Source organism: Lontra canadensis, unplaced genomic scaffold, assembly GCF_010015895.1.
Source record: "Lontra canadensis isolate GAN:19392208 unplaced genomic scaffold, GSC_riverotter_1.0 scaffold67, whole genome shotgun sequence".
Classification (NCBI taxonomy): Eukaryota; Metazoa; Chordata; class Mammalia; order Carnivora; family Mustelidae; genus Lontra; species Lontra canadensis.
The window spans coordinates 10,069,772-10,358,129 of NW_022631061.1; the positions used below are offsets into that span (position 1 = coordinate 10,069,772).

At 39.7% G+C, this 288,358-nt stretch overlaps 4 protein-coding genes and 1 non-coding gene across 5 annotated transcripts; 2 read left to right on the plus strand and 3 right to left on the minus strand.

Annotated features, from left to right (window-relative positions):
* The first annotated feature begins 2,515 nt into the window (after positions 1–2,515).
* Positions 2,516–155,484, plus strand: FREM2 (FRAS1 related extracellular matrix 2). Its single transcript, XM_032880117.1, has 24 exons — positions 2,516–7,738; positions 12,526–12,615; positions 72,927–73,073; positions 79,314–79,544; positions 91,112–91,237; positions 92,565–92,816; positions 119,786–119,935; positions 121,823–122,032; positions 123,419–123,616; positions 124,389–124,553; positions 124,958–125,140; positions 128,605–128,735; positions 130,827–130,985; positions 132,203–132,506; positions 134,487–134,618; positions 136,604–136,935; positions 144,964–145,156; positions 146,899–147,003; positions 148,404–148,531; positions 148,630–148,764; positions 149,529–149,655; positions 150,519–150,706; positions 150,920–151,066; positions 152,557–155,484. The coding sequence occupies exons 1-24, from the start codon at positions 2,560–2,562 to the stop codon at positions 153,067–153,069; spliced, it is 9,525 nt and encodes a 3,174-aa protein (XP_032736008.1). The 5' UTR covers positions 2,516–2,559; the 3' UTR covers positions 153,070–155,484.
* A 9,421-nt stretch (positions 155,485–164,905) lies between these two features.
* On the minus strand, positions 164,906–185,305 carry STOML3 (stomatin like 3). The gene is made up of 7 exons (XM_032879946.1): positions 185,193–185,305; positions 173,029–173,132; positions 172,875–172,947; positions 169,809–169,891; positions 168,171–168,374; positions 166,481–166,615; positions 164,906–165,130 (listed from the first exon to the last, which is right to left on the minus strand). The coding sequence occupies exons 1-7, from the start codon at positions 185,242–185,244 to the stop codon at positions 164,906–164,908; spliced, it is 876 nt and encodes a 291-aa protein (XP_032735837.1). The 5' UTR covers positions 185,245–185,305.
* Positions 185,306–193,076: 7,771 nt separating this feature from the next.
* LOC116880752 lies at positions 193,077–193,197 on the minus strand. Its single transcript, XR_004385266.1, has one exon. It is a non-coding gene; the product is annotated as a small nucleolar RNA SNORA1 (small nucleolar RNA).
* Positions 193,198–194,441: 1,244 nt separating this feature from the next.
* Positions 194,442–222,266, minus strand: PROSER1 (proline and serine rich 1). Its single transcript, XM_032880118.1, has 13 exons — positions 221,386–222,266; positions 218,648–218,713; positions 216,433–216,501; positions 214,351–214,445; positions 213,111–213,204; positions 211,073–211,183; positions 209,450–209,533; positions 208,007–208,085; positions 207,305–207,400; positions 203,019–203,063; positions 197,212–198,991; positions 196,596–196,746; positions 194,442–195,802 (listed from the first exon to the last, which is right to left on the minus strand). The coding sequence occupies exons 1-13, from the start codon at positions 221,428–221,430 to the stop codon at positions 195,680–195,682; spliced, it is 2,838 nt and encodes a 945-aa protein (XP_032736009.1). The 5' UTR covers positions 221,431–222,266; the 3' UTR covers positions 194,442–195,679.
* A 336-nt stretch (positions 222,267–222,602) lies between these two features.
* NHLRC3 (NHL repeat containing 3) lies at positions 222,603–235,750 on the plus strand. The gene is made up of 7 exons (XM_032880119.1): positions 222,603–222,874; positions 223,320–223,472; positions 223,781–223,928; positions 226,084–226,284; positions 228,497–228,588; positions 231,854–231,966; positions 232,691–235,750. The coding sequence occupies exons 1-7, from the start codon at positions 222,791–222,793 to the stop codon at positions 232,941–232,943; spliced, it is 1,044 nt and encodes a 347-aa protein (XP_032736010.1). The 5' UTR covers positions 222,603–222,790; the 3' UTR covers positions 232,944–235,750.
* The last annotated feature ends 52,608 nt before the right edge of the window (positions 235,751–288,358 follow it).

Sequence of the window (288,358 nt, forward strand, 5' to 3'; positions counted from 1 at the left end):
GACCTCTATTCTTCTTACCATGAAACAAAATATTGAACTCTGCCCTTCAGGCATACTACCATACTTCAAATGCTGATCTTATCATCTGCTTGCAAGTCAAACAGAGTTGGACTTTAAAAGGAAGAAAGGAAAAGCCTGGAGCCACTGGGAGGCATCAAGGGTCAGGCTGTTGGTCTGGTTCTGGTCAGAGAGGACCCAGGGTCACAATGCCTGAATAAAAATCACTCAGCTCCACCCAGACAGTTTTCAAAGTACATAATAACCAGAATTTGAAATATAATATATAAAGAACCATATTATGAAACCGATGTTCTATTTGGCAGCTTTCCATTTGTTTTATTTGTGAACGAGAAAGAGTAAAATTTCCCCTTGTCACTGAATTTGAATTGTTTGCAACAATGAATCTCTATAAGAAGCTATAAAATAATAATGCAAAGTGATTGGAAATCAGTGGAGTTGGATGGGGGTTTTCTCAGACGTTTAAAATTTCAACCGCATCCCATTTAGTTTCCTGGATGCTCATCATTTTGTACTAAATTGTGAAATGTATTCATCAATCATAAGTGGGAGTTAAAAGCTCCCCCAAAGTGCAAAGCATTAAGAATTAGTTCAATTAATAGTCAATTAACTAAACGTCATTTGTTTGCTGGTATGAATGGCTCCTTTAAATTAATCTCTCTGGCTTCTTTTTGAAAGATTTCAGAATTTCCCATCTCTAACTCCCAGGGACAGACATGACCCAGGGGTCTTCCTGGAGCAGAATCTGACACTTCCCAGCAATAACCTGGATACACGCTTGGCTGTGACCTGGGAGGTAGCTGTGAGTGTACCAGGCATGGATCAAAATTCTGGACTGGAGACGCTCAGGGGAATGACCTGAAAGGGTTAATAAGGTAAGTACTTCTTTCTGAAATGCACCCACATGTGCGTTGAAGATCTTCAATTTTGACTGAAACTTAAAATGTCACAGCAGTTTCTTACGCTCTTTTCTTTCCCAAATCTAAACTATTCTTAAACAGGAAAAGGACAGGATGACCATGATTCCAATTCTGTATTCCAACTAATAATCTGATTTGTGTTACTGAACAGAAAAGAACATTCTCCAAAATAAAACCTTTTGAGCGGGATAAATAAACAAGACTGCTCAAGAAACAAATCTGGAAATGGCTGAGTTTTAACTGTGAGGGCCCCCCTCCCCCTTCGAAGAGGCGGGTGCTGTTAGAAACCTTGCAGAAGGAGAAACCGAACACTTCTGAAACCGGACAGACACAAGGGGGCAGGAAGAGCTCAAACTCTGACTTAAAAACACGCTCACTGAAATGGGAGCTAACCTATTTTCGTTCGCCCTCCGGTTATTTATCAATTCTCTTGGCATGCAAAGAAATGGGATGCTGACAAGTAGGTTTAGTTTGTACTCGGACTAGTTACTGCGAAGAGAACAGGAACGTTTCTAACGACAGCTCCCCCGAACCGCGGCGGCTTCGGGAGAGCCTGGGGCTACATTCCCTAGAACTTCTTTTTTGGTGCTAGTCTCGCGATTCCGATCGGACTGACTGCATTTCTCACGCATTCCAAATATTCCTCCCCCCCTAGGGCCCCCCTTTTCCCCTTTTACTCTGAACTTTGGTTGCAAAGGAGGGGCTTGTTTAAAACTCACCAATCCAAGGACTGTGCACCACCCCCCCGTAATTTACAAGGAGAGTGCGGCGGCCCGGGGTGTGTGTGTGTGTGTGTGTCTGTGTGTGTGTGTGTGTGCGCGCAACCTGCCCTAGCATTGGCTTGTCATTCTAGCTGTCCTTCTTTTGCAAATATGCCCCATCCTTTCTTCCCAAACTGCTCTGGGTTTCGATTCAAACACAAGCGACATTGCGAATAACTTTCTTCTCGGGTTTGCAAATCCCGGTGAGCAATAACCACACTCCCCCGCGCGAGACTGCAACGAATTGGAGGGGATGGGAGCAAAAATGTGTAATCTTGGATCCCAGGCATCTGAAGAACGGATTCAAGCCCAGCCGCGTGTCCCGACTCCTCTGCTGGAACCCCAGCCTTGGCATCCCAGAGCGAAACGTGAGCACAGGTGGGCACCTCGAGACAGCGGGTACCCCGCGCTTCCAGGACAACTTGTAGAGCCTTGAATATCCTCCTCTTCGCCAGGTTTCCCCGCCTCCGCCCCTAGGAACTGATTGGCAGATATCACTACCCAACCCTCAACTCGGGGCCTCCTCCCGGTACCAACGATTGGCCTCCTGGGAGGACTGGAGTAAGGGGGTGATAGGGGAGGGTTTTCCCTCAAAGCTCTAGGTCCCGGGACCTGGGAAGCAGGAGTGGAGGGACTCGGTTTTCGCAGCCAGTGCGCGGCCGGTGGCGGAGCGGGACGCCAGGGGGCTTCAGCCTCCGCTGCAGCGCCAGCCCTGCCCGCCCCGCGCAACTTTCCATCCTGGACCAGCCGCGGCTACAGAGCAGAGTTCCTGGCACTTTCCGGAGGGGGTTTCTTGCTCCCTGCCGGGGGACTGACTGCGCTCTCTTAGGCTGACCTGTCCGAGCCCTAACACCCGGACCATGCACGCGGCCAGGACTCCCGGGATCGCCTCCGGCGCCGGCGGGGTGGCCAACCCCACCAGTTTTCAGCAGATACCTACGCTGCCGCCCCTCCTCGTGTTGCTGCTGCTGCTTCTCCTGTCACCGGTAAGCTGCGTCCCGGCACAGCCCGCTGCCCCTGAGCGAGCGTTGCTGTCCCCGGATCTCGCGGGGGCTGCAGGGGTCCCCGCCGAGGAGGCCATAGTGCTGGCGAACCGTGGGCTCCGGGTGCCCTTCGGCCGCGAGGTCTGGCTGGATCCGCTGCACGACCTGGTGCTGCAGGTGCAGCCGGGGGACCGCTGCTCGGTGACCGTGCTAGACAACGACGCGCTGGCCCAGAGGCCTGGCCGCCTGAGTCCCAAGCGCTTCCCGTGCGACTTCGGCCCGGGAGAGGTACGCTACTCGCACCTGGGCGCGCGCAGCCCATCGCGGGATCGCATTCGGCTGCAGCTGCGCTACGACGCGCCGGGAGGGGCAGCAGTGCTACCCTTGGTGCTGGAGGTGGAGGTGGTCTTCACCCAGCTAGAAGTTGTGACTCGGAACTTGCCCCTCGTCGTGGAGGAGCTACTGGGGACCAGTAATGCCCTGGACGCGCGGAGCCTGGAGTTTGCCTACCAGCCCGAGACCGAGGAATGTCGCGTGGGCATCCTGTCCGGCCTGAGCGCGCTGCCTCGCTACGGGGAGCTCCTTCACTACCCGCAAGTTCCAGGTGGAGCCAGCGAGGGGGGCGCCCAGGATCCTCTCCTGATGGACTGCAAAGCTTTCCAGGAACTAGGCGTGCGCTACCGCCACACGGCCCCTAGTCGGTCCCCAAACAGGGACTGGGTGCCCATGGTGGTGGAGCTGCGGTCTCGCGGTTCGCCTGTGGGCAGGCCTGCTCTGAAACGTGAGCACTTCCAGGTGCTGGTGAGAATCCGAGGAGGGGCCGAGAACACCGCCCCCAAGCCCAGTTTTGTGGCCATGATGATGATGGAGGTGGGTCAGTTTGTACTCACCGCCCTGACCCCAGACATGCTGGCCGCTGAGGATGCTGAGTCTCCCCCCGACCTGTTGATCTTCAACCTCACCTCTCCCTTCCAGCCTGGCCAGGGCTACCTAGTTAGTACTGATGATCGCAGCCTGCCCCTCTCGTCTTTCACTCAGAAGGACCTGCGGCTCTTGAAGATCGCCTACCAGCCCCCCTCTGAGGACTCTGACCAGGAGCGGCTCTTTGAACTGGAGTTGGAGGTAGTGGACCCTGAAGGAGCTGCCTCAGACCCTTTTGCTTTTATGGTAGTGGTGAAGCCCATGAACACACTGGCTCCCGTGGTCACCCGGAACACCGGTCTTATTCTCTATGAGGGCCAGTCCCGGCCCCTTACAGGCCCTGCGGGCAGTGGGCCACAAAACTTGGTCATCAGCGATGAGGATGACCTGGAGGCAGTGCAGCTGGAGGTGGTGGCTGGGCTCCGGCATGGTCACCTTGTCCTTCTGGGTGCCACCCATGGCAGCTCCACCCCTAAGACCTTTACGGTGGCTGAGCTAGCGGCCGGCCAGGTGGTCTACCATCACGATGACAAAGATGGCTCACTGAGTGACAACCTTGTCCTTCGAATGGTGGATGGAGGACACCGGCACCAGGTGCAGTTCCTGTTCCCCATCACCTTAGTGCCTGTGGATGACCAGCCACCAGTCCTCAATGCTAACACAGGGCTGACACTGGCAGAAGGTGAGACGGTGCCCATCCTGCCCCTTGCTCTAAGTGCAACTGACATTGACTCAGACGACTCTCTGCTGCTTTTTGTGCTGGAGTCGCCCTCCTCGACTGCAGGGCAACTGCTTCTCCGCCAAATGCATCCTCCCCGTGAGGAGGAGGAGCTGAGCAGGGGCCCTTGGAGGAGACAGGGAGCATTCTATGAGCAAACGGTGACAGAGTGGCAGCAGCGGGACATAAGCGAGGGACGGCTGTTCTACAGGCATTTGGGGCCCCACAGTCCCGGGCCAGTGATGGACCAGTTCACATTTCGGGTCCAGGATAACCATGATCCTCCTAATCAGTCTGGACCACACAGATTTGTGATACGCATTCACCCTGTGGATCGCCTCCCTCCAGAGCTGGGTAGCGGCTGTCCCCTTCGGATGGTGGTGCAGGAATCCCAGCTCACCCCTCTGAGGAAGAAGTGGCTGCGCTACACCGACCTAGACACGGATGACCGAGACCTGCGTTACACAGTGACCCAGCCTCCCATGGACACAGACGAAAACCACTCGCCCGCCCCACTGGGCACCTTGGTCCTGACCGACAACCCCTCAGTCGTGGTGACCCATTTTACCCAAGCCCAGATCAACCACCATAAAATTGCTTACAGACCTCCAGAGCAAGAACTGGGAGTGGCTGCCCGAGTGGCCCAGTTCCAGTTCCAGGTGGAGGATCAAGCTGGGAATGTGGCTCCGGGCACCTTCACGCTTTACTTGCAGCCAGTGGACAACCAGCCACCTGAGATCCTCAACACGGGTTTCACCATTCAGGAGAAGGGCCACCATGTCTTGAGTGAGACTGAGTTGCGTGTGAATGATGTAGACACTGACGTCGCCCACATCTCTTTCACTCTCACGCAGGCGCCCAAACACGGCCACATGAGAGTGTCTGGACAGATACTGCATGTCGGGGAGGTCTTCCACTTAGAAGACATAAAACAGGGTCGGATTTCCTATGCCCATAATGGTGATGAGTCTCTCACTGATAGCTGCTCCTTGGAGGTCAGTGACAGACACCATGTGGTGCCCATCACTCTCAGAGTGAACGTCCGGCCGGCGGATGATGAGGGGCCCATGCTGAGCCTTCCTGCTGGCACTCTGGGGTCTTACCTAGATGTTCTTGAAAATGGAGCTACTGAAATCACTGCCGGTGTTATCAAGGGGACTGACGAGGACACTGATGATGTGATGTTGACTTTTGTCTTGGAAGATCCACCCTTATATGGAGAAATCCTGGTCAATGGAGTTCCAACAGAGCAGTTTACCCAAAAGGACATCTTGGAAGGCTCTGTCATCTATGCCCATACTAGCGGTGAGATAGGCCTGTTGCCCAGAGGGGACTCTTTTAACTTGAGTCTGTCAGATGTGTCTCAAGAATGGGTAATAGGTAGCAATACTATCCTAGGAGTTACTGTGTGGGTGACCATCCTCCCTGTTGATAACCAGGCTCCAGAAATTTCTGTAGGTGAACAGTTTATAGTTGTGGAAGGTGATAAAAGTGTTATAACCTCAACACATATAAGTGCTCAAGATATTGATTCACTAACTGATGACCTCTTGTGCACTATAGTTATCCAGCCTACCTCCGGTTATGTTGAAAACATTTCTCCAGCCCCGGGCTCTGAGAAATCAAGAGCAGGAATTGCCATAAGTGCCTTTACCCTGAAAGACCTCAGGCAGAGTCATATTAACTATGTCCAGAGTGTCCATAAAGGGGTCGAACCTGTGGAAGACCGATTTATATTTCGTTGTTCTGATGGCATTAACTTTTCAGAGAGACATTTTTTCCCCATTGTCATCATTCCCACCAATGATGAGCAGCCAGAAATATTTATGAGAGAATTTATGGTGATGGAGGGCATGAGTCTGGTGATTGATACGCCCATCCTCAATGCCGCTGATGCTGACATGCCCCCAGATGATCTAACATTCACTATTACCCGATTTCCTACTCGAGGTCACATCATGAACCAGCTGATAAATGGCACAGTTTTGGTTGAAAGCTTCACCTTGGATCAGATCATAGAGAGTTCAAGCATTATTTATGAGCATGATGACTCCGAGACCCAGGAAGACAGTTTTGTGATTAGACTAACAGATGGTAAGCACTCAGTGGAAAGGATGGTCCTCATTATAGTTATCCCAGTTGATGATGAGACCCCCAGAATGATGATCAATAACGGACTAGAAATAGAAATTGGGGAAACCAAAATTATCAACAACAAAATATTAATGGCAACGGATTTGGACTCTGAAGACAAATCTTTGGTTTATATTATTCGATATGGGCCAGGACATGGCTTATTGCAGAGACGAAAACCTACAGGTGCCTTGGAAAATATCACACTGGGCATGAATTTTACTCAGGACGAAGTGGACAGAAACTTAATTCAGTATGTCCATTTTGGACAAGAGGGCATTCGGGACCTAATTAAATTTGATGTGACTGATGGAATAAATGCCCTCATAGATCGCTACTTTTATGTTTCCATTGGGAGCATTGACATTGTCTTCCCGGATGTGATAAGCAAAGGAGTATCCTTGAAAGAAGGTGGCAAAGTCACCCTCACAACAGACCTACTAAGCACCAGTGACTTGAACAGTCCCGATGAAAACTTAGTTTTTACCATCACCAGGGCTCCCATGAGAGGTCACTTAGAGTGCACAGATCAACTTGGAACATTCATCACATCTTTCACTCAGCTCCAACTGGCTGGCAACAAAATCTACTACATCCACACAGCTGACGACGAAGTCAAGATGGACAGCTTTGAGTTTCAGGTCACTGATGGACGTAACCCTGTCTTCCGGACATTCCGTATCTCCATTAGTGATGTGGATAACAAAAAACCGGTGGTCACCATCCATAACCTGGTTGTCAGTGAAGGTGAAAACAAGCTGATCACTCCCTTTGAACTCACTGTCGAAGACAGAGATACTCCTGACAAACTCCTGAAGTTCATTGTCACCCAGGTGCCTGTTCACGGTCAACTCCTGTTCAACAATACCAGACCCACCATGGTTTTTACCAAGCAAGACTTGAATGAAAACTTAATCAGCTATAGACATGATGGCACTGAGTCGAGTGAAGACAGCTTCTCCTTCACTGTGACTGATGGTTCCCATACAGAGTTCTATGTTTTCCCTGATACAACATTTGAAACAAGGAGACCCCAAGTGATGAAAATCCAGGTCTTAGCTGTTGACGATAGTGTCCCCCAAATTGCTGTGAACAAAGGGGCCTCCACACTTCGCACTCTGCCTACTGGTCACTTGGGGTTCATGATCACAAGCAAAATATTGAAAGCAGAGGACAGAGACAGCCTACATTTTTCTCTCAGGTTTATTGTGACAGAGGCCCCTCGACATGGCTATCTCCTCAACCTGGACAGAGGCAACCACAGTGTGACTCAGTTTACACAAGGTATGGTACTCTTTTATTTCCTTATACCCAATGGAAAATTCAGGTCTTATTTTCTGAGGGTATGGCTATTCTTGAAAATGTTGTAAATAAGGGATCAAATTTGAGTCCAAGGGAAGAAAAGGACAGGGAAATAGAGAGATGGGGGCGGGGATGTGGGGACTTACTTTTCTGGGAGAATAGCTCTCTTCTTGCCGTATTCCCACAGCAGTGCCCTGCATTAGAAGGAATTTCAGTGTCTTTTGACAGCAACAAGGTATGTTGGTTCCAAGGCTGGAACCAGACTTGAGGGGAATTAAAACTGAAGCAAGCCCTTCAGGTCTGCTTTCTTTCCCACCCCCGTCGTCTGAGTGGTCTGTCAGGTGTACTGCAGGTGGCTCATGAAGCATTTGGGCACCTGAGTGAAGGTTGTGCTTTCTGAATTCTTTGTATTCTTCTTACTGTTATTTTCACCTTCCATTCAAATAGAGCCTTCAAGTCTATATTACTTTAATTGTTAGAGCATTGTTCTAATCCTATTGCAGTTCTTAGAAACTTTGTAACTGAAAAAAAAATGTATACGTACTTCTTAGATTTAGAATTCTTCTCTAATATTTTATGACTTAGGCAAACACCAAATACATGAAGAGGTGTAGAGTTATAACAATTATATGTACAAGGTATGGTTCCATCGCACACACACACACACACGCGCGCGTGTGCGCACATGCGCACGTAGAGCATCCTTAATGATGTCCGAGACAATATGTCTATCACCAGAATGTACATTCATTTTATTAAGAACCTGAAGATAACGTTGACAAGTTGAATAGCAGGACAGAAGGAGGAAATTATTTTCTTGTTTCAGATCTCTTCTCACTTCCTCTTTCAAACACAGTAACAGACACCCGTGGCCTCCAACACCTGCATTCTTGAAGCTAAAGCGTTTTTCTAACCTAAATTTTCTTTGTGTGTGGACACAGTTGAGACAGGAAGGGCAGGTGACCTCTGCAGAGTCACTCACTGACAGAAGGGGGAAGCCCATTCAGTGTGCGGGCTTGAGAGGCAAGGCTCTGTTCTCCAGAATGTGCGACCTTCCCTACAGAGGGCGACAGGTGGCTTTCATGAAAATCTCACCATGTCAGGATGGAAACTATATCTCTCCTGTGTCAGCTCTGTGAGTGGAGATGGAGTTTACCCTCGGGGCATCCCAGTGGGGGTGTTCTTTTCCCGCAACAGTGTTGGACTCTAACAAATGCTTTAATAAACGGATGTCGCGAAGTTTAGTGTTAAAGTGAACTGCTTCTCTGTTTTAGCTGCTGGCAAATAGCCCTGAACTCCAACCTCCTGATTGTTGGCCGAAAGCCTGAATATATTGTAGGGCCTGCAGGGACAGGAAAACCTCAGAGTGCCAAGTGTCATGCCAGACCAGCGGGAAACTTTTTGTGTGAAGGCTTTCTGAGGACAGAGATGCCATGCAATCTTAGACTGGTTTGTTTGCATGGAAAGTGAAGAGGATGAAAGGAATACATTACAGGATAGAAAATGTGATTTCAAATCGCTCCCCTGACCTGAAACAAGTAATCTGACTTTAAGGATTAAAAAAAAAAAAAAAGGAATTTGTGGATGAAGACAGGCAGACAATTTAACTTAAAGTCTATGGAGCAGGTCTGACAGCTGATAATGTTGGAATATTATATCTTAAATATCAAACCCTAAATTATACTATTTCAGAGGGAGGCTGTTGCATGTGCACACGTTCTCTCTCTCTCTCTCTCTCTCTCTCACCAATATGGACTCACCTTTATTAGTCTTTATGGTTATTTGTAAATATAGAGTAGCAGTTTATTATAAAAAGTGAAGATACATTTTTAAGGTTATAAGAGAAATGAGCACATTCCAATAAGAACCCAAACGCTGCCTAGGAAAACTGTTGGTAATTCATCACTGAGCACTCATCTGAGCAAATGGAGGCTACAGTTTGGTTCAGAGTGGTTGTTTCTGGAGACAAGATGGCTGAGAGAAAATGGGGAAGCTCCACTGTCAAGCCACTGTGCTGTTGTCTTGAAGAGAAATGAACGCAGGAGCTTGAGTAAGGACAACACTAGCTTTGATCTGTTTTTGTTTTTCTGTTATCATGAAGGGATGAGCTGAGCTGTATTTTGATGGATTTTCAGTGCGCTGAGTTAAGTCAAGTTAGCCATATATGGGCAAAGAAGTTTGTTCCCAAACCGATTCACTAAATGGTCCCTAGGAAAAGAAAATTCATTCATTCCTAAACCTCATCCAATTTTATTAGAAGACTTAACAAGGTAGAATTAGACAAATTAGAGAAATTATTTCAATGATGTGTCTTTGGCAGGGTGCCCCTGCTGTCTCCGTCCCGGGCTTAAATCACTTGTCTCAAGGACCGACTGTTTTCTCTACAATAAGTACACAATAATGTCTTGTGAGAGATACATTACAGATCACTTTCAGAAATTTCCTCCAAAGAGTTTGAACCAGGGGGTGGTTGCCAGGCATGTCAGTGAACTTAGAATTAAAATGAAAACCCCAAATCATGGAATGCTTGTATACATGAACTGAAATAAATCGGATGTGTGATCAGTGATTAGAAGAAAATCCAGGTAATTGTTAGATGTTTACCAAAAGGAGATGACCTTTTTTTGCTACTAGGTTTTGATCTTCCTAATACTACTGTGCCTTAAGAAGTGAGTGTTTATATATAATTTGTGATGTTTTTGATAGCTTTAGAGTTTCCTATACAATAACAGTGGTATGATCAAAGTCTTTACTTATTTGAGATTTTTTTAGAAGTCACTTTTTTGAACCATGAATTACTAACTGAGTTATAAAGAAATTGAAAAGGGTTTTGGTTTGTTCCAACTAATCAATATTACATGCCCTAACTTGGGCGGAAAATTTGACACCTGCATGTCCTAATTGCATTCATGTTCACTTTAAAAAAAAAAAGAAAAGTTTTTAAGAAATCACTTTTGAAGTGGTGATTTGTTTCAGCAAAACTGTCTCCTAAATACCATAGCTTTTGCAAGAAAACAACGATGTAGAGTTTGGGTACACTAACGAATTTTTCATTTCTTGTGGTAGAGCTTTTAGATTTTCTTACACAGTTAAAAAGGGAATGGGGAAGTTTGGAAAAAGGTCTTCCCCAGATGACCAGAAGACTGTCCTTAGGCTAAAGATGTGCCCTTAGAGCACAGTTTTCCTGATGAATTAAAAGGTTGGAAGGGGTCAGAGTTGTAGGAGTAGACAGGTAAAGAGCCTGCAAGGGCTTTGCTCCTTACCTCTGTCAAAACATCACACACACGGAGGTAGCGGTCGGAGCATGGTCCACCAGACCTCTGGACTCTTTCATTTTAAGAAAGGTTTGAGCTGTTACTGAATATTAGACCCTGAGCAAAGGACTGGATGAAAAAAAAAAAAAAAGGATGAAAAAAGAATCCCAGAAGTTTTCCGTCTTCTAGGAAAGGTAGCCACGCAGAAAGATACAAATGACAGTAGGCAGAAATTTGGGGAAATTAGAGCAGAGTTAGAAATAAAATGCTAAGGGGGAAGAATATGTCTTGAATTTGCTTCATCTATTAGTACCCCTTTTACAGGAAGTTACCATTAACTATTAAATCAGATTTTCAAATGTCGGATTGTAAGCAAGTCACCTTTCAGAACTGTATGAGACAAGGGAGCGTGTACATTTCCCATCTGTCAGATGGGGTCACAGAAATTCATGGAGTCATTCGTTGATCCCAGTACCTTACATCACTTGAGCTTATTATTTCATAAATCCATTTTCTTATATATGATGCTTGCAGACTTCGTAGCACGAACTTAGTAGAAAGAACTCTTAGAAGTTGGAAAAACTGTAGAGCCCACTGGAGCCACACAAATGTTACATACCACTGGGGAAACTACTCTTAGCTATAAACTTGATTTTATATAGCCTTGGAAATAACTACTTACTGCCTGGCCCAGGTCAATAACGTCATGCTGCGAGCACCACAGAAGAGGATGGTTCTCGGTTTATTATGTTGTCTGTGTTTAATCATTTAGGAAAGGAATTAGTAAAATGCATGAATAAATTTTTGAAGTTGTATGTCAGTCAATCACTGAAAAAAAACTGTGCTGGTAAATTTGAGAGCTGGGCTGGAAAGCAAAAGAAAGAGGGTTCCTGAGGCAGAATAGCTTTTCACTATGAATAAAGGTTTCAAGTTTTGTTAGATGTTTTCTGTTCTAATTCTTTTCTGGGGTCATGACAGTTATTTCAATCTTTGGGATGTAAAATGTCCTTGATTTTTTTTTTTTCCCGAACTCTGGAGAGCTTAAAAACAGTCTGTTGTGTATTGCAAGAGGTAAGAAACGTTAGCCAGAGAAGGGCAGGGATAATTCTTTCCTCTGAGAGCCAACCCTCTAGGAAGGAAAAGAGTGATTTTGGCAGTGTCAGGAAATCTTTGATGCCTCAGACTATCTCCCTTTCCACCTGTCATGAAGTCTGACATTCCGTATTTAGACAGTCACTTCTTTGGTGCATGAACATACAAATAACATTGGGAGGGGCAACACCTTGCTATTATTATAACCTAACTCTTGCACTCTATCTGGGTAAGGGATCAGATTTCCATGGGACAGCTGAAATCAAGGGGCTTAGAGAGAGGAGAAATCAGATAGCACTGCTTCCCTTGGAATTGGGAAACCTAAACGTGATTACAGAGAAGAGCCAGTCAGATTTACCTTAAGTAATGAGTCACCAATCTCACCTTAGTAATGAATCATCTTGTTCTTGGGTTATTTTCTAGCTGACATCGATGACATGAAAATATGCTACGTTTTAAAAGACGGGGCCAATGCCACAAGTGATATATTCCATTTTACAGTTGAAGATGGTGGTAAGTATTCACTCTCCTGTTAGTATAAACCAAGAGAGTGACTTTTATTGGTTATTCTTTGATGACTTCACTACAAAGAATCTATATCAAGTATCCTTTTCTGTTCACCTGAATTTATACTGAATGAATTTTTTATTTGCCACTAGATAATCTTACATTCTTAATCTGACACAGTACTACTCTGCAATGAGTATAGATAAATGTTCCAGTTATATTATTGTTGTCTTAGGATTGCAAAGCACTAAAAGAAAGACCTATGTAAATAGGATCCCCATGTCCAGTTGTTCAGAATATGTTCTACATGATTCTGCCCGCTTGAGGTGGCAAGAGGATGTTGGAATCCACCCAGCTTCCACTCTCAAGCCATGTGCCTACCCACATGTGTCTGCCCCGAGGGGGTGCCTTTTGCTGATTTGTACTTGGGTGCTGTATGGACTAATGCTGTTGAATAATTTCATTTATCAGGAAATCAGTGCTAAGTAAATGTATTTTTTATGTTATCAATCTCAGTATGTCTAATGATTTTCTTAGTTTGGAGGATTTTGTGGCACAGTCTAGCTAAAATTTTCCTCGGGGGGGGCGCCTGCGTGGCTCCGTCGGTTAAGCATCTGCCTTCGGCTCAGGTCATGATCCCAGCATCCTGGGATCGAGCCCCAAATCAGGTTCCTTGCTCAGTGGGGAGCCTGCTTCTCCCCTGCCTGCAACTCCCCCTGCTTGTGCGCGCGCTCTCTCTCTCTCTCTCTCTCTCTGTGCCAAATAAATAAACACAATCTTAAAAAATAATAATAGGGGCGCCTGGGTGGCTCAGTGGGTTAAAGCCTCTGCCTTCAGCTCAGGTCATGATCTCAGGGTCCTGGAATCGAGCCCTGCATCGGGCTCTCTGCTCAGCGGGGAGCCTGCTTCCCTTCCTCTCTCTCTGCCTGCCTCTCTGCCTACTTGTGATCTCTCTGTCAAATAAATAAATAAAAATCTTAAAAAAATAACAATAATAAAACAAAATTTTCCTCAGTGAAGTCTGAATACTGCAGAGAATAGGCTCTGACCTGTGTTCTGAGTGTCCTGAACAGTGTTATTGTCACTGTCCCCCAAGGCCTTGATTGCTGTTCACCCTCTGTTTGGCTCTCTTCCTAATGCAGTATGCCGGGAGAAAAACGGGCCACTTCTGGAGTCATCATAAAGATGTCTCTGTTCTCTCAGCAGAAGCAAAAGAGTCTCAGGAAGTACGTATGTTGTGTGAGCAGGACACAGGAAGTGGGAGGAGGATATGGGGGTAAGAGATGAAGGAAGGAGAAAACAAATGATTCGGATCTAGTCATCTGCTTTCTTATGATGCTTTTTTAAAAAAGTACACTCTTATGTCATGTATCTCAAAAAGATGACATGCTTCCCTTCGCTATTTTGTGAAGCATTAAATAGCAGTTGTTTAAAATATCATTGGACATAATGCGATCACAGCTCTAAAAAATGGCATCTGCTGGGCGCGTGCCAGAGAGGCAAAAAATGATGTTAATTTAGGTTCAGATATTTGATTTTCCCTAGAGGCCAGATGTTTAGTAAATTTGATGCCTTTATTTTTATAGTAACCAAATCATAGTTTAATATTTTATGTATGGATAAAAGGAATCTTAGTGTGAAACCGATTTCTAAGAAGGAAGCCGATTTATAAAGAAAAACGTGCTTACTGAATCTTGATGCTCAAATGGGAAAGTCTTCCGTCAGTAAACTTTACAGGAGAGCTCTGAAATAATTCAAATCTGTGTAGTAGATCAAAAATTTTTTTAAAGATTTTATTTATTTATTTGACAGACAGAGATCACAAGGAGGCAGAGAGGCTGGCAGAGAGGGAGAGGGGGAAGCAGGCTCCCTGCTGAGCAGAGAACCCGATGCGGGGCTCGATCCCAGGACCCTGGGATCATGACCTGAGCTGAAGGCAGAGGCTTAACCCAGTGAGCTACCCAGGCACCCCAGTTGATCAAAATTTATAGACTAAATTATTAGTTCAAGGTACCAGGTTTTTCACTTAGAATGACTGCATATATCTCAGTAGCAAAAGTCTGATTTTCTTCAAAATTACCCAAAAAAGTTTGAAATCAAATAGTTATAATTTTAAGATATGGTAGTTTTGCTTTTTTAATATTGTGCTTTCCCCCCTCCGTTATTACATTTCCAGTCTGACACAGAGCCACTCTGTTACTCCACCCATTCCTTTCCTTAGCTGGATGGACTGGTTGCATTTCCTTTAAAATTTTGATTTGTACTAAAACTTTAGAAAACATTATGCCCTATCATATTTCAAAATATTAAGTGAGAAATGGCTAGTTGAAGAGACAGGGTGTATTTTTTGATTTGCTGAAAATGTGGCTGAACATCAAAGGGTTGTGTTTATGGAAATAGAAAATGCATCATTTTCGGGAGCTTTTTTGGAGCTGGAGTTTCACGTGAGAGGGAAACATTCCAGAGAAACAGTTCTTGACCTTTCTTCTCACCGCCAACATGGCATTACTTGTGGGGCTCGGGCAGATTCCGACAAACTATCTATGGAACAGAATCAATCTTAATTCACCTGATATAAGGAAACATCCCTCTGCAGAATAAACACAGAAACCTGCAAGGTTAAAAAAATAAAAATTCAAGTATCTACTTCAAAATTGTTTTAATCTGATACTTACTATTTAAGGATTTTTGCACTGTCTTGTAAAATACTCTAACATTTGAATGAGAAATGCAGTACTATTTAAAGAGTATCTTGAATGAAATTATGTCTCTGGGAAGGATGAGGTATTTTGCCACACAGAAGTAAGAAATATTGCCAATATCTGTGGTAAGAGGAAGAAAATAAAGATATCCATCCTTTCCATAAAAATAATTTTAAACTGAGTTTTTTGATCCATAAAATTACATATATCTCATTTATATATATCTTGTTAATACAGTCCATAATTTTTTTTAAAATACACTCTAGAAAAAATATTTTTGTATAGACTGTAATATGGACCTTCATCTTCAAAATCTTTATGTTTAATTACGTAAATTTTATGTAATAGAATATATGTTTATGAAGACACATATATGATATGTTCTGACGCTTCTCAAAGATATGTATGTCTTTGGAATCATGGAAGGTGCTTGAATCCTATGAACAAACATTATTCATGTTTTGTAGTTGGAGGGATCCAGGTGTCAAAAAAGCCAGGTAACCTCTCTGAATGTATCATCTGTCCAGGAGGTAACAGACCTCTGTCAATGGCTACTTATTCTTCCCATGTAGGTGATGACAGACTTCTTGGACCAGTGAGTTTGGTTACCAAGTTTGTTATCATCTCTTTTATACAAAGATAGTAAGCATATCCATAAACCATCTCCATGAAGTACATGAAATGCTTCCAATATTTCACATCTGGGAAACCAGTTACAGCACCATGGCCTAAAATTAAGAACTGTCTATTCCAGTTCTCTTTCCAATCCATAAAATTCACCTTCTCCAGGTCCTCAAGAGTGTTTTTAGAGGGACACCTGACACCTGGGTGGCTTAGTTAATTAAGACTCTGCCTTCGGTTCAGGTCATGATCCCAGGGTCCTGGGGTTGAGCCCCACATTGGGCTCCCTGCTCAGCAGAGAGCCTGCAGCTCCCTCTACTTGTGTGGTTCTCTCTCTCCCTGTTAAATGGATAGCTGAAATCTTTAAAAAAAAAAAAAAAAAAAAGCGTGCTTTTAGCACAGTGACTAAGGAAATTACTAGAGCAAGCATAATCCTTGAACAACCTAAAAAACTACATAATAACTTTTACTTTCAGGAGTCAAGAAGAGATTTAGGAAAGTGGAGAGCTGAAAGCCCTTGTTTCAGATTTAATTATATTATCATGAAAAACTAGCTAGCCATAGAAATCTTGTTAGGATGTAGTGATGGACTAGGACCACCCATCACTAAGGGGATGGTGCTTAGGACAGAGTTACCGCTTTTTAGCTCGGGGCTGTTACCAAATGGCAGGACTGAAGAGTAGTTTATTTGAAGAATTGGCAATGTCAGGATTTTACCTCAGGGAGTGCTACTGTGTTTGGATTTTGTAAGTGTTGGTTGATATAGCACATGTACACACGCGGAGAGAGATTCTTATATTTTAGGATTCTTTCAATTAGGCCTAAACCTTATATAAGATTTATGATTACTTATGCAGGTTTGCTTTCATAGCATTCCTATCAGCTTAGTAAAACAAACAAAAGTATTACTGTTCCTTTTTGGCAGATGAGGAAACTGAGTCACAGAAACAGGTAATTGTCCTTCCTCAAGTTTCGTAACCAGGCAACCAGAGGCAAGTTTGAATCCCAGGATTCTTTCTGCAAGCAATGGGTTTCATACTTACGCAGGATAGGCAAAGTGGGGTGTTAATTTGTTGTCTCCTGGATTCTCCTGACCAAGGTTTTAAGAATATTTAATGGTGAGAATGCCTGTTTGTCCATAGGCAAAAGTTATGTCTCTTATATAGTGTGAATTTTTATTTTAGAGGTCTTTAAAGTCCACCATGTACTCAAATTTATAGTATTCTTGTCTAATATCATACTGTAATTCGTTTAAAAATATATATGGAAAGAGGGGCGCCTGGGTGGCTCAGTGGGTTAAGCCGCTGCCTTCGGCTCAGGTCATGATCTCAGGGTCCTGGGATCGAGTCCCGCATCGGGCTCTCTGCTCGGCAGGGAGCCTGCTTCACCCTCTCTCTCTCTGCCTGCCTCTCTGCCTACTTGTGATCTCTCTCTGTCAAATAAATAAATAAAATCTTTAAAAAAATATATATATATATGGAAAGATATTCAGTCTTTCTAAAGTTTGAATAAACACAAATCAACCTTACAGTACCATTTTTTGTTTTATCAGTGAAATTACAAAGAAACTTTAAAAAAAAAACGCACTTAATATGTGAGTGTTGATGAAACAGGTACACTTCCATAATGTGCGTGAAGTCACAGAGAAAAGGCTTTGGAAAAATCTGTGAATAAGTAGTTGGAGTCCTGCAGGATGTAATAATCCATTTAAGACATGACTCAACGGAAGCAAAAACTTACAGCCATATTCATGTCACCATGTACTCAAACAGCAACCTGGAAATTATTCCCAATGCCCAATAAACATAGAAAAAGCTTTTTAGTAAACATCTTAAACATCTTTAAACATCTTAAAATGTTACATAATTCTTAAAATTTTAAATTATAGTCTGTCATAGTATAATCCTTAAAATGAACATTTAGTAATGAAATATAGTTTTTGGATATTGGTAAAGAACATGAAAATAGTATATCGAAAGGCCATCCATCGAGGTGCTCTGGGGCCAGTGATCTACTATATAGTTATATTATAAGTTACAATTTACAGGGTCAAATTCTGAAGTTGGGAAATGTGCTGTCGTTATCCCTGGCTTCAGCTAAGGAGCCATGTAGCAATGACCTGTGGATTCAGCAAAACCATCTTCCATTTCTTTTAGTTTCACCCTTTCTATCTTCCTGAGGGGAACTCAATACAAAAATACTACAGACCTGGAAAAGACATCCCTTTTGACCTCTAGTGCTCCAGAATTTTAGCAGAAGACACAAGCATGCATTCTTTTATCCTGCTCCTAATCGAACATATTCTCTGATTTCATCTCAGCCTTTAATGCCTGTAATTTTCTTATAAAGTATTCTAACATGAAAGTGCTTCTGTCCCTTTTTAGTCTTCTTTCAAAGGAACGTTTCTGCCTCTTTCTTGTGATACAAAAGCTGGTCTCACACCACTGTTCCTGGTGTGTCCCTCACTCAACCCTGATGAACTTCATCACTCTTAAAACACCTGGCTCAAGTGACATTTCCTCTCCAGAGTTGCTCCCAGCATCGTGATGACAAAGTTAGCAACGCTGTTTCTTTGTGCATCTGTCCTTACCTTTATCTACAAAAATGTTGTATTCTGGTTACTTGCTAATGTGAAGATCTCTATCAGGAGAGAAGGAACTTCTTCAAATCAAAAAAAGGTCTCGTTAATTTTTGTGCCATAGGGCCTCCCTGGGGTTGTAAACAGGGTAAATATTTAACAAATATTGAAATGAATGAATAGATAAATCGGGAAAAGGCGCTTCCTTTTTATGTAAGGATCGATTACATCATATTCTAAGAAAAACTCCTCAACAATTGCCAGTGGACCTTGGCATTCCTTTAGCACATTCTCTTATCCTGGCATTAACTTAAATCCCTGTGGCCCAAGAAAGATTTTTAGGAAAGCTTTCACATTTTTAAACACATGAAACCAACTGCTGTGGAATTTCCTTTGAAACTTTCAGTGAAGTAGACAGAGACCAAAGGGATTCTCGGATTCCCAGTAACCACTAGTTCGGAGCTTACGTCATTCTTAGAGAATTCTTTCCAGGGGAAAAAAAAAAAAAAAGTTTTCAGTGTATTGTATCAACAATCGTACATCTTTAAAATTTAATGGTAATAGATAATTTTCTGTTAAACAGTGTATTTTTAAAGTCAACACCATGACCTTAAGTATTTTTAGTTATCCCAATTTTGTGCCTCATGTGATAAGAGACATAATGCCAGGTAGAGAAGTAGAATGCTCTTCGTAGCAGAAAATACCCTCAGTCCCGTTAAAATATCATTCTATAAATTTTTATTAGTTTCTTGCGTATGTGTTTAAGTTTCAAGCCCTCAGCGTCAGATCCAAGACCTTTTTTTGGACGGGCATCGGAAAGAATTAGGAGATGTGATCATCCATCTGACTTGATACACTGAGTAGGACGAGCCCTCCTTTTCTCTCCATTGTGAAAATTGTTTGGTGCTTCCCCATTTGAACTCCCAAGTGACATGGGCATGTGGTCGGAGAGAGTGCTGTCTTCTGGTTTGGCGTTAAAACTGAGGCTTCAGACATGATATCTGTGTTGGCCATTGTAACGTGTCTGGCCCAAAGCCAGACATTTGTTGCCTCTGTCTTTGATTATGTCTTTTGGTGCCCAGTTTTTTCATTCTCCAAGATCCTTAATTCATATGCTATTGAAAGATATAAATAGCATCTTGACATAATTGGAGAAGCTGCCCAGTCGGTTCTTTATATGAAATGTCAGTTAAGGACAAGGCTTTCAGATTTTTATTCCTTATTTGATGACCAACTACTGAGACACAGGAGATGGAAAGCTCTTCATTCTATTAGAAGGAGAACAGATTTTTGTTTGAAAGTGACCAGTACCTCAGGGTTTAAGGCAAAGTCATTATTGACAAGTAGCTGGAATTGAGAGCAAGGGCTGGAAAAGTAGAAATAAGTGCATTAAGTCGGAAAACGAGGTTTGAGGACAAGCATTAAAAGATTATACAGACATATTCAGCTTAGAGGAAAAAAGCAAGCATTCTTGGCAATAAAATTAATTGCTAGTGACATGAGAACCAAAGGAAAGATACCAGGGCCTTAGGGAGTTATAATAAGATGGTGAAGTAATGTCAGGCACTGAGACAAATATTTCTGATCTGCGAGAGAGCATAAGATCTGCTAGAATACAGGTCCTGGGAAGGGCTGTTGGCCCTGTGGCTGAACATGTGTAAGCCTTTCTCTTTTCAACCAGCAGTTTAGAATGGTTCAGATCATCTGGGTCTTTCCGTAGCAGAGCCCTGCCTTTAGCAGCATGACTGTAAGGTACCTGTCCTGTGTCTATGAGAGAAAATACATACTTTTATTTTTTTTATCTTTTTCTATAAGCACATACCTTTGTTTATTGAAGGAGAAAGAATCTCTTGATCATTCCTTCATTATTACACTCATGTTTGATGATACATTTGTGGGTTTTTTTTCTTTTTTATCTTTTTTAATTACTTTTCAGTGTTCCAGAATTCATTGTTTATGTACCACACCCAGTGCTCCATGCAATCCGTGCCCTCCATAATACCCACCACCAGGCTCACCCAACTTCCCACCCCCCCTGCCCCTTCAAAACACTCAGATTGTTTTTCAGAGTCCATAGTTGCTCATGGTTCATCTTCCCCTCCGATTTCCCTCAACTCCCTTCTCCTCTCCATCCCCCCATGTCCTCCATGATATTCCTTATGCTCCACAAATAAATGAAACCATATGATAATTGACTCTCTCTGCTTGACTTATTTCACTCAGTGAGAAAATATACACCTTTTAAATAGAAAAGTATAAAGTAAATATTACCAGTTACTATTTGTTAGGTTCATTCCAAAATTATATTTCCTATGAATATACTATTTTTATTGGCTATAATTTAGAAGAAATTTTTCTTAAATGGCTAAATCTTCTCATAAATATGAATCCTTACTAGTCACATTTCTAGAGACTTAGCAGCATTCTATTTTTACTCTCAAAACCAATGATTATCACCTTTTAAAACTAACAGATCTTTCTTAGGTAATTAAAACACCACAATCTGTATCAAAATTTATATAATGTGTATATTACATAACTCAGTAATATTCCCATTCTTTCTGTTTGAGTGTGCTCTGGGTGGCTGGGTGAAAGAGAAGGTGGTGTTCAGTGCTCTGGTATGTAGTTTTAATTGGTATGATTCTGTATTTGCTAGAACCTATGCCAGTCCAAAGAGAATCAGAATGTAATGTCAGAGAAGGGTCAGAGTTTCTCTGGCAAAACTTACTTGCTATAAAGTGGTTCTTTATTCATTTGCTTATGGAAATTATTCAACAAGCATTTTTGGAGCACCCACTATGTTTCAGATATTTACTGGATTCTGGGAAAACAGTGATGACCATAACAGTTGTGATCTTTGACCTGAGGTTCTGATAGGCTCAGATGATAAAATAGTAGACAAATAAAACGCTTACACAGTGTTTAAGGTATTAGGGAGGTTATCATTAAATCTGAGATAGGGATGCAGCTGTCAGGTATGGCTTCTAAAGGATGATATTTGAGCTTAGACTTAGGATAACATGAAGCCACCATGGGAAGAAGGGATGGAGAAATGTTCCAAGCTGGGGAGGAAGCACGTGCAATGGCACTGAGCTCTGTGTGTTCAGGTGACCGGAAGAGTGTCCGCCTGCCTAGAACTCAGTTAACAAGAGTGCCACACGAGTTGATGCTGGAGAGATAGACTGGGGCCCGATGGTGTAGAACATTATAACCCAGCACAGGGATTTAGATTTTGTTCTGAGGCAAAGGGAACTCCTCCCCCACCCCCAAATTGTATTAAAGCAAAGGAATGACATGGTCTAATTTACATTTTGAGAAGCTGTCTCTTGCAGCATTAGAGGATTCAGGGAAAGAGACAAGGAGGAAACAGAGAGACCAGTATGAGACTGGTGCAGTAAGACAGATGTGAGATAGAAAGAAGAGGACAGGCTTGATATAATTTTGGATATCAATCTGTAGGACTTAATGACAGATTGGATTATGAGGGAAAATGGGAATGTAAGCATGATTCTGGGTTTCTTGGCCAGAGGAGAGTGGTGGTGCTGGAAAAGACTTGGTAGGGAGAGGGGCATAGAAAAGGTTTCAGAGAGGAAATGAAGAGGCCATTTCGAACATACTAATTATGAGATGCCTTACTTTGAAATGTGTATACAGGAAGGCCAGCCTATTGACCCTGCTTATCTTCCTGTCCATCGGAGGAGTTAGGAGCACAGCCTTTGGAATTAGAACTGGAACAAATATTGCTTCTGCCTTTTGCAGAAAAAGGCAATGTGAACCTAAACTCACTAAGGGAGTCTTCTTAGCCTCGGTGTCATTTGCCAAGTGGGCCAATAGTAGTCCTCTAGGTAATGAGGTTCTTTTTGAAGCTTAAGTAAGATAATTCACGAAAATGGTATCATTCACCCAGCACACTTCCTGCCTCCGAGTAATGACTGTGCAGGTAGCTAACGGGCTTTCGAGGTTACCTCTCATTTTTCTTCTTCCCATTTTTCTTTCATATCTTGCCTATTTTCCCTCTCCCATTTCCCCTTCTCTGCTCTTCCTTCTTCTGCCCCTCTCTTGTCTTTCCCACAGCAGCTGTTTGGAAAGTTTGACTGTCTATTTGTTTTTGTAGAAAGATGGGATAAGACAGGGATGCGAGTGGAGAAATGGGGACTGCTTCTGCAGTGCTGAGTTTAAAGGCTAACAATGCTTCCAAATTCATTTTGCCATTAGCAAGGAGCTAAACAAAAATTTTCATTAAGCTAATAATAAAGAGTTTGCCCTGTGGTCAAATAACGGAAATATAAAGTACTCTCTCTCTCGAGCTCAGTTTATATGTTTTATTTCTTTTTATTAACTAGAAGTGTAAATTTTATAGACTTGAAGGTTAAATATAGTAACTAGCTTTGGTTAAAAAAAAATACAGTACTCTGAAACATCTGGGTTTAGCAAATGTGAGGCTCAAATGATAGTTTCGACTGCAAATCTAATACACTGAGCCATAACCACTGAAAACACTGATAAATAAAGTAAGTGTTAAAGCCATGTGGCTTTCTATAATTATCCAGTGAGGTCGAAGGGGCAAATGTCATACCTAATCTTGATTGCAAATAAGGAAAAAATGAAATTTAGTGAGGTTTAACTTCGTGAAAAAGTAGTGAGAGAGTGAGGCACACACACAAATAAATACAAGTCTTTGTTCCTGGTTCACAAGTGTAGATTGATACCTGAATGTACATTTCCTAAGAGCAAAAATGTTTGGATAAATGAGAAAAAAATAATTTTCTTAAATATTCTGTCCTGGAACAATTGGTGTAAACTTAATGAAATTATCAATTTATAAATCTGGTTCTGCCTCTAAGAATCAAAAGTCAATTGCCAAGAAGCTGTGTGTAGGTAATTTTTCACTGAAGGAATAAATGCCATGTTAAGGAAACAATGTAGCTTCATATGTATACATTTAGAATTCTTACAGTGCTGGTATAGTAGAAGTTTCCAAAATGAGTTATTCAGTCCTGGCTAGGAACTGTTTAACGTAATATTTACTTTTTGTAAAAGGTATCAATATCATTGGTAACAAGAAATCAAGAGAAAAAGATGAAAAGAAAGTGATTATAGAGCTATGTTTGGTTTTCAATTTAACACTATTTTTTTTATTCTTCATGTTAATTTTGAACTAAGCTGGGAGCATTTGATGAAGGAAATAGCGTTTGATGAAGGAAGCCAAGACACAATTCTCTTTCTTTTTGTTTCGAGAGAGCTCTGACTACATTCTTCCAAGCTGAGAAAGCAGAGGTACCTGCTTTTCATTTTTTTTTTTTTTTTTCCTGCTGGTTAGTTCAATTCAGAAAGGTTTAATTATTTCATCTTGGTAATGCCCCCACCAGCTACGTTTAACTCCACTTCAATGACTGTTAGAGGTATGAGTTGAGAACACAGAAAACAGTGTTCTCGAGCTTAGCTCAAGAGAGCCACTTCAGAAATTGAAAATAAAGTGGTAAAACTGGTCAGTAGACTTCAGAAATGCGGAAGACAAAAAAGAACCATTCTGTGTTCCCATAATTCTCCTCTTACTTGATTTTATGTAGAAATAGCCCCAAGTAAAGGGCACTGCATCCTTGCTATAAAAATTAAGTAAGGTGGGGTACATATAACCATTTCAGAAATTGTTTTTAACCATTAAGGAACAATTACCCTTGCGATCTAAACCTCAAGAGTCATTCTGTTTCACCATGCATGTCCATCCGGTTGCTAAATCCGGCTAATTTTACCGGCTTCCTGAATTCCTGTTGAATCAGATTCCTTCATTAACTTCATTCCTGTTGATCCTGTTAGAACCACATGGAGGTTTATCTTAAATGACTGAATAGATGTAAAACGCTTAAAAATAAGGACCAGCAGGGAGTAAGTGCCCTATTAATGTTAGCCATTTCCCCCACTGTAATATAATACACTATCTGTGAGAACCGGGGATTCTTACGTTTGCTTTTCATTGATGTAGCCTCAATGCCTGGCACACATAGATGCTCTTAAGAACTATTTATTGAGTGAATGAATAAATTTTTCCTAGTGTGATTTTCCTAATGAATTTCTTCTTCTTCTTTTTTTTTTTTTTAAGATTTTATTTATTTATTTGACAGAGAGAGATCACAAGTAGGCAAGCAGAGAGAGAGGGAGAAGCAGATTCCCTGACAAGAAGGGAACCTGACATGGGGCCCGATCCCAGGACCCTGAGGTCACAACCTGAGCCTAAGGCAGAGGCTTAACCCACTGAGCCACCCAGGCACCCCATCCTAATGAATTTCTTTATCTCTTGAGACTTTCTCCTCTGATCGATATACCATTTCCATAGTTACCCAAAAATACAAATGTGATTTTTAAATTTCCTTTTAAAAACAAAAACAAAAAACAAACTTCTGTCTTCCTCTCTGCTGCCACAGTTGACTTCCTGGCATCCAAATCTGATCCCATCTTTATTTTCCAGCTCGCAGATGGTGTCTTGTTAAGCACTGGAAAAAATTCAGACCCTTCTTCATGTACACACTGGGCGTGACCCATCTTCCAGTCGCGCCTCCTGCTCAGGATCCACACACATGCTGTGCGAGTTCATGGACCCTGCCTTTTCTTTCTCTTTCTGTTGCCTCTGTGAATGATTCAGTCCAGAGAGCAGTTTCTCCTTGATTTCTTCTACTCATGTCCTTAGGGTCAGGCATCACCACCTCTGCGTTTCCATAACTACTCAGATTTGTATTCAGGGATGATATTCAAAATGTTTATGTATAGACCCATGTTATCGATCTGTATAGAAATTTAAATTTTTCCAATTGATACATACAAAGTTATATATACACACACATATACACATAAATACATATACAGTATAGATACACATAGTTATGAATGTGTATGTGTATATATATACAGTATATATAAAATTGTTTGCCAAGTGATAGATGTGGCAACATAAATAATATACTATATAAGATTGTTAATATACTATGCAGTATAAAATATACGTTTAAAAGGGCTTACAAGCGTATCGTTATAGTACAGTTATAACTGATAGTGTAAATATATTTTATTTTGAGGTCATCTGTTACTTAAAGTAGCTTTCACAAGCTTAAAGATACCCTTCCTGGGCCATGAGTTGAATTGGGCTCAAAATTACGATGACTTAGCCCTTAAACTGGTCCTTGCCAGCAGGGTGGTAATTCCAGTTAGTAGAAAATTGCTCTAAACTTCAGTGATACTATTCATGGTATTAAATCTACCCAGATTTTCTTGAATTAATCAGTGACATCCAAATTATTTCTAAGACTTAAAGATAAACTTAAAGACAACTTAACAACTTAAAGACAGACTTAAAGACTTAAAGACAACACTCTTATATATTCAACATCACTATTTATAGACCAAATTATAAAAATTATTTGCTAGAGTGCAAAGTTGGTGGGACGTAATATTTTAGGACCAGTGAGAGACAGTGTAAATATGTTGGTTAACGATATGAGCTCTTCAAGGTTTGGGGGCTTTAAATCTTGATCCTGCAAAGTTTTAATCTTTCTGTCTATCTATTAATCAGTACAGATGACCTCCTCCATCTTAGCCATTGGTATATAGCAGCTCGGAATGGACCACTTTGTGCTGCAGCTCTTTGTATACATTTGTGTTTATAAAGCTTCTCCATGGCGGGAGCTGCTTCGTATATAACTCCTTGTCCAGTGCTCTGTCTCCATGTAGTACTTAGTAGGAGGTCAATAAATATTTGAAGAGTGAAGCCATGAATAAATGCAAGATATAAATAACTGGTTTCTACTTTCTCTTCAGGTGGAATTATTTCAGCAGCGAGGACAGGAATCTAAAGGAAACTAGAATCGTCTTATGTAAAACAAACGGAAGCAGGCGTTTTAAATACCTTTCAAAAATACATAGGTGTATACAAACATACGCTTTTTCAATATCCTTTGCATAGACTTTTATGGTGACATCAAACTCTGCCTTGCTTATTATAATATGGAGTTTCTCTTCCTATGAATATGTTTCTAGGTTAGAGATCTAGCTTTTAGATATTTCAGCATTTGTAGATGCTGAAATTTCTGTGACTTACTTATTATAATAAGCATGCTGGATCTTATACAATTTATGTTAAGACACCATTGAGAATGGGATGAGTTTATACCCTACCTCAGTAGACTCCTTTCAATCCCCCTTCTGCTACATGACTTTAACAAAACTGAGACAACCACCAGCCCTTTCCCTGCCCGTCCCCATGTCCAAGCCCACCTCAAGTCTATATGTGGTAGAAGTCACCATAAATTCATAAAAAAGGCACCCAGTCAAATAAATTGATTCATAAAAAAGGCACCCAGTCAATTAAATGACATCTGATATCTATTTCATTTAATTTGGGAAAAAAGTAACACTGTAAGAGATAGAATGGATTATCAAAGCACTCTATATTAGAGATTCTTCTAAATAAATGACATTGGTAAATTATGTGAAAATGTCAGAAATAAGTCATTTTTTCAAGATACCCATCTTTGAGTCTCTATTTTCACCTGCTTGACTAAATATTCACTCTACAAATGTATGTGGCAAATGTGGTGAAGACCATCCGTTTGTTGCCTTCCAAATTATAGATACTATATAGCCTTTGATTTTGAGGTTTCAGAGAAAGGATTGCCTTTTAATTAGAAAAATTCCCAGGGCAACTGGGTGACTCAGTCTGTTAAGCATCCAACTCTTGATTTTGGTTAAGGTCATGATCTCAGGCTTGTGATATTAAGCCCTGCTTTGGGCTATGCACTGGGCCTGGAGCCTGCCTAAGATTTTTTTTTTTCTCTCTCTCTCTCTCTTCATCTGCCCCTTACCCTCTCTTCTTTCTCTCTCTCTCTCAAGAAGAAGAAAGAAAATAAAATTCCCAAAGTTTCAGTGTGTTGATGAAATCATGATTTTATTATATTCAGGGGCAGATAGTTTTGATAAGTCTTACCACTTACTAAAAAAAAAAATTAAAAATCACTTTAGAGTTTTTAAAGCAGTTTTTTCTATAAAAAATTGAACTGAATCCATGTAATTATAAAACATGGATTAAAAAGAGCATTCGACACTTTGTTACTACTATTCGCAAATAATCCACAGTAACTACAGTTTTAAATACAGTGGTGAATTTCAGAAACTGAATTTAGGAATCAGAAACCACAGGGAAGACAGGGTATATATACACTGGCTGTGGTTAAGGGCTCTTCTGCAGTGTTCTAGGAAAAACATGGTTCTGACTTGTTAGGTAGTTGCTTAATCCCTGGTGATACTGTTAGTTGGCTCAAGTGGTTTTATTTGTGTTTTTGTTTTTGTAAGTAATAGATACAACCAAATTCACGATTAACACTCCTTTGAATCAACAAGAGTAGTTTAGTACAGTTTCTACGATATTTCTATTTTTTCCTCAAGCATAATATACCATATAGACCCCCTTTTAGTATTTTAATGATCATGTAGTACCTTTATTCATTAGAATTCAGAAAGCAATTTTTATACATTTCTGTTTTTATCCCATCAGTTACTTGACGCCAGCAGTTACACACACACACACACACACACACACACACACGTCTCGAGTGCGGTCCTGGTACTCTAATTTGGGAATCAGTTTTATACTTTAATAAGTCAGTAATGTTTTCCTGTGACTGGCTCCAAAATCGTCCTCTTAAACAATGAGATAAGAAATGTTTTATTAAATTCTGAATTACTTCTCAATGGTAACCGAATTCAGCACTTAATTCTTAGAAATTAAGACAGCTTTATCAGAGGCTGTTCTCTGTCATCCCCATTTCTTTAAATGGTATGTCCGTCTTCTCAATCATCTGAACCTCTTGTAACTTTCCTTCCCCATCCTCCACCTAACCAGGCCTGACAACCTGCTGTTTTTCATTTGCACACTCTTCTTGAACCATTTCTGTGCCTTCTGTGGGCATCACCCAAGTACCAGGAGTTGCTGAATCATTCCAGTCATTTCTGGCCCACCTCCCCTCTCCAGTCTCCCCACCTGCAAGTTCCTCCTGAACAAAATGCTTCACGGAGGAAGTCTCTGCATCTGTAGTTGAATGGGACTTAGAGTTCATCCTGGATTTGGACTCAGAAAACTTAGGTCCAACTCTCAGCTTTGCCACCTGTTACCAGAGTGACAGCAGGCAAGTCCAGTAAGCTTGCCTTTGTTAAGCGTCAAGTCCTTTAAGCTTCTGTTTCCCATCTGTAAAAATGAGATCACGATTTTGATAGAATGGTCTCCCAATAGTAGAGACTACTTGATACAAAGAAGGTGGACATAGAAAGTAATGAATCTGTAATGTATATTATTATTGATGTATTTTTCCTTGCCATCATTTTTTGTCACTCACCTGCTCAAACCCTTCACTCTTCTTCCTTTGTCTACTGACTAGATTGTGCTGTAGGTTATGCAATATGTCAGCCAGTCTATGGCCCCAACAAACCCCTTTTGATTCTCCACCTGTTTACCTTAAAGTATGACTTCATGTTTCTTTACTTAACCTTTAAAGATTTATTTATTTATTTTAAAGGGACAGGGGAAGGGCAGAGGGAGAGGGACAGAGAGAATCTCAAGCAGACTCCCAGCTAAGTGCAGAGCCCCATGCAGGGCTCGATCTCATGACCCTAAGATCATGACCTGAGCTGAAACCAAGAGTCAGACACTTAACCAACTGAGCCACTAAGGTGACCTGCTCTACTTATCTTAAAGGACCACTTGTGTCTTAATGTCTATGAAACTTGTCAGATCATTCTTTCCCAAAGCAAGCTATTCTTCCCCTGTCTAGACCAGTGATTCTCAACTGTGGACAGTTTTGTCCTTGAGAAGATATTTGGCAGTGTTTGGAGACATTTTTGACTTAGCAAATTGGGGTGGGGAAAGTGCTACTGGCATCTAGTGGGCAGAGAAGCTAGAGATGTTGCTAAACATCCTACAATGCACAGGACAGCCTCAATACAGTGAAGAACTGTCTGGTCTAAAATAATAGCCCCACTGGTGAGACACTCTGGTGTCTCCTCTCATAGAATTTATTACAGCCCTCTAGACAGCAAGATTTGGCTATAAGTCTAGTAGCCCTGATTTGATTCTAGTCTTAATCACATTTTTAAAATCTGCCAACAATTACTTCTAATGGACCAAGTGTTTTTTTTTTTTTTTAATACAAGGCATTTATTTTCCACAAAATTGTGCTATTTAAATGTCCAGAATACCCCCTGCTAATTGGCTTAGAGACATTTATATTTCAAGATCCATGGTATTTGTAGAGAGAATCAAGGCCTAGAGTCCAGAGAACAACTTTAAATCCCATCTTGGCCATGTGTTTTCTGTAACTTTGGTCAAATCCCTTACTTTTTCTACTCTGCAGTTTCCAATATATGGACAAAAATATCTTTTGCATTAAGGTAAATTAATGTAACCTTACTGTAAGTTTAACTTAAGTAATATCAGTGAAAATTTGTTCTAAATTATAAAGTGCCACATGAATATAAATTCTTACTTGAAATGATTTGTGCTTAGAATTTTTGAGTTCCAGGGGCACGTGGCTGGCTCAGTGGGTTAAGCCTCTGTCTTCAGTTCCTGTCATGATCTCAGGGTCCTGGGATCGAGCCCCGCATCGGTCGTAATTTTCCTGTCAATAGAAGCATTCTAGTCGACTGAATGGCCATTATCAAGGATGTTGAAACTGATTATTAGATAAGGGGAGACTAGGTTAGATATTATTTCTAAATTTCTGGGACTTAAGCTTCACTTGAGAAAATGATCTTTCAGATGAAGATTGGTAAATCCTTATATTGATAAATATATAGGAAGTTAAGAGTTTTTCCTTAAAAACATTTCCATTTTACTACCTGAAAGACTATTACAGTGAGTTTTCATCAGTAGGATTTACTTAAGGTTTTCTTTTTGCACAAGTATACATATTCATTATAGAATTTACAATATAGAGCTAAAAATAACAGAAATCATCATAATCTCACTAAGCAGGGAAAATCATGATGAGCATTTAGCTGTGTATTTTTCCATATCACGTGTTTTACAAAAAAAAAAAAGCATCATTCAATGTATACTAGTCTGAATTTTGGCTTTCACATTTCATATCACATTTTGCACATCTTCCTAGAACAATAAATATAGATCTTCAGTGGTTTTTAATGATGACTTTGTATCCCACCATATAATTATATTACATAATTTATCTGAATAATTGCAGATCTTTTTAAAAAGTCTATATTTTAGGAGATGAATTATTAAATGACTTTAATGCAATTAACATGATTAATTATGGCACCCCTGTTCCAGGGTGAAAAGATATTTTTGGATCCATCTACATTCTCTCTTCCACTGCTAACAGGTGGAATCAAGCTGCATTCTTGTTAACTTTGAAGAGTTGATGAGCCCAATACCCCCTTTGGCATTCCTTTTCCCTCTTAATGTTAATGGAAAGAAAGTAGGGGTTGTAATGATCTTTTGAACTTTGAATTCCTGGCATGCTTATTCAGAGGAACTACTAGCTCAGAAGTCATTTTCCATCCTCTAGTGATAAGCTGTACATAAACAGAGTTTCCTTAATATTTACTAATGGCTCTTATTCTACCAGTTTCTCTCCCTCTCAGTCAGTATAAAAAAAAAATCACACTAATACATTTAAGAGATAATTTTATAAAACCTATTAGACAATTATCTGTTAATTACATACCCTTAACATAGCCATCAATGCAAGATTTATGGTGGCAGTTTGGTAATAAGCCAGCAGAATGAAAGAAAAGGGAGGAAACAATGTGTATTGAATACTTTTTATGTGACAAGATATTTGCCCAAATCAACTCACTGAATTATTATAAGAACAGTCCATGATTTCCATTATCTCCATATATTTAGGAAGAAAGCAAAACTCAAAGAACTGAAGGAAATTTCCCAAAGTTATTATATTAAATTCCTATTGCTGCTATTCACAAATGGTCACAAACTCAATGACTTCAAACAATACAAATTTATTGTCTTATAGTTTGGAAGTCAGAATCCTAAAATGGGTCTGACTGGGCTAAAATAAAAGTGTAGGGAGGATTATGTTCTTCTGGAAGATCTAGAGGACAAATGTGTTTGTTTTCTTGCCTTTTCCAGTTCTTAGGGGGTGCCTGCATTCCTTGGCTAAGAGTCCGTTCTTCCATCTTTAAAGCTAGACATATAGCATCTTCAAAAATCTCTCTAGGGCTGACCTTCTGCCTCACTCGTCTACTTCAAAGTATCTTTGCAGTGATATTGGGCTCATCCAGATATTCCAGGACAATCTCCCCATCTCAGAGTTAGCTCATGAGCACTTTTAACTTAATATGCCATCTTAATTTCCCTTAGTCACACTAACATGTTCACAGATTCTGGAGATTAAGTTGTCGATTCTTTGGAGAGCCATTTTTCTGCCTGCCCAACTCATCCTATAGGTAAGAAATTAGCCAAGTGTTGAGTCAGGTCTAGGTTTGTCCACATGTTGGTGGAAATCGAGGGACATAGATAGGTCCTCCTGTGCAAAAATATCTAACCCACTGCTTGCCATAATACCTGAGATTACATCATCAGAATTCGTTTCTTTGAGGTTCATGTGCAGAAGTCATCAAGAACTTCTCAGAGGTCTTCAAGAGAAGATTTATCAGCAGCTTCCTGAGTATACAGGAAGTAAAGGAAAGGTAAAATACAAAAAGTCATTAAAAGGGGAAGTGTAATGATGCTAATTTTCTTTCTAGCCTATTACACCATTTAGCCCACAGCTAGTCTTAGTGGTAGGATTTCCTCATTACTTAGGGATACACAGCATGTACAAACAGCATTATAACTTTTCTTTGATGTATTTTCTGTATTATTAATCCATATTTACTACTATTTTGTTGCTACTTGACAGTTTAAAGAAAATCAAATGGCCCACCATTAACTATAATTGAGATGGAAGTTTATCTACAGAGATTGACACTATGTATAGTCAATTCAGTTAGATCAAATTTTGCTAAATTCGTTGCTGGTGCAAGCCACATTGCTTAATGTTAGTGTGTCTTTAACTGTGGGTAAATACTGATGTACAGAAGTCTAGATTTATAAATTCAGACCAGAGTGATCCAGACAAATTAAAGAAAAAAGTTACCTGACTCATACCCCTACAAAATTAGGTACCTGGCCCCAGGCAGGATCTCCAAGCCTGAGCTAGCATAGGGTAAGGATAGGTTTCCAGCCTAAAGCCTAAGAGGCAGAGAGCTAAAATCCTCAGTTGAACTGAATTGCCAGTTGAAGATGCTGAGAAGTGTTTTGCAAATACTTTATGAGGCAAAATGTCAGAACCTAAGGAAACTAGGAAGGGGCAGCCACTCAAAAGGGAGGGAGAAAGACTGAATCTGGACATGGGGGCTCTTAATGTCCATGGGGTGAGGGGGGAGATATGATGGCCCCCCAGAAGTTCGGGGTCCAAAAGGAGTCCTGTTTCTAAGATATATTATCCTTCTCCTCAATATGGAGCCTGTACCAGTCAGGGTATCCTTAAAGGTGGAAGCAGATGGAGGTATTTCTGATCATGGCTTGCGTGAAAACAGGTGTTGGACTAGGAGAGTCATCATGTGTTTGGTAGGTCCAGAAGAAAAACAAATTCTTATTGGCTGACTGTACATTGAAATGAAGTCCACACATCCCCAGACCTTGAGGAAAGTGAAATTGACAAAAACATCAGAAGAAACTGACAAAAATCAGGAAAAAAAGAGAGCATAGGTGGGGACAGGAGGGGCGAGAGAGAGTAACCCCAAACAAGGACCAGCCTTGTTTGGTTGAAGATAGTGCCGGAGAAGGAGAGTGGGGATGGTCCTGGAAGCCCGCTGGGGTGGGGAGAAGCAGCAGCAGCCAAACAGCTTCATAGTCGGGAGGTTCATCTGTCGTGTGATGTTGGCATGCTGATCCGTGCTACGCCATAGTTCCATAACCTGTTCCAAGCCAAATACGGGTATATCGAAGATGACATCTGTCGATACTTGTCCAAAAGGCATTTAATAACATATTTGATGAAAAGAGTGGCTGGCAAGACTATGCATAGTCAAGCAATAACATATCCACAAATTGCGAAGCTGCAGGGAAAGAAAACGTGTTAACCGTTTTGTAACTCTTATTTCCGAAGCTAGTCTAGCTGTTTATAATATTTAGCACTGATGAATCCAATCATTTTGATGAAATTTGCCGAACATTCTTCTAAGTAATGTAAATTAAGTAATATTTACACTTGCATTTTAGTGGAGTAAATACAGGTTCATTATCTCCTTAGGGTTCTAGTGCCAGAAAATTAAATCCTGAAAATATAGTTTGAAGATGATGATAGTTTCCTTCCTGTAGATTATCTATGGCTTAGAGAGAATAAAATACCAATTCTTGTCAGGTATCGGGATCACCTGGGGAGTTTTTAAAAATGCAGACCCAGGAATCTGAATGTCTAGAGCTGGGACACAACCATTGATACAGATATATAGAGATAATATCTATAGTTAATATATATATATATACAGTAACTCCTCAAGCAGTGAAGATTACAAAACACTGATTTAATTCGATCAAGAGGGCCCCGCTCTTATGACCTTATCTAACCTCAGCCTCCACTTAAAGACCCCATCTCTAAATATCATCACACTAGGGATTAGGGCTTCAACATATGAGTGGGAGAAGGGTACAAATCTTAAGTCTACAATAGACAGTTCCTATGAAATAGCTCTCCCAGAAATCTATAACATGGCAGATTGTTTTTGGAGAATTCTGGGACTGTGGTCCCAGTCATTTTTATTTTCTTCTTGAAGACCCAGCAAGTATCATGCATCCTTTTGGATATTCCTATGTATATGGCAGGGACCCAGGAATAACGAGTAACTCCCAATATAGCTTTTCATGTAATATACAAATTATCTTTATGATAGCATCACTCACTTGTGTCTTCCAGGGCCCTTTCTGTTGAAACTTATAAAAAAAAAAATTGAAATTCCCTTAAGCCAAACAGAAATGTATTTGGTCATGTAGTTAAAAAGCCTGGAGAGGCTGACTTCAGGGGTGATTCGATATGATGTCATGAGGACCTGGTGTCCTTCTGCTTCTCATTTTGACTTAGCTCACCTTGGTTGGTTCGGAGGAGCAATCTCTCCTCCATCAGCAGCAAGGCCTCAGATGCCAAAACATCAAAAATATAGTCAATACAGCTTTGGAGGTATGAATTTGTAAATGGCATCTATCACGTGTGTAGTGGCAGGGGGACAGGTACACAGGGTTGTTAAATGGTTGAGAGCTATTCACTATCTCCGACGTCCTCAGTAAATGCTGGAAAATGCATCCAAAAGAGAGGTTGGAAAATATTTTTTTCTTTTCTTTTTTTTTTTTTTTCTTCACTAGTCAAAACTGTGGTCACAGGGACCTCAAAGAAATTGCAGCTGCTTCCCCCTACCCCATCCTCTTTCCCAGACAGTTTTTAACGTGATGTTTTACCATGGGCATATGATTGTGGGTGGAGGAAATAAAAATATTTACCCATTATGCATATAATGAACTTACAGCTGTTGCTGCACCTTAATTTGGAATCTGATAGATGTTTCTAAAAGAGTTAAGTGGTAGTTGAGTTAATCGGTAAAACGTCTGCCAAGCTGCTGGGTATTTTAATTAAAATACTTGAAATGAAAGGTGGTAATTGTCAGGCCTGACAAAGTAAGATTCTTGACTGACTTTAATTAAGGTGCAAAGAAAGTATTGTTTTAATTCCCCAATGCTTATTAGAGGTAGTGTGTATGCTTGGATAGAATTTCAACTGTATTCACCCAGAAATTTTCATCTATAGTGTACCAAAACACCTCTAAATCATAGGTATTTAGAGTTTAGATTTGAGTCAAAGACATAGAAATCTTTATTATATCATTAATATAAGTAATTTTAAAAGAATCTCTCTTGAGGTAGTGTATTGTTCTGTGCATTTATTTTAAATGCTTTAAGAAATACAGATCAACACTCTGCTCTTCAAATGCATTTGAAAACTTTTCTTTTATAGATAAAATATCGGGGCACCTTGCTGGCCCAGATGGTTAAGCATCTGTCTTCGACTTAGGACATGATCTCCGGATCCTGGGATCTAGCCCCATATCAGGCTCCTGGCTAAGCTGGGAGTCTGTGTCTCCCCCTCCTCTCCCCCCCCTCCTTTGTGTGTGTGTCTCTCTCTGTCTTAAATAAATAAATACATTTTTAAGAACTTGTAAAAAATGTAGATAAAATATTGCAGGCTGCTTGAGGACAGGGACCATGTTTGGTCACCATTTTATCTGGCACCTTGCATAGCTCTTGACACAGAGTAAGCCATTAATAAGATCTAGTGCATAAATGTATGAATGGACACCGAGTAAATTACAATGGCAGCAATTCTTATGTATGTAGTAAGTATTGCCACGTCCTTCCTACTTTCTGCACTGCAGAGCATCTCAATATCTTCTTTCTTTCTTCAACCTCTTTGGCTTCTGCCAATAGTATTTCATAATTAGTAAGTAATTTTATGATGGAAAAAACAGAACAATTCAAAACTATAAAATTAATTATATTCTTCCATTTAATTACTAGTTAATTCAAGCTCGTGATATGAGCATGGCTTAGGAATAGGCAGTTATACAACAGTAACATTGCCAAAACTTTCAGGTAAAGTCATATTGAACCTTCCAGACATATTCTGGACATAGCGTTGGCCCATTTTTTGGATGAGGAAAATGAGTTTTAGGATATACTTAGATTCACATAAATAGTTCATGGCATGTTCAGGACTAGAATCCTCAGATAAGCTTTGCTCTGGTGGGCGCACGATACCAGAAATAATGCAGAACATTATACATTATTCTTTTGCTACCTAGTAGCCTTCTGATCTCTGATGATGACCAGGGCGCCTTCTGTCTTTGGCAGGACTGCCAGTGTTAACCATGTTCCCCAAGCAGGATTAGTACTGCAGGAGTGAGTACACCATGAGTGTGAGCTCTCATGTTCTCTGGTTGGGTTATTCAGAAGGTCACATAACAGGGAACAAAAGCTTTGTGATTTAGAAGGAACATCCACAAAGACTCCCCACCCTCTCCTTTCTATGAATGTGGTCTCCAAAATTCTCAGCTCATGAGATACTCCATGAAGAGTCTCATGTCAGATATATTTAGAAAATGCTGCTTACTTTATCCTCATCCCAAAGAGTCATGAGTTTGAGAGTCCTGAAGAAAATGAAACTTGAACTCAGAATTTCTCATACTCATTTGATCACAGACATTTTGTTTTTTCAGGTAATACCAGTTAGCATATGTTCTTCCAAAGAACAGAACTCATGAGTGAACACTATGGGATCAAATGATGAATTTTTTGTGCATATGGTACTTTCCTTCTGCTGATTCACTTATGAGATGATAACAAGAATTTGTATTCATCCTTGAAATGTATTGCCGCATCTCTGTCCAAAAAGATTGTGAATTTGTCATAGTTTCAGCAGTATAAAATCATATAATTTCTATTATTCCAACATCACCAGGATTGTGATTTTTATTATTTTTTTATGTTTACCCTCTTTTACTTTTTCATCCTATTTTTTAAGTTTTTATATAGTTAGCATGCAGTGTGATATTAGTTTCAGGTGTGCAATATAGTAGCTCAACACTTCCATATCTGGTACTCATCACAAGCACACTCCTTAGTCTCCATCACCTGTTTCCCCCATTCCTCCCCCACTTCTCCTCTGGTAACCATGAGTGTGTTCTCTATAGTTAAACAATCAGTTTTTTGCTTTGTCTTTCTCTCTCTCTTTGTTTTCCCTTTGCTTGTTTGCTTTGTTTCTTAAATTCTACATTAGTGAAATCATACGGTATTTGATTTTCTCTGACTGACTTATCTCACTTAGTGTTAAACTCTCTGGCTCCATCCATGGTATTGCAAATGGCAAGATTTCATTTTTTTCTATAGCTGAGCATCTTTATCCATTCATCTATTGACGGACACTCGGGCTGCTTCTATGGGATTGGAATTTTTAAATTTTAATTTTAATTATCAACTAAATTTGTGATCAAATAGGATTTGGACTACTTTTATTTCCAACATCTTCAGTCTTATGAAAGGACTTGGAATAATTCTCAATCAACTTTCTTTACCAAAGAATACTCACTTGTGATTGATACTTTACTACTAATCGAGTATGTGTGATCTGTGGACTGAGACTTTCTTTAGACCTCTGCAAAAGTGTTACACGTGGGCTGTATCATCCCTAGAAGTTTAATGTTTGTGGTCAAACAACACTCAATATTTTTTTTTTCAAAAGTACTTAATTATAGAATATTTAAAATTGTGTTTCTTACAATGAATTAGCAATATAGGAGAAATGATAGTCCTATGGGCACTCTGGAAGTAAACATGAAGAAAACTGTAGTTAGCCAACATAAGATACTTCATGTTATCTTATGTTGGCTAACTACAGTTTTCTCTAGATTTGTTAAAGGATAAAACAGTGGAAACAGAATAAAGTTACAGGTCTACGAAGTAGATAAATGAAGAGAATAAAAATACGAGCAGTAATTCTACCCCCCCCCAAATTATTAGGATGGTTATTTAAGAGTGATAAAAAACAGGTGAAGTCATGATGGCCAAGAATTTAGAAAGAGAGTGAGGACACTGCCTTGACCTCGTGTTAATTAAGCCAAGACTCCATTGCCCTACATATCTCATAGCAGCCCTGGGCCCAGTGCAACGTAAAGAAGGTTTTTGCTGTAATTGGAATTTTTAAATTTTTTCTTGTTCTCTTTCAGTATGTTCATAGGTCATTTGTCTTTTAAAAAAAGGGGGGGATGGATTTGTATACTTTTAACAGATACAAGATATTTATAAAAGGATATTCTTTTTTTGCTTATAAAGAGATTCTCTCTGCTAACCGTTATTCAGTGGTTAAAAAGGGAAATGGAACCAAGGAACTTACTATGTAGAATAGGTACAGAGCAGGTGATTCATCAAGGCACTTATGTGCTTGATGGAGGGATTTCTGTGAGCTTTTGCTTTTCTATCAGTGTGAATCAGTATCTTATTCTGGGAGAAAGGAATGCTGGATTGCTGGAGCCTCTCATGAAGACTTGGCACTTTCTTGGAAAGAGTTGCAAGAAGAAGGTAAAAGAATTATAGTTGACCTATTCCTCAGGCAGCTCACCTTCACTCCCCACCCTCCCCAAACCCATTATTTGCACTTCTGTGTTTCGGGATGTGCTCATGGCTTCTCTTATAAGACTTAAACACTTTCATGGAACTGTGATTTGTCATCTAGATAAGGCTTCTCACCTTCATTTGATAGGTGCAAGTAAGATGAGAGAAATAGCCAGAAATATTATATATTTATAAATGTATAGGTGTGTATATTTTGCATATATATGTTTGTATATTTTGTATATATATGTTTGTATATTTTAAAAGTTTCAAAGACACGATTTTTCTTCAAGTTTTAAAGTGTCGGGGTACATGGCCAACTCAGTAGAGCACAAGCCTCTTGATCTCAGGGTTGTGTGTTCAAGCCTCACGTTGTGTACAGAGATTACTTAAAATCTCTAAGAAATAATAATGATAAAAATTAAGGTGTAAAACCTGCCTCAGATACACCAAAATGACTCTGAAAGTCTTATGCAACTCTGTTTTTCCCAAGTTTTTCTTCTCCACAGTTCTTACCTATGTCTTTGTGGAGAAATACTAATGCTCCTATGAATACCGTCTAAACTAAAGAATCCATACTTTTCTTTCCAAATTTAAATTCAGACACAAAGCTCAAAGCTTAGTGTTTGATTTCATTTTTTTAAACAAGGCTCCATTCAAAATCTTATACTGAAGTACTCTCTATAAGGGCGAAAAGGGAAAAAAAAAACAACCTCCAGAAGGCTTTGAGAAGTCTACATTAACTTCTAGAAAATGTAGCCACTGAGAAAATAATTTCTGCTTCACTGATTTATTTTACTCAGTAACTGGGTATTAAATCAAGAAAATTACAATGACTAAAGCGTACAAAGTAAATGATTAAAAATTATTCTGAGATAAAGTGGCTTTAAAGACAGCATATAGGTGTTACTGAGGGGGTGTGGGGTGTCCCAGAAATTATGAGATGCCAGTAAAAAGTAGCCAAGCAGCAAGCCCTCTGTTGGATGCCTTAGCTTGACACATGGACCTTCTATGTCATTCTCTGAAGGAGTCAGGTAGACTGTGTAATCCTTTATCTAGCCAGGATACTTTTGAGGAAAATGAGGGCACTAACCACACTGGAAACCAGGACAACTGATATAAACTGGAATAGTCCTGGACAAGTAAAAAAAAAAAATGGTCAACATATGGATTATGAATTCTCACAAGAGGAGAAGAAAACTCTTCAGTGACCACATATCATTATTTTGTTGTTGTTCATGGCTCTGGGAAGCAACTCTGAAATAAACTGACAGGCCAGCTCTCCTGGAGCTTACCAGTATCACCAGCTATAGAATACAAGATCTGCCCGGGACAGATGGTTTACAAATAGGTGATCTCAGTCAAGCAGCTGTTGTTCATGTCCGTAAGACAGAGATAGAGTTAGATACACATATGCACACATATGCATAATATGTATATATTATTTTATATATTATTTATTGTATACATATTTAATATATACACACATGTATATACCACTTTTAGTGTGCAGGAGAAACTAAGCAAATAATTACAATGGATATGAAAAGAGATCCCATAAATTAACAGCTTTTAATGTCTAGTATAAAGCAAATGATTCTGAATTTTCATTTGTAGATGTGTCTTGGAGAGCTTTGAAATGTTACAACGGTCCATACCACCAGTTACTTTGTATTCAGTTAAACTGGTGACAGCAAAAAGAAATGTGGAATATGTCCACATGCATATTCTTTCATTCTGAGGCATGGTCTATTAAAGGTGCTTAAAATCTAAGCTTCCTTAAAAATCCTCTTAAGAGAATATAACTAAGTTGGTCAAATTTCATGTCTCAACAGTCCTTGAAAGTAGAAAATTTTTAGTATCCGTTGTGCTTAGATTTTTAATATAAAGACTACATAGAGATCAGGATTTATCAATGAGTGTTCCCGATCAGATTTTACCAATTTCCTTATTAAGCTTTGCTAATCCATGGATGCTAATTAAATGGAAGTTACTATGAATAATAAGACATCAGTACTGCGTATTTATTACAATATGTGATTTATTTTCACTTAATAAACTAATTTAGTTATCAAAGCCATTATTTTCCAAGTGTACTGTCAATTCAATGAGTGTCTATTGAATTTTTTTTTTAAGATTTTATTTATTTATTTGACAGACAGAGATCACAGGTAGGCAGAGAGGCAGGCAGAGAAAGAGGAAGGGAAGCAGGCTCCCCGCTGAGCAGAGAGCCCGATGTGGGGCTCGATCCGAGGACCCCAAGATCATGACCTGAGCCGAAGGCAGAGGCTTTAATCCACTGAGCCTCCCAGGTGCCCCTGTCTGTTGAATTCTTGATGTGCATAAGGCTTTCTGCTTGGCTCTATGCCTTGATTCAGAGATCACCGAGACCTGCCCCTGCTGGGAAGTGGTGTGGATGCAGGGAAAGAACTGACCCTGGAGTCAGACCGACTGGGTTCAAATTCCACAAATTATGTGCAGTATCTCTAGCTCTGCAGACCTTCTAACATATCACTGAGGCTCACCAATAGAACTGATGAAGCCAGGGATTCCTTCACGGTTCAGTTGGTTAAGTATCTGCCCTCGGCTCAGGTCATGATTGCAGGGTCTTGGGATCGAGTCCACATCAGGCTTCCTAGGGAGCCCACTTCTCCTTCTGCCTGCTGTTTCCCCTGCTTGTGTGCTCTCTCTCTCTCTTTCTCTCTCTTACAATTAAACAAATAATATCTTTTTTTTAAAAAAGAACTGATGACTTCAGAAGTTCAGAAAGGAAGAAATCATCGAAGAAAGTTAACAGGGAATGTGAAGGAGGCTTCGTCATGGAGTGTTTGAGTTACTTAGAGGCTGGGAGCAGATGACAGAGAGGAGAACGGTATGCCAGCTATGACAGTCATCTAGCAAAGAGCAAGGTGGCTCAAGGTCTAGACTAAAGGGGGGGGAACCAAAGAGGGAAAAGGGTATTACAAGGGATGGCAGTAGAACCACCAGCTTCCATGGGGCACTGAGGAGTAGGGAATAGACCAGCATCTCCTTCTCATACTATGGGAAGTACATACTAAGCATGGAACAACCTCTGTTGGAGAGGACTCTGAGGGCAGTGGTTTTAATTTTTTGTTTCGTTTTTAAAGATTTTATTTATTTCTTTATTTGAGAGAGAGAAAGAGAGCAGGGGATGGGGCGGAAGGAGCAGGGATCCCACCTGGGACTCGATCCCAGGACTCTAGGATCATGACCTGGGTGACTGAGCCACCCAGGCATCCCAGGACAGTGTTTTTTTTTCTGAGGATGGCAGATTCAACACAGACAAGACAGCAGGGGCCCACAGAGAAGCTCAAGTGCACAGTAACATGTGCCTATACTAGAACAGAAATAAAAAGAGCACAGCGCATTTTTTGAAATCCTGCTTCTCCTTAGCATCTACAATACATTTTTTATTTTATTCCTTTTGTTAAAACGTTGGTCGAGACCCACCCATGGAAATGATTTCATTAAACACTAGTGGAATGCATTAGGAAGACATCATAGTAGAGGATTTTTCTTGTCATAAAACAAAGGAGTTTTTAAGAATCTGTCATCCGTATGTATCTACAGCAAGTGACTGGACTATAGGCATGTCATTCTTCAGTTCAAATCCCTTTCTCTTGTTTTACTGTTTTAAAGATTGTTGGACAAAATACCCCTGAATTTTTTCTTCTGGAAGCACAAGCTACCTGCATTTGACAAAATGTCTGGTGTAGAACTGTCTTTTAAAAAGTTCAATTAATAATAAAAATGAATCTCCTAGTCTCAATCCAGGAAAAGTAACACACCTAAATAAATATTTAGGAAGCCTAATCAACAGATTGTATAAGTTAATGCAAGGAAAGCCATCATTTACATAAGTAACCAGATCACCTTATGATTGGTCATTTATGGTTTTCTAAAAAAGCCATTTTCAAATAAACAAGTAAAATTAATCTGTCCTACAGAGGTTTTGATTTATAAAAATAAGCACATGTTTCAATAATCACATGTTTACTGAACTTTCCATGTCCAGGATTGCATTTTTTAGTCTGGCAAGAGGAATAGGCTAATATGAGAAATGTGAGGCTTTGAAGTATTTTATGTATATAACTAGTTAAAAGATTTTTTTCCTTAACCCTGGAGCTTGTGTGATTAAATTATTGTTCATACGTATTGTATAACAGCTTGGAACTAGAAACTCTTTCACTCCAAAAAACATCTTAAGGACCCAATACAAATGTAAGCTGTTTTGCTAATTGGCTCAAATGTCCATTCCCTCTTCTTTATTAAGCTTTTGTTGGGGATTTGTCTATTGGTATGTGCCATAATTTAAGCTGAGAAAACTTCTAAGGATTCATTTATTAATTCATTTAAATATAACAATAATGAACCCATAACATATTAATTTTTATCAAAAATAACTATTTTTTTTTTTTTTAGTGAGAAGTGTGGCATCACTATCCATTGTTAGCTATCTGTTTAATCTGTTTAATATTTGGCTTCCCAGAAGACAACTGGATTCTCATATCTGATTCTGCATTCAATTTGCGGTGATACCTCATTTTGGTTGAAGTGTATTAAGAAAACCTAGCCTCGCTACTTTCCCTTTAATGATGAATTCTAACATCTTCACCCTATAATAATTATTAGAAACCGAGACTCACCCTTATGTATAAGATGTTAATCCCTATAATCCAAAATATAAATGTGTAGAAATTATGTGGTTCAGTGTAGGTAAGCGGAGACTTAGGACACAGAATACACCCACCGTAATGGTACATTTGAAAGTCACGTTCATTAAAGGAAGGAATTACCTGCTCTTTTTTGATGGTTTTCTCTGATTATATATGTGAAAAAGATAACCATTCCTTTGTCATCTCATTTTCAGTTTTTATTCTTAGTATATACAGAAAAATAACTATTTATCAAAATAGTTATTAGTTGTCATCACAGTAAGAAATTGTAGAAAGAGCTTTAAAAAAATGCTTAACTCAGGAGCTACTTAGGACGCTTAGTTGTTGCCAAACAGCTTAACACACAATTGTGAAGAAGGCCAGAACAATTTCTGTTAGCCAGAGAAGGGAAGGGCTCTTACAGTACACCCAGAAGCTGAGTTTCTAGTACCACAAACACTGCGCGGTTCAGGTGAGCGTGGGGGGAACTGAGCACCTGCCCCATGACGTCATACTGACTGCTGCACCATGACGTCATACCGACTGCTGCTTCCAGCCTCCCTATCCGGGCTGCCAGCTCCACCCATACTTCCTGGCATGAGGAGAGAAGAGTGGGGTTTAGTTCACTTGACCCGCCCACAGTAACAGAGGTGCTGTGACAGTGTGAAAATTGGAGTCGTCCATTCTCAGAGAACAGAGAGAAGCCCTCAGTGGCAGAGCAGGGAGCAGGGGGCGCCGAACGTGGCTTCCTTGGGCTCCCTGAAGCCACGTCCGCGTATCCTGACCGCCCCCAGCCGCAATCACTAGGAACTTGATTGCCTTGTTTACTCAGCCAAGCTTTCGTTTGCCTCAGAGGTTCACTTAATGACACAAGAGACCTCAAACCTTGAAAGATAATTTTTAACCAGAAAGTAATCTATTTCTAAGAATGAGTTTTAGCAAGTGGCTCTACCTGGCTTCTGTTTTCTAGCCTTAGGGTGCTACGAAATTGTTTCAAAAGCAAACAAGTGAGCCCCACAGCAGATGACTGGAAAGGGGTTAAGAGACTGATATGTGAAGGGAACCTTTTTGGAAGTATCATAATTTTATTAACTGGTACATCTTCAAAACTGTTCTCTGTAACCAGAGGGTGGGGTGGTGGGCATTGTTTTTGAAAAGAAAAAAAAGTACTTATAATTTATTATACTATTTTATGTTATTTCAACACATGAAAACTTTTCATGTTCTACAATGAAATATTTCCATTTTTTAAATCCTTTGTCCAAAAGTTTATGTAGGACAATATGTTCTCTCTCTCCATGGTTAGGCATCATGATATATAAGAAATCTGTTCAAAAATGTGGCTTACGGGACAGACCGACCCATAGATTCTCAGTTAAATCTCAACCATTAGGGAGACAAAGCTTAAAATAACTGGATATTCCTAGTTTAAATAAATAATGGGAAAACACCATGGAGAGAAATTTATATTGATGTTAAAACCCAGGGGCGCCTGGGTGGCTCAGTGGGTTAAGCCTCTGCCTTCCGCTTGGGTCAGGAACCTGGGATCGCCCAGCATCAGGTCCTCTGCTCAGCGGGGAGCCTGCTTCCCCCCCCTCTCTCTGCCTGCCTGTGATCTCTCTGTCAAATAAATAAATAAAATCTTTTAAAAAAATTTCCTTTTTATGGAAATCCCATTAACCAATGGATGGTGTTAACTTTCAGCAGAAGATACACAGGTAGCTTACATACGAACTGTTTAGTTTTGTTCCTGCTTCCTTCTTTCTTTTTTGTTTTCTCTCTAACCACTTACTTTTAGTGGCCTCTGTATTTGGTAGTTTCTCTGGCTCAAATGTCCATTCCCTCTTCCTTATTTAAACTAAGTCATCTTTGTCTCTGAAGAGTTGGTTCTCATAGTATTTTGAAACCCACTAGTGACTCGTAAGAAACAACTTCTTTTTGCTCCCCCTGCCACAAGAGTCCCGGGTGTGTGCACATGCATGTATGTGTGTGCACGTGTGTGTGGGGTCTGTGTATGTGTGTGTACCACATGTGGGTATTTTAGGAGTTGGTGCTCCTGGCCATCTCCTCTCGGGTACTGTGTCTCCTTCATCTGTGCATCCTCTACCCCAACACAGCCCTTACACATTATGCATTTTCAAAATTTGTTGAATAAATGAATAAAATAGTGAACAGTTTTAGCTTTTGAACAATTAGGAACCCAAGAATGTCTCTAAGCAGTTGTTTAATTTTGATACTAGGTGGATGGAATGTACATGATTTTATTATTTAGACTTTAACAGTTAAAAACAGGATTGAGCACGAATCTAAAGGGAAAAAAATGAAACAATATTATATTTTCCTCGAATGTCTATGGCAAAGTACAAATTGCCAGAGATGATCTATCAAACATGAAACTACAGCAAACCTTTGTTTTGCTCTGTGGAGTACATACCAGTGCTGAATCATAAATTGAAAATGGGGACTAATTGTCAATTAAAACAAAATGACTTCCTAGAAATTTCTGAGAAAGCAGACTATACCAGTGAAGGAAACAGCTTAGATCAGTGTTTGGTATATGACCAATGTTCACTAAATATCCTTCAGAGTGGAACACATCATGTTTCTCGATAGGCAGACAGTTGGATGTGATTTAGTGAACGGCTGGTCCAGAGGCACCAGGCAAATGAATCTGGATTGTAAGGAGATGACAAATGATGGAGGTTCCTGCGTATCGTTCTAAGGTTTTAAACTTTATCCTCAAGGCAATAGGGAGCTAGTGAGGAATTTTCCTATGGAAATGATATAATATAGACAAGCACTTTAGGAAGATTACTGGGGAACTAAGTGGAGGATGGATGGCAGAAAGATGAGTGTGAAATGAGGGACAGATACCTCATGTAGAAAGCTATTGCAGAAAGACGACGTGGGACTGAAATGAGAAAGTTGCCATGGCAAAGAAAAAGAAGGATGGATTCCAGAGATGTTTAGGACATGGTGGCCGATTAGATATGGAAGTGAGTGTATGACAGATGCTGGTATGACTCCTCATGTTCTGGTTTGGTAGCTGAGAGGAAGAGAGAATTCTTCCCTACGATAAAGAACATGACAGGAGAAGCAGCTTTGTGGGGGAGAAAAATACTGAGTTCAGCTTTAGACATACGTGAGTTCCAAGTGCCTATAGGACATCAAGACGGATGTACCGTGGAAAGTGCCTATCTTGCTCTGGAACTGATGAATGTGGATTGGATGTGTCAACAGATTTCAAAGTAGTTGGAGTCAAGTAGGACCAGGAGCCTTGACAATGGAGCAAGATCAGTCAGACACAAAATGTAAGACCAACAGATTGCTAAGCATAGAACCCCAAAGAACAGAGTAGCTAAGGAATCTCTTGAGAAAGATAAGCTCATGAAGAGCTTGAACCAAATGAGACATCCAGAGAGCTCAGAAAAAAAACCCAGAGGTCATATCAGTCTTGAAACTTCAGTTCAGAAATACTAGCTGTATCATACCAGGCAAGGTAACTAACTTTTCTGAGCCCTAGCTTCTTGATTTGAAAACAGGTTTGGTTAAAGTGTTGATCTCATAGTATTTAGATGAGGATAAGGTAATATCATATATGTAGAGAAGTCATCAATATCCAGCCCATGGTAAGTGCAAAATAATTGCTGTTGGTGGAGAAAGTATGAGTAGGAATAGAAATTATCAAGTAGTAGTATTGTAATAATATCATCATCTCTATTTTATTATTGAGAGTTTCAAAAATAATTCACTATGATTTTTTAAATTGGCAAATATTGGGATCAGACAAAGGAAGACAAGTGCTAAAACTGTGACAACTTAGCTTTGATTAATGACCGCGCACAACCCAATTTTAGTGGAACCAGAAGACCTACTGAGATGTGGATAAGGTGTTAATGGCAGGTAAGGAGACTGGGATTCAGTCCTCTTCTTTACTTTGATGGGAAGGGAAAAAAAACAAGGCAACATTTAGGTGTAGCCCACTCTGCCTCGCATTCCTAGTCTATTTCAACCTGATGCTTCATGAAACAAAATTGTTCCACTTATAGTTGCCTTCCTTTGCTCATACTAGAAGGGCTTGTTCTAGAAGCCTGACCCCACCCTGCTCTGATCATCTCTCTCTCCAAGTCTCAGCCAAAGTCCCAACTTCTCCATGAAGTCTCCTGTCATCACCCCTCCTTCACTTTCTCACTGACTCTCCTCTATTCACTCCTTTAGCACATGTTCCTCCCAGTTCCCCACCCCTACAAAGGGGTGTTGCCTTTGTTGCTATTCTTTTAAGTCCCGAAGAGGTCCTACCTGGTGCCTCTAAGAGCAGGGATTCCAGGTACTAGGAATCTAGTGCTAATATGTGTTGCCTTTATGCTATACATCTAAGTCCCAAAGAGGTCCTACCTGGTGCCTCTAAGAGCAGGGATTCCAGGTACTAGGTAATTCCATTACTAGGTAATGCTGTGCATTGCTGGAACTTGTTTTATTGACAATAATAAATTAGTTGGAAAATACTACAATATAATTTAAAGTTGCTTTTTTTATTAGCTCAGAAAATGTAATATTGGTATAAGAACCCCAAATTTACACACACTGTTAAAGGTCTGAGTGCATTCAGAGGACATTGCCTGCTGATGCCTACATAATTTTATCCCTCAGTTTAGAGTGGCTTACATTTATATCTGTTCAAATAACAAGACAGATCAGAGTTCTTCAACTCTTCTTTCCACTCTTATAATTTAACTATTTGAGTCTTTATGGCAGTTGAAAGCCAAAAAAAAAAAAATTCATATCTTTATGATATGAAAAGAAACTTTTCTTGGTGTTTTATGAGCTCTAAGAAAACTTTAAGTTGAGTTATAATAAGATTATTATTATATCCTCAATTAGTATTCTTATATAAAAAATTAGCTAGAATATAAGTAGTAAAAATAAGTTCCTCAAATAATAAGCTATGGAGAACAAATGACTTTAAAATATTTCCATTACATATTCAGTTTCAAGTTATAGAAATAAATAATTTGGGGGCACCTGGGTGGCTCAGTCAGTTAAGTGTATGACCTCAGGATCCTGGGATCCAGCCCCTGTTGGGATCCCTGCTCAGCAAGGAGTCTGCTTCTCCCTCTGTCTCTGCCTCTCCCATCAGCTCACATGCATGCTCCCTCTCTCAAATAAACAAATAAAATATCTATATACAGATATAAATGTAATTTTGATTTATAAACATTAAAGAATGGCAACAAAGTAAACTAAGTGAGATTTTTAAACATGCACAGTTTGAGATCGGGTTTTCCAATGTGTGCACTGTGGCCTCTCAAATGAACTTGAAAATACATGATATTGCTGATATTATTTGAGACAATAGGTGCATCTAATGATCATGTTACTCTCTGTGTTGCAGTCTTTACTGCAAGAACAAAAGGGACAATGAAAATTATAATATCCTATTTGCAGGCATTATCACTCATTAGGAAACAAAGGGATCATTCTGTATTCAGTCTGATTTCATTACAGCACTTGCCATGATGAAAAATTCAGTACAGTGTAATTGGCCCTGTAGGCACCAATACATATAATAATTAAAATTTTAATTACAAATAGAAACACAGTTGTATGTGATCATTGAAGAAAACTGAGTTCTTGTATATTAAAGTTTTAGGAAACTTCTTTTAACATTTTAGGAAACTTTTGTGTGTGACATTGATTTGGAAGCTTGCCCCATCAAAAGTGGTTATAAAGGAAGATAAGAATGAGGACTGGACTTGGAACTCTTGACCTCTTTGCCTGCCTCATAGTGATAAGGAAGACAGTTCCTCTGGAAAGTTTCAGTGTTCAGCAATGCAACCCTCTTGTGCTGCACATACAGATCTTGCGCGCATGTGCGCGCGCGCGCGCGCGCACACACACACACACACACACACACACAACTTCTATAATAATATTAAAGAATATATATTTTAGCTTTATACCCATTGAGTTGTTATTTATTCCATGTCACAAGATAGGAAACTGAGGCACAGAGAGGTTAATAGGATATCTCAAGTGGCTTGTAGTCATTGGCAGAGCTGGAATTCAAATTCCTGCATAGCAAACTCTTAAGCTCATGTTTCTTCTACAAGCCCACACTGCCCTAAGAGAGGGCAGTATGGCCATGAAAGAGACAAGCCAGTCTTCTGCCTGATTCCACACACTGGGGGTGGGGGCAGGGCTGGACATTCAGAAATAAAAAATAAATAAGTGCCAGCAGTATCCTGTGCTCTTTGTATTATAAAACATGGAAGAGATCTTGATTCCCAGTTGCAAATAACCAGAATTTCTCCCTAAGGAAGACCATTTGTGCCCTGAAGTGAGTCATGGATGTACCACAAACTGGGAGCTTAGTAAATTTTTCTGAAAAATCAATATGCAGGGACAGTTGAAGTCAGCTTGAGTCTGTCTGTCAAAGGCAAAGTGTGGACCTCTACTACTTCAGGGAAGTCATCGTCAGAAGTGAATTAAGGAACTGGGCCTACTTGCTCTTAGTTTTTCCTAGGGCACATCACACATCTGAGAGAGCTGTTGCCTTACTAGTACTTCACTTAGTGGGCTCCCTGACCCCTAACCTTTTGAAAGGATTCTTTTCATTTTCTCACTGAATGGAAGCAGCTGTGTTCATCAGTCATGGAAAGTAATTATCCACATGGAAGGTACGCAGTCACTGCTCTTGGCCACTGCTCTTGGCCTGCATTTTTGTGAGGAAGTGAAAGTGGGAATCATTTAATTCAATCACTAGTGAAAAATCTTCCAAAGTCAAAGTAGGTAAATCGAGGGCTGACATCTGCTGTGTTGTCTGGAGATAAAGGAGGCACTGAGTTTTTTCTGGATATTTTTTCCTATTCATCTAATAAATATTGGCAGTAAAAAAATACATGTTGATCAGAGGGTCGAAATGCTCTATGAGTGAACCATGAAATTATTACATGAATTATTGAGATAAAATAAGGCAAAGTAGTACTTTAATTACAATAACAATTAGACAGTCATTTTCTTGTCTTGAAAATTTCTTCCTTACGGGATACCCAAATGTTTAGGTTTTAAGTATCTCTACATGTGTTTGCGCCTATGTTTAGAGCCCCTTCTCAGCCTACGTGGTTTATAGACCGATTTAGGACAGATGGACAGAAATGAATATGACTATAAGAGTTCTGTTAAAAAAAATGCATTTGTAAATCTAATGACTATTTCTGCTGTGTCCTGTGAAGCAGAATTCCCTAATATGTACTGTAGAGGGATCATGAAAGTGAGAAATAGGACCAGAATCCTATATTGCACGTATAGAGCAATTACATGGTCTAGTAAGGGTACCAGAATGTGAATTTGGCACAGGGGACAAAACAGGCTAGTTATGAGGAGCTCCAGGGTACCATCAACTTAGAATTAGAAGCCTTTTTAGGGTCCTTAAATACAAATTAGGTCTTTGGGCTCTTTCCAATGCCAATCTCATTTTTTATATTCTCTACTCTTAAAAAAATCTCTTACACTTGTCCATCTGTTTTCCAGATTTCAAATGTGATTGCATTGCATTCTTTCCTGTTCTTGGGGGATCATGCCATTTTGTTGTTTTTAGAATTATAATTTTTGAGGGGCTTCCAAGAGGGTAGAAGTATCTATGTGTAAGTTGTATTTAATCTTCTAAACATGAACCTCAACCCTTTTTCTTTACTACACTACAGTAGTTCTTCCAATGAGTTTTGAGTTTAGGGTTTAAATTAGGGTTTAACTTCCTCCCCTATTGCTACATTGGCAATGACCAATACTTGTAAATTACTGCAATTGTTAAATAATCATCAGGGCAAAGGCATTCATGTTGTTGGTAGAAATGGTGCCATAGCAAGGTCCGAACTAGGTTTTCTAGGATAACTTAAGACATTGAACTAGTACTGAAAATACTGTAATATTTCACATGCATAAACATCAACTTACTTGACAAATGTATGAATAGAGAACACTGGTAAGAAGGAGCAAGTAAGCAAACTGAGCCTCTGATGAGCAAAACTGATGCTGTTAAGTTCATGCACTTCGCTCACAGAAATGCCTCTGTGTGTGTGGTGGGGGAGGAGGGGTCTCCTCTGGTCCACATCTACATTTAATCTACAATCTGGGGATGCCCCAGTCAACTTTATATTTGGCACACTTGAGTAAATTTTCCACATAAGTTTTTATCACCCTGGATGGTACGTTCTTTACCACTATGCTTTTGCCCCCCAAAACGGATTGTGGCAAGGCATTTTTCACTTGGCTCACTTAGAGCCTACATTCATTTGTCTCATCATTTCAGGCTCCCAGATTTCATGGATAACCCTAGGATGGGGTAGAGAGTCTCTGAAAGAGGTAAAGCATTGATAACCTAAGTGGCAGCAAACTATTACAGCAATGGAAGGAAGAGAAATCTATTTTAAAATAAGCCCAGAAATTCAAATGGCACAACAGGGGCTATTCAGTGGAAGGACAGAAAGCCTTAAACATTCAGCAAGCCATGAGGCATCACTTTGTTACAGAGCAGCAGAATAACAGCTTTTCATCATTGGGTTCCTGCGTCATTGAGCCTGTATGTCTCCCCTCTAAACCACTGGAGCTCCCTTTGCTCTCCAGTATGTCTGTCCTTGCCAAACAGGAATAAGGATGCCTTCCTTTGTCTTTTCTCTTACTACATCATGAGCTTGCCTTTTATGTCCATGTCCCTGGCACCTAGCACAGTGCCTCCTTCATTGTGGCTACTCAAAACTACTTATACAACAAATGGGCTAATAAAATGGGTAGCAGTGTATGTATATAGACTTATTTTTTGATAGAAACAATTGCAGGTAAATATTGCTGCAAGTCAGTGAAATACTTGGGAAACAAAACATATAAAGACAAATGCCCCTAATCCTTACAGGAATAGAAGGGGAGAGGTGGAAAGAAAATAAAATGAACACAGTCAACCCGAAGATGTTCTTGAATTTAAAGAGGGTCAGCTTCTTGGAACACTGAAAAAAATAAAATAAAGTTTAAACAAAAAATGAAGAGTGTCAGCTAAGAATATAAACTATTAACATCCATGAAGTCAGAACAAAGGCCTATAAAATATTCTGTTACTACAGCTCTAGTTTACCAGATGAGTGGCAAACCTTAGTTTTTCTTTGAACGACTCCAACTTCACCAAATTTAAAATAAATCCCAAATGATTCCATAGGAAAGAAGTCAACTCTTTAACTAAAAAGGAATGCTCCCTTCCTCATCCAGGTGTTAGGCAGATTTTTAATAGTACTTTTATTCAGAGGCTCTCATGCAGTACCAAACAATCACAACCATTATTTATTTAATTTTATATAAACCAACATGATGTAGAAGTTGACTGCATTACTTGTTTCTCACTAGAAGTCAAAGATGGACACTCAGATTACATCTTATTTTTCTCCAAAGCAAATTAATTTATGGCCATTAAAATATGAATTAGGAAAAGTGGCCCAATAATCCTCATATATTAAGGTGACATCTGCAAAGAAAATGGAATGATAAGGAACACAAATAGTACACAGAATCTGAAAGATCGGGGGGTAAATATTCATAAATTAAACATATTTTAACCTGATTCAATTACTTTAATATCTGTTTAGAATACATTCTTATTTTGAAAAGAAAAGCATTGTTGCTATGAGCACTGGCTGTTTTTTGTAAGCAATGAATCATTAAATTTTACTCCTAAAATTGTTATTACACTGTATGTTAACTAACTAGTATTTAAATGAAAACTTGAAACAAAAAAAAAAAAAAAAAGAAAGAAAGAAAGAAAAAAGCATTGCTGAACGTGCTATTTTTATTTTGTGATACATCTTCATAGGAAGTTCCAATCTGGGCTGCAAAGCCAATCCTGAAACACATCTCATTTAAATAAATTATTTGGACTTCCATGCCCTACTTAAAAGCTTTATATATATTCCCTAACATTTCCTAAGATTATCCTTTATTTTTCATCCTGGTACAACTACTTGTAAAGGTCAGGCTTAGTGCTTCATCAGCTCCCTGAAAACCCAAGGCTGACTTCTGCCTTTCCTCTGTGGTTTTCCCAAAATATCTTTAAGAAGGAGAAAAATTTGATGGGATGCCTGGGTGGCTCAGTTGGTTAAGCAGCTGCCTTCGGCTCAGGTCATGATCCCAGCGTCCTGGGATCGAGTCCCACATCGGGCCCCTTGCTTGGCAGGGAGCCTGCTTCTCCCTCTACCTCTGCCTGCCATTCTGTCTGCCTGTGCTCGCTCTCTCTCCCTCTCTCTCTGACAAATAAATAAAATCTTTAAAAAAAAAAAAAAAAAAAAAAAAAAAGAAGGAGAAAAATTTGAAATTTAAAGATACTTCTTATAATTCAACCCCTTCTCCTCTAGTGACCTAAGAAGTCTAGGCTGGCACGCTAATCCAGTCACTATTTTCTCAGACCACCTTATCTAAATCCTATCCATAGAAAAGATGAGTTTTTTTTCTTTTTAATCCAGTATATCATGGGCACCAATTGAAACCAGGAAGCTGACAAGGTCAGTGCTGGAGTATTATCCATATTCTTAGAATAGGGTTGGGGGCAAAACTGGGAATTTTCTGCCTGCACGGGCTTGCCTACCTTATTTCTCCCCCTCCCATCTTTTACTGGCTTTTCACATGTAGCCCCTGTTATAGCCCCAGGGCCAGGTTCACATTCTGGTAATTCACAATGTTCGAGTCCTCATGATCACTCTGTATGAAGAATTCAGTCCCATTTTTTACTCTCATGATCCCTGTGCCATATACGTGAGGGAATCTTGCCTCACTGAGGACAGCACAAATACTCATTAACTCTGGACTTTCTTCTTCATAACATCCCAGGACTATTTGATTTTTTAATGAGGCTTACAAACAAGTTCATAAATAGGAAAGAAACCTGAGCACTCTCTAAGCTGCCCTATGTCTTAAGAATCTTCCCAATGAAAGACTTGTAATGTTGTTGAGCTGGGTTGGCCATAAAGAACAATAAGACTCTGATCCAGATTTTGTCATAACTATCAAAGTGCTCAAATTTATATTCACAATAATCAAATCATTTTTCTAGCCCAGACTTGCTCTCTAGAAATGGCATGGGTAAAGGGTGAGGGCAGGCCAGTGGGTGGTGGTAGGAAGATGAAGTGAACCAATCATATGATTTTTTTTTTATTAGTTTCAGAGGTAGAACTTAGTGACTCATCAATTGTATATAACACCCAGTGCTCATTACATCAAGCACCCCCCTTAATGCCCATCACCCCGTTACCCCATCCCCTCACCTACTTCTCCTCTAGCAGCCCTCAGTTTGTTTCCTAGAGTTAAGAGTTTCTTATGGTTTGCCTTCCTCTCTGTTTTCATCTTATTTTATTTTTCCTTCCCTTCCCCTATGATCATCTTTTTTGTTTCTAAAATTCCACATGTGAGTGAAATCATATGGTATTTGTCTTTCTCTGACTGACCTATTTCGGTCAGCATATTGCCCTCTAGTTCCATTTAAGTCCTTGCAACTGGCAAGATTTCATTCTTTTTGATGGCTGAGTAATATTCCACATATATATGGAATATATATCTTCTTTACTTCTTTATCCATCCATCTGTCAGCCATATGATTTTTATGCATTAACTTCCAGTAGATTAGCCAAGAATACCGGTCTAGAGTAGGGAACAATGAGTGGAATACCCACGCTTAAAAATGTCTCCTCTAGAAGAAGAAAATTTAATGTCCAGAAGTCTCTCATTTATAAGAAGCCTTGCAAAGATAAAATTACGTGTATTTTGGACTGAAAAACCTAATTAACACAAGTTATCCTATAGCTGACAATGCTCAGGAATAGGGGTTTATCATTCTGGTTAGGAGGAAAGAAGGAAAATGTCAAGCCAAAGGGACAGCATGCAAGGAGTGGGGGCTTTAAATGACCAAAAAGGATGTGACCACCCCAGAGAACAAGTTGAAGGTGTGGAAGAGGAGCTTACCAAGACAGGAGGTACACAAAGTTTGCCTACTTGGCAGCTGAGCCTGGGTCTTTGGTGGAAGCCAGGGCAGAATTCCAAACAGTGGGCAGGTGCAGCCTTCCAGACTGGTTCCAATATCTTAATTCAGACATTGAGAGTAAAAGCTAGGGCAGTTCTGTCCGGTTCCCTTGTTCAAATCCATTTCGTCCATCTTCTCTAATGTCTTATCAGGTATTTCCTGTTTGAGTCCCATCCCTTACCTCTCCTGGCCCTCCCCTACTGAGACAAGACAGTAAAAAAAAAGGAAGAAATATAGTGTTCCCCACATTTCATTCCCTTTGTTATCAGGAAGGTACTAACAGCTTTATGAGATGTTCCTCTCTTAAGAAAGCATTCTGAGAAGCTTCTGTATTCCTCAAGGATAATTGTCCTAGTATTCTTCAAAAGGTACTCCTGATTTGGTTTTTTATGTGTGAATTTGTGTGAATTTTATCTTGGAAAGATTTTCAGTTTCAGTTTCTTGATGGACCAAAGTGTGTGTGTGTGTGTGTGTGTGTGTGTGTGTGTGTGTATTCATTCATTGCCCTAAGTCTCCATGCACAGTTCCATACATAGATAACCCAGTAGTGGAGTAAATTTACATTTTCCTTGTTCATTTGGTTCTTCAGTGAATAAAAAATGCTTTCTGGTAGAGCTGGTCAATATCAATACAGCAACCAGTTGAGATATGCGTTGATGACTCAAAGATGTCTCTCTGCTTCCTTCCTTCTGAAATTGATGAGTGCAGAGCTGTTGCGTTTATTGTCCGCCACTCTCATGGGAAGTAGTTACTGATCAAGGTGAGGAAGAAGTGCAGACTGGAGAACAATGTGCTTTCAGATTTTTTATCTGTTTATCGGCCTTAAAGTTTTTGTTGCAGCATTATCCTCTTTCTAAAATCCAGCTTAGTCCGTTCTTCCCATGCCGGTTGTTTTAATAGCTTCAGAAGCATTCTTTTTAGTAAGCTTTAAAACCCTTATCAGAGTTGAGCAGATCATAGGGTTCAAATATCCACAGGGAGTAAGATCCAGCTCGAAAATGGGAGGCTGACATGGCTCGTTGTACATGGTTGGTGATCTTAGCTGCATTTTTGGAACTGGCCAAAATCCTAATCTTTGTCTCTGGTGACATTGGATCCCACATTTGACTAATTAAAAAACAGGCTGGGACACTACACTGTTGAGCTACAAAAAAAAAAAAAAAAAAAAAAGGAAAGCATGTGTCTCTGACAATACCTGTGTTCTCTGGGGAATAAGTAGACCAGTAGTCAGCTGTGTATACATGAACTCAGTTTACTTTTGTTGGCATTCTATAAGCTACCATATTCACTTTGCCATTTAGATGAGAAAACGGAAGAGTCTTGAACCACAATTTGTATAGCTGATACAGCTCCTTAATTTTATTGCTTTTGTTCCTCAAGATTATAAAGTGCAATTCCAACTTCTGGTGTCAAATGTGGACAGCTGAGAATTCATTTACTTGAATATGATCAACACTGTGCAAGACTTTCTGTTTGTATCTGGATTTTAAATGGTTTATACCCAGAGCCAACTTGTCCTGAAATACGTCCTGTAGAATGTATGATCCCTTCAAAAATGGGTTCCCTGGTGAAATGAGACTGAGAAATGCCACATGTTCTAGCTTCCCATGTCTTAGTGCACATTCCCATATTAAAGACCCTATAAGACTTGTGGCAGTAAAGAATTCTGTATGCATAGCTTAATCCTAGGACATTGCTCTCCTAGTTGACTCAGAGTGATTTTTTTTTTAACATAATACCTATTAACAGAAAAAATAAGGTTTGAAAAAACATATTTTGGGAAATGCTTTCCTGAATTGTTTAGGAGAAAACCACATAAAGGGGTATGTTTTCTATATTTTTGGAGAGTGTTTTAGACAGTATTTTCATTTTTTATAAAAGCAAAAGTAAGCATGTGTGTGCACATGCATATGTGTGCTCACACCCTCATACACAGGAATTTGAATATGCAGTGTTTCTCCTTTCGGCTCTGGAAAATCATGGAAACGTAGCTGACATGTGTTCAGTGTCCACGTCTGCCATCCTACAGCCACCTGAGAAAGCCTTTCCACTCCCAACTCTCAGCTCAGAGGTGTTCTAGCAGAGCCTAATCTGAGGAAAAGCTCTGGAATGGAAATCATTACCCACATATTTGATTTCATACTAAAATCAAAATCATGCATATACTATCACTTTGACACAGTTTGGCGCATTTCTAAAGATCCTCAGTCCTGATCTCCCAGAGGACTAGCCATAAATTTTAACTGTGTAGGAAAACTACTGGTTCAGCTACTTCCTGCAACAAGAGCATAAACTTTGTTGTAGTAATTTTCCCACATCCATGATGGTTTTGAAAAGTTCTGGATATTTATGACACAAGAGGAAGCAGGTCCATCATTTGACTATATGTCTTAAGAAAACATGGAATTTACAGAGGAAAGTCAGATAGTATATTTATGTTAAGCTCTGTGTGTGTGTGTGTGTGTGTGTGTATGTGTGTATATATATAATATATATAGTAAGTTTAGACCAGAGTTTCTCCATAGCATGATTGACATTTTGGGCCAGATAATTCTAATTCTTTTTTGGGGTGAGAGTTCTGGCTGTCCAGTGCATTTTTCTGTCCCCATTTCTGTGGCTCTACCCACTGGGTACCTGTAGCTTCCCTTCCCTCTCCCTTATTATGACAACCAAAACCATCTCTTAGCATCACCCAATGTCCCCACCAGGGCAAAATCATTTATTCCCTGCCCCTCACCCCCCAAACACACACTGAGAACTAATTATTTAGACTATATTATGACTTGTATGGTTTATCTTGACCAAAAAGAATTTGTCACACTGATCCTCATATTTTTTTTTTTAAGTTGAGATTCACAGAGAGAGAGAGAGAGAGAAACTTTTACCTGTGGTATGCATTTGGATTTTTACCAAATAAACACTTAGGTCCAAAACTCCTCCAAGATATCTAGCCATTGTTTCTTTCTACTGCTCAAAATAAATGAACTCTTAAAGTACTTTCCTTTATACCATTTTCTTCAGAGCTAGAAAAAAAATTTTTTTTTTTTTTTTACAATTTCAGATTTTGTGCATAATTAAAGAAGGCCTGAGTTTCCAAGCCCTGAGTACATAGAATGCCTAAATTGCAAGACCTTTAAATAAAGGTTTTAGTTTCTCATCCTGGTTTGCTACGAAAGTTACTCGTAAAGCTTGTTGACAATGTTTATTTCAAAGTTTTTAACCCAGATGGCCATTGAAGTATCACTGCAAACCTTATCATTGCTACTAACAATGGCTTCTGATTTATAACAATATATTTTTCTTTCAGTATGAGTAATTTTCTTTAAACAGACCAGAGTGGTAAACTAAACACACAAAATTTTTCTAACCAGGAAGTTACTTTTAGTTTGAAAGCAAGAGTACCCAAGTTGTAAGTTATTTTTTTAAACACAACATAAAGTTTTTCTAAGTTTTAAAAAGACACTGTGTCTTTCTAAAACATACTTATTAGAAAATGTAGACTGTAGAACTTTGCTAAAATTCCGTGGAGGATAGGGTCCTTCTTCTTTCTTGACTTCCATTCATACGAGTTAGTTTCCAAAAGAATTTTAGTAAGAAAGAGTTCTTTGATGTGGCAGTTTGGCAAAAGTTTATGTCCAGTCTTCTAGTTCAAGTATTCCTGATATTGGCTGCTTATGATAGACGTCTTTGGTTATCCATTTGATTTGTTCATGGGTAAATTTTAATATTCTAAGGATTACTCTTTTATTGTGGACAAAATTTGTATTTTCCTTACAGCAATATTTATAGACTCATTTGCATCATAATGCAGATTTTCTCTTCCACTGGCAGAAAATCCATTTCATGGGGAGGTATTTTGGGGTATTTTGAATGGTATCTTGGATTCCTAGTCTGTCTTTGTTCATACGAATCCTTGACTAATTCTCCCAAGTTCATATTTCTTAGGCAGAATTCAGATTACGTCTTTCTCTACTCTGTGTCCTTTATTTGCTGTTTATTTCCTCCTTCGCTGCTTTGCTTCTGCAAACCCCACAAAGCTGGACTTTGCTGCGCATGCTGTCCTTCTCCTGTACCTGTTTTCTTGTCATTCCTTTTCCCTTTTAGGGGCACTGTCCTCCGATGTCCCTCTACTGTACCCCTTGTGCCATGACTTTAGTGGTCTCCCTAACTGAACGCCCTCCCTTCCCTCCTCTGAGCCCCAGGTACTGCCCGCTTGCGGGTTTACCTTACATTTTATATTACAGCTTATGTAAGGTATTTGGTCTGCCTCCTTACTAAAGTCTAGGCTCTTACAGAGGGGACTGTACGTGAGCCATCCTTGAACGTCACAACATGTGCTATGAGCTCTGTTCCAAAAAAACCCAAAAAACAACACCACTGTTGTATGGCTGTATGTTGGCTAAATCTTTTTCCTACAAAGTGTGTTGCTCTAAGACTATACCGACTCGTCTTTATACTTATTGTGTCTTTTTTTTTTTCTAGCAGCTAAATATGCAAAAGAAGGGCTTTTAAATTAATCAGAGACAGTAAAATCACCCAAAAGGCCTGTATTTGTGGCCCTGGAATAATTTTAAAGGGATCAAGGCGGTCACCAAAGGGTTTGATTAATTAAATAATAGGCAAGTTAAGTACAAAAGCTAGCTTTGTAAAATTAATCTGAAATAAATGAAAAGAAAGTGTGACAAAACAAACACATGACATGGATGGTATTCTACTTCATTCTGCACCCCCCACTGTCTCCCCTTCAGGCTTGCCTCCTTCCCTTTCTCCTTCCTTCCTTGGCAAACCTCAAAGGCAAGGCTTGTATAGTCTGTCACAGGGGCAATGGCCAGGGAACCAGAGGTGATTCCACATTTTTCCTCAAATTTTATGTCTAGAAATCTAAAACTTCTAAATCTTGACTGCTGAGCTCAAATAGACCTATGAACATACATCTGAACTCAAGACTTAAAAACAGTAACAACAACAACAAAAAACAGTAACAAGAGGCTAATTCTAAAGTGTCTTAGAGTTCTTCTCAGTGAAGAGCTAACATCCTAGGATTCTAAGTGAACAATTACTCACCATATTTCAATTCCTTGAATGGCTCTTACACTGTCTTTCCATCTTAATCCCTCCTTCCCGGCCATCAGATTTAAATAAATTTTGGTAATAATAGAAGCAGTTTAAGTCAAAGAAGATTTCTTCCTTTTTTTTTTTTTTTAGCAGATTAAGGCACTTCTGGGGTTTTATTCTCTTTTCTATTTTTGTCTCAATGTGGATACAACACATTTTCCGAAAGATAACCCAAAATCTAGCTCCAGCTGTAATCCTGGTTAATTGCAATGGCTGTGTGTTTTGGTACTGTGCATGGCGGTAATACAAATAGGAATTAGAAAACAACCTCACTTCACAGGGAATTAACTAAATGGTGCTAAACCGGTTACTTCAAGAGGTGATTGGAGCACTGCTTACATTTCCTCCCAAGAGTTTCCTTGGGGTGGGGGGAGATGTCTGGCGCCACAAAAGGAATTAGGCTCTGGTTTGAACAGAGACCCTCAGGCTATTAAATTTATTTTAAGAATGTGTTGCCAGAGATCTAATAAATTTATATAATTTGTTGCTTCAGGCAGTGTGTACAAGAAGTCTTGCTGCACCAGGTGTTTTGTTTTGTATTTTTTTTTTCCTTTCCCCAGAGGCAGGAGAGGGTGTGGATATTCTTGACAAAACTCAACTCAGCTTTTGATAAAGCAGTTATTGTTTCTATGAAAGTATAGGGTTTGGGGATTTTTTTTTTTTTAATTCTATTTGTTGGGGTCCCTGGGTGGCTCAGTTGGTTAAGTGACTGACTATTGATTTCAGCTCAGGTTGGGGCCTCAGGGTGGTGAGATCGAGATCAAGCTCCACGTTGGACTCAGCTTGAGGATTTTGACCCTGCCCCTCCCCCACCTCTCTTGCTTTCTCTCTCTAAAAAAAAATGAATAAATATTTTTAAAAATTTAAAATTCTATTTATTAATGGGAAAAAACAAGATGAAAATTATTTCTGGGCTTTTTTTTTTTTTTTAAAGATTTTATTTATTTATTTGACAGAGATCACAAGTAGGCAGAGAGACAGGCAGAGATAGAGGAGGAAGCAGGCTCCCTGCTGATCAGAAAGCCTAATGCGGGGCTGGATCCCAGGACCCTGAGATCATGACCTCAGCCGAAAGCAGAGACTTTAACCCACTGAGCCACCCAGGAACCCCTCTGGGCTTTAAAGGGAAATAATTAAGTCCCATCTAAAATCTTAAAGTAGATAGATAAATAGACAGACAGATATAGATAATTTCATACTGCTTTAAGCACACAAGTTTTATGATCTTAAGTTGAAGAACAACATTTGAAATCACAGTTTGTTAAATACAAAGTCCACTAGACTAGACCTGAAAACCCCTAGTTTACTCCTCTTCTGCCAATGGCTGCTACTTCATAAACTTATTCACAGCTTTCTGGACCTTGATAAAATTTGATAGGGACTAAATACGCAAACATGCAATCCAGGCTTCATTCTTGCTCCCCAAATGCTTGAAATTTCTATTTGCCTTGTTCACCTGCATGATCATTTCTTGAATTAGTTTGTGTTCTTGTTTAAAGCACAGCATCACACTTTCACTTTCAGAACAATGTTTCCTTGGCCACTCAGAGCACAGCATTGAGATGACTAAGTTAGCTTTTAATTTCGATTGCACGTGATCATCGAGTACCGTGCATGCTGTTAATGAGAGCTCACCTTGCAATTATGCGTTTTCTTTGTCCTTTGTCTTCTGCGGAGGTACACCTCAATTCCTCATCCGGGCCATGCATACCAACAGTGAAGGCATTCATTCCACTGGGTTTAAACTTCTAATTAAGAAAGCAAAGTACTGCACAGTTAAATCAAATTTAGATTAAGGAAAAATTTTTTTAAGCCTGAGGTTAACCGGAGATGTAAACTCATGGTTCTCTTCTTTTTCTTTTCTTTTTGTTACAGGGGATGAAAAATAAGTACCTTAGGTTCCCTGTAGTGGGGGCGGGGGGGAGGGGATGAAGTTGGGGGAAGGGAGCATGCTGTAGGAAACAGGGAGGATTTGCAGGTTGAGGCTTGCCACTCTGACCCAGCTGTGGCCTGATGGAGCATTTCATTCAGCGTAGAAGGGTTTTCCCTCCAGCTTCCCCGGCTTTTGGCGGTGGCCCCATATTCATTCATAAAACAAGGGGGTCTTACTCATAGCCCGTGTTAATTTTTTCTATGATGCAGTCTCAAAGGTTTGGAAGCTGTGCTTTATACTCTTTGTTTTCCCAATGGATTCTTACCATTCACGGGCCTCACTACGCATTAGCATGAGAAGGTTTGCGGCTGGTAGAGGGGAAACACTCAGATCCTCAGGTTCGCTTCTCTTCTGGAGCACTCATTTACAAATTCAATTAGAGCAAATCAAAATTGAGCTAGAGTCATCTGTAAATAGAATACAGACCTAAATGAAGTAATCTGGTTACTCAGGAAGTATAAAAGGAATACTAGCAAGCTGCGTGTGCATCTTAGATGTATCACATCCTTGAGAAGTTAAAGTGAATATTTAGCCTGACGGTATTTTCCTTCTTCATGGGATGTGGGAATACCTAATTGGCAGGGTTATTAATGTGACATGCATAGAGATAGTGTGCATATTATTACCAAAATGACCCTGACCATGGGCTCATTGTGTCCACGCCTCCTCTCCAAGAATTTTCAAGGTCCACGGTGCAAAGCTGACATTCAGCCCATTTACACCTGTACTGGAGTGAGTTTTAGTTGTTTTTGGCCTGGGTATCTTATGATTGGTCCATGCCCATGTTGTGCCAATTCTGGTTGGTCAAGCCCATATTTCTGCTCAAGGGTGGGTAATCCCCACAAGAAGCACAACCCTACAATGTCACCATAGCTCCACCTGGAATCCCAGTTGCTGTGTTCAACTGCTCCAAAGCAGGGACCTGCCTATGGTCCCAGGAGCCACCAGGAATGGGCAGCAGTGGTGAACTTTTCCGTTATTGTGTAGCGAATGAAAAGGATGTCCAAAAGAGTGCTTCTTGGAACCTGATATGAAAGAGACTAATTTAGTATCTCTTTTTATTTCCACTTATGGTTGTATCTTTCCTTGGGAATCAAACGTACATTCAGGAGCCTGGGCATGAATAAGAGATGAGTAACACCCTTACCCTGCACTCCGAGTCTCTATTTTGCTCTGATGTTTAAGACTTTGTAGAGAGTCTACATTATTGTGCCTGATGCATCCACGTCATTATAATGAGCTCTTTCTCCAGAGGTTCCTTATAGCCCAAGAAAGTCAGCTTCCACGGGGTCTGTCACTCCAGTTCCGCAAACAAACATAGATAGGCATGAATCCCAGAGGGGGCTGTGCTTAAATGAGATCCCAGAACAAATTATTCTAAGACGCTCTAGCAGGATTAGGAGGTATTCTGCAATCAGAACTCATCTGGTGTGTACTGTTCTCCTATAGGTTAAAAAGGATCAGGGCACCTGGCTGGCTCAGTCGGGAGAGCATGTGCCCTATGATCTCGAGGTTGTGAGTTAGAGCCCCACCTTGGGCAAGGAGCCTACTTACAAAAATCATCCTATAAATTCTCTCTGTATATTCTAAGAATATGGCAGGTAGCCATGCGGGAGCCATTGCACCCTTTACGTCTGAGCCACACCGTGTCTACAGACTAATGCTATCCGTTCCCGAAAGGGAGGCCACCACTGCCCATCTGACAAGGCAGCGAAGGTTCCTTTCAGTTCACACTCCTGCTCTTGTGCCAGGGAAAGGGTCGACTAAAGGGAGACGGAATGTGTGTGCACTCAGAACACTATTTCATTCCTTGTGCTCTGTTTTGTCTTGCCCCAAAGGGTTAACTTATTGTAGCATGTTTTGATGTAAGGACACAGATTCTTGTTTTTTGCAGTACTCATGTTCTATATAAGCACAGCAAATATTGAATGATTGCTCCTGGGGGAAACACAGAGGAAGGCTCCCTACAAGCTTCTGGTCACAACCTTTTGTTATCCAGTCAATACATAACCTTGTTTTATATGTTATAGATCCATTGACATTGAACTTGAGCACCCAAGCTCTAGAAGTTTGTTCCACATGTATTTTCTCCTACGACACGTCACAGCTTCCTTATGCTTAGGAAAACTAAACAGCACTTTGGCACTATGATCATGCATTATTTTAATCTGTGAGATCACCAATATAAAGCACAAAGATGCAGCAAGTTTGGCACTAAGTGGACAGTGAAAAGGACCCTAGTGTTCTGTATGAAACAAGAAGGCAGAGAGAGCATCAGGCAAGACAGATTCTTCAAGGCTGTTCTGCAAGTGTCCCCAGATGAGCACAAAACCCCTGTGAGTACCAATTTTGGGGTACATAAATACATAAATTTTAGTGAGTAGACGAAACTGCAAATACAGAATCCAGGAATAACAGGCATCCGCTGTCTATCAACGTCTGGTATAGTCGATGAATAGGAATGCAACTCTTTCGAATATCATGTGCAAATACCATCATCTAACCCATGATGGGTCCATAAATCATGTCCCTAAGGAGGCAAACTCCATGTAAGAAAGTGAATTGTGATCTTAGGTTCTAGTGTGAACACTGGTCTATTTGCCAGCCCCATCCCTGCCTCCACCTTATCTGGCAACTTCTTATTTAGATCCTGCAGAAAAATGTGAACTAATCCATGCTCCAGCGCCATTCCCCACAGGTCATGTGACAATGACCAAAACCTCACAGCTCCATTTATGCTTTTGGTTATGAACAATTTGCTTCTAGGAGCCTTTCCTGAGAATAGCCTAAAAGCCTACACCACATGTGGTCAGTGTGTGCCGCGTATATTTCTCTCCACCTCTGGGTCTTTGGCACACTACTTCTCTTTCCAAGTATTTCTCTATCTCGCCTCTGCATCTGTGAATCGGACACCTTGTTCTGTGCTGAGGCTTTTTCAGAATGAATAAAGCAGTGGGAATGTGAGGGCATGCGGGGGGGTGGTGGGTGTACAGATGGAGGGAAGAAAATGATATATCTGTTATCAAAAGTCACTACTGAACAAAAACAATTATTAAATAGCCTACAAAAGTATAAACTCTATTGACAACGTTTCTGGGTCTTCTGCGTTCTTGAGGAGCTCTGTCAGTCATACAAAGGCAGAAGAGTCTTTAGGTCAAGATTCTTCATCTCTGGGGGGGCAGGGTCACAGCAGGAGGAACACACACCCCCAGCCCCAGCCCTTGGGGAAGATTTTAAAACATCTTGATCACTTCCTCTTTGTCTTTACTATCCAATCATTTCCCATAGAAAAAAGAGAAGGAAATGAATGTATAGTAAATGTCTTGAACTTCTCCCAAACTGAATTCACTGAAGTTTCCTTCTTACTGGGTTTCTTATCTCTGTTCTTATACTTAATCTTCCAGGAACACGGTCCCACGCATCTCTGTGATTGCCCAAATACAACCCTGTACTTAAGGCTCCATTTAAACACTATCTCTTTTATGCATTTGTCTTTGATGCCCTCAGGTTAAAGCCCTCATTCTATGAACTCCCACAGCTCATTATCAGTGCCTCTCCCACAGCATTTGTCAACCTTTAGCTTATAGGCTTATCTGTGTATTTCTGCCATCTCCCATCATTGAATGTCAACTCTCCAAGGCAAGGGGAAGAATGTTTCTTTCTTCTTTTTTTTTTTTTTTAAGATTTTATTTATTTATTTGACAGAGAGAGATCACAGGTAGGCAGAGAAGCAGGCAAAGAGAGAGGGGGAAGCAGGCTCCCTGCTGAGCAGAGAGTCCGACTGGGGGCTGGATCCCAGGACCCTGAGATCATGACCTGAGCAGAAGGCAGAGGCTCAACCCACTGAGCCACCCAGGCGCCCCAGGGAGGGTTGTTTCAAAAATAGGTTGACTTCAGCTTTGCATCCAGGGTTTTCTGTAAACTATGAAATCCACCTGGTGAAGGACCAGAGGATAGGGCTCCAGGAGCTCTGAGAGTGTCTTTAATGGAATATTTAAGGCAAAGCAAAGTTTAAAAGATCATCCTAGGAGTGCCTGGGTGGCACAGACAACGGAAGCATCCGACTCTTGGTTTCGGTTCAGGTTGTAATCTCAGGGTCATGAGATCGAGCCCTGTGTGGGGCTCCACATTCAGCAAGGAGCCTCCTTGGGATTCTCTCTCCCTCTGCCCCTGCTCACATGCTCTCTCTCTCTAAAATAAACAAATCTTAAAAAAAAAAAAATTCTAGCGCAGAAATGACAATGAAATAAATCCCTTATTTTAGCTTTATTTTTTGTTTTTTCACTATAATTAATAACATAGATGTTGATAGAAGCTGTGTGGTTGTTAACCACAGTCCTTGCCTTCTAAGAGAACAAGACTGCTTAAAACTCAAATTATCTAATTTTTCCAGTAAATTAGGTAAACCGTTGCCTTAATATTTTCTAATATAAATATCTTGCTGTTGCTTATTTAAAGGACAATATCCAGCTTTTTAAAATGGCTGTATATAGAGTCGATTGCGAGTTCAGCTTTCAGTCTGAACTTTATTCTGGGCAAATGGAATGTTAGCAAGCTAGAAATATCTAAAATAGTATTATGTTCTATCAGCAACTAACTTTTCTCCAAGAAAAATATTTATGAAAACATTTTGGACAAAAAGTTGTCAAGGCTAAATGGGCACCCGAAAATCACCTTGATCGAGACAAGTCAGAGTCCTGACATTGGTTTTGTACTGAAGATGTGTACATTGTCTTTAGAGAAACCCTGCAGCTCTGTTCCTAGGGAGGGCTAATTGAATGAGGTTGTGATTCTTTTGTTATTCTAAAAAAAAAAAAAAAAAAAAAACACTCTTGTGTTCCCATTGAAAAAGAAAGTGAAGAATCCTAAAGACCAGCTGGAAAATTTCAAAAGGGGTCTTTTCATCAAACCTTTAATGGCTTTAGTGTCAGGGTTTGGGGACAAAGCCTATGGGAGTGTAGTTATCAGCTGTCAGGCACCTGTTCTATGGATTTATGATGCAGTTAGGGACTTCAGCTTGTTTCCAGTGAGTCATTAAGACTCACTCCTTGTGCATTACAGACGACATTCTGTTTTAGAAACGAAAATAAGTAATAAAATAATTAAAAAGTAAGAAATAAAAATAAAATAAAATAAAATAATAAAATAGTAAATAAAATGGAAGTAAAAATTTGTCAGTTTCTTAAGTTAATTTTGGGGCGCCTGGGTGGCTCCATCCTTAAGGGTCTGCCGTTGGCTCAGGTCATGATCGCAGAGTCCTGGGATAGAGACCCACCCACACCCGGCTCCCTGCGCGGTGGGAGGCCTGCTTCTCCCTCTCCCTCTGCTTCTCCCCTGCTTGTGTTCCCTCTCTCCGTGTGTCTGTCTCTGTCAGAGAAATAAATAAAATCTTAAAAAAAAAAAATTTACCTGAAATTTCACATTCAGTAAATGGTATTGGTATTCAGAGTATTAACATTTATTATTTCCACACACTGAGGTTCTAGAGGAGTTTACGTGGCATGTGATGAATAAATAATGTGTCTTTTCATTCTTTAAATAAAATACAGAATGCAAGGTCAGTTTTAATAACAAGAATTGCAATAAACTGCAGCTTAGTCCCTCAGATCCCTGTACCACTTTTGCATGAGAAATAGTACCTTAGATTTTACAAATTCTAAAACGCAGTGGGATTCATATGTATATTAAATCAGAGGTGATGTAGCATTTAATTTATTCAGCATTAAGCTTTATATACTTAATTTCATATTCTCTAGCAAAATATGCACTTAAAAAGCCCACGGTTAGAGTGAATGCTAAGCATCTCAAACAATTACCCTAGAGCATGTCACTGCCTCACAAAGCAAAGTTTCTTGGTACTGTGTCTGAATTTCATTTCAAGGAAAATCTCAAAGCAGCAGACATATGAAATCCTGGCAAACTTGTTCAGCTGTGTGTCACTCGAGACCCTCGATTAACCAGTAACCTGGCACCTTCATCATTCTAGAACATAAGCACCAACCCAAAAACATTTTACACATTTCTAAGTAGAGATGAAGTAAGTTATTCCCAAGACCATCCAAGCTACTTTGCAATGGAAGTGAAGAGTTAAACAGGCCTGGAGTCATCAATAACCCCTGCAGGTGTCATTTAGATAAACACAAATCCCAGTGATTTACATTCATAGGTAATCATTTAAAGCCTTCACATAGTGCTTAAGAGTAGAAGTATGCAGGATGTTTTAGAAAGGGTATTATTAAAAACAATTACCTTTTCTTTTTTTTCTTCAAGAAAAAGACCCAGTACTGAGAGTTATGTTACATTTATGTAGGACATTTATATTGTCCAAGAAATGAAGCAGTACTGAATTTCTTTCAACAGAGATGGTAGAGTGTCTAATTCATTCAGGAAGCATTTTTGTAACAGTTAAGCAAAATGCATTCCTGCCTTCCTGGATCATGAGTCACAAAAGGGGGAGACAAAGTGAACAGACAAAAAAGTAAACCTATATAGGGTATGCGGTTATGGAAAGCACTGGAGAAAAATGAATCCGAATAAAGGGCCTAGAACGTGTTACAGTTTGCCCTGGGGCTGTTTCCTATAGAATGTCAAGGGAAGGCCTCATTGACTCCAGATTCTTAAAACATGTAATATTTGGAAGTGTGATATTTTCTGGAATATTCAAGGAAAGGATTAGAATCAAATCCTATAATGAGCTAAAAAGTGTCAAAATTTAGAAAAAGAGAGAAACTGTGTGCTTAGTGATCTCTTCTTGGATGTAAGGAAAAGAGATAGCAATTAGGTATTCAGAACTATCAACCAACATTCATTTGTTGAACACAAGAGTTACTGAAGGGGTGAGGCATTAACAGACTCAAGTCAAAACTGAAGTATGTGCTTTGTGTAAGGTGAAAACTGTTACGGGGGAAAAAAAAAAAAAGAATGAAACAAGCAGGAGTCACAAAGTAGCCACTCGACTCCTAAAAATCATACTTACTCTACAGGTTTCTTCAGTCCTCCTTGTGTTGCAGACATTACTTTGAACTTGGAGACTAGGATGACTTGACCAGTGCCAGTCCTGAGGAGCTCAGGCAGTCAGAAGAGGCACACATAGACATGTGGATAAAGAATTAAAATTACTGGGGCGCCTGGGTGGCTCATATGGTTAAGTATTTGCCTTTGGCTCAGGTCGATTCCAGGGTCCTGAGATGGAGACTCTGTCAGGCTCCCTGCCTAGCCCCTCCCCCTGCTAATGCGCTCGCTCTCTTTCTCACTTTTTTCTCTTTCAAATAAATAAATAAAATTAAAAAAAAAAAAAAGATACAGTTACTCTAAGTGGAGAGGTAAGAGAAATACACACAGCATGCTAAACTTGTCCCGGAAAAGCAAAAGCGAAAGGTATTCTGGGTGCATGACAGCACGTGCAAGAGACTGGACTGTGTTCAGAAAACGCTGAGAAGTTGGGTGGGACTGCATGTTCCCCTATAGCAGGGACAGGCTTTGAGGCTGTAGGTGTTAGGATGGACAACGAATGGCTTGGCCGAGCATGACAAGAAGTCTGGAGAAACATCTGGGACTTGATGGAGCCACAGCCTAAATGAGAGAGAAGTGTGGCATAAAAAATGTTTTCATGGGGCGCCTGGGTGGCTCAGTGGGTTAAAGCCTTTGCCTTCGGCTCAGGTCATGATCCCAGGGTCCTGGGATCCAGCCCCACATTGGGCTCTCTGCTCCGCGGGGAGCCTGCTTCCTCCTCCTCTCTCTCTGCCTGCGTGTCTGCCTACTTGTGATCTCTCTCTGTCAAATAAATAAATGGAATCTTTAAAAAAAAAATGTTTTCATGTAATAATTAGTTGAGAAATTAGAAACGTCTTCTGTGTTCATTCCATTGATTAAATGTTATTCTGGTCTTTCTTATCTATTACTTTCTGTAAGAAATGTGCCAAGGAGTATGATGACGCAAACACAATAATTCAAAAAATATTTTTAGAGGCAGTAAAACCAAGTGTCGTCAGTAGTAAAAGAACGAAAGGCCACGCTCAATCTCGAACAAAACTTAGCACAATTTGGTACAATTAGTAAATCTGTACAATTAAGCAAGTAGGAGAGGCTATCCACTAATGCGCAAAACTGCAAATGAGTAAGTGAGCAGCTGCAGAATTACCCAGATGAGAGGGCTGGAGTCCGCGCAGGAGGCTTCATGAGGGAGGTGGTAGAGGGAGCCCATGAGGAGTGGGAGATGTGAGCAAAAGAATGACGTGCGGTCATTTTAGGCCAGAGGACAGAGGTGACAGGAGGAGTGGGTGAAGCTGGCACATCCATGGGGCAGCGGGCTCTTGGCTGCATCGGGGAGTGAGCAGAGTCAAGAGCAACGGGGATGAGACAGGGTAGGTCAAGATGAAACGAAATCACAAAAGATGTCCTGCCTTGATGCGCGCAGCTGCTGCACGGAAACCAGACAAAGGCGAGCCAAGTGCAAGCGGACTTCAAGCAGCTCCGAGGGAGTCTGGGCACGTGGGCTGGATCTGCGCATGCGCAGTGAGGCAGGGGCGAGCGCGCTGGCGTTTGCCGGAAGCTGCTGTCTCCGTGCCGCACTGCGCTGCGTGCTGACGTGGGTTGTCGTGTCTGATTCTCGCTCCCGATGCCGGCATTAATTAATATTACCTCTTTTGACGCTCCAGAGGAGAAAACAGAGCTCTAAGGAGCAAACTTGCTCGGACAGCATTTGGGAAATGAAATAGGACTTGGACTTAAGAGCTGAGGTGACTCCCCGCCATGGGCTCTCCTCATAATAAGGTCCTAAGGACAAAATGGGGCATGACCTTCCTGCTCTCCAGTCCTTTTATATTTTCTATCTAAAAAATGAACTGAAAAATGGGGCGGTCCGTTATCCTGTCAATTTAAGGCACCAAGGGATGCCGCATTTGTAATGCCGCATTTTACAAACTACTCCATTCACGGCATCAGTACCGTTCCTTTCCGTGTCTTGGAGTGCCTTAAGGATTCCAACAAAAATTCCAACAATTATTGTTTGCTGACTGAGTAATTTTATTGATTTGATGTACCACAAAACTCAAATTCAAAAACTTTTGGGGGCTTGGGAGCCAATGACAGAAAATACTGCAACAAAGAATTCCTTACAAATCAATTTTGTAATTACTCCTTCCATAGAAGACTTAGAGGATCTAATGGTACCAATATCTTTTTGTCTCTGTTACCCTGTAGCTGCCTAAAAGGCTTCTGCTGATTTACAATTCGAACAACAATAAACAAGAGAACCAATCTCCCTAGCAATCCCTGCTGCACTGGGTGTTCTCATTCATCCTTGGTACTTGTCAGTTGATAACTCAAAGTCGCTGTGACTTTTGGTTTTAAGAATTGCTAGCAAGATGAACCTTCTTTCATGTGCTTGTTAGCTCACTGTATTTCCCCTTGCGCAGATTTATTTTTTTTTTATTTTTTATTTTATTATTTTTTTTTTTTTGCCTTCAGTCCATTAAAGTCCTTGTTTCCCTGTCTCATTTCTTTTCCTCTAGGGTAGCTCTATGTGAACTCAGAAGAGAAGAAACTAGAATTAAAATAGTGCCTCTAGCTGTGTTTGTTATTTGGGCTTTTTTCCACCCCTTTCCAGAAAGACTTAAAAGAAATTACCAATGCCTTTGTTTATAAACCTCACTTTACTCCGAAGTAATTGGTGTAGATCAAAGGATGTGGAGGGATACTGCAGAGTGATCAGCTGATAACCATTTCTCTTTTCATTTTCCTAGCCTCCCAGCTTTCACATTAGAGAGATCACACACAGCTCCCCTCCTCCTGATAGGCAGCCAGCTCCATTTTGGTGGGGGCGTGTGGGCGTGGGGGTGGGAGGAGAGAGCCTTGAGAGTAGAATGGAATCAATGAAAAGAGCTGTCTGTTTGCTCTAAGGAATGGAGTGGAGTATAGTGGGGAAGGGAGGCGAAGAAGGGATATTTGTTTTTTCTTAAGTGGTTATAATTAAAGCCTTCCACCCAATTGCTCGGTGAACCAGAAAAAGGTATTTGTGAAGTAGTGTGTGTGTTTTTAACATCACAACTGAACCTTGTAGCCTTCTTTATAGAAAACTTGCTCTCTGGCGGCACCGTGTGGATAGTGGGTCATCCTGCAACTCGGATACTTGATTGTGTGTTTAAATGAAATTGCTTTGGGTAGGTAGTTGTGTGCTCCTTCCCCATTTTCCACTTTGCCTTCTGAACATCAAGGGATTTTGTGAAGGGTTATGTCAGCTGTTGTATTTTTGTAAAACAATTGCTGAACGATAAGCTGTATCTCCAAATATGTATTCTGGAGTTGCTTGTCGAACCAAGTAACTAGTGATTCTTAATGTTGCATCGTTAAAAGTCATCTGTGGAGCTTGTAAGGTCCTTTATTTAAGAAAGCACTGATTAGGGGCTTTAAATTTTTGTTTTCCAGGTGGAAACAAATTAACCAAGCAGCATTTTCGTCTGAATTGGGCATGGATCTCCTTTGAAAAGGAATATTACTTGATCAATGAGGACTCCAAATTTCTAGATGTCGTTCTTAAACGTAGAGGTTACTTGGGAGAGACTTCATTTATAAGTAAGTCTAATTCTCACGTCTGTCTTAAAATTCCCCTTTTCCTAGCAAAAGCTCATAATTTTACAATGATTAAAATATGTTCAGTTTACTGCTCTAGTTTTAAGGTTTAGGGAGATGTTGACATTTAAAGGTTCTTTAACTGCTAAAAAAATATACCAAGAGTTTTGTGTCAAGGCTAAATCATGGAGACAAAGGCTGCAAAAATAGAAAATGTGTAACCAATTAACATACCTCTCCAAACCTTCTACTTACATATGATATTTCTCTGATGTAAATAACTTTACAAAAATGGCAGTAATCGCTTATAAGTCAAAAAATTGTAAATGTCACTAGTCCTTAGAAGAGGCTTAGGCAGATCTGTAATTTAACCATAAGGAAAACTCTGTAGAGGTGTCAGTGTAAAACCTATACAAGGGTCACTTTAATAATAAGTAAATGAAAAACCATTCAGTAACCTATTAGGCATTGAGGTGTCATTTACTATTTATTTCTTGCATTGGAGCGCTTTGCTAGGTAACTGAAAAGTTTACATAAAAGCACTATGTAAAAGATGTACATTGTGACTTTTCCTCAGAACCAACAGTGAGATGTTAAATACTAATCATTTTCTGCTGCTTTACCCTTTTAAATAAAACTGAGAGTCAAAAGCAAAGAAGAAAGCCTTTTTACAACCCCAATTCAAGTTCACCTTCAATTTCATGCAGGCACAAATAGAGAAAAGTAGGTATATTTGTAGTATTAAACAGTAACACCGTTGGCACAAAAAAATTTGGCATATTGATGAAAAATGGTAGCACCCCAAGCAATATATTATTTTTGGTACCATATGTTTTATAGACATTTAGGCTGATAGAATTTTCTCGAGGTAAAAGAGCTTTCATTGAGTGAGAGTGTCAATTAAGGTAGGAATCCAAGAAAATGTTGGCAATAAAAATAAAACCTGGGCAATCCTGTGTTTGTCTGCAAAACAATTATTTGAAATTTTACTGGTCTGTGAAATTCAAAAGCCTTAAAGAGTAGATCCCTATTCACACACACACACGCACACACACACGCACACACACACGGCATACACCATACTTAACCGCAGCCACAATTCCTCCTACGCCCTCACCATGTTCCCTCTGACCTTTGGATGACCTTTGGATTACCCCTTATTTTTAAAGTGCTTTTTCTTTGTTAACTGTAGAGGAGAGATTTTTGCGCTATGCTCTGCTGATCCCTTAAGGTAACGTTGCTCAAGGCGGTCTAGTCCACCTACAAACCTTCTGCAGTCAGGACATCTCTGCTTCCATCTTTATTCACGTGTACCTCTTCCAAGCTGTCATTTCCACTCTCTGTATCAAACCTTCAAAAGCATTGTGAACACTCTTATTGCTCTCTCTGTAGAAGCATGTTTTCGCCGTACCCACACACTTGCTCTACAGATCGGGAATCTGATCCTGTTTTACTTATTGTCAGTTGAGTGATGAGCCTTCACTGTTCTTTGAGCTTAAAAATATGGAGAAAATAGTAACGAAAAAACAGAGAACCTTAGCAGTTCTTAAGAATGTCTTCACCTGTGTTTGCATTTTGCCTGAATTCCTGGTGGGTATATTAGTTTACTCACTTACACAGAGTCCCCTGAAAGTCCTGGGAAAGTTACTAGTGGAAAAATATTTTTGAAACTATCTTTTAACATTCTTCTCTTCATTTTCTTTTTGAAGCAGAATCCTAAAACACCAAACGAGAGCTCTTTTTTTTCCTCCTGATGTTATTTTTTCCACCAACTATGATTTCCTCTGTGTTTAGATGAGCACCAGCCATTCTGCCAAGGTTCTTTAGCTCTACTTGGTTAACCTCACATGTTACTTAGTAACCTGGGGAGATAGGAAGTTGGCAAGACTTGTGTGTGGCCCACACCCATCAATCACTGAAGAGGGCAATAGCATTCAAGCTGGGACAGAGAATGGAAGTCAGATTAAAGAGCAGGGTAGCCTCCAAGAAGTTCTACAATGAATGCATTTCATGTTTTTGTTTCCTAAAACCTCCACTTTCACTTATGAACTTTTAGAATTAGATAGTTTGCATGGTATCTAAAGGCACTTGCCTTCAGGAGCACAGTTAGTAAATCATGAATTACATGAAATGTATGTATATTTTTTCTCAGAGATGATTATTCATTTTATAACCAATATAACCCATTACTAAATTAAATATGTCTGTGCATTTTATAAAGGTATTTGAATTTCAAAGATCTTTTTGCTACCGGTTATCGAGCACTTACTAAATATGAGATACTTACATTAAGCACATTAGGTACTGCGCCTTTATCTTTTACTCCTTACAACTTACTTTACTCACTAACTCAACCTAATATTTTCTGGAGTGCTTACTGAGTGCCAGACACAGTATTACATAATGGGATCTGAGCTGGTAATAATAGCTAACATTTATTGAGTACTTATTATGTGCCAGCCCTAGTTACCCATACCTTACATAGTCAACCCCGTAAGAGGAGTGTCATGATAGCCCTCATTATGCAGGTAAAGAAACAGAAAGGTTGTCATATGATCAAAGCTACGAAGGGGCAGAGCCAAGATTTGGCCCCAGGGCTAACTTTCTTAACTACCACACCATGGTGCTTCTTAAACCCTCCACAAATCAACAACTTATGAGGAAGAAGTTCGTAGCCTGCCTATGATCCCTTGCTGCTATGTGTTGGAGGTAGGGTATGAAATCTGTTCTCTCATTCCCAAAGTACCTTGCTTAACCTCCATGCCATTTTTTCATGCCAGAGGAAAAGATGTGATTGTGGTTTTGCTCAGTAAATCAAAGTAATATATTTTGTTTAATAATTAATTCTCTTTGAAAAAATAAAAGCATAAATTTAAGCCCAAATTTTAAGCTTTTTGATTTCCAGAATTCTTTTTGCCCCACCTAATCATGTTATTTATAATATATATGGTTTATCAGCTGAATATTTATATCTCTAGGTAAGAGCATTCTTGGAGCATTGTGTGTACTTGAGTGTCTCTTCTACCACATTTGATTAAAACGTGGACTAATCTGTGTCCCCCAAGTCTACAGGTCATTTCCTCATCCCATATTAAAATGGGCACCTATGTCAAGCACCCTGTGGAGGTATGAAGTATTTAGTAGGTGTCTACATACCCTCAGATTTTAATGCACATAAGATATACCTGGATCTTGCCAAAATGTTGATTCTGATTCAGGGGGTCGGGGGAAGGCCTGAAATTCTGCATTTCTAACAAGCTCTCAGATGTTGCTTATGCTGCTGGTCCATGGATCACACTGTAAGTAACAGGATAGATCAGCACTACCCTCAGAGTAGATGCTGTGTGTTAATTATAAAAAGAAAATCTTTATTTTTGATCCAAACCCAAGTTTAGTATTTCCTCTAAGTCTTATTTTACCCTCTAAAAATATAACCTGTCCTTCTTAGCTTTATCTCATGTTTGAGAAGCATTATCAACAGTTTAAGGCAACAGTCTTTTTTTTTCCCCACAAAATAAAGGGGTTCCTGGATGGTTCAGTCAGAACAGTATGTGACTCTTGATCTTGGGGTTGTGAGTTTGAGCCCCATATTCAGTATAGAGATTACTTAAAAAAATAACATCTTAAAAAAAGAGAAAAAAAAGAAATAGCTTGTGCCTTGAGAAAAGAGAGGAATAATGTAAAAATACAAAAGGCATAGACAACAGAAAACACAGTTTTTCAGTCAGTTAAGCATCTGCCTTCACCTCAGATCATGATCCCAGGGTCCTAAAATCAAGCCCCATCTCCCGTTTCCTGCTCTGCTGGGAGTCTGCTTGTCCCTCTGTCCCTCCCTGCTCCTGCGTGCTCTCTCTCTCCTCTCAATCTTTTTTTTTTTAAGGTTTTTGTTTTGGTTTGATTTTTGTTTTTTGTCAATATGAGAGTGAGAGGTGGAGAGAGAGAGAGCACAGCAGGGGGAGCAGCAGGCAGAGGGAGAAGCAGACTCCCTGCTGAGCAAGGAGCCTGGTGAGAGACTGGATCGGTGGACCTGGGATCATGACCTGACCTGAAGGCAGACGCATAACCAACTGAGCCACCCAGATGCCCCTAAATAAATAAAATCTTAAAAAAACAAAAACAACAACATTTCTCTTTGCTTGGCGAGTCAACAATACTGCCTGTTTATAATTTACATCCAACATTCACTTGGGGATATTTATAAGCTCCACCCCAAAAATTATATGTGTTTTTAGCAGCAACAGTGAGATTTGGTTTTACAGCATATTTTTTTTGGGTTGGATAACTTGATTATCACTTAGTAAGGATGACTAGTTAGAACTAGTGGACATTCCTTGCATTATACTCATTTCTTTTTGTTTTTAACTGCCTTTCGAATCTCTAGGTAAACAATGTATTGTTGGCAAAACAAAACAAAACAGAAAAGTTGGCAGTAGGTATCAGAGACCAAATAATAGATTCTTTGCTGGCCCATGCCACTGGGGATAGATGGGTCAGTGAGCAGCATGTGTGCTGGAACTTCAGCAAGAAAGATTCCTTTCATCATTGTGTTGGCAGTGACTCATGGTGGACCCAAGGGGTGTTGACAACCTGTCTGTGAGCACTAGGAACCAGAGAGCCAACAGGAAGCCTGCAACATTGAAAAAAATATGTAGTGCTGGGGTTCCTAGTTCTGTGCCCTTTTTCCTCCTGACATTAAATAGATCTTTACCTACTATTGAAAAAAAAAATTGCAGTATTTATATCTCCATTGTTTTTCTGAGATCTATAAAGCAAAAATATTTTAATGAAGTATTTATTTTCATCTTCATTTTAAATGTTTTTTTTAAGATTTTTATTTATTTATTTGACAGACAGAGATCACAAGTAGGCAGAGAGGCAGACAGAGAGAGAGGAAGGGAAGCAGGCTCCCCGCTGAGCAGAGAGCCCGACATGGGGCTCGATCCCAGGACCCTGGGATCATGTCCTGAGCCGAAGGCAGAGGCCCCACCCACTGAGCCACCCAGGTGCCCCTCATCTTCATTTTAAGATGAGACTCACAGTAATGTGCTCAGATGAAGGAATAAATATTCACAATAATCTTGCATAAGCACCACTCTCTAAAAAGAAGATAATTGAGAAATGTTACAAAGACTTTCTTTTTCAGACTTTTAATTCTACCTAAGATTTTTTATTTTTCCCTTTTTAAGTCTGTCTTTCCTACCAACTTCTCTTAAAATGTCAACATTTAAAGAAATATATTTGAAGATTATTCTGTTAACTTGACTCACTAAGAGGTTCTGATTCAGTACTTAAGGATATACTAGTGTAAGTACTACTGCAATTTTATAATTTTTCTATGACATTGGATTTATTGACTATTAGCTATTTATAGGTAATCTATGATTTGAGTATATGGTATAGTAATGGTGAAGATCCTCTGGTAATGTAGTGAAAGACTCAGAGATCCTTCAACCTCCTCAGCTCACTACAGTTGACCTTGAATGAACCATCCGAGTAAGCCAAACGTACTGCTCATAATAACCATATATATTTAGCTCTCCAGTTCTGTTCACATGGTTTCATGGAATTCTGAAGTCTTCTACCAGAAAAAACCTGGATGTGGTCATGTTGACAATCACTGAATTAGATTCTTTAAGCATCCTTGTTCCAGTAAATGTGCAGAGAATATTGTAATTCTTTATTATGCTTGGCCATTTACAACTTTGATTATCAAAGAATTCTTGACTCGCGAGTTTCTTATTGGTTTATATTTTATAGAGAGATAGAGCTTATATAGATATAGATAGATAGATAGATATAAGAAATATCTATCTATCTCTATGTATATAAGAAAAGAGAACTTTTTTTATGTTTTTATCTTGTGACATGCACAATATAACACATGCAAAAATAAATGGGAAAAGTTTTTAGACTGAATGAATTTGTAGGAGTAAGAATATTCATAACATGAATATCAATTTACTGGGTCTTGCTGTGTAAGAGTTTCCATCTAACACAAACATAGTTCAAAGAATATACAGGAAACCCATCATGGAGTAAGAATAGAACAGAATCATGAACTGACCAATACCTACAGGAGAACACTTTCCCTGTGGGACCCATACCCCACTGTCCATTTCATGGAATCAAACCTGAATCTAGTAACACACAGTGCAAAGTAACACAAAAAAGTTAACAATGAGGAAAACTGCAATAATCCAACTGAAAATGAAACTAAGAAAATGATACCATGTCTTTGTGAAGGCATTGGCACAAGAGACGGGACTGCAGAAAAAGACAAAGACTTCAAGGGCAAAGCGCAAAAACAAGTGCAGTTCAACCCAGGCCAGACCAGGGCCACCTGGAGAGTTCGGATCATGAGCGATGGGGAGCATGAGCATTCGGAGACTTTCCAGATCATTCTGTCAGAGCCGGTGCTGGCTGCTCTGGAATTCCCCTCAGTGATCACGGTGGAGATTGTTGACCCAGGAGATGGTAAGAGCTATCATCACTTGTTTGTGTTGTTGCTGTTGGGTTTTTAATGACAAAATACCTCATAGGGGAAGTTTTAAATTCAGTGTTTGGACTTTCTGTGAGGAGAATGTTCTAGACTCATGGTTCAGTATTCTCAGATATGCTGATGGGAGAGGGAAGCCAAAAACTAATAAATTAATTAATAAGGAAAGCTGTATTATTCCAAATAAATGAACTACAAACGTACATATGATTATCAACATGTTATTTCTCTTATTATAATTCTATCCTTTAGAAACAATATTGCTCGTCTCCTTTTTCTTGAATTAATTCATTGTTTCTTAAACTCTTTCAAATGTCTTTTAAACTTTCCTTTACACAAATAGTTTAAGAATTAGGCCATTTTTTGATTAATTTGCTCCCCATGGTACACTTGATTGTTCTAGTTTACTGCATATATTTATGACCCAAAAATTTTCATTTGGCCCGTATGCTTCCACATTTGTTACATAAAACCCACCTGACCTATCCCCACTCTTCGGTGACTTGTGTCTTAAAACATTGCTCTTAACTCCTATTAGGTGATGTTTTGTTGTCAGTGCACACCTTTGGCTGATGTTGGTAAAAGTAAGTCTCACTGCTTTTGTGTGTAATTTGACCCATTCCCTCCCCCTGCCATACTTCTACAGTGCTGGCTTGTCTCAGTGCAGTCAGGGAAAAAAAGAGAGAGAGAGAGAAAGGTTGAATGGCTTTTTGAGGGCTGGCATTTATACAAAGGTTGGAGAGACTCTTCTAAAGCTGAAATCCTGTCAGAAGCCAGACGTGACTTTCTTTTCAACTGCCAGCCTACTTTATTTTGTCAGTCAGAAAACTCTTAACTTTTCTGTGAAGATACAATCTACTGTGTACATGAAATGGAGACGTGTGGAAATCTCCGGGTTAGAAGACTGAACATAATTAGAACGCATAAGAGAACTGGGGCTCTGGGTCTGTTTGTTTAACTAACATCTCTCCTTTAGTTAAAAATGAAGTTCAATTATGTTTATAATTCCTTTAAAGAACAGTTGGCATTTAATTACATTTAGTTTTATTGGCCCTATCTAGGAATAAATAATTAAATTTTCTTCTACTCCTGAGTTTTGGGTAAGCTCTGGCATAACAAAGCTTTCTTTTGAACAAGCCCATGGCAACTTTAAACATATAAACTGGCCCATCAATTAGAGTTTGTTTGAAGCTCGCTCTTTCTTTCTTTCTTTACTTTCATAATCTCGAGGCCCAATGTAGGGCTTCAACTCATAACCCTGAAATCAAGTCACATGCTCCACCAACTGACCCAGCCAGTTACCCCAAAGCCATTTCTTGATATTTTATTTGCCAGTTGGTATAATTGCCATAATTTACCTTAAGAAATAAGACACTTAAACTCATGGGAGCGCCTGGGTGGCTCATTTGGTTGCGCATCAGACTCTTTCTTGGTTTCAGCTTGGGTCGTGATCTCAGGGGCTTGTGATCAAGCCCCATGTCTATATGTCTAGCTCTGCACTCTGCCAGGAGTCTGCTTGAAGATTCTCTCCCTCTGCCTCTCCCCTTAGTCTCTCTCTCTCTCTTTCTCTCTTTATCAAATAAATAAATATATTGTTTTGGTTTTATTTTTAATTTCTTTATTTGGCAGAGAGAGAGAGAACACAGATAGGCAGAGCAGCAGGCAGAGGGAGAAGGAGAAGCAGGCGTTCTGCTGATCAGGGAGCCCAACTCAGGGCTTGATCCCAGGACCCTGGGATCACGACCTAAGCTGAAAGCTGACACTTCACCGATTGAGCCTCCCAGGCTCCCCTATAAATAAATCTTAAAAAAAAGACACTTAAACTCATTTGTGTCTTCTTATTTATAAGCTCGGTATAACACTCTATACTTTATACCCATATTAGGTCTGAGAAGTAGAATATTAAAAACAAAATACAGGTGCTCCTGGATGGCTCACTCAGTTAAGCGTCTGCCTTCAGCTCAGGTCATGATCCCAGAGTCCCAGGGTCCAGCCCCACATCAGGCTCCCTGTTCCGTGGTGAGTCTGCTTCTCCCTCTCTCTCTGCTCTTCCCCCTACTTGTGCTCTCTCTTTCACTCACTCTCTCAAATAAATAAATAAAATCTTTTAAAAAACGACAACAAAATACATACACACAACTTTGCCATAATTTCATTTCATGTAATGGTCATCTAAGTTGTTATGGAATTTTCTAGATGAAATTCAGCCCTAGTCATTCTCGGCCATGGTCATCCCTAGGATAACTGACCAGTGTCCCATAATGCTTGGTATATTCCCTGTCTTGGAGACCATTGGTCTTGAAGTTACAGGATCTGAGTTTGATTCCCAATTCCACCATTTCTAGTTTTATTACCTTAATCAAATCAAACAGGTTTTATTGAGATTTACTTTCCTAATGTGCAAACTATGAAAAATTAATGATTCTCATATAACATCATTCTTATGAAAAAGCTCTATAAAACATAAAGCACAATATGAATGTTATTTCTAATATCACAAATAACATTGTTAGATTTCATTTTAAGAGATTAAAGAATCCTTTTTTCCCCCAATTAAGGGTCACTTTCCCTACCGTTTCAAAATTTTGATTATTTCTTTCTACACTGTCTTGTAACTCTTCACATATACCTTGGCTAGCCTTAAGAACCATTATGCCTGTAAGCTCCCCTTCTGCATATTACTTCTAGGACATGACATGAGATTTTATTTTGCATACATTAAAAATGTATCTAGCTCATACTTGTGCTGGGTATAGCGCTGTTAGGGCTGCAAAGGTAATAGGATATAGTTCTTTCTATCAAAGCACATATGCTCTCATGAGAAGGAGAGCCCTGTAAATAAGTGATTACAATAGAATGTGATGTGGTACAACAAAGTGTGTGCAGTGTTATGGAACCAAGAAGAGGAAATATCCAACTTTGCTTCATTTTCATCTGGAAACTGTCTTTACCTATTAGCTAGTTTATATAAACCCATGCAAATACATACGTTTCCCAGTTCTTTACTTGCCTGTAACTACTACTACTAATGATAATAATTGAAATTCATCAAACACTTACTATTGGTGGTGTGCTTAACATACACACATTCCTTTACTCACTTTTACCTCACACCTTGTAGACATGCCATTTTAGGCATTTTACTTGTTTATAGAATGCTCTCAACTTCACATCTGACAAGTTTTACTTTTTTATTTATTCTTTTTAAAAAGATTTTATTTATTTGAGCGAGACAGCGAGCACACAAGCAGGGGGTGCAGCAGGCGGAGGGAGAAGTAGGCTCCCTGCTGAGCAAGGAACCCGATGTGGGACTCCATCCCAGGACCTTGGGATCATGAACTGAGCTGACTGAGCCACCCAGGTGTCCCTGCATGTGACAGATTTTATAATACTCTTCCCATGTTTTATTACAAAATGAAACAACTTACTAACACAAACTCTACCCTCACACAAGCATATACATACATCCATCCTAAATTCTCACATGTTCATAATTATATTCTTATAATACTCTATGTATATTTTTTAACTTAGATCATTGTGATTTAAGTAAAGATTTTAAATACCTGTGGATTTAATTCATCACGAAAGTATCTACATCTGCAGAGATAATACGTACACTTGGGTGCTTATTTGTTTCACCTGAGGTACCATGCAGTGCCCATGTGGATAATATCTCTCAGGCCTCCAGATGTTGTGACCTTCAGGCTGGGAGTAGATTGACTCTACTCTAAAGAGTGGATCAGGTGATATGTCTTCCTGCATCTTCTGTGGAGGAGGGCAGCCTGCCTCAAAGGGCAGACACCAATGAGAACAAGTGCACCCCAGTCCTTATCCATGGGTGCCCTGGGATGGCCACGCACAGAACGGAGCTAATCTTCTAATGGCCACATGCAGATCTTGCTGTCATGCAAGTACCTTCCGTGTCAATCAGAGAGGGACCACTCAGGCACAGCTCAGCTGTCAGATGGGACATCAGAAGCCCACATTTTTGTTGAGAACAGACATATTTTGTTGCATGAAAATGGAAGACTGAAAAGGGGCTTTTCCTTCTACTCAGCAAAGCTTTATGGGGTCACAGAAGGAGGACACGCCATTCTGTTATGACTGTGGGTATTCACAGCTTCCCAGACAAATGGGTTTAGTCATTTACTGAGTACATCAATAAATTCAGTTTCCTCATACTGAAGTCTGTGGTACAAAGAGGAAAACTAGAATAGGAAGAATACAGATGGCCAAGCAGAGCTGTTAACCTCTCTTTGTCATACTGCCTTTATCCCTGCTGAGCAGAGAGCTCTATGTGGGGCTCGATGCCAGGACCCTGAGATCATGACCTGAACCGAAGGCAGAGGCTTAACCCACTGAGCCACTCAAGTGCCCCCGATTCCTTCTCTTCTTATTCTTTTAAATTTTCCCTTTATATATCAAGCCAAAAAACGTATTAGGATAGGTAAACAAAACAAGTGTTCTAGGATGATAATCAAGACTACTCCAGGTCTTGCGCAATGCATCCATGTTCAACAGTTGTTTATTGAACATTCGCTATAGGAATTCTGCTAAGAGCTGGGGATAAGGGAGCTACACTGAAGAAGGCACATTAACTCTGAAAGGGTATCTTTAGGTGATTCCTATGAAATGATTACTGCTAACAATGCGGAATGCCGTGTGCTGTGATACAGGAGCAATCAGCGCCCAGAGGAGAAATCTCTAACCTGGAAGGAGAATCTTAATTTCCTACACATTAGGTTCCCTGTCAGACAGAAACCATCTTTTCTCACTCTTAGTGGTATACAGATAATAATATTAAGATTAGTATTCAACATTTTTGTTTTGAGGAAAATAGGTAAGAGCTAAAACCTATTTTATATCAAGATCCCATTCATTTTGTTTACCTTTAATAATTTCTAACCAGGATAAATTGAGTTTTATGTACTTTATTAGCAGAACACAACCTCAAATATAGGTGTTCAAGTATGGACACTTAGCATAGACGTCTGAAGCAATTATTTTATGCAATTATTTTATATTTTATGCAATTATTAACTATTTTATGCAATTATTTAGTATTTACACTTGAAGTGTCTGCAAACTTCTGACTGAAAGGGGCTCATTCTGATACCTTTGGATACCAAAATCAACCATGAACCTAGTATGACCAGATTAGGAGATAGATATATGTATATACAGTAGAGAATAAACATACCATTCTAGAGGAAAGTAGAACTTAGAGCTCAAGGACCCTAGTCTTATTGGACTCAAAGAAAAGGCAAACTTGTATGTGTTGAGTGAACCAAACCCATTTCATGTGGTAGAATCTGGACGACATAGGCTATTCCATGAAACACAAACACTAGTTAATTGCTTCTAAAATTTTGTACATTGTCAGTGTCGACATAGGGAGATCACTGGCTAGCCAATGAGACAAGTGTACCAAAATTGAAGGTACAGAATTAGTGAAAGGGTAGTCCACTGCAGCTTAGGACACCAAAATGATAAACAAAGCATGCAAAAATTGAATTTCAATGAGTGTGGAGGCTTTTTGCTTTTTTTCTTTTCTTTTTTTTTTTTTTCTGAGAATGGAAAACCTTTTGTCTTTTGAAACACAAGGCATTGTCTTAAGAGATGGACAATTCCAAATACTTATTCAAGGTGCAGCATATATCTGTACATTCCTGGCACCAAGTGGTGGATATGAAAAAGGGGGTGCAAAATAAAACCAGTTTAGTGTCTGAAAGTTTCTATGTTCATGAAATGAAAACATTTAATGGTAGGAACAAAGATTACCCAAAGATCCACTCTGACCCACATTTGCATAGTGCTAAAGGATGATTTTTGGATCTCGTGGCATCCTGATGTGAACGTGTGATACTTGTTATCATGTGATTTAGATGTTTTCATTATTCTTATTTGTGTCTCTTTCGAGTTCCTGTAAATTTAGCCTATATCAATCACTATGTCTGTTTCAGAGTAAAAACACAGACCATGGAAATTAAGAGAGCTGTCCAAGTTCAAACACATCAGGGACAGACTTCCTACTCAGTACCACTTGTTGACCAGTCTGCGGGCACCATGGTAGCCTGAGGAGGTCCCGGAATATCTTCGGGGTTGGTTTTGAATGTGCCAAACTTTCCAAAGACGATGAACACTCAGTGCCTTTCTCCATGCGCTGCATTTTCTTTCTCTGTTCCATATAACAAAGATTTTTAGAAAACATTTTGTCCTATCATGTTTTTAGTAGAATCTGTTTTGTTTTTTGTTTTTAATCTGTTCAGGATAATTGAGAAAAGGACAGCATGAACATTATCTTTCAAACATAATGACAACTACTTTATTTCTGAGAACAGAAGTCATTTTTTGCCTAAGTGACAGCCCAGTCAAACCTAAAAGTAAACCCTGAGGTTGCAGATCAAAGCATTCATTACAGCACAGTTGCATCGGTTAATAAAGAAGGCACTCCCTGGATTCAGCTTTATCTTTCAAAATGCAAAATACAGAATAATGAAACTGATCCGAAAATCTAAAAATCATCCATGTTCATCATTAAGAATTCTGAGAGATTTAAAGAAGGAAAGGTCCCTCGTAGGCCTACCCTGTGGGAAAGCCAGTGTTAATTAAGGTTGGAGAGCTTGACCCTGCAGTCATTTTTGTGTGTGTCTCTATTTACTTAGCAGAGAGTTTACTGTTTTTAGAATACCTCCCTGACTTTGCCTCTCAATGAACCCCTTCCCAGAGGCTGCTATAGCTTCCATTTAATGGGCTCACTAGGATCTGACATAGGATATGCTGTTACATTACATAATATAGATATTATATTCATAGACCTATTATGTATTTATACATGTAACACATAATATTCTATAACTTTATTAATATGAATATCATACAGCTTTTATACCTTACATAATGCTCTTATAATTTTATATGTATAAATTTATATATAGAATTCTATGAATACATTGGATCTATAAAGGAGTTCTCAAGATACTCGTTTTTAGCTTCCTTTGTTCTGCCTCTGCCGTCCCTGCCGGCTCTGTTTTAGCAGTCATTATGTCTTTTATAATCTCAGTTGAGCCTTCTGTTTGTCTCTGGCGTGAGTGCTGCTGCCTGCTACCCGGAATGTTCTTCTTTAGCAGTAGACCATAGGGGTTATGGGTTTGGTCTTTGAGACGGGCTTCTTGGGCTCAAATATGGGCATTGCCGCTACCGGCCTAACCTTCCGCTAGTTCCATGACCTCTGTGTGCCTCATGTCCTCAGAGGTAAAATGACAGCCATAATAGTTCTTATGTGAAAGCCTTGTTGCTGGGAGAAAAACACCCAATACATGGAAAGCATTTAGAATAAGGGCTTCACAAACAGTAAGAACCCCACTCAAATTAGGTAATAATATTTTTTTGGGTATTAGCTAATAATTTTTAAGGATGCTACATAAATGCCAGTGGGGGTGGTGGTTACACTTAAAAAGCCATGCTTGCTTGGGGCAGTCTGCATGTGAGTTTCGACTATACATATGAAGTGAAGTTGAAAAATGATGTTAACTAGAAAAATCTACCAGGGAAGCTTTCTCCCTCTCTCCTTTTCCTGTTTCTCCCATAAACCACCCATTTCTGCCCAAAGTTCGGTCAGCCGAAGACTTAAACGTGGTGCTGGACCTCTTCGCCCTGTGTCAGACCAAGTGTAGGAGTGGGTTCGAGACACCCAGCTTTCATCTTTATTCATTCTTCAAACCTCCTGGCTCTAGTAACCAGTGCTGGCTTGTTTAATCAAACCCACATGGTCCATAGCATGTAGGAGGAACTCAGGTACTCAAGGGATGAAGTTATAATGCCTTATGTGGGACTTCTATGAATAACTTACTTTTAAAAGTTGGTCAGTATAGATTAGAAGTATAGAATAACTATTATATATGATCAACTCTGAGACAGGCAGACAGAGAGATCATATTCTTTTAAGAATACTAATCCCGAAATGAGGGCCCCACTCCCATGACCTCATCTTAACCTAGCTCCTTCTCAACAGTCCTCACCTCCAAATATCATCACTCTTGAGAGTTAGGGCTTCCATGTATAAATTTTGAGGGACGCATTTGGTCCATAGCAAACTTTAAGAAAGAAACAAAACTTTGTGTAATATTTATACCAATGCCATTGGAGTAAATGACCTGAGGACTGCCAAAACCTAAGTGATACCAGACTTAATTTCTGTTAGTTAATAAAGAAACTCACTGGAACTCATTGAACACTTGACTTGAATATTTTGTGGCACTTGGTGTATTTTTTGCTAATGAAATGTTACAATAATTTCTATGTTTGGTAGAATCCTACTTCATAATAGTAGGAGTAATTTTGCCCTTACAAAAGCTCATCTTGAAAACAAACAAGATATTTCTCTAGATGTCACTCTATTGATAGCAAATTTTTTGAAGTGTCTATGCCTTTTGTCTTCAAAATTTATCTCCTCCCATTTATTCTTTCAGGCTTTTGTCCTCTCTACTCCACTGAAACAGTTCATATAAAGATAACCAGTGACTTCCCTTTGCCAAATCTAATGATTGATTCTCAACTTTCTTGACTTGTCAGCAACATTTGAAACATTTCATCAGTCGGTATTTCTTAAAACACTTTCTGCACTTGGCCTCCAGAAGCCATACTCCCTCGGTTGTTCTCATCACTGGGACCCCTCTCAGCCTTCTTTGCTCAGTCTTCCTTATCTCCCTGACCTCTAAATGCCCTGGGGCTAGTCCCTGGATCCATTGTCTTGTTTATCTATAATCCCTCCCTAAATGATTTAATTTTGACTCAAACTTCACATTCATCAACAAGCCAGTAACTCCCACTTTTATCTTTCCCATCTGGACCTGTCCACTGAAATCCAGGATTATATGCCCAACTGACTAATTTGACATCTCAGCTTGGATATGTAATGTTCTTAAAATATGTCAGGTTACAGGACCCCCCATATTCAATGACTTCTCATGCTTTTATATTGAGAGATGGATGGACATACACACAGACAATGGAGAGACCACATATTAAAATACAACTCTGACTCACAAATGACAGCAACTGAGAAACGACACCATGGCCTCTGAAGCAATCAGCCCCAAATGGTCAAAATTTGATCAACAACTGACCGCTTCCCTATTTTTTCTCCTCATTTTCAAGTTAAGACCAACCAGAGAAACCAGATGTGATCCCATAACTAGTCACATAGGATGCCTCACTTCTAGTCAGCCTGCCCACAGCTTCCCTGTACCAACAGCTTCTAGTCCAGGCACACCGGCAGCCTTCCCCTTCTTCCTATGAAGCTTTCCAGCTCCTCCAACTCCTCAGCCTGCCTTTGAGCCTCTGCCAAAGACAAGTGATGGTGGCTGACTCCTTTGCTACCGCAAACTTTGAATAGCCACTGTGTTTTCATTCCACTGGGTAATCTTTGATTATTTACACAATATTTTACTCTGACTTAAAACACAGAGTCCTCCCAGTGATCCTGAAAGTGCCACCTGATCTTCCCACCACCCACCCAACAACCACTTCTCTGGTCCCATGTCTTGCCCTCTCTTCCTTACTTAGTTTATTCAGGCTACATTGGCCCCCTGGCCATTCCTTATACACACCTGGCACGACTTGGTCTGAGGCCCTTTTCACTTGTTCATCCCTTTTCCTGGAATTCTCTTCTCTAAGTTATTCACAGAGGGCATCTGGTTACCACCTTACAATCTCAGCTCAAATGTGATTGATATGTTGCTATGTAACACAGGCCCACCAGGATATATACCCTGCCTTAGTCACCCCCTCCCCCATTCCCTTCAGCACACTCTGTTCTCTTCATATAACTTGTTACTTCCTGATATACCATATATTCTTGTATATTTGTTTATTTTGTTCCTCTTCCCCATCCCAACTAGAATGAAAACTGCCTAAGACCAGAGATTTTGTTTACTTCCATATCCCCGCTGCCTAGTAGACATGTCTGGCAAGTACAAGTCACCCAATCAATGTTTGACAAATGAATAATTAGTTGTAAAATCTTATAACCACCCTTTTTTTTGATGGTACCATTTTTTATGTTGATCTATCAGTCAGAATCTCAGAAGAAAACAAATAACATACTTGATTTTTTTAGTGTAATAATTAAACTTAAATTAAGTAATTTAAAAAGAATGCAATAATATAACTGTTTGCAAAGGTGTGTGCAAAGATTGGGAAACCACCAAGCATGGTAAAGGCTAGTAAGTTAAAGGCTAGTAAGAGTACGGACCATTACTACCCCTAGGCCTGAGGGCAAGGGAAGAAATCAGTTGAGCCCAGAGAGTGAGCTAGGGAGTCCAGTGGGCACCAGGACTGTTATTTGGGGGAAGGGGTGCGGTCAGTCCTGAACCTGGAAGGAGCCAGGGGAATGAATGGCGCAGACCTCATTCTCCTCTTGACCTCCAAGTCCTGCCTGTGCTCCCCTTTGGCTGACCCATTGGGAAGCCAGAGCACAAGAGAAACCTTTGATGTAGCTCACATTCGTCAGCTCCTGGGGCACAGGGCAGGGTGGAGAGGATAAAACATGTACCCCAAGTGCCCATGTCTTATTCCAACAGTCTTTTATAATCATCAAAAGCAGTGTGGCTTACTGTTTTAAAAATAACTGTGAAGCATTTTCTATGCGTATGCGAGACTTTCAGTGAAACAGACTCCTAGTCACCAAAGTATCTGTTTGGGGGTTATCATGTCAACTTACTGAACTGAATGTTTCCCTAAAAACCCAGTTTTACACTGAGCTATATTTTTCAACAATTTCATTATCCCGTTTTTATTATTTAGCAAGCTTTTCAACTACCTTAAAAATGAATCAGAGACTTACTATATAAATATGATGTTGTATACTATGTGTTATTGTTATTTTTCTAGGGGAGGAAGGAAGCCACATATACGTTCCTTATAGCTGACTAATAGATTTACAAATTCTAAAGGAACTGCAGTTTAAAAAAAACAAGCAAACAAACAAAAAAAATCAAATGTTGAACAATGTATTACTGTGTTTTTAAGCATTAATCATTCAAAAGGAACACATTTGAGGTAAAGAGTAGAAGAGCAGATTTTACAAGGTCTGAATTTTTATTTTGACTCAACCAGTAAGAGGCCTTGGCAAGTTAAGCTCAACTCTCTGCACCTGAGTTTCTTCATCTGTAAAGTACAAGGCGGGACAAGGTGACTTCGACATCTCTTCAGCCTCTAAAATTTGACTACACCACTGGGAGGTGGTGACCTGTGTCAAGAGAACAAAGTTGCATGTCAGCAGCACTGATTGAGAAAAAACCAGTTACGAGAGATAAAAGCAATGTTGGGCTTTATCTCCAGGTTAAGAATTCTCTGGCCCAGAGCCTGCATGCTTTATACCTACCGTTGCTCCCCTCTTCTCCTCCTTCCCCTCACACTGCATTATTCTAAAAGAATATGCAAGGGGGAAAAGTTCATCGTTAGAGCAATTTTACTTTGCCTAGGATTATTAGAAACTCAGACAAAAATAATGGTAGCTGTGATTGTGTTTTCTCCTTAGAGTCGACTGTATATATTCCCCAGTCTGAATACTCCGTTGAAGAAGATGTTGGTGAGCTGTTCATTCCCATCCGGAGAAGTGGAGACGTGAGCCAGGAGCTGATGGTGGTCTGTTACACACAACAAGGTAGCTCGATTTACCAAAGAACTGAACTGTCCCCCCAAAGATGTGTATATAAGACTCTTTGACATGTTGGAACCATAACATTATGCCTTGAAGGGTATGCTTTATTATTACAGTTTTCATAAAATACAAGAAAGCACTTATCCAGAAGTCTTCCTTCACTATTGTATCTCTGAGGAGGAAAAAAAGCAATTACTAGAGATAAGAGGGCCTAGAAACATTGCTGTTACCAAAACATACATGATTTGTGTGATTACTTATTCTAATACTCAAAGCTGTTTGGACTGCAAGAAATTGAAGTCCCCTTTCCTCACCCAAACCGAATCATGTAGAAGAGGGTTATTTTTTTTTAAAGGGGTAGAGGTGGGGCAAAGAAATACATATCCAAGGAAAAGAAACTAATTTCAAAGTAGTTTGAAACTCTGAATTTCAAAATATTTCATTTACTCATTGGGTAAACCTCCTCTGAATTTCAAGATATTTCTTTTGCTCACTGGGTAAGCCTCCTCTAAAAGGTGACTTTATGTAACACCAAATTAAAATTAATATAGAATATTCATTAATAGACCAAATATCTTTCTAAGAAACAGGTAGATTTTCTTTTTTTTTTAATTTTTAATTTTTTTTTATTTTCAGCATAACAGTATTCCTTGTTTTTGCACCACACCCAGTGCTCCATGCAATCCATGCCCTCTCTAATACCCACCACCTGGTTCCCCCAACCTCCCACCCCCCACCGCTTCAAAACCCTCAGATTGTTTTTCAGAGGGTAGATTTTCTAAGAATGTAAAAGACAAGGTCATATCGGCAGTTGATATCTGAGCAGACATTCGTGAAAATTCCCATTAATATATTTATATGAGTTGAAAGGCAGTAAAGAATTGTGGTCAGAAACACAGACTTCAGGGTCCACCTTGGGCCCTGGGTCCCAGAGCAGGTAGTTTAACCTCTGTAAACCTCCAGTGTATAACCCCCAATAGACTGTTGAGAGGATTAAGCAGGTAATGCATGGAAAGCACTTGGCACTTTGCCTGCACCCAGTAAGCACTGGAATTACAAGGAGCTATTATTTTGTAATATTGTGTTCTTCTGAAAGACCAGTGGCAGGAAGTAGAGAAGAAAACACTTGAAATGTAATATTCTTTGTATGTTTGAGACCACTATGAAGGTGCCTCATGATGCTACAACAGTATGTAGGCACTACTGCAATTGCCAGAGAGGTTCAGATATACAAATTGACCATGAAGATGTTGCATGTGAAAATAATTATTTCTGGAAACACCCTTGTAACATGTTCTACATAAACATCATTTGGATTCTCTACCCCCAGGCACAGCAGGTGGAACTGTGCCCACATCAGTGCTGTCCTATTCAGATTACATATCCAGGCCGGAGGACCACACCAGTGTCATCCGCTTTGACAGAGATGAGCGCGAGAAAATGTGTCGCATCATTGTTATTGACGACTCCTTGTATGAAGAAGAGGAAATGTTCCACGTCCTTCTGAGCATGCCTATGGGTGGGAGGATTGGATCGGAGTTCCCAGCAGCTCAGATTAAGATCATCCCTGACAAAGACGATGGTAAGTACTAATTTACTTGAAAATTATTCTGCCTGCCAGGCAGACCAACATCAGGCACAACTTGTGACAGATAAATGAGAGTATAAAAGAATTATAGCAGGCATGTACATTTTATATTTGGTTTTATAGTGTACTAAGTTTCAAAGTTGGCTGCATCAATTTGTCTGTCTTGATTCAATATTTTTAAAAGGCAAAAGTCACACTTATGTATGTTTTTTTCCTCTGTACAGTTTTCTTTTTTACAATGCCATTTACCATTAGGTGATTAAATTTTTCCAATTTCATAAGGAAGAATAGAAGCAATTGTAATCAATTTATTTCCTTTTTGTTTGATTTGTTTTGCTTTTAAAAGCTTATATTTTGCAATGTTAATCTCAGTATTTGAACTTGGTTAACAAAGAAACCCATCTGACAAGACTGCTAAACTAATAACTAGAAAGATAATAAATGTGTGGAAAATGAATTTTAAAAGAAAATGTGTGGAAAATGAAATCCAACAGGCAGCTCCCTGCCCCCAAAAGGAGGGGGGTTTATTCTAGACCACTCTTCCTGAGGGAAACTCAATTACCATAAAATAATCCCACTTTCAGAATAGAAGAAGGGAGTAGAAGGGTCTTAATCTTCTCAGCTCAAGAAATAGTTTGTGCCTGAAAGGGCACCTGGTTGGCTCAGTCAGAACAGCATGTGACTCTTGATCTTGGGGTTGTGATTTAGAGCCCCACGTTGGGTGCTGAGATTACTTAAAAAAATAAAACCTTAAAAGAAAGAAAAGGAAAAAGAAATAGCTTGTGCCTTGAGAAAAGAAAATAAATGCAAAAGTACAAAAGACAGAGACAACAGAAAACACTCTATTTGTTTCATCTGACTAATCTTTATCCTTACCACTTACCTGACTTTCAAAGCCAGAAAGTCTCTTCGAGTAAGAGAGCTGGTGTCCTTCAGCCAAGAAGAATCTCCCACATCCATTATGTACTCCCCAACATACTATAGTTGACCTCAATTGCCAACACTTGGCAAGAGGTCTTTCTGTTTCACTGTTGAAAGTCATCTTAATCCATCTACCATGTACTTCTCTGCACAAATATCATGAAGAGAAATAAGGAAACAAAAATGTCTTTTCCCTTCTTCCATGAATCAAAATGTCTCTAAGGTGCGTATTTGCTTCTATAAGCCATTAATCTCCTGACATTAGGGCAAAGCACTTTGGTTTGGAATCTTTGTTTTTTATTGACTCACTCAACTTTCACTGATATCCTACATTAGGCATGACATGGTGATTGGCTGGACAGGAAAGTCTGAAGAATAATGTTTGGGCTTCTAGCTAGGGCAGTTGAGTTCACAGTGGTCCAGTTCACCATGCTAAGGAGAATGGGGAAGAATACGTTTAGGGATGAAACAATGACTTCATTTAGAACATGTTAGTTTGAAGGGCCTGCATGCTTTCAAAGTGCTGGACATGGAGTAGGAAATTGGAGATATGAGTCTGGAGATTAGAATGAACATGGTCACACACTAGAGACATTGTTGCATACTATCTCTGTTGATAATAATAAAATCATTGGAGAAGATAAAATTGCTTTAGAGGACATGCAAATTAACCCTCATATGATTTATAATATGGGCATATTCTACTCAATTCTCTTATTTTAAAAGACAGAGTGTATTTCATGAATGCTAAGGAGACAATACGAAATGATGAAAAGGAAGGTAGTCACTATAAGGGTAGAAATTCCAGTAAAGAAAATGCTAGAAAGAATCTAAGAATCAAGCACATTTCAGTGTCTAAGTGCTGTAAAGCATTATAAATTGGTAATATCCCACATGCAATAAGCTAGGTCATTATCTTAATTTTTTTTGCCCATTCAAAATTTTTAACAAGTCTATTTGAGGGATTTCTTTTCAACATGTAAATATTTCACTCAGTTTTTAAAATGAAACCCAAAGCTTATTTAAGAGGAGTTTGCTTTGTGGTCATCTCTGTTGGAATACTTCATCTTACTAGCTGGTCAGATTTTACTCATGTCTCTAATACTTCATCAGTAAAATGGGGATACTAATTTTACCTATGTTTTTGTCATTTTAGAAGTTGATGTCTTATAAGTGTGTTTTGCTTGTCACATACATAGTTTATAAATTTAAACAATATTGCTAGCCATAAAGAACTTTCATCATCGAGAGAGGAAGAATGCTGGTTTATAAGGAAAAAGTCAAATTTCATACATGTGCAATAATACTGAAACATACAAACAGTTGTCCCTTCTGAACACTTATAGGTACCAGGAACTTTACATGAATTATCCAGTTAAGTCTCAAAACCATGCTATGGAATAGGTAGGTATCTCCTCTCCTCGGCAAGTGGGAAAACCGGATTCAGTCTAAGAAAAGTGCTTAAGATCATACAGATGTAAAGTGTTGGATATATGTCCTAAATTTTGGTCTATTTCACTCAGATTTGATGTGCTTCATCAGTAGGCTTTAATGACTTCTGACACTCATCAAGGAGATTAAAATATAAGTAATACCTAATGACAATTGTCATAGCATCTAGAAAAGAATAAATATAGGTCCACACTGATAGGGAGGGGAAATGTATGGTTTCTGAGGGTGGCCTATCTTTTAGTCACTAAAAGTTATGTAATTAGAGTAGGGAAGATGTTCAAGCCTGTTACATAATCTGGATGAAATATTCCTCCTGACGTAACACTCTTTGCTCTGATTGCTGGGTCTGTTTCTGTGATAATGGGTATACCAGATGACAGATCATCCATCCATTCCCTGACTAATAAGAAATAAATTCTTTGTGACTTTGTAACTCAGAGCAATTGGAATTTTAAAAAGTGAATTGATTCTCCAAAGCTAGATTATTCCTCAGTGAAGTGATGAGATGATGTTTCTGTGCCTACATAGGAGAAGATCAAAACCTAGACCACAAGTGACTCTTTCCAGGTCCCAATATCAGAAGATCTCACCCGGGACCAAGGGTTTTCTCTGTGCAGACTCTCAGGGGTGTGAGAGTAGAAAGGGGCTCAAAGAGCAGAAATACACCTGGCCGAATCTGTTTGGAATCTTAAGAAACAGCTAAAGCCTTCATTGTGTTTGGAAGAGACTTCCACATGAGCTACACACTAATGTAAGAACAATGCTATCATTTTGGGCGGCTCTGGACGTCCTCCATTACTGTCTCCAGTCCTCAGTACTTCAGTAATGGTTATGGCCTCTCTTTGCCGGGAGGAGTATAAAGTCAGGGCTAAACGTATTTCACTAATCTTCGCTGTCTGTCTGTGGAAGGTAATTAAGGAACGTTCGAGCTGAATCCATTTTCTGCTTTTGAGCAACAACCCACAGGGGTTTTAGCTGAAGTGGCTGGCTTCCTCGACCACCCTGGACAAATTACCATCCTAGATATGAGCCAGGGACATGTAAGAGGCAGCACGGTGAGCCCTATGGTAAATATAACTCAACTGAGCGCCGTTCAGAAGCTTACGGACATCAGAAAAGCTCTCTCACAGCAGGACTACTTTAGAGAAGAAAAACGTTTCTAATACTAGAAAAATACATCATGGTATAGTGTGTGGGCGAAATATGTTTTATTCGTTTGTGCTGAGCTGAAAGACCTGGTCATCATCCTTTTTTCTGTTTGAATACTGTTATTTGCATTAGGGTAAGCTCCAATTAAGTAAAGCCAGGCCAGTCATTGGAAGGAATGGCCAAATTCAATTAAAGTATAGCTGGACAAAACAAAGTTATATTCTGTTTAGTGTGCTTGACTTAGAACAATACTAAAAGTCAAGGTACAGGAAAATGAGTCTCTAGCTGCTTAGAATATTAATTCATTGCAGCCATTAGCAGACTATTTGAAATAGCTGGTGACGCTAAGGATTTAGTGAATGCCAATGGATTTCAGTGCGTGAAAGGTATTGCTGGAGTGCACTGGATGGTAAAGATTATACCAGGTGTTCCCCATGGCTAGGATTCTAGATATAATGATGAAGATATTCTACACTTGGAAAACAACAATAACATAAAACAATATATGAAATAACCTGCCATCTAAAAAAAAATTGAATCCCACATATCATACACACACAGAGCAAATATTTGTTGTGTGTTTACAAAGTGTAATGAGATGATAGGTAGAGACTACAGAGACATTTAAGACATAGGCCAGAAACTCACAATGCATACAGTCTATTTGGGAGGAAAAAAACTAAGTGCATAAAAGGTTAAATGAGAATCATTTCATTTCAGTCATAATTTGAAACACTAAAAGGGAGACTAAGAAGGCAGAGTGGGATTAAACACAGGTGCATGATCACTCTGTGCATCAGAGGAGGAGCAGAGGAACTTGAACAGCAGGGAAGGATTCAGGTAAATGGAGAACAGAACAAAGTATTCCAGGATTACATGAGTGAACACTTGAGGGAAGGCAAGGGTCTGAGAGAAGCAGACAATCCAGTTGGGCCAGATTGCCTTTCTGAGGAAGGTTGAGTGCTCAAGTCCTTGAGTTGGCTCTTGGACCGGGTTGTAGATCCACTTTGCTATTGTCTAGCCAAGGAATCTTGACCAATCCACTTTACTTCTTCAGTCTGTTTTCCTCACTGAAACATGAGCATATTATCGCCTGAATTTTCTACCTCTCTCGGAACTTTTGTAAGGACCAAACATGAGCTGTACGAAAGCACTTTAAAACCTAGCTGAAGAAGAGAAAATGGGCCTCATGAGCAGTAGAGTCTGTGAGAGACTGAAGCATATTGTGGGTGCCACTGAATGCGATAAGGAGTTTCAAATTTATTGGGTAGGGAGCACTTGGAAGTGTTTGAGTGAGAGAGTGCAACAGTCAGAACTGTATTGGGAAGTTATTAATTAGATAGCCATGTAAGTGAACATGATTGGAACTGAAAGTGTAGAGTGAGATTTTGAGGCTGGCAAGGAAGCAGCCCACTGCTAAGAATACCCACTCTGACTTGGATCTTATGTAGGTAGGAAGGAGGAGGGGAAGTTAAAATGTATGTTTCTGAAAAACTGTGTGTGTGCTTGACAGGTTCAAAGAAGGAAAGGTACCATTCATTATAGGAGGTTAGGTGAGGGAACCAGCCAAGGGAAAGGAGATTGGAAGAAGAGGAAAAGTTATTTAAACAGGTCAAGTTCAAGTTAGCTATGGGTTCATGCCAGTGAAACCGGGTAATAGGCCTCCATTATTATGGAACTGACTAAGCTGGACTTAGGGATTTGTGTTAAATGCACAGTTGCCCACCTGATGGTGACAACTGAAAGCAGTAGGATACATGAGACCCACAAGAAAAAGAGGAGAAGGTAAAAGGGTAAATCACTGTGCAGTACAATTTCACATATATTTCCAATAAATCAGGTGTATAAAGTAGAATAACTAAAAGTTATTAGAATATATCTCTATTAAATATTAATATACAGATTTGAGGGCTGTTAGTTGCAAATAAATCATTAAATATTGTTTATTATATAACAAGGAAATTATGGGAATATGCAAAATGAAGCACATTATTGGAGTTGCCAAACAATAAGTACACTTTTGGGCCCTTTCAACTGGTTTTAAACATTGCCTCTTTCTAAAATAACTAAAACTGGGGCACCTGGTTGGCTCAATTTGGTTAAGGTTCCGAATCTTAGTTTCAGCTCAAGTTATGATTGCTGGTCGTGAGATCGAGCCCCATGTCTGGCTGCACACTCACAGGGAGTCTGCTAAAAGATTCTTTCATTCTGCCCCTCGCCCTCTCTAAAATAAATAAATCTTAAAAAAATAAAAATAGAATAGCTAACATTAAAATAGTGTGGTTTTGTTCTATCATCTTATTCAGATTTTCAGTTAAATTTAAGCCATTTTATGATAAAGAAGTTACTTCATACCATTTTTTGAAATTATAATGGTTTCAGGAGGGGGTAGTGCAAAATTACAGGCTTAATTCATTATTAACAAACTCATGGGTGGGAGAGGGTACCAATAAGAGCATTTGTAGATGTGAATGAATGAGTCATTCACTAAATCTGTGTAGTAAGGTCCAGAGAAGTGAGACTTCCCAGGTTTGAACTTTGGGAGGACCCTCAGGATCTCCATTCCTGGTCCTCTCTACCTATTTGTGAACCTGGCTGGCCCCAGTGCCCAGCAGCCCAGCTGTAAACAGAGAGCCACTCCACAGTAGGCTGAGGTCAGGAGCATGTATTAAAATCAGGCAAATGAGCTCGAGTCCAAAGGGAGTTCATTAGCAATAGGAGTACATTTGATTCAACCGGTTATGGTCAGTAGCTCTAAAGGACCTTGCTGCTATGCTGCTGTGAACTCCCTTAGTCTTCTGAAAACTGTTGACACGGTGCACTACTCGCAGCAGGGAAGGCATGGAGAGCTTTGTTCCACTGCACACACGCACCCTTGGCAAGCAGCCACTTGAATCTCTCCTGCTAGGCCCATGAAAACATTCACCGCCGCTACCAGAAAAGGCAGAGGCTCCAGAGCTCCTTAGGAGACCAGCTAACCATTTTGTATAATTTATACTGAAGAATGACCTTGTGGCCCCCAAGAAAGTGAGCACAGGGAACTGGGCCAGGATACAGGGCCAGTCCACCCAAGAATAAGCTCTTACATTCATGGGGTGTAAATTTGCAGGCATGTCGTTGGCTAGGGTGGTTCTAAGACACTAAGATTGTGATATTGAGGGCCACCTACGTGGCTCAGTGGGTTAAGCCTCTGCCTTCAGCTCAGGTCATGATCTCAGGGTCCTGGGATCGAGCCCCGCATCAGGCTGTCTGCTCGGCAGGGAGCCTGCTTTCCCCTCTCTCGGCCTACTTGTGATCCCTCTCTGTCAAATAAATAAATAAAATCTTTAAAAAAAAATTGTGATATTGAATAGGACCATACTGTTCACAATATGAAATTAACTCATGTCTTTATTTCTTAGGGCTTCATAGATATTTTATCTGATATATGTCATATACTGACACAAGCATCTTCTTTTGCTTGAATTATATCGTTTCACACACAGACACACAAACTCTGAGCAAGGTTTTATAATGCCTTAGTGTCATCCTTTATGAGTGGTTAGATAATTTGCTCAGGGTCACATAGCTGGTAAGCACTGGGCTAAGCGGACAGGAGGGACCATGCCACTAACCGTTAGGCTGCCTTCTGATTCTATGCTGTTCTACTTAAAGGTAGTAGGAGGTATCCTAATAGAGAACTTGACTAGATGATATAAGCTATATACTTCTATATACATATAGCCCCCCAAAATCCTAGACTAATTAAAATGCTGACAGTTACAGGTTTTAGGCGTAAACTCTGTACATAAACTATTCAGGTTTGCCTTTTATGAATTTGAATTCTAAGGATCATTAGGAAAGCACAGTAGTGTCCTCTGGTACTTCAGCTGGACAAGGAGCAACATTGACTTTTTTCCCCATCATTTAGCAATCTGCCCACTTCTTAAAGGATCAGATTCGGGCTGTCTTGTCAAATCCTTATGGGTGAATGCCATCTTGTGTTTGTTCTGTCTTGTTCATGGTAACACCAAATGCCTCTCTCATCTCTTCCACATAGGAGAGTGGGTGCTGGCCGTGTAATACTATCTTGTAGACATCAAAGGGTAACTCTTGCTGATTTATTATCCCAAAACCCTGGAAGTAGATCACTAAACCTTTGTAGAAACCTCAGGAGCTCAGTCACAGATGAATTCCATTTTAGTGCTAAAAATCACATAAATCTGAAAAGTGACTTCTCACATACTAGACTTAGAAATTTTTGTGAGGTTAAAATTATTAAAAGAGGTGTTACAGTAAAAACAATAAAAACATAAGAAATTGAGTAATTAGAAAAGAGCTCTTAATAAATGTGATTATTAGCATCTGATATTGTAAATTATTTGCCAGAAACAGCTATAGCTTGGCTGAAAACAGAACTTTAAAGCCTTGACCTTCATATCCCATAATGTAAGGAGAGGCCGGAGTCTGTAAAATACAATGAACTTAACACAGGCATGATGATTTATTCACCAAGTCCAGACAAGGCCTATGTATCTGGTCTGTTGTGGAAAACACACACTTCATAATTTCTGTTATTAAATGGACAAGATCATCTCCTTGTATGATATTAGAAGGAAAAAATAAGAAAAAAATTTGGAAGGTATGTACTATTTTCTGACACTGTTGATCTGCCGGTTCATTGGTCACCGTAAACATGTGAATCTTGTTCATTTGCTTCTTTATAAAACCTGTCACCATCCAGAAGCAGTTCTACTGGAATTAGGGCTCCTTACCCGGTGGCCAGGTTCTCCGTGTACCTTCGGGGGCACACGCTACAGGGGCAAACAGATTCAACATGGCGAACGATAAGACCAGGCTCCCCATGTAATGGGAGCTTCCAAAGGAGCATCCAGGGTGGCTTCGGTTCTAGAAAGGCCAGGTCTCCTCCACACAAAGAGCTGAGCAGACTGAGCCATGCGAGTTGGCAGCTCACAAACTGATGTGCATTATCACACGCCCCCTTAGGCTGTGACAATCTCTCAATTGCACAGTTTGGAACAAGCCAAGTCATAGGACAGAGCAGCAGTCGCCAAGTTGAAACACAGGCTTATGAAAAGAAATTAAATGGTTGGGAGAGCTGTATTAGCGAGTACTCTTTTAAAAAGTCTGAACAGTCAGAATATAGGCATTGTGAGAGAAAAAGAGCTCTCTTTTTACAGCTCCTCGGGCTGCAGTATATCTCAGCTTCAGTTTCCCTGAGGGTGTTTCACCAACAGTCTGTCACACTCCCAGGAAGTACGCCACAAAGTCAAAGCTCTGGGCTCAAAATGCCAACAAGAAGCTCATTCTTTTCTCCTTCTCCTCCCCTTCCTCCTCCACCTCCTCCTCCTTCTCCTTTTTCTCCTCCTGCTTTCCTTCGAGAATCACACCTCTTTAGAGGGATAGTTTTCAAGACCACACTCATTGCCAGGGAAAGCTTGAAAAAGCCAAAGCCAGGGAGGGTTCTTCATGTCCTCACTGCTGCAAGGGGATATCTTACAAGACACGATTATAAATAGTATAGGTGTTCACTTTACACCTTGCAGGTCTAGAGTGCATGGTGTGTGGCTCAGTGAACTGACAAAATGCTATCTACACTATGCATCAGGGTTGAAAGAGACACAGAATGTTTTAAACTCACTTTCCAGAAGATCTCAGTCTTCCTAACGAATCTAACTACCATGTTTTAACTAACACTGGTCCACAATGCATATTTTGAAGTTCTTTAAATGTCAGTATGTCTAAATACCAGTGTTACTGGATCCAGTTCAATGGTACTGAGGGGACAAATAAACTACCAGCAGGAGACTGTGTTTGATTAATTCTCTGAGGAGAGCTTCATTACCTTGTTCAAAACACTACATCATCCCTTGACATTCCATTCTGTGAAGAGGGAAACTCCATCAAACCCTTGTGTCATAATTATGGAAAACCCAATCATTTGTTTATGTATGGAATCTTCTTTTCTTTTTAAACAGTAAAGGGGAAGTATGTTACCATGGGTCTAGTAACTTAACTTCTGAAAAAAATCAAAGCAAAGTAGGGCAGGTGGTTCTTGCTCTAACCTGGTTTTTCTCCCGTGTTCCTAATCTTGGTAAGCAATTCTACCAGTGCTAGACTCCTTTTTCTCACTCCCCAACCCAATTCCCTAATTCTGCCTCCTTTATATCTTTGAATACCATATCCTTACTCTCTTTCCTGTCTGAACTGCTGACCGCTCATCCATCCAGCTTCATATCTTGCCCAGATTCCTGGAGTTGCTGTGAACCAGTTGCCCTGCTTCCAGTGTGCCTACCCCCAGCCTATCCATCCCCAGGCTCCCTAAACACTCATTTTATCACTGCCCTCCACTTCTTAAAACTTAGCACACCTTGGGGCACCTGGGTGGCTCGGGAAGGTAGGTAACTGACTCTTGATTTCAGCTCAGGTCATGATCTCAGGGTAGTGAGATGGAGCTCCTCACCCGGCACAGAGCCTGCTTAAGATTCTCTTTCTCCCTCTCACTCTGTCCCTCCCCAACTCACACGCATGTGCAGGTTCTCTCTTTTTCTCTCTATTAAAAAAAAAAAACAAACAACAACAACCAAAAACCGACTGCTTCTCACGTGATGACTTCTAGGCTAAGATTCCAACCCCATAGCTTGGCACACAAAGTCCTTTGTGACCTGGCCACTGCTTTCTGTTTTTCTCCTGACCCCACTTCCTCACCCTGAGCAGCGTCCCAAACATGTCAAATGTTCTGCAGTCCCCAGATGTGTGAAGCTCTGTGCTGCTGCTTCTGCTCAGGACATCCTCGCACTCCACCCCCTCATGCTCTACCTGGTGAACTCCCATCAGTGTCTCAAAATCCAGCTGCTAATAAGAATAATGACTAACCAGCACAAACTGGCCCTCACTATGTGGAGGACATGTGCTGAGCACTTAATGGCCACTTTCTTATTTTGTCCTTTCAAAGGAAACATCCACAATTAAGGGACAGGGGAAAGATGAGAAAATAACCAGAGGAGAGTGGTATTACAGAAGGAAGAGAAAAAAAGGAATTCAGGAAGACTGGTATGGTCCACAGCATTCTATTCTGAGGGGAGAAAAAAGAACACAGATTCTCAATAAGCAGTTGGATTGAGCAAAGAATAGGACACCAGTCAACCTGGAGAGAGGATTTCCGGATGCTTTGGAAGATGAAGCCAATGACCAATAAGTTTTGATGTCAATGGGAGCTAAAGAGTTAAAGATAAAGGATAGTCTTTTAAAGTTACTATTCAAGGGAAAGGAAGAAAGGAGGAACTTTCAGATCAAATAGTGATGCTTGTGGCTGTGAATGAAGGTGTGGTAGTATTGAGGGAAAGATTATGATAATCTTAAATTGGGAAGAATGAGCAAGGAGATAGATATAATTTGTAACATCAGTAATTAGCAAAACCAGGTAGTACAATTCAAGCAGTTAGAATTGCTTCATGCATGGAAGCTATATGCCTGGGACGCCAGACGGCCCAGTGTCTAGTCCTGGCTTTGTCTTAGGAGATACATCACTTGTCGAGACCCAGTTACCTTATGAGAACACCTATCTCTTAGGGCTGTTATGAAGAATAAATAAGTTAATATATATATAAAGTACTTAGAATAACGGTATGTTTAGTTAGCATTATTATTACTGTCAAAACAACAGTGCAATAGGGTATTTACTTTCTGCTTCAACTACTAGACCAGAAGCTCTTCAAAGATGAGGGCTGTGTCTCCATTGGTACGGCTCGCACAAAGCATGGTGCTTAGCCCATTATAGGTGTTCAATAAATATGTAATAAATGAATGAATGAATGAATACCTAGATACGGCAGGCTGACCAGGGCTACTTACTATTTTTTTAATATGAAAAAAAAATAGAATAGAGCTCTAGTTATAAAAAATATATACATTTCATGTGTTTACAAAATGCTAAAACAACAAAGTGTGTACATTTTAAGAACAAAATGTGTACCTTTTAGCTCACTTGAATTTTTGAGGTCCTTCTCTGACAACCAATGTTAGTCTCCCACCTAAAGGTTGCAAAGAGGCATTGCCATTGCTCTGGACAGCTCTGTCTGCTCCGGTTTCTCTAGCGGTTAGATTAGAGATGCTCAGCAGCTTCTTAAGTGACACTGTGTTTATCTGAACACTAATGGTCTTGAATTGGCTTTTAAGCTTCCCTATATAAGCCATTTATTTAACTGCCCGATTCTATTACCAACCTCCTCTCTGAGCTACCCTGTAACCACTAAGATTACACATCTCAGCCACGACTGTCCCTCAATCCCAACTCAGGGTGTATGGAGACATCCTAGGAGGCGATATGGCTTTATTTTATTTTATTTTATTTTATTTTATTTTATTTATTTTTGAGCAAGAGAGAGTGCATTCACAGACTGGGGGAGGGACAGAGGGAGAGGGAAAGAGAGAACCCTAAGGAGACGTGCCACTGAGCACAGAGCCTGGATGCAGGGCTCAATCCCACGACCCTGAGATCATGACCTGAGCTGAAATCAAGAGTCAGACACTCATGAACCACCTAGGCACCCCTATGGCCTTATTTTTTAATTTTACTTTTTAAAAAAAATTAGTCTTGATTCTCTATAAATGAAAACAAAACACATGTTTGAATGATGAAACAAGGTGCTACCTTAGGAGTCCTGGATGTTACCAAGTACGTTTTATCTAAATGTAAGAAGTCATATGAAAAATCATAATGTCCACATTTTTATCATCTTGGTTTAGGGTTTATCCTTAGTTTGCAAACCATTTCTGAGACAGAACGGTCTTCTGTTTTTCCTTGAGAGGAAGCAACTATTTTCTTTTCAATAACGAATGCAGGAAGTAAGCATGAACAGGTTGTGTGAATGCTAAATGAGGGAAATCACTGCCAACTAGTGTCATATTGACAAGGAAAACCCCCGTCTCCAAGAAGGGCAAGAAGAATGTGCACAGACCTGAGAGCTTGGTGATACGACTTCACACAGACCCACCTGGATTATCCCCATGTAGTAGACCAGAAAGCCAAGAACCAAAGAGGCTGATTTCCCCAATGGCAGGCATTTCAGAAGTGCCTAAAAAGAGACTAGCACCCGTGGCTTGTGGAACAGTTGTGTTTTTTCAACACCCAAACACAAAAGGATAGAAGACTCTTGGGACCCCTTTCATGATCTGTGCTGGAAGCGATGGAGCAGAGGCAAAGCTGCTACTGTGTGGCCCTCACAAGGAGGAACAAGGAAGAAGGATCCTTAGAATAAAGGAGCGCATTCCTCTCAGCTTGAAATGGAGTAGTTTTGGCTATTCATTCTGAAGTCCTTTCCTTTGCCGCCTGCGGGCATGTTTCAAGTGTCAATTGTTGAGCAGTCTGTGGTCAAGATTATTTATTTTTCAAGTGTCAACCACATGCTTTTATTCCTGAGACCGCACACAGATTGTGTTTGACATTATGTTGGTCATAATCTTTCTTCGTTCAGCTGTTGGGATTCCCACATAAATCACCCTGATGTCAGAGTCTCCATTGATTCTGAAATCTTACTTGTAGAGTTCACGTTAGTCAGTAAGAATAAAAATGTACATGTTTGCCTTCTGATCGGTGGTTTTTGGAGCAGTAACAATTTTCAAGATATGGGGAGTTTAAGCTTTAAGTGATACCTCATTTTCTTTCCCTCCTATGATGATTTTTTTTAATGAAAGAATCTATCTTCACAACCGAGGAATAATGAGCTCTAATATTCTAGTTTTCTCTTACGTAGACTATTGTGTTCCTGTCTTGTCACTCATGGAGACTGTCATTATGCATCTTTAAAGAAAATATTCAAAAAATGTTCACCTCTCCAGGTACTTTAGTTGTTTTCAGAGAAAGAAGAAAAATGATTCTAAACCTTCTAATGTGACTGGCAGAGGCAGACACTTGAGAAATGTGGCAATTATTTTGTGATATTACTGTAACATTAACTCTAATATTAATTGGTGTATTCTCCCTCACAAGATGGGCTTTGGAGCCCAAATGATTACTTTGGAAAAGAAACTCTAGAAGCAGTTAATCCTCTTCGCTTATGTCTCCACACATTTTTCGAAGACCCCCTCCTATATCAGGCTGCATGCTTCTCCTTGGAGTTTACAGATGAACAATACATGGTTTCTGCCTTTGGGAAGATCTAATGAGGGACACGAATGAGTGACTGAGTCATTTGAATATAGCATGTCAAGGGCAGTGTGAGAAGTGTTAGGGGCAGGACTGGCTTGACAGCTGTCAACTTGGAGTAGGTTATATAGTAGAAAGGAAAGAAATTTTGCAGGACCTTGGGACTCAGAGATAATGGTTTCTTTGAAGGTGAAATAACTGCCCAGTTCCCTCGAGAGTGTACTCATCCACAACACTGTGAGATACCACAGCAAGTCTGTAAAGATGCCAGAAACTGTTAAGAGTAACACAATGTTTTACAGATTTTAACAGGAAAGGAAAGACTTTCTGCTCTCGAATTTTTTTTTCTTTAATAATATTTTGTGGCTGTATTTAAAGGAGGTACGTTATGCAGGTTAACTTTCATTTTAGTATTAGACTTTTTATTACACAAGTATTACATGGATACTAAAAAGAAGTACATCAACTAAAGGGGGAGAATCTGGCTATCTCTCTCACCAAACCCACACCTCTTCCTTGAGGTCACTTGAGTGTGATGTGTGGATTTTTTATATACACATTTACATGCACACAATTATTTTCACTTTGATTAGAGGTAATTAATGCTATTACCAGTGAAGTGGTAACTAGCATATATTCTAGAAGCAGAGAGTCTGATTTCCTTTCATGTATTGGCTATTGATCTTAAATGTCTGGACTTGATTAGCTGTCATCATTAATAAAGTGAGGATGGTGATAGTACTTAACTTCAAAGGGTAGTTGGGAGGATTAAATGAGATCTGTGTATTGGAACAGTTCAGACGCACTGAAAATAAGTATTTGCTATTACTACATGATCACATTCTACATATTACCTCATGCTATGTTTATTTCACAGAGTAATATATCATGAAAAACTTTTTATGCCCCCATACATAAACCCTGTTTATTCTTTTTTATTTTTTAAGATTTTATTTATTTATTTGACAGACAGAGATCACAAGTAGGCAGAGAGGCAGGCACAGAGAGAGGAGGAAGCAGGCTCCCTGATGAGCAGAGAGCCCAGATGTGGGGCTCGATCCCAAGGGCCCTGGGATCATGACCTGAGCCGAAGGCAGAGGCTTTAACCCACTGAGCCACCCAGGCACCCCCGTGTTTATTCTTTGTGGCGGCTCCATGGTATTCCACGGTGTTGCTGTAACATCTTTTTCTATCACACAGATGCCATAAGTAAATATCCTTTCTCACACTACATATCATTTAGTTGCCTAGTATTTATCATTAGATGTAACAATATACGTATGAGTAGAAAGTATCTGTAAAATATAATGAATAGATAGAGTGAAAATAATGATTAATGTTTATCGAGAGCCTGTGACAAGTCAAGCACTTGTAACTTCAGGTGTAATTAAATGTATTATCTCTGTGAAGAAGCTCATCAGGCCCCTTAACCACAAATCACTGGGAATCTTAATCTGCCCTAAAGGAAGGATCCACAGCCGTGAGTGCATCATGTTTGAATATAGTTTTTGAAGATACACATCATCCAGGAGTTTTGAGAAAGATAGCAAATGAAAGTAGAGAGAATGGTTATGGGACAGAGCCGTCGGTTGGCAAAAGCAACTATGAATGACAACAGGGATGCCCTTCACAATTAAAAATATGCCCCATTAACAACACACTGTATGTTAATAAAAATTTAAAAAATAAAAAATATTTTTAAAAAGCTGCCCCGTTGGCCACACTGGATATCCCCTACTCATCCACTTCATATTACCCGCCACATTTAATTGATCACAAAGCACTGCCACACTATTTTTGAAACTCGTCTTGAAGCTGAATTCTCAATTTTCCCACCTTCAGGCCCTATCTTACAATCTCACTAACTCTTCCCTCCACTGTTCCCCAACACTTCTCCAGCTTCTAGTCTCACCCTGCGTCAATCACCCCCACTCCATTTTTGTAAATCAAGTCCTGATTGTGTCACTTTCACTTAAAAATGGTCAGTGACTGCCGTAGTTCCTGGCATTGATGGATGAACGCACACAGCCACGGCAGGCTGTGACCTTAACCTCGGCCCCCATCTTCGGGCCCTCCGGAACTCCGTATCCGTGAGCCAAACTTCTTTTTAACCCACCACGCATGCTCAGGACTTGGCTGCTCCGAATCCTTCTGAGATGTCCTCCCTTTTTTCACTGCTGTCAAAGCCTGCTCAGACTGAATACAGAGCATTTTTTCTTGTCTGGGATGCAGCCCTGCTGCCTCCAGCATACTACAACCCACGGGGAACCTCTGCCGCATAACACCAGTCACCCTGGTGCGGTCCCTGCACCCTCGCGCCCCCACCCCTTCCTGACCGTGATTCTCAGACCCCAGTGTGCAGGCTGTTCACCTGAGACAGTTTAAATTTTTGGAGATTTCGATTTGGTTGATTTGAGGTGAGACCCCAGGAATTTACATTTTAAAAACCCCTCGGGGACTTGCAATACAGAGTTGTGACCACCTTTGGGAAACCTTGCCATAAGTAAAGAGTGACGTTTAGGGAATTGTAAATTACATCCCACTGGGTTGAGAAGTCAATTGGTGGGTCATGACCAGTTTTTCCTTCCCCTTCTGTTTATGCGGTATACCATTTAGGATAGAAACAAACAAAAAATTTACCCAAAAACCCCCACAACACCCTCCTAGAAGGCAGGATGCTCAACAATATTTGTTGAATGAAGAACACTCAGGAAGACTTCCAAATACTACCAGATGGTGGAAATTTCCAATGACCATAACATTTAAACTTTATTTTAAACTTAAATAGAAGATGCCTGGCTAGCTCAGTTGGTAGTTGGTAGAGCATGAGACTCTTAAACTTGTATAGACCTTGGAAAAGACAAAATCAGAGCTTTGGAGTGAAACTAGATGGACAATAAAATCTCTGACAACATTATCCTTTTGGAGAAAGGCTCGCCATATATTCTCAGCTGAAATCTTGGGAAGATTCAGTCCTCAAATTATCAACATTCTCGACATGTACTGACTTTTCTTTATTCTCTCGGAGAAAATTATAGTTGGCAAGAAAAAGAAATGTCAAAACATGCCTTTAAACTGATACATACTCCTAAACTTTCCCCTTAAATACACATTTGAACTTTATTTTTCAACAAGAATCTTGAAAGTGCTTTTGAAAGCCTAGGTATGAGGTCATTCTTAAGAATGTATGCTTACATATTTAAAGTATTTCTTGAAAGAAAAGTAGAGAAAGGCCCAGTCAAAATTATTTAAAACTAATTTTTGAAGATGTTATTTATAGGAGAGAGTTCATCACTTTTCCCCCTTATTTTTCTAATTTACAGAATAATATGTGCTACTTAAAAAAAAAAAAGTTAGATGTATGTATGTAATTAATGTCTGTAAGAAACATATAGCAAAGGAAGTCAAATTTCCTCATAATCCCATTCCTAGGAAATAACCGGTTAGCAGCTTGACATATATTCTAACCTATTTTTCTATGCATTAACAATATAGGGAACCCGGGTGGTTTAGTTGGTTAAGTGTCTGCCTTCAACTCAGGTCATGATCCCAGGGTCCTGAGATCAAGTCCTACATCGGGCTCCCAGCTCCATGGGGACTCTGCTTTTCCCCTCTCCCTGTCCCTCCCCCTGCTTGTGGTCTCTCTCTCGCCCTTTCAAGTAAATAAATAAAATCTTTTATATATACATATATATATATGTATGTACATATATATATATATACACACATTCACACACACACACATACATTTTAATACAATGAATTATCTTATGCATACCATTCTATAACTATCATGTAAAATTTTTTTATTACAGAAATGAAAAAAATAACACAGGATAACATGCACTTCATCTAAAACTAATGGTACTATTTTCATAGTTGCTTCAGATCTTTCAAAGGAATTAAACAGTTTTCATGTAAATGGAAGTCCTGTCTGGTATCAGTCAACTACCAGAGTCCCCCAAACCGTAATGATCCTGAATTGGTTATGTGTCTACTGCGACTTGCTTTTTTTTTTTTTTTTTTAAATTAGCACGGTGTTTTCAAGATCTGTTATTTTGATGCATTTAGATGAGTGTGGCTTTTAGTTTGGTTTTGTTTTAGTATGGTTGACACACAATACTACTTTATTTTCAGGTGTACAACTTAGTCATTACATTTAAATGAGTTTTTATTATCCATTCCCTTACTCGTGAACATTTGGGTTTTCCCCTTGTTTTGTAAGTATAGATAATGTTGCATTAAACATACCTATAAATGTTTCTAAGTAGACATGTGCAGAACCTCTGTAGGATATTTACCAAAAGGTAGGATTGATGGGTCATGCTGGATGATCTATTTGCCCTCCCACCAGCAGCATCTGATAATGTCTGCTTTCTCATCCTGTTGGACTATTTAGGTTTTGCCAATCTTATGAGTTTTAAATAATGTCTCATTTTAAGGTTACATAACAATGGAAGTTTCCTCTTCTGAGACTTGAGCGTTTATATAACTCCAATATTTCCATTTGCTGTGAGAATTTTTACTGTAGGGATGTCTGGGTGACTCAGTCAGTTAACTGTCTGACTCTTCATTTCAGTTCAGGTCATGAGATCAAGCCCATGTCAGGCTTCGTGCGCAGGGCATGGAGCCTGCTTAAGATTCTCTCTTTCCCTCTCCCACTGTCCCTCCTCACTTGCATGCACTCTCTCTCTTACTCCAAAATAAAACAAAACAAAACAAAACAAAAAACAGAAAAAAAGAAAGACATTTTTAAATAGATTCAGGGGAGTTTTAATTTATTTTGTATACTAATCTTCTGTTTGGGGGAGCACAGATTCATACATAGATTAGGCAAAGATTATGTTGCAATTTTTTTTGTATTTCTACAAATTGTTCTGACTCATCCGTTGTTTTTTGAGAGTTTTTCAATTAAAAAAGCCTACTATAATTGTAGATTAATCAATATGTTTCTGTAATCTTGTCAATTTTTGCTTTATATATTTCAGTACAAATTCAGGATTATGATATAAGCTTGGTGAACTGTCTGTTTATATATAGAGTTCCTCTTTATTAATGATTTTGCTTTAAATCATATTTGGACTTTAGTCAATAATGCCATTGAAAAATATCAACTATGATAATTACTTACATCTATAGTTAATTGTTAGTTGGATTTACAAGCATATTTTATTGGTTCTTATATGTACAGTTCTTCCCTTTGAATTTATTTATTTTTTCTGTGCTTTTAGCAGTTTCTCAGTGTGCATCTGAAGATAAGTAAAAACCTGTTCATCTTTGTTGCCTGGAAATACCTATATTTTGCCCTCACTTTTGAATTATGTTTTCATTTGGTTTCTTAACTCACCTTAAATGTTGAGTTACAGCCTGTCTTCAGACTTCAGAGATGAACACAACCGTTCGCTTTGGCTCCACACCACTGTGATGCTCGTACCTTTTTAGTTCACAGAGGTGTTTATCTTGTTTTAAGCATAGCTCTTCCTTTCCTTACCAAGTAGATTAACAATAAAGGGGGAAATTATCAAAGGTACCAAAAAGAAATGGCATATTACCTTTAATTTTTAATCTGTCACTGCTGCTAGATTAGAGAGTGTAAAATATAAAATCACAATCACCTTTAAGGACACGTTATGAATGAACTGTAATTTATTTAATCAATCTGCTTCTGATAGATTTGAAGATTGTTTCCAGTTGTGCCCTGATAAAAATGAAATATAATAAACATACATACGTGTGTATCTCTGTACAGTTATGTTGGTATTTCTATATAATAAACCTTGTGAAAACCTTTTTTTTATTTCTTTTCAGTGTAACAGTATTCATTCTTTTTGCACCACATCCAGTGCTCCATGCAATACGTGCCCTCCTTAATACCCACCACCTGGCTCCACCAATCTCCCACCCCCCGCCCCTTCAAAACCCTCAGGTTGTTTTTCAACATCCATAGTCTCTCATGGTTCACCTCCCCTTCCAATTTCCCTCAACTCCCTTCTCCTCTCCATCTCCCCATGTCCTCCATGCTATTTATTTGTTATGCTCCACAAATAAGTGAAACCATATGATAATTGACTCTCTCTGCTTGACTTATTTCACTCAGCATAATCTCTTCCAGTCCTGTCCATGTTGCTACAAAAGTTGGGTATTCATCCTTTCTGATGGAGGCATAATACTCCATAGTGTATACGGACCACATCTTCCTTATCCATTCGTCCGCTGAAGGGCATCTTGGTTCTTTCCACAGTTTGGCGACCGTGGCCATTGCTGCTATAAACATTGGGGTACAGATGGCCCTTCTTTTCACTCCATCTGTATCTTTAGGGTAAATACCCAGTAGTGCAATTGCAGGGTCATAGGGAAGCTCTATTTTTAATTTCTTGAGGAATCTCCACACTGTTCTCCAAAGTGGCTGCACAACTTGCATTCCCACCAACAGTGTTAGAGGGTTCCCCTTTCTCCACATCGTCTCCAACACACATTGTTTCCTGTCTTGCTAATTTTGGCCATTCTAACTGGTGTAAGGTGGTATTTCAATGTGGTTTTAATTTGAATCTCCCTGATGGCTAGTGATGATGAACATTTTTTCATGTGTCTGATAGCCATTTGTATGTCTTCATTGGAGAGGTGTCTGTTCATATCTTCTGCCCACTTTTTGATATGATTATCTGTTTTGTGTGTGTTGAGTTTGAGAAGTTCTTCCACCGGTATTCTTCAAAGAGCTGGAGCAAATAATCCTAAAATTTGTATGGAATCAGAAGAGACCCGAATTGCTAAGGAAATGTTGAAAAACAAAAATAAAACTGGCAGCATCACGTTACCTGATTTCAAGCTTTACTACAAAGTTGTGATCACCAAGACAGCATGGTACTGGCATAAAAACAGACACATAGACCAGTGGAATAGAGTAGAGAGCCCAGATATGGACCCTCAACTCTATGGTCAAATAAACTTCAACAAAGCAGGAAAAAATATACAGTGGAAAAAAGACAGTCTCTTCAATAAATGGTGCTGGGAAAATTGGACAGCTATATGTAGAAGAATGAAACTCGACCATTCTCTTACACTGTATACAAAGATAAACTCGAAATGGATAAAAGACCTCAACGTGAGGCAGGAATCCATCAGAATCCTAGAGGAGAACATAGGCAGTAACCTCTTTGATATCAACCACATCAACTTCTTTCAAGATATGTCTCCAAAGGCAAAGGAAACAAAAGCGAAAATGAACTTTTGGGACTTCATCAAGATCAAAACCTTCTGCACAGCAAAGGAAGCAGTCAACAAAACAAAGAGGCAGCCCATGGAATGGGAGAAGATATTTGCAAATGACAGTACAGATGAAACCTTTTTTTTAAATCTATCATTGCTGCTAGATTAGAGAATGTAAGATATAAAATCACAAAGCTGCCTTTAAGCAGATGTCAATGTTACATGAGTTTCAGGTGTACAGTATAGTGATTCAGCACTTCCATACATCACCCAGTGCTTGAAAACCTTTTGTATTATGACTCCTCTCTTGCCTTAGTTGACGTTAATTAGTGCAGTTAAGGGCTTGGACTTTGTCTACCAAAATGGGTGTCTACCATTTTTCCCTCATGTGTGACTTTGGACAAATCTCTTAGCCTCCTTCATCCTTAGTTTCCTTCTCTGTGAAAACAAGATTTCACATACCTCATACCTCATAAGGTAATCATGAGGATGAGGATGAAGATATTAAATCAGAACAATTAGTGTGATATCCAACAAGTAGTCATTATTTGCTAAAGACATGAAAATGAGCTAAAACAACATACAGATTGCTGAAACCTGTAAAGGTTTTTAAAAATACTGGTGCAGTGTAAGAAGGGGTCAGGGGTATATGGGAAATTTCTTTTCCTTCTGCTCAATTTTGCTGTGAACTGAAAACTACTATTAAAAAATTGTTTTTCATTTAAAAAGAAAAAAGAAAAACACTGCTGCCTGGGGTGCCCACTGGAAATTTTAATTCCATAAACTGGAGGTGAGGCCTAGCATCAGTTCAGTTTTTAAAACTTAGGTAATTCTTTTTTTTTTTTTTTAAGATTTCATTTATTTATTTGAGAGAGAGCGAGCACAAGCAATGAGAGCGGCAGAGGGGGAGGGAAAAGCATCCTTTCTGCTGAGCAGGGAGCCCAACCTGGGGCTCTATCCCAGGACCCTGAGATCGTGACCTGAGCTGAAATCAAAAGTCAGACACTTAACTGACTGAGCCACCTAGGTGCCCCAAGAGTGTAGTCTTCTAACTCACCCACCACTAAGATGTATTTATTCATTTGTTCTGAAAAAAAAAAATCCTATTTTATTGATATTCCTTCACTCTGCAAATGTTGATTGGGCACCTACTGCTAAGCATCCATTATATTAAGTATTGGAGAAACACCAGTGAATGAAGGAGGCTTAATTCTTCCCCTCAGAAAACTCAGAGACTCCACCTGTGGAGAGAATGGGGGCTTTGATGGGGAAGACAGGGTGCTTCCCAGCACAAGTAACTTCTAAGCAAAAGCCTGGAAGGAGCAGGGGTTACCCGCATCAGGAGGCAGAAAGGAGTGTGCAAAACTATGGGAATGCTACAGCAAAGTCTGGAAACAACACTTCTAAGACATTCAAGACACTAGACTATTGAGCAGAAGGGGGACTAAAATGAGATCTAATGGTGAACTGAGACCAGAGCCTCTCCAGTGTCTTGTCAACCATGTTAAGGAATTTGTGAACAATCTAAGAACAGTGAGGAACATTGACAGGTTTTCTGTAGCTGGATTACTATGATGAAATTTGCTTTGAGGGATGACCTTTTTGGGTAAGAGCCTGGTTAAGTGGGTGTGGGGGAGATTAAAATGGCAAGTGTGCTGGCCAGATCTTGGAAGGTGGCCCTTGAAACCAAGAGAAACCAGGAGCAGGCAGCGGAGGTGACTCTCCTGACTGTTTGGAAGAAGTTTGCTGTGAGGTGCCCAGGACCGAGCAGGCAGCTACCTATTAAGGTCCAGAGCTCAGAACAGAGACCTGAATTCTAAATAATTTAGGAAAGTTTCTCTGTATTATTTTCAGCACTAAACCAAAAGACAGCAAGAAAGTTTGCATTTTATTCCATTCTAAGCAAACATGTTCAATAGAACTACAAAGCTTCCTTGACTGATGGTCCGTGTACACGTGAGTAAATAAGATTTGGCTCCAGATAGCAATTACTACTGGCACCTATTTCTTTCATCTCATGAGACACAATGTAATTGTAAACATCAATCTAGACACCATAGACTTAGCGGGAAAAAAAAAAAGTTTACTTTTTCCCTGTGGGGAAAAACTTAAGTTATTTTCCCTTTGTCTTTGTTGCGGGTGTGTAAGTGTGTCTTATATGGCTTGCCAAGCCTCTCATCAACCATATTTGTAGGAAACAGACAAGATCCTATCCCTGCTCTTTGTGGTGAAAGTATCCCACACCTGGAAAAGCATGTTAATTTTTTAAGTGTGTAAATTCTTTATAAGCGTGTTATTGTTTAATGAGCTAACACAGACTCTTCTGTAGAAGGTATCTTCATCTGTGCCCTTTACAAGAGTAACACCACAAAACATACAGAGAATAGTTTGGCTTCCCTTATAAATTTCACTAGGCTAAATTAAAACCTCCCTTGCACTGCTCACACACACACTAGTTGGGCATAACTTATCTTGCCTCTGCAGAGGGAATAAGCATGCATTCTGGAGTGTCATTAATGCATCCTGGAGTGGTGAGGAATAACGGTTTTATTATTCTGCAGTGCAGACTGCAGAATACACGACTTTGCTAGAATCTTCTCTCATTCCAGGTCATAATACCAGCCACCGACTGTGTTCTCCATTAAGACTACGAACATGGACAGAACAGTGCCTATTGGAGATCTGATTACAGAAGAAATAGGCTTTTCCTAAAGTACTTGAAGTTGTAATGTAGGTCTCTAAAAAACTAAGGCAAAGGTCTGCAGTGAACTGTTAAGAGAAACCAAGCTCCTAGACAAAAACAAACATGTTCCCAAAGAAAGGGGAGTTAAAATCTTGCTCAGAATTATAGTAATTTCTCAGAACAAGCAATTCTTCTGGATTCTGCGTAGGAATTCTTCAGCTGTTGGCAGTCTTGGTTTATTTATCCTTCGCTTCCTTTTACATGCTTATTAGCTACCCATTAAAATGTTCCAGGAACATCTTGCCATTCATCTTGAGTGATTATAACTCAATTCACTGCTTGAAGGATTTTTAACTCATTTATACTACATGGGATTCTGTCCAAATGGTAACAATTATAAACAATATTTATGTTGTAGAGATTTTTGACAAGGTATTGAAAAACTGAAATAATAATAATGATTACTCTTTTCAGTTCTCATTCAACTACACTGAAAAAATAGAGGTACTAATGTCTAGCCACTTATTTTTATTCATATCCTAAGGAACTAGGCTCTTAACAAGAATTATTTCTTGTAAAAGCTATTGAAGTGTGTTTTAAGCTTATCATATTAATCACTCTGTACATTCACTGCAATGATTACAATTGATTAATAAATCGATTTTCTAGTTGTCATCAGTGAAACATAGGAGGAATCACATAAATCTACCAATTTTCAACAAATTAATTTTAAGGAAATAAGTATCTTTTCTAATGCGTTCTATTGGTTGCTATAGTAAAATTGAGAGGTTTAGAATTAAAACTTTTTTTTCCATTTCCCATCTTTTCTTTCTGCTGGAGGTGACAACATACTAAACAATAGACAATTATGATAATACTATTTGTATCAAGTCACATAAATAATATTTTTATTACTTTGTTACATATGCCAGACCCTCTCACCTCTCTGTCTTCTTCTCTCTCTCCCCCTCTCTGCCACATACACCATACCACACACACACACACACACACACACACACACACACACAATCACACACACCTATAAAGCTCATATGTCAGACACATAGTTCATGTTCTAAGATGGTAACTATTATCATTACTCTTTATGCTGATTGACATAATTTTCAGAGTACTACATAGGACTTACTAAAAATTTTCCTTATATGAACTACCCATTAAACTATAACATAAAAATACTTGACACATTGTTGTTGTTGTTTTTTTAAAGATTTTTATGTATTTATTTGACAGAGAGATCACAAGTAGGCAGTGAGGGAAGCAGAGGGAGAGGGCGAAGCAGGCTCCATGCCAAGCAGAGAGCCTGATGTGGGGCTCAATCCCAGGACCCTGAGATCATGACCTGAGCTGAAAGCAGAGGCTTAACCCACTGAGCTACCCAGGCGCCCTTACTTGACACATTGTTAACAAAATGAGTCTAAACACACATATGTTTTGCTTCAGTTTGTCTCTGATATGTAGCCCATTCAGTGTTTAACAGCCTTAGTCCTTTACATGATTTAATTTGTCCCACTTCAATATATCTGAGAAGGAGGGAAATCAGAAGATAGGAGGCCCTGTTGTGTAGGTCCCCCCCCCACCACCACCCTTCATGGCTCTCTCCCATAACTCAGAAACCTAACTTGTATGATGATATGGTTTGTCAGAAATGTGAAGAGACAGAGATCATGTCGGATGCCGATGATCAAGCCTCCATAATAGTGTTAAAAGCCTTTGAAAAAACACGGATGTGCCTGGTTTGGCCATCTGGTCAAAATAAGCATTTTCAGAGCTCTGTCTTCACCTTTGCCCCCTGCTTAGGTGTGAGAAATGTAAGGAATTTATTGGCTTGTATTTGAGGTCTGCCTTGACTAAGGTTAATCAACTAACACCTTCATCTGTACACCCACACACTCACTTGCCCTAACACCGTCCAAGTTGAAAGGATGAGAAGGAGGTTAGAGTATGCCCTGGGCAGATTTATCACCCCGTGAACCGAAATATGCAAACAAAATGTCCAGGGTTGGTTTTATATTGTTCAAGAGTTCAGGGAAATTGCATGCTTTTTATTATGCCCCGCCCCCCCGCATATGGAAGAACAAAGAAAACCTAATTTTCTAGTTTTAATAGAGGTAATTTATTTGGGTCAGAAAAATAAAGAATTTATGCTCCATTTAAACAGTGCATCAAATGGATTGCCTTTGATTGTAAGCTGTGACTGTAGGGTTTTGCTTGATTTTTGCGTGTTTAGTAATTCAGTTAAATCCTCTGAAACATAATGGTCATCTCTTTAAGGGTCTTGTGTTTTACAAACATTGATAAACTATATGATTCTTTGAGACTCAGTCCTTTTGAGTCTTGTGAAACCAGATGGAGATAACTAAAATGTCTCAAGTTAAAGGGCTCTTATTCTGTGTCTACACTAAAATTAATTTATCTTTGTCAAGGTTTGGTTATAAAATAAACTTTCAGTGGGTGAAAATATACCCTCTCTATTATTTCTACACTTTCTTATGGGCTATGAATATTTCAAAGTAAGTTATTTTATAAGTCAGCTCATGAATCATCTCTCAGTGTCCATTGTTACTCAGCTAATTGCTACCGCTGTGACTTTTGGTAGCTGTCTCACACAGTAAGCTGTCAAACTGTCGGTCACAGGAGGAATCAGACAGAGTGATGATGATTGGATCAATTCATCACCAATACCAGAGAAAAACATAGTCTCCAAAGCATGTGTCCTACCTTCATGACCTAAGTCACATTGTTTTCATATATGTTTAAGACAAATCCCTTGGTAGGAGCTTATTTCTCTAGTGGATCCTCAGGTGGTATAAGGCACCCCCAAATCTCTGTAGGTAACCTACAATCGTGTCCGGGTCTCCCTAAAGCCTTCAGGTCTGGTAATCATATATATTTAGTCTAGTTGTACCAATAGATGGTAACTCTGCAGTGGTTATTATAGACTCAGATACACTGGATTAAGGCCAAATGTAATGGACCAGAAGATGTTGTCTTGCAAATAGTCTCCAGGTGACGATACAATGAGCAGTCAGACCAAACTTACCACATTTCAGCCTGCATGTTTTGTTTCTTTTGGGGTGTTATTTTACTTGCTAAACTGAACAGGAAGTACATTTAGAGCCACTTATAATCCCACAGATGGGGAACAAAGTAAACTCAAGCCTCAAGATGAGAATGTTCCACAAAGCACTTTTTGTTTTTCAGCAGAGATCTTTTGACCTGAAAACTATATAAATCTACAGATTAAAGGGGTGTTACCTAATTGAAAGGAGAAAATATGATAGAAAAGAGTCAGTAAAATGAAGCTAACTCTTCTCTGAAATTCCATCAGTCAGGCTTGAGATGGAAAAAAAAATCACCCACCAAGGCACCGTTTCTTCTTCTCAGAACCTGTCTTCTACTTTGGCGACGTCGAGTACCCTGTGGACGAGAGCGCCGGCTACGTGGAGGTGCGGGTGTGGAGAACAGGCACGGACCTATCCAGGTCTTCCAGTGTCACCGTGAGATCCCGGAAAACGGATCCTCCCTCTGCTGACGGTGAGCGGTTTCCTACAGCAGATCTTTTGATTGTTCCCCTGGGTTCAACTCAACTTGACACAAAATACTTTAAAGCTAAACTACTTCACGCCTCTGAAAGCAGTCTGGATGAATGGAGCTTTTTCTGAAATTATTATTATATCGTAGGTAAGTCTAGGCTCTGTGTGTTACTGTGAGAAAATACATTGAAAAGCCACAAATCGGAGGCTATATTGCAAACATGTAAGTCAATAACCCTAAATCCTAATGCCTGTATTTACATGAATTTGGTTCTCTCCACTTGGCAAACCTAACATCATTGAATATTGTGGCATCGGTATGCACAAGAATGGTCATGCTGGCCACCCTCACAGAAATCTAATGATGTGTAAGTGTTGTGCAGATGTGCATCTCCAATTTAGTTCCCTCCTCATTTTAACTAGATGCCCCCCAAAATAGTTCAGATCTGAAGGCTTTTCCACACACTTCATTATATAAGCTATGCTAGCCAGGATGCACTTGCCTTTTATTCTGGAATTTACATCTCCAAAGAGTTGATCATAAAGTTTAGGATAAGCATGGGATTAGAAACTTCCTTTTTTTATCCCTTCTGAATTGCCAACACTGCACACTTTCTTATGTGCACACACTTTCTTATGTGCACACACGTGCACACATACATACATGACACACATGGCACATATTTATCACATGAGGCAAGCAGGGGCCATACCATGTAGTGGAACCAGCATGATGCTTTGCATGTAGTTAATGTCCAATAAGCATTTGATTCACCGAATTAGTTATTCTTAAGAAAAAATTCAAAGAGAGAGGTGAGAATAAAGATGAAGCAGCAGAAAAGATAAATATAAGAAGAACCACAAAGAGATTCAGAGATTTAAAACAGTGAATTAAGGGCAGATACACTCATAGATGTGTATTCAGAAGTAAAGAGAATATATATAAAATGAGAGTTAGAAGAACAGAAGTTACGAAAACAAAGAAGCAATAATATTAAACCCTTGTCACCCACTCCCAGTCTTTATAAATGTGGTGCCTAAAGATTGACTGACAGTTTTGTTTGTAACTACTTTAGACATAAATGGAGGTGTCAACACTAGGTTTACACACCATGGTCTGAAAAAATAAGCCAAAAATAAAATATATCTTTGAGAATAAAGGATTGTTCTCCTTGCCTGGGGTGAATGTGGGCGGATCATGCGGGACAAAAGTTTATACCTGAAATGTGTTTCTTTAGCCAACAGGCAAAAACACATCTAAGTAGGATATTCTCTTGTAGCTTTGGAAAATAAATACAGATATTTAACTGATGTTAACAATATTTAAATGTATATATTTCATAGGTCATTTATGATAATCACATATATGATTGGTGTGCTGATTATTTCAAACTTGATTTTTTTTAACATCCTAATTTTATTTTATTTTTTTCAGTGTTCCAAGATTCATTGTGCACCACACCCAGTGCTCCATGCAATATGTGCCCTCCTTAATAACCACCACCAGGCTCACCCATCCCCCTTCCCGTCTCCCCTCCAAAACCTGCAGTTTGTTTCTCAGAGTCCACAGTCTCTCATGGCTCGTCAGACCTGATTTTTATTACCTCCATTCAAGAATTCCAAAATAAAGATAGAGAGATTATATAACTAAAGCTAAAATAACTCACTAGACATATATAAAATAAATTTCAGAACCTGACCTTTGTTCTACAATCTCAAAAACCAATATGATACTAATCCTTTGCATTTCATTAAATGTATTTACTGTAATGTTATACTGGTCTCTGTATTTTTTTAAAAAGAATACTAAATCTACATAATTTGCTTCTCATAATTTTGTTTAGTTTAGTCAGTCCCCGACTGAATAATTGTTTTGTTACCTGTATAGCTGGAACAGACTACGTGGGAATCAGTCGGAATTTAGATTTCACACCTGGAGTCAACATGCAGACCGTTCGTGTTATCATCCTGGATGACCTTGGGCAGCCGGTGCTGGAGGGAATTGAGAAATTTGAACTGGTGCTTCGTATGCCTATGAATGCTGCCCTCGGCGAGCCCAGCAAAGCCACGGTGTCCATAAATGATTCTGTCTCAGATTGTGAGTGTTTATTAATTTACAATGATAAGTAAATTTATAGGCTAGAGTTTATATACAGATTGAGTGAAATGATGAACTGGATTTTATATACATGTATAAGTTTTCTAGGGCTGCCATAACAAAGTGCTACAGACTCAGAAATTTCTCATCTCGCAGTGCCAGAGGCTAGAAGTCCAAAATCAAGGTGTCGGCAGGGTTGGTTTCCTCTGAGGGCTGTGTGGGAAGGATCTGTTCCATGCCTGTCTTTGGCTTGTAGATATCCATCTTGTCCCTTTGTGTCATTATATCTTCTCTGTGTTTCACGGTGTCTGAATTTCCCCTGTGTATAAAGACAGCAGTTCTATTAAGTTAGGGCTCAGTCTAATGACCTCATTTTTACTTGATTACCTCAATAAAGACAATAGCCTCAAATAAGGTCACATTTTCAGGTTGTGGGGGTTAGGACTTTAACCAATAAACTTGGAGGGGAAGCAATTCAACCCATAATGATACCCTGTCTGACCATGTCTTCATTTCTCCTTCTGACCATTTTGATAAAATTAGGGAGTCCTTTCAAATTAAAAAAGTGAGATTTCCAGCAATATCCTGATTAAGTCTCAAGAGTTCCCTCACCATACATAGGTGGAACCATGTGTAATGGTCTTTTTCCACTTCTCAGTGCAAGACTTTCTATCATCACCTACACCCAGACACTCCTGAAATTTCCCTAATAAGGTGCCAAAATCATAGTTCTAAGACAAGCAGCTGCTGGACAAGCGGTAGGGCTCTCTGACACATCCTCAGAAGGGATTCTGAATAATTTTCAACCACGATGATCTTGACATTGCTTAGGAGAGTGTAACCTGTTGTTAATGAGACCTATATTTAATTCACCCCTCATCAGTATCACTTAAATATATACATAATATTCATTATCAAAAATGTTTTTATATATATTTACATTATAGATAGAAAATACTATATTCATTATCAATGTTTCTAACATGGTCTGCGTAAACTACGCTTCTAATTGTGTCACAATATTGAGTGTTATTTGAAAATAATTCAGAAATTATTCAGAAATTTCAAAAATTCTGAGAAGCTCATGATTAAGCAACACATATAGATACAGACATCTCAAAGTCTCTGGTTTTATCTACTTTTTAGCATTTCCCTGCATCTGCTACTCCATGAAATAGAGCCAAATTTCAAAGATAAGAAAATCAAAACAATTTATTTAAGTGATTTGCTTAAGGCCAACACATTGTCAAGTGACTAGGTAGAAACTGGAATCCCAATTCTCACTTCTATTTCATTACTCTCTCCACTAAATCTTGCTTTCTGAAATGCCATTTTCCTTAAGGAAATTTCCGGTCACCTTGATCCATATGTTTGTTTGCTTTGCAGTGCCTAAGATGCAGTTCAAAGAACGAGTATACACTGGCAACGAAAATGACGGGCAGATTGTTGCAGTGGTCCACAGGAGTGGAGACCTTCACTACGGGTCTTCTGTGAGATGCTACACACGGCAGGGCTCTGCGCAGGTGATGACGGACTTTGAGGAACGTCCAAACACGGATAGCTCCATCATCACGTTTCTTCCTGGTAAGGTGGAGCTTGACATTTTTATTTGGAATTTGAGGAAACCATATTGCTGATGAGAAATACATATCGGGAAAATATACCTTCTTGACCTCAACAGGCTTATGAGGTGGTTTTGTGTGCACTGTGTGATAATGAGGTGAAATAGATCGAATCAACATCTTTTTGGTGTCCGTAATTTATGAATTGATTTGTAGGGATGTGCGGTATTGTTTATTCAGAGCGTATGTGGTGGTATAGCGAATGTGTAGATTTCGCAATACTGGGATACTGTGTTCAAGTGAGAGAAATGAAAGGAAATAGAGATGACACTTTTAATATGAATTCAGAGCCTTAAAGTGTTCGATCACTGTGATCCAGTAATTGTACTGGAAACTAGTCCTGTGATCATGTTAACTCTGATCATCCTGTACAAGGTGAGTAAATTTGCTTCCTAATCATAATGCTAGAAATTCATACATAAAATTGGTACTTTCTCTTTATCACTTATTTTCTAAGATGGCTGACAGAACTTAAAAACAGACTGGAGAAATTTCCCATACAGATAGGGGCTTTCACTACATATGTTCAAACATTTAGTCATTCATTCAGCAAGTATTTATTGGGGGCTTATTACACACACATTCTTTGTACTCTTGGTGCAGCAGGGGAAAAAGCAATATCCTCGCCCTCTGCTGCTTATGTTCTAGTAGCACACGAATCCTTTGGGGCCTGGGATGTGATTGGGATGTCATGACGCAATGTAACTGACATGCTGTCATTATCATTGGTCCAGGTGAGACTGAAAAGCCTTGTGTCCTTGAGCTGATGGATGACAAACTCTATGAGGAGGTCGAGGAGCTCCGCCTGGTTCTTGGCACCCCACAAAGCAACTCCCCCTTTGGGGCTGCAGTTGGGGAGCAAAATGAAACTTTGATAAGGATCCAAGATGACACCGATAGTAAGAAGTTATTTCTCATCCTCACCTGTAAATTGGGAATTGAAACCCATCTATGTTAATATTTTAGGTGGCTCAGAAAATAAACCCCTCAGTCTTTCAAGGGTTTTAAAGCAATTGAGAAATAGGAAAAAAGACTAAGACAAATGGGGAACCAAATAGACCATAAAAATTAGAAGCTGATGTTGGAAAATATGCCTTACATCTAATGCTAAATCGCATATGTTCATACCCTCTGTAGGGTGGTGGTAGCCCCGGGCCAGCAGTTTCTCCCTCCCTTCCCACTCTCAGGGACCCACTCCTGTAAGACTGATGGCACATAGAGGTCACCTGGAGTACATGTCTTTTATTTTTATGTAAAGCATTTCCTTTACATTTTAGTTTGTTCATGTTTCCCACAATTTTAGAAACTGTGATTAAATTTGGAGAAACCAAATTTAGCGTCAGTGAACCCAAAGAACTGGGACAGTCAGTGGTTGTAAAAATTCCAGTGATTCGCCAAGGAGATACTTCAAAGGTTTCCATTGTGAGAGTCCACACCAAGGATGGCTCCGCTACCTCTGGAGAAGATTATCACCCTGTGTCAGAAGGTATGGGGGTTCTGAGGGTCTGTCCCTAGGTGGGTGGTGCTCACACTCTATACTGGCTCTGGTGCCCATGAGAAGAAGAAGAGAAATCTCCAACTGAAATAAAAATAGACATACTCCTTTACATTAATCTCCATCAGAAAAATAATGGCAGTAGAATTTAGTTCCAGAATTTTCCTTTTTGACTTACAGGGTTTATGCTTTTGAGGACTTAGAGAAATTTTGAATAGACTAGATGACCTTTTGTTCTGAGTCTACTTTTACTAAGAGGCTTTACCTTCATTATGGCAAGCCGCTACTAAATTATACCTATTCTAGAATATTCTAGTACACTGAAAATATGCATGGTAGCTGAGATAGTTTTTAGTTTACAGAACATCAATGATCTAAAACTTCAAGGTAGAAAATTTTATGTTAATGGAGAGCAGTAAGAGTCTGGTGGAATGCTACCCAAAAAGACCATGGATTATCTGGGCCTTAGGATTTCATTATGGGTGCTTTTCATCCATCCCCCTCCTTCTTCAAATTTTTCGACTATTTCGCCATTTATTTTTATGAGTAATTAGTACAAATCAAAGTTTCTCTCTCTATATATATGGATTATCTGCTGACAGAATAGATGCAAACTGATGTACAAAGTTAAGTTTATAAATTGTGTAGAGTTCTATTTATCCACTTTGTTTCTAGTTTCATACTTCTTACTACCAACAATCTTTAGTTCTTGATTGTAAAGCTCCAGACATTCATCTTGATCTTGTAACTTGTGAAAAAAAAAATTTAGAAAAGTTTTACTAAGTCCGTAATAAAGTTGATGAGACAAGAAGACAAAACCATCCTCTGCAAAGGAGCTTGTTTTCTTTGCATCTATGGTAAAAAGTTTGACTACTGTAGAGTTTCAAAGTTATCCTCAGAATATTCTCTGTACAGAGAATGATAATATATTTGAACGAAATCACATACAACCCAAAAGAGGAGAAACACTGATTAGGCACTAAATTAGAAAAATCTAAAATCAGTCTTTCTATAATGAGCAAGAGCAAGCTTTACATGAAAGAAACATCTTCTAAAGATGGGCAATATGACCTTTAACAGAAAATGTTTTTCTTAGAAACAAAATAATTCTTTTTGCTGAAGGATAAATAAAAATTATACCTCTGTGGTAAACTGACCAATGAAGTCAGAAAAAGGTTAAATGGCAGGAAATCAGCTTGTGTCTCTTTTATCCCATAAATGTAAACATGCTATTTATAATGCTTATGATAAAAATTTAATCTCTCCTGACCCATATTCTAATTTCTCCCTTATGGTGAAAATTGAGGTCAGTCTCTTAAAAATAAACAGAAATAATAAAGATAGAAGAAAACTTGAAATATTTTTGTGCTAAAAGTATCTAAAATGACAGATAAAGACTAAAGTAATTGAGGAGACTGAACTATTTTATCATCTAATCTGCACACTGTAAGAAAACAACAATTTAAATATTTAAGGGATGCTTGGGTGGCTCAGTCTATTGAGCATAAGCGTCTGACTCTTGGTTTCAGCTCAGGTCACCATCTCAGGATCCTGGATCAAGCCCTGCATTGGGCTCCTTGCTCAGTGGGGTGTTTGCTTGTCGCCCTACACCACCCCCACTCATGCTCTAGCTCTCCCTCCCTCTCTCACATAAATAAATTAATTAAATTTTTAGTAAATAAATAGATAAATATTTAAAATAAATACTTAAGCTTTTAACCTCTTAGAAATTGGGTTTCTATAATTCTGGGGGTTACAAAATTTGAATGCTTACAGGGTAAGACAAGCAATGAATGAAGGAAATATGAAGGGGAAATGACAAGATAGGAATATTATTGAACCAGAAAATCCATTCCCTGCTGAGAAAAGCCTATATTGTCCTAGCCAGCCAACATTGGCCAGGCAGGAAAATACAAAAAATAACTTTAAGTATTTTCCTATGAAATCCTCAGATATTTTTGGTTTTAGAAACGAATGTTCTCTTTTATTTATTTATTTATTTTTTTTTAAGAAAGGGAGAGAGTGCAAATGGGGAGGAGACGCAGAGGGAGAAAGAGATTCATAAGCAGGCTTCACACCCAGCATGGAGTCTGACATGGGGCTCAGTGTCAGAACCCTGAGATCATGACCTGATCCAAAATCAAGAGTCAGATGCTTAACCGACTGAGTCACCCAGGCACCCCTAGAAACTAATTTTCTAATGAAATGTCACACAAGTCATACCAAACAAATTGGTGGGCCAGAAATGAACAGATGTTTTCATCCTCTGATATAAGAACCCGAAATCCTCTCAGGGTATGAAAAATCTAAGACTAATAAACTCTAAGAACATGCAAGGCTAATGTGGAAAGTGGCTATATCTAGAAACAGAACTCATTTTAAAGAGGAATCTGGCTCACTCAATTTTAAAGAAAAAAATATTTTTCATAATTGACAATAAAAAATAGAAGTAGCAGAAGAAAAACACATTGGAGACACATTTTCTTCTGCCACATTTTAAAGGATTTATAATTTAGAATTATAATGATTGAACTTCAGTTACACCAAAACCAGCATCTGCTATCTTCTCTAATTAGAACAATTATGCATTATATTTTTTAATTTCTCTTCTGAGCCAGTTTTTCAAGAGGTATAGTAAAACTAACAAAAGAGTTTTTCCAAGTCTCATGGTATGGGCAGCTGCTGACTCTTGAGTTCAATAAAATCAATTAATCTTTAATGTTTTAAGACTTTTGAAATGACTCGTTTAAAAAAGGGACTCTCATAATTGAGTTTAACTTTCATGACAATGAAGCAAACTTTTTTAGAGAGGAGGGACAGGATTAAGGGGAGCATACCATTCACATTTGCCCAAAAAAACTTTTAAATTTCCAAAATTAACATCAACAATAGAGGAAGTCTTTTTAAAATATAATTTGATATAATATTAAAAAGCTCAACAATTGTATATCCACCTTCAATTATCCATATATATATATATATACACACACACACACACACACACACACACACACATATATAATGCAAATGCAATTCACACTCCATAATACCTCCAATTGTAGTCACCTGATTTGTGTCCTCCAGGTTCAGAAATTTTGGAAACGAGAGGCTGGTTTAATCTGGTTATGCCTCAGTATTAGAACTGTTGATCTGTTCCACAACTCAGTGTTTTTTCAAACTGTTGGTCAACAAATCAATTTAGCAGCTTCTGCTTAGAATTTTCTTCAGATGAAATGGAACAGAAAATATTCAGATACAAAGCATACAGTAAAAATAAGTGATGTTTTTCAAACTGGTGATTCTATTTTATTCACGCACGCACGCACGCACACATAAATATACTGGGCCACAGTGTACAATGTTTTCCTCATTGTGAGTCACTGTCAAGAAAGCTTGACAAAAATTTCACATATTCCTATGAGAAAGACTTAAATCTGTGATTTTTGCATTTGTAGAAATTGAGTTTAAGGAGGGAGAAACCCAGCATATTGTTGACATTGAAGTAATCTTCGATGGGATCAGAGAGATGAGAGAGGCCTTCACTGTTCACCTAAAACCCGATGAGAACATGGTAGCAGAGACGCAGGTAAGTACTGCGATGGATACAAGTTCAGGGCGAGCTGGGGCATCTGGGTGGTTTAAGTGTCTGCCTTAGCTCATGTCATGATCCCAGGGTCCTGGGATCGAGCCTCACCTCAGGCTCTCTACTCAGCGGGGAGTCTGCTTCTCCCTCTCACTTTCCCTCTGTGCTCTCCTCCCCTCTCTCAAATAAATAATAAAATCTTTAAAAAAGAAATCAGGACCAGCATTTGAATTGGGGGAAATGCGTATAAGCATCACATAGCGTACAATAGGCTACTGGGATTTTGTGCAAGCCTTTATAAAGGAGATGTGCATAATCTTTTTTCACCTCATAAATAAATTTTGTGCGTATTACTCTTTCTTTGAAAGATCATGTGTGTAGAACTAAGGGACTAGAGTCACTGAGCCCCACGTCAGCCCACTTAGTTTTCTCATTTCAGTCGGCAACCTCTGATTTGAGATTCATTTCCAGAGAGTAAGCATCATCTCGACACAAAGATGAGACGATGAATTCAGGGCTACTGCTCATTAAGACAAACATTTTAATCCACGACGTGGTTTGCTAACTTCAGTATTACCACCGCTCGTCCTAGCTTTATCAGCTTGATGTCCAGAGCCTCAGTGACCATGCTATGGTCCTAACACTGATATTCTTTTTTTTTTTTTTTTTTTTTTAAAGATTTATTTATTTATTTGACAGACAGATTACAACCAGACAGAGAGGCAGGCAGAGAGAGAGAGAGAGAGGGAAGCAGGCTCCCCGCCGAGCAGAGAGCCCGATGCGGGACTCGATCCCAGGAACCTGAGATCACGACCTGAGCCGAAGGCAGCGGCTCAACCCACTGAGCCACCCAGGCGCCCCCCTAACACTGATATTCTGTCCTCAGTAAATTGATATTGTGTCATCAACCAGATTTTCTTCAAGGTAAACATGTTCCACAGAATTTTGACCTTTAAACCTTAAATAATTTGTAAAACTAAATAATTTTAGGCACAGACCAATGTTTATGATATCTGTACTTAAATTTACTCTAGCTCTTTTATTATTTGTTTTACTATTAGTATGAGATTGAATTAGGGAGATTTTTATCCCTTAAATATTTCTTATCATTTTTTAATCTTTACTAGTATTTCTGCTGTAGTGCCTTACTTTTTTTAAGTCATATTTATAATTCAAAACACATACATTTTTTATAAGTCTTGATCACATTAAAAGTAATTCTTTTAGTGTTATTTTTATGGAGCACTGTATTAAACTCTTTGGGGTGAAAGGAATAGAGATTCATTCAAATTCACTTCAAGTGATAACAACTTTTTTGTAAATGCAAGTAAATAAAGATTTGGAAACTGTGATATATGAGATATTGGAAGGTTATTCAGGAGCTAAGACAAATTTATCAGCAAGGTGTCTTGGTACCTTACCAATAGATGTTCCTAGAATCCTCTCCTCTCTGTGACTCAGTGTCTCATTCTGCCCCGGTTTAGGCTGTGCTTCTGGTCTCTGCTCATTTTTTAAAAATTTTATTTAAATTCAATTTAGTTAACATACAGTGAGTGCATTATTAGTTTCACATGTAGAATTCAGTGATTCATCAGTTGCATACAACACCCAGTGCTCATTCCATCAAGTGCCCTCCTTAATGGTCTCTGCTCATTGAAAGCCTTGATTTTCACTGGCATCCACGTCAGCATGGCTATGCTATCACGTGATCCCCAGGATTTGCTTTCTCCCAGCCTGTCATTCAGCATTCCTCTCCCGAGAAACTAACTGGCTTTTTCATGGATCTTCCATGCCATAACCCAAGACAGATTCATCCACTATCATCACAATTTAGAGAAAAAAATAGAACCCAAATACCTCGTGTGCTGCCCTGGGGTCGTGTACCCTCCCCTAGTGCCATAAGACATGGCCAGGGTGTCAGGGTCACCTAGACAAACCACAAAAAGCCTGTCACCCTGCTGGGGCTCTGTGTGTGACAGTTTTCATCATAATGAGGCCAGGAGCTTGTCAAGCATCATGGGTATCGTGCTGTGCAGTAGAAACTCCTAGAGCCTAATATTTCGATAATCACAGATAATTATCTTTTCCTTGTAGGTGACCAAAGCAATTGTGTATATAGAAGAAATGAACAGCATGGCAGATGTCACTTTTCCTTCCGTCCCTCAGATTGTGTCATTACTGATATATGATGACACTTCCAGAGCTAAAGATAGTGCTGGACCCGTGTCTGGCTATCCTGTCATCTGTATCACAGTGAGTAGGAAATTGACAAAATCAAGAAAAATTGTAAAATAGCTAGTTAAAATAATTATCGATGTTAACCGATAGAGCATTGGCTTTGCCAAGAAGAAATGAAAGTGGAAATACTACAAGGTATAAGGTTTGAACTTTAGATAGAAAAATACTACATTAATCAAATAAAGCTCCCATTTTCCTTTCTTATCCAAAAGAGATAATTAACTGATGTGTAACAGTGTGTTATCTCATGTTATCTCAGGATCTGCCATTGATAGAAAAATAAATAAGGGTTGAACTCTGCACTCAAGGAACTTAAAAATAAAAAAGAGAAAAATATATAGGAATCAGTCACTGTACCAGAGGGCAAGCTGTGATCATTACCATGAGCAGGTCACCAGCCAACTAGAGTTGCAGTTCCGTGGGTGAGGCGAGGCTTGGGTCACTCCTTATGAGGAATTTCAACAGTTTAAGAGTCAGACAAGTGGAGGCCAGTCCAGGAAGAAAGGATTACAACACAAGGGACATCTAGAGGAATAGCACTGAAAAATGGCATATTGGTTATTACTTTTTTCCTTGCCTTTTCTTGACTGAGATGTACTTATTTTTCTCTAACAATAGCCCTGGTAGCCTGACCTACATCTAACAGGCACCCAGTAAATGTTCATTGAATTAACAAAGCAGAGTAATAATTTGGTGCCAAGTTATAGAGGTTTCTACATGTGATATTAAGGACCATGGGCTTCATTGGTGGGAAAGCAGAGGGTTCTTGGGCAGAAGAACGGCGTGGGAAGAGGAGTGTCACTCGTGGCATTGTGACTAGACTAGGAAGTCATGAGATGAGAGGTGCTGCTAGAAGTGGGAAGGAAGGCAGCCACATAAACACTGCAAAAGAAGAATCAGCCAAAGTCACTGACCCACTGGAAGTGGGAGGCAAGGTGAGAGAGAAGAGGGAGGGCGGGAGGGAGAAAAACAGGAATGATTTGGGGTCTCAGAGATTCATGAGATGATGCAGAGAATAAGTTTATGTGTATCAAGTTAAAGTGGAATTGTCCAGGAGGCTGTTTGAAGCCAGAGTGCATGCGGTTAGGGCTAGAACAGAAATGTGAAGGTTGCATGAACGGCATGTAGCAATGGGAAAAAGCACCAGGGAAAGCACGAGGCTAGAGCGCTGGGGAGACCTAACTTCCACACTATTCTGTTCTGTGGTCCCGACAGTTATTTGTTTCCCATAGGCCTGCAACCCTAAATACTCAGACTATGACAAAACGGGCTCTATTTGTGCAAGTGAGAACATCAACGACACCTTGACCCGCTATCGATGGCTAACCAGTGCACCCACTGGCCCTGATGGCGTCACTAGCCCCATGAGAGAAGTGGACTTTGACACCTTTTTTACGTCATCCAAGATGATCACCTTAGACTCCATATACTTCCAGCCTGGCTCCAGGGTGCAGTGCGCAGCCCGTGCTGTGAATGCCAATGGCAATGAGGGCCTGGAGCTGATGAGCGCTATTGTCACCGTTGGCAAAGAAGAAGGTAGTGCGCTGCCACTTTCTCATGAAGACTACCAAAATACCAGGGAGTACTATCAGTACCTGATCTTCGGTTACTAGCTCTTCCAAATGCACTCTTGAATATTCATCAAACACTTACAAGTTGACATCCATTTTTACAAAAATATTCTTTAAAAAAAATAAATATTTATTCATTCCACTTTTTTTTTTTTTTGACCACCTGTTGTATGTCAGACTTGAGGCTTTCTGCTGGCACTCAGAAAAAGGAAGCAAGACTCTTGTTCTCAGGGAGTTCACACTCAAGCTGAGAACACAGATAAATTTTAGTCTGGACAAGGCACAGTGGAAGTGACTAGTTCTACGCTGAGAGAGTCAGGAAACAGGAATCTTGAAAAGAGCAGGAAAAAAAAAACATGAGCAGTGAATCATAGAAGCATGAAAATACATGAAATATTCTGGGAACTATAAGCAGAGAAATGGGGAAGCAGGTGAAAGAGAGAGTGGAGAGGAGATGAAGCAGGATGGTATGCAAAGGTCAGATCTGGACAACATGGCTCCTGTGTGATGAGCTGGTTGTTGCCCCAGCAGGAATTTGCTGGGGACGGGGAGAGAGGAATGACCATCATGGGGAGAGGTATCTACAAGTGCCCACAGCTTGTGATTATAAGAGAGGTTGTGTCCAGGGCTGGAGCCCAGATACACCAGGCGTGAGAATAGACTGTAGCTGGAGCAACACTGAGAAGACAAGAAATCAACTTTATAAACTAGTCCTTCACTCTGCAGAAGAACTTTCAAGTTAGATTTTTAAAATAAGAGTGTGTTTATAAGATTCGTTTTTAAAACTTTATCTACACACAGTGGTTCAGAAGTATATTTGTTGGATAAAGAAAGGTCATTTGTACCACCTTTATATACTCAGGACAACTATTTATTGATATCATACATAGTAAACATGCTCTTTTGTTAGGATTAAAATATATTTTTGTTAAGTTTCTCTTAAGGCCAAACTATTATGTTGGTCCCAAAGGGGAAAAAAAGTTAATGTCTTAAAATGAGTCCCCTTATTAATTGAATAGACAGCCCAGACGCTGGAGACTGCCTCTGATTTTATTGCTATTCTAATAAATTCTTGCCTATTTTCTTGTTTTGCACAAAGAGAAAAGAGATTATATATTGCCTAGTGCTCTTAAAATTATAAACCAGCATCTTAGTCCCTTCCATAATATTAAAATGAAAACATCACAGTTCTTTTAGAGGAAAGATCAGAGGCACATTTTCATGCCAAAATTCTTGAAGATCACTAACAGATAGATAGATGATAGAAAATAAGTCTACATCACCATGTCTTTCATTATGTATATGCGTATATCTGTATCAGTATCTTTTGTATCGGTATGCATATTATAAATTACAACTTATATTATAAATTATATTATGTATTATAAATTCCAATACACATACCATAAGAAGTTACATGTAGAGAGAAAACTCTACTGTGTACATTTTACTTTCTGACTCTAAGGAGTTTTTGTTTTAAAAATGAGCTCATTTTTAGTTTATTTGATTATGAATAATGACACTTTATGGCTAGTCATGTATATTATTCTAGGGAAAGGATCCAGTTCACTTAATTACAGTTACTCTTTTCTTGCTGGCTTTCAATCTTCTTTTACTGTGTCTGTTCATATTTTATATGAGAACGATTTTGTAACTATGACTATAACCAAGAATGTCCAGCGTGTATTTAAGTACATTGAACAATAATTGTTATTTCTCAGACTTTATCAACTACCTGAAATGTAAAAAAGTAGCAACTAAACCACCACCCTTTCTTCTCACACCAGGGTCTGTGGCTTTTTTTATAGCTGCTCTTAGCAATGCCTTAGTCCACAGGGAAGTTTTAATTCTATTATTTAAAAAATTATAGTGCCTAGCTTAAAAATATTCTTTAGGCGTTGTCTGTTGTGTTCTTTTGGCATAAATACGTTCATTTTTCCCTGAGGTCTGTGTCAGCCCCGGGTGCCAGGGACGGTGGGAGCAGAGCCATTCTCCGCTAAGCTGCGCTACACAGGCCCCGAGGACCCAGACTACACAAACCTCATCAAGCTCACGGTCACAATGCCACACATAGATGGTAGGTGGCTTGGGTAAGCACATCTGTGGGAGTGGTTTGGGCTCCTCACTACCTGGTTTATGCCACTGAATACCCAAAATCGCCCAGCAGACGGTAAAATGTTCATTTTGCAACGTCACCTTCAAGTCTTTCTGTTTCTTTCAAGTGATTCTGCTTCCTTTCTATCCTGTTGTTTTTTTTTTAATCTGACAATTTAAGCATTCTTTAAAATTAAATAAATTTAAAACATTGTCCAAACACAATGGAACAAAACTTTGGTCAATGTGCTAGTTTTTATGAAATGGTATGACTGTGTATTTAAAACTCTTGAACTTGGACTTCCAGTAAAGTATTTTATATCTCATTGAGCACCCTCAACATGCATTTGCTATTTCATAGCTGGAATTTAAAAATCCAATTTATAAATCGTGTTCATTTGCTCCAGATAGGAATTTGTGAGTCGGTAACTTCATCCACACTGTGAATATTTCCCCAGTACAGAAAACATCTACAAGTTCTGTTCTCCTCAACTGACTTTATACCTAAATTGTTAATATTAATTTTATTACTTGGTAGTTAGTTATATGTTAAGTAGTGAAGCAAGAAGAAGCACAAGGCAGTATTAGGAACGATGAGATTGAATTTATCTTTCTTGGGAAAAAAAAGACATAATTCTGCTTTTTCTGCTTATTGCAAACCTAAATTTGTGCTGGTGGGAGGTAGGTGGACTAGAATCTACACCACTTTATAGCATAATGTGGATCCCACGTATGACCAGCTCGTCTCTAGGCTCGTGTTGGAGGTGTGACTCAGAGGTGCAAAGGACCAAGTGGGGACCCATTGGGGAAAATCAAACCTGTAACAGTTACTAATGGGAAGACTGGTCCCTCATGCTACTCCTAGAGCTGACTTGGCATTGTCTGACATGGTCAACAGCCACAGCTCTGCCAGAGCTGAGTAAAAGCTGACCAGTTCTTTTGTGAGGCTAGAGTTTTGCTCAGGGAGAATCTGAGAGCAAGAAGGGGGAAAGGTTCCAGGAAAACACCTCTCTCATGGTCCTTTTTGCTGCATTCTCATGCCAGGGCTCAACAAACTCTGGCCCCTGTGCCAAATCCAGCTTACTTGCCTGCTTTCATAGGCTCTTGCAAGCTAGAAAATGGTTTTTATGTTTCTAAATGCAGGGAAAAAAACAAAGAAGAATATTTCATGGAACATGAAAATTACACGAAATTATGCTCCATTGTGCATGAAAAGTTTTATTGCGCAGTTACAGAAATTCTTTTGCATGTCTTCTGTGACAGCTTTCTATCTAACATGGAGCATCAAACAGTTGAGACATAGACCTTACAGCTGCAAGTCCTAAAATATTCACTATTTGACCTTTTATGCAAGAAGTTTGCCAGACTATAGCTTATACTCCATAGTGGTCATTTTCAGACATTTTGGTCTCAGGACATCCTGATAAATTATTTAGGATCTCAAAGGCCCATTGTTTTTATGAGTTATATCTATAAATATGGACTGGATTTAAAATCAAAACCAAGGAATTATTAAATACTCATTTTTTCATTCATTTAAAAATAATCTACACATAGTCACATGGAAAACAAAAATTTAGGAAAAATAGCTCTAACTTATAAATCAAAAAAATTATTGTTTTTTTTACATTTTTGAAAATACCGTTAGTGTCTGTCTTCATAAAAGGCAGCTGAATTATTTTATCTCCCTCTGCATTCAATCTATGGTAATATGTGATAACTCTGAAAAACTCCACTGTATTGAGAGAATAATGGTGGAAAAGTCAAATAATGTCTTAGAATCATTATGAAAATAGTTTTAATGTCACAGATCTCCTGAAAAATGCCAAGGACCCCTGGGATACCACGTTGATAGTAATCACTGCTGTACAGTATTTTATAACACTTGTCTTCTTGAGAACAAAGAAATGATCATTGTTCTAAATCCTTTGCTGGTGACAATGGCAATATGATCACAATTCCTTGCAGGCATGCTCCCTGTGATCTCTACCAAAGAGCTGTCCAACTTTGAGCTCACCCTCAGTCCTGATGGCTCAAGAGTTGGAAACCACCAGTGCTCCAACCTTCTGGATTATACCGAAGTGAAGACTCACCATGGTTTCTTAACTGATGCTACAAAAAATCCAGAAGTAATTGGAGAGACGCATCCTTACCAGTACAGCTCATCTATCAGAGGCTCTAGTACCTTACGCTTCTATCGAAACCTGAACCTGGAGGCCTGTTTGTGGGAGTTTGTTAGCTACTATGACATGTCAGAACTTCTCACTGACTGTGGGGGCACCATCGGGACAGACGGACAGGTAGGAATATTGAACATATAAGCTTTGGGCACTGGAAAAGTGAGTTGTTTTTTTTCAGGTATCCAGATGAAGACTAAATCCCAACTCTAGTCTTCCATTCTGGTGGCAAAGGTCATTAGGTACAAGAGGAAACTTGCACGAGTGGTGTGAAAATTCATGTCTGTTTCTGGAACAAGGTGTCGAAATTTTGACACATTTTTTTAGTGATGGGCTCAAAACATCTTTGTATCAAAGGTCACTATGTAATTGTTGCTGTAAATTCCAAATATACTCCGATATTATAAAAATCCAAATATTAATTTCTCTCCAAAGTATACATTATCATTTATTGTGTATATGTACAAATGTCCATGTTGTGTCACAAGCCATCTAAAGTGAAGATTTAAAATTGGTCAGCCCAGTTTTTCTCCCTCCTTTTCTTCTTCTACCTTCTGTCTTTCTCTCCTTTTACCCCCTTTACTCCTTCCTAGTTTCTTCCCCATTCCCTCCCCATCTGCTTCTTTTCTCCATCACTAACATAGTCAAAAGTATTTTCATTAAAAGCTTATTGTTATTTCTACTCTAGAGTTACTGACTCCTTTTCACTCCACACAGATATTTACATATAAAATACACAGCACAAGGGCACTTGGGTGGCTCAGTGTTTAAGCCTCTGCCTTCAGCTCAGGTCATGATACCAGGGTCCTGGGATCGAGCCCTGCATCGGGCTCTCTGCTCAGCGGGGAGCCTGCTTCCTTCTCTCTCTGCCTGCCTTTCTGCCTAACTTGTGATCTCTGTCTGTCAAATAAATAAAAATAAAAATAAAATCTTAAAAAAAAATACACAGCACACACACGGACACACAATCCCTACTCCTGTCATCATCACCAAAGTTGTCAAAATGATAAGGTAGCAAGATCTCCATTAGCAGTTATGATAGAATTTTAAAATATGTTGGGTGTAGTTGAGAAGTGTAATGAGTATTTGAACTAAAAGCCATGCTCTGTCCTACCTCGACTAAACAAAGAGTTCATATAAGTCCACTTACACACTAAAGTATTGAATGGTACCCAGGATGTATCAGCTCTTTCAAGATTTAACCAGGGTAAGGCTGATGTCCAGGCTATATCCCTGTGGTGTTAAAGTATAGATCAAGTAGTAGCATAAGAAAGAGAGATAGTAACTGAGTATCAGTTTAACACCAGGACAGAGCTGTGAAATGGGACACATTCAGCTGGTGCTGATGAGCGAGGGGCAGTCATTCATCTGAGTCCATCTGGGGACTATTGGACTCTAAGGGAATGAGACATTCTCTCCATCTCCTCTAAAAGCAGCAAAATACTGAGAAATTTTCATGGATTAGTAAAAATCCCCAAACAACAATAGGAAGACAGTGTGGAATGTGGAAAGGGCTTGGGTATTAGAATCCAGCAAATGCAGACCTAAATTTGGCTCTCATGTTTTCTAGCCTTGCGTCTTTGGGTAAATTACTTAAGCCCTCGAAAGTGTTACCTCTTCAGGTTCCTCTTTCCCAGTATATCTTTGCCACCAGGAAAAAATACGAAAGAAAAAAGTCCTGCCCCAGAATAAAAATGCTCATATTAATGAATCTACCTCAACCTTTTTCTTTATAGACACTTGGTGAATAGATTCCACTTAGGGTTTCATAAGAGTTTTGCAAATTTTCACATTTCTGAATTTACGATGGAAAAATGGGGAAAAGTAAAGGTAAACCATCAATATGGACTAACTGTCTTCAGGCAGCTTTGTGGTTGTGTTGCCCACTCTGTTGGCCAGCAGATCCTGAAGGAAGCCAGTGCTGCCCCCAGTCTGTTTGTCCTCTGCCAAGAATGCACGCCCCCAGCCAAGTATTTAATAGACGTGACTTTCTCTCTTGTAGTCCTTTTCTATACTTGGCACCTTAGATCAAGATGATCACCATGCAGACAAATTTTACTCCCTCATAATTGCTTCCCCCAGGAACAACATGATGAACTGACTTTTTTTTTGTGTGCGTTCTTAGTGGCTGCAGCTACCTCTACAAAACACTGGCAAGTCCCTGCATTTCTCTGTGATTGAAAGCTGTTCCTAACACTTTCTGAGAAAGATTCTCTACCTTCCCTAACTTCTCACATTCAGATTATTTAACTTATAAGACAGAGTTGCTAGACTGAAGGGATCATCTGCAATATTCAAGATAGTTCTCTATTCATAGCAAATGAAGTTTTATTAAGTTTATTAAGATATTAAGATATTAAGACCATTTCTGCTTTTTTCTCATCTTCTTCATTGCATCTTCCTTCATTAAAGAAATATGAGCTTAACACCTCCTCTGTGCCAGGGACCAACCTAGGTACCTGGTGAGGAAACCAGAGAGAGAGAGCTTACACTCCCAACAAAGTAGAGTTGTAGGAGTCAAGCCTACAACTATAAAAGTTAAGAATTTTACTTGCCAAGAAAGAGAAACGTGGACTTTTCTAATGATCTTTAATCCTAAAATCCTTTTTAATAGTTTCTAAAATACAAAAGGAGATGGGTAGCAGGAAAAGAAAAATAGAGATAAATTAAAAAATGATACTGCTCCTCTGTTTTGTGTGACAAAACAGTGTTTTGTAAATACAAAGTTAAATTGTTTTGGTGTACCATAAAAAACATTTGTGGTACAAAATAATTATTAAAGTTAAACCAAGTTTTTAAAAACTATTGGATATTTTGGTGGTGACTTTTCTCTTGAAAACAACTTATTTTACAAATGAAAGCCCTCAGTTCATTCCACTTTTCAGGAGCCTGGCTATTGGTCCTGCGGAGGTCAGAATCTTAGCTCTTAACTTTGTTTAGGTAAACACCTACTGATAACATTGTTCCAGGAGCATAAATAAGCTACAGAAATGCAGCCCCATGTAAGTTTGCACTGGAAACATTAAATTTTCATTTACTTATGAGAAGGCATGATTTTCCATGATTTTGGAAAACTAAACATGTTTTTTCCTTGGTTTGAGGAATAATCTTTCTTCCTTATTACTGTGTGTTGGGATTTAGAAACATGGAACGACTTTAGGGCAAGAATATATTTAAAAGTCATCTCTTTCCATTGTAGTATTTTATGCTTAGTACTTGGATTTACTCTTTTACACCTGTATGTTACTCTAAATCATTTTATAAGAAATTGTAAGAAGAATCCAAAATGTGGCTTACCTGGAGCATGTTGCTTCTTAGTCAACTTTGTCAATTATTTTTTTTAATAGTGTGGTTTCTTTGTTATTGTTGCTGTTGTTTTATATATTTATTTGGGACAGAGAGAGAGCACAAATGGGAGCGAGAGGGAGCAGAAGACTCCCCGCCGAACAGGGAGCCTGATGGAGGGCTCCATCCCAAGATCCTGAGAACATGACCTGAGCCAAAGGCAGATGCTTAACTGACTGAACCACCTACGCACCCCGGTTTCTTTGTTTTTTAAGTAAGAGTAATGATAGTAGGATGGAAAGCTGGGGAACTAAAAAAAAAAAAGTAAAAAAAAAAAATCTTGTTGCACTATCACTGTACACAGATTTTATAGTGTTTTCCAATGTACAGACATATTTTTGATAGTAGCAGTGTAATGTTATTTATACCATCTTGTATACTGCTTTTTAACTTAACAATGGTGAGCATTTTCTCATGGCAAGGAAAATTCTTTAGATACATGACTTTTGTTGGCTACATAATATTTTGCCGTGTGTGTCATCATAACACATTTAGCCATTCTTCTATTGTTGGTCATTTAGATAATTTCTAATTCTATTATTGTAAATATCCCATAGAGTTGCCCTTAATACCAAAGAATCTGTGGGCCAGAATTGACCCTACCTCATTCCAAGGTCTCTTTTGTGCATCTCTGAGCCGATATGCCTTTAGAAAGACTTGTAATTGGACAGAAGCCAAGGTCTCTTTCTTCCAAGTGTTCCTGGATGTGGAGGCTGCTATTACTACTAATCCCTTGGCTGAGGATTCTGACTTGTTAAAACAGTGTCCTCCACTGAGTAGCTAAGTACATGCTTTATTGAGACTTCAAGCTGTTGACATTTGTGAGCCTTCTTTACACATTCACAAACACCACCATCTTGATGATGTAGACATCTTTCTGGAAACAAAAGGAACAACAGAAATTACAACCAGTGGGAAATCCATACCAGCATTAGCCCTCAGATAATATTCAAACAGCTCTAGTTCAATTTTTAATCTTTGAAGTGAGCACAAACCACATATCCCACATAAAGGTGGGTAGGAACTGGATTATGAAATATTTTTAAATGATTACTGTTTTCAACCTGTGTGGTCCAATTAAAGACCTTGGGCAGAAGAATGTAGTCAGTGCTGCCCAATATGGTAACCACTAGCCATATGTGGTTACTGAGCATTCAAAATTGAGGTGTGTTATTCTTATAAAATACAAACCAGATTTCAAAGACTTAGTAGGGGAAAAAAAAAACCCTCAAAAATAATGTTATACTGATTGCATATTAAAATATAATATGTTTGATATATTGGATTAAGTATTCTTAAAACTAGTTTCACATGTTTCTCTTTACTTTTTGAAGTACAGCTGCTAGAAAATTTTAAATTACATGTGTGGCTTACATTATGTTTTTATTGGATAGTGCTGGTCTATATACTTGAGTGTTAGTGACTGATTGTACTGAATAATCTTGGGCAAGCCAACTGACTTCTTCATGGCTTAAGTTCAACACATGTAGAATACAGCTTTGCTCAAATGAAAGTTGCAAAGGAACATAGTAAATCTAGATCACTTTCATTAGTACATATGTATACTGCCAACTTCTGTAAGAAACAGTATATATATATACATATATATGCATATATCTACTGCCTACTTCCATAAAGCAATATGAATTTGGATAGCTTTTTTAAAAATTAAATTTAATTTTTTTTCAATGTTCCAAGATTCATTGTTTATGCACCACACCCAGTGCTCCATGCAATATGTGCCCTCTCCAGTACCCACCACCAGGCTCACCCAACCCCCCTTCCTCCTCCCCTCCAAAACCCTCAGTTTGTTTCTCAGAGTCCACAGTCTCTCATGGTTCATCTCCCCCTGAATCTGGATAGCTTAAGCTGGATGCCCAAATAAGTGAAGAATTCAGCTTACTGTGAGTTACCTCAACACTAGTCCCCACCTTAGACAATATTCTGTGTGTAATTTCTCTTTTAGCATATTCATTTTCTTTCCTATTCTTCCCTTCTCCTACCCATCTGACACAGCCCAGTGAATTTCGTTTGTGTTTTTATCTGGCAATAAATACTTCCCCAAACATAGACTTGCTGCCCATTATTAGCCACTTCAGAGCAGTAGTAGTAGTACTAGAAGCAGAAGCAGTAGAAACTTATATCACTGTTATGTTTTCCAGAAATCTTGCATTTTACACTTTCCTTTTAAATATGGAATTTAAAGTATCATTTGGTTTTGCTGAAGAAACTTCAAACATCTGTAAGGACATGTAATCTCCTTTGTTGTGTCACAATTGCTTTAAGAGCAGTGTACCAGATTTAACATCTGTTTCTTCTAGTATAAACAAATCCCTTAAAACATCCTGTGATACAGGCTGAAAGAAAACTAAGTGCTCATTAAGGTGATATCCAGAAGTTAGACTGACAACACTGTGTTCTTCAGTTTTATAAGAATGAGCAGGTGGGCGACCTGGATGATTGACATCATTCCATTGACACCAGTTACTCTAGACAGAACTTCCAATCAGACAAAGAAGGCCTGGTCATAATGAACAAGAAAATGGAATAAGATGCTTATCTCATGTCCAGAAATGGCCAAACTCCAGGTTGCCACAAGAAAGAAAATAAAAATTAGGGAACTTTATGCCAAGTAACTCATAGGAAGTGAATATTAAGAGTTCTCTATAAAATAGCACAGTCAATAACATTTGATAGAGTATAATGTTGGCAGAAATTTTTAGCACCTAGATAGTTTAACTGGAAACTCATTCCTAAAGCCTGATTTTTAAAAGATGATGGTTTACTGGGGCACCTGGGTGGCTCAGTGGTTTAAAGCCTCTGCCTTCAGCTCAGGTCATGAGCTCGGCAGGGAGCTGCTTCCACCTCTCTCTCTGCCTGCCTCTCTGCCTGCTTGTGATCTCTGCCTGTCAAATAATGAATAAAATATTAAAAAAAAAGATGATAGTTTATTAAAACCACAGGATGAAATATTAATCTTAATTTCTAGGGGCATATACATTGGCTTGATCACTCTTCTTTACACTGAGTGTTAAAATTGCACTACAAGATCAGTTTTAACTGAGTGCAATAATATTGACCCTTAACAATATTATCTCAGAGGACTTTGGTTGCAAGGCCCCTCTTCTGCTAGCTGAGTTAGCAGATGATGAGGAGTGCAAGCTATGACACAGCTAGCAATCAAATGTTTCGCTTGGATGATGGTATTCTTTTTGTATACTTTTGTTGACAATTCAGGTCATCAACTTTTTGTGACTTAAGGAGCTTTTTTTTACTCTATGACAAAGTGATAAATTATTGTTATCATTGATTATGTTATTTACTAACACGTGTGTATGATACCTGTTGCCAGCTCAATGTGGAAAGAGAATGAGAATGGTATTAGAAAGCCCAAATGGAACTTCTGAAGAGTATGATCTGACCTAAGTCAGATCTAAGATGACCTAAGTCCATCATTGCTTGCGTAAAAGATAGTTTTATTTGCCCAGCTCTTCGGCAGAGCTATTTTGAGAATTAAGTATGATAACATTGGTTAGGTGATCCTAGGACTGTCCTCAGCTTTGTTTGGAGTGCAATGAGGTGTGTTAGAGTAGAAAAGCAGAGGCAAAAGACTGGATTCTAATACTGGCAGGGCCATTCAGAAAGCTTAAAGAATTCTATGAGAATTTGCTTTATTTCTTTGAACCTCAATTTTTCTCTCTTTCCTTTTCTATGCATCATCTTTACATCCATCCATGTACCCATCCATCTACCCACCCCTCTAGCCAGCCAGCCAACCAGCCAGCCATCCACACATGCATATAAATATAATTATGGGGGAGAGTAAAAATATTAAATAGTTTTTATTGTGAACCTAGGGGCTCAATAAATGAATATTAGTTTATCCTCCATAACTCCTAACTTTCCTACAAAATACCTGAAGAAGGAAAGCATAAAATTCAAAGGAAGTCCCTTCATTTCAACTAATTAATTTTACAACATATAAAGTATTACATGTCATTACTCAACATGTTTGCTTGTAGATCTTTCTCTATGCTGTCTTCCTTTATGTAATAATTTAAAAGTACCTTATAGCAGTGTTATTCATAATAGCTCAAAACAGGAAGTAACCCAAATGTCCATCAGCTGATGGACAGATAAATATGTGCTGCGTATGCATGCAGTGGGATACTACTCAGAAATAAACGTATTGAAATGTGCAGCAACATGGATGCACCTTGAAAACATAAGTGAAAGAAGCCTGTCACAAAAGATCACATAGTGTATGACTCCATATATGGAATATCCAGAACTGGCAAGTAAAGAGAGACAGAAAATAGGCTAGTGGCTACCGGGGCTGGGAGGAAGAAGGAACGAAGGTGTGACTTCTCACGGGTTTGGAATTCTCTTTGGAGGTGATGAAAGTGTCCTAAAATTGATTGTGTTCAAAGTTGCTCCTCTCCCCGAATACATGAAATACGGCTGGTTTGTCCCCTTTAATCACTGAATTATATGGTATGTGAATTATATCTTACTAAAGCTGTTATGAAACAAAAAGGACTGTGTAGGTATAATATACTCAAAATAATGCAATTTACTTTCAAGACTGCTGCCGCATATCCTTTGTTGCAAAGGAAGGTAATGGTAACAACTAGTTAAATGCTCCAGAATTAGGTCAGGGACAATAGTATAAATGCTGTCACTTCCTTACCTCAATGGTCACTCAAAATCTCTAGTTGAGTGAAAGGAGATAAGTGTCTTGTAAAAAAGTTAGGCTCCTCCAGTTAACACCGAATCATGCTGACAGATGTAATTTCATTGTTTTAGGTCCTAAATCTAGTGCAGTCCTATGTGACCCTTCGAGTTCCTCTGTATGTTTCCTACGTGTTCCATTCCCCGGTTGGGGTAGGAGGCTGGCAGCATTTTGACTTGAAGTCAGAGCTCCGCCTAACTTTTGTGTATGACACTGCCATCTTGTGGAATGATGGAATCGGCAGCCCACCAGAAGCCGAACTCCAAGGTGGGTAATAATTTGGAAAATTAGTTTTCTCATCTATTTGACTTACTTAGGACTTTTTTTTTTTTAACTGTAGCAAAATAAATAATAGAAGCAACTTTCAATAAATTTTATTTTTATGTTCAGTATTTTAAGATTATTTCATTTTGTCATGGAAAAACTAACAAAATCCGATCAGTGCCTAAAATTTTGTGTAACAAGTGACTGTTATAGATATCATAAACATTTCATGGGTATTTAACCCTGACAGTCCATTTCAGGTGATTCATCATTTATGAGTTACACAACATAGTCTGTGTGTTTCCTAGGTTCTAGAAAATGTATAGAGGAAGTTCCAAATGAAAATAAGAAATGAACCCAAGAGAAAAATGTATGCTTTTTTTTTTTTCTTCTGAAAATGAGATAGATCCTGGCTTCTAGTTCTGGCTTCCACAGCTTACTAGCTTTGTGATCTTGAACATACTGCTTAGCCTTTGTGGCACTCAGTTTCTCCTCAAGGGTAGACTAGACTGCTAATATTCTTTTTATTTTAAATTTCTCATTCTGTAATATTTTAGCTGGATGTTTTGGAACAGCAGTGGTAAGTACAACTAACTCCTAAGCCTGTAAGCACCTGCCAAACTTTCTTTCAATCTCTGTACCAGAATAATAATTTAAAGTCTACAGGCATAAAGCTAATTTATCTATCCGTGGAATGAATAGTTTCTTTTCAGACACATGCTGCTGTTCTGGTTCCATGCCTATCTGAGCATCATGCCTGCATTACTTTTTACGAGCCAGAGAGAAAATACTATTGACAGTGTCTCAAAATTTGCTATCTTAAACAGATTTAAGATTGCCTTAAATTTACGTGAAAGGTTATATGATCACCCTGAGTGATCATTCTAAATTATTTTATATTTCAGTGTTTTGGTTACACATCTTGCCTTAGAAAGTGTATATTTAAGGAAATTTAATGTGGATCCATGCTGTGGTCTCAAGTTCTACATAAGGATCTCATGGTTCCTTCTTGTCTCTGGAACCAACTTTGGTCAAACTGCCAAAAGTTTTGGAAAACCTCCAGAGTTTTTATTAAGTCTGTAAAATTTGGAATCATTCTGGAGAACACGAACCCACATCCAAGTCCAAATCTTCAGGACTTGACAACTTTATTGTGTCTCTAAATTTACAACTTCATTTATGTAGACTAATGCTTTCAGGGGAAAAAAAAATCTAGGGGCACCTGGGTGGCTCAGTGGGTTGAAGCCTCTGCCTTTGGCTCGGGTTGTGGTCCCAGGATCCTGGGATTGAGCCCCACATCCGGCTCTCTGCGTAATGGGGAGCCTGCTTCCTCCTCTGTCTCTCTCTGCCCGCCTTTCTGCCTACTTGTGATCTCTCTCTGTCGGATAAATAAATGAAATCTTAAAAAAAAAAAAAAATCTTGGCCTGTTGTCTATTTCGTGTTGTCTGTTTCTATCTATTTCATGTTGTCTATTTCATGTTGTTAGTTATGTCACTAACATGAGTGACCTCACTCATGTTACCTGATTCTATTTCGCCTCCCTTCTTGACACCCTTTCTTGTTAAAAAACAAAGCAAAACAAACAAAACACTTGTGCTTCTCTTATCACTCAGAATTCTGATCACAGTCTTTGGCTAGAATGCTTAAAGATGAGACATATCTCAATTCAAATTTGGAAGAAATTCTGCATATAATGAGTCCCTGGTCACCAGTGTTTCCACTCTTGTGCACTCTGCTCATGTAGGTTCTCTCTACCCCACGAGCATGCGCATCGGTGAAGAGGGGCGCTTGGTGGTGAACTTTAAGACAGAGGCTCAGTTCCATGGTCTGTTCGTGCTGTCCCATCCCGGTAAGTCCTGTTATCCACAAGAAGCTGCTCCCTGCACCACAGAACACAGATATTCCAGGCCCTATGCTACCTGATGAGCTATGAAACCAGCTTCTAAACTTAACTTCAAGTGAATTGTCCATGTGACTTATCCACAGGAGGGTTTGATAATTGTTCAGCTACATCTCATAAGCTACAAATTCATCGTTATCAACATAGCCTTTTAGAGAAAATACAAAATGACAGTAAATTTAAACAAAAACTCTACTGAGTTCATTTTAAGTGGAGTTTTCCTTAGATAAAGAGCATAGCAACCACAGGCCCCTTCTCTGCCTCAATTCTGTTGCATACAAAGTTGAATTTGAAGTCATTTGTTTAGCAAGGACTCCTCTGTTCACAGCCGTTTTCTGGATGCCATGAGAAACCTTTATCATAGAGCTGGATGTGACATTGTACTATGATACTTACATTTCAGACATGTTAACTAATTACCTTTAATAAAGATTTGCTGTGTCATTTTACTAACTGCGAACACTGTGCTTTAAATACCAATAAGGAAGCAGGCACTGAAGTCCAATGCCCAAGCTTTTTTTAAATATAAAGGACATCCCATTAGAAATTTTTTTTTATTTGACTCTCCATATCACTAAATTGGTGTTGCATATTTTGCCCATTTGCCAACTATTGTCAGATTGGACGGGGAACATAGTTCAATCCATGTCTTCTGCTTTCCGTTTTCTGGGTTTGAGCTCTAAACAAGGAAAGAATAGGGCCAAAATTCAGAAGAGAAAGAGGGCTCATTGTATATTTATGAGGCTGAGCTACAAGACATACTGACCCAAAAAGAATCATTTGGCTTTATTGTAACTGATAGTTCTGGAAAATAAGGATTTCTTGGTCTTTACAGATCCCTTCCACATGTCTACCTTTCTAATAAACTGAGTCTTTGTTTAGACACAATTGCAGGCAATCTAATTAAAATTAGGTTCCGTTTGTAAGTTGGGTTTGCCCCGCTGTGCGGATGCTAAGAGACTAAAGTTGATCTCGTGGCTTCGATGCACAATAAATGCATTCACATCAGCTGTTACTGCACTGCTGTGCCTTCCCTGGAAAGTCGCCCTGGACTATTTGAGCATTTCTGCACAATTATCTCTTCACAGAATCATAGAGTGGGAAAAGCACTGAATTAGGATTCAGAAGGCACACATCCTAACTGCGCGATCTTGAGAGAGTCACTATAATCGGCCTCAGCCCACATTCTCCAAGGGGGGGAAATGAAGCTAATTATACCAACATTGGGGCTTTGAAAGCTTAGTATTAAGAATAAAAGCAAGCAATGTACTATCGGGTGCTTTGAAAACCCTAAGCTGTTATGCACTCTTACAGCCACTCTACCATTATTCTTACTGGCACTTTTCTAGCATCCTTCATGAGCTCAATGATCATGTCAGCTGATCATCCAGACCTGACCTTCTCCCTGCGCCTCATCAGGAGTGAACCGACCTATAACCAGCCCATGCAACAGTGGAGCTTTATGTCTGACTTTGCAGTAAGTGACTCAGGCTCTTAACTTTCCTTTTCTGCCGCTTCGGATGACACCTCAGATTCTTAAAGGCAAAACCTAAATGTCCTCCCTTCTCCTTAAAGGTACGTGACTATTCAGGGACTTACACAGTGAAACTGCTGCCTTGCACCACTCCATCGCATCAAGAGTACCGCCTGCCAGTCACCTGCAACCCCCGAGAGCCTGTCACCTTTGACCTTGACATTCGGTTCCAACAGGTGCGTCTCTTGCAGTTGCTTTCCGGTGACTTCTCCAATCCCACTTCATGAAGATTGTGGTTTACTTGTATCAGTAAATAAATAAATAAATAAATTCACACCATGACTTACTAATTCTTGCTTGCTGAGAATAAAGGAAGTCAGACAGGAAGGAAGCAAGAGAAGAAGGAAGGAGGAAAGAACTGCCCTTCCTCTGTCGTTGGTTCAGGGTATAAAATCCAGAGTTGAAGAGTATGCAAGGGTTATTTTTTTTCTTATGTGATCTTTTCTCCTCCTGGAGTTTGCTGCCTTGGAGAGTTGAGGGTTTTCCCCGGAGTTCTTCTGTATGTCTTTGCCTTGTTCTTGATCTTCAAGGAAAATAAATATCCTGTAGTTCATGACCTCTCCAAGTACCTAACTGCCATTATATAGTAAAAGAAATATGACGGCACTTTTTGTCCAAGGACAAATACTAAGTGTTGGCCCCGCACTGAACATAAGTATAAGTCCCATATATACCCTGTGAAAACAATGGAAAAGAACTCAAGGAACGCTGCTGTTTCGTCTCAGTCAAAACATTTCACCTCGCCAGTATCGCCTTCTCATGAAGGGCAGAGCCAGTGTTTCAATCCCCTGTGTTAGTCTGGTCGGATGTGAAAACTGCAGTGCAGTCTTCAGTCATCTACGTGTGCACGTACAGCCCATGTGTGTGTCTGTGAATAAGGCATTTGTGCACCGCCAGGGCAATCGGCAACCCGTAACAGAGCTTTCACACTTGGTTTTAGGTCAGCGATCCAGTGGCAGCTGAGTTCAGCTTGAACACCCAGATGTACCTCCTCTCCAAGAAAAGCCTCTGGCTGTCTGATGGATCCATGGGATTTGGGCAAGAGAGTGATGTTGCCTTCGCGGAAGGTACCCGTTTCACAAATGAGACAGCCGCTCTGTCTGCTCGCCGCCGCATCTGCTGTGCTTTGCTTTATTGGGATCACGTTTAAGAGGGGAAATTATCAGCGCTGGCGTACTCTTGAGAATATTACTGGGTCTTTACCACTTTGGCAGGGATGGCTAGGGCCACTGGAATTGGATATATGCTACTAGATGGTTTTTCCTCTGGGGAAGTTAATCTCTATTTCCTCTGCCTAAGTGACTTTTGGAACCAATCTAGATTTCCTTTTCGTGAATCTTCTTTCCAGGTGCATAGACTCAAATACTGCAGCTACTTGAGACTGTCGATGCCTCATGGTGAGGGTCATATCTGTGCTGCTCAGTGGCGTGTTCCTGACCCTTAGCAAAATGCCTAACACGCATGGTGGGAGTTCAGTAGTAGTGGCGAAACAGATGGCTGACTGCAAGGGAATTTCCAAACTCTCCTTCAAAAAAATCACATAAAGCCAAATCAGCTTTTTATCAATATTTTCTTTTCTATACACTTTATTAGTCTGTATCCTGCCAAATAATTTATCTATATGAAGTGGACTTTAAACCACAGTGGAATTATGAATATTAAATTATAGACCAAGGCTTGAGGTTATTCCCACTACTGACTGAACATGGGACAGTCAATAAATCCGCAGTCACTTGTGGTCTGTCCCCAGAGTGGTCTCACCTGAGGCCTGGGAGTGGGTGACATCCTGAAAGTCTTCCAATATTTGATGGCAGATTAGAAAAAGAAGGAAGTACTCCCTAGGGAGCGTTATTGTCACCAATGGTTTGCAGAGTCATGTGGACAGGACTTACCACGTAACAGAAATGACACTTCCACATATCTGTTTCAGGGGACATCATTTATGGGCGTGTCATGGTAGATCCTGTCCAGAATCTGGGTGACTCCTTTTACTGCAGCATTGAGAAGGTGTTTCTGTGCACTGGAGCTGACGGCTATGTTCCCAAATACAGTCCCACGAATGCAGAATATGGCTGCTTAGCTGACTCTCCTTCACTCTTATATAGATTTAAAATTGTGGTAAGTGCTTTGCCCCAAACAGTGAACTAGGTAGATGTTCAAAGTTCAATGTTTTCATCTGGTATTTAAGAACAATAACATCTTTTTAAATGAAATACAGTGGTGACATTGTATGGTCATCTGTACTTGCACAAACCTAAAGAAACCATTCTGTACTTGCAAAAGTTGGCATTATCTACATTATCTACTCCTCATTTTCTTTATTGCTTAAAGGACAAAGCTCAGCCAGAGACACAAGCCACCAGTTTTGGAAATGTCCTGTTTAATGCCAAGCTAGCAGCCGATGACCCTGAAGCTATTCTCTTAGTGAATCAGCCTGGATCCGATGGCTTTAAAGTCGACTCAACGCCACTCTTTCAGGTGGGCCAGTAATAAGCCCCTTAAGCCAGCTCTGTGAGCACATGCAAATTACTTAATACTGGGATGATCCAAGTGTCTTCTATGAAAGGGCAATGATAGTAATACTGCATAAGTAATCATAACATTGAATAAGGTAATGCAGGTAAGCCACACAGGACCATAGTGGGCACCTGGTAAGCATTCTGTAAACCCTAGGTATTATTATTTTTATTAGTGCATTCACCTTATTTTAAGGCTATGAGTAATAAAGACCCTTATTCAGCCCAGAATAGAAATCTAAGTCTGATGTTTGGAAACTCTGCTTTGCTTTTCTTTTCTTTCTTTCTTTCTTTCTTTCTTTCTTTCTTTTTTTTTTTTAAAGATTTTATTCATTTATTTGACAGAGAGAAAGAGATCACAGGTAGGCAGAGAGGCAGGCGGGGGAGGGGGACGGAACAGGCTCCCCACTGAGCAGAGAGCCCGATGTGGGGCTCCATCCCAGGACCCTGAGATCAGGACCTGAGCTGAAGGCAGAGGCCTAACCCACTGAGCCAACCAGGCGCCCTGGAAACTCTGCTTTTCTTATTCAAAACTTCCTTCCTGTTGACTTTTCATGACCATCTTTATTAGAGTGATCTTGTTTGAACTGCTGGCTTCAGAAAAGAAGTGTGCACAGCTCATAAATCTCCATTCTCAAAGACTTTATAAACCAAGACAGAATATCCTAGCCTAGCGATGGATGGTAAAAAGACATAGGTGACCCTGACACTGAGCAGACAAATGAGACAAATTCAGAGTTGTGCTTCCACGGAGAATCCTTGGAGGGGCAAGTACACCTTTTAGGAAATTTCCTGAAAATTGTCTACACCGGAGGGGCTGCAGACACAGTATCTGTCTTCACCTTAAAGAAGGAATATTAAGGAAGCATATTTGTTACTCGGAGTAATTTTTTAAAATGATTTTCACTGTTAATTCTCAAAGCATTAAACCCCTTTTAAATCCTGAAGGCTTCAGAGAGCCATCGGAAAGTCCCTTCTTTTCACAATCCCTAGAAAAGCAGAAAAACAGACCTTTTCTATGGTCTTCTATGTAAATATGCAGCCAGACGTACTGGAACAGAGTCCTGAGAGTCAGAATGTATGGGTTCTAGTCTTGCCTCTGCCACTAACTGGTTGAGTAACATTGGCACGTTATGTAACTGGTGCATCCTTCTTTACCCATTTTTCAGATGTGTAAGTTAAAACCATGTGACAGCTCCGACATTCTATGGCAGCAATCACAGATTGCCAAAGATTTACTGGCACACACTCCCTTGAGAGTCACACAAATATTTTAGAGTCCTTTACACAAAGCCTTGCACGTACTACCCACAAAAAAATGTGAAGGGTATTAATTCTGCAGTCTAGAGTAAATTCTCAGTGGTTGTCTCTGCCATTAATTTCTCTTGCAGGAGTCATGAATTAGGTCGGTGTGGTATTTAATTTTCTAACAAATAGAGTTGCATTTCCTAGGTTGCCCTGGGTCGGGAATGGTACATACACACGATCTACACGGTAAGATCAAAAGACAATGCCAATCGAGGCATTGGCAAAAGAAGTACCGAGTACCAGCACCACTCCATAGTGGGTCCAGGGAAGCCAGAGGCCACAAGCCAGGGCCGGAAGAAGAGGGAGATCAGGAGCCCACCCCCGCTGGCGTGGGACATAGGTGCTGACAACAACCGGGGAACCAACATCCAGCACATTGCCCTGGACCGCACCAGCAGGAAGCAGGTCCCCCAGGGGCGAGTTCCTCCTGATGGCGTCCTCCCTCGTGAGCTCAACCGGCCCAGCTCCGACGTCAGCCTGGTCACAGTTGTTGGCAGCATCGCGGTGGGGTTCCTCACCCTCTGCCTCGCTGCCATCACAGTGATGATGTGCAGGAAGAAGAAGGGTGCCAGGAGGAAGGGCGCCCTGAAAGGCTCAGGCAGTAGCAAGCCCATGATGGCCCCGCAGAGCCACCAGGGAGACAGCTCAGAGGTTTGAAGAGCGTCCCTGGGATTCAGCCTTGGCCTCCAGTGCCTTAGAAAGACAATGGAAACCCAAATGCTTCTGTCAGTGCCAGGGAATTGGGGACTTCTGTTACGAAGACGCTCAGAGGACCTGACTATCCTAATGAGCTTGGATTTGAATTCTGTCTACTTTTTCATGCATCAGAGAACAAATGCAGACCACAAATCACGCCTTTCCTCTGGCCCCAGAGGCAGCAACAGTGTATTCGTGTGTACACATAGCCATCAATGGACTGCCAGGAATGGACTTCTCATTTTAGGCATTTTTCTCTAAACAGTGGAGACAAATCTATTCCAAGGTGCTGCAGACTCTCTCAGAAGTTGAAGAGGAGTCTCCTGTTGCTATATGAGCATGAATCTTGAAGGTGCAATTATCACATTGTTTATTCATTGTATAACAGTTTATTCCTAGAAAGGTTTTCATGGATAGTCTGCACGAATGATAAATACACTGTTTACTATGACAAGTTTTTGAATAGGTGGAGACAGCATGGAATTATGATCAGGGGTGGCTCAACCCGTCATTCACCCTTCCTACTACATGGGAGGGAACGGAAGGAAAGATAGAGGGAAGGAAGTCACTAGGTTGGATTGGAATTGTTTCTCATCCTCATCAGAGCCTCCCTGTTTTACTTGCTTATTTAACTTTAAATTAAACCAAAGAATACGTTAAGTCTGGAAGAGACTGTCGAAGAAAGACTTTCCTGTTATATAGTGAGAAATAGTCGAATTCTTGCATGATAGTATATCTTATGGGTGCTCAACATTTGTGGGAAATAAGAGGGTTGGTGGCGTTTTGATGATGAAGAAGAAATGCTATAGAGTTAGATTCACATTTATAAGACAATGTTCTGTAAGAACTGAGCCTAGATGTTTGCAGTATTGAACCCAAAATTATGAGAAGTATCATTACAGGTGGTGGAAGGAGAAAGTGGTATTTATTAATATAATGTGTTTAACCAAAGTGCCTCTTCTACATCATGGAAATAAAGAACATTCTGACAGATGATATATGAGGTTAACCCTCAGAGGAGCATAATCACACAACAATGTCCAGAACTTAAATTGGCCATAGGACATTTCATTAACCTTCTAATCAGCCTCTGGGCCCAAAATGGGGACCTCTGCCCCTGTCATTCCAGAGATGGCCTTGGAGGCACTACCTTCTTTGATCCAGGAGGAGAGCAACATTCTTTGTCATCTCCAGTTCAGTGAGCTGACAGAGCAAGGTCCCTCTCAGTATCTGAAAACATACCGTGTGACACTGCTCACAGTGTTAAAAACCAGGAAACTTAAGTGAGCTTGCTTGGCAAGGTTCCCATCACCCTTCTGAAAAAATAGACTCTAAGCAAATGGCAGAAATTTCCGTTGGAAAGGGAAGGAAAATGTCAGTATTCCAGTGACCAATCTCCCAAAAGCTAGTGAATGTATTTCAAGCAAAAATAGAGTCAGGAGAAAAAGAACTGTACTTAAGGGCTAACTAACCCTCACGTGTTGCCTGGAATCTTTTCACTTTTGTCCATAGCCTGGCCACACTGGACGTCCTAGTGGAATGGATCTCATCTGGTGTCCATGGGCACCAGCCATCTCTTTATTGAAAAAAGGAATCTACGTTGGTGCTGAGAGAGAGGTGAAAAGCGTCTAATGCTCACCTCTCTCCTTTTGGGCAGCTCTGCACTTCACACTCAAAGTCTTTCAAAGAATATGGTAGACTGGAGTCTCCTTCCATTGGGGAATTTACGGATATCACCCCTATAACTCAAGGGCCCCCCAAAGGACTTATATTAAGTACGGTATAGCCAGGGAGTTCATTTGTCAAGCAAACATGAATGTTTTCATCATTATCGCCTTTTCTTTTGCTTTGCCTTCTGGCAGATGCTTTGCTACTTCTTTAGCTATCTCATAACTTGTCTAGGAATGAGCATATTAAGCAGCTTCAGTTAGCGTGTGGACTTTTCATGACTTAGCGCTGGGTTCAATTCAGTTAGACTGTGGGAGCAAGTACTTGCCGTTGACTTTATGTTCCTTCAGTGGTTTAGATGCCTCAGAGCCTGACTCTTGTGCAGTCTTGAGCATCTCTGTCACTGATTATAGTAACATAGTAATATAGTGAAGCCTCATTATGACAAGCCTGTTTGGAGCCTTTGGGCCACACTGGTTTTATATCAAATTTCACTCTGCAATGGGTTTTACTAATGAGACTGCCATATATGAATTGGAGGGCTTATAAAATACAGAACATGTCTATCCTTTTCTAACAAAGAAAAGTTTCTTCCTCTCTGCCCAGTCCCTCTCTCTCTCTCTCCCTTTCTCTCCTCTTCCTTTCCCTTGAAAACAGAGTCTGTGGGGAAAAGGCAGATATAGCTTTCTTAAGTGTAGAGTGCTTGGATTTCAGCATCATCTTTTTATATGTGATTTTATATACATTAATCTTAAAAAACTCTTTTTGTGGAAAGAAAGGATTAGTGAAAATGTTTTATTGTCCAATAAAACAGACCATTTCCCCCAACATTTTGTTTTTAGACAATTATGCTGGCATTATCAGAACAATTTCATAAAATAACTTCCCATAGACAATGGGATATAAGCTATAATAACTCCTTAGATACCCAGTAGCTTCTGACCCTAATTAAAACTATATAATTGAAATTGTATAACATAGTAAAACCCAAAGCACAAAAATATATATGAAACCTTAGCGGCTCTCCCCGCATATGAACCACAAAACATTACAATACATAATTATGGTTTTAATGATGGTTTTATTTATCCCAATTCATCCCTCTGTTAACATTTACTAAATGCTCACCTAGGACTAACCACTTTGAGAGATTACCCAGAAACCAAGATGCCCTCCCTGGTCTCCAGCAGGTTCTAACCAAATGTGGCTCCTCCTTTAGACCAGAGGGATCGGCATTTGCATTGGGTTGTGCCCTGGACCAAGAACAAGCCAGGCGTGTCTGTGAGCCACAACTTAAAACTCTCCAGAGCACAGACAGTGGAGTCCACTCTTTTTCCTCTAAAAGAATCCCACATTATGGGTCATTGTGATCACAGATCTAAGGTAAAATATTTCAGATCAATAATTTAATGGAATTGCCCCTCACAAATCTACACAGAAAGGGTACATTGCAGGGATGTGGGTAGTCTGGCTTATTCTTTTCCTCTTAATGGAAGACAGGCCCACTTTATTCCAAGAATGGGATATAGCACATAAACTCTTGTTCCCATCCATGAATACCCCAACACCTCCTGAAGGGCACCCTCCCACAAGCATCCACAGCGTTTGAACAGTATAAATAGAGGTCAACTAGAATTCCTCCTCTATTCTACTGCATAGCATTTGACATGAAGGACCAAGTACAAGGGATATAGTTCTATAAGCAGCAAACAACTTCTTTATCAGGTCATCATACCTCTTAAGTCTTTTCCAGGTTACCAACTCCAAGGTCAACTTTAAAAATGGAAATGGACCTGCGGAATATCATAGAGCCTCTCATTTAAATCCGCGCTGAAGGTTAAAATAGTCCTAGATTGAGAAACGATAAAGTAGCAATAACAGGAAAATGTAATGACATTTAAATTTTTAAGGTTGAAATTTGATTTCTGCTGCTATTTTGAAAATACCTATTTAGTTTTGATTGAACCCAATTTAGTCCTTTAAAAGAAAAAGAAAAAAAAATCTTTAAAGTTGCAAATGTTTTACAAATTTGAAATTTATATAGTTGTATTCATTTAAAAGCAAAGGAGCTCTGATTCTTTGAAACTCTTTCATTTCTTCTAGCCAGGAGGGCAATAACAAAAGGGAGAAGACAGGTGTCTTTACTAACTGCAGGGCAAATGGTGAATAGGGCTTAGGTGTTCAATCAGTCCTAAGGCCATGGCTTAGAAATGTGTAATTTGGCACAGCACTAGAAGTACGACTATTATCTGGCAAGCACATACAGACACATGTGCATATAAAAACAACCAAAGATGTCATTTCTAGAAAATGACGACCCTAAATATAGTTTTAACTGAAATGGTCCATATGGAGATTTTCAAGAAGGTCAACAGAATGGTCATTTGTGTAAACATACTATTTATTGTGGGATTTTCTTGGACATTAGTTTCAAGGTTACTATGTTTCCTTAAGATTTTTCTTCGACTTGATTCCAGTGTTGCGTGGTAATGACAAGAATTTTCAGAAAATACCATCCATAGCTTCAAAGTTTCCCTCACTGTCTATTTCTCCTTTGGTGTTAAAAATGGAAGATCAAGATTTGGGTAGTTATTTTGCTTTTAATAAGAGATTCTAAAATAGAAGTGTGCAGCATTTTCCTACATTTTCACCAGGAGGATTATACAGAAACTTCTTAGATAAAAGAAAGCTGGTTCTCTCTTGAACTAAAGTTGATACAACAAACTACACTAATGTGAGCCTCTCTCAAATTTAATTGTACTGGGAAAACCAATCAGAATATTGAATTGGCAGCCTTTAAACAGTTTTGCTCTCTTCCCTCTCTTTCAAGTACATTTGTTAGCTTTTGCTGGTATCTGTGTGTATTTTTTTTTTCAGTATTGTGTTTTACTTAAGAGCAACAACCAGAAGAAGAAAGCAAAATGCTGCTATAGCAATGACATCTCCTACTTTCCTTCCTTCCCTCCTCTCCCTTCCTTTCTTCCTTCCTTGGTTCCTTTCTGGCACAGACTAGGGTTTTTTCTTCCTCTGATATTTGTCTATCATTCTTCCAGTAGTGCTTCCCTTTTAGTTTGGAAACCATTGCCATTTTCACTACGTAATTAACATTTTCTTTCATCTGAAAGCTAGTAAGTGAGCCCAGCATTTGTGCAGTGTCCCTTCTTTATAAAATGTTAAGGCTTTTGGCTGATGGAAAGAACTCCCTTCAAAAGATCAAAAGCATCATACTGAATAATGTAATGACAATCTGTGCTTTGATTTTTCTCTCAGTGAAGGTTCAACGCTGACATTTAAGACACACACACAAAAATCCTTTTAAGGGTTTAATTGAGCAAAAGTAAAAGGCCAGAGATCACATATATGAAGTTGTTTTGCATGATTGAATACTTTGCAATGAAATAAATGGCAAAACAAAAAAACTGTTAAAATGTTAACAGCTTTGAAGTGTTTCAAATTGTAATTATCAAATGCACAATGTTCCGTTCACTATTAGCCAGATGTTGCCTACCCAAATTTCATGATTCCTTGAATACTCTAAGTGAATCTCTACTACAGATATTTATTTTTCTGACGTTTGGATCATCCCTTCACATAAGAATTGTCAGTATTGCGCCTTAGAAAATAAGAAAGAAAAGAGAGAAATGTGAGTTTTTAAGAACTAACATTAATAATAAAAAGCATTGTAATATAAACCACTTAAAATATAGAAAAGCAATTACTGGTAAGAATAAAAGATAATTTCTGTAAGGGCCCAAATGAAGCACATTACAAAAAGAAGTACAAAGCTGAGTCTCTTTCTGTGGTTCCAGGAATTCAAGTTTTTGGCAAGGTATTTTTAAAGCCCATTTGTCTCCGAAAGAAAACTTCAGCCTGGACAAGGAGTTGTGTGTTTGATAATTGTATTAAGTGCCTACTTCCTTCCCCAAAGTCCTCCAAAAACTCAATAAATTTATATTTATGTAGCCACTGAGTGACATATCTGTGTGTAATGGAATTTTTTGCAAAGCTTAATGGCCTTTGTGATTTTCCCATGGGAATTCTTCAAAAACAAACAGGGTCTAGTTGTTGTTGTTATTGTTTATTTACTGGGGTACTTCATGTTTGCTGGATAGTGAAGCTTATCCCTGGGAAACCAACTATGCCAATAATTTGGAGCCATTCAGTCTTCTATCCACGTCTAAAATAATTCCTGCTGCCACTTGTGTTGCATAACTACCACTGTTTTCCTTCAAAATATATCACATGTTTAATATAAATAAAGCTCATATAAATATAAATCTGTTAACACGGTCAAGTTATTGCGGTTCATTCTTCAACTTTATTTAGGCTGAAATCCAAGAATTCGTGTAGTCTGCAATGAGTGTCCCTTAACTTTCATTCCGGGTCTCAAGCCTATGCTCCTGAATGGGACCTGTGCTCCCAGCACTTCTCTGATGCTTGTGGCAAAGTATTTCGGCTCCTTACCAGGATCAATCCACAGGATCTTAGCATTTACTCACCAGGTGTAGCAGGTCCTGACACAGCCAGAGGCCTGTCAGTGGCAATGTATGCTTAAAGGAAACCACATATTTAGGCAAGTAACTCTGTCCCAGGAGCAGGGTGTCTAGATCCTACTACAGGTATGAAACCCTACCCAGCTGCACTAATGAGGATGAATCAACTAATAATGGATGAATCCATTGCTGGGGAGCTGCCCTGACAAGGTAGACCAGTCGCCTTTATGTAAATTTCACTCAAATCAGTAATTATTTGATTTATTATATGGTCAGATTTTTAATAGGTGGCCAGGACAGCCTCTTAGAGCTGTTGAAGGATAATCCCAAGAAAAGGGCCAGATACACAAGAGAAGTTAGAGTGGGGAACTGGGGGAGGAAATGGCCGTGTTATAGCAGAAAAGCTGTCATCAGCTACAGAAATGAGGGGCTCGATCCATCTTCACTAGAAAAGAAAAGAAAAGAAAAGAAAAGAAAAGAAAAGAAAAGAAAAGAAAAGAAAAGAGCCTGTGTGCTAGGAAATTTCCAAGCTGCTAGGAAGAAAACCTGGCTTTCAGGAAGTTAGGAAAGGGGACGGAGGAAGGGAAGATTCCTGATGCAGCCACACCTGGGTATTGACTGGGAGATAAGATCTCCCTGCCATAAAGTCACAATCACCCCAGAGGCACCCAATTTAAGGGAAAAGTCCCCAAACCAGAATGAGTGAAGGTAGACCTGACTGGGGGCGGCGGGATGATCAGAAGCAGAGTTGGGCCAATCTGAACCCACACGGTACTGATTACCAGTCCCAAGCCCCCACCCAGCAGCCATGACAGGACACTGCTGCAGAGGAAGATCAATAGCAATTTTTGAAACTCCTGCTCCCTACAGACTGCAAAGCATTTCAAGACGCTAAGATCTCGTCCTGGAAATTTAAATGTGACTAATTGCAAAGTGGTTAAAAGTGGTAGAGAAGGCGGTCAGGCAGAGTAAGATTATATCCAAAGGAAGATGAGGCAGGTCAGAGAGGATACAGAGTACTCAACAGGGGAAGAACATTTGGAGAAGGGCGTATGCAAAAAGAGGTACAAATATTTTCCTAAGATTTCCTCAGAGTTGAAACTATTCAAAAGACAATGAGTCCACAACACATAGGCTGCGTGACAACATACAGTGGCTGTGGCCGGACACGTTTCTGCCCCTTTTGATAAGGACAGAAGCCCCATTCCCTTGCCCACCTCACCACCACTTGGCTTGAATTCTACAGAGACCACTAAATCAAGAGGCACTGGTGATACTCAAGTGTGATCAGAGAAGGTCTCAAAGGCAGTGGCCCAAATCAAAGAAGTTTTATTGGTAATTTACACATATAATTTTCTGTGGGTATGACCTATAGGGTGTATTATTTTCAGAGACACTTTATACACATCAAAACAGATGTCTGCCCTGAGCTGCCTGGGTGGCTCAGTCGGTTGAGCATCCGACTCTTGGTTTCAGCTCAAGTCATGATCTCAGGGTGGTGAGATCGAGCCCCGTGTCAGGCTCCACGCTCCGTACAGAGTCTGCTGGAGACCCTCTCTCCCCCTCTCCCTCTGCCCTACTCCTCATTCTCTCTCTAATCAATCAATCATTCTTTAAAAAACAACAGGTATCTGCTCTGAGTAGCTGAATTAGAGAGAAGTACTTTCTCTATGGAGACGAGAATCCCAGGTTCATGACTTGGTATTTTTTAAATATAAGTTCTATTATTATGCCGATATGACAAGGCCAACGGATCAAGAAACAATTGCCATTGAAAGGAAAGCTTAGTATACTCACAGATTCCAATGGGAGCTGGTACGTTCCACAAAAAGGGCCACACACAGGGATGCAAGAGGGTCAGTCATGGGGCAGAGGGAACAAGAGAAAGTGTGGGTGAGAGCCTTTCTAGTAGTTTCCATGGGCAGAAACAGCCAAGGAGGGATAAACAGGTTGAGGATTAGCCAATTTGAGTAATTTCAATGGGGTCTAGGGCATAGGGCTGTCCCTAGGTGTCTGGTAACTGGCCTTTGGGGGATTGGGCAGATGGAGAATAGCCCATAGAGTGGGAGGCAGATAAAGAGGGCAGTTGGGATAGGGGCTCTGGATTGTTTAGTTTGCCTATGAATGGCACAAATCTCTAGGAATTGGCTAGCCAGTTTTGAATCTTAGAGGCAGAGTTAAAGTAAACTCCAGAAGAAGAGCCAGGATCTTTTATCTAGACCCCAGGGTATTTAATTATACCCAAAATCAGAGAAGTTAAGAACAAAGACTTTGAAAACCAGAGCCAAGTTTTGTGTAAGGTAAGTCCTGACAGGAAGAGAAAGGTCCGGTAAAAACCTACCTATCCTAGTACCAAGGGTGGTGGGAAAGGCCGGTTAAAAGAGAGGGAGAGGCTGGAAGGCTGAGAAGCTGATTAGACCTGTGCGGAGGGGAGAGCAGGAATTACAGCAAGAACAAAGGGGGATTTTGCCCCTCCCCTACCATTTCCCATTTAAGACTCTGGAAAGAGATCACCTCTCCAAGGATCACTGTTCCAAGGTCAGGCACAGCCAAACACACCCAGGGACCAGTGTGTACAATCTCATTGTATTGGCCCAGCATCTGGAGGGCAAGGAAAACTTGGGGCAGCTGAGGACTGTGGACCCACAGTCTAGAAAAGCAGGAAAAACACCCTCGGGTCATCTGTGCTTGGGGATTACTATAATCCAGGCCTGTGTCTAAAGAGATCGGATTCTTCCTTCTCTCTAAGAGGTTGTTTGCTATTTTCCTCCTCTGTGGGCCCTGACTCCCCTTCCAGCTCCCCTCCCCCAAAAGAAAAACAAACTTCACCCTAAGTGGGGGAGGGGGGGACTGTGTTTTGAATATTGTCTTTGGCAGTCACGTTCCAGGAGAGCCGTGACCTTCCTTGATTCTTCTATGCCATTTACCCCCCAAAATAGTTCCCTTCAGAGATTTCTTTAGCCAGCCCTTAGTAACCGATATAATAAATGACCTATGGCAAGCTGAAGAATTAATGAGACAATGTGGGAGGGGTGGAGTAATTTGAATCTCCCAGAGAGCTTTCAAACCACATCTGCACAGGGCACCTGAGTGACTCAGTTGGTTAAGCCTCTGCCTTAGGCTCAGGTCATGATCTCAGGGTCCTGGGATCCAGCCCGCCTCCTGTTGGGCTCCCTGATCAGCAGGAAGTCAGCTTCTCCCTCTGCCTCTGCCCTTCCCCTCCCACTCATGTATGCTCTCGCTCTCTCAAATAAATAAATAAAATCTTTTTTAAAGAAAAAATGGAAAACACAATTAAAAAAACAAAAAACAACAATAAAAAAAAAAAACACACAAGAACCAAAATACACCTCTGTATAGCCCCAGAGATTCTGATATAGCTCTCAAACCCCATTCCCACACTAGCGGAATGGCCCTAGGGGCATGCCAGCAGGCTGTGTGTTTCAAAAAAAGAGCTGCTAGTGAGTGAGAGAACCACGACCTTCAGGGAGAACCACTAGTTTAGCATTTTGTGTACATTGAATAGAAAGATTTGCATTTTCAGGGCAATCATGGAAACCAGAAGTAGTGGTAAGTGTGGGTTTCTGGAATAGGGTAGGAAGTGTGCTCACAAAATGTCCTTGTACATGTAGGACCTGCCGGCTCAGGTGACCCTCAGTGTTCAAGCATGTGGTCAGTCACTGCACCACTCACTGTTCCTCAGCTGTATGGTCATCTGGGGCATCTGCATGGTGTGACCTCATCGACTCAGATTCTGGCTGGTGTGAATGAACTGAGATCGGTTTCTGCTCCCAGTTTTTGTTAAAATGCAAGTATTTAGCTTCTCAGGAAAAATATGAACCTCAGTGAGTTAAAAATGAGTGCTAGAGTTAAAGAGTCACTAGAATCTACTAAAAAATGTATTAACTGTGAATTGTCCAGAACTCATACCAAGTATGATACGGTCTTATGAAATAAAGCAGGTTACAAAACCAAAGGCAGGAATGCCTGGGTGGCTCAGTCGGTTAAGCATCTGCCTTTGGCTCAGGTCATGATCCCAGGATCCTGGGATCAAGTCTGCGCATCTCCCGCATTGGGCTTCCTGCTCAGCAGGGAGCCTGCTTCCCTTCTTCCTTCTGCTCCTCCTGCTTGTGCTCACTCACTCTCTCTCTCTGACAAATAAATAAAATCTTTAAAAACAAAACAAACAAACAAACAAAAAAAAAACAAAGGCAGAATGTAATCCCTATTTTATATTTATATGTAGTTAATATCTATAAGTTGACAGGATGTGTGCGAGGGAAGCATATGGAGGGGATGTAAGCAGAGCCGGGGGCCTGGGATGGGGAGTGTTATACAGGAAGTCCGTGTGCAGTGAAAAGGAGCGTGAGATGGGTGGGGAGCATGTGTGCATGTGTGTGCATGCTCTCAGAGTCCTGGACACGATGAAAAACTCCAGTGGGCCCCCACACTTGCAGAACCTGAAAGGCAAGAGGAGAATGGGGGAGGGCTCTATCCCCGCCCCCTCGCACCTGCCCCAAGTAAACCAGGATGATGTTTAAAAGCAAGGACTTTGCAGTGAGACCTAGTTTTAAATCCTAACCCAAAACTAGCGACAGGCTCTTAGGCAAGTTTTTCAAACTCTTGCCATCAACTTTCTCATCTGCAAAATAAAGATTCTTCTCGGCATCCATAAAGGGCTGAGTACGGTGTTCACACACAGCAGTCAGTACATGGTAACAAAAAATCCTAGCCCTTTGCTCAAAATACAACTCAAAACTGTACCATGGCAACAAAAAAAAAATCTCTGACAAAGCAATTTTTAAAATACATCACATCTATATTCTAGTCTACAGCTTCTTTATTTTGAACAGTTTAGGGGTTTTTTGGAAGAGTGAATAGCGTTTACAATTCTTAACTATTGGTGGCTCTTGAGTCTAATAATGGGGTGAAAAACATGAGGTTCACAGGATATTCCCCAGTGATTCCAACCAACAGAACCAGTCCTAAGCCTCATTCTCGCTTGTAAGCGCCGTGCACTGTCCCAGCCGCTGACAAAGTTGCCGGGAGGCTGAGCATTGGCCACTGGTCATGGGCAGCAAGAGTCCTCCCCGGGCGCAGTGATGGGTTTGCAGCCTGGGTGCCTCTTCAGCCTTTCACATCAAAATCAATCCGGATTTCAAACACGGAGGTTTGGGGGTGAGAAGGGTGGGAGGGTTTTGCCATTATTGGAGATTTAGCAAATAGTTACTTGGGAATTATAAAAAACAAATATCTAGTATAAAGAGGAGGCCTATGTTACTTTATAAATTATCTAGAGAGCTTCTTAAAACTAATAAAAATTAATGCTGAAATCTTAGCCAAGGTCTTGCAAAGATTTCTTCCCCCTGCTGCAAGCAAGCAAGTTCCTGCCTAAGTCGGAACGCCTGCTAACTGACTAATATGGATAACGCAAAGCTGTTTATGCTCTGGGATAATAAAACCAGGCCCCCCACTTTTGCCGGGAGGCTTTATGGCATTTCCCTGCCAATGCTATTCTAGCAGCGGCATCACTCTGGTTCAATATTGTTGCAATTCTCAGTCCTTCTGACCGCTGGGTTCTTCCGAGAGAACTGGCAACAGCTCCCCAAGCAGCGGCTGACCACAGTCCGAGGACCTCAGGCTCTGCTCGTAGCCTTCTCGTGGTTATTGTAGCTGACACCACCGATGCCCTCCAGGATATTCATGGGCAGAGGGAAGACGATGGTGGAATTCTTCTCGGTGGCCACGGTGGTGAGGGTTTGCAGGTAACGCAGCTGGAGGGCTACTGGGGACTCGGCCAGCACCATGGAGGCTGACTTCAGAGACTTGGAAGCATTCATTTCTCCTTCGGCGGCAACGACCTAAGCCGGCAGAAATAAAAGAGCTCAGAAAGAAACATTCGAACTGTGACTCGGGCTTTCTTATTCTGCCTGCACCCCATGCCGGTCTGCCGCCCCACCCCGCCCCACCCCACTTTGCCACGGGTTTCATCGAGCTACTGCTTTGGCGAGGGTGAGAGTTTCACATCGTAATGTGCTTTAGGGGAATAATGCTGGCCAGTTACCCTGGAGCCTCCCCATCCCCCGCGCTAGCTTTCAGAGAAGTTTGAAATTCAAGGCGTGCACCCGCTTCTCCCTGTTGTTCTTTCTTACCCTAGGAGACCTTAATTCTGATGCCAGTTCAGCCTCATTCTTCCAGTGTGAGGACTGTTTCAAGTTCTCTCTGCCCTGGATGGCCAGCAGCAGGCAGGGCAGTCTAAGAACCCCCGTGGGAGGGCTCTCCCTGTTGCTGGCTCCCCATCTAGCTCTCTCCTGCCCAAGATGGATTTACCACGGGTACTCACTGTCTCTGTGCCCTCCACGTCCACTGCTGAGAAGCTGCTGGAGCTTCCCAGATAAAGCAGAGACGGGAAAGGGACCAGAGCAGAGGAAAACTCATTGGTTCTCAAGGAAGATTCTGAGGAGCTTAGGCAAAAGGGTTCTCATCTTCCCTTGGTTTCTGATACTCCGGGAAACCCATTCCTGCAGCCACGAAGGCTATAGACCCAATGGACTCAAGAACATTCGAGGCCAGGGTAGGCTTACAGTGTGTCTTCTACCCTGGATTGAGTTTAATCACCCCACCATTCCCTTTCAGTCCAGCTCACTAACCACACCTAACGATAAAGACGGGCATGGAGTTGGCTACTGCGTAATGCCAGCTTCCAGGGGGTCACTACACCCGCTGCGATGGGCACTGAGTAATGTATAGGGCTGGTGGATCAGTACGCTGTACACCAGAAACTACTCTAGCGTTGCCAGTCAGGTATACTTCCATAATTAAAAAAAAAAAAAAAGCAGAATTGCTAACTTTATAAAAATGTAGATTCCTGAGCCACAAGAGAATCGGCTTCATGGAGTGTGAGCTGAGATCTCAGAGTTAGTGTTTGCTGTGTTGACTTTTCTCTAGGGGACTGAAGTGCAGCCACTTGGGACCCACCTTGCTAAGCCACTGGGCAAGTGACTGTCCCAAGACCTGTTGCCCAACTTCCTCAAGGTACATTAAGCTGCCCATTACTTTTAGCTCAGGAGGAAATTCTCAGTAAAAACTGTGAATAAGCAACCCTTTTCTTATCAAAATCACTGAGAAGCCTGATCTTCCATTCAAGGTCTATCCTTTTCTGCTCCAAAGCTAGGCATCTTGCCTTCCAGTGTGGACGGAGTAGCTCTTACCCTGGCCCTGGCTTCCCGGGTGGCCTCGGCCTCCGCAGCCATGGACCGCTGTAGCTGCACCGGAATCCGGACATCTTTGATTTCCACTCGTGCCACCCGGATCCCCCACAGCTCGGTGGCATCATCAAGTAAGGTCTGTTTCCAAATCACAAGAAAGGGTATTGGTCAGAAGACAAGGGAGTTGGGCAAATATCCCGCATTTTCTTGTCACAGACATCTAGCCAGCAACAAGGTATGGCCTTCTCAGGCACTTCTGGGGTTTGTCCTGGCTCTTCCATCAGCAGCTGTGAATCACTGGGCCGGTTCCTTAACCTCTCTGATTCCTTATAGGTTGTTCCACCTCTAAAAGGGTTCCTCTCGGGATTTTCATGAGCTTTGCAGATAATACACGTAAGAGATCTACCAATGCCTCACAATAACTCAATAAATAATATTGGGTACTTGCTGAGATACTCTGTGCCTTGCTCTTGCTCTGTTTAACCTCTCCCCTGTGGCAGGTAGTTTTAAACAGGTAGCCAGGCATGTGTATATATATATATTTATATATATATATGCTTACTTACTTATATATATATATTTGTATATATATATGCTTATATATATATGCTTACTTACATATATATAAAATATATATATGTATATATATAGATTTTAGAGCAAAGCAGCCTAAAATCAAAGATATGCTTGTCTTTTGTAAAAACTTAAGACCACTGAGGATGCCCTGTTGGTTATCCTGCAGAGAGAGGGGTGGGAAAGAATGTCTTGTGAGAGAATGAAATCAGACAGGTTGTTTCCTCCGAGGCCAGGGGCAGAGATCTCTGCTACCAAACGGCAAGCCATCTCTTGCCTTTCCACAATTTCCACAGAACTGTGGAGATGGTGAGACCTCCCAAGAAGCCGGGGACTGGACTGTGGTAGGGGAAACATCTGAGTTGTCAAACTCATGGGGCTCTTACAAATGACATGGAGAGTTCTATAGAACCAACACTATAGTTGTCATAAAGCCTTAGGTCTTTGTGTCACAGTAGACACTGGAAGATATGCCAAGGACCAAAGCTGAAATTCCCTACTAACGCAGAGAAGGGAGACTCAGAATCAAAGCATAATTGATTAAGAGCCACATAGAAATATAATTGTCTATGAACTAGGATGGGTGAGGGGTGAGATGGATTATGGCAACATCCTCACCATTACTATAATTCTGATTACTGTCACCGTAAATACCGAGCTAGGTAGCTCCGTGCCGGATTTCCCAGGGATGGCAGGCCTGCGGGGTGTCAGTTGAATCCTGTTCAAATATTCCATTGAAATGCAGAAACACATGGGCTGTCTGAGAAATGGTGGCCCTTCTTCTGGAATAAGCTCAATTAAAAAGGACGCTAACCTCCTCAGAAAAGGCTAACATGTACAATGCTAACTCATATGTTGAATTAAAAAAAAAATAGGTAAGGTGTCCAATTCCTTCAGCTCCCCATGTCCTGCTCACATATTTAAACTTAGAGCTTGTGATTAACCACAAACCGAGGCCCAGTGTCTACAGTAGCTGTGTGTGCGTGTGTGTGTGTTGCACGTGTGAGTGCACATGCACACACACGTGAGACAGATTCTTTGAACCACTGATAGCTGATCATCACTGGTAATCAAAATAAATGAACTAAGGACACAGGCTCTTCATTCTCGGCATCTTTACCTGGATGTTATGGGCAATCTCCTCTCGGCCGGCTAAAATTTGGGACAGGGTCTGCGTCCCTAAGACGTTCCTCAGGGTAGTCTGAGCCAGCAGAAATGTGGCTTGGTGGACATCGTTGACATTAGCCACGGCAGAGACAGCGCTATAGATTCTGTAATAGACGACTCCATCCACTTGTGTAGTCACGGAGTCTCTGGTGAGGATCTGGAGAGCGAGGACAGAGAAAATCGCATGTTTATTATGACTGTCACAGTGACGGACAGTGTCAGCCAGCCTAAGAGCCCTCTCCCCAGGAGGAGACCCTTCGCCACAGCTCAAGCCAGCATCACCCAAACTCTGCCCTAGGCTGCCGTATAATGTCATCCTGGTTGGTGACAAAATCCCCACCCATCGTGGGGTCTGTAACCCACCCGTCATCTGAACCTATCCCTGTAACTTCACCTTAGGGAGGCCTTACACCCCACGGGCAGAAGCTTTTTGATTTGCCATGGGAGCCTAAGCACTTTCTATTTTAAAAGGTGGCAAGTAGGAACTCGGTGGAACTCTACCATCTACACAGAGATAGAACGCTTCTTTCCCTGACACCTGCCATCTTTTTGGTTTTCAGTTTTTATCAGATTTGATGAACAGCAGTGCTGCTTAGAAAACATAGATGTCACCAGAGACCATGTTCTGTTTTCACATAAAGGGAAATCTCTTTGCTTCCACAGAGGCTCTGTATTAATCCTTCTGAATAATGTGACGAGGCATTTTGCAGCCAGTGAGAACTCTCTGTCAGGACTGTAGGAGCTGAACCTAGAACGGGGGAGTATGGAGCCAGAAAAGGCCCGTGGTAGGTCACTAAGCATCTCCAATTCTTAGGACACAGGCTGAAGCCCAAAGTAAGGACTCTGTACTTCCTACCAGTGTCATGGCGATGGGATTATTGGATCTTGACTGAGTTTCTTGGACCACAGAGAAGAAAATTAACATCAACTCATAATCCTCTCATCACCTCTGCCCTCCCACATTGTAGACCCTACTCACATTTTCTTTCCTCTTCCTGAATCATTTTGGTTCTTGGTAACTCTGTTTCTCTTCTCTAATGCCCTGTTACTGGTCTTGGATATTTATTTACAGTACTTTAAGAATGGCAAAGAATTATTTGAAATCAAAATGCAAGTGGGATCTGTGCTCTTTCCTTACGGGCATCCACTGTTTTGCATCCAATCACACATTAAAAAAAAAGTGAATCACAGAGATTTAATAAAAAGTCTAGAAAGGTGACAGCAAGGATAATATCCTAACCAAACCCTGCCCTCCACCAAATTAAATTCAACCGCTTTATACAATGACTTATCTGACTCTTCCAAGCATCTTGGCTACTGCTCTCCATCCCAGCTTCTCTGCCAACTACATCTTTTCTCTCTCTTCTCTGGGACTTACCACTCCGAGTCATTCCAAGTCTTACAGCAAGGCAGACCTTGCCCTTGGCTTTATTGTCAGTGGGAAAAGCAAAGCCCCATGGTTTTTAAGATTCACGGGGGCTCCTCAAGCCAGTCCCTTATAGTTTGAAAACATGCTGTAAAACATCAACTGTCCGTGGAATGGGAAAGATACAGGTTTTATTTCTAAGAGCATATCTTTAACCTGAATTACCTCTTGTGGAGGAATGTTGCAAGTAATAGTTCGGAGATCAACCTTGACAAAGACATCTATGCAGGGCAGGACCAGGATCAAACCTAGGAGAGAAAATATGGCTTAAAATTTTACCGCATTGAAACTAACTGCCACAAATTATCTCCTAACTATATGATCCATTATTTTCAATGGACTACAAATGCTTCTCAGAGGATCTTCAATATATACACCTTGAGCCTTGGGGAAAATTAGTTCCTCCTCCTAGTCAGTGACTAAAGAAAAGTGGTTCCCTAGAGATTAAACTCTTGTGGTAAAGAGCTAAAGATCCTTGACATTTAATTTTTAGATTTTATTTGTAAGCCACTCAACCTACTTCTAGCCAAGTGTTGAATTTGACATTAATTTAAAAGGATGTTTTGGAAATTGGTGTCCTTACTAAAGATACCTGCACAAAAGATTTAAGTAATAGATTTTTTTTACCTTAAATGTCAATGACTGTCAACATTCTCATTCATCTTCAATAGTATTGAAAAAATTGTAGAATTAAAATCTTCTTAAGATTTTAAAATCTTAAGAATTACAATCTTAAGTCCCTAAAACCAATGTACTTCAGAATTTGCTGTTTTTCTAGAGCTATGTTCTAGTTCAAATATGATGGCATCCTAGAGTTAACACCCTCTAACTTCTCTTTGAGTCATGAAGTATTTGGGTTTGGGACTGAGTGGGGGAAGGATGGGGATAGAAAAATTCAGTTGATTTCCCATGCATGGATCCCTAACATTAGCCTGGCCAATGTTCTCAATAGCTAGAGTTACCAAGGTTAGAACCACAAGCATGTCAGCAAGATGGGGACTCCAATCCATTTCTATTCACCAGAAAAATTTTGTGCCATTGTTTTTGTTTTTTAAAGAAGAAACCCGTTTGTAGGTTATATACCATTGCAAAGGGCTGGTAACATCAACAGAAGACACTGCTAAGGTGTTTTCTTTCTCTTGGTCTCTGAACTCTCCTGAGATTTGTAATGAGGATTGCTGCCTGATTTACTTCCTTTTCTTGATACCAGGTCACCAGTTGAGGTCATGGTCCCTAAAACTAGAGGGTTAAGTCCTAGCCCTTGCACTTACTAGCTTGTGACCCGGGAACACTCTCATAACTTTCCTGAGCTTCAGTTAGTTCATCTCTAGAAGAGGGTAGTGAAGATTAAGCATGATTCGACATGATAGAGAAATAAAGTACTAAACACAGGGCCAGGTATGTATGACGTGCTCAAGAAATAGCAGCACTTATTATTAAAACTTTCATTATTAAAGAATAATTTATAATTTACAAAAGTGGAGAGGTTTTCCATTAGCAATTTGGCTTGTTTCCCTCTAGCTCTCATGGCTTTCTGAGGTAACTCATTAGCCCCAGAGATGTGTATGACGAAGAGTAGTTATCCTGGGACATTTTAGTGGTGAAATCTTCTGGGAAAATTAATTTAAAAGAGATCCACTTTTCTCTAGAGTCCTCCAAGTTATGGTTAGTCTACTTCTCCCAAATCCAGTTTTAAGAGTAAAAAGACTTACAAGCTTGGCTCCACCAGATGCAACATACCTAGAAGGGGTCAACCTTGGTCTGTTATACCTCATTTGGATGAGTCTAACACTTCTATTTGGACAAACTCATAAGAACATCCACAATAAGTCATTCTTGCCCTCTTCCCCCTCTGGTCCTTTATGAAATTAGACAAGTAGGATTATACTACTTGAAATGACCAAGGCTCTTTAACAAGCTTCTGTTTTGGAATAATACATATATATATATATACATATATATATATATATATTTATTTATTTATTTATTTAATGTAATAGATACCTGAGTGCCTACTGTAGTGCATGGTCAAGAGCAGAGCACATGCAGCATCACAGTGACTAAGAAAGTTCTTGCCCCCGAGGGAGCTTATAGCCCAGTTGGAGAGAGAATGTGTTTACTCAAATACATCATAATAGGGGGCAGAAAACAAATATTATTAAAGAAGTATTGCAAATAACCATTCTTTCTCATGTATCTTGTAAGATGTTACCTTTGATGGCCTTCTTTTCAAAATATTAGAATTGATCATATGAAACTGTCATGCTTGAGAAACAAAAACAAATATTAGCAATTTCATATGGTTCAACTACAGATACACCAGGAGAAGTTATGAGAATTAAATCAGTACCTAACTTCTAGAGTTTTAGGACCTAACACCTTCCCATGTCTGCTCCCCACCCCCCAAAATCCCATCCTTTTATAACATGAAGAATTTGGAACAGTTTTCATTCTAAGGTGGAGAAAGGATGGAAAGAAACACTACATTTGACCAAAGGAGTCATGTGATGGATTCCAGCTCTCTGTTCTATTAATCTACTTGCCAGGAGAAGAAGTTACCTTTTACTTTTCCATTAACTCTTTTCTTTCTTTCTTTCTTTCTTCCTTTCCTTCTTTCTTTCTTTTTTTAAGATTTTATTTATTTATTTAACAGATAGAGATAACAAGTAGAGAGGTAGGCAGAGAGAGACAGGGAAGCAGGCTCCCCACTGAGCAGAGAGCCTGATGTGGGGCTTGATCCCAGGACCCTGAGATCATGACGTGAGCTGAAGGCAGAGGCTTAACCCACTGAGCCACCCAGGTGCCCCTCCATTAGCTCTTTTCAAAGAGTGAGGATCCAAACCCAGCTCCCGGAATACTCTCCCTGAATAACTTAATCATCTGTCTTGGCCACTTACTCCCTCCCTTCATTCTTCTGTCATTCTTTCAGTGGTCATGGTAATAAGTGATGTCCGGCCAATCCAACAGAGCCACACTTTGGTCCTGTAAACTGAATCTCTCGGAGGGAATGCTGGGAAACAGGGCTGGATTTCCAACCTCTCAAACTATTGGTCTAGTGGTTATGCCTGTTCACTTGTATAACAGAACATCTTTTTTCCATTGTGCAGACAGGCAAGGGCTCCAGGTGCCTTTTCTTTGCTTCTCAAGAGAGGCTGCCAGGGAAAATTTCGGGGGCAACAGTGAAGTATTAGGTGCCCATGATCCTTGTCAGGGGCAGCCACAGTGTCCTACCTGGCCCTCTGGCTTTGTCAGCTTGGATGCGTCCCAGTCGGAATACAACAGCACGTTCATACTCCTTAATGATCTAAGAGATTAAGGGAGAGCATTTAGTCCTAATGGTTCATCAGCTCATAGAGAGAGCCCAATTTATTTCCCAGGGTGTTACCTTCAAGCACATCCATATGGAGATGGGGAAGGTAATGATCATCAGCAGCAAAGAAAGGGAAAACAGGATCCAGCCACATACACCAAGCCCTTTACTGCTGATGCCTAAGAAATGAGGACGAAACAAGCCTGTAACTTACTTGGTTCTTAGAAAACCCATTCAGCCACATGAGTAAAGCTACTATCCAGAGTGCTGGCCAGGCCGGGTGGCACTGAGGAGATCGAAACCCATGCACACCGGCAAATGCAGTAAAGACACACACGTGTGCGCGCATACACACACACACACACACACAAACACACACACACTATTTATTGAGGGTTTTAGACTGAAATTGACCTGTCCCTTCCAAACAAGTCTCATAGCAATCAATAATAACAATTACCATGACATTTAGTAGGACAGACATGGTTTATTACCCTCAAAACACATAAAACATGTTACCCAGTGTATAATTCATGGACTAGCTCCATTGGAATCATTAAAGGACCATTTTAAAAGACACATTCCTGGGCGCCCAGGATTCTCAGGTTGGAAAGCAAGACAACCTTTGAGGTAGAGAGTTGGTACTAGTATCAAAGGGTGACAGTATGGCAGGGAAAATGTTTTGAAGAGCCTGTAGGTATGAATTTCTATGAGAGCTCTCTTACCTATCAAAGCTGTGGCTTTGGGTAAGCTGCTCAATATTTCTGAGCCTCCACTTCTCCATCTGTAAGATGGGGAAAGAAGTCAACTACCCTGAAGGATTTGACAAGGACTATATGAGATTATTTTTATATGGCACTTGCTCCATACATTAATATCTACATTAATAAATGCATATTACTATCTTTATTTCCATACAGATATTACAGGGACTTGTCAGACACTGATATTTGACGTTTCTGACTTTTCCAGGAATTTTTTACATTGGTTCATTACATCAGATGTCTTTTTGTTAATCACACATTATGATAAGAGGGGCATTTTGGTTTAAAGAATATTGCCCTGCAATGCTAAGTTCAAATCGTATTTCAATCACCTGAAACTTCATAGCTTTAATCACTTCCATTAGACAATTTGTCAAGTCTTAGAACTCTGGTTTGTAGAACACACAAGTCTGGCTGACCCTTTTATTCTTTTCTTTTTTTTTTTTTTTTTTTTTTTAATTTGACAGACGGGGATCACAAGTAGGCAGAGAGGCAGGCAGAGAGAGAGGGGGAAGCAGGCTCCCTGCTGAGCAGAGAGCCCCATGCGGGGCCATCCCAGGACTCTGGGATCATGACCTGAACCGAAGGCAGAGGCTTTAACCCACTGAGCCTCCCAGGCGCCCCTGACCCTTTTATTCTTATTTTGTTCTTTAATCACTATTCCAATTTCTTTTTAATTCTCATTCCTTCTTTTCTCCTCTTCTTGACAACTGCCCCCACCCTTGCTTCACACTTCCTCCAACTGATTCATATTCTCCACACAAGCACCCGAATTAACTGTATGTACTAGATATCTTCACCCAGATAATTCCACAAACACCTTATGCTACCTCTAGACCCATTAATGCCCAACCATCCCCTTTATTGTTCGCGTTAGACGCAGGCTTATCACTGCCATTCCCCTAGCCAACTGCAGAGGGCGCTAGGTCGAACTGATACTACCTCATATCCATCCTCACTCACTGCTGCTGACTCATCAGTGCCCACATCATTTAAATGTTTAAAAACATTCAGGAGGGTTCTAGGATTCTGCTCTTAAAACAATGCTGCGATGAGTGCTCTTTAATACGTGTTTTTGTACACCCATGTAGGGTAAATGCCAGGCAGGGAAAGTGTTAGATCAAAGACATTAGTATTTACAATTTTGTTAGGTGGTTAAGTGCCCTTCAACGAGTTCATGCCAAACCGCACTCCCGTCAATAGCCCACTGGGACACTATGCCGACTGCCCCGTGCTTGGTACCAGTACCCACCAAGTACTTTCTCAGTTAGTGCAGCCCCAAGATGGGAATTATCACGTTTTAGATACACATGTAGTATTAAAAACTTTTTGTGCAAATGTCCTTTAATGGGTTCTAAATACACGTAAAGATATACCCAATGGCAATAAGGACTTACCTGCATACTCAAAGTTTACATTTTTAAAATACCACCTTCCAAAACCTTGGACCCCAGTGAGGTGGATTGGACTATCATTATGCAGAATAAAAAAAACATTTTGTGCATTCTAATAGAATCTTTGTTGCATTTTGTTTATTCATGCTTATTTAATCACTGTAATGATACAGCCTGTATATAAACATTCTCATCGTACCAAAAAAAAAAAAAAAATCAAGGCGGTACAGATGAAACTGAAGTCCCCCTGACCATCTTCTCCTTAGTCCACTTTTATCTAGAGAGATCCCATTATTATAGATTTGGCGTGTTTCCTGATAGACCCATTCCTATGTATTTACATACATATGTCTATCCTTAGAAAACACTTGGCTTAGATTCATATATCTGGTGAGCTACGGTGCCACACTAACACTCCAACTTTTTTATTTGTATTTATTTATTTTTAAGATTTTATTTATTTATTTGGGAGAAAGAGAGTGTGAGAGAGAGTACAAACACAGGGGAGTGGCAGAGGGGGAAGGACGCTCCCTGCTGAACAAGGAGACCACCGACAGGAGGGGGGGGGTGCACAGCTCCATCCCAGGACCCTGAGATCATGCCCAAGCCGAAGGCAGCCTCTTCACCAACTGAGCCCCCCAGGTGCCCCAACACTTCTACTTTGTAAAAAAAAACGAATGTATCTTAGAGATATTTCCATGTCAGTATATGCAGATCTACCTCCTTCTTCTTAATTGTCACACATGGGTCCATCCCGAACTTGTGTCTGGGTTTCTGTAGCTACTGGACATTACAGTTGCTTGCAGTTCTGCACCTACCAGCAAGGCTGCAATGATGGGCTTGTACAAGCCTCTCTGAGACCAGCCGTGCTTTCCTGGAGTCTCGGTGAATGAGTTGAGCCGGCAGCACATTTCCGGCCACCTGGGGTGTAGTTCACAGCTGCAGTTGCAATCATTGGGATTCAGGATCCTTGGGGGTTCCCAGAGCTGTGACTTCAGCAGTGCAGCCCACAAAAGCTGCTGGGACTCCAACAAGATCCCAGTTATGCTTGATGCCCTGAGCAAGCTCGAGAAATTTCCAGACTAGCTACAATGTGGACACCAAGCTACATTAGCAAGTGTTCGTGGCAGAGAAGCACCCCCCACACCCTACCCGCAGGCGCACCGCCAGAGCCCCATCAAGTCCTTGCCTTGCCGCAGGAGCTGTGAGTGAGGCTTTGTTAGGTACTAACGGCGCAGAGGGAGACAAGAGATGTGGACCTGATTCACCTTCCAAGATTCACACCTGAGCATTAGAATCACCCCGGCCACTGCCTCCGCACCAGGAGAATTGAGAATTGTGGAGCCTGGGGGTGTCATTAGCTGCTGTTCAAGTGGGGCTGTGAGTGCAGTTGCTCCCTGCAGGGCCCTGCCACCAGCCTTGTGAGCTGGCTGCATGTGGCTGCTGGCAGAGGCAATCTCTCAGCCTCCCCGCTCCATGAGCCCAGGATCTGAAGAGATATGCAGGGACTGTGTCCCAAAGCCTCCTCAGAAACCTCCCATACGACCTCTACTTCAGTCTCCATGAGGCTGCTGCAGGAGCCTTCCCTGGAGGCGGAGGGGGTGTCCGAGGGAAGGGGCCCCACAGCCTCTGCACTAAGCAGCAAGCCCTTAGCACACCTAATCACCTCCTGCTTTCTCCCAATCCATGGCTGTGTATTTTCTGGGAGTTACTGTCACAATACCATACGGTCATCACCGTCCGCTTACTTCCCAGCAGAGAACTGGATTTTGCCACCCCAACAAGCTGCTCCCGATTTCCCACTCATCCATTTGACCATCTTTTGCCAGTTCTCCACCAGGCACGGTGCTATAACTGAGGAGACAACGGAGAATAAGATGGGGAACTTCCCAACAAAGGTTCACGTCTAGCAGGAAAGAGACCATAAGGGCAGGTGTAATAATACCCTTGGGTCTCTGCTGTGCTGCCTTCTAGTCAAAAAAGTGGGGATTCCCTCCTGTATGTGGCTGGGACAAAGAACGGGGCGAAGTCTAGTCAACACATTTCTTTCAGTCTGGAAAGACAAGGGTGAGCTCAAATAAATTAGCACAGAACCAAGCCCACACTACTGATGCTGGAGAGAAGGACCCTGCGGCTTCAGCTGAAAGGACTTCAGGGATAACCAAGCCCGGCCCTTCATTCTGCAGCCTGAAAATCTGGTTAGTCTTGTCATCAACATCTCAATCTCTCTTTAAGTAAAGTGGGACCTAGAAGTTCCACCAATTGGCAGACATCCCTATCTGCCTTTAATGACTCCGGCAGTGAGATAAGACTGAGCTTCACCAGCCTCTGGGGCTTTGTTCCCGGCACTTAGCTACAGCCCATAGCACAGAGGAAACTTAAATGCCCTCTAGGTCTAGGTGTAAACACTCAAAGCAAGGTTGGTAACTTGCGTGAGGCTAGCCCCACGAATACGGCGCTAACGGTGGAAATGAATATTAGTACATAAAACAGGCTGGGTGACTTGGCTTCTTATTTCTTATTTTGGCTTGGTCAATAGTATTTAATTGTGAGAGCAACACTACATACAATCCTTGCCCCCAGATCCGTGTTACTGTAAAATAGCTATTTCTTCTCTAAGCAGAAATAGAGTTTGAGGTACTATGACATTGTTTCAAAACACCAAAATCCAATGATGTCTATAACTACAATGGGATCATAATCCACAGCTTCCAGAATGGCAAACATTAAAGACCCACAATATCACATTTTTGCAAAGTTGTGAAGCGACCTGAGCCCTCATGCAAATTGACACAATCATCTTGAGAAACGGTTTGAGAGTATCTCCTGAAGCGAAGCACACCCTTGTCTACCTCTCAGTCTTCCACTTCTCAGGAATACCTGACAGAAATGAGCGGTGATGACAGTGAAAACCCATTCGAGAATGGTCCTTGTGATTTTATTCATAAAATTCCGGAAATGGAGAGCCACCCAAATCCCTCAACAGTAAAGTGAATAAATAAAGTTGCGGTATACTCATCCAAAGGCGTACTACCCAGAAAGAAGAAAGACAAGGCTACTGCCATATGCAAAATGTGGTCGGATCTCATAAACAAAATATCAGGGAAGATAAGCCAGACCCAAGAGGACCTGCTTAGGATTCCATGTATAAGACTATACACTGCATGATCTCATCTATTTTGTGTCATTCCATTCAAAGACAAGCAAAACTAGTCGATTACGTTTGCAGTCACAGTAGTAGCTATGTCTAGTCAGAGAGGTTGTTGGTGGTTGGGTATTATGGAGGAAGGCATGAGGAAGTCTTCAGGCGTGCTGTATATTTTCCTTATCTTGATCAGGGTGGTGATTACCTAGGCTTACATGTATAGAGGCTCTGGAAATAAAGACCAACCAAATGCGAAAAGCTAAGGCTCTTTATCCAGAGCATGCTATATGGCGGAAGAGTCAGTCTCTGTCACTTGTGTTTTGGCAGAGACTCAAAGGCAGGCAGAGGAGCGGGAGAGCTTTAAGGTGGAGAAAGGGAGGGGGGCGCCTGGGTGGCTCAGTGGGTTAAAGCCTCTGCCTTCAGCTCAGGTCATGATCCCAGGGTCCTGGGATCGAGCCCTGCATCAGGCTCTCTGCTCAGCGGGGAGCCTGCTTCCTCCTCTCTCTGCCTGCATCTCTGCCTACTTGTAATCTCTGTCTGTCAAATAAATAAATAAAATCTTTAAAAAAAAAAAAAAGGGGGTGGAGAAAGGGGAAGGCTTCAGGTGTGCCTGATTGGGGAAGCGGTAGGTGGGCTGACCGAAGGCGGGGCATGCTGTGTGATTGGTTAGGGTGCATATCTGGCTTTCTTTAGTGGGTCCTAAATTGGGAGCAGGGACCGAAAACCAAGGAGCTGTCAGTTACTTATCAAGTCCTGGCCTTTGGGGACCAAAAGTTGCAAAAATTATTGTTTAGCTTCCTGAATTGTCACAGAGATAACAATCTGGCTTCTTGTAAGACTGACTTATAGTAGGCTGGCTTCCTGGGCTGGTTCTTGTAGACAAAGGGGTTGTTTTGGGGGATGGGCTGCCCAAACTCCCCAACTGAGTTCTGTTTTTATATAGGGTCCAGCCATTTTCTATTCGTATATTCAGTCTCTCAAGAGAAACTCTTAAAACTTGTGCATGTGTTCGTATGTATCTTATACTTCAATAGATAATTCAAATAAAGACCACGGGATGTAAGATCAGACTAGTATTGAGGATGGAAATCTCACTATTTGCTCTGCATTCTCAGAGAGAGGACAGAGAGAATAGAAAACCTTCAACAAAGCCATCCTGTGGACAGGGACAATGTCCTGCCTGGAGGAGACGTGGTAGCCTTGAGTCATTTACCGTGCATTCTGAGACAACTTCACATGAAAGCTAGATGACATCCCACCTGTCATTTACCCTACTTACGCCTTAGTTTCCTCCTCTATATACAATAATAACTAGTCATGAGGATTAAGTAAATTATATGTAAAGGATATTAGCCATATCAGGAGGCCTTCTACCAACCAACACACTGTCTAGGATCGTCCTCGAGGTGTATTTTGGTCAAGACAGTCCTAACACTTCCCTCAGACTGACTAAACATCAAATAGCTTCTTCCAGAATCTCAGACCCTGATCTCCCTTATCCTAGATCATTTTCTTCAGAATACTTATTGTAAGTTCTTTCTCTGCCCCTTCAAGACATAAACCTTTTTAAAAGACTTTTGCTAGGATCATTTTGTCAAGGACCTGGGAGCCATTCTTTGGAAATGTCATCATCAAAGAAGGTAACACTCCCCGTTTTTGTGGGATGGGAGAGCCTGACTTCAGTGGGCACCTTGTTCCACGCTGTAACTTTACCACTGGTCAGAAAGATACGAGAAAGGTATTAGTAAACACAGATGGCCTCTGACCACCACCTAAGGCCATCTAGTACTTTTCCAGGAGCTCATTCCAAGCCTTAAAAACACTCTTCCCCTGTTTCAGGACTGTTCCTTCAGACTGAGTTCTGGCCTCCCTCCTCTATTGCAATAGTCTTCACTGAAATCTTCAACTTCAGTGCAGTTTTTACTTTGACCACTTACATGTTTTTTTGTTTGTTTGTTTTTTGTTTTTTTTGTTTTTTTAATTTGGTTTCTTTTTCCAGATAGGATTCTAAGTATCCATAGTGGATATTCCAGTCCATCCAGATGATGACTCCTCTGTACGGGCAAGAACTACATTTTCAAGGAGAATAAAGCCCTGCCCTTGAACGTGTCTACCTCCTTAAAGTAACACTGCCCCTGCCTGGCAAGTCCTTGCAGATAACTTTTAAAACCTTAACGACAGACAGAAAAAGAGACCAGATCTTTAGCACTAAACAACTAAATCAGAGCTAGATGCTGATCTCACCATTGCTCCTCCGATGACTACAAAAATTCATAATCGTAAGAGTTCTTTCAATGTCATGATTACATCTCAACTACAGAAGGGTGATCTGTGCTTGAGAGTCACGTGAGCTTTGGGACACATGTGTACAGAGTTCCTTTTAACCCTTTGACTTTTTTTATAGGAATATTGATGATAAATTTTGAACTAGAATGTTCAAATGTTCAAAAAGGTGTACAAGTAAATGTTTTTAATGCCTTAGGCTCCCCCTTCAGCTCAAGCATTTAGGCACTGCCAACCCCAATAAAGTCCCACGTCATGACTTCCCTGGGGTTGCGGCTCGCCAGGCAGCTGCCTCAGGAGGAATTCCAATGAGGCTTCATCCCATCAGTCAAGTGCAGCAGCAACTCCCAAGCATGCCTTAGGAGACAGGCTTCACACATGGGCGCTGAGCAAGTGTGAAATTCAGTTTTTCAGGCGGCAGGGCTTTGGTCTCTCACCTTTGGGTCTAGCTGCCTAAGCCACATACTAACACACATAAACATCCTCCAGGAGAGAAAGCACCCTGTCCTCACACATCTTTGTGCCTTTGCACGGGCCTTCGGGTCCCCCAGGCCTCCATTCATATCCCGCATTCTCCTCTCCCTCACCTAGCGGCACAGCTCAGCTCAGCTCGCACTTCCCCTTTCTTTTCCAGGAAGATTCTTCTCTTTTTTCTGCCCTTTTGAGTGCTTCTCTTCTAATTCTCCCTTTAGTGTGGCTTTTCACAGGACATTCTAATTTTCAGTTAACTTGGGTGTCTTCCCTGTGGATCTGTAGTTCTTTGAAAGCAGGCATTTTATTTTTATGCCTCCATCTCCTGATACACAATAGGTTCTAAACTCATTCATTGAGTAAACGCAGTGAATGGCACACCAGATGCTTCCAGCTGTCAAGAACAATGCTCAGCAACGTAATACGGTTATTGATCTGTTTGAAGTTTCTTGTCTGGAAATAATGATCCAGCAGGAGAGACTCTGTTTACTCTCAAGAGAGTCAATTAAACTCAGAACCCATATGTCCTCACATTTTCTCCTACATGCTACTGCCTCACTGTACCCATGTACCATTATGAGAAGAAAATAGAGAAACTCTTTTCCTTGTGAAAGAGTCCAGAACAAGCCTCCCCCAGATTGTTCCACATTGGCCTGTGAATGATTCTGAACTGAAGCCACAGAAGACCCAAAAGACTCGAGAAGAGCTTTTTACTTCTCCCTTAACTGCCTCTAAGAATTTAGATACAGGGCCTGGTCCAGGAAGAAAGGTCTCACCAGGGATAATTACCAAGAGTACGGTAAACTAGGGGGGAGATGGGCAGGAACGGAATTCCTCTGTGTGTCCCACTGTTTCTGCCTGGTATGACAAACATTTGTTTACCAAAATTTTGCTCTTCTCATCTTTCTATGTGTCTTCGTCCTTTATGAAGCCCCAAACCACCGTCCCATTATTCTTAGGTCAGGATGGGACATCAGCTCAATCACCTACTGTCTTAGAGCCTCTCATGTCTGTCAAGGTTCATGTATGTATAACATTATAATTCATTTTTTCTCTTGTTAATCTTCCTTGTGTCTATTTAATTAGTAGACCAGGCTAAAGAATCTAAAAGGGTACAGAAAACATTTTCCCTCATTTATGCCTGCATCAAGTTTGTCCCTCCTCAGCCTCCCTTTTCTGTATGAAATAACAGCATTACCAACAGCAACAACAAACACTTGTCCTTAAGATGTATGTCCAGTCTCATGATAGTATTATTTATGACACTGGTAAATAAAAACACTCTGAAAGTACAATGGGGAGATAATTAAGCAAACCATGATGTACCTACACAATATCATATAGTGAATATGTGTTTTTTAATTGGTGAAAACCCAGAAATTACGATGGTATGGTGTTAAGAGAAAAAAGCAGAAGAATGCAAAATTCTAAGAACAATATGATCTCAATTAGCACAAAACACATGCAAAGAAAAAATATTGGAAGAAATTGAAAGAAACTGACCAAAATATTAGCAGTGGTTAATTCTGAGTGGTGGAAATATGATTTATACTGAAGGAGTCAGAACAGGTGTTCTCAAAAGTGTGTCATTTTGGCCGGTGACTATTTGGAGCTGAAATCAAGACCCAGTGGGCTCAAGAGAAAATTTTCTCCCCTCATACCTACCTAAAAGAAGTTAAATTGGAGGTTTTTCCCAGAATGAGCGTTCTTACCAGAGATGAATTTTTTGTAATTGACCCATCTATATGGCGGAGCAAACTTCTAATAACCAAACATCTGGTCTTCTTATTACTCTGTGAATTGCCCTTCTTCCATTTGAACCTCAGGCCCCCAGCCCATTCCTTAGCTCAGGATGGCATATATTTGACATTTGACATTTGACATTTCATTTGACATTTCTGTTTTTAGGACCTCTTATGTATGTGGGGTTCCTGTCTGTACAAAGTTAAATTTGATTATCTCCCGTTAATCAGTCTCATGTCAATTTAATTCTGAGCCTAGCCAGAAGAATCTTTGAAGGGTAAAGGGAAAAGTTTCCTCCCCAACAATAGTGTTCTAAGTTCTCTTAATTTTTGAAACCTTTATATTATTAAAGGGAATTTTTAAAATAAAAAATTAATCACATCAAGTAAAAAAAGAAAAAAAAGTCCTTTGTATTTCCAGAGCAAGAAAGACTGGAGGATGCCCAGGGGAAAAACAAAAGGTGTGTGGAGTGAAAACAATCACCTTCCCTGGGCCTGGGCCTGGGGTTGTAGTGTTAAAAATTTCTTCCCTCTTTCTATTCACTTCCCATCCTATGGAGTACTGTTAGTAAAGTACAGTCTCCACAACTTCCTGGTTCTTTCCCCACAGAATGAAGGATTTTAAGTGTCAAACATAAAATCTAAAGTGAAACCCTCCTGGTAAATACTATCTTTTCATCACCTGAAAATCATCTTCCCTCCTGCCTAGTTCTCTGAAATGTGCACCCAGCTTGCATCAGGGAACATTTTTCAGCGAAAACACAGAACTGCTAAAAAGAAGTACTGTGCTTCTCAAAGTGTGCTCTCAGATTGGCAATGTCACCAGCTTGCAATTTACTTGGATGAAAAATCTCAAGTCCATCCCAAAACAAGAGTATCGGCTTGGCTTCCAGAGATAAGAACCCAAAATCTGTGTTTTTAAAAAAACCCCTGGGAAGATTTTTTGTTTTTTTTTTTTTTTTTGCATATCAATGTTGAGAAGAAATTCTAAGATTTGGATGATTAAGATTCCAATTAACTTCACTTTAAAGAAAAAAAAAAGGAGTGCAAGAGAAGTCAAAGGCTAATGAGGAGTGTTGCCCTACTCATTTACATGAGTAAATGTTTAACAACTGGGGGGGGTAGATCCTAATTTATAGCACTCTATAGGTCTGATCTATAGAGTGCTATACTTGGAGTTGGGAAGAGAGGCACGCTAGTGGTTTCCAAAAGCTTCTGCCTGAAGCCAACAGTACGGTACACAGAAGTCTCCTGCTGGAGTTGATAACAAGGACTGAGTTATTCATTTAATCCTCCCAACATTTGTGAGTGGCAATTTCTGCACAGCTTGCAGCACTAGATAATGTTGTCTTGTTAATGTGTCCAAGATGGAGAAAGGCAAGGGCAAACTCATCCCACAAATCTCTGAAGAATGACTGATCCTGTATCTCTCAGAAATTGCCAAAACCACATGAAATCAGAAGTTGCAACCACTATGTTCCATTTTTGTTTGTACTGTGGTAGCACAGGCTTTTTTCATTATATTAAAAAGTCAAAACCAAGTAACCCCATGGACAGTTTATCTCACGGATAAAGGTCCAGTCAGGTCTTCGCTTGTTAAACGCAAGCTAAAATGTCTCATGAAACTCCTTGTTTAAAAAGCTAATGGGAGGTACTTCGGAGAGACCTCCCACTCAGACTTCTAAGGGATATTTGCTGCTTCCCGCATATCAGTTTAGGCAAATATCTCTAAATGTATACGTTTTCTTTTACAGACTGATAGCCAAGTGTGTTCTCTATCTCTGTGACTTCTTTGGCAACATAAGAAATAGAGAGCATGGGTTAAACCTCTCTCCCCTCCCCCCATGTATCATCATCATTATTATCACTTTCTGGAACTTTAACAAGTTTTTAAACCCTCCAAGACTCAGTTTCCTCCTTCATAAAATGAGATTAGATGAGAATCTACCTCAGAATTATTGTAGGATTTAAAAACATAATAGAAGCAAAATGCTTCATAATCCAGACGTGCCATTCAAGGTAGTAGCTAGTACTTATGGGACAAGTTTTATTTCCCTCAACTTTTCTCCAGGTATCAGACATAATGCAGCTCAAGTCAACTTTTCTTTTTAATCATAGCATAATCTGATGATATTTGAAAATGGATACATTTCAGCCTGTTTAACGTGTTTTTGCTATGTAATACCCAAAAAAAAGAATGTAAAAATAAATACAAATTCTATCTAACACTGAAGAAAAGAGCAAATTACAGATTGCTGTTTAAGAAGCCAATAAAGCCACAAAAAGCAATGAATCCAAAATCCCGGGCTCTAACCAAATGAAGCCAATCCCGATATGGATTAATCCCCCTCACAGCTACTTTGTAACTCTCAGAATTGCCAGGGCTCTTGCTTCACTTAATATACCTAAAACAAACTTAGGGCAGAAAAGAGGAACTTACCCACTAAATTCTCTTTATCCTGCTTCTGAGGGGAATTCGCCCCAGGATCCATCTCATTCTTGAGAAGATTTTACACTTGGGCAATTTTCATGGGTTTGGAGCCAGGCCTGGGCTCCAGGTGCTTAGGAGAGAGGACAAGGAGAGAGAAGGAATGAGCAAGTGAGAGTTCCTTTCCTTTCATGAGCACCCCAAGGAGCAGTTTCCCTGGTGAAGGAAGCCTGTTAACACAAACAAAAGGATTTTTTTTCATGAGTTTAGACTGCCTTTGTTCCTAGAGAAAATTCAAAAGAACATGACCTTCTGGTGGCAATGTTTCCTATAAAATATCTCTAAATAATTCCCTACATCATTTATATTTTATAACTCATTGTATAAATCACACAGTGATTTGTTCACCACAATGAACTGTGGATATACAGGGCAAGTATATCTATCCTTATGCTGCAGATGACAAGATTTCATTCAATTCAATCTATACACTGCAGTGAGTAATCTTCTAAAACTTGAATCTGATCAGGTAGCCATCCTGCTTAAAATAATCCCATGACCACCAATCATTAGCATGACAAAGAGGAAAATCCGAAGTGTCCCCAGAGACCCTGCTAGTCCCTTTCCAGTCCCACTCATATGGTAATCCCCTCACTCACTTAGCAACAGCCCCGTTGGCCTCCATGAATACCACTAAAGCTATCTGTGTCCTCTGTGCCACAGAGCCTTGACACATGTTACCATAGGCATAATTACTTGGCCTCTAGAAAAGGGGTTGGCTAACTACCGCCTGCTAGCTGAACCTGGTCTGCCACCTATCTTCGTAAATGTGTCACTGGTACACAATCCTCGCCATTTGTTTCTGTGTTCTCTGTGGTCACTTCCCTACCAGACCTGCATAGTTGAACATTTGCTATAGAGACCATACAGCCTGCCACACCTAAAACATTTCCTATCTCTCCCTCTACAGAAAGCATTTGCTGAACCCTGACACACATGACAGCTTCCATAAGAGATGTGATTATTGTGCTGTTTTCACCACAGCACCTGCAGCATTAGAACGGTGCAGGCTCATCTCTGCTGCCCAAAAGATACGGTTGAATGAATGAATAAGTGATTTGTCAAAGATAACAGCTCACAAGTGCCAAAGCTCCTTCTCAAATCCAGATCCCCAGGCTCCTGTCCCAGGAGTCCTTCTTTCATCAGACCCCTTCCAGCCAAAGATAATTTAGCTGTTACTCTACCATGGAGAGGACAAATATTCTACTTGAATGATGGTCATCTCTCTCCTATCACTATTCCAAATAATACTTTGTTTTCCTCGGTGTGGAAGCAACACAACCCAAAGCCAACTCAGATCTTTCCCAGGTCATCCTGTCTTGCCGGTCTTTCTTCCCCCGACCAGCTAGTCTCTTTCTTCTCATCAACTTCATCTTTAAAAACCTCCCAGATTGGGGGTTACACTTGCCAACTAATTGATACTCTTAACTGCATTCTCTACAAACTCAAATTACAGTAATAACCAAGGCTGTCATCCACAGTTTGTAATTATAAGAATTAATATGGAATATTAGAACTTTGGGAAAGGAGGCTGGGGACCAGAAACTCAGATTAAAACAGATGCATGTGTATGCACTGAGTCAGGGATTGTCTACTTTAGAATACTTTCCTCTGCATTGTTGGCATACATCCTTGGCTGTGGCTCTATGTGGAAACCATGCCACGGGCATAGTGGGTAAGAAAATGGGTCCTGGGTTCACATTGCCTGCCAACGTGGGACATCATGTAACTTATTTAGTTCCTCTTCATGTTCTGTTTTTTTTTCATCTGTGAAATGGGCATGATGAAGTCTCTAGCAGAGCTGTCTGAGTGAGCAGTATATGAAACATTACATGTAAAGTACGCAGAATCGTGACCGGCATTAATAAATGGTAACCACGATTACTGTGAATGAGAGCTGAACTGTGTTTCTCAGGACTCAGCGATCTTCTTTCTAACATGAGAATGCTGGGTCAATTTTCACACTATGTCTCTTTCCATCGTCAAGCACATGGAAGATGGATTAGTGATTGGTCCAGTATTTCAAAGCATTTGTCACCTTTGTCTAACATGTCTCCGGTTTCCTGCAAATTTGCAAACTTGAGGGCCATTCCCGCTTCTGCCCTGTAGTTCTTCCATTCTGTTCTGTTTTTTCCTGCAGGAGCACCAGGTCATCATAACTTTGGGACTAACCTCACATGGAAAAGAGCAACAGGAAAACTTCCTATGTCCATTATTTCTTGGGACAAGGTCATAGACAATCCTTGCCTGGAACAGGAAGCCCCTTTTTTCCTCTGAATCAGATGACCCTCCAGTTATGCAGCAAAATGTTTTGGAAGTACTGCTTTAGCTCATTTCTAGATACAAGTCCCCTTACTATTAGCTGGATACCGCTTAGGCGCAAGGTTCAAAACAACAGAACAATAATTGTTCCCTGGTGGTGGCTGGCAAGAGCCTTCGGGACACTTGCCACAAATGCCTCCCTGTGGAAGATGACTAAGCAACTGTTTTTCTTCTTCCTGCAAAATGTCCCGAGATCTCAGCCTAGAAAGCAAGAATGCTTTCAATAAGGACGGAATGCCTGGAACAGCTGGGGGAGTTCAGGAGGTGAATGAAACACGGGATCATTCGCAACCTTTCCTCCTCTTTTGTGTAAAATAGAAATCACTGTGAGCCATGTTAGTGGAATTTTCTCCCCTCTGTCATGGGGGAAATAAAGCAGATCACCAATTGCTGGAATGTGCTCCCAATGAAGGTTTTTCTGTGTTTCTGTATTTTCATTCTATCGATGACTGAATTAGGGCAAGGTCCGGAAATGAGGACAGCTTTTTTTGGTTTTGTTTGTTTGTTTTAGGACAATTGTGATTTTAGAAGTCCTAATTCTATTCCCACTCCTGACCTACAGGATGTTGTCCCTAAAGATGTATATTTGATTTGCCCTGAATGTTCATCTTAGGGCACCAGTGCCTTCTTGAAACAATTCGTTCTAGCCTCAGACCTTTCTCCTTCTCTAAGCTTCTGGTTTCAGGAAACCTCTCCCACCACCTGTCATCTGCCATCATTTCATTTCTTGCTAAGATGCACACATACGTTCTAGGACATTTGCTGCTACCTTAGGAAAACGTTCCCTTTTCTTTAAATGATGAAGTTCTCTGATTTCATTAACTTTTCACCGATGTGTACCATCCATTCTATTTTATTCCTTCTCATTTATCCAATTTTGAATTTCCACCTTCTTAAATAACAATTTAAGTCCACAGATCTGTATGGATATTATAGTGATAACTCCCTAAACTGCCAGTTCGACCTAGACTCCACTCCAGAATAATAAATATTTTCAACTATCAGCTGATGAAATCTCTCTATATATCCCCCATCAATGAAATAATCAGTCCATTAAAAAACATTCTATTAAACAGACATTTTTATTATGGAAATTTTGATGATGCATGTGAAATAATACATACAATACATATAAGTATATAATGTGTATGTGTTTATTAAATGAAATGAACAACCAACACCATTAAAGCTATTTGAGTATCCTTCATAAGACTTATCGTACCTCCCCATAACCACAATCCATAATTGTGCTGATTATTCTCTGGGGTTTAAAACAGTTTTTTTTTTAAATCATAAATGTATGTATCTTTTAAAAATTAATTAATTAAATATTTTAAAAGATTTTATATATATATTTGAGACAGAGACAGAGCATGAACAAGGGGGAAGAGGCAGGGGGAGAGGGAGAAGCAGACTTCCCACTGAACAACAGCCCCACACAGGAATCCATCCCAGGACCCTGGGATTATGACCTGAGCCGAAGGCAGACATTTAACCAACTAAGCCACCCAGGCGCCCCTACAATGTATGTATAGATCTTGAAAGAATGTGTCACTTAGCTTTACCTGCTTTGACCATGTAAAAATACACATGTAGTCTCCTGTGATTACCTTTGTGGCTCCATATTGTTTTTAAGGTTCGTCCATGTTGCTGCTTGAGGCAACTGTTTGGTCATTTTGAGTGTACCTCACACATGACAAACAGGCCCCCATGCACTGACTTATCTAGATATTTAAAAGTTTTTGCTGTTACAAATCACGCTACCATGAATCTTTTTGTACATATGTCCTGGTGCATATATATGCAAGAGTTCTTCAGTACCTAAAATCAACGTGTGCACATTCAGAAATGGAATTGTCAGAATTTATGTTCAACTTTACAGGACTGTTGTAAACAGGATTTTGATTGTTTTCAAGTGGTTTGTTATCAACGGAATCTTCCACTAGCCCTGTACTGCTCTCAAGTATTGCCTGTGTTCCACATCCTTGAAGCACTTGATAGTGTTGGAGCTTTTAATATTTGACAACTGAGTGGGTGTAAAATAGTATTTCAATATAATCTGAATTTAGATTTTCCTGAAAAAAAAATTTTTTTTTTTTTAGATTTTTTATTTATTTGACAGAGAACACAAGTAGGCAAAGAGGCAGGCAGAGAGAGAGAAAGGGAAGCAGGCTCCCTGCTGAGCAAAAAGCTCAATCCCAGGACCCTGGGATCATGACCCAAGCCCAAGGCAGAGGCTTTAACCCACTGAGCCACCCAGGCACCCCAGATTTTCCTAAATTTTAATAAAGCTGAGCAATTTTCACAGGGCTGTTTACAATTCATGTTTTCTCCTCCCTGTATTGCACTTAGTGTTTTGTGCTTTTTATTTTTTATACTGATTGTATATAGTCTATATATATATACACTTGCATCTATTTTTAATATGTATATTATATATATATAATGTATATATATGTGTGTATATATATATGTGCTTGACAGTTACATGAAGGGCAAATATAATTCTCCCCATTGTAGCTTATCTTTTCACCTTTTTAATGATGCCTTTGATATCAAATATGGGAAGCTTCAATATACTTAGTGTCTGCTTTGTCTTGCGTAAAAAGCTATCCTTTTCTATGGAAGACAGGATATCCTTAAGACAGGATATTCTGTATTTTCTTTGAAATCTTTTAGAGTTCTTTTCTCTTTTAAGTGTTTAATCCACATAGAGTAGCTTTTTGTGCATCGTGTAGTGCAGGGATCCATTTTCATTTTCTTTCATATAAATAACCAGTCATCAAAGCACTTTGTAACAAACCGCCCAATACCTTAACTGATCTGCCATGCCAGCTGTTATAAATTGGTCCCATCGGAGTGAGTGCTCATGGTTTCCTTATTATACTCCACTATCAGTTTGGTTATCTCCAGTGAATACTACATTGTCTTCGTTTCTGTGCCTTCATTAGTCTTGGTATTTGGTAGAGCAGGTTCTTCATTTCTTTAGAAGAGTATCTATTCTTTGTAACCATGATAGTTGTGTACCCTCCATTTAAATAAGTTTTCTTTAATGATTGTCATAAAGTTAAAAAAAATTCTCCGTGATGTTGTTACTCATCTTTTGATGGATTTATTCCGAAGTCATACGTCACTGTTTTCTTTTTATAGACTTAAATTTTTTTAGAGCACTTATATGTTCACAGCCAAATTGAGAGGAAGGTAAAAACTTCCCATACACTTCTTGCTCCCACACATGCATAGGCTCCCCCACTATAAAAATCCTCCACCAGCGTGGTACACTTGTTGCAATTGATGAACCTACATTGACACATCATTATCACTCAGAGTCCATGGTTTGCATTAGGATTCACTCTTGGAGTCGTGCATTCCATGGGCTTGCACAAATGCATAATGTCATGATAATGTTATGATGATGTCATCCATCCCTATAGTAGCATAGAAATATTTTACACCCCTGCTCTGAAAACCCTGTGCCCCACCTATTCATCCTTCTTTGCCCCTCCCCCCCCAACGCCAGCAACCACCGATCTTCTGTGTCCATGGCTCTACCTTTTCTAGAATGTCATTTAGTTGGAATCCTATGGAAACTTGTCCAGATTGGCTTCCTTCACTTAGTAATATGCATTTAGGGTTCCACCATGTCTTTTTATAGCTTCGCAGCTCTTTTTTTTAGTTCCAGATAGTATTCCATTGCCTGGTATTCCCTTTGTTGAATGAAGTTTTTTCCTGTTGCTCATATTTGGAAATGCAACTGACTTTTGAATATATTTGTAAATCTCACTAAGCTTTATATCTTCCTTTGTACCTTTTTGCCTTTTACTTTTTTATACCTTGTCATATTAGCGAGTCTGTAGTACAATGCTGAACTTCATTTTACTTGACCAGCCCACTTTTAAGGGGCTATTTCTAAAATTCCATAATTAAAAATAATGTGTGCTATACTTTTATAGATTTCCTTTACCTACTAAAGCTTCATTCTTTTCATAGTTTGATAAATGTGTTTTTTAACCATTATGGTGGTTTTTCTCAACCATTTTTTATAGACTGAAAAGATGTGTTTTTCTCCGTGTGATGATTGCAATTTTAGATTTAATTTTATCCTTGCTTTACTATTAATAAATCTATCCTTTACCCCTGACAGAAACCCAGCTTGGTTATGGTATACCATTTCCTAAGAGTAATTTTGTTTTGCTAATAATTTACGTTTCTCTATTTTCTTGGGTAAGGTTGACTTGCATTTTTTTCTCCTACTATGCTTGTCTGAGTTTTGGTATCAAGGTTAAATAGGTCTATAAAAATAAATTGGTCTATTCTCTTGGAAGAGTGTGTGCAGTAGAATGAGCCTGAAAAGCTTCTGAGCCTACTGCTTCCTTTCCATTTACAAGTGTCTTGATACCAACGTACAGGCAAGTATGACATTTACTGTGTGCTTATTTCTTCCACTTTTCTGTGCCTTCTCTGTTTTTTCTTATTCTATTTGCCCTCTCCACCATTTAGGAGTTAAAAACACTAATGACTTTGAAGATTTGTTTATCAGAGAGAGACAGAGTGCTTGTGGGAGTGGGGTGGGGGAAGGGACGAGGAAGAGGGGGAGAAAGAATCCTCAAGAAGATGTCCCACTGAGTATGGAGCAGGAGGCAAGGCTCAATCTCATGATCCTGAGATCATGACCTGAGCCAAGATCATGACTTGAGTGGAAATCAGTTGGATGCTTAACTGACTGAGTCACCCATGAGCCCTGAACACCAGTGACTTTGAACTCCAAGACTTCTACCAGAAATTAATTAAATTAGGAATTTAAAAATTTAGTCAGTATCAAAACGCCCCTCCTGAATACAAGGACCTAGATATTTTAATTTTTATCTCCCTTCCCAACTGACTTGCCAATGTTGCCCAATATTTTATCACTTAACTGACCCAAATTATTTACTAATGTTGTGTCACCTTTAGAACCAACAAAGGCTCACTAAATTTAATTTGGAGTAAAGCCTTTTTTTGAAGTCAATAAATTTATATTTAAGGAATTTCACATGTGATTTCTCCTACTACCAATCACCTTAGTTCCCCCAGTCTGTCATAATGTTCCAGGCTTTTTAAAAAGAACTTTTGCTCAATCCACAGTTGTCATTGTCAGTTCCCAATGCTGCTTCTTCCTTTTTTTTGAATTCTTAAGCAGGATCCAAACCTAGTGTGGAGCCCGACACGTGGCTCCATCTCATGACCCTAAGATCACAATCTGAGCCGAAATCAAGTCTGAAGCTTACCCGATGGAGCCACCCAGGTGCCCCCCAGTTGGACTTTTTTAATCTTAACTTGGATATGGACATACTTCAGGAAAGTTCCCACCTGTAATCTTTGGAATCCAATTTCTTCAAGCAATTGATTTAAGGGCCCTATTAGTTAAAATTATAGAAAGTTCATCGATTACTATTTTGTCAAGTTATTTAAAAATATATTATTCTTTAATTGTTCCTAATTCTGGAAAGTCTCGTTCCATCCACTTTTAACGAGAAATGTTACAGGTCTCATTGTCACCTCTGCAATGATGGAAGCATAACCTGTTTCTCAATATAGCCACATTAACCGTCTGTGGACACCACAAACTGTGCTCAATTTCATCTAGAATGAGGCTTGGAGTAAATGAAGTCCTTTCTAAAATTGTGACACTAAGTATATTTTATAAATGCAGACTAAACTCTCCTAGCAAATCAAGTGGTAAGGGTTAAAATTAAGGATCAATTATATGATTGTTTGCAAATCCTGTGTGACTATGGGGCTTTATGGAAAGAGAATGCAAAGGTACATTCTAACCCTTTTCCATAATGTAGATCCTCACCATCTTCATTTTTGGATTTCTGCAAAAACCACCCAGTGTACTACCTCTAACTCAACTTCCATGCTATAGCCTGCGTGACTTTTGCAAAGTGCTTTCTATTTCAAATTGCTGACTCAAAACAAATGCCCAAGTTCTCAGCATGGCTTACAAGGTCTTTTGCAATATGTCCCTTGCTTTTGAGAATCCCCCAAACTACACCCTTCCTTCAAACCCCACCCAGTTATGGGATTATTTTGCTGTGCTGGTCTGTCATACTTTATGCCTCTATAAAGGATGTTATTTCTTATTCATCCTAAGACTTTAATGTCACTGAGGCTTTCTGGACTCCCTCAGGCAGAAAGGTACTCATGTTCTCTCTTGAGTATTTTCAAAGCACTTGGTAGTACAAGTAGTTTGGTATTGGTATTAAATGCTTAGTTCAAATTTACCACTTACTTTATTGTGGGACTTACTTTTTGAGTTATTTATCTGGTTAATTAAGTTGCTAGTACTTATCTCATAGGGTTATGAGATACATAAAACCAGTCCGCAGTAATTATTGCAAGTGCTCCAAAAATATTCTCTTCATTTTTTTTATAAACCTTTAAATGCCCGATGGACACAAGATGCCAGAAATACATCTAAAAGATGAACAGGACATAGCTCCTTTGCCATGATGACAGTGGCTCACAGGAGAGTAAAACTAAACCTTGTAGCAGCATCACTAGAGAAAGATTACTCACTAATTTTTCTTGAGTGAATGGTCAACATATATATACACAATATAATCTTCAAAAGGTTTTATAAGTGTAGACTTAGAATAAATGACAACTTCCAGCAACTGGCATCTGATTAACTATGCAGTTACATTCTGTGTTTGCAGTTAATTAAAGGCATCAATCATCTGTTTCAAGTGTTGGCTATAACTTTCACATAAGATATTATATAAAGGAACGAGCAACTGAGTTTTGACTGAATTTGAACAAAAACGTTCTATGTATTAGCATATGATGTGAAAAAATTAAAAAGCCTATGGAAGCACTTAATAAAACACAAGATACTTGTCATATCCATAAAGTTTATTTTAAAAAAACTGTTAAAAACTAACCATACAGGAATATTTATCAATATACTTAAAAAGTTTGTTCCCCGTGTTGAAGGAAAATACATTAGCAACATCTTCCAGACACCATCTTTATAAAAGTAAAACTTCTAGATGCTGAAATGTACTACAGTAGATTCTATAGTTTACACTTTTAATCACAGGATTGAAAGTCATTCTCCCTACTCCCCGTTCCCCCAAATGTGGCAGTTCTTAGACTTAATTAATGACATTCAATCATGTTATATATTACCACAGATCCTTAGAGTACACACTGCATGGTTACTAACGGAGTGAGTCTTCTCTATTTGTTGTCACGTCATTCTTTCAGAGAAGCGTTGGACTTTAAGTACAAATAGAAATACTACATCCCATGATTGTAAACATTCACCAAGAGCTTCCAGAGTACAATGAGTAATAGAGGTGGCCCAAGGGTCAGTCAAGTGTTCCTCACTCATTTGGATACTGCTGAGATTAAGAAAGGAATTTTGAAGGCAAATTATCACAAGCCTTACTTGCATTTCTGTAAGAAAGTAGTTCTGGGCATATTTTTAGTCGAAAACACCTGAAAGTCATTCTAAAGACTATATATTAAGCACCATTTTCACTTACCTGAAATATATTAAGTTAAATTCAGCAGTATATGTATGAGCATAAATGTGAGAAATTAGAAATAACCGTGGGTCTCAAGTTCCCTTCTGTGGATACATATGGACTACTGAGTTCCAAAGATGCTAACAGGAACCACTCGTGCATCCCAAGGGCAGTCATGCCCCTAGGGCCAAATGCAACCCAGAAGTCTGAGGCACGACTATTACTTCCGTCAGTGGATGCTATACAAGCAGGTTTAAGGCTGTATTCGGCTATAGAGAGTTCAACCTCCTCTTTAGTATTCTTCCTACACAGATCACATACAGACTCAAAATTTCATAGGGTGGGAGGTGAAAAGTCCCCAAACACCTTTTTAATACTATCCTCCGTACAATTCATTATCAGTTATTTACATAGGGGAGTGTTCATACTTAAAACCACTAAAAAAATGCAATCGTCATGTTTTAAACTCTTATCCTAATTTCCCAGGATTATCCTTATTCTCATTCTCTGACTTTTCGCCAACTTGACATTAGTCAGATTGTTCACTGCAGTCCTTAGGCATTTCTGATGTTGCTCCAAAGGAGAATACAAATTGAAATTTATTCACTGCCACCCACTTTGGGACAAGCCTGGTTGCAAAGAAAACGGTGTTCCTGGTGTTGAAGGATAACTAGGAAACCCATCTGGCTGAGCTGAATAGCTTTCCAGAGCCGAAGCTGAGTGCACCTGATAAAAGAAGAACATGCAGGTTAGCGGAGTGCCAAATTTAATCGAGTTGGTACCTGCTTTTGCCTATATCACATTACAGATGTTAAGAGTAGGAAAGAAAGAGAGAACACTGGTGCAAGATAACTCCTCTTAGTCTCCGGAAAAATAATTTTTTTTTTAAGATTTTATTTATTTTACAGACAGGTCACAAGTAGGCAGAGAGGCAGGCAGAGAGAGAGGAGGAAGCAGGCTCCCTTCGGAGCAGAGAGCCCAATGTGGGGCTCGATCCCAGGACCAAGGGATCATGACCTGAGCCAAAGGCAGAGGCTTTAACCCACTGAGCCACCCAGGCGCCCCTCCTGAAATTTTTAAGAAACATTCAAAATTCTTCAGATGGTGGAGATCAAGAGAAATGCCATTAAAATACTTAATTATTCTTTAAAAAAGGTTAATGGGTTTTCTAGAGAAAACAAGCTTTAATGTCCATTATTTTAGCTTAAATTATTTTAAAAAAAGCTCAAATATAAATGTCACGTATAAAGATTCCATTTGTAAAATCTTCAAACTAAGATTTGAAAGTCTGTAAGTAGGAAAAACAATTCATATAGACGAATATATTCCATTACTTCTGTTACCCTTCTGAAGACAACAAAAATTTGCAGATTTGGGAAGATCAATCATAACATCTCCAGACATTCTAATAAGAATTTTTGCCAATGTTGGGATATCATCATTGGCATTACAGGGTTATCAGGAAAGAAGCTATGCACCTATGTTACCGTTTAATTTCTGCCCCACCGTTCTCACTTACCTGCTGTAACAAGGCCGACTGTGCAGCGGCATTATGCTGTAATTCTTGCAAGGAGGACTGTGAAGGGTTCTGGGAGAACCCTGGGATACCTGGGAGGGACAGAAGGCCAGGAAACACAGAACTGCCTGCAGCTTGAAGGCCAGATGATAAGCTAAAACAACAGACAGAACAGGTCAAAACGCAGATAAGACAAAACCTATTGCTTCTGTATTTGTCAAAAATTATCTTGAGATGTAAAACAAACTTTAAACTCCCTGGCTGGAAGGAACCATAAGTCAGCCACTCACTAAAGTAAAATTTACTTTCTATTCTGAAGTATACTATTCTGCATTTAGTAAGTCTGTGTTCTGCCTGTAATACTTCCTGCTGTTCTATACAAAGATAAATTACCGAATACTGAAATAATCTGAGCAGATATTAACATTATATATACTTAACATGGCTAAAGAGCTGTCTGCGCTTTTTGAGTATTGAAGTTTCGGCCGAGAAAACTACAAGTTAGCACCGCCCAACAATCGGATTAGGCTCATCCGAACGACTTCAAAATAGGACTACGAACTACGGGGTAGATCAAAACGACCATAGCCCATACCCTCTCCCCAAAGTATCCACATACCCGGCTTGTGCAACGAGAGCAGAGTTGAAATTGGAGCTAAAAGCTGAAGCGAATCCTGGGAGGACGGGAGCTGGCGACGGGGTGGTGGCTGCGACCGGCAGTGGTGTGACGGCCGCCACCGTGGACGGCGCCTGCAGCCCCGGGAACGAGGGCAGGGCGGGGGCGACGCTGGGGGTGTTGGAGACAGAAAAGCCGGGGTAGGAGGGGTTGGAAGACGGCAGGGGTCCCTGCGTGACGGAGAAGAGGGAGGGGACACCGGCGGACAGGTTGAGAGGGAAAGGCGCCGCCGAGACCGGCGCCGAGGCTGAGAGCCCTGAGAGAACCGCCGCGCTGGAACTCGGCGGAGGGATGGCTGCGGACGTGACAGCGGCAGACGAGGTGGCTATCAAGGAGCCTGGAAGAGACACTGACGGGTTGAGAGGCGGGTTGCCCGTTAAAGGGAAATTATTGGTCAGAGAAGTAAACGGAGGAAGCGCGGTGAACACCGGCGTGATAGGAGCGGAGGAAGCGTGTGGCGGCAGGGAGATGGAGAGGGGGTTTGACACGTTCAAGGGAGTCGTCAAACCGGAGAGGCCCGACAGCGCAGGATTAAGGCAGGTGGACAAGCTGATGGGCACCGATGCTGACGTGTAGGCGCGGCCCAGCGTCCCTGACAGACCTAGGGTGCCGGGGGCGGGGTTCCCAGAGTGGGCGGGGCCTTTAAAGGCCGAGGGGGTGGGGCTGGTGGGCTCCGTTTTGATCATGACCGAGAGTGTTGTGACAGCTGGGGCAGACGCCACGTGCAGCTCTGAGTTACTCGCGTGGGGGCCCTGCAAGAGCGCAGCGGAGGAGCCACAGCTGGTCGGCGCCGAAGCCGAGCACGACGTGGGCGTCACCAGTGGAGAGGGTGCGGGCAAAGTCGAGGAGGTGGGAGCGGAGTTGGCCGCGGTCGAGGGCAGGTTGGGGAACATGGCCAGCCCGGGCGTGGAGGACCTCGGCGGGGCGGGAACGGCGGAGGGGGCATAGCACTTGGAGCCTGAAGCCGGTGAATCAGAGTTCTGGTTAGTGAGAGAAGACAGGGAAGCCAGTCCGCTTGTAACAGCAGAGGACAGAGCGGAGGAGTTGATTAAGTTGGTATCATTCGACGTCAGAAAGCCTTTCAAAGCAGACAGAAGGGGATTATTTACACCGAGCGGGCAGGCCACACTGGGAGCAGAGCCCCCGGCAATGACAGAGGGAGCCGGGTTGGACACCCCTTGGGATGTCGGCGTTAAGGGCAAGGGCAGACCTGCAAACACTGACGACAGTGAAGCAGAACTGGCATTGTTGGTAGAAGCAGCAGTAGAGGTGGCAGGAAAAGGGAGGCCAGTGAAAGGGGCAGAAGTCGAAGCAAATGTTTCATTGGAAGCAGGAGTGGCCCGAGGTGTGGACGTAGCCTGAGGGGCTGGGACAGGAGGAGCGGAAGGACCTGGCAGGGGCACCAGGCCAGAAAAAACCGAAGGGACAGGAGCTGATGTTGTACTGTGGACAGAGGTAACAGGTGCCGCAGGCAGGGAAGGGGTTCTGATAACCGTTGGATTTGGCGTTGATGGCTGAGGCGTATGGATGGCCGAGGAGACCTGCCCTGGGAACACGGGAAGGACGGTATTCGCCATGTTCAGTCCGGAAACGGTCGCAGTTACTGATGCTGATGGATGGTTTACTGCCTTCACTGGGGACGCGGTAGGGACGGGAGTCGCAGCAGGCGTTGAAGGATTGGAACCATGAGGAGAGAAGAGCTGACTTGCTGGGGTAGAAAACGCTATAGGGGGTGGGGAGCAGAAAGAGGCAAGAATATCACCATGCTGAAATGTTACATTTTAACCCAAAAGAAATACGTCAACATTTTTGTAACATTTGACAAACACGAAGAAAATCAGCAACAGGTATGGTAGGCTACTGCAGTGGCCACCTTGATAGATTCCATGATTTGGATTTTCCATACATAGCCTCAGGTAAAGCCACCTTTCTAGACTCTGCCAGAAGAGCACTCCCATGCACAGTGAGGAAGTCTTGAAAAGTTCGCAAATAAACTTAACTTTCGTATTTTCCCAATTTTAAAAAATTAAAAATTTAATTGTGATTAGTGCTGGTGTACTGACTTTAGGTTTCACTCTCTCAAACCACTTCTCTAGTGTAATAAAAGAAGTAATTTCCCCCTCTGAAGAGCTTCCAGGACATCACTTTCCCTTTAGGTCACAGCAGGCATCCCAGGATTCATGCCAACTTCTGCACTGGCCACTCTTGTAAGCTGAACTTGATATTCCAGTTTACAATTTATATAGCTTTCTCCCCGCAAGCATTTTCCCATACTACCTTGTCTACACAATCTCAACCTCTAAGGCTATTTGCCTTGTCCGAGGAGCTCCCTTAGGGGCAAAAGCCTGTCTAATCCTCTTTAGAGCCTCAGCACCTAGCATTGTGCATTGCACCTGTGCATTTAGTGTTTGCCACACTTGATATATTATTACCATGACTTTAACTATAGTTACCAAACCCATGCAAAGACCTACTCTCAAGAATTCCACTAGAGTTTGCTATAATATTTTTATTCTCATAAGCCCTATGAATAATTACTGTAATTACCAAATACCATAAGTATTTGGGGGGATGATTTGTTTCCTCTCTGAATCAATTTAAGGACAATGTTAGCCTTTGATGATCTTGTTGATGTCAAATGGAAAGCATGACTGAGGTAGCTGAAGTCATAATGACAACAATCACCTGCTGCCGTACTCATATCAAAGTGCGTTTCACTTGTAAACAGAGAATATTCCTTTCCCAGTGATAATCAACCGAAAATTATTTTCATGAGCTAAGACTTAAGTTTCTAAACTTATGCATAATAAAGACTTTTGCATAAGAAAGCTGACACAATCAATGAAGTACTGCACAATGTTAATCATGGTGGGGAAGAGACCACAGGAATAAAATGGAAGAAAACAGCAATATACATAATCTATTTGGACTAAGAGATGCCCAAAAGGTGCCGCATTGGACTGAACAAATTTTATGGTAGTTTAGAAAAAAAAGATGGCAGAAGTGACAAACAGTAATATAGAAATACATGAACTTCAAACTCAAAAGGCCTAAAGTCTGATAGTCATTAGCAATAATTTGGTTTCAAGAAAATAAGACTATATATTTTAAATTTAGAGGACATATGAAAGTGGATTTGTACTTTTGTTTGCATTTGTTTAACAAAAAACAGAAACTCAAGGACTATATACCTAGTTTTGTGTTTGTAAATAATGTACTAAAAATTTATTTAGGTCAACACTGGTTGGGAAATATTTGAGAAGTCACTATCTTATGTAACTGCACACTGAAGACCATGTAGTAGAATGACAAATCACAAGGTCAGACCAAACTGTACCAAAGCATTCTTTATAAGCAGTCTCTGTTGAAGATCTTACATAATAAAGCAAAAGCCATACACTGTTAACCATACACAGTGCCTGCAGTGAAAATGAAACAAAACAACAACAAATCGAAGAAACCCCAAAACATACCACGATAAATACGACTTTCCTGTCATGTAATTTGGTTGTTAACTGTAAAACATTATCTGTCAGATGCTGCGCTGAGTACTTTATGCCTATCATTTCATTTGTCCCCACACAACCCTGAGATAGGTACAAACAACCCTGTTTTACAGATGGGCAGTGTGGCTTGGTGTGGTTAAAGCAAGTTGGTAGAAGATCATGCAGCTACTCGGTGATGTTCAAAGGGAATCAAGTTTCAGTTACAAAAGGTAAGTAAGTTCCAGAGATCTGCTGTATGACACTGTTTCTATATTTCTATATATTCTATGTATTTTTCTATATATTCTATATATTCTATATATTTCTATATATTCTAAATGTATATTCTATACAATTCTATATTGTGTACTTAAAAATTTAAGAGGGTAGATCTCATTAAGATCTTATCACAATAATGATTTTTAAAAAGGTCATACAATTATTAAGTAATAGAACCAAAATTTGAACCAGTTCTGATGGACCCATATCCTTAACCAGTGTACTAGTTTATCTTTTTGTTTCCTGACATGGTTCAAAAGGAAAATAAAATCTTAATCATGCTAACATAACACAGCATAGGAAAACAAAGTATGCTATTCCTAATGATGGTTCTCAGGGCACTTAACCTGTTACTCCCTTCAGAAACAGATTAACGAAGCTGAGCATAAAGGCTCAAGTTTCCTCAACCTCCTTTTCATGGAAGTTAAATTACATGGTCACAAAATGATGTCCTGCCATCTCAGTTTTCTTTCCAGCCCATTATACTGCCTCCTTTAGAAACCACCAGCAAAAAAGCACTGTTTAGGCACCCTGCTCAGGGAATAGAATTCCCACTGAGACTCCTAACTGAGCACTCTAATGATGTGCTACTTTGCTACACAAGAACTGAGCTCAGGTTTGTCTCCTATCCAAAAGCACGTCTCTCCTTCCAGACCACAGAGAGCCTCAACTAGAAGAAAAATAAAATGTTGCAGTACTGCTGCCATCTGCAGTCATTACGGACGCCACCTCTCATCTTCCTTTTTTTCTTTCTTTTTTGTTTTTAAAGTAGGTTTTTTTAGAGGAGTGTTTTGACAGGTTCCTCTGTTAGAGTAGATTTGAAGAGAACACTGTCACCTGCTTAGACCCAACTTTGTTTTTCTTGAAAAAGGAAAAGCACATTTTTCCTAAGGATTTTTGCTTTTATTTAGTTTTACAACAAAGTTCAAAATTGCCAAACCAGACATTGTTCAGTAAAACAGAATCTGACATTGAAGTGAGCTGACTTCCAAAATAAAATTTGATAGATAACATGTATGACACTAGTATGATGATGTGGTTAAAGAATTTTGCTGTCTTTGTCCTTATGTACAACGTTAATGATAATCTAACATGTCGGTGTTTTCTTTTGTCTGTTTTGAATATAGTTGACGCAGTGTTCTGTTAGTTTCCGGTTAATGTGTAGTGCTTAAGAACAATTCTGTGACATTGTCTTTCCAAAGTTTGTTAAATGTGCTACGGAATGTGAAGACCTTAATGAAAAATCACTGTTATTATGCTATTAAAGTATATATTAATTTACTTTATAATTCCAATGATAGTAACTATGGCAAATTTTGCTTCTCTGTCCTAATAAATACTTTCAATTCTTTTATGCCAAAAATAAATAAATAAATAAAATAAACAAAAGAAAATAAAGTAGGCTCCACGCCCAGAATGGAGCCCAGCATGGAGCTTGAACACAAGATCCTAAGATCAAGCCCTGAGCTGAAATCAAGAGTCGGATGCTTTACCGAGGTGCCTCTCATCTTCCTTTTTCAATTTCACTTTTGCTTTGGCACCCCTTGTATTTGTTTTTTTTCTACATTAAGCTATGCTACCCCCAACACTTATGAAAATAATTAAATCTAAATCTAGTATTTGAAATAGCATTTAGGAAAAAGGATTTAATATGTTTATATTAAAACAGAGATGAGGCTGATAATATCACATAATGTAAAGTGAAAGTGGCTGTAATGCCATAGACCACTCAGATTATATTGCAAGTTTTTCATACAAGACACAAAGGCATATCATTAATTTTAAATCCAGTTAATATGTGCATTTCATGCTGTGTGTATATAATATACCATTATCAAGCCACTTCTAGCAAGTATTGATTAAATTCTTTAGGAACTTTCTTCAAAGCATAGATTCCAAATACATTCAACTCAGACTGTTCTCAGTGAATAACAGAGCAGACAACCAGGGCACTTCAGCTATATCTGGAGCAAAGCTGATACTTACTTTGATTCTGTGTAGGTTTTGACTGATTGGAAAGGTCTTCATTTTCTATATGAAAATAAATAAAAGTTTGATTTCAAGTTTTATTCAAATTAATCACCACCATAATAATCAAAAGATTGGCATCAAAAAAAAAAAAAGAAAAACTCAGGATACGTAAGCATGCTATGTCAGGAAAAACAGTGTATGCTTATGGAAAGAGGAAGGAAATAAAGATAAAAGTAGTAACTATACAAAGATTACAGCATTATGAGCAACTGATCCCCACCCTGCCTTTTCTTTAACTAATCAGGTTTTACTTATTTATTTATTTATTTATTATATTTATTTTTTATTTTACTTTTAAAAGGTTTTATTTATTTTAGAGAGAAAGCATGCAATGAGGGGGAAGAGGCAGAGGAAAAGGAGGAAAAAGCAGACAGACACTAGCCCTACATGGGGTTTAATCTCATGAGCCATGAGATTATGACCTGAGCCAAAACCAAGAGGCGGAAGCTCAATCAGCTAAGCCACAACTTACTAGGTTTTAAATAAGCATTGTTATTTTACAGATATATTTAGAAACAGCTTCTGGGAAGGACAGCCTGAGTGTGCCGCCTAGGACGAAGTGTAGTCTACAGCTGGAATGCAGAGGATCACCATTACTGGCTAACCTGACAGTCACTTCAACAGCAGGGAGACTTGAAGGTGGGAGGCAGACGCTGAGTGGAGAACCCACTACCACCTACGGGACCCACTTCGCAGTCCACGCAATGAACCAAGCAAAAAGAAAGGGGCCCAGCCTTCCTGTTGCAGTCGTTTCTGGAAAAGACCCTATGCTAGAAGCTGCTGAGAACCACCCCAGGAGAGTCTGATTTGAAGTTTGTGACACTGACACCAAAAGCACACTCCTCCCTACCCTCCACAGAAGGCACCTAACTAGACCATTAGGCAAAGATACAATGGGAAAAAAATTACCTCTCACGGCTTGACAGTAACTGCCTGAGAAACCAACAAGGACAGGTATAAGGTGCAGAAAGAACCTAGAAGCCCTGACACAGTGAGAGATCATAGCTTGTCTAAGGAACTTGGTGCAAATAAACAACAAGAACATATGCTGTCTATCAACAAAGATTCAATGAAAAAAAAAGTTTCAAAACCTGTAATGCAAATTAAGAACATATAAACACATAACACACAAGAAAATACAAGCAAAGAAGATGAAGACTTTAGATATAAAAACCTGACTCCAAATTAATAAATGCAAAGAATGGTAAAGATTAGTGGTAACACTAAGAAAGCTAAGTTACTTAGCTAGAAATAAGAAACAACAAAATCACAATAAAAATGGCAAAAATATTAAAATAAAAAAGAGGATTCCATAAATGCATAGGTAAGAGACTTAGAAGGCAAATATAGAGCAAAATAGGAGTACCAGAAGTAGAAAAAAGACCACATAAAAAGCAGTAACTAAGGGAATAATAAAAACAAAATTTTCCTGAGCTTTAAAAAATTAAGTTTTCATATCCAAAGGGCTTACTGAGTTTCGTGAAAGATTAATGCTAACATCCACACCTGGACATCCTGGTAAAATAGCCAAACTCCAGGATTAAAGACATTTCTGAATTCTAGAGAGATATTTTCTTTGTAAGCTTATAGGAAGAGACCAAAATTCTAATAAAAGAAAATTAAGTAGAATTGGGTTTCTCATCTATAACTCTGCAAATGTGCTCTTTTAAAAAACCACTTATAGAAATTTTCTTCTCAAAGAAAAGGAGAATGAGCATATGAGGACAGGGTATCAAAGAACAGAGGAAAGTGTAAGAAGCTGGAAGTTGAAAGGCACAGAATAAAACATGAATGGTATTCCGACAAAATACACAAATCAACAAAAAGATGAGTGAGAATGGAAGTCACTGGAGTACAGAGCAGTACTTTTTAGTTTTTGTGTAACGACAACCATTAAGAATATGATGATTTAAAAAAAAAAGAATATGAAGGCAATCCTTAGCAGTATTAAAGATAACATTTCTAAGTTGGAATGGGGCAAGGAGAAAAGAGTTGTTAAAAATAAAACAGCAATTTGACTAATACAATTAAAAGTAAAAAAAATGAAAAACTGGGATAAGAGAATACTAATGAATACAAAAATAAAATGGAAGCACTAAGAATAAATATGCAATTTTTATGATGACTCAAAATTCCTATTAAGTCTCTCCCCCAGTCCTCCCCATCCCATTTAAAACTCAAAATCCAGCTATATATTATCTATAAACCCAACTAACTTACCAAATAAATTAAAATAAAAACTGAAAGTAAAGATAAAAGCAAAATACTTACAAAAAGGTTAGGACAATATTAATACCCAATAAGGCCAGGCAAAAAAGAAATAAAGTATAACTCAGCTGACTTTTTTTATACTTAGAAAACTTGAGACTTTCAAGAAAAAGAAAGTAGAATAACTAACTAGGAACGAGCACCTAGAAATGAAATGTTCCATTTATAATTTTGATGAAAAATACCTCTAAAGTCTCTAGAGACAATCTGAAGGCAAAGAACCTACATAAAGAAAACTATAAAATCTTCTTAAAAGAGATAAAACAAACACTGGAGGAAAAACACTACCGCCTGACATAATATAAAGCATACGTACGACTGAAGAGTAAGACTTAGTATCATAAGAACATCACATCTCCCCAAATTAATATATGTAACTACATATAATTATTATATATTGTTATAATTATATAATATTAGAATAATGTAATATGTAATTATATAACATCTATAGGATATATTTTGTATGTTATATACATGCACACATAAATTCAACTGTTTTAACTACATAAAATAATCTTGAAATTCAGATAGAAAAAAAATCTCCAAATATAGTAAGAAAAATAAAAACCACAGTAAGAGGAAAAAGCTAGCCTTACTAGATACCAGAACATAGAATAAATCTGCTAGTCAAATCAATATATCATCATAACATGAAATAAGTAGACTGCATAGAATAAAGAACCCAGAATTATAACCATGTGTATATATGAAAATTTAAATGCGGCCTTTCAGATCAGTGGGAAAAGTAGATGAGTTAATAAGTGGTGCTGGCATGACAGGCTACCATCTGGAAAAAAATTAGGATGAACCTCTATTTCACCCTGTATGAAAATAAATTCCAGATGCAGTAAGGCCTTTTAAGATCCAAGTCACCAGGACTCCCTAGGGTTAAGGGCTAAGACCTGAAACAAGACAAAATAGTTCCAGCTTTTCTTTCATAGCTTCTCTTTCTCTATGCAAAAATGTAAAACTCTAAGGGCTAAAGATACCATAAACAAGGGTTAAGAAATAAAACGAAAATTTTGGGGCAAATTGTTTAGTAACGCTTATCGGAGTACCCAGCTGCAAACAACAGAACCACTCTGGCTAGTAAAAAAGAATTTGTGAGGGTTGCCTGGGTGGCTCAGTGGGTTAAGTCACTGCCTTCGGCTCAGGTCACGTCAGGGTCCTGGGATCGAGTCCCGCATCGGGCTCTGCTCAGCAAGAAGCCTGCTTCCCTCTCTCTCTCTCTCTCTGCCTGACTCTCCGTCTACTTGTGATCTCTGTCAAATAAATAAATAAAATCTTAAAAAAAAAAAAAAAAGAATTTGTGAATAAATGCTATCAAGTAACTCCGAGTCTGTGGGAAGGGCAGAAAAAAAAAATTAAGTTCTATCCCTACCCTGCACATACCTAGAAATAGATAAAAGTTACACATTAAAAAAGAAACCCTATAAAAGTAATTGGAGGATACAGATGACATTTTCGTCCTGCCAGGATGGGGAAGGGTTTCCTAGGGAAGACTTAAACTCAGAAGGATCAAACAATACCTAACTGAAATGAAAATTAAATTTTTGTAAGACACACAAATGAAAATGTAAGCTAATCCCATGTTCCCAACAGACTCAAAGGAAAATGCTGAACTGAAAAGTGCAGGGGAAAGGGTAAGCCCCTCGGAGCACCTTCTTACAGGCCTTTCCTCCCCACAGGAGTAACGCCCCCTAATGGTAATACTCATCAAGTGAACCATACTTTTCCATAGCCTGCCAGAGTTTCTCGCTCATGAGAAATGGTTCTTTTGTCTACAGCCTGCTCGTGTTCACACAGGTGAGCCAAGGCCGCTCCAGTGGAGCCTGTATATCCCACTCAAATCCGTCATCACGCTTGTGAGCTCCTTCCCCCGCCAGCACACACCATGTCAAACAACTGGCCCCTCCACGTGTAATCTGTGTTTAAGTGTGTAATTTTAGTACCCCTTAACATGATTTTACCTGTTCCTACTGGATTAGGAGTATATGGAGGTGGAGGGGGTACACCCGGAGCTATGACGTTGGCTAATGGGACGAGACCTGCATTGTTATAAGCACCTAAAATGAAATCATAGTAAAAAAAAAATTTAGTATCATTCTGTGGCAAAGAGTTCAAAGCATATTAACACAGCTATCTAATTTTTAAAACTGCTCTTATAATGTGAGTTGCATTTCACACAGAGGTCTGGATCTGGGGTAAGGACAAAGCTGAGATCAAATGAGACAGCTGGATATTCTGACTTCCCACTGCATGCTCATTCCAGACATAAGCTCGCTGAGTGGCCGGGCAGGAAGATCCTGCCATACTTCAATTACCTGCCTCTTCTGTCAAGCACATACAGTTGACCTTTTAAAGTCAGATGTACTGAGGATACCTCCGAACACAACTACTGAAAAGGGATTCATGATGATTTACCAAAGTGAAAACCCATAATAATGATTAAAAAGAATCTATAAGGAACTTATCAAAAGGCAAGTGTCCTGAACTCTGTCTGCTGCACTGCTGTAGACCAAGAATCTGCGTAGCCCACCATGGACAGAATTAAATTCAGCAGAGCATATTTCACAAATGTTCCAATTTTCCCAAGTAGATATACCAACATTAACCTTCCACTTAATAAAAGGCAAAAAGAAACAAAGTAAAGCACAAATTGAACTGCTTACTTGGTGCAATGGTTGCATGCGGCCGGCATGGAGGTATTGGATAAGGAACAGGCTTATGTGGATTGTACGTTGAAGGAGGCTAGATGAGGGGGAATTAGAGCGGTTAGAAGTAAACTAAGTCAGCGGGCTTCCAGCAAACAAAATACAACTTGTCTTTAAAACATTTAGTTGTAAGAGGCTAACAAAGCTCCAGCATATGAAATGCTACTGGCCTAATACATAGCACAAGTGAGGGAAATTTCTTTGCTTTACCAAATGTGGTTCTTATAAATTTCAAAGACAGAGCCTGCCAAAGACTGCTGTGGACGGGTTTATTATTTTTTTTTTCAGGATTAAATCATCTCCAATGAAGGGTCAGACCTTATCCTAAATAGCAAATTCCCCTGACTGAGCCGAACTTAATCCAAGAATGTTTATCTCCTCCTCTGTAACACAAGAAATCCACTAGGTTTAGGAACCTTGGCTACCCAAGAATTTCCAACATCCTCCGAAATTCATCAGAGATTCCTCTTACCATTCTTACCCTCTTTTCTCCTTGGAAGAACAAAGTCCTATGTTCTTCAGCATTCAGCACTTTGACAACTTGAGTAGAATGTAAACTGGGATTATGAATTCAGTATTTTAGTCTTTTTGCCTTTGAAATCCATGGATCTTTTATTTTGTAGTTGACAGAACTATGTAACAAAAGCATCCCAGGAATTGGTCTCTAGAGAACCAGAGGTATCCAGAGCTAAGCTTGCTGTACTTCTAACTCCAGTGAGAGAGAGAGAAAGAGACCCTGCTCTGGGGAGCTGGCACTCCTGCAGAGGGGATCCAGTGGCAGTAAAGGACCTAGATTCTCTGTAGGTCTCATACATGGTGGCCTGTAAGATGCACTAGCCTTGTGCAAGGGCTAGGATCTGTGGCTGTTATGCTATGAACAGCTGTCACTGGAGCTCCTGTCAGGCAAACAAGCAGGATGCAAGACGGCTGTAAAAAGGCCTCTCCCAGTTCAGCTAGAGCAATCCCTTCAATCTACAGGGCTGTCTTTGGGTTCAGTTGATACCCTAAGCAATCACAATCGCTCCCTTAAAAATACTCTCAACCTCCGGGCTCCACTCTTGATTCACTACTATTAATACTAATTTGGCCAAACCACAACCTCAAAGCATACTGCACACTCCATTCCCTTCAAGGGAGCAGCTGAACAGGGATGGGGAAAACAAAACAAAGCAAAACAAAACAATTGGACTGGTTCCACTTGAAAATAAAACAAGAAACTTCAGAAGGGCCCTGAACACTGTTAATTATGCTATAGTTCCCTAGATCATTCACTTTCCTTGAGTTTCTAGTATACTGTGAATTTTACAACACAAAAACAGAACTGATGCCATGTGCTGTGAACAGACAGAAAACTACATGTATGAGTTAAGGCCCGTGTCATCATTTATTCTCTAAACATACCGGTTTGGACGGTCCAAGAATCCGTGCAGCTATTCCTTTGCCTTCATTAGTACATTCTTCACCATCTTTTTTCAAGGGGGTTCCCTATTTAAATAAATAAAAAAATACAAAGAAAGATAATTGAGACTTAAAAAAACAAAACCAAAGGAGAAACAAAACAAAACCCTCACTGTATTATACTGAAGAGAAAGACTTAATTTGGTAGGAGTTTAAGGACCTGGATTCCAGATCCAGTCCTGCCTTGGCTTTAAGACCCTGCTAAGGTCCTCAACCTTCCTCTACCAGAGAAGCTTCACCACATGTACAGAGACACTCAGAAACAAGTATACCACTCACAAGGGGATGACAGAAGAGCAGGATAACGTAGGTTTTAATTTTTCCCCTGCAAAATAGGAGTGACCACTTCCAACGTGCCAGTATGTATAATGGTCAAAGAATCAAAAACAGTATGTATAATGGTCAAAGAATCAAAAAACAGTACCTGTATTACAGTTAAAAATAGATGACAAAAAATGATGGTCTCTATAAGCATCAAGTGATGAAACCTCATTCAAGACTGTTGTTGTTAACAGATCAGAATAAGCTGACAGACTGCCACAATGTGTCCTCCTAAGAGCGTGTGCCTAAATAGCACATACAAGTAGGGAACCCAACTTCCAAGATGGCCCCCAGATGTCCTCACCTCCTACATGCCCTTGTGAAGTCCCCTTCCTGAGTGAACAGGACTGGCCTACATAATAAATAGGATATTCCAGAAATGGTGGCATTTGACTTCCAAGACTAAGTCACAAGAGACAACACAGCTTGCACTTGCCTTCCCCTGGACCATTTGCTCCTGTGGAAATCAGCTGCCATGTCATGAGGTATTCAAGCAGCACTACGGGCAGGGCCTAACAGTGAGGAATGAAGACCCCCTTCCAACCACTGACACCAACTTGCCTGACATGTACCTGAGCCCCCTTCAGAGCATAGTCTCAAGCTCTACTCAAGCTCCCAAAAGACTGCAGTCTCATGAAAAACCCTGAGCCAAAACCAACGTAAGCCACTCCCAAGTTCCAGATTCATAGAAACTGTATAAAATAATCTTTAGTTATAAACCACTGAGTTTCAGGGTTACTTGTTACACTGCAATCAAAATATAGCACTCTTTGCAAAGATTATTTTACAAAGACATCTGAAGAACACTGGAGGGTATAAAAACAGGTTTCTTTCTTATTGGACTTCTCAGAGCCTTTATCATGCAGTGTGACTGTCCAAGAAAGAAACATTGCATACAATTTCTCAAACATACTCAACTGTGAAACCGTCTGAGGAACACTGAAAATTTGAGTAATGCTCCTTTCCTAAATGCAAAGCAGTGCTTCTAAAATACTTGGAAAAGCAAAACAAAATCATCCTCTTTTATGTTTGTCTTATTCTTCTGTACATTTCACACAAATACTTTAATGGAGTAATACATGAACTTTCGATCAGTGGTGAATCCATGAATTAAGCTGCTGACCTAATAAAATTCCTTTCCTTAGTGGAAGGACCATCAACTAGCATTTTCTTTAAATATCATAATTATGCTAAACTTGATAGTCAGCTACAACAAGTTTCTCATACCCACAAACATATGCTTACTGGGAAAATTCCATTTATGCGGCTAGGTTTTCCTTTGGGATATGGATTTCCTGGGATCGTCCCACAAGAAGATATCATAGCATGAGGAGCTTTGCAGCCCCCCTTAAAAGCCTGTAACAAAAGACAAGATAGTGGTAATAAATAAATAAATAAATAACCAAATTTACTCATAGGTTAAGTATTCTGGATATTTGGAGGCCCTGTTAAAAATATGAATTAAGAACAGTATCACATTAATCTGTTCGTGCATTCATCAGCAATTACAGTAGTGAACATGACCAGAATTCAAAGTAAAATCACTTTATTTAAATGGTATTATTATAGAGGTAACATAATGTTTTTTAATTAGTTTTCTATTAGCCACAACTAATAGACTCCTATACAAAGATATCTCCACAGCAGATGTTGCAAATTGTGGGCAAACAAGTTCATTTACTATTTAGTATGTCCCATTTCTCCAAACCAAGAACTAATGTCCATACGTACAAACACCAAACACATTACAGGAAGAAAAGGAGAGCAGCAGATGAAAGAGACATGGACTCTGCTCTGAAGAAGTTTAGAACTTAGTGGAGAAAAACACAAACAAATACCATGGGACACTGGGTATCCAAAGAACTGTACTGTTGAAAAAGCAAGAGTTATTTACATATACTATATTCAACATAGCATTACATAATCATGAAACATGTTAAGGGATGTTCTACCTTATTTATTATTGCATTCTCAGCTTTTACAATGATACAGTAACAAATACTGAGTTCATATTTAATAAATATTAAATGATGAAAAACACTACATTGTGACATATATTTTAATAAATATATATTATGCTATAAGGATATGAAGCTATATACCGTTTTATAAGTATGTAGGATTTTATTGTAGGGATATACTGGTTTTATAAATTCATTCACATTTGTTATAGAGAGATACTGGTTTCATAAATTCATTCAAAACACACATAATTAGCTATATAATCCAGTCACCTACTAAACCCCCAACCCTAAAAATTATCCCAATCTTTGGTTATTATAAATAGTACCAAAGAAAATACCCTTACATACAAATTACTTTTTTCTTTCCTTAGAATAAATCCTAGAAATAGAATTTTTGGGGTCAGAAGGCATGAACATTTTAAGGCTCTTCAAGTTTAGCTTCCAGAAAAGTTGTACTAAGTTATACTGACCAGAGAATCTATTCCACAGAATACTCAGGCCTACATTATTTCTCAGAAGGAAAATACTCAGGACCACATTATTTCTGACATGATCAGAACGCTTTATAAGGAAGAAAACAACAGCAGTAAATTCATGGTGCCTTAAAAAATTTAGTCAAGAAAAACCAATGGAGAACTTATTAAAGAAATGCGGCTCAGGTCTTGCTTCTGCTACAAAAAAGCTCATGAGTAGGCCAAGTTCTCTGCTACCCCTGAGCTTAGCAGAGGGTGCAAGGATTAAAAATGCTTGGGCTACAAGGCCCTAGGAGACTAGTGCACATCTTCCTCAACCAGGTTTCTAAATCATTAATTCTGTTTCCAGCCATCACAATCCTACAAAATAACTACCTTAACTGACAACTGAAGTCAAGTAGGTTTAGGTACATGCTACTCCTCCCATTCTCAGAGATCTTAAATTAATAAACTGGAACTTTGCTTTATCACCCCTCTCTTACAAATGTGAATAACGTAAGACTGATGACAAAACAAATTCAAAATGTCATGTTCCTATATACATAGGTTAAAGACAAAAGCTTGGAGCCGTGGCAAAGCTACCAAAGGACCAAGAATAAACACCTGCTGACGCTAAAGCTGAGGAGCCAACTGGCGTCTCACTTTCAAGCCCTTTCCTCATCCCGTTGAACCCCTTCACCCAGCTCCTGTCCTACAATGAGCGAAGGGATGCCATCTTGACCCATTCTAAAGAGCCGTCAGGTTATTCATCACAGTTCATACAGGAATGAGACTGGTACTTTTTTCCTCCATCAAAATTCAGAAAAACCCATTGTTCTATTTATATAGCAATCTTGAGAAAATTACCTGTTCCAGTACTCTCTTGCATCGTTTCTTCTCAGACATATTTATCCTGAATAAATCTTCGATGGGACGAGAATTCTGTGCATCAACAATGTTTCTACCAAGGAAATGCAATTGAGCTTTTCATTTAAGAACCTGGACATACATATCAATGCCAACAACCTTTACCAAACAACTATATCTGAGTAACCTTTCCCCCCAGGACATATGGAGGAAAGTGATTTATTTTTAATTGGTGAATGTAAACCACATTTTTATAAAAATGATAAATATAAATGAACTGAGGTTCAGCTGGTTACCTAAAAGCAATGCAGTAATTCTATGAACAAAAATCATGGGATTTTTGAAAATATACCCTCTCAATGAGTGGAAATCTACGGCAATAGAAAAAAATCCATGTACCAAATGCATAAAAATAATGGTTGATCTAAAAATGAAGTTTTACCTTCTGCTTTAATTTTGTATTTTTGTGGACATCTATAAACACACAAGGGACTTAAAAATGCAAGTGCTCTAAATGAACAGCAATCTACAGAGTCTTCCATCATGCAGAAGAGCATGGTGGAGCTCACATTCCTTATGATCATTATTAAATGCTATGCTTAGTGTTTGCACAGATCTTCCAGGATTTAAAGTTCGCATATGCTATTAAGTAGGTGAGATCCTTGACTTTACAACTGAGGAAAATAAGGTCCAGAAAGAATAAGTACATGTAACAGAACCTAACTATAAAACCTATGGCCTTCTCAATGAGCCTTTCAAACTACTCAGAGTCGGAAGGCAATGGAAGTCCTGAAATGAAGACAAACCAAATCATCATCTCAGTATGCCCCCATTATTTTTACGTTGTAACCATGTGTAATAAGCACGCTAGATATTTAATTATTTATTTTTCCCTTAGAGAGAGCATGTGCAAGTTGGGGGAGGGAGAAGGGAAGGGGAGGGGAAGAGGGAGAGAGAAAATCTTTAAGCAAGCTCTACACTCAGAGTGGCGCCCCAGGCGGGGCTTGATCTCGACCCTAATATCATGACCTGAGCTGAAATCAAGAGCTGGACGCCCAACCAACTAGGCCGCCTAGGCGCCCCTAGATATTTAGATATAAAAATTTAGTCTACCGTTTCACAGATTTGAGTCCCATTTACTAATATAATTCTGAGACATTAATACACACTAATGAGTTAAAAGACATTTCAAGTCTTCCAAATCTTCTCCAATAAAGTAAAAAGAAAAAGAAATACTCACGAAGCTAACAGTTCAAGAGCAACTAGCTTGTCTTTACTGAAGGTGAAACAATTGAGTATATTGACCACTTCTGCTGGGTGAACAGCCACCATTTTCTGTTAATATAAAAAATAATTTAATTTTCAACATGAGAAATTTTCATGCCAGACATTGCCATTTTGAGGAAAATATAGTTAAATGTTCTTAATATTTAAGTATTTGAGGTGAAACTACTTATTCAAAAGTAAGTCCTAACAACTATGTGACTTAAACTTAGACTTTTTCAATTTAACTATTTCAGTTGAAGATCTAAGTCCCCCTATGTGCTTTTTCCATCCACATCTCTCAACATATTTATTTATAGAAAAAAAATTATTTACAGGTAGTAATTTCCTCAGAAAGGTTCTAAAAAAGGGGGTATTTATAATTTGGGAGATATAATGCTTGAGAAGTTAGGAAAAATTACATTCCTTAGTTAAAGCGCTAAGCATTCTGTAGTCAGGGCTTCCTTAAGTGAGGTCCATGGTGCTGAATAGTGTTACTAAAAAAGGGTACTACAGTCAACTCAGGTAGGGAAAAGATGGGTTAAACAGGATTCTTTACTGCAGAATTTTCTTAAGAGTCCTATATTAATATTAACTGTGACACTAGAAGATGGTGTGCAATTTGACTAGGGTACTTGTGCTTTTGAAGATAAGGTTCTGTCAATTTACAGATTTATGTTAACAGTGGAAGAAATTTAAAAGCAAAGTCATTGCAAGAAGATCATTTAGAATCAACACCCAGTTGATTCCTAAAACTTAGGGCAATGCTGTTCAGACAATTTCATTCAGGTAGCACCAAAAGAACTGGTAAAACTATATACCCCCTTGCAAGTTTTTAAACTGACATCTAAAAACTATACCACAAGTTTAAATATTTACAAAAAATTGATTTATATTGTTCATTATATATTTGTAAAAACTTGGGAACTATTCATTTATCTCACTTACGGAAATGTCTATTGTATAACCTAATTGTAAAGGTTAGTCTTCAGTGTGAAAACAACCAAATCAGACTCAGTTTGTCAGCAAAGGCTACTTATAAGTTGTGCCCATGCTAGCCTTCTCACCTCTGAATTTTAAATCTAAAGCAGGTAGAAAAGCAAGCAGGCCTCAGAGCTTTGTCGTGAGTTTGTTGTCTAGATAAAGTAAGGAGAGGTCCCCATCAGTCTTTCTTATAGAAGCTTTCTGCTTTGCTTCACTCGTAGGGGATTACATGGTCTCTTTGGTCCTTGGGAAAAGATTTTTACCGTCAGGTGATGGGTGGATGGGTAAGATAACCTTATTTTTGGAGAGTCGATAAAATCTAACTGCTGAAGAGGAGAAGCGCTAACAGATCCGGCCACTTTTTTTCAGCAAATTAATTAGTTTAGGAAGCTAAGGATCTGTAGATTCCCTTAAAACTAGCTATCACTTATAATCCAAGGAAAATCTTCCTACCTAGCCAGATACTGTTTGACTTTAATGCCTCTGTTAATTTAGGCTCTAGAGCTGTGCTGTCTGTACAGTAGCCACTAGGCACTGTTTAAATTAAAATTAAATAAAATTAAAAATACAGTTCCACAGGCAGACTAGACACATTTAAATGCTCAAAAGCCATGTGTAGCTAGTGGTTACCATACTGGATAGCAGAGATATAAAACATTTCTATCATTGCTAAAAGTCCATTTGGATAGTGCAGGTCTAAAGAATATAAACTCATTTGACTATTGTTCTAAGACTAAATACAAGAGGATAAAGATACCAAAAATAGAAAAGGAAGTGCATAAAAACACTTAAGAATTCAAATTCTATGCTTTGCTTGCCTATAAATATTTCCTCTTCCAATATGCCAATTAGGATCCTATGGTGTACAATTTAATACATACAATTTAAATTCAGTTTGGGAACTCTTAATTTTTTAGTGATTATTTGATTACTATAAAAATATAATAAAGTATAATAAAATTTAGGGTCAGTTTTTCTAATGCAAACAAATTACAACTTGGGGTCAGTTAGAGAAAACTAGGGGAGAATTCAAAATACTTAAACTCTACATTCTAAAGAAAAATAAGTTACTTACATGCTGTAATGCTTTCATTGCCTTTAACTGAGGTTCAGCCCAGGAGAAGTATCTCAGTAAATCAACCACCTGAAAGCAAAGAATTACTTTAGCTCTAATGAAATGCGTTTGCAAATATTTCTACAAGATTTGTTTCAGTACTTTGAAATACTACTCAGTTCCTTACTGGCACAAACCACAGTTTAAGTGCTCAACAGCTGTAAGAAGTAGGTAGCTACCACAATGGACAGTGCAGAAAGAGAACACTTCCATCATCACAGAGTCTGGGGCAGCACTGGTAGAGAAATAAACGGAAAGTATAAAGTACAGGAAAAAGTACCTAAAGAAAAGGAAGATCGAAAAAGTATTAGATGGAGACAAAATGTCAGGTTAGAAATATAAAGCTATATTACAAATGGAAAACTTTAAAAATATAGGGTGACATTTATGATAAGTCACAAAAGGGTGTTCAGGGGTGTGGTTAGTGTAGGTCCACCATCTCCTGCTCTTTCCCTTGAGTCTGAGGGGCTCAGTACTTGTGTTTACACTACAGATCTCTTCCCTAAAAATGTAAGAATTACCATACTTACTCTAGCAGCTTCTAAACAGTAAGTAGGTCACTTTGAGAGCACAGTTAGCCAGGCTCTCCCATCACTACCACCGAACTTCAAATGAAAGAGGGAGATAATGTGAGACAGCCAGTGGGAGGTGAGGAGGGCATCAAGGTCACAGTAGTGAAGTCCCTGGGTAGTCACCACCACCCTGTTCACTGATTCCAAGGGATCTCCAAAAGTTAAAAAAGGAATGACTCAAAGAAGAGAGGGTAATGAAATCTGGGTTAATGAATTCTTTTACCATAACTTCCTGAAAATGTGTTAAGGTTTCAATTATTCTACAAAGCAAAACTAATGCTAGAGGCTGGAGTAGTATATGAAGAAGAGTAAAAATACTTTTTACTCCTTATAATGTGATGCCTAAATCACAAATGGGTATTATGCGTACTTTCCTCGCTTTCATGGGAATAATGGTTTTCCTTTTAGTAAACGCTACCTGCCACTTAATCAACCAAAAAAAGTCGCCAACTATCATATGCCTGATAATAGGAAGAAAAACCTTCAATACAGTAAGTAGGCTTAGCAGGTCATACCGAGCAAGTAGCTTTTCGTTTTTTAAAGTTTTCAGTGACTGTAGCAAAATGCAATAACCACTAAGGGAAGTTTTCTACAAAATTTCACACATACAAACACAGTCAAGAGAAGAAAAGAAAAGTTACCTATGAGACATTATAAACCTTTCCAAAACATTTAAATACAGCATAAGGTGATTTTTTAAAAAGTAATGGGACAGCTGAAAAACACCCATTAAATAGGCAGCAAGACATGCAAATCATAGAGCAGCTTTTAAGGATTTAGCAGCCAGAACTTCAACAGGCTTAAAGTTATTCAAAGTTCAAGTTTTGAAAGTCTGGAGAAACAGATGAAAAGTTGGAGTATTTACTAACTCCAAAACAGACTGATCCACTTATCCTCTCCACATTCCGACCCTTTCCCAGAACTCTTCTCCAAATGCACATTTCTCTTTCTGTATCAAATATTTCTGTATCAAATATTTTCTATTTCTGCATCAAATATTTTTAAAGTATTCCTCAGAAATCTGGTTTCTCTATGTATGCATGTACATATGTACATGCATACATTTTTTTTAAACTATCAAACTCCCCCTGAAGCCGGGTGAGTTTTCAACTAAACTTTAAAACATTACTCTGCTGGCAATGACAGAAACTACTTATTAGACCCTGTATTTTCTTTTCTTATGGCTAAAATTTTTATGTAGTGACTTCATATAAGAACTATAATTCACCATTTGTTCGAGTTTTCTTTTTAACGTGTAGTGAATTTTGTTATTACTGATTTATAAATTCTGTACAAATTTGGCTATGCTTACCATTAGAAGCTTATAAATTTATGATATTGTGCCCAGAATGATAAATATGCTTTTCTTGGACATCACATTTTAAAATCAGTGAAAGTAGCTATGTTTATAAAATACTCAAACTATAAATTCTGCGAAGTTGTCTATCATTTTGAAAGCTCCTAATGTTTCTAAATAAATACAGCAACAAACAAAGTAAAAGCAATTCTGAACCTGACCAGCAGTTAAATAGACTTTAAACAGAACTGTCAGAGTAAAGAAAAAAATAAAAAAACACTTTTGCTTAAACAAATACAAGAAATACCTGTTCACTAGAGAAATATCCATGCACATATTCAATTGCTTTTAATTTATACTCTGTCAGAACAGCCTAAAAAAAAAAAACACAGAAAAACAGCATTAATATATGTAAGCAAAACAGTAATATGCATATTATCAAAACTACCTAAGCAACTCAAACATGGCAGACCTTCTTCAGCCCCAGCACAAAGAGGCAGCTAAAGTCACTATAGTGACATGACATTCTACCTTTCCAGGTTCCATGCTGTTAAGGGATACACTGAGACAGCAGGAAAACCTCCGGGCCTCCCTACTCACTCCTACAATGAAAAGGAACAGAACTGTAATAGACAAGATCTGACATTACTACAAATAACAAACAGAATTCCTGTAAATGTAATTTACATCCCAATTTCAACCAAATTGTCATTTTTAAGAAGACTATTATATCAGGCATTATTCATTCAACAGTTACTGAGCAGCTGTTATGTGCTAATAGAGAAATGTGAATGACAAGTATTTACACGGGGATATAAGAACCCAAGGAGCCAAAGAGGGCCTTCAATTCAATCTGTGTGCATGCAGTGTGGCCTTTGAAACTCATTTTAAGTACCCTGAGAATCTTTTTACCCATAAAAGGGGAACACCATTCACTACCCACATTAAGATTAAAATAGTCAAGAAGAGACATATCAATAGTTTTGCTATTGCTCAGTAAATTATGCTCAGTAAATGATGGTTCCTTTCCTTACAAGGCCTCTGTACTTCTCTTTGAACTTCCCATTGATAGGGGCCTTGACCCAGCACTATCTAGAACCAGCTGAAATCATATATGCTTTCCTTGCAACTTGTTTGCAGAGCTTAGAGATGGAAACAATCATAATTTGGTAACTACTAATCATTAAAAAACCAACTGATCCCTTTGCTTTTACTGCAAAACAATATTTGTACTTGGCATATACCTCACTTTGCTAGGAGAAAATATCATGACCAGTTAACTGAAAGAAACATCCACGTTGCCCAGTAGTTTAATAGTTTAATTTTCACTGAAAAGGGAGGTGAAGGGGAGAGAATGGCATTTCTGATAACGTACTCTAGAGAATGTACTGTTGAGATGTAATGCCAGGAAGTGATTACCTGGTTTAAACCAACTTACATTTACAAAGTCTGAGAGCAATTTTTTTAAAAAAACCAATACTAATTCTCACTTACATACGTCTACATTTTAATCCCATTTTAATACTAAGACAATGGTGATGAATCTAATTATTTGGCATAGACAGCAAAAGGTATTTTGCCTGCAGACCAGAAAGAAGGACTTAAATAAGAATGTAAATTGCTCTCTCATATATGAGTTTCATCTCTGGAAAATATCCTACATTCCTCACTAGTATTTACTACATGATCTTCTCACAAGAAGAAGGGAGAACATATGCAAATTGCATCCTATAGCTTCCAAAAGTAGAAATCTGCTGGTCTACTTCCTCATAAACAATAGTTAAGTATCAGCTCATGAACAAATTGTTACAAATTTTAAACATGTATTTGGCAAGCTGACATTTTAGTACAAATCTTAATTACACAAACTGGACTTGCAAAAGCAGTTTTGTTCAAAAAGAACATTCAACATCATCAAATGTGTAAATTTAACATGAATTTGAAAAAAAAAGCCTTATGAAGGATGAAGAAAAACATTTTGCTTTATAGACAATGCAGAAAAACGGCATGTACAAATGCAGTTTTTTGAAGTTGGTTTTTTAAAAGATTTTATTTGAAAGAAAGAGTGAAAGAGATCACAAGCAGTGGGGGGGCTTATAGGGAGAAGCAGGCTTCCCGTTGAGCAGGGAGCCGGATGTGGGACCCAATCCCAGGAACATGGAGATGAAGACAGACGCTGAAGCTGAAACGACTGAGCCATGGAGGGGCCCCCACAGGCAATTTTATTAATAATTTCATAAGCTGAAGCATAAAGTAACAAATCCTTCCCTGTCAGTCAAGGGTCTTAAAGGTACGGAAATGGAAAGATACTCACCCTGAAATTCTAAGCAAAGCACCCTGTATTAGCATAAGAATTCCACTTTTAATCAGGTAAACTTCTTACTTTTGTGCTTTAGGTATTTTTAGGCTAAGGGCTACATTCCAATTTTTTTTTTTTTTTTTTTTTTTGCTATCTGGCTCATTCTGGAAGGTAGGTTACATACAACAGTCTCGAAACGAAGCAAAAATTTGGAAAGCAGGAAGAAAAAGTTTTGAAATTCAAGTTAGTGAAGCCCACTCCTAAAGATGACTTTAAACCTAAGACCTTTTGGACATTAATTTTGTCCGTCCAGGCAACGCACAGTCTGCCTATCTTCAGATTTGAAAAACTTGCCATAATAACTACCATTAAAGAAATTTTATACGTATTACCTCCAGTTTTCAGTCTTTAGGTCACTGAAAGATGAAGTGATCAGTTCAGAAATATTAAACCACTCCGCAAGTACAGGGCTTGCAATGATTTGTAGAGCCGGCTTGGGAATGAGAACCCTTTGATATAATTTCCACAATACCGCACTTGAGAGTCAAGTTTAACATTAACATAATTTAATTTCTATTTGCACAGTGAAATATATCAAGCTACAAGCTCCCATACTGTACGTTCACATTCCATCTATTTCGCAATCCTAAACCATATCTTGCACAAACTGCCCGCAGTCCCTCAAAAAGGATTAACTACGAGAATTCGTAGCTCATAGACTGGTTTAAGAAATTAAGTGAAATTACCTTTCTAATTTCATCCAACACCGTTTCAAAGGACTTTTTGTCCATCTTGACTACAGTCTCGACGTGGTTTTAAGTTACACTTTCAATTACAAAATGTTCATCCCTGGTCTGCTCCAATAATAGAAATGTTTATAGCTGAGAAGAAAAGACTCCAGGAGCAAGAAAAAGGGTGCGAAGAGGTAGAGAGTACTTCAAACTCTGCAAAATTCTCTAAAAATGCACACTTATAAAAACTTTTTATTAAAAACAAAAACCGTCGGGTTTCCTCAGCTTCTTCACACAAAGCTTCAGGACACCTCGGGTAAGAACCCGGTGCTCTCTGAGTCCTACAGAAAAATCCAGGGTTTGGCAGCCGGAGCTGAGCTTCGATCTCCTGCAGTTGAAGGCCAGGCGCCGCCGGAGAAAGGTCGTGAAGCCGCTCTCCTGTGTGGGAGAGGAGAGGCACCTGTACCCCGGCTCCCGCGGGCGGCGAGGAAGGAGGCACCCGCCTCTCGGCCCGCACGAGCGCCTCGGCCGCCAGCCGCCGCCCCTCACCGCCGCGAACCTGGACTCATGGCCCGACTTGCGCTCAACCCCAGCAGTTGCGCCGGCTCCTGGGTCCCGCAGCCCGGGCAGCGGCGGCCTGGCGGGCTCTTTGTTACCAGCTGCCACGGTTTCCGGGAGCGGGCCGGCGGCCGGAGAGCACCAGGAGCTGGGCGAAGGGGGGCACGCTCTCCAGCAGGGGGACTCCTGAGTACCGCGGCGCCCACAGCGTCTAGAGCCTTGCCTGGTTACCCCTACAGCTCCCACCGGCTCCTGGGGGCCTTTAAAGAAACCCGTCGCGCCCCAGTAAACTCAACTCTGCGCCGACAGCTTAGGCCTCTCTTTCCCGAAAGCCAACGGAGGGGGTCCTGGTGTGGGAACGTAGGTGTTCATGACGAATGCCTAGATGGCTCTGTATCTGATGCAGCTGAAATCTTTCTCAGAGCCTAAAAGTCACTTTTTCAACATCACATCTCTATGTCTTGGGTTTGATTATGCTTGACTCTGTTTTCTCAATCTGAATTAAAAAAAAAGAAACACGAACTCCGAGTGGCTAAGGCATATCTACGGATGCCCTTATTTTTGGCGGACCGTAGAAGTCCACCGCGTGGACCGCCCCAAGGGGAAAAAAGGGGTGGTTAGTGGGTCAGCGCGAGCCACGTGACCTGGGGGCGTAGACCGGGGAACGATCCCGGAAACCGCTACCCGAGTTCTGACTTTCTTTCACCCGGGTCTGGTTCTCAAGCCCCGCACATTCAGGGAGGCGTAGTTGGAGATAGTTCCTTCGGCTCGGAGGTGGGCGGACGCCGTGTACAGCGAAGAACCGTGTGGATCTGAGGCAGTCTGGTAGCCCCCAGCCGCCTGCAGACCCTACGGTTTCGTCATGGCGAGATTCTGGGTCTGCCTGGCCGGCGCGGGCCTCTTTCTTGGATTTTTGGTTTTGCATGCGCGTTTCTGTGGCTCCCCGGTGAGTTGAGCAGTGAAGAAATATCTGTCGGGTGTGTGGATAGCACTATTGAGAGGCGACGCCGCTGTCGTGGGATGGAGGTGGCGGGCTCTGGCTCCCGCACTAGCTTGTCTTTTCCAAAAGCTGCCCCGGAGGCGGAACTGCCGATGTCTTGTTTTGTCTCTTAGTCTTAAAAAGTTTGTATATGCGATCTCGCCATTTTCCCGTTTTCTTTCTTTCCCTAGATCCCACTACATCTTCCAGTAATTTGCGGATTTGTATTGTGATCGCTTTGGTCTTTAGACTTATAAACCCATTTCTTCTGAATCATTTTTATCCAGCAGTCTCAACACTTCTGTGCCAGCTGTCAAGGCATGCTTAAAAATAACTTTTTTTTCTTCTTTCTTTCTTTTCTTAACGTAGGGGGTAAACTGAATCTTAATGTTCTGAATTTTTTTTTTTTAAGGTTTTAAGGAAATTTGCTTTTCAAATTTCCTGGAGAACCAAGGAAATTCCTTACCGGCTGGATGTGGGTTGGCCTAAGCATTCAGAGTATTTTACTGGAGCAACATTTTGTGTTGCAATTGACTCGCTCAGCGGATTGGTTTACATAGCCCAGGTTAGTAAAATTGGAATTCAGAAGAAAAAAATATGAACACAAACGAAGCAGTTTTTTCTTGTTTTGCTGTACTAAGTAACCATATGTTTTTATATTATGCTAATTGTGAAGTTTGTTTTTTTTGAGTTGGTGTTAAGTAAATACTTAGGTTTTGAATGTAGTAGATATTAATATCGTTAGGTTTTGAAGCTCTTTTTTTAAGCATTAAATTTCTCGATTAACCTTCAGTTTTTGTTTCTCTCTACCAAAATAAAGATTACTTTCTAAAAACTGATCCTATCTAAGCAGCTATTTTTATATGCCTTCAGAGAGGGGATAACATCCCAAAGGTATTAGTGTTCACAGAGGATGGATATTTCCTACGATCCTGGAATTACACAGTTGACACACCTCATGGTATATTTGCAGCCAGTACACTACATGAACAGTCTGTCTGGATCACGGATGTAGGAAGTGGTATGTGTAGTAATATCTATTAAATTCTTTTGCTAGAAATCATATTTTTGCCCATGTTCTTGCTTGTACGCTTTAAAATCAAGAGTTGCTACATCTAATTGTAATCTCTTTAATGATTTATCAAATCACTTGTTTCTAAAAACCTCTATGTTCTACTTCTGTAGAGTCAAGATACTTAACAGGGAGGCTATAATTATTACGGTTTTTACTTTTACTTGTCAAGGGACTTTTCCTCTTTAAAGCATCAGTTGTGACACCATACTTTCAGGGATCATTTTTATAATTTGTTAAAGCATCAGTTGCTCTTCCCAGGTTAAAATTCTAAATCTCTTCTCTGAAGCCCCAGACAGCAATCTCTGAACGTTAATGAATGGAGTCTTTGTCTTATTTTCCTTCACCCTTTTTCTTTCAAAAGAAATTCTGCTAAGAAACCAGAACTACTTTGTTGCCCAAAATGCAAGATTTGCAGAAACTGCTGATGTTAATGTTTCTGAAATCCTACCTCCTGCAGCATGTCTGCAATCTTCTTCCACCGAATACTTTTAAAAGAATGTGTTGCAAATCAAACTAGGGACAGCTGGGTTTATAGCTCTGGATATTTTCAGAGATAGCTGTTTCCATATTCTTGTGGCTTAAGACAGTACCAGAGATAACCTGGCATTATTATCACAGGATCTCAGGAATGAATGGGATCATAAAGACAGTCTTTCTAGTATTCTTTGGCCCACTTACATTCAGGGCTTGAAGGACATTCTGTTTCTTCATTTCTGGCTAATTCAGATAACATTTTGGAGTTAATGAACTCTAAGTTTTTGTTAAAAGTGCCATTACCAGTTCTTCTCAGAACCCAAGAGATTTCTGAGCCTCACCCGATTCATTACTTTCAAGATGTATTTTGGGTGATAAAATTCCAGTTAAACAAAAAATTGAGATTATCTCCGAGTTCCTTGTAATGCTATAATGAGATGTGACTATTTTGACTTCTTTTTTCTCCAGGACTCACTGTTAAAGGCCTTTACTTTTTAATTTATTCCATTCATGGGATCGTTTTTTTGTAAATTACCTCTTTGATTCCCAGAAATAGAACACACATGACTTCTTCATTCTTTCCATTAAAGGGTTTCTCATGCACAGATCTGAATTTATATTCCTTCCCAGTTTTTGAAGAAATACATTCCCTTTACTAAAAATATGGCTGTAAATGAGCCTTAAAAACAAAACAGAACAATGTTATATACTGGTCTTCTGTGTCTTTTGCCAACTCTTTAGAAACTTTGAAGGTTGCTTTCGTTAATAATATTTTGTTCTCTTATTGCTACAAATTATCTCAAGCATTCAAATCAGGTATAACAATAAATCTTTTTTAAGATGGAGCTGTAATGCGGGTTGATTCACTTTATTTCCAGTGAGTTCAGTGTATCCAGTGTATCTTTTGCATGCCTGTTTGTTAGTTTGGTCTTGGTATGCCTTCAGGTTGATTTCTGTTAACCACATTATGGTTTTTTCTTAATTATTAATATTGTACTTTATATTTTTGCTTGTGAGATAATTTTAACTCAAGTCTTGATATAAGTGAGAAAATATATTAGTGATTTGGAAAGATTTCATCTCTTAGGAAAAAAAGTTAACGGGTCGAGTTTTGAACTTGTTTCTACTAATGAGAAAGTATAGTTTTAAGAAATATGTGTTGTAGTGAACTTTTTTGTTGACCTACTAAAATTTGAGATCTGCACATGATTGACTGAAATAGTGATTTCCAAACATAAGTTCCTTTTCTAGTTCCTTCTTGGTTTCTTTTTACAAGGAATTTTATTCAAGGTCATACTGTTATAGTTATTATTACAAAAGAAAGTTTATAAAAGAATACAAAAGAATGATTTAACATCATGAGCTTTCTGCATAAGGAGTCAGGTTTTTTGGTTTTATTTGAATTTAGAATGTACTTATTTTGGAGTACCTGAATTTTAATCATGACAGATTTGGTTGTAACTAATGAAGAAGCTTTATTGCTTGTGAAATACAGCATTTAATTATCTGAGCCTATTAACTTTTTATTACTGTCTAATTCACTAAATTCTTGCTCTGTGCTTACTTGAAAAACGTGAATATTTGGACAGTGGTTATATTTGTGACATGTGCATGTTTTTCTTTAAAGGATCTTATGGTCATACTATTAAAAAATACAATTCCTTTGGTGATCTTGTTCAAGTCTTGGGTACCCCAGGCAAAAAAGGCACCAGTTTGAATCCCCTGCAATTTGATAATCCTGCAGAATTATATGTAGACGACACAGGAGATATTTACATTGTGGATGGAGATGGAGGATTGAATAACAGATTGATCAAATTGTCCCAAGGTACATGGCTTCCATGGTATCATAAGAATGTTATTTAATAAGTTGGATGCGTTTAATTTGTTCAGTACTTGGTATAATATTGTAATGTATGTGTGTGTGTGTATTTTTTTAAGAGCGAGAGAGTATGATCGGGGAATTGGGGAGGGCAGGGGGAGAGGGAGAGAGACAATCTTCAGTAGGCTCCATGCCCAGCAAGGAGCCTGACACAGGGCTCCATCTCACGACCCTTCATATCATGACCTGAGCCAAAATGTAGCTGGACGTTTAACTGACTGAGCCACCCAGATTCCCCTACAACTATTGTGTATTATATTGTATATGAAGCTGTGTGTAATGGGCTTGAGTGGGATGTGTGGGATGGCCAATAATAAATGATTCTGATAATAAGCTTGCTAATTTTTCTCCTTTGAATTAAACTGGAGGCAGTTTGGGAATTTATAGTGGGCTGAAGAAGTAAGTGTTTATTCTATCCAGTTAAGAAAGAGAAGTTTAGGAACCCGGCATCCCAGAGCTGAGATACCCTTCAGTTTGATTGATCAGCTAAAGTTTCATTGTATTTATTGCTCTGTGTCCTCAGTAGTATTCTAGGTGCAGGTCTATTTCAGTTGAAACCGCTAAATGCTAACCTATGGTATTGATTGTTAAAGTAAAATAAGATTAGGAGGAGGAGGAAATACTATTGACTGGAGAAGTAGGGCAAGCGTTCATAAAGCAAGTGGTTCTTGAACTAAACTGGTTTTGGTGGGAAGAAAAGAGGTGGGGGAGGAACATTTACAAGGCTCTATCACACAAGGTCTACAGGTAATTAACAAGTCTTCTAGGAGGGGAGATTAGGATGTAATTTTGGAAGAGTAATAAGATTTGGAATGTTCTTGGAGGTTTACCTAAGAATTTTAAAGCCATAATTTTGCTTTTAAAATGTCTTGAGGTTTTTTTTAGGAAAGTGGTGTTATAGAAGCAGAGTTTTTATAAGACTTAGTACTGTATCAGGATATATTTGCAGTAAGCTTTGTCATTTGGACAGAGCGTAGATTCATACATGGAGGTTATGTAGTCAACTTATTACCCAGTAACTAAGTTTGGTTGGTGATAGTTAAAGGAAGGTGAAGTGCGGATAAAGCAAGAATCAGAAAAATAATTAAAGAAACAACTAAACTCAGGAGACAGATTGAATACAGGTATATTGGTTTCTTGTGGCTGCTATAAAAAATTGCCACAAACTGGATAGCTTAAATAGAAATTTATTCTCTCATATTTTTGGAATTCAGAAGTCTGAATTTTTTTTTTTTTAAGATTTTATTTATTTATTTGACACAGAGAGATCACAAGCAGGCAGAGCAGCAGGCAGAGAGGGGTGGGAGAAAGCAAGCTCCCCGCTGAGCAGAGAGCCCATTGTGGGGCTCAGTCCCAGGACCCTGAGATCATGACCTGAGCTGAAGGTAGAGGCTTAACCCACTGAGCCACCAGGCACCCCCAGAAGTCTGATTTCCAAAGGGCTGGCCCTACTCCCTTTAATGGCACTAGGGGAGAATCCCTCTTTGCCTCTTCCAGCTTCCCATGGTTCTAGACATTCCTTGGCTCGTGGCAGCATATCTAGTCTCTGCCCCATCTTCAGATGGCAGCCTTCTGTGTGTCTCTGTGTCTCAAAACTCCCTCTCCCTTCTCTTACAAGAACACTAGACATTGGACTTAGGGTCCATCTAAATTTAGGATCTGTCTCATCACAAGATCCATAATTTAATACGTCTGCAAAAGTCAGTGACCAATAAAGTCACATTCCCAGGGACAGGAGTACCTGTGAGTTGGATATATCTTTTGGGGTAGACATACAATTCAACCTACAACAGGGGTAATAAGGGAGACAGACTATAAAAATGTAATGTGGATTTTTAAGCTCACAGGAATTACAATACCAAGTAACAGAATAGTTGGGAAGGGAGACACTGACGTGAATCACACACAGTGGTTTTGAGTGATGAAACACTCAAGTGGAGATAGTAAAGAAGTCGATTAATTGCTTGAAACGGAATTTTGGCAGGGGGCGTAAAGCCTAAGAATTAGGCAAACTGCTCTATACACAGAAAGCAAAAAAAGCATAATCAGTTAGGGGTAAAATTGAATAATTATTTGCAATTTAAGACATAAGCTATAACACGCAAATGTACAAGGTATTGTATACGTTGCTCTGACCAACTGTATTTGCCATTGTCAGATTTTATGATGCTTTGGCTACATGGAGAACGTGGGACGGGGCCTGCTAAGTTCAACATACCTCACAGTGTTACTCTTGATTCATCTGGTCGGGTAAAAATACACTGTCATTGTGTATGGAACTGTGTATCTGAGAGTGTGTGTGTGTGTGTGTGTGTGTGTGTGTGTGTTTATGGATCTTGGTGCACATGTGTGTCTGGTCATCTGACTATGAATGTTTGTGGTTATCTGTACCTGGGTGGGTCTGGGCATTTCTTCTGGGGCTGGGTATACCCACATACTCTTAAAAATGTCTAGTCCTATAATAAAGAGATTTCCCAGCTTATTTAGAAATGAACAAAATAGATTTCCTGTGTCACTTTAAGGTAGAAGGAACAAATAATGGAGTAGAACATAAGTTACCTGAAAAAGGAAAGAGTTGCCTTCCTACTAAGAAAACTACTAGGATGGGCACCTGGGTGGCTCAGTGGGTTAAGCCTCTGCTTTCAGCTCAGGTCATGGTCTCAGGGTCCTGGAATCGAGCCCCGCATCGGACTCTCTACTCAGCAGGGAGCCCACTTTCCCCTCTCCCTCTGTCTGCCTCTCTGCCTGCTTGTGATCTCTCTCTCTGTTAAATAAACAAATAAAATCTTCAAAAAAAAGAAAAAGAAAACTAGGCGTGTTTGAATATATTTTTAATTTTAGAATTAAAGTAATTCTAGAATATGTTGTTCAAAAGGGAGATGGGAGAGATTAATCTTGGAGGCTTAAAAATGAGAGCTACCCAGGTAACTTTGACTAGCTCCACTCTGGGGAACAGAAAGCTTTAACTGACATATTCCAACTCATTTCTTTTTCCCCATCCTATCCACTACTACCTCCTTTGCTTTTATACACCTTTAAGCATACATACCACTTCTTTGGGGTTACTTTCCTATGACCAAACCCCCACCCAAAATGTTTTATATTAGTTTCTCCTTCTGTTTTCCTATAGTAGCCTATACTTCCCCATTACAGTAATAATCACACTATAATATAATCAGTCATTGTCTCCCTTAACAGAATGTAGGCTGTAGGAGGGCATATAATGAATCTCTTTTGCTTTATATCTTGGTGCCTGGCACATAGTAGTCTTCTTATGAGTAACTGTTATGTGACTAAATGTCTTGTAGGATGGTTGCATCAGACTATCTTGGCTTCATACCCTTAGAAATTTAATCCATTTCTACTTCTGATTCTGTTTTGAGCATACAACTTTTTTTTTCTTTTTAAAAGATTTTATTTATTTATTTGACAAACAGAGATCACAAGTAGGCAAAGAGGCAGGCAGAGAGAGAGGGGGAAGCAGACTCCCCGCTGAGCAGAGAGCCCGATGTGGGGCTCGATCCCAGGACCCTGGGATCATGACCTGAGCCAAAGGCAGAGGCTTTAACCCACTGAGCCACCCAGGGGCCCCGAGCACACAACCTTTTGATTGTGATTGGCTTACATGTAGACAAAGTGAGATTGTTTTGGTCATAAAATCTTCAGGTATTTCCCATTGTAGATAGGAAGATAGCTGAACCTGTGAATTTTATCTCTGAATGGGGAGGTAGAAAGTTGGAATTCTGGTTTAAACACATTACCCTCCTGTGCCTGGTTAAATACTTCCTTCTTAAAATAAGAATATGATCAAGTTTCTGAGCAGACAGGACCTAGACCCAGGTGAATTCTCCATGGTGCCCTTTTGAGAAAGCTTGGAGAACATTTGATGGGGATACTCTGGCATTACTGAATGATGGATAATGATGGTGTTCATTTCTGCACACTGTGTTTTAACAACAGTCATCGCCATTCAGAGCATTTTACATGATCAACTCATTTAATCATCACCCCAGTCTTATATGAAATGTTAATTAGCTCTAGAGCTGAACTTGCTGCTGGTTTTTGTTTTCTTTTGTTTTTTAAAGATTTACTTATTTATTTGAGTGACAAAAAGTGTCTGCATGTGCCAGTTGGGGTAGGGACAAAGGGAGAGGGAGAAAGAAAATCTCAAGCAGACTCCCTGCTGAGTACGGAGCCCAGTACAGGGTTTGATCTCACAGCCCTGTGGATCATGACCTGAGCCAAAATCTCAAGTTGGGGGCTTAACTACGTGAGCCACCCAGGCGCTCCTGCTATTGTTTTTTAAACAAGATTTCTCATAATCAAAATCTGTTCAGTAGGAAAGATAATGCTAACCATCTAAAATATTCAATCCTAGGGTCGAAACTATATTTCTTCTTTGGGTACTTGTCTAAGGCATAATCCCAAAATCTTTAAGGAAATCCATCCTTATTAAAGAGTCATGAATCAGGGAAAGATCTTGAGAAATTACCTTACTTAGGGATCAACACCCTTTCTAAAGTGATACAGTGAGTCTTTATTTGTTTCTTGTTGTAGATGAATTTAGTGGCTACTAAAACTCACAGGCATTGACAGATAGTCAGGATTACCCTGAAGAAATAGTCCCTGAATCCATGAACCCTAGAAATCCAAAAATCCTCAAAGGAGGACGTGGAGGTCAGCAGGGCTGGCCCACACTTCCAGTCCATTCTTACATACCCTTCTACAATCCTAGCCTCATGTCATAAAATCATTTCGCTGTATGTATGCCGTAGGTTGCATACGTCAAATATGGTGCATGAAATGTCATTTAGGGTGTGTCTACTTTCCTGTCTCATAACAACAGTTTGCTTAATAACATGTTCCAGCCTATAGCAAAATGAAATTAAACCTGTTAGCTTCCTGGCATTCTTGGATGCTACTAAAATCTTCTAAGCACCCTCTTTCGGTGGGTGGTTTGGCACTTTGGACATTCCTTGGTAGATAGCAGGTAGACATTCAGTGATAACTGCAGTAGGAATGAATACCTACCACCAGCCCCAGCCCCGCACCCCCGACTCCCCAGCTCCTGAGGAACAAGGCTGGGTTGCTTTGTCTTTGTCTTCTAACGAATGGGATGGCAGAACTAATCGGGACAGAATTCCTGTTGGAGGAATGAGTGAATTCTCCTGCTTCTCAATACTGTGCTAATCCTCTGCATCACAAGAGAAGACTCCAGTTTTTTTAGTTATTCAGATGTTTAGTAGAGCAAACCTAGCGTTAAGTGTGGGCTTTGGGTTAAGACAGATGGCTGAAAGTGGCTTTCCTACTTACTATAAACTCACTTCGAACTACAATTTCCTGTCTAAAGACAAGGCTTTCAGTACCTTCTCTTTTAGGGTCCTCAGAGAACTGAATGAGATGATGTATGTGAAACTAATGGAAATAAACATCCTTCCCATACCTCTCCCCTTCTGTTTTCTTTCTCATTTATGATATGGATCTTTTGCAAGAAACACTTTTTTTGGGTTCTCAGGTGTGGGTTGCTGACCGAGGAAATAAAAGAATTCAAGTATTTGATAAAGACACCGGGGAGTGGCTAGGAGCATGGGATAATTGTTTCACAGAAGAGGGACCTTCTTCAGTCAGGTAAAAATTTTTTTTCCTTTAAAAATGCTCCTTTTATTAGGTGGGTGGGGGATGTGCTAAATGAGGGGTGGGCATTAAGGAGGACACTTGTGATGAGCACTGGGTGTTATATGCAAGTGATGGATCACTAAATTCTCTCCCAGAAACTAATACTACACTATATGTTAACTAACTACAATTTAAATAAAATATTGAAAAAAAAAAAGCTTGTTTTATTTGGTATATGTTCATTTCTTTGAAGAGCTAGCTGAAAGGTCAAAATACTATTAATTTTCAACAGGTGAAAAGGGGGCAGAACCAAGTATGCAGAGAACATGTATTTTAAATCCCAAGCAGAGCGAAAGAGGTTCAGCTCCCCATGCACTGTAGGACCCAGATCTCAGAGATAACATATGCTGGACCTCCTACAGCCTTCACCCTTGAGATACGTGTGATGATTTTTTAAACGTAGAATGAAAATAGAAATCTTGAGTCTGTAGTGTCAGCCCAGCGCATACTCTCCGTTGAATTCATTTTGTGTGGTTCTCGCGTATTGTTTTTGTTTGTTGAAACTGCTCTTTGGCTGTGTCTACTATCACAAATCTGTAAGTTCTCCTTGAAAGCATCTTTCAGCAAGTAGAGGAGTCTAGTGTTGTTTAGCGCCACAGGGGATAAAAACGTTGAGAAAGTCAACATTTTAATTGATTTTGCATACATTTATTCTGTAAAATGTCTTTTTCCTTAGATTTACTCCTGATGGAAAGTATGCGGTTGTAGCCCAGCTGAACCTTAGCAGGCTCTTACTGGCAGCGGCGCCTCCAGTGGGAAGCATTGGCAACTGCTCTGTGATCGGCACAATCCAACTAGCAGATCAGGTTTTACCGCATCTCTTAGATGTCAATGGAAAGACGGGAGCAATCTATGTAGCAGAAATTGGAGCAAAGCAAGTACAAAAATACGTCCCTATCAATAGCAATTTTCCTTCATTTGGTTCATAATGTTTCCTTTTGTGGAGAGTTCAGATTCTCAAATTCATTGTTAAATCCTTACAAATAGTGTTCAAGCATAAGAATGTGTTTCTTTATTTTTCTGTGACCTGGCGATGAGAAAAATTTGTTTTTATATCATGAAGACACGTTTTGTTGCTCTTCTTGTGACTTGGTTTTACTTGTAAGTGCATAAGGATGTTTTAACGAAGGAAATGTAACACTAAAAAAATGAGGTAGAAAGGAAGGACTAAGGTTGTAACCTGGGTATTTGCCCTGGGAGACTAATTTTCCCTGAGGGAAAGAGGGAAAGGAATAAAAACGGGTTTTGTAGGATACATTGAATTTCATGTGAAGAACTGCAGACCTCCAGTTTGTTCACCTTATACAAAATGTACATTTTGAGAGATCGAGTCAGATGGGTTCTTGATTAACGAGGACCCACAGGATGCTAGCTCCTACAGATTCAGAGATGAAGCCACAGGGTTAGCTTTGTGTGCCTTTTCTGGCGCTTGTAGTCCAGTGGGGAGACAAGTGTGTGAACTGCTCTAATAGTGACAGCAAGGCTTAAGTGTAGCAGGACTTTTGGGTGTAGGAACATTACTTCTGACTGAGGAAATCCTGGAGATTTTGCCAGGAAAGTCCATTTGAGCTCCAACTTCAGAAACTGAAGAGGGGAAAACAAGGTGGGCCAAGTGGAGGAGCTGTAAAAAGTTACAGACTTGCTGGGAGCTTTGGTAGGCTTTCTTTTAAAAGCCCATCTTGGCTTGGGTCCTTTAGCTGTGAGATACTTAATCTCAACCTCTTAATGTTGGAATAAAACAACAGGCGTTTAAGCACTTTACTGAAAGGGATCTTCACAAGTATTTACTGCAATTTTTTTTTTTTTTTAATTAAAGGTAGCATTAAAAATAGGGCCTGTCTTCAGTGCCTCTTTCCATTTCTCATTTTCTTTCTCTTTCTTTTTCTTCTTTTCTTTTTTTTGTTAAACATGTACTCAGTTCATTCCTGACATCTGTCTACCTCAAAGAAGTTTTGGAATTATTTATATGGGGATGTGTACTGAATACTTCACACTATTAAGGTGAATAATTTCTTACCTTTCTGCCCCTTTGGTTTTAATATTTGCTTCCCAGCGAAGACCATCTTTTCAGGTTTTTTCTCGTTTATTCTCGGTTTTGGTTGAACCTAGCCATATGATATTCTTTTGGGTCATTCCTCCCCGTGTCTTATATCCATCTCCCTTTTTATCCTGATCTTGCACTGCAAGTCATAAAGCATGTGAGAAATCCTGAGCTGCCTTTCCCATCACTCATTATGGCTGCAGTCTGTTTTGCAGACCGCAGGAAATTCAGACTGTTTAGATGCTTGGATCATATCTTGATGCAATTAGGAAGGTAAATCAGCCAACAGGAAACTTTTCCATGTTCCAAGGCCTTTGATAAGTATGTTTGTGCCATTGATCAAGCTGTATGATCTTAAATGAGTCATCTTAGTTTTTCTCTTTAGTAAAAATTCCTCCTCCAATAATGCTGTTAGGGTCAGATGTACAACAGAGACAAATGTGCCCTCTGAAATATATAGCTTCGAGTACTTCAGAGTACTTTGAGTACTCTGAAATACAGATTATATATATATACTCTGAAATATAGCTTCGAAATTCTTAACAGAGTTCCTTCTAAATGGCATTTACCTGATACCAGCTATCAAGTCTGCCTTAATTTTGCGTTTATTGGTTTTTTCAGAATTTATTCTCCTGAACTTTATGCAGCTTAACCAATATAGTAAATTTATTTTTATAAAAGAAAATGAGTTGAGGGTTTTGTTTTGTTTTGTCTTTAAGCGAGGACAAGAAGTCCAGATGTCTCTTAGAAATGCAGGTTAGGTAAGCTGATCTTGTCCTTTTAAAAATGTTATATTTAACCATGTTTTATTCCGGTGTCTTATAAAACTTGCTGAAAATTTTGTCGCCCTATGTCTTGCTAGAAGTGTCTATCAGTATTCCTGTAATCATAGTATTTCACTTTTTTCCTTTGGATTAATTGACTAAATGAGAAAATGTCTTCTCTTGTCATTTAAAAGATAACAAATTAAATTTTTGGAAAGAAAAGACAATATTCTCTGGCTCTCTATTTAATGTTGAATTTTATTGTTATAAAAGCAGTTTATAACTTACTACCGAGCTGAAGAGTTTCAGCAACCCTGAGTCACAGGCTTGTGCTGAGAGAATATCCTCCTTCATTCATATGTAAAGTGTAGGCTGATGCGCATTTTGTTAGAGGTCCCTTGGAAGTCTTAGCAGAAACAGCCTGGCTGACGTGGGGGGTGGGTACAAATGATAGTGTTGCCAGCTAACTCCACATATTTTTGCACTGGAAATGGAACCGCTTTGTGCCTCCACTTTCGAAATCTATTGAGGGGTGTGTGTGGTGGGCTGGGGTGGGTGGGGGTGGGGTAGCTTCTAAATTGGAAAACCGAAGGAAGGCTGGAGGTATCTTCCCAGCCTCCACTGTGACATCGGGTCTCTACGGTGGAATGTTTGTGTCCTCAGAGAAAACCTGTGTGCAGTCTGATGTCAGCTTAGAAAACCCATATAATTTGTGCTTAGGTCACTTAATAGATTCAAAGACTGCTTCAAGCAATGTGGCTGTCGGGCTAAATAAAGGCACTCAAGGCCCAACTTTTGTTTCGGTTTTGTTGGTTTTTAAACACTGGATTTGAAAGCAGGATAGATTGGGAGAGCCCACAGGACAACTAGAAACTGTCAGATTTTTTGCTCCTATGACTCACCAAATCCATTAAAATTATTTAAAAAAAAATCTTGAATGTATGTATGACTTTATTTTACTCTTGAGTCTAAAATTTCAGCAATAATCACACAAAAAAACTTTTTAGAAAAGTCAGAACAACTCACACTCCTTTATTCAGCAAAAACATACGAAACAACAAACTTTTGAAGGTACTTAGGGCAATGGCCTCTGCCCTGGTAGTTGACCATCCATCTGGAAAAACAAGCCCACAGAACACTCATCCTGGGAGGTGCCCTATTAGGCACTTGCATTGTGTTACATTATTGATACAAAAGAGGGCAGTAGAGTCCTGCTTATGAGCATTTCTTGAAACCAGCTGTGACCTTCTTTATACTTTGATTTTTCAAAAAAAATTGAGGTTAACCATACTTTTAATTTTTCTTCTTTTTCTTTAGCTTGTATATCTTGAGGAAGTTAGCTTATATGTGACATATTTTCCAAGGGTTATTGGAAACTTGCTGTTTAATTGGACATTTCCATGTTTAAAAAAAAACAAATTTTCAATAAAAGCCTAACAGCCAGAAGTGAATAACTCATTTTAAGCTATAACTTGAATATGAGTTTAGTACAATAGAAAATGCATTCACATTAACAGAAAATTATTCCTTTTATCCTTACTAGATTTTTTTGGTTTGTTTTAAATAATTTTTCCTTGTGGTTGCTGACTCTTTTATAAATAAGAAAAATTGATTATTTACAGAGAGGCCCAGTAATTTCTCCATCAGACATTTCACCCATAGAATCCATAGTTTATAGGGTAAATTAATCCTTTAGACATTTAATGACATGTAGATACTCCCTTTGTATGTAAGAACTGGGTGGAATTTGAGCAGTGGAAAATAGCACTTTTTGAAACTTTCATTTCTTCCATTGTAAACAATGAAAGGCTATTGTTAAGATATATTCATTCATTCATTGATTTATTTTAAAGATTTTACTTATTTATTAGATGGAGAGAGAGCACAAGTAGGCAGAGCTCCAGGCAGAGGGAGAGGGAGAAGCAGGCTCTCTGCTGAGGAGGGAGCCTGATGCAGGGCTCCATCCAAGGCCCCTGGGATCAGCAGCTGAGCTGCTTAACCAACTGAGCCACCCAGACGCCCCATGGTATTATGATTTAATTCTGCTTGTATGTAATTTAGGCCAAAGTGGCCCATCTTGGAGCAGCTTGTTGTTAGCCCCTACAATAGTCTATGACCTTGGTAAACAGATTTGTGGTGTTGAATTTCCTTTTGGACACTACATTTAAGAGAGAATCCTACAAATAGACTCTAATCCAAAAAACAATTGACCAAAAATAACATGGTGTTTGAAACTAATTCTGAGACCTTTAAAGGGTGATCATATAGTAGCATGAACAGACTTACTGAGCTTTCCTCCAGAATGAAGATAAAGAGTAGAAATAACAGTGTGGCCAGTTGGTCCAGCTTAGTGAAAGAACATTCTAGCAAAGAGCTGTGAAACAGTGGAACAGACTGTGTTCATATTGAAAGTGGTAAAGTTCAGTGAGTCAGAACTTGAAATCTAGAGTTAGGTTGGCCGGGGTTCTGATCCAGGCCCTGACATTTACTTGCTGTGTTGTTTTGAGACTGCCTCATTTTTCTCTTTTGTGAAATGGAAATTCTATTAGGTTCCTCATGGGATCATTGTGAATAGAAATGAAATCGTGCATGTAGAACATTACACTTAGGTCCTGACATAGTAGACACTCGCCATGTCTTTTTTGTGATATGTAAGCCAGAGATGGACAGTGGTGACACCTTTGGGCTCAAATTCTTAACTCCGGGAAGATGGTGAGACCAGATTGACCTTCCCTATTGTATGATTCTGTGTTTAGTCCCACTATCGGAAACTAAAGATACAGTTGTGATACACTAAGTCATCTATCATTTAGAAATGGCTACTTTAAAAAAACAAATTTTCAGTTGGCACTAAAGCTATTTAAAAGTCATCCAACAGATATGTTAGATACCAGGAATATAGTGGTGAGCAAGGCAAAAGACTCCTCCTCTTCTGTAGTATACATTCTACTTCGGAAAACAATGGCTTCAAAGAAAAGAGTGAGACTCTGACTAGAATTTGTGGTAAATATTAACACTTGGTTGGCTAAATCAACTCCCATTCCCAACCTACTTATCTTACACCACCTTGAAGACGAAGAGTGAGGTGCTTGCTTTCTCAGCTTAGCTAGCATTAGAGGTAGTCCCATGATATGGTTCTGGCCAATGCAACATAAATGGAAGACTACTGAGAGATTTCTGGAGAATCTGCTTTTTTTTTATTTAAAAAAAAAAAAAAGGTAGGTATACTTAGCACCATTGCCTTCTCCTTTCTTGCCTAACTTGACTTGAGTGCGATGCCTGGAGTTGCAGCAGCCATTGTGGGACTATAAAGCAACAAACCTAACATTCTTAAAGAAGGCAGGCAGATAGAAGGAGGCTGGATTCTTATGATTGGGGAACCACTGTACTGGCTTGGTAATTACTTTCTCCAGATATTTTATGTGAGATAGTTGAATGTTTTAGTTACTTAAGCCACTGTTTTAGTTAGGTGTCTTCTTACAGATAAAAAACATTCCTAAGAAATTCAATATTAAATTAACCTGCATTAGTTTGGGATGGATTTTTTTTTAATAGTTTTAAGATTCTATAACCAGGAAAATAAGTTACTCTGCTTTTATGTCTTATTTTCTGTCCTCTGATAAGATTTTATTTATTTATTTATTTTTTTCAATTTAGATTCAGTGCCTTTCTTTTGAGACGCATTTAGGTTCCTATGTCAAATGTATCCTTTGCATTTATTCATTGTAGCTATTAGGGTAGGATTCCCCTGCCCCCTTTTTGTGAGAGAGAGAGAGAGAGCATGGAGTGGGGTGGGGGTTGGGAAGAGGGAGAGGGAGAGACGTACATTCAACTCAGAGCGTAACTTGGGGGTCTCATGACCCTGGGATCATGGTCTGAGCTGAAATCAAGAGTTGGATGCTTAACCAACTGAGCCACCCAGGTACCCCTTTTTCCCCACTTCAAATTAGTTATTGGTGGCATAGAGAAAAGGTATCAGTCCTTTTATGTATGTCATTTCCATTCACGTTAATAAACTCTTACTAATTTTATTTTACTTTTATTTATTTTTTAAAAAGATTTTATTTATTTATTTGACAGAGATCACGGAGAGGCAGGCAGAGAGGTGGGGTGGGGGGAGCAGGCTCCCTGCTGAGCAGAGGACCCTGAGATCATGACCTAAGCCACCGGCAGAGTCTTTAACCCACTGAGCCACCCAGGTTCCCAAACTCTTACTAATTTTTATTAGCTATTATAGATTTCAGATTTTCTAGATATACCATTGTAAAAATAAACGTTAACTATACATCTTTCAATTATTTATTGCTTGTTTGCTTTTTAAAATTTTAATCCATTAGCTACATTGTTCAAAATAATGTTAAATGATAGTATATCAAGTATCTTTATCTTATTTCTGATTTTAGTGGAAATATTGGTACCTTACCAATTATGATGTTTGCTACTGAGTTTTGGTAATTTTCATATTTAAGTAGTTTTTTTAATCTCGGAATTTCATTAATAATTGCTACTTAATTTTATAATGGCTTTTAGCATCGATGTGTACAATGTGTTGATTAATTAAAGGTTTTTTCCTTATGGTTATTGTTGGAAAAACTTTATTTGCTAATAATTTCTTGCTTGGAACTTTTATTCTTGAAAGAAAGAGGGCAGTAGAGTGCCATTATGTAGAATTTATTGACTACGTTCCACCCATCTCCAAAAGGATTTTGAGCCTCTTTACAATGAAATTTTTTAAATACATTAAAAATAGAGTAATGTCAAAAATTGCATAGAGGGGTGTGAAAATACATTTATTCAAAACCTGGATTAATAGTTATGGCAATTAAGTATTAACTTCTGAGTTTTCTGGAAGCCATGGCAAAGAAGGAAATGTGCATATTTAATTTTCATTTGATAAAATAGATCCCTTCTTCATTGCATGGATCTTTATAGGTGAAATGAAACAATGTATTTTAGACCAAAAAAGTAACACAAAGAAACTTTTCAAACTGTAATCAAGGAAGGTGTGAGAAAGGGATAAGGTCTTTAAGCCAGTAGCTCAATTAAATGTTAAGAATACTTAACATTTGGTGTATACACCACTGATTGAATGCACAGTCTTTGTCAGGGTTTGATAGAAATGATGGTGGTAATGTTCCGAATTTCTGTTGTCCAACATGGTAGCCCCGAGCACATGGGCCATTGAGCCCTTGAAATCTAGGTTGTATGTCTAAGGAACTGAATTTTCAGGTGTTTGTTTGTTTGTTTGTTTTAAGATTATTTATTTATTTATTTGACAGAGAGACACACAGTGAGAGAGGGAATGCAAACAGGGACAGTAGGAGAGGGAGAAGCAGGCCTCCTGCCAAGCAGGGAGCCCAATGCAGGGCTCAATCCCAGGATTCTGGGATCATGACCTGAGTCAAATGCAGGCACTTAACGACTGAGTCACCCAGGCGCCCCTTTCAGCTTTATTTTTAATTAATTAAATTTAAATTGTTACTATATTAACATTGGCTATTATATTAGACAACATAGCAGGTAACTAGGTTTTCATAAGAATGACCAACAATTTGTTTTTACTCCATTTCATTGTTTACTTACATAACTTGATTTCTTTGTAGTATGACCTTTTGGCAGTGTTTCTAATAATTCCACCTAACTCAAAGATTAAACATTTTCATGCACATCAAAATATTGTTGAATCTTCTGTTAAATATTTTCCAAATGATAGCAAAGTTAGTCTGTGAAGAACAAAAGAAAATGGTTGTTACAAAGCTTTTAAGTATTTATGTATGTGTGTATTTATTTATTTTATCAATTCATCTCTGGCAACATACCTGTTTTTCTATCATTTTTTTTTTTTTTACTTGAAACCATTTTCACATGCTGCAGCTAATATTTCAATGGAAACTTCTCATGTAGAATTTTTATGTGTCCCACAGAGGTATTCACCCGTAATTGTTTCAGACATCCTAAAAATCAAGTTGAAAGGTAATAAAATGCAATCATAGCTTCATTACTGGTAAAGTTGAATTATTACATCTTTACTAATGACTGCATTAGTTTCCATCTTTATTTGTATTTTAAAGCTTAGATAATAAAATTCTAAATAATTCTGTTACCATTTTTTTGAACTTTAGTGAAATATTTCAACAGTTAACAACTTGTAGACAATGTTATCTTATTGATATCCTTGTATATTTACCCTGCCCCTTTGATTATTTTGTATTATCTCCAACATCATATTATTTCTTTGACTAACTCAGCATGTTTCTTATAATGTAATGATAATTTTTTGAACATAACGCTACCACCTTTAACATTAGTAGTCCCTTAATACCATTAAATATTGTCCTTGTTCTGATTTTACCTCAGTATCTCACATATTTTTTAAATTTCCAGGGTTGAAATAAATTCCATTTTTTTATTTGTTTCTTAAATTTAATCTGGAGTTTCTTTCTCTTCCTCTTTTTCTTGCTCTCTGTGGCTCCAGCTCTGGGTCTCGCTTTCTCTTCCCTTATAAGGTATTTGTTGAAGAAAGCAGTCATCAGTTCCAGTTTCCCAGAGTCTGGATTTTGTTGATTTCATCCTTGTGAATTCATTAAACATGTTACTCTGTCTTCTGTAGTTCCTGTAAATTGGTAGTTAGTTCCAGAGGCTTCATCAGATAAAGATTTGGTTATTTTTGTGGCAACATTTCCCTAGGTAGTGGTATGTACCTTTGTCATACCCAAATTAACACCTCTGGTTCAAAGTACTCTTCTGTGCTAGAGACTTGCATTCCCAATTGCTTCCTTGACATTTCCACTTGGACATATAACAGCTATTTCAGACTTAACAGATCAAAAATGGATACTTGTTCTCTTTCTCCCACTCTCAGATGAACTAATACCATCATTTATTTATCGAGCTACTCTCCCATCTACCTGGAATACACTTACTCCAGATCTTTATTTGGCTCAATCTTTATATTCTTTGAGGTTCTACTTAAATAACACGTCTTTAAAGAGGTGTATCCTGATTGTTTGTTCTAAATAAGCATCTACTCCTGTCATTCTCTATTCTCTTACACTGTTTATTTTCTTCATAGCTTTTGTAATTCTCTGATACTGCTCATTTAATTTTTCACTGTTTCCCTCACTGGAATATAAGCTTCAATACAAGGCTGGATGACTTTGCTGTGTTCTATGTGCCTGGCACATAGTAGGTGGTCAAATATATGTCAAGTGTTGACTAAATGAATGGCTCTCATTACCTTATAACCATAAACTATTATTGCCATCTTTATTAGTTATTTTTCTCTGCAAAGGTATGACTATTTTGCTATCTCCCTCTTCTTCATCATCCAGTTACATACAAGAAGTTTTTGTCTTTTCCTAGGTATTGAAATACTATATTTTAACACTGTGACTTTTCAAAGAAACTTCTGAAGTATTCTGTATTCTATATTACATTTTACACAGATATCTCTAACCTGCTCTTCTATTGTTTCTCCCCATGAATCTACTTTCAAAAGTTATTTCAATACTACTGCTAAATTTTATATATCCAACTGACATTCAGTGAGGCTGGGATGACATTTCCTGTGAAAAAATAGGTGGTTTGAAAAATGCCCCCAACCCCACACTATCCCCAGTATATCCAGGTCCTGATCTCTAGAACTTGTGAATTTTACCTTACATGCAAAACACAAAGACATTGCAGATGTAACTACATTAGGATTTTGAGATGTAGTTATCCTAGATTGTCTGGGTAGACCCTCGTATAATCATATGTTTCTTTGTAAGAGGGAGGTAAAGGGAGATTTAACATATAGAAGTGAAGTCAGTGTGACCATGAAGGCAGAACTTGGTGATACAGCCACAAGCCAAGGAATGCAGCAGCCACCAGAAGCTGGAAGAGGCAGGGAGTAGATTTTTCTCTACTACTTCCAGAGGGGACATGGCCCTGCCTGGATCTTGATTTTAGCCTAGTGATACTGATTTTATCCTTCAATATTGTGAAAAATGTGAGTTTCTGTTGTTTAAAGCCACTAAGTTGGTGATAATTTTTTACAGCAGCTACAGGATACTAATACAGATTTGCTACCTGGAAAGGGGGTCATGCTGTAAAGTATACTTTAAAAATGTAGAAGTATAACATAGAAATGGATAATAGGTAGAGGCTGGAAAAATTTTGGAGAATATGATTAAAAAAAAAGCTTAGATTGTTTTAGACTGCTGGTAGAAGTATGACGAAGTTAACTGCTGAGGGCTCAGAAGAAGCTGAGCACAGTGGTGAAAGCCTATGTCATCTTAGAGAATGTGTATATTGTAAACAGATTGTTAGTAGAAATTTGAATTTTAAAGCCTCAGAAGAAAATGAGGAACATGTTTTTAAAAACTAGAGGAGAGGGGATATGTATTATATAATGGGAACAAATGTAAGAATGGCTACAAATCATAAAACAATGGAATATCTACATTGCTGGGGGGGGAAAAAAAAAGGTCAATCTAGAATTCTGTATCCAGCAAGTGTTTCTTTGAAAATTGAAGAAAAATAAAGATATTTCAAGCAAACAAAAGCTGGAATATTCATTGCCATCAAATCTATACTATAAGAAATATTAAATGAAGATCTTTAGTCTGAAAGAAAATGATACCATTTGAAAACTTGTATCAACAAAGGAATAAAAAGAGCCTGAATTGGAGAATTTGTGGCTAAATATAAAGGACATTTTTTTTTCTTTAAAAAAAATTATTTTAAAGAAAACTGTTTAAAGCAAAACTAATAATGTGCATTGATGAATTTGTATGACATGTAGAAGTAAAAAGATGATAAAAATATAAAGGATGAGATGAGGAATGAAAACATACTATGGTAAGAATATGAGAAATGATGCAATGTCATTTGAAAGTAGAGTCTGACAATGAGAGGAGTATTGTAACTTCTAGTGTAACCAAAAATGAAACAAATGCATATGTAATAGCCAGTAAGAAAAGGTAAAAAGCTATACAAATAGTCAATTCTAAAAGAAGCCTGAAAAAGAAGGAAATGGAACAAAACAAATGGGACAAATTAGAAAGCAGCATGATGGTAGATTTAAACCCTGTCATAATTAGATACTACAATAAGTGTCAATGGCTTAAATACTCCAGTTAATATTCAGTGATTGTCAGGCTGAATAAAAATATACAAAGATAAGCTTTATATATGAAGACAAGATAATTAAAAGTGAAAGGATGGGGCGCCTGGGTGGCTCAGTGGGTTAAAGCCTCTGCCTTCGGCTCAGGTCATAATCTCGGGGTCCTAGGATCGAGCCCTGCATCGGGCTCTCTGCTCAGCAGGGAGCCTGCCTACCCCTCTCTCTCTGCCTGCCTCTCTGCCTACTTGTGATCTCTGTCTGTTAAATGAATAAATAAAATCTTTAAAAAAAAAAGTGAAAGTATGATTCCATTATAAACAGTATTATAAGAAGCTGAAGTAGCTATATTACTGTCAAAGTAGTCTTCAGAATAAGAAATATAAACACAGATAAGAAAACTTAAAATGAGAAAAGGATCTGTTTTTGTCAGGATGAGCTAAAAGTCAAAATGTATATATGATTAATAGTATCATTTTGGAAATAGATTAAAGGGAAAATTAATAATAAAACAGAAATAGAGAAATCCACCATCAAAGTTGAAAAATTTTTTTTTCAAAGTTGAAAATTTAAAAATCTATCTCTCAGCAACTGATAGAAAAACTAGACACACAAAAAAACAAAAAACACACACAAAAAACCAATGATATAGATGATCTGAATAATACTATCAAGTTTACCAAATGGATATTTATAGAACACTATGTACAACAACTGCAGGATACACATTCCTTTTAAATGCACAGGGGACAGACACTAAGATAAACCACATGCTAGGCAATAAACCAAGTCTTAATATATTTAATCAGTTTGGAATCATAACATATTTTCTCTTTATTAGAATTTAATTAGAAATAAAAAATAATCTGAAAAATCATCAAGTATTTGAAAATTAAATGTTATTTTTATAAGTAACATATCACAGAAAAAATCACAAAGAATAAAAAAATACCAAAGAATAAAAAAATACAGGTCAGAATATATGAAATGTGTTTAAAGCAGTGCTTAGAAATACACTTGAATTTTAAATATGTATGTGAGGAAAGAAAAAAATCTAAAATTACTGGTCTGTGATTCCACCTTGAAAAGAAATAGAAAAGCAAATTAAACCAAAGATTAGTGAAGAAAACAAATAGAAATCAAACGAGCAGAAAACAATGAAATAGAAGTAGACACTAGAAACGATCAATGAAATTTAAAAACCTCTAGCTATACTGATTAAGAAAAAACCCAAATTACCAATATCAGGAATGAAAGTAGTTTTATTACTACAGATCCTATAGACATTAAAAGAATAATAAAGAAATTCAAAAAACTCCATACTATGAAATTTTACCACATAGATCAAGAGTTGGCAAACTTTTCCTATGAAAGGCCAGACAATAAATATTTTAGGCTTCATGGGCCATGCGGTCTTTTCACATACTCATGGACAATGTGTAAATAAATGGGTGTTGATGTGTTTAAACAAAACTTTATTTATAAAAATTACACAATCATGGATGCGGATGAATTTGAAAAAGATCATGTTGAGCACAAAAAGCAAGAAATGAAAGAATACATACTGTATGGTTTCATTTATCTGAAATCCTAGAAAAGGCAAAAGTAATCTAGAGTGACAGAAAACAGATCAGTGTTTGTCTAAAGCCATGATGGGTGTTGGTGATTAACTATGAGTGGTATGAGGCAACTGTTTTCATATAATGGAAAAATTACATCTGCATTTTGGTGGTAGTTTCATAGGTATTATATATCTGTCAAAATTATTCAAACTGTACACTTAAATGGGTCTGTTGTATGAATGTAAATTAAACCTTGATAGATATTTGATTAAAAAAAAACAAGATTAGAGAATGCAAATAGAAACAAAACAGAAGATGGGAAAGTGGAGAATGAAAGCAACAGGAAAGAGACTTTCAGATGGAAGAATGGTATGTGAGAGAATACCTATTCGATAACCTTGACCCCCCAGTACATTTGGTGAGTGAGAGAAAGTGATTAGGTGTAAGAGGAGGTTAAAAAGAATGTGAACAGCTGTTGAATAGCAGATGCCAGGAAACACAAAATGAGCAAATTCATTGCCAGCTGAAACCAGAGAGCAAGAATATTGAATGTCAGGTATTCTCATTTCCTTTAGTTTCTTTAGGCATGATTTGCAGCCTCCAGAGAGCAGTGAGTAGGCATTACTGAGGATTAGGAATTGCAGAGCACATATGGCCAGTAAGCGCACAGTGTTAGGAAAAGCAACGTAGATAGGGCTACATAGTTTAAGGAGTAGGAGTTAAATTAATGAAGAAGAGGTTCAGCATGTATGAAAGATAAGAAAGGCGAAAGGTAAGAATGATTTGGACTAAGAAAAATTACTTTCTATAATTAGTTGATACATAATGCAGCATGAGCTTTCCAAATTGTATAAGCTGAGGCTTTTGAAAATATAAAACACTTCTACCAGACTGACTTATAAAAAGTCTCTCTCCTTTCTGTAGAGAATAATTTCAGTGGACATCAAACTTTTACTAATTTATAGCTTTGACAGTAAAGTATTTCACATCCTCCTTAATGTATGGCTCTCCATGACATATTTCTTTTCAAGAATTTATCTATGCCCAGTCTCTCAGTGTGTTGTGGGTCTTACAGCCTGTAATGCAGGGCATGCTCTAAGTTACAACTCCTAAAAGCAGAAGACAAGTTCACTGTAGACAAAAAATGGACTAAAATGTCTTTAGCCTCCCAGGGCCTTAATAGGGCTGATGATGGATGATTTCTACCCAGAAAAAGAGGACAAAGAGATTTCAGTTCATCAATAAAGCATCTGACTCCTCAAGAAATGGCTAGAGATTTAATTTAAAGTCAATCGTAAATTAATTTGAAAAATGCACACAAAGATTATTACCTGCACCAATCGGGTATGTCAGACCTCTATGTATCTATGTAGAAATGACAGCTTATAATTAATAATAATAATAATAGTAATAATAATAATAACAATAACCACTATTTTTCCTGGCTAGGAGCATAGAAAAGGCAAGTTTAAAACAAAAGAGTTGTCAAAAGGAACATTTGACATGACATCAGCTATCAAGATCATGACCGTAATTTTTTAATAGCTTTTGAAATCTTTCTTAAAGACTCCCCTCTTGGACTGGCCTCTCCCCTTTCAATTCTTAAAGTATTTATTGTTTATGTAGCAGTTTTGTACTTAAATATGTCTTATTCTCAGTTGCTTCTATATGTCTTGACCTCCATCAAGCTTGCAAAATGATAAAGAATGGAATTTCGTTATCTTCTGTAATGCCTCACCCATAATGCACATAATAAATGCTCAATTAATACAATCATATCTGTATTCCAAGATCCTTCAATGGGGAGAATAGGAGAGCTGTAGGGCAGGATTTCTAGTATCAGAGCGGAGTCAAGAACAGGAATGGCATATCAATGGAGAGTCTCTCACAGTGGCTGGTGCAAGCACAGGAAGGAGGCAGGAGCCACTTGTTAGGCCTAAAGGAGCCCTCTGTTGTCAAGTCAGAAACAAAGCCTTAAACAGGTTAACATTTTTTCCCCTATGTGAATATACAAGGGTAAAAAAAATCTTAATCTTTCTCATCAGGAGAAAATTGAAAATTGACAATAGCATGAGCTGCTCACCTATATTCTCTTGTCTATCAGTGGACCTCCAGAACCTGGAATGCTGCCATCTAATACAGTGACTTATGGGATGCAGTGGTGAAGTGAGGAATTCCCAGATGTATGGCTATGTCATCTGCCTTCTTCCAAGTTGCTCCTCTATACCTTTGAATTGCATAATGTCTGTGCATATTAAATAAATTTCCAGTCACACAGATATATTCCAGGCACACAAATGCCCAAAGTGGGGGGTGCCTGGGTGGTTCGGTTGGCTAAGTGTCTGACTCTTGGTTTCAGCTCAGGTCATGGTCTCAGGGTCATGGGATCGAGCCCTGTGATGGGCTCTACACTCGGCAGGGAGTCTGTAGGAGCTTCTCTCCCAATTCTCCCTTTTCTCCTCCTCCTGCTCATGCACAGGTGTGTGCACTCTCTCTCTTAAATAAATTAAAAAAAAAAAAAAAAAAAAGGAAAGAAAAGAAAAGGAAATGCCCCAAAGGTACTTCTCCAAAATGAGAAGAATCTTTTGAAAATGGATATCTCCGTATCTGGGGATACACTGAAGTAGACATTTTCGTTTTAACAACGTGCATCCACAGAATAGTCAAATTACCTCTGTGTAGGAATCAGCAACATGGTCTCAGAGTCCTTCATGTTACAATGAAGGAATTTGGAAAAGCAGTGAATGGTGGCCCTCTTTCCACCCTCCTCTTGCAGTGTGATCTCAGGCAAGTCACTCAAGCTTTCTGGACCTATCTCCTCCTCTAAATGTGATCATGACAATGGTTCCTGCTTCACAAGGTTGTCATGAGGATTCATTGAAATACTGCACTTGAAGAACTTGAAACAAACTTTGTAACTTCCTCGAATTCAAGTCAGTTGTAGGACCTTGAAAGAACTACATGCGTCTTATTTGGAAGACCCCCAACACATACCATCTTTTTTGTTTTTTTAAGATATTATTTATTTGAGAGAGAGCAAGAGTTTGAGAGAGAGAGAGAGAGAGAGGGAGAACAAGCTGGGGGTGGGGCAGAAGGAGAGGGAGAAACAGAGTCCCTGTTGAGCAGGGAGCGTGATGGGGGCTTGATCCCAGGACCCCCCAAGATCATGACCTGAGCCGAAGATAGATGCTTAACCAACTGAGCCACCCAGGTGCCCCAAGACACATCATCTTAAACAATTCTCAAGTAAATGGAATTGTATAACATGATACCAAAAATCTCTTTTCTTGCCTTTGGGAGTCAAGAGAAGGGGAGCATTGAAAAGCCTGCCTCCCACTGTACCACCAGTCTAGAATTAAGGAGTCCTAAGGCTAGAATGTTGGCATTTGAGAAGAATGGAAAGGCGCTGGGACCTGAGGCTGGAGAGAAAGAAGAGCTGGGTTTAGGATTCGGAGGAGGCAAGAGAGCCATTTGGCTTGGATATACAATTGAAGGTTCACCAAAATACTCAGTAATCAAAATAAATAATATTTTAATAAAATACTTTTGAAAATTAAAAAAAAAAGGCAGAAAAAGAAACCTATGAAGAAAATGTCAAACTTTTAAGTAAAGACAGGATCTGACAATGATGGTATCAGGGGAAGCAATTGAGGCCAAGTCATGCAAGATGAGTATTAGAAATACTGCATTTATGTATTTCTTTATCTTCATTACTGCACTTTTGGAAACCCCTTAAATTTTATGCTTATTCATCCTACTATGCTTTATTCATCCTACTCCCAATTTGGGGAGGAAGGGAAGGGCTGGGGGAACCAATTGGAGCCTGAGAAATAATCCTGGGGTCACACACGGAAAAGGATACTAAGCCTCACTAAGAAGATCCCATACCAATTTCCTTTTCTTACGTTCTTTCCTCTACTCCTGACAGCTACCTTTCAAGGCAGCTGGTAGCATTAGCATTTATATAACAAAGCCAAATGCCGACGTTATAAGGATAGAAAGTGACCAAGCCAGGTTTCAAATCTGACTGCCTCTATAGCCTGGCTATTCCCACTACTGGCCAGTATATGCCTAATAAGCAGAATTCTTGACATGTTTTTCATCTTTTAGGTCATAAGCTCTACCACATGAAGAGAGAAATCAGAATGAGAAATTTCACTGACTTGATTCCTCTTGAAGCTGCCTGAAATTTTAAACCATAACTTTCATCCCCTGGTACTCTTGAAAAAATTGCAGTTTCTCCTGAGTTACTCATGTATTACATCTAATAAGAGGCTTCAGACATAAGAGTGTTGATGGAATGCACCCTTTTCATATTTGGCGCACCGTTTTCTGGGCCACAGCATATTTGGAACAGAAACGATCAGTTAAGTGAATTCAGTGACAATTTACACTTGTGTTGTAAATCCAGCCCATTAGTTATGGTAATCCAATTTTGGGTGCAGTGGAAAGAGAGTGGGCTTGGAGTCTAAAATGAAATCAACTGCCAGTATGCTCCTTTGAATCATTTATTGAAATTTCTCTGGGGTTTCAGTTTCCTTTTGTATAAAATAATAGGTTTTCTTTTTTCCAAGAAAATAAGATTATACGAAATCCTGCCTTCCTTGAAGTTGACATGACCCAGTGCTGAAGAGCCTACATTGTGATTTCTACTTACACAACGGGAATGCAGGATCAGTCAATAGTTTTACCCATTGCCAAATATAATTAAGGCATAGGGATCTCCTTGATCTAAAAAATAATTAAGCCTATTAATAAACAACTACACATAGGTATGTCTCCACTGAATACTTCACCATTACAGTCTGCTGGAGCCACTTTGGGTATCTAACACAGCTTGGGCTCCCATCCCGTCCCGTCCCATCCAGGCAGCTATTACAAATGCATTATTTTCATCTTGTTTGTACAAGTTCTGTTGTGAACAATAACCATTTATCTTTAAAAATCACCTTTTAGTTTTGGGGCGCCTGGGTGGCTCAGTGGGTTAAAGCCTCTGCCTTCAGCTCAGGTCATGATCTCAGGGTCCTGGGATCGAGCCCCACATCGGGCTCTCTGCTCAGCAGGGAGCCTGCTTCCTGTCTGCCTCTCTAATTGTGATCTCTCTCTGTGTCAAATAAATAAATAAGTAAAAATATATTAAAAAATGAATAAAAAAATAAAAATCACCTTTTAGTTTTTATAAACTCATATTCTGTGAAATCATACACTGAGTGTAGTCTTTTAGGCAGAAATTAATCAAATACATTTTTGTGCCCCATTAGATTTTGGGCATAACTCCACTGTATTTAATCTTTGTATGCTCAATGGCAGGTACAATCCCTGGCTTGGATTAGGGTTCTCAAGAGAGAAGAGTTGATCCTTGATGGAAATCACAAACAAATTTTTTGTTTGTTTCATCCCTGGATAAATAAGTACTCTAAACACTAAGCTCTCCAGGGTCTGCTATACCCCTTAGAAAATGACCCATGGGTCAGAGCATCAGATGGAAAAGTAAAGATTAGGAACTAAAAGAGCCTGGTGATTGATATCATCAAGCTCTTCACTTACTGGAACTAATTTAGATCAAAGGCTAATTATTGCCGTTCAGCCTCATTTTCTAACATTTGGTCAATTGATACTTTAGAAAGACCTCCTTTGAAGGAATTAATTCATTCAACAAATATATGTAGATTAGGTATTGTTTCAGGTACCAATGCCTTAAATATGTCTAAGATATTATCTCTGTCTTTAAGGATATCACAGGCTAATAAGTAGCATGGGCATATAAGCAAAAAGTTAAATGCAACGTAAATGCATTGATGGAAATATGTCCAAGGAAGAATATGGACATCAATGGGAAGTGATTTGCTCTGATTTTCTGAGTGTAGAAAGATTTAACAATGAAGCTTAAAAACAGCCTAAAGGATGAGTAGGAGTTTTCTGGGTAGAAGAGGAGAAGAAAGATGTTCCAGAACCAGGGAAAGCATCTGCAAATAGATAGAGATACAAAATAGCATGAAAACCTCAGGAAGCTACGGATAGCTTGATGTTGTTGGAACAAAGGATTCTTGGGGAGGGTGGGTGATTGCGCAGAGAATTAAGACAGGGGCCAGGTTATAGGGCATGCTCTGTACCAGGTGAGTTTTGATTTGATTCTACCTCAACAGTCCTGAGTATCCAGGGTACTGCTTGGCTCACGATCCCGTTAGTGTGAGTGGCTCATCCAAAATGGTTAATCTCCTTTTGCCCATGTGATTCTGGGTCAGCTTCTTCCTCTGAGAATTTTAAACTTGTCTGTGCATTAGAATACTCTGGGGGCAGCTTTCAAAAAATACATTTTCTCTGGCCACCTGGTGGCTCAGTTGGTTGAGTGTTTGGCTCTTGATTTCAGCTTAGGTCATGATCTCAGGGTCCTAAAGGACAAGACCCACATCAGGCCCTGTGGTCAGTGAGGAGTTTGCTTGAGATTCTCTCTCTCCCTCTGCACCCTCCCTGCTCACATTCTCTCTCTCTCTCCCTCTCTCTCTCAAATAAATAAATAAATAAATAAATAAATTAAAATTTTAAAAGACAAACAAACAAACAGCCCAGCACTGATCCCTGAATGCGTGTTTAGGGACTGTTGATGTGGGAAGACCTTGATAGGTATCCAACAGAAGTATAACATCAAGGTAAAATTTACTGTTTGAGAAAGTCACAGTGGTTACCTTGGGGAGGATATTTGGGAAGGAAGATAAAGGGCACAGATGACAAATGGCAAGGATTCTCCAAGTCCTTGAAGTAATAGAGGTCAGGTATGAAGAGGATCTATGGCAATTGGTGTTGGTTCACAACCTTAGAAGTCCCAGGTATAATCTGAATCTGGCCCCTGTACATGGAAGGCAAGGAGAGACCAAAGAAAGAAACCATTCCAGATTGGTATGTAACAGTTTTAATAAGCAAGGGAAATGACATATGAGGCTTGTCTTGGGTGGCCACTAAATGAATAGATCTCCATAACTGCCCTCAAGAATCTTAAAGAATTTATATATCTTAAAGAATTTATATAGAGGTCTTAATGGGATTCAGTCCTGTGTATAGTCCAGGTAGTCTCAATAACACTGTACTCTCTCAAGACTGCATCCCTATGGCAATTTCTTGTATGAAAATGGTGGGCAGAATGTACATTTCAGAGATGGGAGAGGAAGTGAGGAGCCTCCGATTGCCCAGGTTCAGCTCAAGGGTCCAGCAGGTGGCCACATCCTTTTGATGACCTCCTCCAGCAGTCTGGTATAAAGGAGGAAATATAAATGAGGAATCATATGACCTTAGAGTCCATGGTACTGGGATTCCCTAGAACTAGATGAGGAGAGCGAGGGACACTAAGGAGTTAAGAATGACTCCAGATTTCTAGCTTGAGATTTTTGGAAAAGGAAGCTAAAGAATCTCAACAGATTCTGAGGAAAAAGCAAAGAACTTAATTTGGGACATGGTTTGAAGTTGAGATGCTTGTGGTATATTTAACATTAGATTTCACAGGCAGTTGGATATCCCAGCCTGGAGCTCTGCACAAAGGTCTGGGTTGAGATGGGGATTTGGGAAACATCTTTGCTTAGGCAGCAATGGAAACCAAGCCAACAGGTGAGATCACACAGAGTGGAAAGACCAATAGAAGATTGAGAAAGTCTCAAGACAACAAGTTTTAAGAGGAGAGTCAGAGAGAAGAGTTGGCTAAGGACACTGAGAAGGAGCAACCAGAAGAATGGGAGGAAATCCAGAGGGGACTAATGCGTCAGAAGTTACAGCAGCAGAAGAATAATTTTAAGAAGAAGATGTGGTCAGTACTTAAAACTTGTTAGAGACAGGTCAAACAATGACAAGAGGAGGTTCTGAGTAACTGCTAACAGCAATTTCAGTTAAGCAAGTAGGAAAAATTGGAACGAATTTACTGTGGGCTGAGAAATCAATTGGAGATGAAGAAGGAGAGATGAAGAGTACAATTTTTCAAGAAGCTTACCTGAGAAGAGAAGGGGAGAAATAGAGTGGTAGCTAACTAGGAAGGATCCAGGATTTAATGCATTTGTGTGTCTGGTTTTAAGATTGGAGAGAACTGTAAATATTTTGCTGAGGGGAGACTAGAATTTAAAAATTGGAAAGAAGGGATAGTTGACACAGGAAGGGATGGGGGACCACAGAATGGGCAGTGGGGTTTGTCCTAGTTCTTCTTATCCTTTAAGCTCCTTCTACCAAATTGGGAAAGTAAGAGAGAACATACCATAAAGGAAGGGGAAAACATTCATTTCTCCCCTGCTTCTCTACCCATAACTTCCTACCTCCTTCTCTATAATGAGCCCATCCCCTTGCACTACCTTAAGATTTTAAGGAAATGTACATTTATAGGCACAGAGATTTTGTGGCAGAAAAATGTTCTAAATAAAAAGTATGGGGCCCCTGGGTGGCTCAGTTGGTTAAGCATCTGCTTTTGGCTCGGGTCATAATCTTAGGGTCCTGGAGTTGAGCACAGCAACAGGTTCCCAGGTCTGCAAAGAGTCTGCTTCTCCCTCTCCCTGCTCTTTCTCTCTCTCTCTCAAATAAATAAACAGGAAATCTTAAAAAAAAAAAAAAAGGTATAGTGATGATTAGTATAAATCTCTCATTCACACCACACAAAGCTGCACTGACTTGATCTCAAACACAGGGTAGAATTGAAGTTATTGTTAACTCAGTTATATTAAAGTGAATCCTTAGGATTTTGTTGTATTACAGAATTGGCGATGTTCAGTTCCCAAGATATTATAGCTCTTCTTGTGATCCCTGTGAGTATTACTTCAGAAAAGGGGGTGGAGTCTATCCCTGTACTGTCAGTTTATTAATGAAGTGGGACTGGAAAGATTAATATTTGGTCCAATTCTTCATCTTTTTCTCATTTTTTAAGTGAAGTGACAGATTACTATGGAAAAAAAATGTGCTCTTGCTGCATGGAAGTTTTATTTTATGTGCCTGCAGAGCCTGATGAGGGCACTACACATTAGGGTTTCATAAACAATTAAATAATACCCTTGCTTTGTGTAAAATTATTCAGAAACACCTCTGCTGGTATCATTTTGGAGGGCGTAAAGGCAGTCACACAAAGCATGGAAAACATAAACAGTGCATAAAAATAGAAACCACGAATCACAGGAAGTAAAAAAGTACCCAAAAGAGGGTATTTGGACCAAACATATCTAGATTGAGATTGTAACTGTGATATCTGCTAACGGTGTCCCTTAGCTCTGTAAACCTCCCCTGTTAAATGATGCGAGGCCCCTTTTATAGGACAGGAATTTCTATAGAAACTATATTTTGTCGGTTTTATAGCCAGCTCCTGGATTCTCATCAGAAACACGGAGTGAAAGAAAAATCTGCTTTTCTCAGATCTCCCAAACTGCCAGAATTGTCTGTCACTTCATACCCTAAAGATTAGTACAGAGATAGACTTGGGGAAAAGTAACTCCTTACTGGCTGTAAGAGTACTAGCGAGCCAGACACCAAGGACTGGGAGTGCAGCTGGGAAAAGGAACACTATCAGGCTGACGATAAAAGAGGGTGGCATGCTGGGGGAGAGTTTTCTCACCACCCAGCTGCTGTGATTGAATACTTGAGTCTGTCTTTTTCTACAACCCTGTTTACGGAAGAGACAGACAGATTCCACAAGCAAAAACCTGTATTGACCAGAAGGTGAGCTTTTGCCTGAGAAATGGAATATTCAACTTTGAAGACCAAAATATTGCCGTGAACCAAAAGCTGAAACCCACAGGGACTAAAATTGGCCCTTCTTAATACCCTCTTGACCCTAAACATGCATTATTTTTTTCTTTCATATCTGCTATACCCTACTCATTTTTCTAATTCCCAATCTCGTTTATCTGCCCTTTCCTTCTTTTTTGAAAAAAATCCATATCACTGGACTTATCCATTTTTCTTTCCAAAGAACCAGTGTTTGCCTTTGTTGATTTTTTTTTCCTGCAATACCTTGATTTTCTCTTTTGTTCCTTATTCTTTCTGTTCTCTTTGGGCTTATTCTGTTCTTCTAACTTCTCAAGTGTATGCTTGGCTCATTATTTTAAATCCTTCTTCTCTTGCATAATGGTATGGTTTTCCCTTTAAATGCCACTTTTGTTGGGCCATTTAAGTTCTCATATGTAGGATCTTCATTATAATTCCTTTCCAAGTACTTTCTTATTTCCACAATGATTCTTCTTTGAAGTCCGTTTTTAAATTTACCGTTATAGGGAATTTTATTCATCTTTGTGCTACTGATTTCAAACTTAATTGCATAATTGACAGAGAAAGCAGTATGTGTGATATAGATGATTGGAACATTGAGACTTAAATTGTAGCTAAGTATATAGTTGACCTTGTAAAAGCTCCATTTATCCTTAAAAAGAAATGAGTATTCTCTAACTGTTGTCATTAGATAAAACTTGCTATTTGTATTATCTGTAGTAGACATTTTTTGGATCTCCTTGAGCTCTTAATTGACACAAATGAATTGGTGAATTTTCCTGGAAGCTTTATCAGTTTCTGCTTGATATTTTCTTATATCCTTTTTCGAATGCCACAACAAAACTTCAGGGTCATTGAAGAGCATAAGACTTGGGAGTAATTGATTTACATTCATTGGATGTATCATTTGGTGGATTTGATTAACTTGAATATCTTCGCCCTCTCTCACTTTTCCAGCCTCTTAAGTCTGAGATTTGTTTAATGCCTTGTTACTTTTATGGTTCCATTAGAACTACAGTGCCCAGGGCAAAGTTTTATTGAAGGAGGAAGGAGCTGCTTCCTGGAAATTTCAAGCTACTTCGAATGTTGATGGTGCCTGTTTGTCTGACAGCTTCCTTTTGAGGTTTACATTTCCATTTAACGGGTGACTTCAGCTCTGTCCACACACCTCTTACACAGTTTATACTAGTCAAAAAAAAAAAAAAAAAAAAAAAAAAAGAGAGAGAGAGAGAGAGAGAGAGAGAGAGAGTCCCTGCCAGCCCATGGGAGTTGAATTTAAAATTCTTCTAGTCATGACCTACTAGTCCTTTTGTCTTTCCTGTTTCACCTTCTTTCTTGATCCCGTTTATCACCACAATGAGGTCACCGGTACCTGTTTCAGCAATTAATATTTTGGAAATAATTTTAGCTTTAAAGACTTGCAAAAACAGTATTAGAGTTCCCATACACCTGTCACCCCTATATTAGCATCTTCCCTAACCACAGGATATTGATCAAAATGAAGAAATTAACCTTGTTACAATACTATTGATTAAAGTTAGTAAAAGTAGAAAGTAGAACATTTCTTGCCTTACACCAGGTTTCCACTTAGCATCTTTTTTCTATTCCAGGGTCCAATTCAGGACCTCGCACTACATAGACCTGACTCCTTTGTCTCTTCAATCTACAACAGTGCCCCGTTCTTTCTTGTCTCTCATGACCTTGATACTTTCCAAGAGTGGTGTTCTGTTATTTTGTAGAATGTTCCTCACCTTGGGTTTGTTTGACGTTTTTTCATTATTATGCTGAAGTCCTGAATCACTGGGAAGGATACCACAGAAGTGGTGTGACTTCCCAAATGGGGCCTACTAGGGGGTACACGATGTCAATATAGAAGTATCACTCCCGATGTTAGCCATGATCATGGTTGCCAGGAAGTTCCACTGTAAATTTACTATTTTCTGCCAAGAAGTTCCACTGTAAATTTATTATTTTCCCTTTGTAATTATTACATATTTGGGGATAGAGACTCTGAAACTGCAAATATCCTATTTGGACTGGAAATTTTGAACCAGGCTACCCATGACCTTATCTTCAATGGGCATGAGACTGAAGCCCCTTAGGTCACTGAAACGCCCACCTTCCTCGAAACAGAGGTCTTCCTGAGTCAATTTACAGACTTACCTTGCAGGTTTGTAATTTCCTTTTCATTTGGTCCTGCAGGAATTGAGCTGTCTTACAATCTCATTAATACACTTAAAAGAATGCCTGTTATATTTCATCTAGCATTTCATGGTGTTTTGTAAAGAAAACCTGTTTTTTCAGGTTAACTGGAATAACATGTTGCTGAAAATGATTGTTGCTTCCACCCACCTGCATACGTTGACATCTCCATACATCCATATTCCGAAGGCCATCTTATGGTGCCTCTATTTTTCTGAGTCCGAACTAGAGATACCTATTCTGAAAAAAAGACTTCTCTTGATTTGTGATTTTTTTTTTTATGTGAAGAGATCTACAACTGTGTAAAAATCAAATTATGTTCTGTTTAGTCAAACTTTGAATCATATATTTTGGAAAGAATAAAAGTACATAAAATTGAGACAAGCACAGAAAATCCCGGACATATGTTTTCTGCACCTATGACTCATTAATCATGTTGCTCAGCTTCTCCTTTTCTGTTCAAGACATACGATCTCCTACAACACAGTTGCGTCTGTGGAACACTGAGCTCCATTGTTTTTCCGTATTTGATGGTGATGATGATACAAGGAAATAACTACTAATTTCCAAACTATGCATAGATATACAGGTATACTTAACAAAAGAGTTCTTAACATTTTTGAGAAATTGGTACTATCATCTTGCATTGCCATCTTATCACACTCCCATGTCTGACTTCAATGCTGATATATTTTCACTAGTGTGTTTCTTCCTATAGTTTTTTTTTTAAATTTTTTTGACTGCTGCCGTCTGTCATTATAACTCATCTCTATGCTGAATGACTTTGCATGTGATGATTACCGGTTTCCTAGCCACTTGGACCTCCCAGTTCTCTGTGAAAGAGGAAGAGCTCACGATTTCAATACCCGACTCATCTAAATTTCCTACTGAGATCAAAACCTGACGTGGAAAGTCAATTAAGTGGTTTCTGTTGAGACTGGGGTAGAGATTGGGCAGTGCATGTGTGTGGATGTGTGTGTGTATATGCATGTGTGCTCATTTGGAGAGAACAGGCAAAGTCCCATTGTTCAATAAAGCAAGGAACAGATGGCACTGTCAGTTCTAGGCACAGCACAATCACACACCATATGAACATTCCCAAACTGTGCTGCATATGCAAACTCAAGCTGCCAGCAATCCCTCTGATATTTAAATCCCTAGAGCTCCAAGAGAGCATATTGCACCGCATTCCTTTGAACAATAAAAATTGCTTAACTTTCTGTCTTCCCTCCACATTCCTTCCCATTCACTGCCCCCTGGGGCAAGTTGGAGATGAGCTTCAAACTTTAGTTTTATGAAATCAAGTCTTTAGTCATTTGTTCTCTAGGGCAAGGAGATAGTGACACATGGTGGTTCTGGAAATAAATGAGTGAGACTCAGCCCAATAAATGTGAAAATTATTTATTCACTGAACAAGTATATGAAAATCTCGCTTTATGGGCAAAAACCTATGTGGAATAGATAATGATACAAAAAAAAAAAAAAAAGAAGAAGAAAAGAAAAAAAGATACAGTCTCTGCCCTCAAGCCAGCTCAAGCTGGTAATAAATCAGAGGAGATAAAATACACAATGTGTCCAAAATACAAGTTGGAACTTAGAGAACAAGAAGTGTAAAGGTATTTAAATGAATGACATCACTGCTAATCTAGCAGATAAACTTGATGAAGTTACTAGTAGCATTTGAGTTGGACTTTGAGAAAGTGAGTTTTAACTTGGAAGATAAGAGGGTTGTAATTCACTAGTGATAACAATGAAAATTATATGTTAAGTACTCCAGTAATTCCCGTTTCCATCACTAATCTTTCAGCCCATCAAAAATTAAAATGAGGAAAAATATTGAGTCTTGGGATTTGGCTATTTTCTTCTTGTTGAAGAATTCCCTTTGCAACAATTTCCCCTCTTGAAAACTTCCAGTTCAGTTGGAACTTGTGCACTGCTTCTTGACGTAAAGTTGTACCACCACTTTGGAAAAGTAAAGCTAACTGTGGTCATTTCGTATGATCCAATAATCCATTCCCATATATATTCACCAAAAGGCACTTTTTGGAATATTTATAGCAGCACTATTAAGTTACAAACTGGGAAGTTATCCAACTGCCCATTGACACAAATATTGATAACTCTATCATGGAATATTCCTCAATGGAATGCCATACATTGATACATGCATGATGTGTATCTACACATATATGAATGAATCTGTTAGAGATAGAGTTGAGCAAAGAAGTCAGACCTATTTTTCCAGAATAGATACTGAATGATTTTATTTATATAAAGTACATAAACTGGTTAAAGTACTCTGTGCCATTAAAAGATGAGACAGTTGTTATCGTGGGGGGTTATGACTGGATAGGAGCCCAAACAGGGGCTTTTAAGGTGTTGTTAATATACTAATTATTTTCTTCTTAAATGGAAGTGTTCAGTTTATGAGAAGTGGTCAAATCTTACTCTTATGACATATACTTTTCTGAAGACATATTTTAATTAGAAGTTTTAAATATTTTCTTAAATTAAGATAGCCTAGATATCTCAAAAATAAAGCATAGAAGAAATAATTTAATTGGACTTTCTTTTTGATCTTCGAAATGGAGTTCTTTATCTTATTATTATGAAAATATGACTTGATCTCTAAGTCTTTTGTGACTCTTCTATAAAGATAATATGTATCATTCTCCAATAGGAAAGTTTGGACTGGGTCCAGGTTTATCTTCTTTTATTTTATTTTATTCTTTACTTATTTATTCATTTATTTTTATTAACATTTAATGTATTATTTGTTTCAGGGGTACGGGTCTGTGAATCATCAGTCTTACACAAGTCACAGCACTCACCATAGCACATTGGGTTCATCGTCTTCTTAATTACTGCTCATGTAAGTTGTGTGTCATTATTTAGCTTCTCTTTGCATTCTGTCCCATCTTTGCATGCTCTTCCATTCACCCCAAAGCTTTGTTTCTACCGCTGAAGAGTGATACCCAAATTTCTAGCACTTTCCTTTCTTTAGCTCTAGAGACTCTAACGTTGTCTCCACTTGGATGTATTATAGACCCCTTAAATGGAACATGTGCAGAATAGAGTTTGATACCTCCCCACCAAAAAATCCCTTTCCCTCCTGTTCTCCCCATCATGGTAAATGCCCCTACTATTCACCTAGCAATCCCATTTGCCAGTTGGTCATACTAGACTTTCTTGTCTTTCTTCTTCCTCACTTAGCCCACAGACTCTGTCATTTCTACCCGCTAAAGAGCTCTTAAATCTTTATCTTTTTTTAGTTCCAAGCCCACCCCAAAAAACTTGTGTAATAAATGAATCTTCATGATCACCATACCCCTGTTTCTCACCTAGCCGCTTCCCACCCATCTGTTCCTCCTACAGTCTTTATTTATATAAAGAGTAAGTCTATTTTACCAGTTCTCAGCCCAAAAATCTTACGGTCATCTTTGACTCTTCTCTTACACATCCAATTGGATAGCTGTGTCTTCAGAAGTATATTTAGAATAAAATCCAGGCTATTTCTTACCACCTCTTTCCCATTCTTACCACCTGGATTCAGCAAGCCATTCTCCAACCAACATAAGCCATTCCCACACATGTATCTTTTGCTCCACCCACACTGTTGGGTTTGCTGTACCCAAGCGCATCATCTCATTGTGTGTACACACTCTCTTCTCACTGCTGGAGATGCTCGTTCCCCTCTTGCCAACCTGGATAATTCTTTCTCATCTAAGTTGAGCATATACCATCATTTTCTCTAGGTTGTCTTTCCTGGATCTTTCAGACTGAGCCAGTAATCCATGTTTTTATGTATCTTTATATTCTGAGTGCCAAGTCCATTGTCTGGCATGTTGTTGGTTCTCAATAATTCAGACACTGATGATGAACTAATCTATTGCAGTGTAATAAAGCCCTGCCATAATGCCTTTTGCAAACATTTATTATAATAATTACCACGTCCTACAGCAATTTTTGATTTCCAATCTAGCTTCCTTGCCAGGTTAAAAGCCACTCAAGGTCAGGAAATGTGTGTCTTAATCATATTTGCGTCCTTTATAGGCCCTCAGTAGTGTTCAAGAATAATTGCTAAATGAATAAGAGCACACATGAGTTGGGAGGGCATTTATAAGTCTGTGTTTCTTGCTAACTGTTATGGACTGACTTGTGTTCCCCCAAAATTCATATGGTTAAGCCCTAACATTCAATTTGGAGATAAGTCCTTTAGGTATTAATTAGGTTTAGATGAGGGTGGGGCCCTTATCATAGGATTTGTGCCCTTATGAGAAGAGACATCAGGAAGAAGAAGAGGAGGAGGAGGAAGTGCAGGAGGAAGAAGAAGAGGAAGAAGAAGAGGAGACATCAGAGAGTGAGCCCTCTAATTTCTCCTTCTCCATGTGTCCCCTTCCCTTCAATGTGAGGGCATGGCTAGAATGCAATTTCTGCATAGCAGAGAGCTCCCACCAGAATCTGGCCATCCTGGTACCCTGATCTTGGACTTCCAGCCTCCTGAACTATGAGAAAATAAATTTCCATTGTTTAAGCCATCTAGTCTGTGGTATTCTGTTATGGCAGCCCCAACAGAGTAATATATTGCCCCCATCTGAATTAACTACTTCTGGCTATTGTCAAGAGCCATGATTGGGAAACTTCCTGAAAATACACATTACACTCTTCCTACAAATCATTGCTTTGTCTTGACTGTACATTTCAACTGGTTCCAGATGGCACTAATAAGGCCAAGATCAATCAGCTTATTGTAATACAAAGTCACAAATTACATCCTTAGTCACAACCAGTCATGTCAGGAAAGTGAAACTGAATAACCCCATTGCTGGGAAATCAATCCAAAGCCCATTTCCTCCTAAGCAGTGGTCTCTAAGTGCCATGCTTATAAATTAAGAGCAAAATATTGTTATGATATACTTTCCATTACTTTCCAGTAATTGACTCTTGGTAACTAATTTTTCCCTCTCTATTTGACTTGTAGGAAAATAAATGGCTCTTCAATTATGTCATCATTGATACTTAATTTTTATGAATTAGATTTTTAAGAATCCAAACCTGTTTACTTGTGTGTTTTTAAGAAGAATGGGGAATTCCCATAAGAGTATTTACTTCCTCCTCTCATAAATTTCTCTCCAAAGACAATTCAGCTGGATCAGTTGATATTGATGATGGAACAACAGATGACGTACCTATTTATAATTAGAATTTTGGTTTAATATCTTCAAGTCCAGCCTATATCCATGTCAGAATACACTGGGCAGTATAGTCACATGCTTTTCCTGAACTGTTGCCAATAGGTAAGTTGCAGTAAATTTTAAGTTTGAAATGAGAAAGGCCAAGTGAATTTGTAACCTCCTGATTGATTGTCTGATTTCTTAATTTGGAGAGTCAATTTAATATTCAAAAAGGAGGAGAAGATGCTCTGAGGATTGATCTATAACACACCAGGCAGGAAGTAATTGTCTAACACCTCTCCCATCAAGTTGCTCCCAAGAAAACACAATCTAATTCTGTGTGTCTTATCTTCTTAGTGTCTGCATTTGTTTATTCCCACATGAAAATGAAGAAGGAGACCGATAATGTTAGTGATTGTGGTTCATGCTACCAAAACATAGTTGTGGTATGATTCTCCTCAAAAAGAAAAACAAAGCAAAACAAAGTAAACAATAACAACAAACCCCAAGAAGGAAAAGGCTGATTCTACAGATTTCAGAATCGAACAGTCTGACACTATTATAATGAAATGGATCCAAATTCACACTAGGGGCTGGGGGTCTGACTCTCGATTTCACTTCAGGTCTTGATCTCAGGGTCGTGAGTTCAAGCCCTGCGTTAGGTTCCGGATGCAGTGGAAAAACAAAAAACAAAAAACGACTTCACACCAGAGTACAGGCTCACAAAACCGTACTTTACCCGCAAGTTCTCACCATTTCATACCTTCCCTCTGTGCCTCATTTACTGCTTTCCTGGGATCCTCAGCTCTTGCTTTTATCAACTCTTTTTTATTTGAGGGAGGAAGCCATTTTTCCAGGGCTAGTTGGTGAGGTACCAAGCTGTTCATCACCAGAGCAATAAAATATTTACTGCCTTAAACTGACAATATCACAGATTTTCTCTAAGCAAACTCCCTTCAGGGTCCTCAGTAAGAAAGCCAACTATAAAGTCCAATGCACTGTCTCTGTGGCAGTGCATCATGAATCTGACCCTTCACAATGGTAACCAGGGCATTTCTCACATGGTCCTGGAAAGTCTAAAGGAAACCCATGGTCTGGTAGTGCTTGGCAAGTGCTTGCTAGGATGTCACACATACTGGCAAGGGAAAGCCAATAGAATCCAAAATTCGTAGCTCAGTGCAGGCAGATGAAGGTTCACACCTTACCACTGCTTCTCTCAGACAAGTCGTCTCACCATGGAGGGACCAGCCAAACGGGGAAGCCAAGTGGGCTGCCTTTCCAGGGAGGCTTTTGTTCCCTGAAGATCAGCAGGGGAATCTGAAATTGAGGCTCATCTCTTAGTCAGCCTAGGGCTTTTCAAACTTATTTTCTCCCCTTTTCACTGTACTTGATCCTGAAAACATTAAATTAAAAAATCATGACTGGAGGGGACTATACCCTGTCTTCAAGATCCTCATTTAAGACAACTTGTCTCTCTTTTGATCTGAAGTTAGCATCCATCCATAGTTATGATTTGTTTCTGAACTTTGTGATATGCAACATGTTTTCCAATTAAAATCTACTGATGCTCAACATATTTTGCTCAATTAAAGGAGTAGATATGCGTAATTTCAAATTTAAAAAAACGATTAAAATGAAAAAAATTGCTGCATTAAAAAAAAAGATTTTATTTACTTAATTGACGGTGGGAAACAGAGCAAGAGAGGGAACACAAGCAGGGGGAGAGGGAGAAGTAGGCTTCCCACCAAGAAGGGAGCCCGATGTGGGGCTCAAACCCAGGACCCTGGGATCATGATGTGAGCCAAAGGCAAATGCCCAACGACTGAGCCACCCAGGTGCCCCTAAAATTTTTTTTTTTTAAAGAGATGGTCAGTGGAACTGGGTATTTACCCTAAAGATACAAATGTAGTGAACCAAAGGGGCAGGTGCACCCAAATGTTTAGAGCAGCAATGTCCACAATAGCTGAACTATGGAAAGAACCTAGATGTCCATCAATGGATGAATGGATAAAGAAGACGTGGTATATACACACACACACACAATGGAATACTATGCAGCCATCAACCCCCCCCAAATCTTGCCATTTGCAACAACGTGGATGGAACTAGAGGGTATTATGCTGAGCAAAATAAGTTAATCAGAGAGGACAAGTATCATATGATCTTTCTGAAATAAGGAATTTGAGAGGCAGCGAGGGTGGTTGTGGGGGGTAGGAAAGGAATAAATGAAACAAGATGGGATCAGGAGGGAGATAAACCATGAGAGACTCTTAATCTCACAAAACAAACTGAGGGTTGCTGGGGGGTTGGGGGGTAGGGATAGGGTGGCTGGATTATGGACATTGGGGAGGGTATGTGCTATGGTGAGTGCTGTGAAATATGTAAGCCTGATAATTCACAGACCTGTGCCCCTGGGGCAAATAATATATTATATGTTGATAAAAATAATAACAATTTTTAAAAAGGCGGTCAGTAGAGGTCTGAGCACTGGCTGGTGGTGATATTAGTCGTCAGCAAGAGTTCCGTAACAAGCAAATCCTGGCACCACTTTCATTTCCATCTCCTCTCAGAATTTCTCTCTCTCTCTCTCTCCCCCGCCCACAAAAGAGGGTTTTTAAGTGATTAAAACTCATATGCCCAAGTAAAACGTAACAGAGAGAGGCTGAGCTCTCATACCTCTACTCAGGCTCTCTATTGTCTTCTCCAAATAAGGATGCCGTGGAGGAGACTGCTGATCAGTGTTCAGGAGACACAACAAGAACCCCAAGCAAAGTCAGGTTCAAGTTGTCCTGATGTAATTACTGATGCATTTAATGAAATCATGTACAAAGGCATGAAATATTTCAGCGAGGTCTGTTTTAAGTTGTGTTACCTCATGAAAGACACGAACACGGAATGATTGTCTCAGGTAAATGAAATTTAGCTGCATTTGTGAGCAGAACAGACACAGCAGCTGGGGTTTAATTAAACGTTTGCCTAACCATATAAAAAGACAGTGATCTATCTCCATAGCATCTGGCAGCCTCACCATCCTCCAGTCATTCTTTAATTAGCATGCTGGTGAATTTAATAGAAAATGGCTTTAACTCAGGAGCAGATGGCTCTTCTGACTGACAAGGGGAATGACAATTTCTGTCATGTTTACTTCATATGTAGCTTTCTAGTCTGGAAGGTCCCTTAGGAACCCAGGCCTGATGAGATCAGAGGTTGGGTTTAATATCTTCTGAAAGCAACCAATTCTGAATCTTGTTCAATTAAAAATGTCCGACTCACAAGCTTCCAGAGATGGTTTTCCTTTGTCTCTCCATGTTCACTTCTCATATTCCATGATGAAACTTGCCTTTCGGCTATTAAAAGCAAGGTTTTATAAAAAATTATATAGTTTCTCCGAGGCAGATAAAACTATGTCAGATCCAATGTAGTCTCAAATGACAATCTACATCAGACTTTTCAAGTTCAGGAACCATGAACCCCACCTCCCTCTTAGCTGGCAATGGGCTTGAAAGAAGAAAAGAGAAGATCTTTAGTTTTCATAGATGGTGTTTTTGAAATGAAAGGAAAAGCTAAGAAAATCCTAAGGAAGAAGAAAGATAAGAATGTTCGAAAGTGATGGTGTACTTTGGTTCTTACAGGGCCTGTTTTAGAACTTTCTTCATATGTAAATGCTTTTCCTGTGGGTCTCTGTGTAACTGTCCCTCAGAATAATATACGGCTTAAAATATAACTTTAACTAATGAGGAGTTGTACTGGTCAGGCAAGCATGCTTAAAGATGACCTTGAGGAAAACCTATACTAGCAGCAGGCCTCTGGTGGAAAGGATGATACCCGCACGTCCTTGAAGCCGAGCAGCTGGGTATGCCCCACGTGCTCAGGGCGGAACACCGCCTGCTTCCCTTTTCCCGTTGTCTCCCCTAACTCAGAGATAGCCTGCTGTTAAGGTAATTTGTTTAAGTGCTCTTGCTGAATTACAAATTCAAGCTGCTTGACCAGACACACCTTATTCTTATTGTTTACTTATAAGACTTGTGACCGACGGCTGACTCACATTCCTTCTTGTTTACCTACAAGACCAATGGCTACTGTATAACCTTCTTCTCCTTTGTTGGTTGTTATCTTGTATGTAATAAGTACGGGACTGAGGAGTTGTTTCGGGAGACAAGTCCTTTCAGCTGTCATTCCCTGTTCCTCTCTTTTACAGCTGATTTGTTTGTGCCTCATTCTCCCGTGCGCCATTCATCCCATGCGCCGTTAGGAAGCGGCATCTCTGGTCACTATGCTAGCTCCTGTAGGATGGCCATATTGCACCTGAGAAATTTTCTTTTTCTCTCTTCCTTTCTTCCTTCTTCCTTCCTCGCTCCCTCCCTCCCTCCCTTCCTTCCTTCCTTCCTTCCTTTCTTTCTGAAGATTTTATTTACTTATTAGAGAGAGAGAGTGTGTGAGTGAGCACGAGTGGAGGGACAGAGGGAGAGAAAGAAGCAGACTGCCCCCTGAGCAGGGAGCTCCATGCAGGGCTCCATTCCAGGATCCCCAGATCATGACTTGAGCTGAAGGCAGATGGTTAACTGATTGAGCCACCTAGGTGCCCTGCACCGGGGAAATTTTAAAGAATGACTTTAGTTCACTTTACATAGTAAGATTGACCGAATCAAACATAGAAAATTTATCTGTTGGGATTAATAATGTTATTTCTCTGGGGCGCCTGGGTGGCTCAGTGGGTCATGGTCTCAGGGTCTTGGGATGGAGCCCCGCATCGGGCTCTCTGCTCATCGGGGAGTCAGTCTGCTTCCTCCTCATTCTCTCTGCCTGCCTCTCTGCCTACTTGTGATCTCTGTCTGTCAAATAAATAAAATCTTAAAAAAAAAAAAAAAAAAGAATGTTATTTCTCCATTTATTTTCAGGTTTTCAGGTATGATTGTGAACAAACTAGTCCAAACCAATCATCTACAGTATGCCTGCATTCATAGCTGCCAGCTGTAGTATTGGGCACTTTATTTAAATTACCTGATTTAATTCTCACAATAAGCCCATAGGCCTGTAACCTATTTGACAAATGAAGAGATGACCTCAACAGGTTACCTGAGAGAGGTTGCCTGGGCCATTTTTGGGTGCTGGTCTGTCAGATGGCAATATTTTTCTGTCCTCCTGATGTGACACTGTGTGACACTCTTAGCAAATTACATGTGTACAACACAGTATTCTTAACTCGAGTCACTACGCTGTATATTACATCTACAGAGCTTGTCCTGCGAAACTAAAACTTTGTACCCTCTGACCAACATCTCCCCATTTCCCTCATCCCCAGACCTTGGCAACCACCATTCTACTCTGATTCTGGATTAGACTTTTTTTTTTTTTTTATTCTACATATAAGTGATATCACGTAATATTCACCTTTCTGTGTCTGGCTTATTGCACTTACCATGATGTCCCCCATGTTCATCCATGTCATCACAAATGGTAGGATTTCTTTCTTTTTAAAGCTGAATAATATTCTATTAACATACCACATTTTCTTTAGCCACTCATCCATCAATAGACACATAGGTTGTTTCCATATCTTGGCTATTGTGAGTAATGCTAAAATGAACATGAGTGTGGCTATCCCTTTGAAATGCTTGTTTTATTCCCTTGGAATATACACTGAGAGGTGGGATGGCTGTGTAAGGGCCTATTCAGCGAGAGGAGCCCCACCCCAGTTGAACTGCCATTTTGCTGTAAAGCTTAAACTGACCTTGCCCACCCTCCCCCCCAGGGGAACTTATTTAAAACCAAGTCCGGGAAACCAGTCCCAGGTAACAAAGTCCAGGTACAAGGGTGGGTCAGGCCAGGTGGAGGTATTCAATCAGTGGGTGCGCATACTGTCTCCCTAGCTACCAAGGAGTATGGGCCCCCGCCCTTTGGGAGTCTTTTGGCGCCAATCCTAACCAAGGTGTGATAGGCTGGTTCAAATGTCTACTAGGGTAAATTGTAATTCAGTTGGTCGCCTAGCATCACTGTGGAGTTTCCTGTGTGTGTTACAATCTTATTGGCCACCTGTGTGTGGCCAGGCCCAACCACATGGCCTTTGCTCTATAAAAGTTAGTCTGGAAAGCAGGAAGGGGCCTTCCTCTCTGGAGGGGCGGCCCCAACCGGTCTGTTTGACGGTCAGTATGATTCCTGATGCTTGGCGCGAAATAAAGCTTTGCTTGACCTTAGCTTTGTATCAGTCTCGCTCCTTTAATCATGGACCCATTATTGGGGTACCCAATTTTGGGGGGACCCAACAGCTGGATCATGTGGAATTCTATTTTTAATTGTTTGAGAAACCTCCTTACTATTCTCCATGATGTCTATATGAATTTACATTTCCACCAATAGTGTACAAGGGTTCTCTTTTCTCTACGTCTTTACCAACATTTGTTATCTTTTATCTTTTTTATGATAATCACTTCAACAAGTGTGAAGGGATGTATATCACTGTGGTTTTTTTGTTTGTTTGTTTTTAAGATTTTAATTATTTATTTGACAGACAAGAGATCACAAGCAGGCCGAGAGGCAGGCAGAGAGAGAGGAGGAAGCAGGCTCCCTGCCCAGCAGAGAGCCCGATGTGGGGCTCAATCCCAGGACCCTGAGATCATGACCTGAGCCGAAGGCAGAGGCTTTAACCCGCTGAGTCACCCAGGCAGCCCTATCACTGTGGTTTTGATGTGCCTTCCCTTGATGCTTCGTGGTGTTAAACACCGTTTAACTACCTGTGGCCATTTCTAGATCTTCTTTTGAGACATGTCTACATGCTTTGCTCGTTTTCAAATTGGGTTGTTTGTTGTTTGCTATTGAATTATTTGAGTTCCTTATGTATTTTGGATATTAAACCACTTCTCAGATGTATGACTTGCAAATTTTTCCTCCCATTCCATAGGTTGTCTATTCACTCAGTTGATTGTTTCTTTTGCTGTGCAGGAGTTTTTTTTTTTACAGAGTCCCACATGTCTATTTTTGCTTTCCTTGCCTGTGTTTTGGGAATCATATCCAAAAAATAATTACGAAGACAAATGTGAGGAAGCTTTTTCCCTGACGTTTTCTTCTGGTAGTTTTATAGCTTCCGGACACATGTTTAAATCTTTCATCTATTTTGAATTGATATCTGTATGCGGTGAGAGAGAAGGGAACAATTTGATTTTTTTTCGTGTGGATATCCAGTTTTCCCACCATTTATTGAAGAGACTATGCTTATGTGTTCTCAGCACCCTCACTGAAGATGAGTCGAATGTCAAGGTGTGAGTGTACTTTCAGGTTCTCTTCTTTTCCATTGGTCTCCTTCTATATTTTAATGCCAGGACCATATCGTCTCGATTACTGTAACTTCATAATATAGTTTGAAATAAGGAAGTGTGATGTCTCTAGCTTCATTCTTCTTGCTCAAATTGTTTTGGCTATTCAGGATCATCTTCCGTATGGATTAGAAGCAGTGAGGAATATTGGTTCAGCATTGCCAGATCTCTCTCTCTCCTTTAAAGAAGTCAGACATTCAGAGTTTTAAAAAAATCTTGCAGTCTCCTTCTGGGAACTTAACATGGACTTACAACTCTGCCATGTGAAGTCACATTTGCATTCATTACAGACATTCATCACAACATGGTTGAAAGAAAATATTGGAGACAAAGGCAGACCTATTGAAAGAGAAATTGTTCAATACATTTTCTGAGCATCTAAATAAATGCAACTGATTCAAACTTAAAGAAAATAGAACATGTCTGGAAGGTGTGTTCATCTCATAAGCTGCCAGCTTGCAACCATCAGATGTTGGAAAACCGCTAGCTTTCTACTTGCTACTCCCTTCTATTTCCATTCCTATCAAATGCATTTCCTGCTGACAGTTTTGGGAAAATGGATTATCATTTAGGGTTGAGCAGTCCACCTTGGAAATTAATATTCACGTTAAGATTTAGTTTTCTTTGGAGTTGGCACCTTGGAGACAGATTTAACTTGAAATGCATTCACTTGGCACCTTTCGAAAAGCTATGTATACTTGCTTGTGTTAATAAAAGAAAGCATTTGGCTCTGGGAGGGAAAAGGCACAGATCTGTGTTTATTCAATCAGCACAAAGAAAACCTCAGAAAACCTGGACGATAGGCAGTAAGTAAAAAGAGGGATAAGAAGAAAGAGAACCCTACTTTAGCTAATAGAAGGATGCCAGGTCAGGAATCCAGGTGCCCGACAAAACATCTCTTCTACCTGAGAGTTTTCTCAATTCTGTTGTAAAATCCAGAATCTCATTAGGACCCATTTTTACCAAAAAGGATTTCTCAGTATATATTATCCTGGTAATCAAATGTGGGTTAATAAAAAAGAAATACAAGTACGATGAAATAAAAGATAGGTGTACTCTGAATTTCACAAAGGAATGGATATTCTTATTTGAAAAATTATTATATTCATCTTGGAGACCTAGTCTCTTTCTAAGAGCAGTTTAGCTTGGTCCACAGCAAGAGATGTTTGCATCATAAAAAGTCTTCTCAGGGCATTTCACTGAAGAAAATATAAATGGTCCTTTATATAAAAAGATACTCTATTTTACTCCTAATAGGAGAAACACAAATTAAAACTACACTAAGATACCATTTCTTACCAGTCAGTTTGGCAAAAATTCAACTGCTTAGCAACACCTTGATCATGGGGCTATTGGAAAACAGGTGCTCCTCACACATTAATGGTAACAATGCAAAATGTGTAACCACCATCTTAGCCTGGGTTCCCCTGGGAAACAGAACCAACAGGATGTTGTGTGTATATGTGTATGTATGTAGATATGTCTGTATGTATTTTAAAGGACTGGCTCATGCAATTATGGAGACTGGCAAGTCCAAAGTCTGCAGGGGGGCCAGCATGCTGGAGACCCAGGAAAAGCTGATGCTTTAGTTCAAGTCCAAGGGCCCTTTGCTGGCAGAAATGCCCTCTTGCTCAGAAGTCAGTCTTTCACTTTATCTAAGTGTTCAACTTACTGGATGTGGCCCACCCACATTCTGGAAGGCAATCAGCTCTACAAAAAGCCCATCAATTTAAATGTTAATCTCATCCAAGAACACCCTTACAACAACACCCAGAATGATGTTTGACCACGTATATGGGCACCAATTAAGTTGGAATGTAAAATTAACTATCACAACTGTGACATAAGGGAATTTAGCTGTATCTAGTAACACTGTATATGCATTTACCTTATGATCCAACAATCCCCCTTCCCAGAAAGTATTGTGAAGGTACGCATTTACGACATGAATCAACATGAAACAACATTTGCACAAGGTTACTAATCACAGCATTGTCTGAAATAAGAAAAGATCAGAGAAAAACTAGGCTCATTCGAAGAGAACTTTCTGAATAAACTATGATAATAAGGATTTAGGGACTGCTATGAACCAGGGACTCATGAAACTCTATTACTTTTCACAAATGCTTAATTAAGATCTCAAGTACCTTGAGTTGCCTTGTCATTTTACCCTCATCCAAAACGTGGATGACCTTTTGTATTCTTAAGTTCTATTGATTAACAAGTTTCCAAAAATAGGTTCTATTTACCTTTTGGGTTTTTGTTTGTTTTGTTTTGTTTTGTTTTGGTCCCAAAAGGACACCACATGTCAAAGGAAAATGTAAAATTATTAGCTAAAGTTTCATTGTTTGGTGGCCAAACTATCTGGGGGTGTTACTCTCTTATCTCTGTTTGATTACAAGCCATCGAAAACGTCTGTATGTCAGTTACCAAAAGAAAAACCAGGAGTTCTAGTCTCACTGGCATTTTTAGGGTCATAGGGAGGGAAGAAATTCAAGGTTGGGAGGTCATTAGAAGGCTAACGCAATAATAAGGCAAAGGTTTCTAAGCGCTTAGACTAAGACCATGGCAGCAGAGAAAAAAAGAGAAAAAGTGGGATAGATTTTAGAGATGCCTAGCTGTCTTGCTCAAGTGGCTAGGTGGATGGTTAAATTATACTTTAGTATCCCCCTTCACAGAAGGTGACCATCTTGATTTATGTACGAAATACTAATGCCAGAAAGAACCACACAATAATAAAGATGCCTTAAAAAAAAAAAAAAAGGAGAGGGAGAGAGAAAGTATGCACCATTTTGATTAACTGGTTCTTTAGAAAGTAATTCACAGGTGAAACAAGTTATAGAATTTTCCTTCCATGCTAGGATGAAATATAAAACTTGGCTTCTATGACACAAAGAGGGCGGTTGGGGTAGGATGAATTCTGAGCTCAGCGGTATCAATTTTGATGTCCAAGGATTCGGGAACTCACTGTTCCAGAGCAACAAAGGAAAATGGGGTCCCCATAAACATCATGGCTCCGCTACACAATCATTTTACTTTATTTGGAAATTAAGTAATATATCAAATTTCTTTTCCATGGAAAACACTGATGCTTGGAAAACAGAGCAGTGTTGATAGTATCAGGGAGAAAATTACAAGCTTTATATCATTGCTTGTCCGTCCTATAAGAATGATGGGTGCATCCCACTAGAGGAGGCTTGTGATTACTTGCAGACCCACATGAACACACAAACACACCCTTGCTTTGAAGATTCAAGATATAGCGTAATTGCAGGACACCTGGGTGGCTCAGTCAGGTAAGCAGCTGCCTTCGGCTCAGGTCATGATCTCAGGGTCCTGGGATCAAGCCCCGCATCCGACTCCTTGCTCCCTGGGGAGCCTGCTTCTCCCTCTCTCTCTGCCTGCTGCTCTCTGCACTTTCTATCTCTGTCAAATAAATAAATAAAATCTTTAAAAAAATATAATGTAATTCCAGTCAGTCAGAAAAAGATGTGGCAGATGTTGAAGTCATCCTGTTCCTTCATCATGTGTACTCAAAATGCTCAAGGTATATTGTGGTGGTAGGTTTTTGTCATTTTTCTAAGTACTTACTGATTCTCTCTGTGGTAGAGGCTTTCCTATATGGCCCCCCTCTCTCTTATGTTGGTCCATGAAAGAGAGTTGGGCATTCCTGCCCTACACAGGTATAGCTGTGTTATTTATTTTGACCAATAAAACGTGAATGAAGTCATGTGTGTTATCTCTGAGCACAAATTTCAAGGGTTGGTACATACAGTCCCCATCTCTTTATCCTCCAGTAGAAGACCAGTAAATCCAGACAAGAGCTCCTCTTTCAGACAGGGTCCCTGAGCGAAAATATGGAACAGAGCTTCAGCTGACCCATGACCGTGTCTAACATAAGGAAGAAACGTAGAGTCTTTTGTTATTGCAGCATAATTTAGCCTAAGCTTAAAAAAGCGCACTGCCACATTTATGTAAGCAATTAAAAACCACAAAATCTCAGTTGGTACAAAAATAAGCATTGATTTCTCACTTCTGTCTGTGGGTGTAGCTGATCTGGGCTGGGCTTACAAGGGCTTACCTGAGCTTGACCTCAGGCTTAGCTTGAGTTCAGATCTACTCTGTGTGTTACTCACTTTTCAAGGGCCAAAAGGCTATGTTGGACATATTGTTCTCATGACAAAAGGAAAGAGCACAAAAGGCAAAACAGCAGCCCAGAGGCATATTTTAAAATATATATTCTTCACATGTCCAGAACATTCCATTGGCCAAAGCCAGTTCTATAGTTGAAGCTAACATCAGTGAGGCAATGAAATAAATTCTGTCTCCTGTAGGATGAACTGCAAAATCCCATGACTATGGTGGTGAAGAAAGGCAGGGGTGAAGAGTGGAGAACAAAGATGCAATCCACCACTGCCTTTGAGATGGCAGATAATTATCTAGCAGCAGGTCTGAGTGGGCATCCTGGGAGTTCTGTATGCTCCTAGCATGATCCACACCACTACCCACCTCCCCACTTAGTGTGTACAACAAGGGCAGATTCAAATTTTGTGGGACCTGAAATTCATACATGATGGGATACCCTTTTCAAGTAAAAGAACACAAAGTACCATGACAACTCACTGAGACCTCCTCTTGGGGTTCTCCAAAGGCCATATGCTCATGAGGGTCTTTGAAACTTAGGCTTTCTAACCTCACTTTTTTTTTTTTTTTTTTTTTTTGAGAGAGAGAGAGAGATGGGGGATGAGGAGCACATGTGCTCAAGTGGGGGGTGGGTGGGTGAGGGGGGTGGAAGGATGGGGGTTGGGGTAACAGGCAGAGGAGGAAGGAGAGGGACACACAGACTCTGCTGAGAGTGGAGCCCATCTCAGGGCTCGATCTCACCACCCTGAGATCACAACCTGACCCAAAATCAAGAATGTCCACAATATCCATACTCCATCTGTATGGTATGAATGTTACTTCCTCAGGAAGGTCTTCTCTAACAGGCCTGTTTAAAATTGGCCCTGCCCCACTCCTTTCCTGCTTTCCTTTTCTCCATAGAACTTATCACTGCCTCATATGCTAAATATTTTATGTACTTATTTATTTGTCTATGTCTCCCCACTAAAATAGAAGCTCCATGAAGTAGGGATTTTTTAAAATCAGTTTCCAACATCACTATATTCTTAGTGCTTAGAACAGTGCCTGGCACTTGGTAGTTTTTTTTTTTTTTTAATTTGTTTGAAAGAGAGAGAGAGCACGAGTGAGAGAGGGTAAGCAGTGGGAGCAGCAGAGGGAGAGGGAGAAGCAGACTTCCCCACTGAACAGGGAGCCTGATGCAGGGCTCCATCTCAGGGACCTGAAATCATGACCTGAGCTGAAAGCAGCCGCTTAACCAAGTAAGCCACCCAGAAGACCCACTTGGTATGTTTTTAATAAGTATTTATTGAACACATGAATAAAGGAACAATTCATGCGTTCTGACATTTTCATTCTAAATGCATATTGGGAGAGAAAACAATTTGAAATGCCGTGTGCATGAACCATATTTACTAGAGCAGAGCTGGAAAGTACCTTGGAGATCCATAGACCAAACTTTTCACTTTAAAAATTGGGGATCCAGGGCCCAGGGACTTAAGGGATTTTCTTGAGGTTGCCTGTGGAATCAAAACTCAAATATGTCAGTTAGGATGTTTTCAGTTGTAACACTAAGCCCAGCATAAGTGATAATTATTGTAAATAATAGTGTGTTCTTGGTTTGTTCTGTTCTAAGGAATTTCCCAGTATTAACTCACTTAGTGCTCATGGAAACTTTATGATGAAAGTGTTAGTAGCCCTGTCTTACACGTGGGGACACTGAGGCACAGCACCTGTGAGTAACTGCCAAGATGACACAGTGAGTTGTAAAACTGAACTTTAGACTCTGTCAGCCTGATCCTGAAGCCCATGGTCTTATATGGCTCAGATTGCCTGACTAAAGGGAATTTATTGGCTTAAGTAAGTGACGCATCTGATGAGACCTGATCCAGTGGTGTAAGCCCGTTACCACATTTCCTTGGCTTTCTGCACTCTGTATTCCAGTGTTGGCTTCATCCAAAGATTGGCTTCCCTTGAGTTCTCACAACAGTGACCAGCAGCAACCCAGGTTATCTGTGTCCATCTTTATATCCAGTAGGGAGAAAACGTGCTGGCAATAATCCTAAAGTTATCTTGTTTCTAGCCTTAAGTCACATGCCCTATCCTCAAATCCAGTCTTGGCTATTTTATTTAGCTCGGGTCATGGACTTCAGTAGGTTTGCTGGGAAGGGAAAAGGGGAGTGGGGAAGGCATTTTTGTGAACTTATCTAAGTCAGTTCGACTGTGTGCCAAATGCTGTGCTCTTTGGTAAATATTGGAAACCTCCAGTATTTAAGGGTAGGAGTATTGATCTAATCCTCCAACACGGCTTCCAGTAAGAATGCTATAACAACAGAGAGTCTCTAACAACATCTCATCCAACATATATTTAGCAAGCAAGCACAAAGAGACTGTCACACTACCATGTAGTAGCTGGAAGAAGAGAAGTCCCAGTTTTGGTCACATGCCAGTGGTTTCTGTCCTGGCTGCATATTAGAATTATCCCAGAAACAGAGATGGTTTGACTGACCATATAATGCTGGACCATTTATAACTGAATCCCTGGAGGGGGATCAACCAACACTCAACCAATGTCTTCATGTTTTAATTTTGTTATTTGAGTGTTAGGTGTTTCAGGTGTACAACATAGCAATTCAACAAATTTATGCATAATGCTATGCTCACTATAACTGAAGCTGCCATCTGTCACCCTACAATGTTACTACTGTGTCATTGCCTATGTTCCTTATGCTGTGCCTTTTATTCCCGTGATTTGTTCATCCCATTAACCATCAGTATTATTAAAAGGCCCCAAGGTAATTCTACAGGTTGGCCAGAATTAAACACCACTCCCCTTTGCACTTACAATTATGACATGTATTAAAGTCCCAACAGTATTCTGAAGGTAGGAAGAGTCACCCTGGCAGAGCAAGGCATGAAGTCTTCCATGTTGTGCTGCTCCCAGGCCCCTGAACAGAAGTCTTCAGTGTCTTTATAATACTCAACTGTATCAATTAAAAAAAAAAATGAAACTTCCACATTTGAAAAATGATATGTACAATTTTTTTTCATCATTTCTAAGTCATTGCTTAGTCATTGCTAAGGACTTAATTTCTGGGATATTGAAAATACTGGCATTTAAAAATAAATAGTTACATTATTTTTCAAAACATAGCCTATGGAATGTAAATACCATGAATTTATAGCAGCATCAGCCATTTAAAAAATACAGGAATAACTTCTTTAATAGTATGAAATTTTATATTATTCATCCTTCTCTTGGAATTTGTATTTATACTCCACTTCTTATAGACTTTCATTTTAATTTATTATATTTTATGCTTGAATGGGTTTTAGTGATCAACATATCATAATAAAAATAGGTACAATTAAATTTTAATTCACAAAAGTTTCTATGACCTCAAAGCTCAAGAATTTTTTTCTTTCTGGACTAAGTTGTCATTGTAACTATTGCATTAAAATTAATAAAATATCATAACACATTACATATATTTTATCAGAAAATTATCAAACAGAAAATAAAATTTTATTACAATTGTATCTTTTAATAAGATAGCTGGATATTTAAAACAAATTTTTTAATATATATCTACATATGTTCCTGTGTATTTATTGACTGAAATGGGACAGGATTCAGCACTGATTCTATGCCTGTTTATCATTTTTACAGACAAAATTTCAAAGAACACCTATTTATATAAATGAATCGATGGGCCTCAAAGGAGGTTTATTATAGGAATGTCATTCACTTCTTTGAACTCCTTCTCAGTTATATGTCAAAAATCACATAGTGATCTATCATCAAAATTAATTTTGATCATCTTTCATCTGACTTATAAAATCTCTTTACTTACTTGCTCCATACCAATTCCAATATGTGGAATTTTTTTGGTCATCTGTTGCCCAGAACCTTCACACTGTCACACCCCACCAATGACTATGCCATAATAATGTGTGATAAGGCTGAGAGGAGGTGGGTGGCACGGGTGTTGGCATAGGACACCAAGCTCAGAAGGGTCCCACAGCAGGTTTAATGCTTTGCTGTCAACCTCTTGATAGTCTTAATAATTTTGGAACAAACGACCCCACATTTTTTTTTTTTTTGCACTGAGCCCCACAGTTTGTGTCCCTGGTCCTGGGTGAGAAGTCTGCTTTTCTTTTCTTTTCTTTCTTTTTTTTTTTTTTTTTTTAAGATTTTATTTATTTATTTGACAGAGAGAGAGACAACAAGTAGGCAGAGAGGCAGGCAGAGGGGGAGGGGGAAGCAGGCTCCCCTCCAAGCAGAGAGCCCGATGTGGGGTCCAATCCCAGGAGTCTGAGATCATGACCGGAGTTGAAGGCAGAGGCTCAACCCATTGAGCCACCCAGGCGCCTCTGCTTTTCTTTTGAATAGAAGAGCATTGCAGGAATGGTGATGGAAAGGAGTGGTGGCCTGCGGCAGGCACATTCCCAGAAAAACCAGTTTTAGAAGAGTACATTGGAAATGTAAGGATCTGGAAATCTTCTTTGAAAATCTTGAAAATCTTTGAAAAATTTTCTCACACCCCCAGGGGTGCATGTAGCCAATTTGAAGACCACTGCTCCTGTCTTCCAAGAGATGTGTAGCATGCCCACTGGGCCTGCTAGATGTTAACCCTTCACTCGTGAAAGAGACTGCAATATTCCCAATCCACAACACCCAATTTGAACATTACTCACTTTACCGTTAACAATTAGTAATGTCATATATGCTAGTCAGTAGACCCCCTAATATATTATTTTGGTAGGGATATTTTTAAGTGAATAACTACCTCTAAAAATGAGGTGTGGAGTCTTGCTTGATTAAGGAACTTCCAAATGCTTAGCAACTATACCGTAGATGAAGATGAATTTGTACCCAATCCTCTCACTGTTTTCATACTATTTTATTTTATTTTATTTTTTTAAGATTTTATTCATTTATTTGACAGAGATCACAAGTAGGCAGAGATGCAGGCAGAGAGAGAGGAGGAAGCAGGCTTCCTGCTGAGTGGAGAGCTCGATGTGGGGCTCGATCCCAGGACCCTGGGATCATGACCTGAGCCGAAGGCAGAGGCTTTAACCCACTGAGTCATCCTGGCGCCCCTTCATACTATTTTAAATTGTCACACAAACAATATTGGAGCAGCCGACAGAGGCCTGCTATATCAGGCCCAGGCTTTCTGGTTTCAAATATAATGCTATTTTTTATATACTGTGCTTGCGATCCAGAGAGAGCATGGCTCCCCAGGGGAGCATAAAGGAGGAGGGGCTGCATCACAGTCCCAGACTGGACTATCTAACAGAGATGGGAGAGGTCTGCCCAGTTCTAAGAAACTTCTTGATCCATAGTACCCTGGTTTTCATTCCAGGATTTGTATATTGTTTGTATCATTTCAAAAATTAGTTATTTAGTCGGTTAATTCTGCTCTAGATAAAAATATCATGTACTCAAGTATTTTTTTCTTTCAATACGTCTAAACAAATACCTAAAAACATTTCAGGACAAATGTTCAGGACATTAGAGACGAAATGAAGAAATGGAGCTCTAGGCAGTAGAAGAGAAAATGAAGTAATGCTCCTGGTAGTGGTGAGGAAAAGTGAAACAACTGGGTTACACTGGCTGTCAGTGACAGGAAGATAATCAAAGAGAAAGCTATTGACATTTTAGCAGGAAGTGAAATTAACACCACCTGTTCTCTCATGCACCTAATGCTTACAGAAGATGACTGTACTTGAAATAAGATGAGTTGGGTTTTAATCTTAGATCTACAATTTTCTGAATCATTGAACTTCTTCTAAGACATAATTTTTGCTTCTATCAAATAGTTCTAAATACTACCTTCCTGGTGCCACTCAAAGGAATGTTGTAAATTCACAAGAGAAAACAACATTCCACTATTTTGCTATTAAACATGCAAATGGTATGACTTTCTCATCTCAGGATACCAGCACAAAAATACCATATGTACATAAAAATATATAAATGAATATATAATTTTATATAATTATTATAGTTATTAATAATAAATATGTATAAATGATTTCAAGCCCATACTGTGTATAGGGAAATTTAATCTAGTTAATTGTAAGCAAATACCATCCTTTTAAGGATTAAGTTCAGTCAATAAAAAAAATCCTGTCCCCTTCATCTTCTTTGCAGAATAGCATGAAATATCCTAGAGGCTTTTATTTTATTTAAAAATTTTATTTTGATTATCCATACTGTCTTTTATTAAAAGATTTTATTTATTTAAGAGAGGGAGAGAGACAGCAAGCACCTGGGGTGGGAGGGAAGGGCAGAGGGAGAGAGAGAGAGAGAATCTTTTTTTTTTTTTTTAAAGATTTTATTTATTTATTTGACAGAGAGAGAAATTACAAGTAGACAGAGAGGCAGGCAGAGAGAGGGGGAAGCAGGCCCCCTGCTGAGCAGAGAGCCCGACTAGGGGCCCAATCCCAGGGACCATGGCCTGAGCCGAAGGCAGAGGCTCAACCCAATGAGCCACCCAGGTGCCCCAAGAGAGAGATTATTGAGCAGACTCCATGCTGAGTGTGGAGCCTGATGTGGGGCTCCATCTGAGGACCCTGAAAATGACCCAAGTTGAAATCAAGAGTCAGTCCCTTAACAGACTAAGCCACCCAGGTGCCTCTGGCCATTATTTCTTTGAGTGCTTTTTCAGCCCCCTCTTCTTTTCTCTTCTCATCCAGGAAGGCTGATGGTGCAAACATTAGCTCTTGCATTACAGCTCCATAGGTCCTTGAGCCTCTGTAATTCTTATTCTTTTAAAATCTTTTTTTTCTCTTTTGCTCAGATTGGGTAATTTCTATTTTTCAATTTTTCAATCTTACTTATTCTTTCCTTTGTCTTTTTCTTTTAACAGTTGAGCCCATACATGTTTTTTTTTTTTTTAATCTTGATTACTTTGTTATCTTACAGTTCTAAAATTTTGGTTCTTCCTTATATGTTCCATTGCTTTGTTGAGACTTTCCATTGTTTTCATTTGTTTTAAGTCTGCATATAATTGCTAGCTGAAGTATTTTTACGACAGTTGCTTTAAAATCATTGTCAGACAACTCTAATCTTTCTGTCATCTAGATACCGGGATCTTTTCTTTCTTTCTTTCTTTCTTTCTTTCTTTTTTTTTTTTTCCATTTCGTCTGAGGAATATATATTTCATTCCAGGTTCTTGCTGTGACAAGTGATTTTCTATTGACACCTAGACATTTTGGATTTTATGTTATGAGACTCTGGATCTTATTTAAACTTCTGGTTTTAAATGATTTTCCCTGACAGTGTTCCTGCGGGGGAAGGAGAAGAGATGCCACCTCGTTATTGCAGACAGGTGTAGAAGTCTAGGTTCCCCAGACGGTCTCCATTGATGCCAGAAAAATCCCTGATGACTGCTGGCTGCGGTTGGGTGTTCTGGCTCCCCACCAAGCTTCCAATGATGCTTCTGTGGCCAGAAATGGTAGAAATTCTCTCTATTGCTCCACCAACACCACCACGTGGGGGGAGGTGGCCTCACTACCACTCGATATTGGTCAAAGTCCAGCAAGTTCACTTGTTCCTTTCTGATAGCACCCCAGTGGAGAGGGGTAGGGCATCTCATTACTGCTGGTGGGGGTGGCAGTCCCAGGCCACTACCAGGCTTTCTCTGACACCATTTGGATGGCTGTGTGAGGGGTAGTGGAGCCCTTAATACAACCTGGTGTGGTGGGGGAAGATCTAGCCTTCGCACTCTGCTTTTGCTGGCACAGGTGAGGGTAGGGCCACAGTTTTGTCTGTGGTGTTTGGCTGCAGTGGAACAACTATTGTCTACAAATGTTGTCTTAGTGGTGCATAAACAATGAATCTTGGAACACTGAAAAAAAAAAATTAAAAAAAAATTTATCTTACTAGTCTGCCCCTGGCCGGGGTCTTTAGCTAGTCAGAGTAGGTTTTGTTGTTGTTTTGAGTAAGCCCATGGGCATTTTTGAGTTGCCAGTTTCTCCAAGCACCCAGTCTGGGATAGAGGTGAGGCAGAAAAGATTATCTAAGAACTCACCACCATGCCATTTCCCAGGTCTGAAAGCCCCCAGTCAATCTGCCTTTTTCTCCCTAACTTTCAGATTCTGCTTATCTTTCTTTACCTATAATTTCCAGGGATTTTAGCTTATGTAGAAGGAAAAATAAGAAAAAATATTTCTACCCCATCTTCCTGGACCCTTTCTTTTTAGGAGCTTCTGTGAATCTGCACCATGAAATGCTTGCTGTCTCTGTTTGACTTCTTCAGTAAGGGATAGCTTCATCCTCTCTCATGCTTCTGTGGCTTTTTAGCCCATCTCTTATATTATCTGTAATTTTCCTCCAACAGTTCTTATAAAACATGTGATTTATATTTTTGACTCTACACAGAGGGGCAATGGTTTTACCGTAGATGCGCTCTAATCCGGAGTGTAGATCCCATGAGAGATCCATGAACATTTGAAAGATTCTTAATCAAAGGTCTCCATTAGAGAGGCAGTCATGAGAACCTCAGCTATCTTCAATGGACATCAAAGACTTTATCTGTAGTCAATATTAGCATCATGGATGTTAGAAATAATTGTTCATTGGAGAAATGAGTGGCATCGAAGGTGTGTGGATTGCCCAGCAGTGTCCGACAAGGTACCATGATAATCCAGCAAGTCTGGGAGCCCAAACCTTTCACAAAGGCAACCTTGGTTTAGGATTCCAACCTGTCTCATGTGTGGCTATTGAGACAGGATTACATCTCTTGGATTTCTGCCCTGAGTGAGTCTTTCAGTCATGGTATTTATCGGAGTGCCTAGAAAGATAGAGAGCTGCTACTTCACTGAGTTTACAGAATAGGCTGTGATTGCTTTTGTGCCTGTTTGCCAAGATTTGTCTCCACCTGGGTTGGAGATACGCTCTCAGTATCCCATTCTTTAGTGTAGTCACCTTTCCTACCTCTAACTAGTGAAGACGAATCGAACTCCAAATAGAACTAGAAATTGTGAACTACTAAATAGCCTTGAGTGAACTGCAACCTTGGAGCCCTGAGCATTGTGTGTGTCTTCCTCTCATGCTGCACTGGAGAAGTTCAGGCTTGCTTCTTGGTACACCGAGGGCCATGATGAGATTCTGCTCTCTTTGACTACAAAAGCTAGTCTCTCATTGGTCTCTGAAGGGAAACTGGGAGGCTCGGGAGCAGCCCGTGCTGTTTCTTGTACAAGCCCAAGAAACAAGAGCCTCAACAGGAGCCTTGAGGGACTTTACCTCATTTATACCCATTATCTTGTAGGCCACCTTCTTTCTAACACCTAGAAACACCTGATCTTCTATAGTGCACAGTGAAAGACAAGGTAAACGTTTGAAGAAGACGCATCTATGAAAGTAAATGGTTTTTTAAGTGTTACCTCAAATAATTTCAATATATGTGCATCTAAAAATGCCTAGAAAATAAAGTAGAAATGATCTTTTCCATAATTTTCAAGAAAAAATATGACATACATAAGATTCCTTTTTTCTTCTTAGCCAGACATTACTCTTCAAACCAATAGCAGACCCTATTCGGGATCTAATCTGGTAAACTGAGCAAGGGATACTCTTATTCTAAACAGAGCAGACAATATTGGGCTGAAAATATTTTTTAACAGTTGGAAAATCCCCCCTACCCCCACCCACCAATGATTCTAATGTGAAAAATGGATGTGAGTAATGACCAGGTTCTTCAGTCATTGTAAATATGCATTATTGTTTCCAAAACGTCAAAACTCCTTTAAGAAGCCACCATTTGAAGACAGGCATTCACAGGTGGTCCCTTTCCTGCCACAGGTTAAAACCGCTTTTCAAGGCTCTTCGAATTCAAACTGCGGCTGCTAGGAGCTTGTGTCAAAAATAGTTCTGTGGGAGTTCTTCTCCCTGCTGTCAGAACAGCACTGTCTGTAAACCAGAGTGGGCGAGGCCAGCTGGAGGCACGGTGGGGCATCAGATATTCTGAATTCTACAGTCCATTCATGCCATATTAGCAGCTGAAATTGGAAAGCTTGGTATAAACTGGATCGGCATTTTATCAATTTGGGCAATGACAGACAAAATAGCTATACTCTGTCTTGTAGAACTGTGTCCCAGGAAGGCCCTAATACATACCATGGAATCCATGAATAAAGACTTCTTGCTTTCGCTGAAATTGGCAGTGATAAAGTGGAAATGCCTCACTGGGGTCTCAGCCAGGGGCTGGCCTAACGCAGGAATAGCTTCTCTTCCCGTGTGATTGGAGCAGTACCAGCAAGTCTCATCTGCTCCCAAATATTCAACCAGTCAAGTGCCTGAAATTCCACCATTGGAGATTAGCTTATCTAGAGTTAGGGATGAAGCCAGTAGTGCTGGGCTGAGAATCTAGCAGGCCCTTCACAGCATCAGTGCAGCTGTCCTTACTATTATAAGCATGATCATCTCTGGTGGTGGATCTTAATCCACAGAGTTTGGAGATGTGTGAGGACACTTTGGGCTTGTCACAGTGCAGTAGGAATAGGAGACCTGAGGCAGGCAGGTTTACAATTATACTACAAAGGGAAGGACGGTCTTATATAAGGAAGAATTATTTTGTCCCAAACAAAGGAAGAAAAAAAATCAGATTTATCATTATCTCCTTGGTGTGCATTTATCTGATTTGTTTTATTTCCAACCTAAGAAACTTACAGACCTTGCAAAATCTGTGTGCCCATGATGGTTGGAGAAACACCAAAACCGAAGCTGGACTAAGCCCCCAGGTTGGGGGCAGGTGGGGACTAGGTGAGAACTGAATTAAATCAGTGAGGCTTTGGAAAGTCAGCCTGTTCTTTTCTGCACCCCTGGCCCCTCACACTTTTCTGTATAGGTATAACTTCAGAATCCTGGAAACAAAACAAAACAAAACAAAAACAGAATTGTAGAAGCTGGGTGATCCTTAAAACAGGATAGTATAAACAAGAGTGTTTTGACTTGGATGGGGGAATGGGAAAGGTGGCAGGTGGGCCCCTTGATCCTACAGGCATTTCAGGGTACAGGAACCAGATGGAGTTTATCCTGCTTGGTCACTGAAGTCATTACTACAGCCACAATAGTGTGCATTGAGCCCATCCCAGACAATGGCATTGATCTCGTTCTGCCTAGTGGGCTGTGATGAGCCTACATGCTTCATGGATAAAGCTTCACTTCCTCCAGGTGGCATTTTTTGAGGAGTGCAGAGAATGGTCCGTTGTTCTTCTCCAGGTTTTTTATTAGCACCTGCCTGGGTCTATGTGTCTTGCTGCACCTGCTGAGTTAGCAATCCTGCAGTGTAAGTCAGGTCTGCTGAGGACAGTGCTGTGACAAGAGAGCTCCAGGGATCCACAGCCTTTCCCTGGAATTCTGGCAAGAACAGATCTTGAGAATGGACCTGTGCCACGCTCTTCTCAAAGACCACTTGGTAATGGTTGGTACATAAATGGATGTATTTTTTTTAATATATGGAAAAAATAATACCCCTAAAAAGAGCTGGTATGTTTGGGAAGAAGTTTAGTAGCCTCATAAAGAACATGCTAAAATCAGCTTTAAGCAAATGCAAGGGTGTGTTACCAGGAATGTGAAGATACTTAAAATAGGTCTTAGAGTCTAAGGCATTCAACATTGTGGGGATTCAATAAGTGTTTTTAAAACTGGTACGAGTAAGTTTTATTTCAATGTGACATTTTCTGAGCTTAGATCTAGAATGGGCCTCTCTGTAGATTAATGTAATTGCCTAATCATTTCCGATTGTAATTGCTAGCCAGTATGTGCTGATAACACTAGGATGAGCTATGAATTACAGCCTCACCTAAGAGATAAAAGAATCCAACTGAGGACACTAGATGTAAGACTTGCCCTATCTTTCTCACTGTCCTCATCCACACGCATGGGGTATCACACTGATAACAAGGGATTGGTGGGGGCACTGACCTTTGCAGTGACTGTTCCAGGTCAAGACCCTGGGAGAAGGGAGAAAAGAGACAGCAGGACACAGATTTACCTGGGTGGGGGTTGTGCTCCTGACCAACAGGTCTCCTATGGTTGAGGTCTCTCTAGCAGGAAAGTGAAGCCCTCCGTAGTAACAACTCGAGTCTGGCCCCAGTTCTGTCCCCATGACCCCCACTGCAGACCACTGGAAGGGTAGTGTCCTTCTTCAAGAGCAGGGAGGGAATGGCAGTTACTCTTATAGCTAAATGAGATGCACTCTTCACCCCTCACCCTTCTTTCTTTCTCTTACTAAGCATTTAGCATGAGATTCTAGAAATGCAAGACCGAGCAAGAAACAATTCCAGCTAAGAGGACGTGTCTCAGAAACTGTGAACGTCGACAGAAATAACTGTACTGTGAGGAGATCTGGGGTGAGCGACAGCCAGGAAGTCATTTGTATCCATAATTGTTGACATCAGAAAAAGGTCACCTGAAAAGAATTTAAAAGATGCCTAACATTTCAGGATAAATAGTGGGACAAAGGTTGGCTGAGGACTTTATCTACAACAATGGGGAAAAAAAGTTTGTTTGTTTGTTTTTGAGCAGGGAGAAAGGATAGAAGGAGAGGGAGAGAGAGAATCCCAAGCAGGTTCCACACCTTGGGGGGAGCCTACCACAGGGCTCAATCCGTGGCCCTGAGATCATGACCTGAGCTGAAATCAGGAGTCAGACTAAGCCACCCAGATGCCCCAAAGAAGTAAAAATTGTTCCTACACATGAATTCATATAACAAGCAGAGCTAAAACAAGGGTTCATTTTGGAAGTGGTATGAAAATTCTGTCAGATTGCACGATGACCCTCTATGTTGTCGTTCACTAACTACATGTTTGACCTTCTCATCTCAGCCATTTGCTGAGTCACCTTGCGGAAATGCAGGAGAGCTTTGTCAGTTTTCTTAAGAGCCTTTCTTAATCTTGTGGTATTGAAGGCATTCTCTTTTGGAATGTCACTGAAATGTTTATGTGGAAGAATGAACTTCAACACCCCCAGAAGCCCAGCCAGTGTAGAAGCAGCCTTCAATCAGTTCTCGATTCGTTAACCACGCCCTTCACTGTCCCTTCGGTTTCACGCTGCGCGTTCTGAGTCCCAGAGGTCGAAGGAGGATAAATCAGACAGACGCTTCTATTCTCCTACAGGTGCTTGAGCTCTCCTCTCTAGGTCTTGCCACTCCTCCTTTGCCTTCCTTCTTCCCAAAATGGGTTGTTTCTCACCCACCGACGACTCTGATTATTTTGATTTACACTTACCTTTTTGTGTTTACCCATACTTAAATGGAGTCTCATGAAGGATGAGAGAACATTCCACGAGGCTGGTCTACCACGTTGAATTAGGAGCCTGTGCGATTTGGTTGTTGGCAAGACCACACTCATGGCAGTGGGAAGTGGACGTCCAGAAGTGCAGGGCCAAGGCAGGAGGAGCAACTGGGAGATGGTCTCTTCTTATATTCACAGGGAGCTTCTAGAAAGCACAGTCTGCATTTATTGCCTCTACTTTTTCCCCTGTGGTCATTCTTTAATCCACTTCATTCTGGCTTCCATTACCGTCACCCGTGTTGAATCTCCTTTTTGCGAAGTTTTCCAGTAACTTCTTGGTTGCTAAATCTAGTAGATGCCCATTAGCCTTTATCTTAATTGGCTCACTGCAACCTTTATTTTAAATTCTCTCCTCTTTTGGTTTCTGTGCTTTCTCTCCAGGTTTTTGGTGGATATTGTTATGTGATCTCTCGCAACTGTGCCCATCTCCTCTTCTATCATTGAATGTAGAAGTGATCCAATGTTCTATTGTTGGACAACTTCTATTACCACATCCCTACTTAATTATTCTGTCAGCTATCTAATTTATTTAACTGCTTCTGTTCTATCTCCTCTCCTATAAATTCCTCATGGTTCAGAATACAATTACATTTTTGTTATAAAATAGAAGTCTGATCACCTCACTGCTCTTTTGTCTTAGTTCTCTATCACTGCATAACAAACCATCTTAAAATATGGCGGCCTGAAACAAAGATAACCGGAAGGAAGTGGTGAGCTTTATAGATCCTGTGTCCCCAAGCTCAGGAGTGGTGGTAACAACCCCTAGAGCCATCCACCAACTCAGCATTGTGCCCCGTGTCCCTGGGTTTGGTGGTAATGAGCTGCCAGGATGGGGTAGGAGGGGCCTCCAGGTGAGGGTCTGGAGCCTGGAGGAAACCAGACCAGACTCATGTTGCATTTAGAACGATGAGTTGAGCGTTGTTTTGGAAGAGTAACTTCGTTTCTCCAAAAAGGACAATGGCATTGGTCAACTTCAGAATGAAGCTAATTACTACTTAAGAAACAAACATGTGTCTCCCCTTCTCCAAGGAACTGGAG

Excerpts from the sequence above, each read along its gene's own strand:
- FREM2 (XM_032880117.1), top strand. The coding sequence starts at position 2,560 with ATGCACGCGGCCAGGACTCCCGGGATCGCCTCCGGCGCCGGCGGGGTG. Across the intron at positions 122,033-123,418 it reads AAATGATTCTGTCTCAGATT|TGCCTAAGATGCAGTTCAAA; the intron begins GTGAGTGTTTAT and ends TTTGCTTTGCAG. Across the intron at positions 136,936-144,963 it reads CCATCGGGACAGACGGACAG|GTCCTAAATCTAGTGCAGTC; the intron begins GTAGGAATATTG and ends TCATTGTTTTAG.
- STOML3 (XM_032879946.1), bottom strand. The coding sequence starts at position 185,244 with ATGGATCCTGGGGCGAATTCCCCTCAGAAGCAGGATAAAGAGAATTTA. Across the intron at positions 169,892-172,874 it reads TGACAAAGCCAGAGGGCCAG|GTTTGATCCTGGTCCTGCCC; the intron begins GTAGGACACTGT and ends TTTCTCTCCTAG. Across the intron at positions 165,131-166,480 it reads CCCGGGAAGCCAGGGCCAGG|GTCGTTGCCGCCGAAGGAGA; the intron begins GTAAGAGCTACT and ends CTGCCGGCTTAG.
- PROSER1 (XM_032880118.1), bottom strand. The coding sequence starts at position 221,430 with ATGGACAAAAAGTCCTTTGAAACGGTGTTGGATGAAATTAGAAAG. Across the intron at positions 207,401-208,006 it reads GCATGCAACCATTGCACCAA|GTGCTTATAACAATGCAGGT; the intron begins GTAAGCAGTTCA and ends ATTTCATTTTAG. Across the intron at positions 196,747-197,211 it reads GCTCTCGTTGCACAAGCCGG|CTTATCATCTGGCCTTCAAG; the intron begins GTATGTGGATAC and ends CTGTTGTTTTAG.
- NHLRC3 (XM_032880119.1), top strand. The coding sequence starts at position 222,791 with ATGGCGAGATTCTGGGTCTGCCTGGCCGGCGCGGGCCTCTTTCTTGGA. Across the intron at positions 222,875-223,319 it reads CGCGTTTCTGTGGCTCCCCG|GTTTTAAGGAAATTTGCTTT; the intron begins GTGAGTTGAGCA and ends TTTTTTTTTAAG. Across the intron at positions 228,589-231,853 it reads CTCTTGATTCATCTGGTCGG|GTGTGGGTTGCTGACCGAGG; the intron begins GTAAAAATACAC and ends TTGGGTTCTCAG.